Source organism: Corvus cornix, chromosome 6 (assembly GCF_000738735.6).
Source record: "Corvus cornix cornix isolate S_Up_H32 chromosome 6, ASM73873v5, whole genome shotgun sequence".
Lineage (NCBI taxonomy): Eukaryota > Metazoa > Chordata > Aves > Passeriformes > Corvidae > Corvus > Corvus cornix.
Window position 1 is genome coordinate 6,360,967 of NC_046336.1, and position 288,358 is coordinate 6,649,324.

Below are 288,358 nucleotides of genomic sequence, written 5' to 3' on the forward strand. Positions count from 1 at the left end.
AGGTGAGTTTGATCACAATTCCCATTGACTTCAGAGAAGCAGGAATGCAGTCTCAGGTTAAAGTACCACTAATATGAAAGACACTGGGAATATATGCTGAGATCCAAATTCCAAAATTCTTCATTCTTTCAAATTTTGGGTGCATGGAACTGACAACATCCATTGTTTGAAGCCAAATAGACTCACATGTGCAAGCAGCACATCACACTAGCCTCTATATTAATTAAATGGGGAGGTCATCTCCTCCTGCTTCCTGATGGCTGTTTCTGGTTCTTTCACCAGCCCTGCCACGTCAACCATGATACCAAGCACTTGAATGGAGCCCAGTGGGTCTTCTTGTCCCTGCATACCAATAAAGTCAGAATAAATTAGGTTTTCTGAAGTTTTGCTTCATTGTTCAAGGTAAGGAGGCAAGGACAGAGACACCCAAAAGATTTTTTCTTTTCTGCTAAAAACTTCTCAAGAAAAAAAAATTATTTGAAAAAGGGAAACTTAGTGAAACATCTTTCAAAATGATGGTTCAGAAGCTTTTGTGTCTGAAACCACTTTTAATTACACAATTTCCTTCACTTTGATTGAAAAATAAGTGTTGAAATTCAGTATGAAAAACCTCATGTGCATCCAGAATAATTGTGTCCCATCTGGCCAAGACAAATACTTTTATCCATCAAGAGTTTGTTTTTACAGTTTCTCAGAATTTCAGTAAAAAATACTCAGAATATCCTTTTATTGACACAGTTTTTAAACAATGATTTGGCTTGTTTGTTTTGGAGTTACCAGCAAGTGAAGAAAACAGTCTTGTTTTTGATGATCTCCCTACTGTTAGGAAGCAGCATGAGAGGGAAACTGCTGTTGTGCAATGTGAGAGATGAGAAATCAAGGAGCAAGACTGAGAAATAAAAGGCAAAGGGTCAGAAGATAGAGAGTGGAAGGAGTGAAGACACAGGCAAGGAACAAGGAGAGAGAGATTATTTCCTTCATGGGGACTTCTGCCTCTTGCTGACCTGGTAGGGTGCATCCAAGGGATCCCCCCGTGTGGAGGATAACAAAAGGAGACCAGAGCCAAAGAGTAAACAGTAGTGCAAAGCCCCCAGCCACAATTATAACTGACAGCACATCATTTTTAAACAGAGGTCTGGAGAATAGAGACATGTTCAGTTTTTCAGCACGGCAAAATTCCATGGAAAACAGATATTGCTGGGGGCAGAAGGGGTAGAGAAATTAAAGGGACGTCATTCAAGTAGATCCAGCATTCTGTCAAAAAAAGCCTCCATGCAAAATCTTCGGTCAGTCCTGTTTGGGGTAGATTCTTAAACTTGAAACCATGCACATTTGTTAAATCTTTGCATTCCCTTCTCACTTTTTAATGTGAAGCTTAGTCAAACCTGCATTCCTTCAAGTTATATGTGTGGTCTTAGAGCATGTAGGAAGAGGTGGTTTTAACTTTAAGTTACAGCTGGGGTTTAATATGAAAGGAGGTAGAGTCTGTGAATGGGTTGCATCAGTTATAAGGGCCAACAACAAGTATGTTGGCAGATTAGGTACATGCCTATATTTGGATAAGATTAAGGAATAAAATTACTTTTGGATAAATTATAAATAAATATATAACTACTATTTTCCTCCTTATGTGTTTTTTCAGCCTATGAACATTGTTTTTATTTGCACAGAAATATCTCCCACCTGTACATTTAAAGAAAATCTAGCAGCCAGGCAATGCCTCTTCTATTTCTGAATTTTAGATGCAAGTTCACAGTGCAATGAGTTAGCATGGGCTAATTTGGTGGGGGCAGAAATCTCTGTTTCATAGCTGGTGTATTCACCTTCCAAGTGACACTTGCTAGCTCATCTCCTGACAGAACCAAGTGGCCTCCTTATGTGTGCACTCTCCAGGACCTTGTCAGCTGGATCATTGCCACTTTTTCTAAAAGCTGGGAAGCAGACAAGATGAGGACATTTTTTAATTGCAAGCCCCAGAAGGAAGTCTCCTTGTCCAATAGGTTTACAACCATGAATGTTATGAACAGTTTTGGTCACTGCAATGTAAGAAGTTATTAGAGAATGTCCAAAGGAGGGCAACAAGGACAGTGAAGGGCCTTGAGAAGAGGCTGTATGAGGAGCAGCTGAGGGCACTTGGTCTGTTCAGCCTGGAGAAGAGTCACTTACAACTCAGCATATTCTGTCATTCTGTGAATCATCCAACTAGGTCTCTGCACTGGTTTTGGATCTCCTTGCTGTCTAAGTGTTGGTAGAGGATGCCAGAGGTGTTCATCAAGAGCTGTTGGCCATAACCAAGCCACTCTGCAAAGCCACATCCTTCCATGTTAAGAGAATTAGGATTGGGCTTTGACTTCTAGCACCAGAGTGCTAGTTTTGTAAGCAGGGTAGTTTTGTAAGGAGTCCAGTTTTGTAAGGAGGGTACAGAGAGCAATTAAGATGTTGCTAACTTCCATACCAATGACTTTGAGGGGTAGCAGATCCCTCTTGAAAGCCAATATCTCTTCTCAGCACGAACAGGAGACGCGAGCTGCACAAATATGAGCATGGATTTATAGCCTCGCAGCTGTGAGGATCTGAGCTGCTATTTGTGTCTGTATTGCAAGTGGGGTGAACTGCTGCAAGACACAGGAAGGTTTTTGTTTGGAACTGACTGATTCAGCCATCTCAGGTAGAAGTTGTTGGTAGCTGTTCTGACCTCTCCACAGTCCACCTCCTCAGATTCATAATACAGCACAGAAATGCTGAAGTTTAAATTCTGTGCTTGCCTTCTCTGCCACACTACCTCATATCTCCGGGCCAACTCCTCCCCATGAGGATCTCCCTTTAGTAACGTAGACTCAAATGCTGAAGTCCTTTGTAGAAACACCCAAATGCAGTAGCCTTGCAGTGTGAGCAGAGCCCTCTTTGAGCACACAAAACCATTTCTCCGCCTGGTGTCTGTGCTCTGTAGCAGGTGTATTGTTTTACAGAGTTTTATCACAGCACTACAACAGGTGCATTTCACAACTTTCTGTCAAGGAATTTCATCTGCTACAAAGCATAACATCCTGGCACCAGGCACAACTCTTTCTGGGGAATATTTTATAGCATGCACATGGAAAGGCATCAAGAGAGTAAACACCAATTAGGGAAAAGGCTAAGAACACTGTTAACCCCTAAGGTTCCAAGTAATCATTACCAAAGTCTGTTTATTCAACCGTGGAATTTGTGTGCAACCACAGGGGATATAAAATGGAATTGAAATATGAGAAAGGGCTTGACTATGACTCCAACATAACAAGGCAGAATTACTTTGATTCATTTCAGCAAAGATATTGGTGCCCCGTGATTCACACAGTGTGGCAGCACTTTGGTGCCTGACACCACTGAATGTCTTTCCAGGATTTTCTTTGCCTTTTTAAATTAACTCACACAAGTCTGTGTGCTGAACCAGCTCACAGAACAATGGCACATCTTGAGAAAAAGGGCTGTCAGAAGAGAAGTGTGGAGCTTGTAACCTACCCCTGCAAAGACGGGCAGCTGAGAACCCACAGGGAATTCTCTCATCCTCCACCAGCAGTCAGAACGTCCTGGGAGAGTGCACAGTACTTTGAGGCATTGAACAGTAGGGACAAGATGTGAAAGTGTAGTGTCCATTCTCTGTGGCAGTGCCAGCTATGGGGAGGGCATCTCACATATGAGGAGACAAAACATGTTTTAAGTAAAGACAAGTGAGCAAAGGCCATCACTGTCTGATAGAGACATCCTAGATCCTCTCTACCTTCAACTGGTAAGATTTCAGAGCTGGGATCTACACCAATATCCCCCTGCCTGATAAAGGAGGAAAGGAACAGTGGATGCTGTGCAAGAAATGGGACATGAGCCTCACCCTCCAGGTCCTCACCTGGGAGGTATCCATGCAGAGCCCAGCAGGATCCTACAGGCAGCTAAAATGAGCACAGAACCTTCAAGGAAGGATAATGAAGAACACAGTGAGCTTCTAACATCCATCTTACAACAGCACCAAGTTTTTGTTGCTCTATCTCCACAAATGGTGTAGGCTCAGAGAGCAGGACTCCCATCACAGCAGACTGTACCTCCTTCCCCACACGACAGCCTCAGACCTTCCAAGTGGCATCTCCTGCAGGACCCATTTTATCCTTCCCTCAGCCATTCCCTGGCACACAGGCAGGCCACAGCTGTGCTCAGGCCATGGCAAGAGGTGAGTCCTGCCGGGGCTGGTGGAGCCTGGAGCTGCACAGGAGGTTGGCTATGTGTTGTTTCCTGCCTCTCACTCATCAGGGGTGATAGAAGAGGGCAGACACTGTTAGTCTGGAGACACAGCACCGTGCCAGCATCACTGCACAGCTCTCAGATCAGGTGTCTGCCAGCTCTGAGCTCTGGCAGAGGGCACGGATGGTCTGTAAACACCCCAAGGCTGTAAACAAGTGCGAGCATTTGTGTAGCATCACAATATGGACGCACTTGACTCTTGTTGATTTTGGTTTTGTTGATTTAGTTTTTACACCATCACACTACTCATTTGAAGCTTCTGAATTTTTTAATGGCTACTGTTGATTCAAAAGTTTGCATAACTTCTGTATCTGACAAAATGTTGATGTCTACACTTTTCCTGCGTCTATTTTTTCTATTTTATTCTATTAGAATAAAGTCTGTAATGAAAAGTTGAGAACAAAAACTCCATGGAAGCACACTTTCTGATCATGGAAATGCATTTCTCAACCCCAAAGATATGCATGATATGTGGAAACTTGAGAATAGTACTTCCCAGAAAATCTGGGGTTTGGACTTATACAATATTATAAAACAGTAATTACTACAGGTTTGATCCGAATACAATTTTTATCCAAAATCATTAACCTTCATTTCTGTCTATACAGTATTTCCTTACAGAATGCTTCATGACATGTTGCTTGAAAATGCACTGGGATACCGAGATGTTATCCATTAATTATTCAAATATTCTATTTTCAAGAAAAATTCTTATTTCTGGTTTCCTTTTCTCTGCAGAATCAATTACACAAATGCAAGCTTAACTCAATGCTGCTGAAAACAATACATTTCATAAATGAATGTATATATGTGCTGAGCTACTACCACATCTACTCATTGACTTCTGTAGGGATCTTTCATTTGACCCAGAGACAGAGAGAGGCAAGATGAATCATTGCAGCAGTCTGCGGGCTGTGAAGCGTTAACCAGTGACATCACTGCCAACAGCTGAGGACTGCTCTTAGCAGAATCAGCTGCTCCAAAATTGGTGTGCTTAAAAGCCAGTTTACAGGCTGCCCTGTAGCTTTTGGGGAAGGTGGAAGGGGGAAGAAATAAGAGGGTTTATAGTGCTTCAGTTGTCTTTGATCCTGTGGTTTAGGGCGTGTTTGCAAAAGAAATCAATTTCTTTTGATTTAAAACAAAAAGTAGAGTTAAACTCGTGCCTGATGTAACTCTCATGGAGTTACACCAGTGGTTAATATTTTAGGGGAGTGGCATAAGCCATTTTAAGTGCTGTGCTTTCTTTCAAGCATCTTTGAATGTATATTTGAAATTCTAGAGTAGCATAATCTAAACAATATAAGGAGTTGTAAATACAGTCTGTGAAAACAGCCTAAGAATCTAGTAACACGCAAAAAAAAAAAGGTGTTCTAGTCAGGAATGGATCTCATTGGCTTCAGGATACCAACATGTCACCAACACTGAGAAGATCTTTTTCATAAAGATAAGAGGAAAAAAATTAGAAAGGCACAGTAAAGGCACAGATGATGGGATGCCATGTTTACGACACTGGAAAACATCCAGAACTTAAGTTGAGGAATATATTGAGCTTTTTTTTTCTGCATAGATGGATCCCTGTGAAGTGTAACTTATATCCTGCTGGTCTGTGTGCAATGGGTTTCCAAGGGGACTCTGGAAATAGTGTGAGATTATTTCCTGGACTCAAAGCAGATTTCCAGTGTGAGAGGTGGCTAAATGAAACATGGGAGAAGCACTCCTAAACTGGATGCTGTCCTGATATTAAGGAAATGCCTTTTTAACAGTTCACCTTTTTCCAGTACTTGTATTTTACTCATCTTTTACTTAGAGGCTACTGCTGTTTTCACAAAGCATTTTATTCCATTTCCATGAGGTTTAATAGGAGAAGCTGCTATAGGCTGTGAGATGTAGTGCACCTGAAGGATGTTGAAAAACCAAATCACATCTTTTCTTATCTCCTTACTGTATCAAATTAGACAGTTGAAAATACTCCTCTTTCCATGAGTATTAAAGATAGGGTGTTTGGTGTTCTCATGGTATAAGTTTTTAGAAATGCAATTTTGTAAAATACATATAATTAGAACCAGCAGTATTCTTTTGGAAGAGAAATAGGTCTGGGTAGAGTTCTTTAGAAAAATCAATCTGCATTCACCAGCAATTCCAAAGAATTGTTTCATTCTGTCAACTTTTTCAAGCAATAAATCATCGTTACTTTATATTACTTCACATAGAGATAACTTAAACTCTGGCTGATCGACAACTTTCTTATTCAGCCTTTGACATCAATTATCTATTATCTATTCTTCTGTCAATATCTGCTGTCTAAATCTCATGCAAAAGAATTACACCTTTAGAGAGGAAAAAGTGCCTTTACTACTCTATCCAACGTTTGAATGACTACATTTATTCAGTGTTCAATAGGACTGGGCAAATAATTTAATCAGCACAAAGCCACCCCAAATTTGTTGGAGTTAATGAGTTTTTTCAAGTCAAAACTTGAATATCTTTACTATTCCCTTGGGAAGCCTGGGCAGGAAGGTCTCTGGAGTGAATCTCCCCACCTCTCTCCAGGCTGCTTTGCAGGGGGGAGGGAATCACTGGGATATGATCTTGTGCCTGCAAATGCCCAGCTGCAGTTACAACCCCTTGGAAACACAGCCAGCTGAACAGGCAGGACTGGCACTACTGTAATTTAGACCAGTAGTTTGTGTGGTGTAATTTTTGCAAAGAACCACATAAAGTAAAATGGAAGCACCAAAGAGTTCAAGCCCTCGTGGACACTGGATGGGTTGGGTGAAGGGGAAGAAGAGGACGAACAGCCCCCTGCCATGGCTGCACATGGCTCTCCCCAAGCACAGCCAGGGACATTCAGGGAGACCTCTGAGCCTTCCCAGGATTAGGCCATGTCTCACAAATGCTCTCCTTGTTCTGATTCCCTGGACTGCACCAGAGGTTTGTTCTGCTCTTCACTCTGGGGTTGCACAGACCGTTGGAAATGGCAGTCGAGCAGCCCAGCCTGGATTCCATACAGTGGGATGTATGGACAATGTACATCAACAAAATAAGTGAGGAAAACCTCCTCACTAATGGAAAAGCACATGCATTGATAAGGCAGTTGTGGGCTGGGCTGGTGGGACACGATGGGAACAACTCAGGTCTATTGACCATATAATATGCATTTAAGAGGACCTACTAATTGCATATCTCCCTAACCTTCCAAACAGCTTTCCAGCCTCTGCACATTAATAATTGCACAGCAAAAGATGACACATATTTAAGGTGGAGCTGAGGCTTGCGCTCAAATTTTCTAACATCTTTTTTTCTGAAAGACTTTTCTTTAAATAATTAATGGGGTTTTTTAATTGAAAAATCGAAGTTATATCAACGTCTTTATTCCATATTTCTTAAAAACCCACAAACCTAGCTGTTTCAGGTGTTCAGCATCAGGTTTACTTTTTTCAGGGAAACAAAAATCTGCCAGCAAATTTTCAGTTAAAGCAGCCACCACTCCTCATAGCTTTCTTTTTAAGCTGACTCTAGCCCAGGTCAGAGTGTCCCAGCTTTGTCATTGTGTGTTTTAAAGCACGCTTCAATTATAATTTTCTCTAGTGTCAATGTTTCCACTTTATTTTCCAGCATTGTTATTTGAACACAGTAATGTTCTTCCACAAATTTGGAAGGACAGGACTCAGCAACTTGGATTTTGCACTAATATCTTATAGAATAATGAAGGAAAAGGTGAAAGCAATGAAAAACCCAGGCACACACCACAGGTGTTGAAGTAGGATACATAATAAACTTTTGGAAGTCATTTTAAAAGGGCCACTGTGATTCGTAGCAAGACAAGTCTGTCCTTTAAAGTTATTTTGGCTCTCACCAGGAGTATCCAAATGCCTGTCCTGGAGAGTAGGAGCTCCATTCTGGATGACCCTGATGTAATCTTTGCATTTCTCAAGACGGTACTGAATGTAGCATTAATGCTACCAAAAACCACTGGGAATTCATTCCCCATGGCTGGGATACCCCTCTATTGTCAGCTCCCATTCCACAAGGACCGCAGCAAGTTTTCACTGCCAAACAGCCTGACATTCAGACCATGTAGTAATCAACTTCTTAAATTGGTCTGTTCTCTGAGTATCTTACATATTTCTATGAAGAGAAAGTACAAAGTCTTCTAGGAAAGAACTCTTTGCCTGCATCATTTATGAGCCACTGCCCTGGTCTTTACGGAGTCCTTCAGCTGCTAACGAATAAAGATATTAAGAAATAGTGGCTAAAGCTCAAATATTATCAGAATTCTGGCAAGAAACTCCCTTCACAATACTTGCTAGAATTTTGGAATTGAGTCCCCTTCAGCCTTTACAATGCCTTGATTTTGAGATAGGAAATCCCATTAATTGCTGTGTAAATATCCAGGTTCATGCTCTGGCTCCTGAATCTCTTCGTGGCGGGTTAGACCTACATGTTATGTTGCTGTCAAACTTTCTGCAGTCTTCTGGAGACAATTGTTCCACATCTTTGAAGCATTTTGAATATAGATTTTTATTAAATTTAATACAGAATATTTACTAATGTGACTGTATCATAATCTCTGTAGTATTTTGTTTTGATAGTGCTTTAGGTTTAGTAAGCACAATTTGAGCATTTCCAAGCCATGATATGTTAGTTTTTCACCTTTAGTCATCACAGCTCAAAATGGTCAGAAGAGTAGCTGGGACTTAAAATTCTTTCAGAAAATTAAAACCCTGTCAATTCTAATATTTGTAACCAACTCAGAAATAGCATTCTGTAATATTTTTTCAGAACTTTTAGCTTTCATTCATACAAGGGATACTGGTGTTTCACAAAGACATAGATACTCCCTGAAAGGGAAAGAGTTCCCTTTTGTGGTCTGATGGACGATGGTTTTGTTTCTTTCACATTTTTTCCACTAAATATTCACCTGACCATAATATCCAACTTGAGAAAAGGCAAAAATAATCTCAATTGCTGGGAATAAGATTTATGTTTTGTTTACATGTGAGTTTTCTTCTTATGGATGACAGGAATAAAAAACCTCATTGTTCAAAGGCAGATAAATAAAACCCCATCTGCTGTAGACATTGAGATGGTATATGTATCTATACTCTGTACAGAACTCTGCCATTAGCTAATAATAGCATTAACAGTTCAGAAGTAAAAAGAAAAAAAGTCTCTAATACTTAGTCTTAGCAGCTGATAATGTAAAATAGGGTGGCATTTGGAAGCATAGGATGATGCCAGTCCCTGGGGAGAGAAAGGTGTTAACTTCTAATAGCTTTTCAGTAATAGCCAAGCATCTGCAGTCCACCATAAAAAAGGGTTTTTAAAAATTAATAGAGCTGAATGTGCTTCACACTGAGGAGAATGCCAGATTAATAAGCGCATTAAGGACCGCTTTGGATTGGAAATAATTATGGAAGATGACAAGGAGCAGAGGTGGCATTGGTGGTGCTTTCAGGAATGCATTTTAAAAAGCAGTTTAAAGAGCCTTCAGATGTTGGTATTATCCTGCGTGACCAAATTAAGAGCAAATGAGAAAAGTTTATCTGGCATTTTGGAGTATTGAAAGGGCTTAGTGTTATAAATTATACAGTATGAGGATAGGCAGTGGTGAGTAAATTCATGTTAAACATTATTGGCAGTTTAAATAGCAACTGCTTTATACAGCACTAAATATTTTAATTTGGAAGTAAAAATGTATTCACTCCCCTTCCAAAAAAGCACATTTGACTTATTTATTTGCCAGCCCAATCATTAGACAGTTTTTCACTGATGAGCTGGTGAACATTGTTCCCAATAGGCTGTTACAAATGTGGAATAATAGAGATGGGTTATAGGTTTAGAATTGATTTAGAGCTCGAATGATGAAAAAGTTGAAAGCCACAATGACATCTTAATCTTCAGCTGCAGGGGAAGCTGCGTGCATCCCGGGCTCTTTCCAAACGGGCCTGGTGTTTATCAATATTTAATCGCCTTGTTTCATCTCCTTTTTTACTACTTGCTCTTTCAGCCCTTACAGCAGGGATATCTTCACACCATGGTTCTTGATGTTATTGATACAAACCAAATCAGGCTCGGTCTCTTGATGATGATAACACAAACCCAGGCTTTCAGGTTTTAATTCTCTGGCACAACAAGGCCTTTCTGAAGACGTTAGAGCTGTTGCAATCCTGTCTGGTGGGTGGTTAGTACAAGGATAGCCATCCCTGAACTACACAGGTGCTCCACAGCAATTCCAGCAACCACAAGAGTGCTATTCCCTGTCTGTGTTATCATCAGTTTCCCTAAATACAAATATAAAAATGAAAAGCTTTTACACAAACCCAAACTGTGAAAACTCCCAAACTGGTTTTAAGACTTCCTTTCAGTCTAAAAGTGTGCTGCTTTTTTCTTTTACCTGGCTAAGTATTTGCAAGAAGTTACAAAAGAAGAATGCCATTAATATCCAATTCTCTAATAATTACTTTAGGAAGAAGCAAACTAATGCTGAAATATCTTCTAGGTGAGTGATACTTGTGAAGAGGCAAACCCCACAATTATAACAGCATCTTCCATTAAACAGCTCTAAGTGCTGTATATGCAACATGCTGGAGACTCATTATTTCAAATCCAACTTCTCAAAGATTTATTTTTCTTTTGAAACAATTTCTGACAGCTTTTGATCTTCTAAACTGAAAAAAATCAAAGAAATCTGTTTCTCTGGCATATTAATAGCAAAGGAATTTCTGGATGCTGCAAAGTAGGAACTGAATATAATAGCATCTCAGTTTTATTCATCTTCAAAGAAAACCAAATATATTTTTGAGACTAAAAAAATAGGATACCCTACAGATTTTGAAGGGATGGGATAAACCTCTTTTCACAAGAAAAGATGACAAGAAATTCATCTTGAAGGACATTCACTATGCCTCTGTCCATTTAATACATTTACAAGCCAGCTGCCATGAGTTAATCTGGCTTTTACATCTGAAGCAAAATTATTTTATAATTTGGGGCTCATATGCCTAAGGGATTTTTTCTGTTCCCAAATTCTTTGGATATTGTAGATCAACCTGCCAACAGACATGGCTCTAGCATACACTCTTGTCTAAAATTCATGCAAGGGGTTCGTTAAAAATCCTTTTGTAAAAGTTATATATAGGAATCTTAAAATAGTACATTCATGGCTTCACCACTCCAACTCTTTGCAGGTGTAAAAATGAAATCATAGCAGCTGATTAATTATCAGACGTGTGTGTTGTGTTTGTTTACCTATATCATGCAACAGATCTAATATGCAGTCGAACCCTTAAGAAATACTCATAAAAACACATTTTTACAAAGGTTGGTAAATTTGGGTAATCTTGCAGAGTTTTTTCTTGTAGAGCTGACTGGCAGAAATATTATCTTTGCTTAATACCATTCTGCTGTCTGAGCAGGCCCAGGACATTCATCACACACAGACACGAGCTTAGCCATGGCTGCCATGGGAAGTTGCAATCCTGTGGGAATTGTGTTACTTACAGTGCCAGGCTTGTCAGGAGGAGGTCAAAGGGATATAGCAAAGAGGTGCTGGCCACTAAAAATCGGTTGGGTATGCAAATTTCCAGAGATAAACTATGCCCAAAAAAAAGAGATAATTTAGGCTGTAAACAGTGAAGGGACAATGCAAAGGAACTACCAGCTGTGATAGGGCTGAAAAACTCTTGCTGTGGAAACGGCTTGATTGCATATCATAGGTAATGCAATTTATGCACCTGCATATCATTAGCACCCAAAAATAGCAAAATAAGGGGCTATGCACACTAATGTACATGAAATGAATTGGACAACTTGCAGCCACTCTGACAGCACAGAGGATTTTATGTGTATTTACAAGGTGAATGACATCTCTTCTTCTGTTGTTTAGGAGAGGCAATTCATGGATGGTATAAATGCCACTTTTCCAAACACCTTGGTTTTACGTGTTTTGATTTTATCTTAAATAACAGAAAGCAACAAATCTTGATAAAAATGCTTAGCTGGCATAAGTTGCCATCATTTATTTATCTGTGGCAAATTATGCCAGGTGAGATCCAAAGGATTCCAGAGATGGCACTGTCTCAGCGTAATTAAGCATGAAGTCACAGTAGAGGCTATCAGAGTAAAATGATGAAATTTAAAGGCTGTGTTTTAAGAAAACATAAAGCAAACCTGACATTTTTAAAGTCAAGTTTAGGGGGAAAAAACCCCAACACATGTTTGACTCTGCCAGAAATGGATTCCAAATTCACACAGTACCCTACCAGTTAGGCTTTCTCATGTCTTGTTTTTCCCCAGAAACTCTTTTTCTAAACATCTGTTAAAAAAATAATATAATATCTTGTGGCAGACACCTATACCACACTATAGCAATTAAATCAGCCACTCTGTTGTTCTGATAGTTGTTTTTTGGGTTTCATTACAGAAAAAAATGCAACTTATAAACCACAAAGCACATAAACATGGGGTCGTATCAGAACATCCTTCAATGTTACCATCTCTACTGAAGCTACCTTCAATCCAAAGATCTGAGGCACTGAAATTTATACTGGAAATTAAAGAAAAAGTACAGATATTCATGTGAGAATATATATTAGTGACAGTTTTTGTAGAAAACCTCTGAATTTCCATGAATCATGCAGCATGATTAAAATAAGGAGGAACTAGATTGTCAAGTCTTGACCTAGATGCAGATATTTTGAAATGTTCTAAGGTTATAGTTTCACAGTCTTTGTCATGCAGCTGCAGAAGAGAGATTTAAATTTTCCTCTGAGTTTAGAGTTGGGATTTCTGTTTGGAGCTCCGATTTCACCAAAAATTCTCTCTCTATGCAGGATGAGTAACAGGCTAAATAAATGATGATGTAACATTGCTAAATAAATTAGTTTATTGAAAGTTCACACAGTCCTAAAGATATAAAATGCTTTCCAAAAAGATGGCTTAAGAAGAAATAGGAACAGAAATGTGAAATCTATTATACCAAGAGATTCCAAAAAGATTTTTGGTAGAATGCTGAGAAACAAACTATTCACTCACAGGTCTTCATTTTCTAATTCATCTGTAAGAACTATTCTCTGCACTGACACAATTTATTAACTGGAATTCTATGATTAGAAAAATGTGATGGTGAAGACCCCCTACAAATGAACAAGGCTTTAAAAATGCAATAATCATTTATGAAGTCTAGAAAGTCTCTATGTGATGTCTGCCCTTCATAAAAAGTCAGAAAAGTTGGAGATTCGTGGACTCACCTCAGACCCGGAAAAACTGGGAAATAACCTGCTTTGAAATGGAGTAAGTCAGCAGCTGGATCCATGAAATCTGATGGTGAACCAGCAAAATTTTAAGAAATACAGAAAGACAGTAAAAAAAATTTAATGCAATTATTTGTAAATGCCAACACAGAGAACCTGGTTTTCTGGACTACCTTGAACTTAATATGTTTGTAAGTTCTTTGGAGCAGGACTGACAGCTCCTCTGTCTTTGAACAAGGCCTAACCTGAATTTTATTTGGTTTGCAGTCATGACAACAGTGTTAACAAGGACAAAAAAATTCAAAACTTATATAATATATCTATTATATATATATAACATTTATTTACATAATTACATAATAATTATAAAATTATTTCATCAAAGTATTGGCAGAAGTGGCAAGGGATTCAAGATATACATCCCAATGAAAAATAAACATCTCCATACTTCCTGTATGTTTGAGTATAGGGTCCATTCTTGGCTTAAGGGGAAATAAGGTGGCAGGAATAGTTTTTAATAAATTTTAAATAACTGACCAAAAATTTGATTGTTGTGGTCCAGAGCTATTGTTCAGAATTAGAAAGGTTAAAATGAGTGTCCCAGCCTTTGAAGTTACACCAGACTTAGACACTTGGATTCTCTATTTTTATTATTATTGTTATTGTTGTTGTTTTATTTCAAATATTAAACTGTTCTTATCTCAACCCATGAATTTTATCATTTTACTGGTCAATGGAAATGAAATCTCTGGAGTTCCTTGCTAACAGAAAACCCAGAAGCAGATTTGATATTGTGTGGATGCAGTATGGGAAGCAACCATGCAGGATGCACGTAAGTGTTCCTGTGCTTACCACCAAGAAAATCTTCAGTGAGTTTCCACAAACTCCCTGCTGACAGAGGAGTTGTCAGGAAATTTCAGGGAGGAAAGGAGCATGGTCTAGAACTGGGAGCATAAGAGGGATTGATAGGTCAGGACCCGCAGAGGTGTCCTCCTACATTTCTCCATTCTTCACAACCAGCTCCTTTGTTTCTGCAAAAAAGGATCTAAGCCCCTGCCAGGGGGGTTGACAAAGGTGACCAAGAAATAAACTCTCCATAGAGAAAGCTTGTATGGAGTGCTACAAAAGACTCTGTATCTAATGAAACCCTATGGCACTGGCAAGCTCCTGAGCTGCTCACAAGGCTTTGCCTGAAAGTTTTCAGATATTTCCAAAAACTGCATCAAATTCTCAGCTGGGCAGGAAGCCAAGGAAAGCAAGGCCAGATGAGAGTGCATTAGCAGCTTCCTGTTTCTGTTGCTGTCCTCTCACTTCCAGGCTCAGATGCATATGGAGCATCTGGGTGTTTATAGCGTTTAAATTCTATTAATTCCGCTCAATTCACGCTGTTTTCAGACTGGCATCGATGGGGCATGGGGAAGAGCAGGATATTCCCTCAGCACTGATGTTGTATTTGCCACTGCAGAACATTTCACAGCAATATTATCAGTTTTCCACCAGTTATATGTTTCCTTTTCCGGGCTGGCTGCTGTTTCAGGCACGGCACTGAGTCTGCAGCTTTAGACATAAAATGTGAAGCCTGAGCTCAAACACAGTTGCAAAGCAAAAGAAACATATTAGTATCATTCAGAAATAATAAACTGCCACTCATACTTAATATAGATAGACAGGTGATGTCTGTATAACTTGCTCTCCCAGAAGGAAGATAGAAACAAACCTGTAACAGACCTGGAAATGAGACTGTGTAGATGCAACACGAGTTCAGGTGAAATTAATTCAGATTAGGTCATCTCTCATGTTACAAAGTCTCCCTATAATCTGATGATCATCTTTACAAGCTTGAATCATTTCAAAGAGTAAAGAGCATTAAGACACTGAGCTGACAGTGGAAAAGGAAAGTATTTATTTGGCCAGTTAAGTGAATGCTGCAATCTCTAAAGTGTTTTTTCATTTGAGTTACCACATTATGGAAGCCAGAAAGTTTTGCTTTGTCACAGATGACTTGTTTGTACCTGCAAGGAAAAACAGACTGTCAGCAAAACTCAGTGGGAAGTCAGACAAGAAACATGGTATAATACCTCCTGCAGACACCACCACACTCACTGGATTCAGAAAACAGATCAAAATGTTCAAAATAAGCCTCTATTTTGCAGTGAGACAAGTCTACTGTCCTTGTTGCTGTCACCAACGTGCCTGTAGGAGTGATAAGCATCTGAAAGTGGGGTGCTGGAAGATGCTCTGTTTCATCACTGCTCACCACTCTGGCAGTGGTCAGCTTGAAGCTGGTCAGTGCACTGGAAGTTACAAGGAAATTTTGTGAAGTGTGGAAAGCACATCGAGGTTTACATGGATGGTGCAGACTGAATGGCAGGAGGTTTGCTCACCTGATAGGACACTTCTTCAAAGCAGCTCCTAATGACCATCTCAAACATCACAGTAGTCACTTGGAAGCTCTAGCAGCCAGCATGAAAAGCATCCTGGATGATTTTATCAGAGCTTTACCAGTAGAGTCATGTCTATTTTCAGAAATATGTAATGAAATGATTGGCAAACTTGTGAGCAATGGTTGTCAAAGAGCAAAGTACTTACTTAGTGCTTTGAACTCCAAAAATTCTTTCATGATGATCCATTTGAACATCATCTTGAAATCTAAGCATGGCTTCGCTGGATTGTTTTCTCTCTGATTGTTTTCATTCCTAAATGATTTCAGCTTACATTTGCAAGCAAAGAGACTAATGGCTTTGAATATGCTTGCTAGAACTGAGATATCAAAAAAATTCAGTTTTGAATTTAAATAAGGATTGCCCTTCATCATTTTTTTGGCTCATAGTGATATAGGAAGTGAAGCAGAGGAGCACTTCTTAGTGTTCAAATGTCATTTTCTCTAATACTTCCTTGAAGTGAGCACAGGGAGTGATTAGATAAGAAGTGCTGCTCTGGTTGCAACCTGGCTGCTGCAGAGAAGCAACAAACTGCTTGGATTACCCAGCAAAGGTGACCTGGTGCTTGAATTCAAGCAGGACCCTCTTCCCTGATTACGGTAACAAACAAAGAAAGAGAACCCTGGCTTGCAGAGTACATTAAATTCTTGGTGTCCACAGCTGTAGACTTTTGTGAAGCTGGAGTTCAGTACAGTGTTAGTGAATATACACTGTCATTATAAAATAATGTGAAAAGAGAGCTCTGTTTAAAACTGTCATCTGTCCTATCAAACCCTCACTTGCTCTCTGCCAAGAAGCAATCTCAGTCATCTCAAATTATAACTATTTAGAGGTCTACCATTTTCTCCATTTTTTTAACAATGAGTACAACCATTTCTAGTTAAAATAGTTTATTACAGGTATGCTACAAATTAATTTATGTAAATAATACTGCTCCAAATTCCATATGTCTAAAGAATGACAAAACACTAAAGGTTCAAAAAGCTTTTGTCAGATGAAGAACTTACCCTGGAATAGGTCCACTTGTTTTGAAGGCTTTTTTAAAAGAAGGAATTATGGTCAGCACCAGAGCTCACAAGGCTTCCAAGGTGGCTTCTTTAGCTTTTGGAGATTTCATTGGCCTTAGTATATCAATCTGAGAAAAGCATTTCTTTAGTCTTATACTTACATTTTGTTACAGCTTATTCATGTTTGAAAAGCACACCAGCACCTTCGTGTGTAAAGCACCAGGGAGGGAAATGCTACTAGAGGCAAGAGAAATTTGGAGCTCAAACAGAAGTCCTAAACTTCAAGAACTATCCAGTCTGGATCAGAATCTCCTGCCTTCCATTCGTTACCCCAATTTTTGTTATGTGCAGACCCCTAACCAAGGAAAATATGAAGAAATACTTACCATAGCTTTAATTAAAAACTTAACTCTCTAGCCATTTAAGCTGTTGTTTAATTCATATCGACTGTAATTTTGAGGCAAAGAAAAGCATTTTTTTCTTTGTGTTTGGAAGCTTAATAAACCAGGTAAAGATGGAAATACTCTGCCTCCTGTTTTAAATAAATTGTTAAGGAACAATGTTATCCTGTAACCTGAACACTCACATTAAAGGGAGAGCAAATTTCATTACGTGAGCCCTCTATTTATTTTAATCTGCTCATTCCTGGGAAAAATAAATGAGAATTTAAACACATGCAGCAGTTTTACAAGAAGCAACTTTTTTTCTAATTATGTATTCTTTACTTATTAATCAGTGCTACAATTTCCTGTGACATTTAACACAGACACAAGTTATTTTCATTCCAAAAGTTAGCAGTTCACTGTATCCTATACACATGGCACAAGCATTGCAAATGTAAATAAATGTAGGCGTCTGGGTTTTAACCACTGCTCTCAGGGAAACGTCTTTTTTAATGTGGTATAACTTGCAATCACACTGAATGTCATCACAGCTTTTGAGAGTGGGCAAGCCTTCATGCAATCTTAATTTTTCACTGAAAAAAGAATCCTGGCATCTGCGCAAAAATAATGAAGACCATAGAAGAGGAAAGAGAGGAATGTAGCTAATAATCCTATTTATGTTCTTATGCACTACATTTCATTTACTAGAAATAGCATGACTAAATTCTAATAAATAAATATACTAATTGGTCATTGGAAATGCAAATTTCAACAACAATCTTTAATGCAGTATAATAAAACCCATTACAAGCACCAGCTTTGTAGATGCTTTGATTGTAAATAAGAGATTAGTTTTAAATTCAGATGTGCTGAACAGGTTGGCATAATTTCAGGTAGCAGTGGATTTAGGCTGCTTGCCAATCTGTGGGAAGAGCAGATATATTAATACCTGCACTGTTTCTACTCTCAAATGTTCGGTCTGAGTGTTTGCTATTTGCTACACTAAATTATATTGAGTGGCAGACATGGATATGGTTTTCGTCTTCCAGTTTCTTGCAGATCACTTTTCTTAGGTTTAGTAGATTCCACGGGGCCATTTTGCCTCAGAGCTTGTCTCAGCTTTTCATCGTGTCCAAACAACCTGTCTTGATGGCCACAGGATAAGCCACCTTCCCTCTGAAAATGAAAAGCTAATTTAAACCCTCCTTTCCCCTGCGCTGGGATATTGCAAACATGTGCCCCCACCATCCTTCATTTTCTCTTTCTGTGGCACTATCCATCCCATTCCCATGCAATCAATGAGCAAATTTCTCCCTTGGCAAATCTGCAGATGGTCTCAACTATGCTAACTCTGGGCCAGTTTACATTGGCCAAAGATCTATTCCCTGCCTGACAGGACTGAAATTACCACTGGGAAAGGATGTGTGTGACACCACCAGAGCAGACAAAGATCTTCCTGCTGCACCACGTGAGGCAGGAGAAGTTTTGGCCTCAGTTTCTCCCAGAGGGGGAAAATCAAGCACTTAGTTTTGTGGATAGGGTCACAGCAGTGGGATTTATCATGTTTCTCACTAAGGTCTGCTGGTGTTAGGAAGGACTTTCATCATTCTAGGCTGTATTTTCACAGCTCCAAACTTTCACTCAAGCATCCATTGGAGAAGAGTATCTTACAGGGCTGTTACAAAAACTGCCTGATTTGCCTGAACTGTGCTGCCCTACTGAGAGCTTATCAGGTGGTTCTAGACCCCTTTGAGCTTTCCCAGCCTCAGCTACCTGTCCTCCTAAAATGAAGAGTTCAGCTGATACTTGGGTACACATAATTGATAAATTTTGCAAACCACACATTTCAGATTTTTTAAAGCACTTAAGCTCTAAATCACAATGGTATCATTTTAGTGGTTTATACCTCAGCATTAAAAAAAAATAAAAAATTTGCAGCTGAGTCCAAACCACTGCGTGGAGCTAATCACTGTGACCACTTGGTGCTACTACAGGTTTCCTTTCCAATCCCCTCACCTTGATTACTGTCTCATATACCCACTTGTTGCATCCTGCCTTAAATTACTTGTAAATTCTTTGGCACTGGGAATGTTCCAGTTAGGCTTTAGCATACCCCTAAGCACAGAAGTCTGAGTAGGACCTGAGGGACTTTTGTAATAAGAATAATTAATACTAAAATTGGGTTGCTTTGGCCTGAAGGGGAAAAGCTACAACAGGGAAATTGATTGAGGTGTCTAAAATGAACCCTGTTTAAAAAAAGAAAAAATCCCTGAGTGGCATCTCTGAGTGATGATATAGCACAGTGACAGATCTTTTTGATGTACCAACTAAGCACAGTACCAGAGGAAGACAGTTTTGACATGTGCTGCAAATACTTTCAGGCAAGACAGCCCTTCTTTTCTTCAATAGCAGACAGCTGCCTTCTTCACCTTGAATTTTCCTCAGATTCCTTGGTGGCATACAAGGTTTGGTAGGACTTTTCATGGCCAAGTCCCAGCAAAAGTCTGAACACATTGAGAAAATCCCAGTCTGCATACCCAGTATTTTTCCTCTCTCTAGCTGGAGAAGAGAGTAGACCTTCCACAGCACCCCAGGTTGTATAAGAAACACCATTTTAGCAACTTTTTGAGATTATTGAGGTTGTTTTTTATAGGAAGGAATGGTAAGTTTTTACTGGCTTGTGGCAAACTTTGGTACCCATGGGATACAAAGGACGGGCTCCCCTTTTCCAGACCTTGGACATTTTGTTTAATGCTTTTCTCATAACCCATTGCAGACTGATCCAAACTCCTATATTCTTACAAACTGGATACTCTGTGAAGAGGTTGCCTAGTTTGGTTAATCACCTACATTTTCCTGCAGGGCATTTTTCATTCTGCAGCATTGTCTTTAGCAACCCAAAGATCTTTGTACAAATTTATTAATTATTTATTAAAAGAGTACTTAACTGAAGTACAACAGATCTAGAGACCCAAATTCCTTGCTCATGGAGGTAAACCAAGCTGTACATACTTCAGTGAGGTCCTGCCTCGTTATGCTACTGCTATGTTTGTCAGCCATGAACTCTTATCAGTAAATTATTTTAATGATTGTTTTTAGCTAAGACAATAATTTGAAAATTTCCTGAATACATGCACACACAAAATTGCCACGAGGTTTTACATTTTCATCTTTTATTTCTCATACCCCGTTGAACGCCCTACATAAATTATTCATTTGTAGCCTTACTTTGTCCCTTTCTCTTGGTAATGACTCGCTGATGCCAAAGAATAAGAGGAGATTCAGCCCTCTGGTGCATGAAGAGGATGAAGAGGACCCACTGGTGCTGACTTTAGTCTACTTTCTGTCATTGCAACCTGCTGGGTCTGTGCAAATAAACATAGCTTTGGGGCTAAACCAGCTAGACTAGGTATTTCCAAGGTAGTACCATATTAATGATCATAAAACACACTTCCTGACTCTGTCCCAAGAGACCTTTTCAGAGCTGTTTTATGAGAGACTAGGGAGATCTGTTAATGAGTGAAGTAATTATTACCTGTGGGCACAGATTTAGAATGACTTCATGCTTCAGACTCCAAAAGCGTAAGTGTCTTTGTTACAACTATGTTGTGTGCAGTAAACAAAAGGGATGCTCACAGAATTACAGATATGGATGTTAGGATGTATAATGCTTTTTTTTTTTTACATGCAGAAAAAAAATCACTGAGATAAACAGAAGATTTGGTATCATAAGCTCTTGTAACCAAAAAAAAAAGTGCACTAATTTTCCATATAATGAGCATGATGAAACCTACAATGTGTTATTTACAAGCATATGCAAAATTAAACTACATTTCCTGTTTAATTTACAGTATTAAACAAAGGCATAATATCAGATCCTGATACCACTGTGCTAATTCAGAACGTGCTCACTTTTGTTTTGTTTCCAGTATTTAATTCTTGATGTAGTGTTGTGTGCTAATCTGGTATATTTATAGAGTTACACATGAATTCGTGAGATGATATTATATAATTATAGTATAATCTATTTCAATGGAGCCTTTTTACACAGGGCTAGCAGCATACAAGACTCAAAAATGTCAGTGGCCATATGGCCATCTTGTGCAATATCTTTTGAGGTTTTTGGGTTTCTTCAAAGAGTTTGATAGTGCTCCACCACTGGATGAACTAGGTGACAGGGAGGAGTATCAGAGTTGTGGGTAGCATGGCTTGCACTGTTCCTGTTTTCAACTTTCCACAGTCTTTAGGGGGCCAATATAACTCCAAGGAGGTCTTGAAGCTGCTGCTATCCCAGGAGCCAGGTGATGCCTGAACACACTGAGAAGCCATGAAGCACAGAGGTACTACATACTCACGCACCCTGAGGCATGTGAGCCAGGATCTGTACCCAAAAATCCCATAAAGAGAGGAAAAAAACACATTGACAATGATTCTTGCTTTTCTTTTTACCTCCTCTCTGTGTTGAAGGAGCTTTACTGAAATCATGTGGTTATAATGAAGTGATGTCACACTTTTGAGGCACTGGAACAGGTTGCCCAGAGAAGTTGTGGACGATCCATCCCTGTTCAAGGCCAGGATGGATGGAGCTCTGAGCAACCTGGTCTAGTGGAAGGTGTCCCTGCCTACTGCAGAAGGTTGGAATGAGATGACCTTCAAGGTCCCTTCCAACCCAAACCATTCCATGATTCTGTGACTCTGAGCAGCACATGCATGCACAGGCATGCAAAACTTTCTTTCCATATTCCTCCCACAAAAGAGAAGATTCAGAGCGTGAATTCTTTCAAATCTATAACAAATGTTATGTTTTCTCCTCTGCCTCCTCTTCTCCAAATCCCCCAACAACCATCAGATGATGAAAGAAGGGGAAGGAAGCACCTGGCTTCATGATGCCCACTGTGATCTTGCTCAGGAGGAGCTTTCAGGGGTCTCTGCTTAGAGGAAAATCTCAGGTATCAGCTTCTCTAGCAGATGGAGGCCCCTGCATGGGGCCAATGCAGACTTGAGAAAACCAAGTGGGGAAGTGGGGCTTTTCACAGCAGAAAATTTTTTCTTTTTTTGAGAGTAACTTTATTTCCATTCGGTTTAACTGCATCAGCTTGTGGGTCTGTAATGGTCCCTCCTCAGGAGCCAAGTTTACCTTCTGGTAGTTTGGATAATTATCATTTAAAAGCCATTATGACAGGTCTCCTCACCTTTAGCACACATGGCTATTACATTCTTATTTGGGTATCCAGTGGGCAGAACACAAGGAGATCACTGAGGAAGGAAAAGCTCTTATTTCAGACTAAATGTTTTTAAAAGTTAGTGATGATTATCTGAAAAGATTTAAAAAATAACTGTGTCATGGCTTAAGGTTCATTATAAATACATGGGAAGGTCTGAATTGCTCTGGATACCTACCTGCAAGCACTCAGTGGTTACAGTTGTCAAGACAGATGGGGAGATCATTTAAAGTGTAGCTTAATGCAACTGAAAAGTAGAAATGATTTCTATTTGAAAAGGGAAGACTACTAAAATAACACCTGGAAAACTGATATAAGGGATATCAGAATCTCACCCAAAGCATCAAGAAAGACAATTACCAGGTCGACATCATACAGGAAACACATGGTCTAATTCTTTATTTTTGATAGAGCTCAATTCCACTGTGAGATTCTACTCCGAGAGTTGCATTTTGCTGCTTTGTGGATTTCTGAAAAGTTAATTTAAGAGAAGTTTGGGGCTGGTTTATGGCCAGGTGTGCAATAAACATAAAAGATTTTTTCAGTGTTCTTTAATTCAAAATACCAGCTCAACCAATGCATCCTTGGTGTAAAGCCACTGAAATCAGATATTGTCCAATAAATCAATTTTATTTTACATTCCACAGTTGTGCAATTGATATTTAACTGACTTAAACTGGATCTCATCTAACTACCTATTCCACTTCCTGGAAGATTTTCCCTCCTCAAACAGTATTTCTTATTTTTGCTGTGGAGTTTACATTTTATACAGGAGAAAAAAAAAATCAAACATGTACAGATATACCCCAGAACCAGCTGGGTCCTAATATCTGTTTACTGAAAATGTGAAATTATGCAAGCCTTGATAAAACTGTTCATGTGATTGTGTTTTGGAGTCTTCAGAAATGCAGAACACAGTGAGTACCTGGACAAGGCTTCAATCCTTTTTAATGAGAACCTATACTATGAGAAAACTTTCAAAACATTTTCATTCCTGAAGTCACAGTTTATCACTTATGTGATTTTGTAAACTCTATTACACATTTTGCTGCAGCTTCAGTACCTAAATAGCATAAAAAAACAACTTTATTTCTTCCATCTCTTTGTTTTATATTTCTTGTTTGGGATTTATATCACAACCACTTGTCTCAAATAGGAACTAAACTTCTTTTTCTTTTTTTCTTTCCCCACTAAAAGGTATGAATTCCTGAATGGCAATTTAGCGTGTACACTTCAGGGAAACACTGCATGACTTTTCACATGATTTACATTAACCTTTCATTAAAAATGAGAGTGGCTTGGATCCTACTGCATAAGGGCAGCAGAAAGTAAATGATGGTCTCCAGAAGCTGAATGGAGAAATGGAAAACTGCATTATTATTTGATTTTTTACTCTCTCCTTTTCATATGTTAAGAATTGTAAGGGAGCTGTCCAGATAACAGGAAAAAGCTGAGGCTCTGTATCAGTCTGGGGAGGTGGATTCATAGGGACTGAGCTGGTCAGAGACCCTCTCTGTTCACATGGAATAAAAATACAGGATTTTAGTGGGAGAAGAGTTTAATTTTGGAGTTTATCCATGTGAGCCAGGTTGTCCTTTAGCCTGCATACAATCAGGAGTATGGGGCTACAAGATGTGTTCTTGCCTGTTGGACTCAACACCAGCACCACTGGCTAAAATCTACAATACTGTCACGCAGAAATCCAGATTAAATAGTGATATTGGTCCCTGCTTGCCTTCAAATCTATGAATACATGCCCAATAAATGCAGATCATCTACCATGTAATTTTCAGTGAGATTGGAGCCACGGCAAGGGTGGGACAAGAATAGCATCAAATAAAGGCAAATATTCCTGAAATCTGCATGCTATTATTATTTCTATCCAGAAAAAGGGTCTGCAGGTCCAGGATGGTGGTAGTGGGAAAGAACATCTGGCAGCTGGAAGGTAACCAGAAATAAGGAACATATGGAAAAAGGGCTGTGGAGAGGCGGGGATGGGGTGGTTTCCAATACCCTGTGTCATAATGCCTAACCCTAGATTTAGTAGGGGCCACTGAGTGAGTTTGTGTGGTTGCCAGTGCTTTGTGTAGCGTTATTGTTGCTTTGTTTTGTTTCTAAGGAGAATTACAATCTGTTACTATATTAAATAGGGGGTCTGTACATGTGTAGAGATGTGTGTGTTTCTCCTCTGCTTTAAGACATCGTTTTCAGCTTCAGAAGTAATTTTCAGATTCAGAGAGGGTGGGAGAGCCAAGGAAATGTGATTTGTTTGTCTACATTATCTGAGAACGACATGACTTGCTGTTTCCTAGGGAAAGCTCTGTAATTTGATTGCAGATCTATATTTAAATGTGGGAGAGAGTCTAAAACGGACCTGACACCTCTACTGTAAAAACTCAGATAATACAGACTTCAGGAGTTTAGAGTTCAAGGTATTTACATATTGATGTTTTCCAGCACTGGCGCAAGCAATCTAACAGCACAGGATTTGCCACCAAACAACTGTTTGGTTTGGGGGTTTTCAACTCTCATTTAAGTGCGAATATCTGAATTTACAAAGGCAGGTCCACTGGATTTCCATTTGCATATTTTTGGCAGCAGTCCACTTCATTAATGCAGGAGGGAATCAGCCAATATTATAAGAAAAACACATATGACACTCAAGGGAATTAGAAATATATTGTTAATTTGACGGAGTGTTAATAGGCCCCCTAATGTCACCAGTTTTTCCTAACAGTTGTCTGCAATGTTTACTTCTTGTTGGACCAACAAAATCGTGGTTCATATTATAGATGTGAGCTCAGTGATGGTGGCTCTTTAAGAGAGATGTGTTCTCCAGAAGGTGTTCAGCATTTAGTACTCCTCCTCATTCTAATCAAAGAAAAGTCTTTAAGTCAAAGGAGGGAGGAAATCAAACTCTGAGTTAAATCTCTCGTGTAGAAGTAGATATTATTTTTGAATGATGCCTCCTGAGAAACTTTCCATTGACCTCTAAAGCAGAAGGGCTGCAATGGAGCGGTTATCAGGTTTAACTTTTGTGACCCACAGCTGAAATCATTGTAGACGAGTGGCTACGGGGAGATTAAATTCAGAATGTCCTGTAAGCTGAAAGAAATATGAATCTAAGCAGTGCTCTTTAAGAAGCATTAAAGAGTGTGTATAGAAACTTAAAATTTCTCTGTGTTAAGTTACTTGGTATTCCTTTTCTGTTCCTGGTAGATTTATGAAGGACTACGCCATTATTTTCGACCTTTTCCTACTAAGGGCTGGAAGGTTACAAGTTTTGCTCTGGTAATTACCTATCAGTCTAACAAAGTAACCTTAATTAGTGGGATTTTTTCATCCCATGTATAGGAATGGGGCATGGTGTGAACACATGTTATTATGATTTAACACCTCGCTCAGATCTCATGTATATCCTTTGTCTTCTGCTGTCACCACTGTAATTAGGCAGCAGAGGTGCAATATATTCAGATTTTTGTCAATACCTGCCCAAAGCTCTAAATCTATGTGTGATAGAAATGAAGGCTAATATGCAGAGAAAAGCTGTAATGACCATTATAGACAACCAAGCTCCATTTAGCTCACTGTAGTGAGCTCACTCTGGTGCACGAGCTTTGCTCATGTGATCACTCTGGTTTCATCAAGATGGATTATTGCTTAGAGAGAGCAGATTTTCTTCTTTTTCATTTTAGCACAAATCTGTTTTATCTTCCCTCAACCTGACTTTTGATTAGAACAGGTTCAGAAGTGCTGCAGACAATACTTGTATCACATAATCTGTGGATTTCCAACTCGACTTGCACTGATTAACCAACTTTATTATGCACAAAGCCCAAGTAGGCAATCTCAAGCATCCCTGTGCCATGCTTCCTCCCTCCCTCTGCACCCCCACTTCACCAGGACTTGAGAAAACATTTTTTTGCTGAACACAAGGGAAAACGTCTTCCCTCCTTCCCTGTCCTTATACATCAGGACTATGTACACCCAGTTATTTTGTACAAATGTCACAGGAAAAAAATGAAATTAATCTATACAACTAAGTACTGCTAGAAATACTCATTAGATAAAAGATTGGTTCACACAGTTTCCTAAAATGTCTCACTTCTTTCTTACTTGTTTCCCATCTAGCAATGAGATCTCAGTCCCCAGAGAATTTCTTCTCCTGATCCCAAGAGCAAAGTTTATTCACTCGGAGATTAAAACCCATGCTGCATGATATAGGTAACTAATCACATAACTCAGACACTGACTATCAAATAATTTCAGCAAAATCTCTCCACCAAAAGAGAAAAGCAGCACAAAAGCTCTTAAGGATGAAATGGGATTTATTTTTTTTAGGTCTGCCAGGAGACAGTCAGAAAGCTGGAAAAAGGCAAATTTTGCTGAATAAGTTATTTATTGTAAACAACATGATGTCACCTGCTTTCTTCATCAAGCTTATGCTGTTCAGCAGAGAGCATGAACAGTACTCTTAGTCTCTCTTAGTGAGAGACCTGCTTTTGTTATCATTTGCACTTTTCCTTCAATGTTTTGTTTGGAACTATCAGCAACACTTTACAACTGCTGCAACAGTGAATAACTTATTTCTAAGGATCCCCACTGCAACTTTTGTTGTGAAATAACACAACACAATCTCACACAATCTTTTGCTATGAGATAAGAAGGAAATTTTCTTATCTCTTACTTTTTTTTTTTTACAAGCTCATGGGAAACCCTCCTCCAAGCCACCTCAGGATACAGTTCATTAAAGCTGTGTACATGCTGAAGAGCCAGCTGGGAGGGAAGGGATGGTGCCACAAGACGCAGTAGGAGAATGGATGCAGAATACACAGGATGTGTATGGTGGGGGAGAGATGGAGAAGGATGAGAGGAGCGCATGGGAATGCAGTCTAAGTACTGGGAAAATATAAATTATTGAAAAGCCATACACTGGGCTGTAAATTAAGTTTAAAGAACAATTCCTCCTCTTAAAGTCCATGGGTCTTCTTGAAAATAAAGTAGTAATTAGCCTTAACTAGAGTACACGTTTTGCAGGTAAGCCAAGAAGTCATATAAATTTGGTAGTTAAAAGTAGACATCCAGATACAAGTGACTTGCCTAACTTCTCATCATAATTAGAGATGAAAAATAAATACTGCAAGAGCAACCCATCCTATAAAAAAATCCAAAATAATTCAATGAATTGCAGCTATTCTTACCTGATTATCTTACTGATAATCACATAGGAGTCAGATTCCATCCAGAAGAACAGCTCAGAGGAATATTTCTGTATTTCATGCAGCCAAAACTAGGTGAGAGGGACATTACCCATATACCATCAAATTCAGAGGAAAAATAAGCAACAGAGGGAATAAATGAAATTTTATATTAATAAAAGACGTATCCTCCTCTAAGTCTCTGTAGTTTTCATTATTTTGTGATGTAATAGTTACAATGCTCAGTAGTTGAATGAAAGGTGAAAACTCTTGATGCTATGAATTATCCTTTAACATAATTAAAACTACCATGTTAGTGAAGTTTCAGGAATTATTAAATGCTTTTGAAGCAATGTCTTTAATTTTTAATATGCAACATGAAAGTACTAAAAGCCATCTATCCCAGAGGTATAGATGACCCTTTACTAGATGCACAAGGCTCAATGTTCTGTAAATACCTACTTTACACATTTTTGCCTAAGGAAGACACCGTGAGAAGTTTCATCAGGTTAATGTGTCCACATATCCTTGTTAAAGGATGTTAAAGGATGCTCTAACAAAATAAGTGTGTCATGATATCTACCTTATATTTAAGATTCATGACTGAGAAAAGTAATTTAATTCACAAATCTAAGGCAATAAACCATCTCTGAAGGTAGAAATGCAGGATGATTTCTTCTTTTCCACTGGTCCCTGTGCAAGTGGCAATGTATTTATTTTATCTTCCCCAATAGGCTCCCTTGCCAGAAAGGAAGATACATGGCTGAAAGCTGCACAGGAGGACAGGCTTTTGCAACTTTATTCCCGTACAAATCATCTGACTATAACAGGGCTCTTAAAATATGTTCATTTTTATGTACATTTCTGTGGTATCCACCATACAGTATTTCAATACGGTGCACAAACTAATGCAGGCCTAGGCATGGCTCAATTCTTACTCTGATTTCTACCAGTGCAACATTAACTTCAATGTGCTTATTTCAGATTTTCTCTAAAGGAATTGAAATTGGAGTCAGACTTCTCTTTGAGCAGCACTCAGAGCTATGTAGTTCAGCAGAATTTACTCAGTTTCTATTAGCACTTATTCAAAGTTGGCCACAAGTGTCAAATGAAGCTCCCGTTTACAGAAATCAAGGTACTTAATTAAAATCTTACCAATAAAAAAGGGATTTTCCATTGTGTAATTGGAAGTCCAGATACTTAATCCTACTTAAAAATAACAAGTGCTCACACTTTTAAATCAAGAAGTGCCCTTTTTATTTTACTTTCAATGGTGTGTGAACAGTAAGCTCCCTATGGTTTTAACCATTGAGTTCTTATAATCTAAATGGTTTTGAACTTCCTGTGAATGTTCATATTTGTTTTTGACTTTGAATTTGATTATGTCGTTTAAATCGTGGTGTCCCCAGAGCCTTGTCACGGTAGGGAAGTTTCTTTTAGAAATCAAGATTTCCTCAGGATTAATAAATGAAAGTAGGCTGGATCTTTTTAAACTAGTGCTGGGAAACATCTAATTTGCCAAGTCACTTGAACCAGCAGTTCAGGATCAAATCCAAAGGGTTAGATACTGCTTTTCTACCTGGCCATCCAAGGCAAACAATGAGTCAGAGGGTGCCTGATGATGATTTAGAGTCTGTGTAACAGCAGCTGTAGAGCATCATGGACAACATCACTATCATGGAGATACAGACTTCAGACTCTTTTTTTATGGTGGCAACATACATTTCATGCCCTAATTTGACAGGTGGAGAAACTGGGCTGTGTAGAATGGGGTAAGATGTATCTCAGGTGATGCAGCAGGACAGTGGCAGGTCTCCATGAAGCCCCCAGGGCTGCATCCAGTGGGTCAGGTTACCTAAAAAATAATTTATCATGGCCTCAGACTCCACAGTTCCCTTTCAGGAAACAGACAAGACACTAAAAAGTCAGTCATTCCTGTGGAAGACACATCTTTTGACCAGTGAGAGCTCCAAGCACAGAAAGACCAGCCCGTCACTGTGTTATAACAATTACACCATTCATTCCCAAACTGACAGCCATGAGGGTGCTCACTGAGTTTCCCAAGGTGCTATAGCAACTTGTGAAATGATCAGGAAAGTATTTATTTAGGCATTGTTTATACAGGACCCTCTGGGAATTCTTTTTAATATAAGCAGAAACTAATAGGGAACTTATCCAATTTGGCCAGGTACTGTGTAGGGACTGGTGTGTGCTTACATGTTCAAATTAAATTGCCTTTCTGCTTGTTCTGCATACCAGGCCAGCCATGAATCATTGTCTTTGAATAATTTTATCTACAGTTTGAGATCATTGTGCTGTGCTGGATTAGTGCGGACAGAGTATTTTTTTAATCACTGCTGAAGTGCAGGTGGAACAGGAGGCGTCTCAGGAGTCTTGTAACATTCATCTTCTTTTACCTGAAGGCAAAAAAAACCCTGTGAGGTTCTTCTTTGTGGAGAATTTTCTCCTCTCCAGAAACCACCATAGGTTTTGGCAGAGTCACATGCCATTTGGCAGGAACTGTGAGGGTTCGAAAACTGCCAGGCCTTCCTTTGCCAGGGAATAGAACTGATCCAAGCTTTAAAGGAGTCAGTTGAGAGCGTTCCCATGGATTCTGAGAGCTTTAGAGCAAGCCTAGGTCAGAGATGATGCACCATAATGAAGCATTTCTAAGCAATGAGCACAGCCTTGTACCCACTACACCCAGAGAAGCAGTTTGGTTTCACTGGGTCAGATTTAAATACTGGCAGGAGTCACTGAGGTGTCCTTTCCTTTCTCTCTCTGGAGCTTTCATTTTCAGGATCACTGGGACATTTCATCTGATATGGAAACAGGAACACACAGCTGAGTGCAATTGTAGGGACCCCAGTGTCTCACATAAGCTCTTCTAGACCCATTTATTCTCCTGCTGATACACAGACCCAGTCAAAATGGACACTGGCCTGTCTCTGGCCTAGTGACCTCTGTTCGCAGTGTGAGTGGGAATGAGGCACTGCCCACCATCCTCCAAAGCCTGGGCAACAGCACAAGTTAACCAACAGTATGATGTGACTCTCAGAGAAACAAATTTTAGGGGTGTGGTTTAGGGGATTTGGAGGTGTCCAGTGCTGTTCACCGCAGAGATATTCGTGCAATTTTTAATAATTCTCATGACTAGATGGATTGGATATTACATCTCAAAACTCTTTTCATCCTCTATACCTCCTTTGCAGAGTTCCACATGCTGCAATAAGGTAGAGACTTCACCAAAACCAAACCTGTGAGATTCCTTGTCAACTGTCCAGAATAAAGTTATCTAAATACAGTGTTTGTTTCCAGGCTCTTTTCAAAAGGATGGACAGTCATCCTCAGAGATAATTAAACTGTAAGGTTTCAGGTCTTATAAAGATGTTTAACTCTCCTGAAATTAGGTAGCATTAAACCCTGAGTCAGAGTTAAAATCCCTTTCTCTTCCTATCCACAAGCAAAGCTCTGTGCAGTGTTCTTAGTCCAGGATCCTACTCCAAGAGGAGTCTGTTTACAACTGCACAACACAAACCACAGCCACCACTTAGCTGATAGGATCAAAACTATGAATATAAGAATAGCTGTCGTGTTCTTATTCTAATTATTATCCACTTTCTCTAGTTCTCTCCAGAGATTTGAGACTTGTTTGTTGCAGCAGACATATCTATTATTAATCTTTAGGTAGTCAGTAGAATAATTTGCAGCATTCATTAGAAAGTATCACCTTATGGATTACTAAAAAGCATCTATGCTTTTGCTAATGAGCCCCAGTAGTGCAATACTTTACATATTTTATGGCCAGACAATTATGTGATGTCTTGTTTTCATAGTGAATCTGGAAATAAATTGTTTCAGACATAGAGGTAGTAGCCAACATGAGAGAAGTTAGCACTGGGAAATCTTGCCTCCTGAGTTGCTGAGTTATAACTGTGAAGAGATGACACATTTCCAAAGCATTCTTTTATTATTTCTGAAATCCTGCAGCCCACAAAAAATGTCTGTTATTCACACTTAGGATAAAGCATGATAAATGCAAAGCAAAAGAAGCCAGGGAATTTCAGAAATAGGCTGTTCCTTTATGGAATGTTTTTTACTTTGTTTTTAAACAGGTTTCATCTGAAAATTATATAGATATTTAACACTGGCCTACTTAAGGTGATAACAAAATCCATATTTCATCTATAATTAGATGGTAAAATTATTCTCAAAAAAAGGCAGCATTCTGTATTAAGTATTTGTTCATATGAAGTGGTTCCCTCCATGAAGAGCCACCAATTTACATAAAGATTCACCCATTTGACCTCACATTCATCCAAGAAAAGTATTTACTTCAGTTCCAAGATGTCTTTGAGAAATAACATGCTGTTCTTTTATTTTCCCTGTTATTCTCGGTTTCTCATTTCTCCCTTTTGTCTTTGTCCTTTAAAAATATTGGTAAAGCAAATCCATCACAAGTGGTGGCAGCTCAGGCTTCTGGCACTGGCCTGCCCGTGTGTGTCAGCACAGCCCTGCAGGGACCACCTTGGGGCATTTGGGAATAATTCACTCTCAATGCCCATTAAATCTTTAGCCTCTCCTCAGAGACTGCAACGAGGGCACCAATTAATGTCAATTGTCACCGTGGTTTATGTGGCTGGGACACCTGCCCACGAGGGGCTGAGCAGAGATCCCCAGCAGCGCTTGTCTGTGGTGCTCCAGCGTATAAATGATTTCACAGGTGAGGAAGCAGCACTGACTCGTCACAAATTTCATTCATTGCTGACACGAGTGGGATGGGAGCTGCAGTTCAGCCAGAGGGGAGGACTCTGTAGCACAGCTCAGTACTCCTGTGGTCTTTTCCTCTTTCCATGAAGGGCTGACATTCTTTATTTTCTTTGCAAACTGACAAGATTCAATGTTTCATTGAAAGCTGCTGCTTACAGAGCTTTGCAGCCCAGCAGGTACAGACCAAGCTGGTGTCGTGACAGATGCAAGTTATTTAAGCAATATTTGTCCTATACCTCCATAAAAGGGCTAGAAATAGTCTAGGAGTTATCAATTATTGCAATTTACCTCTCTTCAATTGCTTCTTAGCTTATTGAAAAGAGAGCAGAACGTTAATCAGAAAACATCTCCTGTCAGCTTCCACTCTCCTCAACTCCCCGTGTTGTACCTCCAACCACACCCTGTGGAGACTGGGAATAACTGCTCATGGCTTGGGTTTCCAAAATCCATCTTTTGGCAGTGCGCAGTTAATTTTGAGAGTAAATATGGTAAATTATATTAGCTGGTTTATGACTGAAGGTACTGATGAACCTCAGACTTTCCCCAGCCGGTCTTGTCCTCCCTGTCCTGCCTGCAGACCATACTTAGGTTTCCCTGCCTGCCTCATATGTTTATTTATTTCCTATTTCTTTTTCCCCAGATATAAACACTCACCTGATTTTCACTGGAATAGTATTTGGCCTCATTCCCTGATTTTCAGTGGAGCCTCTGTTAAAATTAATTGATCCCCTGGGACTAACATTTGCCGATATCACCAATAACCTGTTGTTAACAGAAGCAGATTCTGCCCACCCAGGGGAATAATTAGGGAGAAAATTCAGCATGGAAAACTTCGTGGACCTTTTTTTACTCTCTTCCTCACTAGCATGGGCTTTACCAAGAAATTTTCTTATAATCCTGACATGCTAATAAACTGAATTTTATTGCCAACCAGTTCAGTGAGCTCTTATACTGTGCCACAGGATGAGATGGACAATATCTTTCCCTCCTTCTGACATGTCCAGCTATTCTTCACTTATATTCTGGTTTTAAACTCACCCAATCACCTCAAAATCTGAATCATCCATCTGCCAGTAAGCTATGAAAACTGCAGAGTGCAATTAGTTGTACAATATAATTAGTGTATTTTCCTGGATTTCTGAGTCATGTCTTTCCAACATTCTGGAGTGAGAATTATAGAGGTGTTTCAGGCTTAGGTGTTCATGGGAATGAGATTCCTTTCCTGAGAAGCTCCTGAAAACATTAAAGGCTGTTCAGAACAAAATTAAATTATATTGAGATATTATGCTGGATTTGACAACTGATGCTGGATTGCACACACATAGGCACATAATTGTACGCACTGGAATAAAAAGGAACAAAAAGAAACTTCTGAACATTAAAATGTTATTGCAAGTATGGCAGGGCAATGTCTTTATCTTCTTGCAAATTTAGATGCCGTTGAACCCCAAAAAAGACATGGAATAGGTATTAAATATCTGATCTTTTAATTGCATCTCACATCCCTCCAGATCTTTCCCATGCATAGCGCAAAACTAAGGCCTGAGCCCATCCACTGTTCAGGTGCATCCCTCCTTTGACAAACAACAGAATTGTCCTGGGATCAGGAAACTGCAGGCAACAGGGAGAAGTTTTCATCTGAGCTGCCATTTTCTATCCCTTTGATGACTGACTCACAGAAAATGAAAATGGACACCCACTTTTACTCGATAGGGATCTGTTGCCAGCCCAGCAGCCCTGTGTGAGGTGGATCCCAGAGAGAGGGGGAGGCAGAGCTGTGTGTTTGTGTTTATTCTGCACAGTCTGTGGGCTGGTCTGAGTGCTGAGCACTTACTGATGCGTAACCAGAGTTTTTCTCATTTAGCCAATTGCCCTGGACCCTGGCTGGGAGGGTGTGATTTGCATAATCACTACCCAGGTACAGACAGTGTGTGCATCCCCTGCTCTGGCAATCAGCCCCTGCTCACCCAATCAGGGATTTGCATAATCCCCTCGCAGCTCCTTCCCAGCAGCTTCACTCTGGATATGCAAAGCTCTCCATTCTCCTTGGCTGCTGCAATCCCTCTGTGCTGAATGGCTTCTCTGCTGCTTCATTTTTCTTATGTTTTCCAGCAATAAAGACGTTCCTTTTGCCCCTGATGTCCATTCCCATGAAAAGAAGAGAGAAAGCACACTGAAATCTTGACACAGATTGGTCTCTCCAGTAACTTCTTCTTCCATTCCTTTTTGATCTTATATCTAAATTTCTGGGTTGTGGTCAAGGGAGGGGATTCTTCCCCTCTAACTCACTTCAGCAAGACTACACCTGGAGTACTCTGTCCAGTTCTTTCAGCACAGGAAAGACACGGACCTGTTGGGGCGAGTCAAGAGGAGGACACGAAGATGATCAGAGGGATTGAACACCCCTCCTATGACTAAAGACTGAGAGAGCTGGGGTTGTTCATCTGGGGAAGGGAAGGCACAGGGAGACTTTAGAGCACCTTCCAGTACCTACAGGGGACGAGATTTGTAGCAGGGGTTATTGCAAAAGGACAAGAGATAATGGTTTTTAAATAAGAAAGGGTCAATTTAAATTAGATATGAGAAAGGAGTGGTGTACAATGAGGGTAGCAAAACACTGGAACATCTTGTCCAGAAAGGTGGCAGATGTCTCATCCCTGGGAACATTTAAAGTCAGGTTGGATGGAGCTCTGAGCAGCCTGGTCTAGTTGAAGATGTCCCAGCTCTTTGCAGGGTGGTTGGACTAAATGACCTTTTAAAGATCCCTTCCGACCCATGCCATTCTCTGATTCTGTGATCTTCCCTGTCCTGTCATCCTGCACAGGGCAAGGCTCCCAGGCAATCTGTCCTGGCTATATTTTCACCAGGAGATCCATGTCCCAACTTCCGCTCGACCTTTGCAAGGTGACAGGTACACCCAGGCCAGGTCCTTTGGGAATGGGAAAGAGAAAGGAGAGGAAGAATGGGGAACACAAAACAATTTATGAATGAATTTATGAATCTGTATCTCCCAGGGATACAGATCCCAAACACCTTACTGTACTTAGTCTATGAGATTTCCTCTGCTCTCCCTGGCCTTTCTCATCTTAGACTGAAGATTCTAATTTGTTTTCAATCAATGCAATATATAAAAGTAGCTGAAATGAGCTCCACAATACCAGTGTCCCTCGTGTATCCCATTTAATATCACTGTCTGTTATATAGCTATGAAATTTAGAGATAAAATCCTTGACTTCATCTCATGAAGTGCCAGTGAATGTGGAAGCACACTGCACAAAAGCAGCAGTGAGTGGGACTGATTTCCCCTTCAAATTACTTTAAATGAGGATATATAACTTCATTTGCTTTTAATGTGTTGTGCCATTGCACAGGAAAATCACACCTAATGAGTGCATGATGAATCATCAAACCCAGAAATAAGGCTGATTACAAACATCAACATCATCCTAAAGTTGAGGCCACGGCTTCAATCTGGAAAAAGCATTTAAAACCTCAAGGTAATTACTTTCTTTGTAAAAAAGTAAATGGTATTAACTTCAACTGCTGGTGGAGTAAAAGGTGCTCCCAGCCTGACTACTGAGGTCACAGACTATTTGTGATATACAACACCTTTTCCAAGACCTATCAAGGAAATAACCTTAGGAATGATATATGGCACAGCCTAATGGTCTAAGAAGAGTCTTTTGCTGACCAGCCAAATAGTCGTGCACTCAGATTCCCCACATTTTATGATGTCACAGAATACCATAATCCATAAATCTTTGGTACATGCCTACTTATCTCTAAAGCACCTACACACATTGTTGACAACGTTTTTGTAGAACTGTAAATTCTTACCAGTTACAGCTATTTTAATGTTTCTACAGCTCAGATATTTACTGTTCTGCCTTAGGAAGAAATATGCTCAAGGCAAAATTTTTACTTTATTGCTGTCTGTAATAGGCAGATATTTTTCTTGCAAGGGATTTCCTGCAATAAATACCATTGTCATTCTTATGACTGAAGTTGTTGGCTTGAAACACCTTGTCCTGAAATACTGCCTTTCCAAGCCATTATTATATAATTACTACAGCTTTTGACCTAGTTACACAAAACATACCGGATGCAGTCCTTTTCTCTTCAGTATTCCTGAGGAGAGGACAAAGGGGAAATATTTATTTTTCAGGTGAAAAATCGTTAACTCAGAATTACCAGGAGACAGGTACAAGCCCCCCTTTGAGTTGTGTCTGAGGCTGTGTGTGCTTTATGGCCCCAGCAAACACCTGTGTTTGCAATGGAGAACAATTGCAAAAAACCACAGTAGTCACAATCCAATTACCATTAAAGCAGCCAGACCACAGGGGGTCAAAGGAATTGCTTGGAGGGGTACAGGGGTGTCACAGACCGATGGGACTTTTTTACTGCCTGTGAGCTCTCGTGGGTTGAGGGGATGGGCTCTACAGGACCCCTGCCTTCCATTCCCAGGGTTATGTGGTGCTGAAGTGGCAGGACTGTCCCCCAAAGTACATCTTTCATGTTAGATTTGTGGAAACACAAGCAAACCAGAGGAAAGGGAAGGTTCCGTGGAAACAGTCCAGCCAAAAATAGTAGCCACATTCAGCCACTTTTGGGTATACCCTCAGCAGTACAGTCCATGTCTGCATGCTGAGGATAAACAATTCTGCTCCCATTCACAAAGTTATCCAAACCCAAGTGCTTAAAATGCCTTCTGCATAAGAGGACTTTGGCTGGCGTCACCACAAGAGGCCTGAAATAATCTTCCCCTCTCAAACAGCATCCTAAAGGTGAAAAACTACTTTAATATGTCCTTGGAAAAATTAAAAATTTGCTGTGAAGCCAGATGATGTGGGAGATGAACCTCATTCTTTGACCATTCTGAACTGTGCTTCTCTTTTTCCATTGCATATTTGCCCCAATTCCAGTCAGACAATTCTAATACAATACTTAAGAATATTGTATTTTTGTAATGCAAAATGCAAAAAAAGCTTTATTAGTATCCCAGACCTTGTTGCAGTCATGTAGCTTAATTTGTCTTCCAAAAAAAACTTTTTTCCCTCTGAATTATGATCTTCCCTTACATGCAATCAAATGTTTGCTTTCTTGTTTGAGTGCTGCTGCTTCCTGTTTGCAAGTACCAGAACTCACGCTCTTTAAACTGCAGTTGTTATTAATAAAGGTCTCAATGACTGACAAATCCCTACTTCATGCCTCTTTATTTTACCCATGGGAGCTAGTTAAGCTGTATTGTTTGATTTGTATACATTGATGTTCTGATAGCACTGGCCACTTCTGTTTCAGCTGGAGTGGAAATACATTCCTTGTTGGCTCCTTATTAAACATTTCTTGGGCAGCTTTTGTGTCCACTCACAATCCCTTATTTTCAAACTACTTAAACACTGCTCTATTTTTTTTTTTTTGGTCATTTTCTAATCTCCTGTGTCTTCTGAGTGTAGGAAGAAAAATAACTCACTTATTTATGTCTGATTCTCCCTTAACTTGCCCAGTTCTTCCAAAAAAACTGTATAATTACTGTGCTGTTAAACCATCGCTCCAGAATTCCTTAGAAATTTACTTCTTATCTCCCTTGGAAGTAAATCACAGTTTAATCACCTGCCAAAGCTGGTATTAAGTGTCCAATTAAAAACCAAACCTTTTGCAGCTTATCACTTTATGCTGTAAGGAACAGGTGTGTTTTTGGGTGAGTCCCGGACTGATTTCTATTGAATTATCTGGTAGGACTCCCACTGGCTTCAGGGCATGTGGAATGAGGCAGATGGTGGAGGATTTCTTTGGGGTAACGACCTGATGGATGTCTTCCGAGCCTGGATAACTCCCCCAAGGCTCATTGAAGCCTGCAGGTCCAAAATTCCCAAGGCTCCAACCTTATTACATTCCTCAGCCATACAACTGTGAATTTACAAGTTAGGCAGATCTGGAAAAAAGCATCATTAGGAAAAGCTGCTGGAAGAGCTGGAGAATCACTGAGGGGCACATCCTAAATGGATGTCTCAGTAGCTGGCCTGGGGTTTCTAGCCCTGTTTTGAGATGGTGAACACTTGTCACTGTGCACACAGAGACGATGTTACTGCTGTTGCCTGGCTGATAAATTTGGCAGAAAGTCTGTCCTGGTTGCACCTGTGCTATGGTTGTCACATTATTAATGACTGTGAACCCTCAGCACAGCTCTGTGCAAATTACAAGCAGACATTGTCCTAAGAAAATGTTCAGCCCATGTTGTTGGGCGTTTAGGTCGGTTTATGCTGGAAAGCTGCTGATATCTCACATCATTTACAGTCATATTTGCCTTGCCCTTACCTGCCCATGTTTAAAATCTGATCCCTACCTGGTACAGCAGAGGTGCACCAGTTCTTTTTCTGGGAGACTCTGTATCTGGGGAGATAACCAGCTGGACTTGCTCTTTGTCTCCCTTTGTTACAGGAGAATCACCATGCACAGAGAGAGATTATTTAATTTATTCTTGTTCTGCCCCATTTGTGTGCCAGTGACAAACTCACCTACAAAGCTCTATGCGGTACCTGGGAAGTGCAGCACCCCCTGAAAGCCCTTCCTGACCACAAACACCAGTCCAGCTTCAGCATCACATCCCAGTTGTTCTTATCAATGCTAACACCCCAGACAGTCTCCAGACACTCTCCTCTTTTCCAGCACACTGTATTTCCGTGATGCTGAGTAATCCACTGCACACTCCCTTCTCTCCACATATCTCCGTTTTTTAATCTCTTAGGTGATCTTTACACATGATATATGATAAAAGGTAACTTTTCCATATCCAGAAATGGTGTCATTCCATAAACAGTCCATTTTGTCATAAGATAGTGCAAAAGATGTTCATACTCAGTAAATGCCCTATGGGTATGACAAAGCACAGAAGATTGTGACTGAATGGAAATTGCAATTCTTCTGATTCACTCTGCTATTACCATGTACAAAACCCTTTCCAGTGGATGTTGTGGCAAATGGATATGTTTGGGTCAGACCTGGAAGACCCTGCCTAAGGAAAACTCCTGCTGAACTGAAGCCCTGGTTGAGAAAGGAAGTCAGAACCTCAAAGTCTGTTCAAATAAATCAGGGCTGATTATCAGTGAGTGGTGAAATTGCAGTTTTTGCACAATGATATGTACACATTTGGCTGTTTGAGTTTTTTGTAGTTACATTCATTTTCAGTCACCTTGTTAAATGAAAAACAGATGCCACCATCAAGTATTAGAGCTCACAAAGATAGATTTACACATTTCTTTTACTGAGTGCTTTTATCAATAATGCACATGAAAAGGGTCTGGGAAGTTTTATTACATTAATTTAGCCACCATAAATCAGCCCAGAATACAAAACTCATTTAAATTACCAGCTTAGGGCCAACATAGCAACGATGAGGTGTTATGTTCTAACCCTTAGAACAGACTGGGTGATGATCCTCTTTTCAGAGACTGGTGAAGTGATCACAAGTGCAATGATGGAGTTTGTGACTGTTTCATTCTGCTCATCCAGAGAAGATGGGGAAACAAAGGCAGGCCTGGGGAAAGCAGCTGTGTTTTCAGCCAGGTCCAGGGCAGAGGAGCTGTGGCGCTGCACACTACTGGGTGTTTGCTCAGCCTCAATGCAACTCCTGCTTTGCCCTGAAAAAGACAGCAGTTTCCTGGGTGGTGAGGGATCCTCTGGAGGAGTCTTCATGCAAAAGGGGTTTGAACTGCTAGGGGCAAGCCAGAAGAAAGGACACAACCCGTGTCACTGGTGTCCCTGTGCGTGTCACTGGTCCTCCCCACCACAGTGCATCTCCAGGCAGGGTGGGAGGTGCTGCAGCCCCTGCCTGCAAAAGCAGCACCCAGTTCATGCAATAATAGCTGGTGCTTTTAGGTCTCAGGCACTGACAGCCCTGGTTCTGTCCCTTGCCAAGTCAGTGCAGCCACAGATGCTTTCCTAATCCAACCTTAGCTTGCATCCCTCATCTCAGCCCTGCTTTGCAGTAATCCCATTCAACTGCATAATTACTGCCATACTCAGACAACTGTATAATTTCCTCTTGTGAATTAATAATGGTAATAATGGTACTAGTAGTAATAATAATAATAATAGTAATAAACTGTTGTTGGGATTTTCCCCACTATTAATTCCTTGTTCCTTTGGCCTTCCTATGGATATGGCCAGCAATAATGCCAAGCAGGAAATTGTTGCTTGGTTTGAGTATTGTCATATGCTTCCTAGAGCTCCTGTTGAGACCACCAGTTTGTTCCAGAGAGGACATGTTCAGCAACTATCAGATGATGATGACTAATTGGTTTATGAAGTCAAGTTAGTGGTCTAGAAGTGAAAGGATTTATTTTTCTGTTTGCTTTTTTAATCTCAGCATCAATCCTCAGAGCCAGAGTCATCCCATTTTTGTCTCTCCATCAAGCTGTGGTTATCCTGATTCGTCAAGATGGTTTGAAATTCTTTTCTCTTGTCCTTTGAGGCCAGAGGCTTCTTTGTTCTTTAATATTTTCCTCTCCTCAGTGTATTTTAGGATGATTCTCTAATCCTGTCTTGTTAAACCTAATTGGACAGGACCCTAATCGAGGTGACTACATCAAATGTCATGTTTTCCTCTTCTCTGACCACTACTGTAGCCACTTCCAGGAGTTATTCTTTTGGAGAAACTGTTTCTTAGGAAGTATAAATGTTTGGAAAAGAAATTAGCTCCAAATGTGACTAGCCATTCACCCATAAGTCATGATTTGCCTATTTTCCCAGCCTTTGTTTCTTGCACCAGTCAAAGGAAAGCTGAAAACAAAATAGATTAAATGTTTTCACAATGTAGCATCAAAGGCTATAATTTTGTTCATTCATATAATTTAAACAAGATCAGACAAAGTGAATGCTTGGAAGGGACCCATTCTAAACTCACAGGAAACCCAAGTATTTCAGGAACCAATGGTGTCTGTGAGAGATGGGCAGTTAGCGCTGAAGTGATGCCACAGTGTGGTTTTCAGAGAAAATTGTGAAAAATTAATCAGTTTGAATAGATCCAGTCAAAATAAGGGAACATTTTGTACATCAGATTTATGGCTTTGGTTAGAAGAAGTGAGATTCATTGAGTACAACATATCTTTTGAAAGCCCTTTTAAGCGGGGATGTGGTGTTTTCCAATCACTGAATGTTGTTCATGTATGGGGGTTTTTTTCCACTGGCTCCTTTTCTGACTGAAATGCAAAGCTCTTTTCTTGATCCCATGATACTTTTCAAAGCATTAAGTACATAGCTGAAGAAATATACACCATGAACTAATTAGACAGTGAAAACAAGGCTATTTTCCTTCTTGTGAATTGTCTCAGCAAAGATAGAACCCTTCAAATCCTAACACTTCTCTCATTTAGCATGCCAGCAAGGAAAGACAAGAATCTTTTGTTTTATAATAAGGCTGGAGCTGAGAACTTCCCCAAACCTTTCTAATGATGTTCAAAGCCCACAGTGACACTCTGTCCACCTCCTGTGCTGGGGACAGTACCAAAGACAGCTGCTCAAGCCCAGCAGGACTTCAGAGACCACAGGGCTGTGTTCCATTAGTGTGACAGCAAGTCAGAGAGACAACTGCAAGCTCTTTCTCGTGTCCAACAAGCTCATCAAATCAAATATGTTACATCCGTTGCAGTGGTGTCCTGGTGAGCTATTACGTCACCCAGCAGGAAAAAATATTCACATTTGGATCATCCAGACGCAAACCCAGGAGCTTATTAGTGAAACTGTGTTTGGAGACATTGAATCACACTCAATTATGTGTTCTAACAATTGCCCAATTGCATATCATACGACTTCAGCCTTGAGTTTCTCTTCTTAAATTCCTTTACATTGCTCATGAAAACAGTGAGTGCTCTGTAAAGGCTAAATAAATGCCTAATTGCATTTGAGTAATGTATTTTTCTCCAAAACAATTTTTAAAACCACTCACAGATAAACCCATTGCCATTTAAACCGTGTATAAAACATGAGTTTTTATTCAGGGTGAAATCCTGGCCCCAATGAAATCAATGGGAGTTTTGCCATTGACTTCAGTGGGGCCAAGATTTCTCCCTTGATGCACATGATATATTTTTCCTGACATTTAGAATGATGAAACGGCCCTGGTTCTGATTAGCCCAGGGTATAAATAGTATCACTCAACTACAGCAAAATTCAAATCAAACCTCAGGCATCTTTGCTGATGCCGCTTTGTTTTGCAGTGCTGGGTGCCCATGGAGAGACCCAAATGGCTATTTGGAGTCAAGGACTTCATCTGAACCCCTTTCTCTGGGTTTACACTTCAGTGTACATCAGTACATGGGGAGCAAAGGGTTAGTAAGCATGGAGGCATCCAGTCATATGTCTTGTGACATACATTTTTCCAGCGTGAATTCTTCGTTAAAAGAACCCTTGATGTCTCACAGCTTGTTACCAAATTGGGCCTTGACTCTTAATATAATTTAGATGAGTTTAAAATATGCTTCTAAGAAAAGCTGCCTCCACATTTATAAAAATTGTATACCATAATATTAGGGAGAAATCTGCTGCTTGTTTTGACAAGTTTAATTTTTTTCGTATCTTTTGAATATATTTTAACCTGCTGCTTTAAGTTTGAATCAGCTGTACTGCAGGAGGAAAGCAACATAGTTGGATTTCTGAGACTATTCAATAAATTGCTTGCACATAGCACAGCAGAAAAAATTATTTCTAACCTTTCCCTAAAATTTAGGCTCCTTTTATAGGCAGGAGGAGTCACTGGAAAGCAGAACTAATGGAGACACAGTGGCAGAGATGTATAGATGCTAAATGTAGAGGGAATCATTGCAATCATGTCATTTACTTTACAGGGTTAATCCATGGTTCCTGTGTAGCTTCCCTGGCCATCCTTAGAGCACCTTCCAGACAGCTCCAGCATGGATGGGAGCTCACCATCCGGAGGGAGGCTCTCTCCAGAAGTGGGGAGGCAGAGGCACAGTTCCTCTGCTCCTCCTGCCCCTCCCCAGCTCCCTCTTATCTCCACCACTCCGTTATCTGCCTCTGCAGCACACATGGGGCTGTGATATTTCATGAGACATGATAGAGAGTAAGGACCTGCTATTCGCCTGCTATTCAGGCAAAACTCCCACTGGCATCTCTGAGCCCTTAAATAGTACAGCATGTTGCAAGTGGAATTGTTTATTGTGTTCAGTCAGAGCCGGCTACAGCCAGCTCTCACTACTGACTCAACTACACAAAATCTCGCCCTCCTGTCATCCCACACCACAGCTCTCACTGGGCCCAGTTCTGTTTCCACTTAAATGTTGGAAAAAAAATGGAGTCAGGATTGCTCCACCATCTTCTTCTGAATCTGGGCACTCTTGAAAAACAACAAGAGAGCCTGAAAGATGAAGACAGCAGGTCAGACATGGTGTTGGTGCAAAAGGCAGTGTGATTTACACAGCCCTGGCAGGCAGGGATGACCTGAGCCCAGGATCTGCTTTTCCTATAGCTCACCCCTCTAAAACCAGCCCATCAAAACCATGGAGTAGCGCAAGGTGAATATCAACAGCAGGATTTGATCCCTAGTGGGTCAAACAGATAAACTGTCCCCTGCTCCCTTGCTCTGTGTTCCAGTAGCATCCAAGCAGAGCTCTTTGCTGTAGATTTATCCCCAGCCATCAAACAGTGGCTGGAATTAGGACCTACAGGTGTTATTGCAGTTTATTTGGCTTCATAAATTACCCTTGCATCCTGATTCACACACACCACTTGGGAACGCTGCATGCAGCAGGTTGTTTTCTCATTTTAGCAGTGTAAAAATTCATCTAGTATCTCTTTCTTGCTAAGTGCAGGTAGAGACACACTCTTGAGTGAATAGGATATGCTCCACTTGTGAAGTGTAGAAGCAGGTCAATAGACAACTTTCAAAAGGAACCATTTAGGATAATTAAGCAGCACATACACACCAGCAAGAGTTTATTTTGTATTGGAAGGCATGTGGTTAGGGAAACAATAGCAGTTTTTTCCCTGGAGAATGTTAATTAAATTGAACACCCTGGAAAACTGAACTATTCTTACCACAAATCTATAAATCAAACTGTTCTGTTTGCTTAATATAATGCTTTGCTATTCTAGTCACACTGAAGTGGGCCAGCCACACAATGCCAAGATATTTCCATGATGAGCACATTAGAAACACTGATTGACTATAGATCTTATGGATGTGAGGCCAAACCCGTATCTCATTTACTCCAGAATAACCAAGATCAAAATCTGGCCCACGCTGTTCAGATTAGTACATAAATAACATGAAAGGTTTGTGAGCTCTGTAGCAGATGCATTATGTACTTGTTATTTGTGCTGTAGAAGTCCCTGGCAACTCCACTAAGGCACCAGGACTCTGCTGTGTGAGGTGCTGTGCAAATACAGAGCAAAGGGATTTGTCTTTCTGCTTTGCCAAAACAGCTTGAAAATACCTGTGAGCAGATATTGACCTCCCCAGCTTCTCTCAGTGGAGCGAGGGGGCAGCACTCTCTGATAGAGGTACAAGAGGACAGGCAGTAGCAGCATGGTCTGCTTGGTCCTGTCTTCTCACAGGCTAAAGGGGCTCTTTTTGATAAGATGCATTCTAACTCTGAAGCTCAGACTCCCAGGTTGTATACCCAGGGGCCAGCCAAGTTTTCATCTGGAGTAAACCAAATTTCCCAGCCAGGCTGAGGCTGCCTGCAGGGGGTTTGGCCAGCTCAGCAGCAGGCCCTGAGAGCATCACCCACAGCAGGGCTCCAGTGCCATGGTGACTTCAGCTGCCACTCAGATCTGTATCACAAGACACATCAAAACACACTGCACACATGGCATAAACCTGGTAAAGCATTTTCATGTTTTCTTGAGTGGGCTGTGACTCAGGTTCCCATGGAAAACCCTTGCATGCAGTTGTTTCCCTTCACAACGCATTTGTTACTCATTGGAAGAAAGGGCATTTTAGCTCCAGCCTCACAGCTTGTTATCTATGTCTCACTTAGATGCTAAATAGAATTCAAGCAAGGAAAAGATCCAAAAACTCAGGTTCTGAAAGAAACTTTGCATGCACTGAGGAGATTAGTTTGATATCTGGCTGTGTGTTCTGCAAAAGCAGTGCACATGGCTGAGCATGTGTCCCTGAGACAGGGGCAGGCTTTAGGAACAGCCATGTACAGAGGAACGGAGGAGCCACACCAACACTCACGTAGTAAATCGCTCGCTGCACTAATCAGCAGTGGATCAGTGTCTCCAAAAGAGATTCTCCTTCAATGGAAGTGCTCCAAGAGATGCATAATTGGGAACGGTCCCTGTGGTATACAGAAGATTTTCTGGGCCTTGGTTGCATCACAGGTTTTATATCAGTCAGCAGGGCAAAGATAGAGAGACCTGGGCACAAGTAGCCATGGGAATATGTAGTGCAAGGCCCACACTTGTCACCTGAACGCCTTAAACTCACCTGTGGCATGTCTGCTGTGCCCTCAGCTGAAAGGGCTCTCGCTGTAAGGTCACCTGCATGGCATCCCAGCACTGAAAATAAAGTCTCTGATACCAGTCATGACACAAAGCAGCCTCATTTATCACAGTCTGCAAGCCCTGCTCACTGGAAAATCAAAGGAGGTGACTTCTTCCACAGATCACAGAATGGCAGCTGGAAGTTTTGCACAAATTCCTGTGTTCTTTTCCAAGCAATGCTCACTCACTCTCTTTCAATGATACCTCATTTCTGGGCTAGAAGTGGAAAAGTTTCCAGTACTTGACCTGATGGGTCCATTCAGAATAGCAATCTTATCTTGAATTAGTAAGTCTGGGTGACAGTGCATAGGCAGGAAAAGACAGATATTTTGTGTCCCTCTAGAAAACTGAGAGCAAGTGACAGTGTGGAACAGGGGCTACTAATAGGTGCAGAGCTCTTTCACAATTTACTGCCCTTAATTTATTAGACAAAATGTAAAACCTTTATTTAAGAGCACATAGAGTTACTGATTTTTAATATATAGCCCAAATATGCTACATTTACCCACTGGGATGATTTAGCTGCTACTGGATTGCAGTTATCACTTTTAAAAAAAAAAAGACAGTTCTTCTGCACTAAAATAGTGTCATGAGTTGTACATAGCTGGAACTTTCCAAAACGTGCATTTCAGCCTTTCTGAGCAAGTTATTTTTGATCCTGTCATGTATGAATGTTTTGGGCTTTCTCAGAAGAACTGCAGAAATACGTTATATTAAGGGAGAAGTCTGGTATAAATCACACTTGTTCAGCCAGACATCAGTCACATTACAGGAAAAAATGAACACTTCTTTCATTCTTGTGTCTGACCTCTCCAACACAGTATTGTCCCCGCTAATGAGCTGAACATTTTTGCTGATTTGTTACATGTAGCAAATATAGAAGCAATGAAACCCATCTGTGTAATTTATTCATTGATTTGGACTTGAATCCAAGTGTGTTCTAAGTAGCTCTTGTCTGTTTGCATGCGTGTGAGAGAGAATAGCTCATCAAAAACAAAAAAGTCTTACACTTACCTGCTTGAAATATTTATGAATAATGGGAAATACCTTGGATCTCCTCCTGTGCAACCCAGCAGCCATTTCAGAAATGGTTTAGTGTTGAGTAAGGGCTGCTGGTCTCAGCCCTATATTTGCAGAAAGATCAAAAGATCATTTTTAGGGAGGTCTCCTGATAATACTTTCCATTTCAAAAATAAACAAATAAAAATATCAGGGAAGGATGGAAGGCTGCAATAAAACATAGCAAGCTCAAACACACTTTATGTCCCCTGTTTAATGCTGAAAATATACATTGTGATGGTAGATTTGTGCATCCCCTACGACTTCAAATTTCTGTAAAACAGTTTTAATTAGGGGCGGTGTCACTGCTTCTACCCTGAGCTCTTGAAAACACTGCTGATTCCAAGTCACCTGTTAAAAATCTGTTTTCCTTTAAGCTACCCAAGGGCCTACCTCTTTTATTTCAGAGATAAAGTAATGTTGTGAAGGAATTGCTTTAAAACAGTTGTTTTCAGCCTGTTTAAGTTTCTATTTCACATCTCCAGCCACTGTGGGTATTTAGTTCAGGATCCAGGGGCTGTATAAAGCCTTCCACACAAACATTCCCACCTGCACAAGCAGGACAGCATCTCTTTCTGTGCTTTTTTATGAATGACAGAGGGAGGTTTATTGAGCAAAGTTTCTGGAGGGGTGAAGGTCTGCATGTACATCCCAAACTTCCTGATCACACAGCTGCCTTCTGGATGGGAAATGCAAAGGCAGAGGTGTTGAATGGTGCTCCTGCTCTGCAGACACCCTCTGGTTCATAATTCCTACAGTCTGATGCCAAACCTTATGGGATCCAAATGAAGGAAGGGGAGAAAAAAAATAATTTTTTAAAAAAAGGAGAACAGATTAAACCACGGAGCACATATTACACTCAGCAAATGGAGTAACAGTCTGATTGAACACAGACAGGGTTCACCCAGAAACCCTTCATTCTTTACAAGTGGAATATTAACAAGCTGACCAGGTCTGAGGTAAGTCAGACTTTTTCTCCATTCTGCATAATAAACAAGATTTCTTGGTTTATTTTTTTCTCCCCAGATGGAGTGCTGGTGGCAACAGATTAACAGGTCACCGGACTGGGTCTGAGAATTGCTGCCAATTACCTCGTCTCTGCTTGTTGCTCTACAGTCTAATGGCATCATTTAACATGTGCTTCTCTCCCCACAGCCCAGTTGGTGACACCCAATAAACAGTGTGATTGATAGATAAGTCTGCTTGAGGACGTCGAGGGGGAAGTGGGGCTCATCATTTCAGGAGCAAATGTCCTTTCCCCTTCCTTTTAGCTTCTTCCCCATCCAGGCAGGGTGAGCGGGAGCCTGGAAAGGCAGCTTGCTGCGGGGCACGGAGGTCCTGCCATCCATCCTGCTCAGCCGGGAGCAGTGGGGCCCCGGCCCGGCCGCTCCCGCTCGCACCGGCTCCGGATCTGAGACCCCGAGCCTCGGCTCTTTCCCCTCAGACAGCAATTACGGCGAGAAACATCTGAATCAACACAGCATCATTTACTCACAGAATCGACAGCCCTTCCACTCGAACTGGTTTAAATTAGTCGACGCCACATTCTTTTCCGTGTGTTTTGCTTTCTGCCTTTTTTTTTTTCCCCCCTTTAAATAGGGATATATAATTGCAGTATTTCACCCGTCTGAATGCGGAACCGGCCAGCGGAGGAGACGGAGAAGCGGCGGCCACGGCGGGGTGGTGAGCGAGGGAGATGCGCTCCCAGGAGATGAGCACCCGCGGGCGCTCCCGGCCACCCGCGGAGGCTGCGGAGGCTCAGCAGGTGCGGATCCCGGCCGGGCTGGGCAGTGTTTCTCAGCCCTGGCTGCCTCACAGCAACTTACCTTCCGGACATGTGCAGATGGAAAAGTGGGGACATTAAAATCAAATTACAGACGTGTATAAAGACAGAGCCCTTCGCTGGCAGCAGGAATGATTAAACGGAGCAGCTCGGGAAACCTCCTCTATGAATATTTCATGTGAAATGATGCGATCCCCCCCAAGATACAAGAGCCCTCCTTAATTAAACTGGTGTAAACGTTGCCATTTACTCCTCTTTTTTTTAAGTTACGGGGAGGAGCGGGCAGATTGGCCGAGTTTTACCCTTGTACCCGAAAAAGAAGGAGCAGCACCTTTCCACGGGAGGGGGCACCTGGCCGGGGCTGCAGGTCCCGCTGCGTTGAGCGCATCCGCGGGGCCGGGTGCGGGGACAGGGACCCTGGGGCGACACGGGAGTCATTGGCTGGGACGGGCGAAGCTTAAGCGATGGTAAAGGAGGGCAGGAACAAGCTCTGCGCCCGCATCTGCCGGCCCCGAGTTCTGCCGCCCCGTATCTCCATCCTTTCCCCGCGGTCGCCCCAACAAGGTGGGGACGAGAGAAGGGTGTTGGCCCGTGTCAGTCCCCCGTTTGCTGCCGCCCAGCTCAAGGCCGCCCCTCGCCCATCTTTCACCCTCGGAAAAGGAGCCCGAGTGGCTCTTGCCGGCAGAGTCACCCCCAACACGAGGTCCTGCCCACCCACGGACGAGGCCGGGGAGGGTCGATTCGGGGGGCTGCGCCCCACTCCCGACAGCGGCAGCGCGGCTGGGGGTCCCTGGCAGGTCCCGGGGCTGAGCCTCCGGGAACTTGGACGTGCAGCTGCAGCGGTTTCCATGGCGATGAGCGGGGTGGCAGCGGGAAGGTGGTCCCCGACACGTAGGACACGGCTGCCCACCCCGGGCAGTCCGCGCTCTCCCTTCCTGCCTTTCCAAGTGCAGGATCGGGCACTTGGATAGGAGAAACACCCACTGGCGAAAGGAAAAAGGCCCCGGCAGAGCGGCCGCCCTGCCCGCTGTGCCCGGCGATGTCCGCGGGGCTGCACTGGTGGCACCGCTCCCCGCCCGCCAGGACCCTCCGCTTTGCCAAGCGGGGCTCTTTGGGGGTCGCCTGGGTTTGCCAGGGAAAAACGACAGAACCCACGGACCCCAAGCTCTCAGGGCTTCGCCACAGTGATGGGAAGAAAGCGGATTTCCGACAGCCCTTGACTCTTCTAAAGACAAATTGGCATGAATTTCCAAGTCGGCCCGAAGCTGAACTCACGACTCTTCCCCAGACTCCTGACGATGTCCCTGCGACGGTTCCATTCAGTCCCACACGGGGATCTTGGGACCTTAGCTCCTTATACATGACATTCCTTCCCTCCTTCCTTCCTTCCCTCCTTCCTTCCTTCCTTCCTTCCTTCCTTCCTTCCTTCCTTCCTTCCTTCCTTCCTTCCTTCCTTCTGAATTCCTTCCTTCCTTCCTTCCTTCCTTCCTTCCTTCCTTCCTTCCTTCCTTCCTTCCTTCCTTCCTTCCTTCCTTCCTTCCTTCCTTCCTTCCTTCCTTCCTTCCTTCCTTCCTCTTTCTCTGTCTCTCTTTTTTCTCTTTTCCCCTACCTCTTGAGTGTATTTTTTAATCTTTATTTCTTTTTCTCTTTTCTTTTCCTCTCTGTTTCCCTACAGATTTTAGTCAGTACTTCAACTTCGATCTGGCTTCCTGTTATTTTGCATTCCCCGGGAAATGAAATAAAATAACGTTATTCTTATGGAAACACCTTTCATGGTTTATTTGAACAGCCTTTACTCTCCCAAATCATATCTTCCCCTCTCCTCCCTCCTCCTTGATTCTGAGCAGAGACATTTGGCAGCCCACGGGGAAGCAGGTACGGTGTGGGCTTACAGATCACTTCAAAAAGGCAACGTGCTTACCGGGACGAGGAGGGTGGCACAGGAGATAACTCTCTGAAAAAGGTTTTAAAATCATATTTGGAGCCTAAACATCCCGTCACAGCAAACGTCTCCTCTCGATACACGTCTGCCAAATAAAATAGCCGTGATCGCGTGGATTATAAAAGAGATCACAGAAGAGTTTATCTGGGAATATCTCAGTCTCGAAACCCACAAGCATGCACCTTCTTCCCTGCCTCTGATACCCACTTGCTGATCTAAAGATAAAATAACAGCCGTGCTTGTATTCTCCGGCCTTGTGGAGAAAGTCAGGACTTCGCGCTTTCTGTGAACACAGCAAAACCACAAAAAGGTTGTTCAAATACCGATTAAAGCCATGAGTGTAACTCCACAAAAACACCGGAACTCAGCAGCTTCTCACAACTCAGGCTTGGATCGGCTGCTGCTTCCAGACATGTGGGACTTTGCAGATGAGTTTCCACATCTTATTTAAGTTTATTTGGGTCCAGGTCACCAACACTCATTCAGACAACAGTTTCGCTCAGGGAAATTGTTTCGAATTCTTAATTCCTTTTTTTTCCGCCCCTTTTTTAAAATTCCTTTTTAAATGAAAAACACGATTATATAGGGAAAAAAAAAAAAAAAAAAAAAAAAAGGCGGGGTGAAGAGGAGCATCTCTGCTCTTCTGGGCTATTCCTTTCCTGCCTGGAAATCGCTGAAACTTTCCAGAGCTCCGTGTGTCAGGCGAGAGAGAGCGGAGCGGGGCAAGAGGGGACTATCAGTTTGTCCTTTCCTTTACAGGTAGAGGACTTTTAGAAAGGTAAATCCAAGCAGGAGTCTGGGTAAGAACATAGTTCCCTGTGGGGCGGCTCTCTGCCCCGTTCAAGCCCCCAAGGAATGTTTTCAGGCAATGCAGGAGGCAGGGAGATCCCCCGCTCCCACTTTATAGCCAGGCTGTAAACGCCTCGCGGAGGTTTACTCACACTCAAACGGTTAATTAAGAAAACAATAAAGGTCCAGCTTAAACCAACAAAAACCAAGCAGCTCCGAGACGGGCTCCCACTTTCCACACGGCGGCTGCGAGCCCCCTCCCTGCCCGGAGCCTCCGTCCCTCCGTACCCTCTGGATGAGGGCTGGGGCTGACCGAGTGCCCGACCTCCGCATCCTTCTCTCCTCCTACGGAGCTGATGCTTCTCCTCTCGCTCCCGTCTAGGAGGAATCGACACCCAAAGCCTTTCCCGTTCCTTCCCTCAGCCCAGATCCGGACCAAACGCAGCCAGGACTCGATTATTTTGGAGTCCCCTCCCCAGAACGTGAAGGAAACAACCACTCGAGGGAGGGTGTCCTGGGATCTGTGCGAGAGCAACCCGGGGCGTGGGTGTGGGGAATGTCCCCTCCTGTGCCCGGCCAGTCCTCACCACCCCGAGCGGAGGACCAGGGCTTTTCTACCTGTCCAGGATAACAGGCCGGGTTTCTTCCCATCTCCCAGGGATGGAGCAACCATGAGTGAGAGGATTGTGTGCCTGAGAGCTCCTTTGCTTCCCCCAGCTCCTGCCTCTGCCTGCTCCTTATTATTTAACTGTCCCAGGGAAAAAACCGTCCAGTTCTTCTGTCTGTCCAGCCTTGGGGAAGGAAGCAGGATTAACACGGGGGAGGCAACGTGCGGAGCATTGGCGGAAAAGCGTGGACTTTGTTTTAAGACATCAAAAGGAAAGACAGAAAAGGATGGACACTACCTTCCAATACACTTTAGTTGGCTGGTGACAAAAACTCCGGGCATGCTCTGAATGTGTAATTACCCCCAACTGAAAATTCCCTATCTAATTTGATATTTGGTGCTCAGCAGAAGCTAGCCTTCGTAAATAATATACAAAGTAAGAAACCTAATCCAGCAGGCTAGAATGTTTAATTCATCATTATGCGAGCTAATTGGAAGGTGATTATATGGTAATTGCTCATTAGTGGTGTATATTTATCGCTGTACCTTATGTCAAGGCCATGGGAATTGTGTAGAGTCTGTTCTCTCATTTCAAGGATCAGTTTCAGAAGCAGGAGCAAAGCGGGCGAGATCAAGTTCTTCCTGACGTCAGGTCCAGCCGTGGGCGATGCAGAGCGGGTCTATAAATGCTCTCCCGGAGCCCCCTCAGCAACCGGGGCTCCAGCCAGGCCGTGCGGGGAGATGGGGCTCCCGAGGCAGCAGGGCCGAGCGGCCCCACGGCGGGGACAAGGGGAAGGATAACGATGAGAGGAGGCAGATCCTGCCTTCCCTGCTCCGGCCAGGGCAGCTACCTGCGAGGAGGGCTGAGCCCGGTGCGGGAGGGGTGCCCGCAGCATCCTCCCAGCCGTGCCTTGCGGGGACACCCGCGGAGCTGGGGCGGCCACGGCTCCCCCCGGGGCAGAAGGGTCCGAGGGAGCACCGGGGGGGTTCGCTCACGGCCGACGGGTCGCCTTCCCTGCAACAGGCGCTAATTGCAAAAGGTCAATTAAAAGCGAGCGAGCGAAGGTGATTAATGGCCCTTTCGGTTTCAAGCGTGGGCCACGGGCTGGGCTTCCCCGGCTGCGAGTATCCCACCAGGAGAGAGGCTGGCGAGGAGAGAGGTTACGGCTCGGGGTCAGGAGGTTCTCTAAACTCCCTCTTCCCCCTCGCAGCGGGACCCTTTGGAGAAGTAAATCAATGGCTGTATTAGCTCCGAGCAGTTATGAACTGCTGATGGACACGGGAGCAGGGGCTGGGAGAATCCTGTTTATCAGGGAATCCGGCCCGAGCTGCCCTGCCTGCTTCCTACGGGCTATGCGGAGGCTGGGTGCTAATTAGGGGGACCGCTGATTTCCGCCGAGCCCTCACAGGTAACAGCTCGATCCATCAGAGGAGGAAGGTAAATAAACAGCGTTTAAACACAACAAAGAGGGGGTTCCAAAGGCCTCCGGTCTCACCCCGGTCCAGTGGCAAAGAGAGGGCTGCGTGGGTGCGGGCTTGCGCCGCGTGGGGAGTGCAAATCCCACCGGTGGGAAGCAACCCCGGCTGGGAGACGCGGGCTTAGTCCGAAGAGAAAGGGTTAAAAATCTAAGGCCGGAGGGGTCAGATCCTGAAAGCGGAGCCAGCAGAGCTGCGAAGGGTGGGGATCCGGCCCTCGGCCGGTGCGGCAGCGGCGGGGACCCCGGGCTGAGCGGGGCCGGGGGACGCGAGGGGCGGGGGCGGGATGCGCTGACCTTGGCCGACGGACAGAGCAAAGCGATGGAGGAGGGAAAGCACGCAAACCCGGCCGCTCCGATCTGCGGCCCCGCTCCCGGGGCGCTGCGCGGGACAGCGCGCTCCGCTCCGCACCCGCGGGCGCCGGGCAGCGCTTCGAGGAGCGGCCCCGGGCCGTGGGGTGCGGGGGGTCCCCGCTCGTCCTGCCGCCCCCGGGGGGCCAGAGGGCCAAATCCTCCGCGAGGCACCGAGGGCCGCGCGTCCTCCGGAGGGAGAGCCGGCCCCCGGCAGCCGTCCCTCAGCTTTCCTTCAAAAAAGCCGTAAAAATCCGCCCGAGACTGCAATTCGCCACCCGAAATCCACTCTCCCTCTCCCGCCCCTCTCAGTTATTTAATATAAAATGTATTTTTAAACACCCGCTCGGATAGCATCTCGCCAATATTTATATTTCCAGGTTGCCTGGCATCCACTGTCCCACATTAGACTCTGCCTCTCTCTCCCTCTCTCTAATCCTGCCACTTTAAATAGATGAATTAATAAAGCAAATGAGGGTCTAATAAGCTGACTGTCCTGCCTATTGAGGCAGGGGGAGAGAGACTAGAAAGTGCGCCAAATTTGTTTGCAGTGGATCAAGGCTAGCCGCCTTTGCTTCACTTTCTTTATCTTAATTCCGACTTGAAAAGATATAATTATCTAGTTTGAACAGAGCTGCTATCAAATCCTTCTCTAGGCAAGGCAGGGGAGAGCTGGAGTGGATTGCAGTGTTCTGAGCCGCTTGGTGCAGCCGGAGATAGGGAGTAATGAAGTTGTGGAGTCCTGAGATACAAAGGGCATTAACCTCATTAGCATGAAACCTTTTCTTCTAACCATTGTGGGACCCTTTCAGACTCCTAATCCCCCCTATTTTCAAAGCTGGGTTTGTAATAAAGCTTTTAGGGTTTTTTTTTCAAAGCTAATGGCATTCTCTGAAGATTTTATTGCTGTTACGCTACATAGGACGCTTAATTTTTTTCCCCTCTCTCCCTCTCTTCCCTCACGGTTAAAAAAAAAAAAAAAAAAAAAAAAAAAAAAGAGGGGTGGAGGGAGAAGTATATGGTTCCTGCAGAAATAAGCCTTTTATCAAGATGGGAAACAATTTCTAGAAAGGCCCAAGTCTGCTGTTCGGCCGCAATCCGTTTAATGTTTGCCCATTTGCCCGGGTTTGAAGTGGAGAGCAAGGCAGCTTGGGCGAGTTCAGGGAAAATGTGCGTCCTGCTTGGTTTCCAGATCTGCATCATCAGCTGTTCGAGGAGGGAAGAAACGCGACGAGAAGTTTACCTTGGGAATAGCTCTACTAAATAATTAGCCTAGGTTTAAATGGAAAGGACTGCATTGCGACATGCGTCCTAACCCTGACTGGGCCTCTCTCATATTTGTAGCACAAGTGAATGGAAAGTCACCGGGATTGTATAAGAAGCGATGCTAAAAAAAAAAAATAATAAGATCGGATATTTAAAAAAAAAAAAATTAAATTTACATAGTACCCGATAGAGCCAACACGTGCACAGAATGTCTAATCTTAACTTTTCAAGGCAGTATGTTTAACAAAGCTCGTATTTTTGCGATGCATTGTAACTTCGCCTTATCACAGTGTAAAGGGTAGTCAGATTGTCCTAAATTATGTCCAACTAGCCCCCCTGGATCCACGGATTAAGAGATTAAAGGAGACCACTGGGCAATGCCTCCTCTTTCCCCTTCATATTCCTGGTATGATAATTGCCTAAACTGATTTGCACTTTCACAAAAGCTTGCAGGATTCTTTGTAGCTCGAACAGAGCAGACGAGGTTTCTCTATCAATGGAAATAAAACTGATTAATGCAGTCTATCAGGCTAAGGAGCAAATGAAGCATGAAAAAACAACTGTGCACCCCCAGAAAACCAGCTAGTTTCCTCAAGGACCCAGAGCAACTTTTTTACTTTTTTTTTCTTTTTTTTTTTTTTCCTTTCCCCCTCGTCTTTAATGTCAGAGTTTTACTCTGTGCCCAGGATCGCTCCCTGAGAGCAGCAGGGAGAGCAGCAGCTGGGGCGCAGCCTCTGCTCACAGGACCTGTTCCTCACCTCACCGACCTGGCCAGGAGATAGAAAAGATGGGGGAAAAGACAAAAAAAAAGGAAAAATCCTCTCTCGCTAAAGAAAACAGATATTTTTGCCGAGGAAAGCCCCTCTCAGCAGAGCGCGGCTGCTGCGGACCAGTTTCACCATCACGAGCCCGTCCGCACTTCAGTTTCTAACCAGGGAAGGGGCTGGGTTTGTCCTTGGGGGTTTTGGTTGGTTGGTCGGTTCTGTTTTGGGGGGTTTTAGGTATTTATTTACAGCAAGTGCGCCTCTGCGGCTTATTTTTAGAGGTCTATTTAGCAGCCAGCGAATACATTAAGAAAATGCGCCTATGGCCGCAGGAATGCGCGGCGCGGCCGCGGGGGTTCAGCAGCTAAAAACAAGGCGGTGTGGGGGGAAACCATAGGTTTCCGAGAAATTTGGGGGTGAAGGGGAAAAGATATTGCTTAAAAATTTAGGGCATATTGATAAATCTTTATTGACAAAATATTGACAATGACATACTTCTTGGAAGTATATAGTGTGTTAGAATTCTAACAAATTAAACACAAAACACAAAAATATTTACATTCTGGTATAGGAGACATGAAGGAAACATTTGTCACTTTTTTTTTTTTTTTAGTAGCTCTATGATCTCGGAATATTATAAGGTCAGTGTTTGAAAATTGACCCAATGAAAATGGCCATTAGGAAAAAAAAAAAAAAATCAATCCGTGATTTTCAGTCCCTTTTCTCTGGATCCTCCCAGCCTAGAAGGTGTCCCCACCGCCAAAACTGGTCGCTGGGTTTGCGCTTTGTTAATCTTAAAAAAAAGTAATCATCATCCGCTTTTGCAATGGGGATACAGTTGGGGGGGGGAGATAATTTCATTTGATTTTTTTTTTTTTTTTTTGCAGCAAAAGTTATGACCAACCCCAACCTCCCCCGCCCCCCCCCCCCCCCCGCCTTTCCCTCCCGTCCCTCCCCTCCCCACCGTGTTTGTCCATCCGGAAGGAACACTATGCTTTGTTACTGCTACTTCATTTAGCTTTCACAAACACTTTGACGCCAGAAGTTATCATAAAATGTTTACAGACTGCACATTTCTCGTAAAATAAAATTAAAAAGCACACAGAACCTGTCTTAAAGGGAAAAAAATTACAATTCATTTCTGTCTTTAGGAACCGGAATAATTTTTTCCGATTTTTTTTTCTTTTTTTTCTTTTTTTTTTTTTTTTTTTTCCCCAGACGGCTTTACACATGCAATTCAAGTTTCTGAAACAGGTGTGGGTTTTGGCTGCTTATGGAAATTTCTCTTTCAAAGACGGAAAAAACTGTGAAGTGCAAAATGTCCTGTAAGGTGTTAATTTTTCTGGTTTGGTTGGGGGCTTTTTTTGCTTCTATTTTTTTTTTCTTTTAAAGATTTTTTTCTATATATTTTTAAATTTTTTTGACGTTATGTTTTTAAAAGTGGATTGCGATAAACGGAATACCTGTCAATCACCTCGTCCGGGTGTTTTGGCTTTGATTGACAGATCCCCTTTGCCAGAGCGGTGCCGGCAGTGCCACAGTTCGGACCCCTCGCTGGCTGGCCCTCGCTCGCTCCCAGCTCCCTCCCAGGCAGGAATCGTGTTTTGATGAAGATCTCCGTGTCCTTCCTCGCACCGCCACGCTGGGGGGGTGGGGGGGGGATGGTGAGCCTTTAACACTTTCGGTTGGTGGGGTCCTGGCTTTGAAAAGTCCAAAAGTGCCAGGTTTTAATCGTCCGACGTGACGTCGATTTCCTCTGGGCTGGCTTGTTTGGTGGCGATTCTCCACCGGTTAATGTGATGAGTCCCTTTTTTCTTCTGTTGTGAGTCTGAACCTTCTTCTTCCAACTTTTGCCGCTTAAACTTTGTCCGTCTGTTCTGAAACCATACTTTTACCTGCGGGAGGAAAGGCACCGGGCATTAGTCCGACCGCCGGCTGCCCTGGACCTGCGGAGGCGCTCCGCGCCCCGCTTGCTCCGTGTGCCAGTGGCACCGTGCGCCGCCCGCAATGTGCTCTGTCCGTAGCGTGTCCCCGCCGCTCCGTGCCCTGCTGTCACCGCTGGCCAGCCTGGCGGGGGGCGACCAGAGCCGGGGCCCCGCTGCCACCCAACCGGCTGCGGGAAAGGCACGGTCGAGCTGCCCCACGCCCCCCGAGCACTTCCAGAGCACCCACGCGTGCAGGAGCGGGCAGCACCGCCGGGGGGATGCGCGGTGCGCGCACCTGGAGCTCCCGCGGACGCGTAGCCCCGAGCAGTGCCCAGGTAGCCCACGCGGGGAGCACGTAGCGTGGTGCTCGCCCCTGGGCTATCACCTCGACGGCCCCGCCGCCCGGAGAGGCTCCGGCTCCTCGCTCCTGGCCAGGTGTCCCACGGCCTCCAGCCCCGGGAGAGCCATCGGGGCTACGGCGAGGAGGCCGGGCCGGCTGCGGGGCTCCCACCTGCCCGGCAAGGCAAAGCAAAGACAGGGCCTCGTCCGTTCTAACGGGGCGGCAGGATGGAGCTAGGGGGTGGAGGCACGGGATTTTTTCCTCTTGGAAAAGTGAACAAAATGTACGGAAAAGCCCCGAGTAGAAAAACGTTCATAGCTCCCCGCAGCATCTCCCTGGGACGCTCCGTCCAGGAGCGATCGCAGTGCGGTGAGACCTGTAAGTGGCATCGTAAATATCCCCTGATTTTGTTCAGCGCCGCGTACATCTGACTGAACCATCCAGCAGCTGACTTCAGTGCTTTAATTACAGTTAGTATTGATCTGGGAGCTATCTCCAGGGCTGGCCACACTCCTTGTAGCGTCCAAAGGTAAACTTTTTTTTTTTTTTAAAGCAGTTTAAACTCTGGTTCTGTCTGAAAGTGCCTGATAAAGGCCTCAGCAAGGGGGGGAAAGGGAATTGGAGCATTTTAATAAGCTGGTTTAACCCGCTTCGCTGCCTCTTCAGAACAGAGACCTGACTGGCCGGACACACATCTCCGCTGCATTTTCATATTCTCCAAAAGTCCCCCATTAAAAAGCTGAGCGGGGAACAAGGGGTGAGTTTAATTTGCTTTTAGTTTGCTAATTGAAGGGGAGGACGGTTCATTTCTGCACGCTGATCTCCCAAAAGGGAGCTCATTTGTAGGGGACTGGGGGTTTGACATCCGGACAAAAGACCCCAACCAGCTTCGGAATCAAGCAGCACAAAGACCACCTTAAATACAGCTTTCCAGTAGAAATAAGCCTGTGACCGGTCCCTTGTTCGGGGAACCTCATAAAAGTGGCGATCCCTTTTTATTGTTTTGTTAGGGAGACATTTTAAAACAAAAGCTCCAACCTCTTTATTGCTTCCCCCACGAAAAGGAGTTAAGAAAAAAAAAAAAAGTGTTACAACTTAATCCGCCCAGAGAACGCTGTGTTTACTGGGAACTTTGAACTAGGCTGCGGCTGGGTATTTTGGCTTTTTTTTTTTTTTTTTTTTTTTTTTAGTACAGTGCCACATACTGTAGCAGAGACAATCCCCATCTGGAACCCTCTCTCTCCACGAGTTTCCTGGAAGGGCACAAAACAAAAGCCCGACACAACAACAACAACAACAACAACGACAACCACCAATCCTCCAAACTCCAGCCTTTCTTCCGGCGGGGAGAAAACCGCGAGAAAAACGCCCTCGCAGCCGGCCCGCCGGCCGTGGGTGCCCGGCCGTCGGGGGGAGCCTGCGCCCGCCCCGCCGCAGCTCTTGGCCCGTTCCGCGCCGCCCCACGGGTGCCCAGCCCCGGTACCTGCCGAGACCCTCGGGCCGGCACCGTGGCAGAAACATCGCCCGTCGTCCCGCCAGAGAGACCGAAATAGTCTCCGGTGCGGTTCTGGCCCGCAGCCAGTCGGAGAGGGGGGGAAAGGGGAGTGGAAGAGGGGAAGGGGGGATTCCTTGTTGATAATTTCTCTGCTTTTATTTTTCATCTTTCTGCCCTCCTGAACCGGCTCCTCACATCCCCTCTGCCGGCTAGACACGAGGGAAAATTCATCCAAGAAACTGTGTTTCTGCTGTAGGGTCCAAACGGGGGGTTCTTCCCCTTGCCCCCGCATCTGTTCTGGTGGCTTTTCCCCTAACATCGAACTCCTTCTTGAGGCTCAGACCAGTCCCGCAACAGAACGACCGGACCCGCAGACCGCAGCTCTCGCCGCTGCCTCCCCGCTCGGGCCGGAGCTCCAGCCGGGGCTGCCCGAGGGACCCGAAATCGCGCCCCGAGCGCTGCGGCTCCCCACGCCCGGCCGAGGCACCGCGACCCCCGGAACGAGCGGTGAAATCACGAAGGGAAAGGGATTTTACAACGCTCAGGCGATGGAAGATGCCTGTCTCCACTCCACCGGTTCGGGACTGGAGGCCTAAGCACCCCTAGAATTTGCCCTTATCATTGCCCGAATCTCGGCCCGGCCGGGTGGGTTTTCCAAAGGAGATGCCGGTACTTTCGCTTTGCCAACTGCCCGTTCCCTGCTTCCCCCTTACCTGAGTTTCCGTGAGGCTGAGGCTGTGTGCCAGCTGTTTTCTCTCCGCTCCTACTACATAATGGTTCTTCTCAAAGGCATGTTCCAGTCTCAGTAATTGGGATGGGGAGAAAGCTGTACGGATCCGTTTGGGTTTCCTGGCCAGTGCATTGTGCAATAGGAAGCTCTCCGGGCTGGTTTCATTCCCTGGGAAAGAGGGTAAAATGGAGATTAGTAAAACACCTTCCCCAAACGCACTCGACAGGACTTTTTAGTGGAAGAATTTTTGTCTCCCACCATAACCCTCAACTATAGTTTCTTTTTTATTTTTCAGAGCTTTTTTTGTATTGAGTTTTCCTTTGACAAATAGGTAGAGGGGAAGGATAAATACATAGGAGGGGAGGAGAGGACTGAGAGAAATTAAAATGCTAAAACACAACCTGGGGAGCACTACAGAAAAGGAAAAGAATTGGCCAGAGCCCGGCTGCGGTGTCTGCGGCTACATCTCACGGCTGCCCCCCTTCCCCTCGACCACCGGAGCCTCACGTCTTTCCCTATTTGTTTGTTATTTCCATCTTCCCGTCGCGGCCAGCTGGGAGCGGCTCTCGGGGCGCCCCGGCCGAGCCTCGCGAGTCTCCCTGGCCACCCACCGGCCTCCGGGAGCCGCCCGCCCGCTGCCCCGGCCTGTCTCGGCTTCCCTCGCCCAAAACTTCGGCCGGAGCCTTTCTCCTGCTGCTTCCCTTCATTCTGCCGGTGTGCTGCCCGCAACAGGGCTCCCACCGCCGCCGTTCCCGGCCCACTGACCCTCCCCGCTGCCTCGGCGCCGCCGGGAACCGGCGTGGAAATAAAGAACCAAACTCCGAGGAGGCCACAGAGCGGCCATCCCATCCCATCCTATCCCATTCCGTCCCATCCTGCATCGGAGCGGGGGCGGGAGAGGGGGGTGGTGAGCCGGGGCTTTTCGGTGGGCATTTCCCTCCAGGGTGCCCCTGTGCCGCTTCTCCGGTCTGGTCCTTCCAAGGTGGAAAAGGCACCGAGGGGCTCTCTCTGTAAGTGCTTTAAAAATCGTTGGAGGAGGAGGGTGTGTTTGAAATCAGGCTGTGTCTCAACACCAGGACATTTCCGCCTTTCATCTACCCCTCGTTACCAATCGCCTGGTGCCTGCGACAAATAATTTGGTGAGTGAAACCTGTAATTTTATTCTGAAAGGGTAATAATCCGTTTTGTGTCTCAGACCGCCTGGCTTCGGAGAGAGTGGCTCCTTTCCCAACCCGGCTACAGCGGCCCGGCTGTGGAAGGCCGGGGAAAATGCAGCATGCAGGTGGTGTGTTTTCGTTCCGAATTAATAAATAAAAATACAAGGGAAAAAAAAAAAAGCCAGATGGATCTCTGCGAGTGAAGGCTGATTTTGTTTGTTTGTTGGTTTGCCTATAATGAAAGTGGCAGAAGCCGGACCCATTAAGGGAGAGATCGGTTCACCCTTCGGAGAAGACGCTGCAGGTTACAAAGGGTTAAACAAGGGGGATTTTATTGATTGTCCGCCATTGGATTCGGTTATTTCCCTTCAGATGGTTATTAATCGCTTGGCATTTGGAGCCCCTCGCTGACCGCACGGTCGGGATCGCCCTCCGTGCCCCTTCCCCGGCTGTCCTCTGCAACCCCATCTCCCCTCACTCCTCCGGCGCTGGGATTAATTCCCCGCACACACTCCCCTCATCCTTTTTCTGGGGTTCGCTTCATTTCTTCCCCTCTAGCAAGGGCAGCGGCCGGACTTGGGGCGGCGGCGAGGGCTTCCTGCGGCCCCGCAGCTCGGCCCCGGCAGCCCGGCGGGCACCGCCGCCTTCCCGGGGGAACCACAGCCTCACCACCTCTCCATTCCCCGCTCTGCGGGGCCGCTTCCTTCTGGGGCTCCTCTCTAGCTCTTAACACACCGGAACAAAAAATATCCACCTTTTCGCCTGCTTTCAATGGGGGCAGAAAGCTGACGAAGTCCCAGCCGGCCTTGCCTTCCCGCTTGCTCTCGTCTTCCCGGGAAACCAAAACAAACCGGGAAAAGCAGCAAAACAAAACCAAGCCCAAGACCCTCCGCTCTGACAGCTCTCCCAACTTTGGCGGAGGCGGAGACAGGGACAAAAGACCCCGGGCCCAGCCGAGCCGAGCCCTCGGCTCCGGGCAGGGGCCGCCCGACCACCCGCCGTCCCCAACATCCGCACCGCGGGGACCGGCCGGGGCCCGCCGGAGGATGCGGGGCTGGATCGGAAGGAGAAGAAAAGTTGCACGTACCTTGGAACCTGTGGCCCAGATACCGGTAGCGGTGTATTAGCCACGGGTAGAAGGTGGAGGGGTCCCTTTGCTGCGAGGCGAAGAGCGGGTGCGTGGAGTGCGAAGCAGGCAGCGGGTGGGCGGCCAGGGCATGAGGAGGGGGCACGGGATGGACCGGCACGGCCGGGTTAGGCGGGTGGGAGACGGCTTCTGCAAAGACCAAGTCCGGGTTGGAGTAGACCCCCCTGCCAGTGGAGTGGAAGCCGTTGAGAAAAGGGTTCATCGGGCTGGAATTGGCATAGCTGAGCGCCGCCGGCCGGATAGGATCCTCGGAGCGAGACGCGGGCAAGGGGCTGTCTTTGGCCACCAGCGACTCGATGGTGAAACACCGCTTGGGTGTGGGCTGAAACATGCTGCCGCGATGAGAGTCCCCGACCCAATCTCTGCCCGTCTCTTTCTGGTGCGCGGGAGACGATCCGGGGAAGTTTGCAGCAGGGAGTGACTTGAGGAGGGATAGATACACACATAAATAGACAGGGGCTGGAGGAAAAGGAGGCAGCGGCAGCCAGCGGTGCCCAAAAGGGAGACACACACACGCACCACGCACACACTCACACAAAAAAAGTTGCTGGGAGAAGTTTCCCTCCTGCAAGGAAAAGGCGGTCGCGCCCCCCCCTCCCCCCCTAAGTCCAAAGACAATCCATGGATGTGATCGGCCCCTTCACAAGTTGTGCAAACGATTTGTTAGTTCATGAGCCTAATTAGTGCTGGGATCACATAAACAGCTTCCTCTGAAGCCTGGTAAATGGCTTGATGATTGGTCGCTATTACTCGCCTTGAGGTTGAAGGGGGAGACTCTTTAAAGTGCGTCAGAGGGGAGGCGAGCGCCGGGCAGCGCCATCGGGAGGGATGGAGCCGCGGATCGGAGTGCGGCGGGAGCGCGCCCGTCAGCGCGGGGGGAGCGCGGCGCCCCGCGCAGCCGCCCCCGCCCCGCCGCCGCCCCCGCGCCCGGCCCCGCTCGGCTCCGCGCCCCTCCGCAGCCGCGCTGCCCTCCCTCCCCTGCCGCCGCTCGGCGACCAAGGTAGGCGGACGGGGGCCGGGGGGGGGGGGGGGCTTCAGCGGGACAGGAGATGGGGGGCCCTGCATCTCTTCTGGTGGGGGCCAGGGGGGGAGTAGGGCTGCTCCGCCAGCGCGACACCCCTCTCCCGGCCACCTCTCGGGTACTCTCAGCCCGGCGAGGTTACCTTGATCGGCCCCGGGGCGTCAGGGAGAGATGCCCCGCTTGGGAAAGATTTCGTCCCGGTGAGAGAACGGGTCGTCCTCTTCCTCCGAACTTATTTATTTCCCCTTGGCTCCTCCGCACTGCCCGCACCGCGCGGTGCGGAACACAAAGCGCAGGGCAGCATCGTGCAGAGCTGGGACACGCCGGGCTCTCGCAGACGGGACAAGGGATCAAGTCGCCGGTTCCAGCCTTGTCCGTATTTTCGCGTTTACCTTTGGGTCCGGAGATGATTTTAGGGCTGAGTTCTCCTCCTCCCATTGGCTGGAGCTGCAGAATAATTATGATCACATCCTAATACTCTTGGCTGGTGCTTACTGTTTATTGGTAGTTAAGGATCTATTATCTATTCATCAGCCTCCCATTTTTGCCAATTACATTCTTCTAAAGTGAAGTACCAGCAGGTATTTTGCACATTTACAATTAATGATAAAAAAATCTGGCATACTTTAAATCTATTACGCCGCTGTGTAATTTATCTTAAAGATGCGGAATTGCTAATGTAAATTAATGTTTCTGTTGAACCAAGGGATGGGGGGAGTCTTAAAACCAGTCTAGCGTTTCTTTCCTTCGTTCCCAGACCTTGTTTTCTATTTTCTTTTCACTTTATGCACTAAAAACCCGTTACTTCGCTGCATTAAATTATGCTAAAAAACAAATCGCTGTCTAAATGGTTGTTTCCAGTAAAGGGCGAGGTGAATTCTATTCTCCTTCCCCACTCTCTGCTAAAAGCATCTGTTCCCAGCTTGCCGATATTTTTAACACAATACCAAATCGAGCGGCTAAATATAAGTGACAAAACAGTGTTGGGCACGCAAAGATGCGGCTGTCCTTGCGCCTTTGTCTGAGGCCGTGTTTCCCTTTGTGTACCCCGCGCTGTGTGCAATTTGTGGAGGGAGAAGTTCACTTTCTGTAGGAAATGTAAATCTGATCTCCAGGCGTGGGGCGGCTGCACGTATAGACATCCACAGCCACACGTGCGTGCGAGCGCAGAGCAAAGTGAGGGACAGCTTTACGCGGCATAACTCAAGTCTTTGGGCAGATTTTGCTGCGAGGTGCCATTCTCCCAGGTCTCACACATTTGGGAAAACCTTTCCTGCCCGAAGACACCGGAGTGCAGGGTTCTGGCCCCGCTGAGCTTAGAGTGCCGAGCAAGGGAGAGAAGGATTTTCCTTCAGCCCCACTCGTGTCCCTCGTGAATCGCCAGTATCTGAACTTTCTGAGACCCCTCACGCCTTCTCCGTACAACTTTTTTTCCCTCAACCGGCCGTCATTATGCCTCTTCTCGAAAAGATCTGGGGTTACAGACACGAACAAGGATGAGAAAGTGCCCTAAATACGGTGGGTGTTTGATGTGCTGGTTTCGACTGGGGCCTTGGTTCCAGAGCATTGAAAACGGGGAAAAAAAAAAAAAAAAAAAAAAAAAAGGAAAAAAAAGGGGGGAAAAAAGGAAGAAAAAAAAAAGAGAGAAACTTCTCCTTCTCCTCGGAGGAACTGTGTTTTGCATCAGCGTATTTACACTTCTCCTGGACTGAAGAATGAATCTGAATTGGAAAAACTTCAACTCCTTTTTTTTTTCCTTTTTTTTTTTTTTTCTTTCCAGACATCCTGGCATAATCGCGGGGCTCCTTTGAAAACTGCATCGAGTAATTTAGCACTTGGGGAGGGAGGAATTATATCCGTTTGAAGAGAAACCTCACACACGCAGAACCTCCAAAACGATCGATAAATTTCCCTCGACCTTCTTTACTGCCGGGGAAATATCCTCTAGCCTAAAATCCCTCTCCGAAGGGGAGTCCCGTTGTTTTGGAGCTGAACGGAGGAGGCTACGCTTGCAGCGGGGAGCTCTCCACGGCCAAGTCCGATTTTTTTCGGGAAAAGCGGGTGATCTCGGCCGCAGCACCCTGGAGGTCGGAGCCCTGCTCGCTCTCTGTGCTCTGTACATACGTACACATGTCTGTGTGTATGGTGTGTGTGTGCGCGGGGATACATCCAGGCAGAGGAACCGCAAGCAGAGCCTGGAGAACACAAGCTTTCCCTGGGTTTTGTCAGAGATAAAACAGGCCGGGGACAGTGAGAACAAAAACCAAGAGGACTCGGGATGGGATTTCCCAGAATTTGCCTCTTCTCCCTAAATTTTTGTATCATTCTCGCACTCGTCGCCGTGGCCATTTCTCGTGGGCGCCTCCCGCGCAGCCCCCGGCCTCTGCTGGCCCGGCCACGGCAGCTGAGCTCCAGCCCGGCCTGTCCCGGGAACACCTCCCGAAGCCACTCTCTTGAACTTTTCCTTCCCAAGGTCTTGACAGGCTGCTCTCGCTGTCCCCTTGGCGTCTACATGGAGAAAATCTGGCAGGGGCTCCCTTCCCAGCAATCCCCGATCTGCTCCAAGCGCACCGAGAGGCAGCCTCTCTCGGAGGGAGGGGTGAGCTACATTCGCAGTCAAATTACATGGCTGGCCTCAAAGGCTCTAGCTCCGGATTTCCAAACTAATACACATCTTTTAAAAGACGAGCCAAGAAGAAAGTGCGAGGAAGGTCTCAGATGCGGGGACCTCGGGGTAAGACGGTTGTTCATGGGCTAAACCAGGCTGAATTTTCTCGGGTATGGGGGTGGCGGTGAAGGAAGTTTCAGCCTTCCCTTAACTTTCTTTTCCAGGCGGGATCCGTCTCCCTCTTTTCCCTCCTGTCCCAGAGATTCATGCTCACGGCAGGGAGGAGAGGTGACCTAGGCAGGTCGTGTCTGGCGTGGGGTTGAGTGAGTTAAAGAAGAGGATGAATTTAATTCTTTTCTAAACGCCCTAAATCCTACTCAGTATGTCTGAGCCTCCTGCGAGTCCTTCGCAAAAGCGGAGTGCTCGGCGGGAATGACGGGCCGGGCCGAGCCGAGCCGGGTGCCCAGGACCTTGGCCGGGCTGCGGGGCTCCGGGGGAGCCGGTCGAGCAGGTGCATTCCGTCCGCAGCCAGCCCCGAGCAGCCGGAGCCACGCGTGGACAGGGCCTCTCTCCCCACTCATCCTGGGCTCCCGGGTGGGACGGGACACACGGGATGCTTCCCACGGACCTCCCCGCCGAGGAGAGCAGCCCTGAAAACCTCACCCCTCTATTTCGGTTCTGCACAGCGGGGCCAGCGCTGAAGCCGCCGGGATCCCGTCTCAGCGGCAGAGGACCGGGACCGGGACTGAGACCAGGAGAAGGCCTTGCTACCCGGATTCCTCTCACCGACCCGGGAACAGCGATGGGCCAGGGTCGCTTTAGTTTTTCTCTTTTCGACTCTAATTCAGGGCCCCGTCCCCTCTCGCTCTCGAACCAGCGCCATTTGCGCGCTGCACAGCCTGGCCCCGCCGTGGTTCCGCGCAGCTGTTTTTGTCCCGGGGGTGTCGGACTCGCGGTTCCAGTACAATGCCGGTAACACGGGACATCCGTAACCCCCAGCTTTACACGCGAAGCCCTAACACGCAGCCCTCCGCGCCAGACCTTTTAAACGTCAACACGTGCGGGGGAAGCGGGAGGAAATACCCGCAGCTGCGTGCGGGCGCGGTGAGCAGCGCGGTACCGAGAGTGCGTGTGGTCAGGCCGGGCCGGGCCGGGCCGCTGGGCCGCTGGGCCGCCGGGAGCATCCCCGCACGCCGCTCCCGCCGCTCCCTGGGCGCTCCAGTCCCGGTCCCCGCCCGCTGCGCGGGGGCGGCGGCCGCGGGCGCGGGGCCGGGCGCGCATCCGCGGGGCGGCAGCGCCCCCTGCCGGCCGCCGTGCAGCTCCCGCCCGCCCGCGGCCCCGCCGCCGGCACCGCATCCCCGGCGGGCCCGGCCGCTCCCGAGCTCCCCGATCCCGTCAGAAAGCAGCCAGGAGCACTAAGGCCGCTTAATGTGTCTATTAATAAAAGTAATCAAGCCCTAAAGGGCTTTTACTTTTTTTTTACTTTTTTTTTTTCTTGAGAAAGCTCCACGCGTGTGTATTCACACACATCCACGCACACGCACTCCAAACTCTCCCCGCGGAGTTGGCGGAGCGCTTGATTTGAACTACCCACCGAGGGACCAGCACGTCCGAAATCTTTCCCTCCGGGGTAGCCTTCTCAACAGCTGGATCCAAAAACTGCATCCAGCCCTTGAACTTTGGCACTTCGATCAAAACCTTGGCTTGTGCCACACCGTGTACTGCGACTTCTCGTACGTGATGGGGTATAGGCAAGAGGGCTTTGAAAAGTCTCCTGTCTTTCCTGCCCGCCTGTCCGTTTGACCTGCGGGCTCTATCCCGAAGGAATAGCTCCTGTGGGGACTCCCGTGGGCTCGGAAAGGCTGGCTTGTCAGCGGTGCGGTACCGCACGCCGGTGAGTTACAGCCAGTTTCCAGCTATTGGGTGCTGAATTCACGGCAGATTCACGGGCTTTGCCTGCCACCGGCTACCTGGGCAAGCCCTATATTGTGGGTTTCTGAGCGCCCGTGTCAACCACGGGGGTTCTTCCTTGATGAAAGTTCGTCAGACTCATAAAAAAAAAAAGTTAAAAGAAGAGCTAAAAGCAGAGGCAGATTTGCAGGCCAGCTAGGGGTTGCAGGTGTCCACGCTCCGGCCATCCCATGGGAAACCGCTCGTCTCTCTTGGGAACGAAAAGGTGTCCGAGCCTCCACTGATGTGGAGGTTGCGTGGGAAGAACATGCGGGAGATGCTCTTCCACCTGGTGCTTGTTTTTCCTAGTGGAATACGATGCACACCAAAACAGAAACTCCTTGTCCACGAAACAAACCCCCGCTCTGCACCTGGGCGGGACCTTCACTGTCCTGAGCGGGACGGGGCGGACACGGGGGGACCCCGCGGGTGCGCAGCACTCGCTGCCCTGCGCGGTGTGGCGCGGAGCTGCCTTGGATCCCCGGCTCCCGTGTTCTCGTTCCCCATCCCATCTCAGAACGCAGTTAAGGTTCCCCATCTGTGCCGTACTTTTCTTCTGCAGGCGCGGGGCTCCGTCCTGCCCGGGGGTCCCGCAGCTCCCACACCGGGGCCACGCAGGTCCCACACCGCTGCCCCAGCATCGGCCAGGAGCGGCCGAGGGGAGGCAGAGACACTTCGCGGCGGGAGAGATCCCGCCCCAGGAGGGGGCTGTAGTTAAAAACTTTCCTAAACTTTCCTCCGGACTGAGCTCACCGCTGTCCGTACGGGAATGGGGAAGAGGGGAGAAGCAAACTAAATCATGTCTTCAAAAGCAAAAGCTTTGTTTCTAAGGAAAAACAGAAAATTCCACTATAATTTACCACGAGTTCTGTTCGGCACTTTTTGGTACTACTGAGATACTTTTAGTTTCTCGTTCAGACATCAAATTTTGTGATTTATTCCATTGTTCATAGAGAGCCCGATCCCGCGGATCCGACTAAACTTGCTTTGTATTTCACGAAAAGTTTTCTGGGCAACGGGGAGAAGGTCAACGCTATTTTCCAGAGCCTCCTCACCTGGCTTGGGGCGAGCCTGGAAGAAAGTTAGCTCTACTGGAGCTCAGCTCCCTCTCCTCCCTTTGCTCCTTGGTCGGGTCGGGTTTTTTTGGTGGGTTTTTTTTTGTTTGTTTTTTTGTGGGTTTTTTTTGTGTGTGTGTGACTGTGTGTGTTAACTCTTGTCCATCCTTTGGAGAAATTTGAGTTTGCAAAAGAGCAGGGGGGTTTTCAGAGTGATTCTCTCTGCATCTTCCCACAAGCCCTTCGGTCCCACCCGAGTTATCTTTCTCCTGGCGACCTGCATGAGGCACAAGGCGTTTGCAGTGAAAGAGACCGAAAAACTCCCAAATAATTCTCCAAGCTTCTAAAATTTAGCGACCAAATATTAGCACATTGAAGTGTTATTGAGGACACCAATCAATACGTACTTCTTTTTTTTTCATGCATTTTTTCTCAAGGACCTCAAGTACATAATTGCTTGTAGCGGCATCCTGGAATAGAAATATAAGTATCCAGCTCTGAAACGCATAACCTCACTGAATTCCTTCATTTGCTAATATGTTCCCAAATATTCAAGCTCACAGGGATGTGCGCGCTGTGGAAGCCACAGAGAGTGTAATAAAACAGAACTCCTAAAGCAAAATTAGCGGTTTCTCTGGATGTTCCAGGCCTCCGAAGCCCGGGGTTGCTTTTTTTTTTTTTTTACATGCATAATGTATGTCAAACATAGACATGGGGGCTTTTGCTTAAACTGTGTGTGTGACTCCATCGGGTTGCCGCCCCGTTACCTTGCTTCCATCCAACAACTTTTTCCATAGATTAGTTGCGAACTGAGAGTGTTTTTACAGACTAATTTTTTTGTCTTTCTCTCTTCCCTGAAACGGAAACAAAATAGGGAAAAGGCTTTTTTCGGTGTTTTAGAAAACTTCACCTCGGTGCAGCGCACAGATGAGGGAATACCTGTGCAGAGGTGCTGCATTTCCCCGCGTCTCTTCGCTGGCCATTCCCCTGGGGTAATGCAGGTCGCTCATCGCTTATCTGGCTCTTTTCGCCGCAAGAACACCGGCAAAGGTCAGGCCGCAGCGGAGAGTCCCCGCTCGGCTCCCGCCTGAGCGCACCCTGCTTCTAGGGCGAGCACCGTGCTGCTGGTGGGCACCGACCGTGCTGCTCGGTCAAGCCCTTCCCAGCCGCCAGATCTCTCCGCCAGCATCCAGACACAGCGGTCGGTGTCAGGGCCGGGGTGGAATAGCCGATGCCAGGAGAGGAGTGCGAGCAGCGAACGGGCCGGCGGCAGAGAGCGCCGGCAGCGCCTGCCCGGGCAGCGCTTGGCCCCGAGCGGGTGCTGGCCGGGCACGGAGCGGGGTGCGGCACGGAGCGAGCCCGGGGAGCTGCGGCGGCCCTGGGATACGGTTCCTCTCTCCTCTCCCCGGCCGTACAGGCGGCAGGAGTAGCAGCCGGGAATCGAAAGTGACCCCCTCTCCCGACTGCTGCCAGGTCTGCGCTGTTTGATGCTGCGATCCAAAGAAAGTCTGAACTTGAGGGATAATTTTCTCCATATGGGCAAGAGAGCGCACACACGGCGGTTCTCTCCACAAATCACCTACTTCCAATTGGTTTTCACTTTCCACAAACAGTTACAGGGGGAATAAATAAAAGAAAGATGAAAAGAAAGGAAAAAAAATGTTACGGTAAAGAAAGTGGTTTTTTGACCGCAGGTCGGAAAATGCAACCGGTGCCTCACCGCGCTCTGCGCACCGGCGAGGGGTGGGCGTACTGCTGCCGGCAGGCTCCGTCCGAGAGCCGCGGGTGTCCCGGAGAGGGAGTGCTCCCCATAGCCAAAGGCAACGGATGGTGAAGGCAGAGCAGGAGCCTGGACCTCCTTGTGGGAAGAAGTGCGTGCGGCTGCGAGGGGTCTGCTCCGCAGGCAGTGCCGATGCAGAGCCTCGCTGCTGAAAATCTGCTCTGCAGCTTCCCTGCGCCCCAGCGCAGCGCAGCCAAGCAGCTGCGCAGCTTCCCGCAGTTTCCCGCAGCTTCCCGCAGCTTCCCGCAGCTTCCCGCAGTTTCCCGCTTAGGCAGAGAGGTCAGCGGAGGCACCGTGGTGGGCAAGGGCAGGGTGATGAGGAAGGAAGCCGGCGGCAGGGAGAAAGGCCTCCTGGTCTCCACTTCCCACCTCCCCGGGAGGTTAGCAGGGGTGGCTTGTCTCCCCTTTCGCTGTATTTCAGAAGAAGGGAGCGGGGGAGGAAGAGGATAAGCTTGTGAAGGGTTTGGGGAAGGTTGCAGCCGGTCCGCGGTTTGAGATTGCAGAGAGGAGCCGGGCTCTGCAGGGAAGAAGTACGCGACCCTCCGGGGGCAGCGGGGACCCTCGGAGTCAGTGTAATGTATTCTATATATTTTTTTTAAGGTTTCAGTGAAAGGAGCACATTTATTTGTAGTTCGCTCCTTCCAGCCCAACGAACAATCCCACGCACCCACAGGCAAGGATGTTTACGGAGGTGGCAGATGGTACCTCGCCTGCTTCCCCGCTTGTGTCACGACGGGACCGAATTGCTCGGCGAAGCGATCTTCCCAGCTTAGGGCGCTTCCTCACAAACGAGCAAAACCGATGTGTTTGTTTGTTTGTTTATTTGATTGTTTGCAAGAGTTGCGCTGTTTTCCTGCTCGCGATTTGACCGTGGCAGAGAAACCCGCTCCCGGCGATCGCCGCCGTGACGTTTAGTCAAGGAAATACTACAGGTGTTACTGCGGTGTTCGGGAATTAATTCTCCTTCCTTTCCCCCTCCTCCTTCCCCGAGTTATTTCCTAGCCTACCCAGATAGCTGGGAAAGGGTCCCACATACCCCGGAGCTGTAAATTGAGCGCTGAAATACTTGATCTCACTGATCTTTGGAGAATTAAATCTGGCCTCATTTTACAGGAGGAAGCAAAGTCAATCTCGGAGGTTTTGTGAAGAAAGGCTGTTATTTCCTAGAGGATAGGCGTTTAAGTTGTTAAATATTAGTTTTTAATTACGTATTGTTCTTTTAAAAAATAATATTTATACTTAGGTCCGTGAAGGTATTCAATTGAATTTTCAAGCCATCAGCTAACCATTCTTTACACGCCTGATGGAAAATAGCCCATTGTACCAGCGGCCGGCTATGTTTCTTCAGTAGACAGCTCTTAGAGTGCTCCCCATTGTCCCCCGCGCCCCTCAGCGAGGCCGCCGGGCAGCATCAGGCGCGGAGCGGGCGGCAGCGGTCACCTCGGGGGGTTCTCTGCCACAAACCTGAGCTGGGGGGAGCGGCAGGGTGCAGGACACGCTCTGGCACAGTGGGGCAAAGCCATAGAGCGAAGAAACTAAAGAGCAAGGACTAGTGATAGCGAATAAAAAATTCGGGATTAAACGTACCCGCGACCCCCGCGGTGACTTACGAGCTGTCCCCACCAGGTCCCCGAGGCCAAACGCATTTCCCGGCCCTCCGGGCACCCGGCGACAGGGACCTGGTGGCAGGGTGGCTGCGGGCGCTCCAGCCCTTGCGGGGCGTCGTGTGCGGCCGAGCTGGAGCCCAGCCCCGCTGCGGGGCCGGGGGTGCGTGAGCAAGGCAGGACTGACTGCACATCTGGAGGGGGGTCCCTCGGAACAACCCCTTATACCCCGCAGCGCCTCCCCCTCCGCTCCCCAGCATCCCCAGCTCTGTCCGGCTCACAGAGACACCACGGCCACTTGTCCATTTGCAAACACCTTCAACAGGAGGCTTTGCCCGCGCCATCAGAAGAGGCCATTTCGCAAAATTGCGCGGATTGAGGTCCCTCCGGCCTCATCATCTCCCGGGCCCGGGCCCTACTCGCCTCTGCAGAGCCCCAGAGCCGCGGAAAGTGGCAACCCGGGGTCTCTCACAGCGGGGCGGGGTGGCCCCCTCCATACAGGTAAACCACGCTTTAAAACAGTGGTGCAGGCACCGCGCACTGGAGCCGCCTGGATTGGAAGTCAAGTTTTTGGTTTGGAGCGGGTAAATATTTCTGCTCTCCATAAACTTGCGGACTGGACTAAAACGAGCACATGCAGTTCAGCATCTGTTTAGCTGGATGCTAAACAGATCGAATATTGACTTTTCACCTCCCGATCCTGAATGGGAAATAAAAAGAGGTTGGTGTCCTCTATTGTGTTTGCAATTGCCTCTCCCAGGATTAAAGAGACCTCCATTTTTTCTGGCTGTCTTTCATTTAACTGTTTGGAGACCAGAGATGGAAAATATTCGCCGAGAAGAAAAGAATAGCTGCATGGGATCATTTGCAATTCAGTGTGAAAATATTCTACCAAACCCATATCTATTCCAGTGCAGTTGAAAAAAAATAGGGCATAGCCGTCAACAGCCCATTCCACTCTGCTGGACAGCACGGAAAGTTTTAGGCAACTAAATTCCTAATGGGAGACCGCAGCAAACAGCACAATCATGTCTTCGACCAAACTATTTGGCAGCTTTAATTGCTAGAAGTGCTAGTATTAGCTAAAATGTTACAGCTTTGGTAAACGGGAGAATTCCTATAGATGGTGAACGGTACAGCCTATATGGACAGACCCCAACAGAAGCCTTAGCTTCAGGTGGCACACTTGGAATTGCAGAGGAATGAGCACTTGGAAGGAAGTCAGGATAAAGGCAGAGACGTCCAACGTAGCACGCAGGGTGTGTGCTCGAGAGAAGCAAACCAGAAACAACTGCTTTTCAATTTGACAAAGAAATGAGCATCATTTGTCTTTAAATGCTATTTCATTATCGCAGCTACCATGGGCGGGACATCTCATATAAAAATATGCTTCTCGAAGCGTGAGCGGAACTGGCCACCCTCGAATCGCCCCCAGAGCGTTGTTTTACTTCGTGTGGAGAGCTCTGCGCAGCGCCGGGAGCAAATCCCTTCTCCCTGAGCTGCCCGGGCCGCTCGTGCCTGCGCCTGCCCCGGTCTGGGGGGAGCCGCAGCTGGACACTGCCCACTTGTGGCTGACCTCGCTTGGAGCAGAAGACGCAAAGAATCCCTGCGGGGAAGGAAATTCTTTGAAAATGCAGTGTTTGTCTTGTCCAGAACTGGCTCTTGCTTGCTTTGGACACCTCAAAACGGACAGCCCACACAGTGCTTGGCAAGCCTGATTTTGAAGGGAGGCTGGGAGAAGCATTTGGGACCTCCTGATTCCTGCAAGGACGCCCCAAAACGGACAGGGAGGGAGAAAGAAGGGAATTACTGGCAGCTGTGTATCCACTCTGCGTTAGAGCTGCGCATGAACATCCAGGACACCTGAAGACCAGCACCTCTCAGGAATCTCATCTTTGCACTGGTCATTGCAGTCGTGCACAGTTCATTGGAACTCTGATACTTTGGCATCTAAAAACCTCCCTGGAGGAGGGTTTGGTTACGGATTACTCATTTGCTTTGCAATAACACTTAGTGTGCCCTGTCAAGGACTAAGGATCAATCATGCCAGGCTCTTCTTCAGTGCACAGATGACAATCCCTGGCACAGTAGTCTCAGTGAGAGGGCAAAGCAAGTATTTGTGCCTCAAAAAAATCCAGAAAAGAAAGTATCAACACTACAGTAAATAATAGGTAAGTAATGGTGAAGCTGAGGGCAAAAGGACACTCCTAACTCCAGTGTACTGATTATGAACTGTTTTCTGCTCTGGATTAAGCCAGTGGTAAAATGTCTATTGGTACTCAGAGTGCAAGATTAAACCACTTTGCATGATGATATAATTATTGTATTTAGCTCTCAGACAGTATTTATCATATTATTTTTTTTCTACAGCCTGAAACATGTGCATAGTTACACAGCACTGTACATTATCCAGTACAGGGGCAGAACCACCAAGAAGGTCAAAAAGCATATCACAGGAGGAGCTGTAGAAGCAGGATGTGTAGCCACAGTGAAGGTGTCGCGTGTATGCAATTTAGGAATTACATTGCAACACTTACTCCCCGAGCTTCTGCATCACTGTGAAAAATGCTTTGTTAATACTTCCTGTAGAAAATCTCCTTTCATACTTAGAACAATTAAATAGCTACCGAGTCATCAAAAAAATGGCCATGTGAGCTCAGAGGAGGGAGCGTACTACTAAATTCCCTTTCTGACCACGAGGCTTTATAACCTGTATATGCAGTCAAAATGAAGAAAGAAAACTGACACTTCAGAGGAAGTCAGTCACATCAGATGATACACAGATGTATTTAGATCAGTATCCTGATTTTTCCAGCTTTTCCAACAGACACTGATTCCTCATTTGTTATCCTCTGAGTCTCAGAGAAGGTGTGAGAAACTGCAGCTTCCTCCTTCACCTTAATCAAAACCTGCCAGTAGCCAGAGAAGCTCACTAAAATGAATGGAAAGACAAAGTGCTTGCAGGGATACATCCACTCCAACCTATCCTTCCTCTTCAGTTGTATCCAACTGAGACTGCACCTAAACCAAGGGTGAGCTCTGCCTCCAGTTCCAGGCACGATTCTTGCTGTCAGACATCTTCTGGAGAAGATGAAGTGTCCTTATTTCCGAGCAAACTATTCCCTTAAGGCTTTCTGTTGGTCAACTTTCTTCAGCCATAAACATGTCCATAAACATGCAATTCAGACCAGAAGCATTAGCAACCACCAAACAAACACATACAACACACGCAGGCAGCCAGAACAGGATAAATGACTGGTCAGGCCTCTGCTGTGCAAATACTTTCAGATAGGTAAAGCTGTGCTGCATTACCTTCAAAAAGTTCATTAAAAGCTTCCCTGGAGCTGTGTTTTGTACCCACAGCAGTCAGTTTTCAAGTCACTCACCATGTAACCTGCCAGGGATCGCTGGGCACTAGCTGTATTATTTAGCATTGCTGTTTGCATTACTGTTGTGCCAGGCAAGCAGACTCTGTGGCAAGAGACAGAAACGCAGAACAAAATTATGGTCCTTGCCCCAAGCACTTCCAGTCTTAATCTAAGATGCGAAAAAGGGAAGTAAAAAAATAAAAAAGAAAAGAAAACAGCAGGTGGAGACAGGGAAGGGGAAAGAAAGGATGAGACAGGACTGATTGGTGTGATACTGAGCAGCCTCAACACAACAGCTGCTATCTGGCATCAACTTCTCCACATAAGTGATGGCTGGATGGGGCCTGCAGGGAACGTGCCAGCACATTTTACCACATGAGCCATACGTTCTGTGTCACAACTGCCAAAAGCGCTTTGGGGTTGTAAGGATGGTTTGTGGTTGTGGCTTGGCAAGACGTAGAAGGAGGCAAAAGTGTGTGTCTTTCAACTGTACTGATATGCCAAGAATAAAGGAAGAAAATACAGGGAGGCTCTCAAGCCTGGTCCCTGTGACACTATGATGAAAAGAAATGTTTGTTTATAACAAGAGAGCGAATTTGTGAATCACAAAACCTAATTGGCAGCTTCAAGGGATGTGTAAGAATCAGTTTGAATGTCTTCTTCCCTCCACAATGTATTCAAGCTGCAATTGCAGGCCAAGTCACCTTGCGCTGACTAGCAGCCCACACAGTGCTTGGCAAGCCTGATTTTGAAGGGAGGCTGGGAGAAGCATTTGGGACCTCCTGGTTCCTGCAAGGACCTGCCAGATGCTTACAGGAGATTGTCTCACAGTGAGGGTTGGAGCTGGACTGCCCCAGTTTTTTGGGTTTTTTTTTTTTTTTTTGCTTGCGTGTATCTGGCACAATACACACCTCAGTTTGGAAAACTTGACCCGTATTAGGTTACACTTCTAGTTAAAAACTCCTTCATGTCAGTTTGAAAACCACATACTTCAAAATATAATGTACTTTAACATTCTTTCGCTCCCCCCGCGCCCCATGGCCTCTAATTTAGTAGGGTTTTAAGAGCATCATGTGCTTGAACTCTGAGCTGCTCCCAGGCATCTAAAAAAGTAATTGGAGTATTTAGGCTTTAAATGGATTCTCTTTTCAATCTAAATGGTATCACACATCAGAGATGTCAGTATGAGTGGTTGAAGAGAGATTAGAAATTCTCCTAAACAGTCTGATAATTAAATCATTTATACATCCACATATTTGTTTGAAGAAGCTCTGACTGCCCCAGGCCTCATCTCCTCTGTGCTCCTACCACCTCAGAGTGTGGGGTTTGAAAACCCATCCTGCCTGAAGGCAGTGGGTGTCAGTCCTGCTATCGGCTGTTCATTTGGGATTTCTCAGGACTGTTCCCTGAAGGAATACTACTTTCTCAACAGAAACTCACAAGCCTGACTCTAGACAGCAGCTGATGGAATTAGACACCAAAAAACCTTCAGGATTTATGCCTTCATCTTTTTATTCCTTTCATACAGTATCTAGTGCCTATCAGCCATTGCAAATAGGAATATAGTAAGTAATGGTTACATTCTGCTTCAAGTTCAGACCTGAGCACTGTTGTTATAATTAAGCCATACTATTTACTTACCTTTTCAGTTCCTTTTTTAAGCCCATAAGTTTCTGTCTTCTCTGAAAAGAAGCACAAACAGCAGCAGGAATGGTTCTGCTTCACATGGGGTAATGGCTGGAACCGCTACACAAAGTGGCTGAGGATGCACTTGCTTCTGCCCATCGAGTGTCCCCTGTCTCTAGACAGGTCATCACTGCAAGGAGATTGCAGAAATTCTAGAGCCACCTATTGATCTTAAAGTAGACTTCATTGGTTATGAGTAGTCCAAATGACCTCTTTAATGTTCTTATCTATCAGCTTTGTTTTCTTTCTTTAATTTGCTTACAGAGGAGCTGATGCATGTATGTGCTCACCTTCTGTTAGTGTAACTAACTTTGGAGAGCTCTGTGCTGGGACAATCCTGACACACAGAGATAGGCCCTTTTCCTACTCCTTTCTTTCCAAAATGTATCAAAATTACGAAGCGATGATGCAAAAGTTTTCCCATGTTATCACTGCACTCAGTCACGTGGAAGTGGTGACAGCAGCTCTTTTGCTAACTGCACCCTTCTCATTAGAGTAATTGCTACAGTAACTCAGAAATACACAGTCTCAAACATATGTGCCCAACTACAACAAAGGATAATGAGATTTTATGGTCACCAGTAGTGAATCAAACCATATCAGCTAAACCTTAGCAAACATTTTATCTTAAAAACATGACAGGATTCCTCTACTTTATGCTAATCCAGTGCCCCCTCTGAACATGACAGAATGAGATGCTAAACCTAAACAATGACATCTCCTGGGTGGATTTTACATTCTGCAAGATCAGTTTCTTTGTGCTTGGGAAGGGGTGACTCACAGCAGCCCAGTGACTCACAGTAACCAGAGGTAACTATGCAATATATACTGTGACTCCAGCAGATTTCCCAAGGGCACTTGTTCCACACCCTCTTCCACAAGGCACGGAGCAGCCACGTGCTCCTGACCAGATTTCAGGTATTTCATGTAGAACACAGAGGCTCATAGTTAGCATGTCTCAGCCACCTGGGCTTAGGGCATCATCAAGGGAAAAAATCCCAGCACTTTAAGGGCCATTTTAAAATCATGTTAATGTTTTTTATCTATTCCCCTCCCTTGTGCTGAGTTTATAGCACCAAAGTAGTCGTGCCCATGGATCCCAAGACCCAAGTAACAGGGTATGTCAAACCATCTGTCTTTCAAGTGCCTGCAGCCTCTACATTTGCTGCTTTATTTTGTCTTTCTGAAAATGCTCTTCAATTAGTTGAATTACTTTCAGTTATAAATCTAAGGTGGAAAAATGAAATATTAGGCAGATCTGGCTCTCCATCCTTCAAGTAAGATCCATATGCACATTCCTTCCTCTTTCCAACCTCTGTTTGTTCACGATTCTGCTGGATTTTAAGCAAAGGACCTTGCATGTGGTAACAGCACTCCACTGGTCACAATTCAAGGCAGATGCAGATTTCCAAATTAAATACAATGTGGAAGTCCTTAAAATAAACAGAGACGCTTGGGCTTGTAACTACAGAAGTGTTTGAGATTCCTTAAATATACACAACAGCTCATTCTTTGTGCTTCCAAAGCTTGCTGGAGGAAGCAGGGCTTGTCATTTAGTAGAGTAATTATAATGATTCATTATTATGATTATTAATTATAATCATACAATCGCAGTAATGATTAATAATTATAGTCATTACTATTTATATTAGAGGAGATCCTAGAGGCCCCAGTCAGAATAGTGGGCTCCATTGTGCTTCTTAAGGTAAGGACAGATGATTAGGGGAATCCTAAGGACGTGGGGACTGTGGTGAAGGACCCAGATCCTCCAGTTCCGAGCGCTGCCTCTGCTTAGTGCAATGTGCACAACGTGGTGGGGCAGCACACGGGGTGTGAATGGAGATGTGCCATCCTCTCAGCCATGGGGTGTCAAAAGGCAGAGGATACTTTGGGGCATGGCAGTGGGACAATGACAGGGGACACATGAAGTGACAGTCACAGTTTGGAGAAGGGACCTGCAGTGGTGGTCTTTGCAAAACCACTGTGTGCTTCCATCCATTCCGTGGTGCTCTGCTTTGTGACAGCCCTGTGCTTGGGTGAGAGGGGCTGCTGTGACAAGCAGTGCCTGGCTCCCGTGGTTTCCAAATCATCAGCTCACGCAGCTCATGTGGATGCACTTCTCTGGGTGTTTTCCTGCCCTGACTTGTGAGGGACTTGCCCCATTCTCCCCTCTCTTCTCCAGCATCCTCTTCTTGTCTACATAGAATCATAGAATGGTTTGGGTTGGAAGGACCTTAAAGTTCATCTCATTCCACCCCCTGCCATGGGCAGGGACACCTTCCACTATCCCAGGTTGCTCCAAGTCTTGTCCAACCTGGCCTGGAACACCTCCAGGAATGGGGCATCTACAATTTGTCTGGGCAACTTGTGCCAGTGCCTCAACACCCTGACAGTAAATAATTTCTTTCTAACATTTAACCTAAACTTACCCTCTTTCCATTTGAAGCCATTCTCCATTGTCCTATCATTACATGCCCTTGTAAATAGTCCCTCTCCAACTCTCTTGTAGCTCCCCTTTTCAACTTTGATTTAAACTTGGGGACTTTGAGATGTAAAAATACCACCTATACCTGGATAAACAATTATATCATATGTTACCAAGCAGGGGACAGCACTATCTTGTCTGCCCAGCACTGCCTGCAGTACTTGCTGAGCCCATGACCCTCTATAGCATATTTTGTTCACTCCTGGAGTTTGCTCTCTGCAGCAATTAAACACAGTGCATGTTAATGAAATAGTCTAATACTGCACACTCAGAAGCCTCCTGAAGCCAAGGTACTACCAAAATTAATGGGGCTAATTGTAAGTCTAAAGATAAGTGTGTATAAACCTTTGAAAGATAAAGCCCTTGGCCTTTTGTTCTGTCTGTACATAAATTGCTGCTTTCTTGCCACCTCCTTGTACGTGTTTGAAGATGTAAAAAAGGGAGCTCTGGATCCAATGCTGTGATTTCTCTGGTCTTCTGCAGGCTGCTCCTAAACTCAAATTTCTCTATTCCCATAGCCTAGTCTCAAATTTCTTGGTTAATCAGTAGAAGCTATATTGTTCTATTTAGGAACTACAGGACATATTCAACAACTGATTTGTGAGCCAGACCAACTTAAAGAGCTTTAAAGATGTCTATACCACCTCCAGTGATAGAAGTAAGGAATAAAGTCCTTTTGCTTTGTTGCAAAATGTGTGAAACCCCTTATCTCCAAAACCCTGGGGAATATAAAAAATGGTGATGCTTTATACATCTCCCCCCAACTCCCCCACACAGGGGAATGTATGGATGATAATACTATTATCAAACACTGAAAAGTCAATCTCTTCTTGCACAGGCAGATCTGCTGCATACTTCATTAGGAAAGTTGATGAAATTATATCTGTCATGTGCTCCATGACACAATGCAGAAGAGCAAACCAGGAGCAGCCCTGAAAATTTCTCTATTCTTTCAGAAAGGCGAGAAAAGCAACCAGCTGATGCCTAGGTACAGATGTCCTCCTGTCTGCAGGACACTGATGCTGCTGCATAGTGTGATGCAACTTTCAGGGGACTATTTTGATACTCCAAAGTTTTACATCCCTCAAGATTCTCAGTAAAAACTCCCACATAAAGGAAATCTGAGGCTAAACAACCGAGTTTGGAAATGACAGTTTAAGCCTTCTTACGCTCCAGTCCCTGAATACATGATCACATATGTATGTCAAACAGGGAGCAGGGCGGAGCTGGATACTCCTAGGGAGTGAATTATGGTGGAGCCTTGTCTGATTCACTCCAAAGGTTGGATGGTATGCACTCCATGAGACATGTGGCTGCACAGCAAACAATGAGCACAAAAATAAAACCTGAACAGCTGCCTCATTTGCTAAGCACGTCCATCTTGTACATTGAGCAAGCCTGGGTTCCTGTGTGGAGAAAAAAACCCCATCTGATGGTATTAGCTATATATATACACACTGCATGTGGATACATCAATATCGGATGCTTTATAAGGCTGGGATATGTCCTGGACTCCAGACAGATATAAGAAGAAAAGACATCTTAGAGAATATTGCATTTTTGGCAACATGTGCTGGCTCAAAGGAATTGTAAAGGAAGTAAATTAAATAGTACTAAGAATGTGTATATTTATAGCGCTTTTCATACAAGGATCCCAAAACACCTCTCAAAAAATTAAGCTTCACAACATTGCTATGATCTAAGTAACAAGCATCACTTTTTTCCTAATGTACGAAGTGAATCAGAAAAAGACAAAGTAATTTAACCAGACCATCGAGAGCAAGAAAGTCTGAATTTTAGGCTCAGATTTTAACTCTTAGCCAAACTGTCTTCTGTGAAAACATACAGGGAAGCTATTGATTTTCATGCTTCCTTGCTCTTCTCCAACAATCCAGCACAGTGCTCAGGCATATGGTTAACTTAAGGCCATTGACTGTTGGCTTACGTTTCTGAAAAAACCCTTTTGGCATGAAGTACACACAGTTTTGAGGAAAAAAAAAGTAGGTTTATAAGAGCATTGGTCATTTTACCAACTGTGCCTAGAATTTCCTGGACGTTATAAATGTTCAGCTGAATCCCCAGCGTCGGATTGTATTAAAAGACTGTCTTCAGAAAGGAACATTCCAAATTTCCATGATCTTTGCCAGTTTCCAATGATTTGATGTTTATTTGAGCTATTGTACAAAGTTTTCTGTTGAGTCAGATCATTCAGGACTAGCTGCTGGGACCACAGAATGTCAGCAGAACATAATTCATCGGTGGCTGATGGCAGCAGGGTTTATTGGATAGGTAACGCTTCTTCAGGCAGAGGTACCACCCAGAAGTTTAGTGGGGTTTATTTCCTGTTAAAACAGAAATGAAGCATTCTGTTGCCCCTTTGTTTGCTTGTAGGATCTCTTTAGGGAGTGGAGAAATATCTGTAGCATCTTTCTAGTCTGAAAGAGGGAGGGAGAAGCAATATCATGATTTTAAAGAATGCCCCCATCATGCTGTTTTCTGCATTGTCCGTGCTGCCTTGAGTCTTTTGTTGGCTCTTTGTCTTTTTTTTATCTTTATGCTTCCCACATGTACACACACACCTGCTGAACCTCTGCCTTTTCAGTCTATTCCTAAGGGAGTGCCCTCGGACTGCACAAAGCACCAAGCTCTTCCCCTTCATAATAGGAGAAATACCTATCAAGATTATGAGTTGCTTTTGTGGTATGAACTACAGTTGAATAAAACTTCCCCAGCTGCACAGTGAGACCAAGTCTTTGAGCCCACATGTGCTTTCTGTGAAAACAGCTCGCCCAGAAATGTAAAGCAAGAATTTTTTTTCTTTTTTTTCTTTTCTTTTTTTTTTTTGTGACCGGTTCTCAAAAGTAGCTGTGCGTGGAGCTCTAATTAGCTTTTACCTCTGTAGATGGGACATCTTGGCTTCAAGATAGAGCCTGTGTTGACTTAATTACTTAGATCTTAAGCTATGCAAGGCTCTCGGTGCTTGTGTAGTACCTGGCAGTGCTGGAACTGGACTGAAGTTCCTCAGCAAGACCTCAATGCAAATAATGAATGAAGCTACATAAGAGGACTTTGAGTAACTCATTCTAAACCACGAGATGTTTGGACTGCAAATAAAGTGTGGGATATAATCTGCTGTTGAGCTTTAGCACAATTCCTGTTAACTCTGAGCTTGACACAGCCAGAACAATAGCAGGCTATAGATTTTGTTTCCGTCCCTGACATTTACTAAGCACTGCAAGACTAAAACATTTTGAAGGTTATATCCAATGTCTTGCAGAACGAATGACAAATGTCAACCCTTACACTCTCGCAAGATCTGAGTAGGAATAAGACCACTCTATAGACTGAGGCAAGTTTATTATTACAAATACCTTATTAAATCTAAATGGTAATGGCATTCCAATTAGCTCATTGTTAGGAATCTTTCATGTTTGACTTTCATTTAGACTGATTACGGGAATAATGCAGACCCTGTATAAGTAATTGGCACAAAATAAAAGCGTTTGAGCTGCAAAAACCCTCCTAGAGGCTGTGCTCTTTAAAAAAAAATAAATAAAAGCTTCCTATCTTTCCCAGCTCATGAGCTCTCTCTGTTCACCATAATAATGAGACAACCCATTGAGTCTCCTGTGGGCCTGGTGGTATCAGAGCTCCCTTTTTACCTACCCCTCTCTTCTCAGGAGCTGTAGGGGGGCTCCTTCTCTTTTACTCTCCACCATCCTATTCTCTGTTCCCTTCATCACAAGCCTTGGCACTGTTTTATTGATCCTGCTCAACTGTGGATTCTTTCACACCCAGATCACAGGCTAGCCTCTGTCTCTCCCACACCCTCCTCCTCCTTCTCCTAACAGCCCTGCTGGTCTTTCCAGACAAGCAGCTGGGAACTTGCCTTTCTGTGTCCTGGCTCCCTGCTCCTTGGAGAGAAAAGGTGTTTCCTTTTGCAGCAGAGCCTCCATGAGCTGGACAGAGACTATCAGTGACTCCTCACAGCAGTTTTCTGCTTGCTTCCTTCAGAGGGCAGGATATGAGAAAGGACTTTTCAATACTTTGCTGCAACCTGGGATGGAGATTTTCCCTTCTTTCCCTGTTAGAAGGAGGTCTGGAGAAAGAGCATCTGCTGTGGAGTCCCTCTTCCCCTGAGGAGGGCCAGAGCAGAGCCCTTGTAGAGCTCAGCCAGGCTGGTGAGTCCTGGCTTCCCCCCATCAGTAAAGTTCCAGCAGGGCAAGGGTGCACCAAGCCTGGCTTACAGTTTTGTGTAGGCTGAGGAGGAAACTTCCCATTCCAAGACACACTGGTTTCAGGGAAAGGCACCAAAAGCCACTGCCTGGAGCCCCAGCTCGTTAGGTTAAGAGCAGGAGCAGCACGAGATACTTGGTGAAGCATCCATCTCTGCCAGACCTCCCTTCCTCCTCTGACTAATCCGGTGCCAGCCCTGGTGCATTTCTGGGCACAGAAGCTACAGTAAAATAAACCATGTAGGAAAGATTTCCTGCTCTTTGGTCTGGGTATGCACACCATCACACCCTGCTCTGTGCCAGGGCCAGCACATCCCCAAACCCTCTGTCCCTTCCCACCCCATTGTGGGTGGGAAGGAGACACAGCAGTGGGCTCTGGGGACCTGAGACATACTCCAGCCACTTCCCTACCGCTGGGATCAAGCTGGGAGCAGCGCTCTGGATTGCAGCTTCCTGGCAGTGTAGACACAGCATGTGTTATCCGTATGACGGCGCGCCAGGAAAGGTCTCTGGTGTGGGAAAGGCCAGCAGTTCCTACTTAGGAACTATTTGGCTCTGGAGGGTGAGCTAGGAGTAACAAGTAAGCAGCAACAGCAGCAGGGTTTTGGGAAAAGCTGGGGCAGTGGACTGGAACAGCAGGCAGCTGTAGAACAACAGGAAACTGAAAGCTGAGACAAAACTGCTGAAAGCAGGGCCGAGATCTGTCTGGCTGCTCTTAGAGACAGTGGTGCTCATGGCACACAGGTGATGGACTCATTGGGCAGTGGAGCTGGGCCCAGAAAGGTTATCAAATCCCCATTCTTGGGGGTTCTCAAGACTGAGATGAACAAACTCTGAGCAAGCTGGTCTGAATTCAGTGTTGACCCTACTCTGAGCTGGAGCTTAGACTGCAGAGCTCCAGAGGTTCCTCTTGCCAGTAATTGCATGACTGAATATGGGTTGAGAATGACTGTTTTGTTCTATCCATTTGGTGAAAGCATCTTTCATTTCTGACAGTGCAGACCGAAGAATATCTTCCATTACTGGAACTGAGAAACCTGCCCGTGCTGGAGGGCCCTGTCCCTGGGGTGCCGGTGATGCTCACTGCACAACCAGCCTACAAAACCTTCCTTCACTCCTCTTGCCTGTTATGGACTGGCAGGTGACTCTCCTGAGGAAATTAGGGAAGATTTGCATGGATTTCCATAGGAGGGTCGGGACTTTCAAGTGTCTCTAGGCAGTGATGCTTAGTGGACTCTTCATATTGGCTGGACCATGATCTGGTACAAAACCCAGTAGTGTTCTACAACACTTGATCTACTGTAACCTAGTATCACAATCTTGTCAGGAATTAGTCTCTTTAAAAAAAAAAAAGGCAGGAAGTAATGAAGCAACTGGCTCCAAAAGCTGTGACAGGTGAAATGACAAGAAGTAATGGGGACATGCCTAAATAAAGTGTATAGTTAAGCATGTGCTTAGTTACTTTGCTGGACTGATTATGAGTACTTTCTTGAAAAGAAAATGAAAATTTCTCCATTGCTGAAGCATATAAACAGACCTGTGCAAGAGATCCTGTATTGTGTGAATAAGAAATACTCCCATGGATGGCTAAGTTTTAAATTAACTCTGATTTTTATGGGACTCTTTGAACCAGAAACCACGACAGAACTTTTAATACTAAGCTGGCAGTAATTTAGGCATTGCTGTTTTGTCAGGCCTATTTATCCTGCCTTTGTTACTGGGCTATATTTACTTGTCACATTAAAATAGAATAACCAAGAGATCACTTTTGTGTGTTTGAGCTGTTCCGTGAGGTACGTCCGGATCAGAGCCTTGTTATCTGTCTGCAGCAATAAAGATGAAAAATCTGCTGACATCCTCAACAAGCTGTAAACCAGGTTGTTTAACAAAGTTTATTTTGATGCTCAGAATCCCTGTGCTGTCACTGTTAATTAGGAACTTTCACTTCAGGTGAAACCTTGGACGTGCCTAAAGTGATCTGCAACAATGGATCTGGAGCTGGTAACTGCTTAATAGCTACAAAATTCTTCTGAATAACCCTACTTACACTTCTGTCTATAAGGTTAACCAGAAAGGAAATTACACAGAGTAAATTTTCTCTGTTTAAAACCCATAAGCCTTACAAATTATATTTACATTTAATTAAAAAGTAGACACATTAGCTATTTTTTTTCCTGCACTTTTTTTACTTTCAGATTCTGCAGTGGTTCAGAATTTCTCTGCAAGATATTTAATGATAATCTTTTTATAAATAATAAGATAGTTAGACAGGGTTGCCTTTAACCCCAAGTCTTGATTTGTAAGTTTAATCAGTTTCCAAACATATTATTAAGAATTGTGAACACAAAAAAAAAAAAAGGAAAAAAAAAGGAGAGAGAACAAAGAATTGAGGTGAATTAATAATGCTCAGGAGTGATACTGTTCCATCCACAGAGGTGGATGAATTCCCTGTGTAGCCCTTGAAATTTACCCTGCTTATCTGTTTCAGAACTCAATCACCTCCTTATCTCAGCTGTATATCCATACTATACTCTTTATCACAGAATATATGCTCTGTCAACATCCTAAAATTTACAGCCAGAGTGATTAGTGATTTTGGTGTCTGGATTTTGACATGAGGCTACTCAGAATGAGCCTAATTTGGGTTGTGATTTCTTTGTTTATTCCATGTCTTCTGCTAAGAAGCATATTTAATTTGAAAAAAATCCAAACATTTGGAGGCTTCTGAATATTAGATTCCCAAAGTTCACATGAATTTCAAGCACTGGTCAGGTATCAAGACAGCTCTGCCCTCTGCATACACCAGTTTGGACCCATGGTCTCTAAGGGAGCTCCAGGAAAGGACACATAAAACAAATCCCAAGGAGATCTTTTAGATTAGGAACAAAACCCTGTTCACAGGTGAAAGCAGCCCACCGGGCCACTGCTGTCCCTAAGCCCTGTATTGCTAAATTAGCACCATCTGAGCCAAATTAGGCTTTTTTAGGATCAAAGTAATAAAGAGGAGAGGAGTGAATGTATTGCTCCTAACAAGTGAGTTCAAATGAGAAAGATGAGATAATCAGGCCAGAGGGAGGTGAAAGAGGGAATTCTGATGATTATAGTTATTTGGAAATCCAGTGGAGGGAGGATCCCTATGGCTGAAAAACATTTCCACACCTAGAATTTGTGGAGGATGAGGTTTTGGTGGTGACTACTTCTTTGATGTCTTTTCTTTTCCCCGCCTTTATCTAAGCTTCACTTGAGCCTCAACCAGCAGCTTGCTCCCAGGTGAGGTTAATTCCTAGATGCTGTGAGGAGCTATCAGCTGACTTCTTAAACCACTGTTTAATTAGCAGTGATATTACATTTTCAGAATGGAAGCATGTACACAAAGGGCTGGAGTTATAAATTACACTAACAGAGGATAATCTACAGAGAGACAACAAGAAGATGTATTAATGCAGTGCCCAGACATGCCCATGCATTGTGTTTAAAGCTGCCCCAGTGATGACTGTGTATGTGGGATATTTGACTAAGGGCTCACATAGCACAAAACAAAAAAAAGCAAATAGAGGGAGGTAAAGAGGAAGGAAAAAATAAGACTTAATTCCCCAAGCTATTACATCACCTGCAAATTCAGACATCAGTAGCCTTACACTGGAGACGCGGCTGCACTGTGCAAAAATTAGCCAGGAGTTTTCCCTACGTGCAGTGTGAAATATGCATGTGAAATATGGTTATCTCACAGGGCAGGAGCCTGTGCTGCTACCCTGTACATACTTCACAATAAGTTGTTCCCAAATCAAAGTAACTTACCACAAAGTCAAATTTAAATATTTTTCTTTTTTACTGTAGCTCCAGAATCACTTTGCAAAAGCCTGGTTAGCTGATCACTAGGAAATGTATTGTTTCCTCCTGCACCAATGGAACCCCCTTTTCACATAACAGGTTTAGAGAAACACATCAAGTAATAATCCCATCTCTCTATCCCCCAACTTCCACTTGACAAAACCAGGACAGCTCAGAGTAAAAAACCACTTAGAAAAACAAACCAAATCTGAACAGTTTATTTATGAAAACCAGAGCTGAATAGTTTGAGCAGCTTCAGACCTGGCACTGCAGCTCCTCTGTGGCAAAAGGCAAGAAAGGGCATGATGGGATCATCAAATCTTTCTTTGCAGAAGTCACAGCTAGGCCAGAGATTTGTGAAAATTTGATCACTAAGTGAAACAATTATATTTATATAAGTTAGGATGGCTCTAGCTGTTAGTAAACTAGGCACAAATTAAACTACTACTAATGAGGAAACCCAACATATTTGATGAGCAGTATTTTAACAAAATGGGTCTTCAACAATGAAATATCCTGATGAGTATTTCACAGATTTTGCCCTTTTCTCAGAAGAGCAAACATTGCATTATTGTGTTTTGGAAACCACAGAATGACAGGATCATTTTGGTTGGAAAAGACCTTGGAGATCATCAAGTCCAACCCATGACTGAACACTGTGTCAACCAGACCATGGCACTGAGTGCCACATCCAGGCTTTCCTTAAACACCTCCAGGGATGGAGACTCCACCACCACCCTGGGCAGCCCATTCCAGTGTCTAATCACCCTTTCTGTGAAGGAATTCTTTCTAATGTCCAACCTAAACCTCTCCTGTCACAGCTTAAGACAGTGTCCTTTTGTCCTGTCACTGGTTGCCTGGGAGGAGAAGCCAACCCCCACCTGGCTCCAACCTCCTGTCAGGTTTCTCAAATGCTCTGAAAAAACTCACTCATTCTCCTCTCTTCTCATTTACAACTCAGAGGTCCATCCATGTTTTCCACAGCAAGTTATGAAAATAACACTATCCTTACAGTCTTTCAATCTGGAAACGGGAGGGGTTTGTCCAAAATGTTGGAAGAGCAGTGAGCAACCTGAGAATCTTCAGGGATCCAATCCAGCTGACTCACGAAGAATTCAGCAGAGGAACAGGTGGCACATGCTGGGTGTGCAAGATGGACAATTTACCATGGGACTGGCTCAGGGCTGATGTTAGTGGTGACAAAAAATGCAATTGGATGAGTCATGGATTGTAAGGAAGATGCAGATGCTCAGAGGTACTTTGCTGGACCCAGATCCTTGGAGCAGTACAGGTGTAAAATGCCTAGTCTTTGCAGAGGGCTTAAGCAGTCCAAAGCAACTTAGCCTGTGTCGAAGAGCAAACAACATCTCTATCCATGCGCAAACCCTGCAGCAGTAAAATGTCATTTGGCACTCCAGAACTGAGGCAGACCCCTCTCAACAAGCCAGGCCCCACAGAATTTGCCATCACTTATAAAAATTAATGTATTATTTAATAATTATTTATTATCATTACTATTTAATATTACTGTCTGAATTACAAGCAGGGGAGTTGAGGTTGTGGGTAACCTGCAGGCCAATTAAATTTCAAGAGGAGCAAGCTTCCAGACTTCTAGAGCTATTTCTCTTTGCTCTGCACAGAGTGCTCCTGTCTGGCTGAGTGATATGTGGAGCTAGGGTGACAGCCTGTGGCAAAACAGAAGAATTTCAATATCTTAATCCTTTTGATTTCCACTTGCTTTTGATCTTTTCTCCACTTCCTGCTTGTCAGTCCAGACAAACGTGGTCATGTCCTGTGCTACCATCACCTCTGGTTTGAAGGATGGGAAATTGCCATCCTCTCTCCCTTTTCTTTCTCCCTACTCTTCTTTGTCGTTGTTTTTGGATGCTGAGTAAACTAAAAACCCATTTGACCAAGTGGTGCTACTCCTGGCTGCACAACCTGAGGGAAATAATCTTGTGTAGGTCTTTGCAGGGATCACACCAGGGGGATGGCTGGATGGTTGGCTCCTTTTGACTCCAAAAGAGAGGAGCAGTGGAGCAGCCTCAATCTCAGTTCTGCTTTTTTCACGTCTTTCATCACATCTATCTCTTCATCAATGATATGGAACTTAGTTAAAGCCATCTCATGTTGAGATCTAGTTGCCAGGGCAAAAAAAATCAAAGTTAAGAGGAAGGCAGGAGCTTCTGCACTTCTAATAACACTTTAGGCAATTTTCATTTGCAAAGTATTTTTTCTGAGCCAGGGTTTTCTTCTAGAATTGTAGAATGGCCTGGGTTGGAAGCAATCTTAAAGATTACTTAAAGATCCAATCCCCACCACATGGACAGGGACATCTTTCACTGACCTGGTTGCTCAGAGCTTCATCCAGGGAGCACTTCCAGGGATGGGGCAAACACTTCCAGGGATGGGGTAAATCTGCTGCTTCTCTCTCTTTAGCAGTAGAGTTTAAAAAAAAAAAAAAAAAGGTATTATTCTCTTTATACTCTGCCCAAATTAATAAAATAAATTTTCTTTAAAGCGATACTAAATGAGTCACAGATGGCGTTGCCCTTTTACAGGTTGCAGAAATCACCCATTACAGTTCTTTTAATTTATCAGTGAGGGAAAATAAGACGGCCTCTTGCTCCCTTGGCAGTAATAATCAGAAACAGTCTATTTGGAGCTTAATTTATCCCAAATATGTATTGATAGTTGCAATGAAGAATATGTGACCTCTTTGGGAGTCACCAGTGGATGGAAGGTGGATAGCTTTTATAAAACCACCTTTAATAAAAAAGAGTGTTATATTGCGTATGTTTGGTGGGGTATTTAAGCATATGGTTTTCATATCAGGAGTGAAGATGGCAAACACATGTTCCACCTTCCGAAAAACCTTTCTTATGCTCATCACTCCTTGCAAACAGAAAGCTGGGAGGGTTTATTTTGTTTTATTTAATTTTTATTTTATTTTAATTTTACAACTCTGGTTATGTGGAAGAGCTGAAGTAATTTCACAAGGAATGTTAAGCTCGAATATCGTTCGCTTGTTGTTTTCCTGCTCGTACGAAGGAAGGTGATGGAATCTGTCCTTGGGCTTAGCCCGGTTAGTCCCCGGTCCCGGTGGGATCCCTCGGCAGAGGACCATGCCAAGAATCGACCCGAGCGGACCCCGGCTGGAGGCTCTGGGCTTCCCGAGGGCAGATCCCGGGGTGTAGATCCCCACGACTTTATCCTTCCTCCTTCGCCTGTGCGAGCCCCCCTGGGGACAGCATCCCCGGTGCTCCCGGCGGCGGCGGGGCTCGGAGCGGGCCGGGCGGGGCTCGGGGCGGGCCCGGCGGGGTTCGGGGCGGGCCCGGCGGGGCTCGGAGCGGGCCCGGCGGGGCTCGGAGCGGGCCGGGCAGGGCTCGGGGCGGGCCGGGCGGGGCTCGGAGCGGGCCCGGCGGGGCTCGGGGCGGGCCCGGCGGGGCTCGGAGCGGGCCCGGCGGGGCTCGGAGCGGGCCGGGCGGGGCTCGGGGCGGGCCCGGCGGGGCTCGGAGCGGGCCCGGCGGAGCTCGGAGCGGGCCGGGCGGGGCTCGGAGCGGGCCGGGCGGGGCTCGGAGCGGCCCGGCGGGGCTCGGAGCGGGCCGGGCGGGGCTCGGGGCGGGCCGGGCGGGGCTCGGGGCGGGCCGGGCGGGGCTCGGGGCGGGCCGGGCAGGGCTCTGCCCCCGGGCAGGTCCCGGGGCTGCCGCCGCCCTCCGGAGCGGGGCTGCCCGGCCGCTCGGTGATAAATCTCGCGGTCCCCTCGCTTTTTCGTCACTCGCCTAATCCCGTGCCCCCCTTTCATGTGCGGTAATTGCGAGCAGCTGCTGCCGCGGCCCGGCCGCGCAGCGCGCAGAGACAGAACAATGGCAACAGCTGTTTCATTTCGCCTCGGGCCAGCGCTTCCTGCTCAGTCTGCATCTGCCCTTCTGGGTCCAATTTGTGCTCCTGGGTTGCTGCTGGGTTGTGGTTTTTTTTTTTTTTTTTCCCTGTGACCCCGCTATCCGTTGAGGAGGGATTTGGAGGAGCGCACGCTCCAGCCCGGTTCTGGCACCGGGACTCTCTGCCCACTGCCGCGGGCAAGGGGAGACAGGGATGCCGTGCCTCTTCAAATGGAAATAATAACAAATGTCATGGGGAAAAAAGACCCCAAACACCCTGAAGTAATACAAACGAGCAGTAAGGCTGGGTTGAGGTGCGAGGTGGGCGGCCCCCAGGGACATCCATTCCCTGCGGGAAGTGGGGCGGCCAAGATGCAGCCGGGGCTGGTTGATCATAGAGTCATAGAATCACAGAATGATTTGGTTGAAGGGACCTTAAAGATCACCTGGTTCCATCCCCCTCCCGTGAGCAGGGACACCTTCCACTATCCCAGGTTGCTCCAAGCCCCATCCAGCCTGGCCTGGAACACTTCCAGGGATGGGGTGTCAACAGCTTCTCTGGGCAACCTGCTCCTGTGCCTTAGCACCCTCACAGCAAAGAATTTCTTCCTAATATCTAATCTACATCTACCCTCCTTCAGCATCAAGCCATTCCCCCTATCACTGCATGCCCCGTAAAGAGTCCCTCTCCAGCTTTTCCAGAGCTTCTTTAGGTCAGCCAGGACCCACACAAGCTTTTCAGTCCCCAGAGAGCAGAGCTCACACTGGTGGTGCTCTTTGGGGTCCTTTTAAGCCCCTGCTCAGCCTTCTAATTCTTTGATTTCCTGGTCTCCAAACAACCATCCCCTGGGCAAGGGGAGGCAAATGGTCTCAGCACTTCCAGGCAGAAAGAGAGGTGATTTAGCCTGGAACCCACAAGTGTTCAGGACCAGGACTGGGGCTCGTTAAACTGGGCTTATTTAAAGGCCTGGAGCTGCTCAGGATCTGCAGAATCAGCCTTTCATGCTTCACCTTTGAACATGAATCCTTCCTTCCCTCCCCTCTGCTTTTTTCCCCCTGAGAAAGTGGCTGCATTCTTTCCTGGGTTAATTGTATCTTTCTGGGTTGGATAAGGCATATCTCATTAGAGGGGAAGAGAGATTTAATGTGAACTTCAAGCTGCCTTCTCCATGCTACAGAAAAGAAATCCCTAATCAGCACAGTATATATTTTGTATAATTGCTCTTTGACATTCCCTCTTTGCTTGCTAATTAAAGTGAAAGAAAACGGTGGTGAAATGTTCCAGTGTGTTTTTCTAGGACAAGAAAAGCTAAACCCTTCTTTTGTTTATAAATACAGGGTATTTCAAGGGCCCAGAGAATCAGTTGTTTTCACAGGCATGCTGCTGAAATTTATTATTGTTTTCCTTTGGAGCCTGGCATTGAGCACATCTGCAGTCGAGAATCAGCTTTGTAGTGGTGTGAATGGTCACATCTTGGGGGAGGTCACTCAGTCACACCCAGGTGACAGCCTTGTGACAGGTGATGCTGCATGTCTGCTGGGAAGCATGGAAAGGGCTGTCTCCTCCTGGTGCCTGAGGTTTTAAATTTTATACTTTTCTTCAAGGCATCACTCCTGCACTGTACGACAGCCTCAGGTCAACGTAGTTCAGAGTAAAATTTGCACTTCTGTCTAGTGAAATATTCTATTCTTCTTTGAAGAATGAAAATTATAGCAATAAAAAGTGAGTAAAGTGTAAGCAGTAGCATAGATCTGCAGCTACTACTGATTATTTCTAGTGTTCTGGAGAGTGTATCAAGATGTTTTCCAGTATTGCTCAATCAGAAAAGGGTTGTTCCCTCCTCCCTTCAGGTTTGTGTATTTTTTGGTCTATTTTTTTATAAGCATGTTCTCATCAGGGAAGAGCGACCAGGGCATCACTACCCATTCTCTGGATGGGATCTTCTGCATCCCAAGGCTAACACTTGGCATCTTTCTGAGATGTGTGAGAATTCCTTTGAAAGTCTTCCATCACACAAAAAAATTAGAGCCAAATATACTGGTTTAGCTCAGGAAAATGACTTGCAATATGCATTTCATGTGGCCCTGACGTGAGAGTTCCCCAGGGTGTTAGTTCATGTCCATGGATTCCCAGCCCACAGTCAGAGCTGTGCAGCACGAGGCTGTCCCTCTGCCCTGCTGCTGGTGACACCCTGTCCCAGCTGGGCATGTCAGCCCCAGAGCCCAGCACTGAGCCACCAGGCCATGATTCCTTGCTCGATCACACCTTAGTTGTGATGACATCAGATTGCATCATAGCCCTATGGAAAAGACCCAGAAGGGCATTCAAAGCTGCTGATCACACAGGGGAGCCAGGGTAACTAGTTGCTGACAGATTTATAGGTTTTAGTCCAATTAAAATGCTGTTTATTGCCTTTGGAAGGGGCCTGTTTGTTTCTAATTTTAGAAGTCAATTTGGGAAGTGACTACCTTGGCAGCAAGTTGAGAGTATGGGACCTGAAATTTTCCAATAGCACTTCTGTTGTTATTAACTAAAGAGTATTATTAATAAGTATTTGGCCGTGGACATCATTCTTACATGGCAGGGCAGGAATTCAGGACCCAGAGAACAACAAGAAAATTACTTTTGCTGTGAAACTGCTCACTCATCTTTGCCCCTCTCATCCTCTCATCACAAATTACATCTGCTTTGACCAGGACTGGATTTGTGTCCCATTTTTCCAGACACAGCCTGTTGCTTTCCACCCTTCCTGCCTCTCTTCTCAGCTTTATGATCAGCATGGCAGCAGCCATCACCTCCAAATGTGATGTGCCAGGTCAGGAGCAGCCAGCGCCGGTTTGGGACATGCAGTTGGTGTTTGAACCTGTTGGTCTTGGTTGTTCTTGCAAATTTTCTCTTCTGATTGCTCAAATTTATCCATTTTATTTATTCATGTTAGAGAGGGGAAGAAGTTTCAAGCTAAAAAAATGGTACACTGGTGTAAACCATCATGTCTATCTCTGGCCAGCAGTAATGGCAATTTTGGATAAATAAGAAGTGCAGAAGTAACAAATCTTGTTTGAGAATGAAACTAGAGCTGGAATTGGGATGTATTAGTTCTGTTCACAAGTTGGTGCAGTTTTGATGTGTGATTGTGGGAAAGCCACTTGGATGTCAGCTTTCCTACTATCTAGAAAGCCTGGAATGAGAAATTTTTATAAAACTCGGCTATTTATTTGTGAAGTACTTTTAGAGCCTCTGGTGAAAGGTACTGAATAGCTGCACGCTTCCCTGTGGTTTATTAAATACACATTGATCACAATTCACCCTAGGCAATGACATGTTTTCAACAGGAGGAGACCCAACCAAAACACAGGATCCTCACGTTTCCAGACCTTGGAGAGGTCCGGATGCTGAACTCAGACCCAAAGCTGGCGTTGTTGCAGAAGGCAGAATGAAAACCACAAGTCTCCATGCAGGCCTTGAAGTCTCAAGGAGAAGACAAGGGCTTAACCCCATCTCCTGCCTGGTGGGTCTTAATCTCCTGTAGGAATGTGACATTCCAGAAAAGCTCTTCTTGGGGTGATAAAGGGTTCACTGCCAGAACCCAGTGAGATGTACCTTTCTATCTTCCCTGAATCATCTCTGATAATGCTTTAGCTGGGTTCTGAAAGCAGAGAAGAAAGAAAAGATGAAAGGGAACTTGAATCAACACTATCTCCTGTCATAGCCAGGGCTTTAAAAATGCCTAAAGATCTCTTTGATTGCACACTGTTTGGGCCCTATGCCATCCTTTTATTACTTATCCATGTATTGGAGAGGTCACTGATGTTCTGTTGAAAATATATTTTTCTTTTGACCAAATCCAGGGGTATTTTTAGCAGAACAAAAAAGGCTGAAATTAATAAATTATTTTTTTCCTCAAATGATCCCTTCCTCCCCTGAGTAGAGAAGAGCAGATATTTTACAAGAAAATTCTGAGTTAACTAGAATATAAATATCTGCTGAAATATATTTCAAGTCAACTTTTGCCCATGGCTTTTCCTTTTGTATAACATACAGTAACTCCTTAGGAACCTCTCTTCTGTAAACAGGATTGTTACTAAAAATATAGCAGAGTGTGAGAATGCCAGAAGGGGGAAATGTAAACTCACCATTTTCTTTTATCCTAGCCAGATCACTTCATTGGGCTAATAGCCAGGAAGGTTCAAATATGAATGGATCCTGCACAGCCCACACCAGATGGAAAAGATTGGAGTTGGGTAAAAAGCTCTTTGTAGAAAGTTGTACTTTTGGGTGAAATAATTTCTGAAAGGTAGAGCATTAGGCAAAGGAGCACCTCCATTCTTTGGACACATTTTTGTGCTGTTTCAAAGGAAAGTTATGAATTCTTGCTTGTGGTGTCATTGATGTATATTCCTTCTAGCTCTCTGAAAACCTTTCTTCTCCGATGAGGTCGGGTCTGTGCTATCCAGGGAAGTGCCTCAGCTGTACAGAGGTGTCTGCCCTTGCCCTCTCTGCAGGGTAAGGCCTGATTTTAGATCAGGTCTGTAGGGACCTGGCACCACTGTCACATTTAGATGGGCAGGAGGAAGGGGGAGGCAGCAGTGATGAAGAAACAGGGTGAATCTCTTACTCAAATACCTCCAACCACCCTCTGATGAGTTATTGCTTTTACAGCCCTGGAAAAAAATTAAGGGGATGATCCATGACCTCAGGTTTCTTTGGGATTTCAGTGCAAGGGTTCTGCAGACTTTTAACTGGAGCTCAATGGAAAAAATGTTCCTATGCATCAGGAAAGTGGGCAAGTGAACAGGTACACTACTTTATGCTCTTTGCTGTGCTGTTCTGTTGTGCTGTCACTGAGATGCCTCAGTGCCCTCTCAATAGCAGGGGAAGTCAATACCAAGAGGCAAAGCAACAATGCCCCATTTCCAGGGGCAAGGAAAGAACTGTTCCAGCATCAATTCACAGTCCAGCAGGAATATGGCTGTTAGGCCTGGTAGGTAATGGAGTGTATATTCAGAACAACTGATGCCCAATGGTGTTTTGGGAAGAATCCACTATCTGGGCATGGCATTAATGCAAAAAGCCTATGTCATGCTCACAGTGAAACAGGATGAATTCTGTTCCCCAGACACACCTCTGACATGGGCTAAGGTCCCAAACTGAATCCCTTTGTAATATCCAGTGGACAAAAGTGATCCCAGAGGCTGCTAACACACTGAGCCTCTGCAGTAAAGACCTTTTAAGTAAAATCCAGGCTCCTTTTCCTGCTTAAAAATGGTGTAACTGAAAATACAAAAGAGTTACAACTCATAGAAGTCACTTAAATCTGCAGCTGATACTTCTGAGCCTTGCTGGGCATACTCTTAATATGACACAAATCCTGCTGAAAGGTAAGTGTGGGCACAGAGTTGTCCTTGTCAAAACCAAATCTGGATTAGATACTGGTTCTTGTGTTAAATACTTAGGAGCATTGCTTATCCAAGTCTCTCCACAGCCTGTGGGAAGCAAAAAAACCAAACCTGTTTCTGTGTCTTTTTTATCAGAGGGACTCCCTGGACAGACAGTCAGTGTTTGCCTTGGAGCTGAACCCCAGAGGCAGCTGGACATGCCCAGAGCAGCTCTGCGCCCTTGTCATGCAGGCAGGAGTCTGGATGTGTGCACCAGGCTTCACAGCAAGGATGTTCAAAGGGCAGAGGTGGCACTTGGGATGCCCAGACTTCACACAGGGTATGGCCAGGATCCATTTTCCCCATGGCCAGGGGAGCTCCTGTGGGAGGCTGGGATTCAAGAGATGGGAGTGCCTCTCAGTGGGGTGATCAAGCAGTGGCCCTTGCATTGGAAATGAAGTTTACAAACTCCTGAGCTCTTATGTCAAATGAAATACCTGACTCAGCTGGGCTTTCCTGGCTGGCCAAGGCATCTGTGCTGACTTGTTTCAAATACTGAGTACCAAATAATGCTAATATGTAAAAAGGTTCAGCTCACATTCAGGCTGTGCTGTCTAGTGAGCTGAAAATGTGGGAAGGTTTCCAAGTGAGGTAGAAACTGAAATCCTTTTATACATGGAAAAAACTCATCTTTTGAGGGCAAGACCAAGATCTGACCAAATGGGAGGTGTGCTGTCTTTAGCCAGATTCAGCAGAAATTAATGAAAGCTGGCCTAAAAGTCTCAAAAATACGTGATTCTATCTTTTTCCTTTTTACTCAGATGCTGTCCACCTTCTCAAGTATGTTTCACTGCCCCCCCTTTCCTATAGAAGAGAGAAATGTAGCTCCATGTACCATGGCCTGTTGGATGTCTCAGGCACTGCTGACTGAAATGAAAGTCTTATTATTTTTCTGTCTTTTTTTTCTTCTGTTTGAATATTAACTGCCAGGGAGATTGGTAAAGATTTCAGAAAAACAAATTGACATTTGGCCTAATAAAACATTGTACACAGTTTTTCCTTTCTGCTTTGACTTGGCAGAAGGGTGCATGAAAGCTCAGAGAAGAAATATTCCATTTTTCCTGGAGGGAAGCAGGAATCCATTAACATACAGTGCTGGAGCACAATATCCTGATATGCCCTTAAAAACTGACACAAAACTGTGAGATCTGTACATTAAAATTAAATTCAGAAATCACAAATGCGGTGGTGGTAGCAGCTCTTCTAAGCAAGATTTATTGTTGTCAGCTCACACAGTTTTTTCATGTCATATACAACACTTTCCTTTAATGCTCCATCTGAGGGAATCATTCAATCAAGAGAAAGTCATAGATTTTTGTTTATAAAGGAGTTGGGGTTTTTTTTGAGAAAAGTGTCTTTCAAAATGGTAAAAATGCACCCTTTGGAGGGGAAATTAAGGCACAGCCACAAATGCAATTCTGTTGTTACTATTAAGCTAATCACACCTATTCGTGGATTTCACTCTTTTCTCTTTGAAACATCTTGGTGTTTGCAGTCTCAAAAAATTGCCTCTCAGCTTTTTGATTTGGGGCCATGTGGTGGATTAACAAATCCCCCCATCCCTCTGCACCCTGGTTTCTCCACCCCAAGAGCTGAGTTGGCCTCCAGGCCAGTTTTTAGCTCTTTCTCCCAGATGACAGCTCAGTGTTCCCCCAGGGCCTCTGGTGGGATGTCCCCAAGCTCACAGTGCCCTCTGCTCTATCCCATCCCGCAGCATGACCCGCTGGGTGATGCCACCCTTCTCCACCTACTAAGTAATGGGGATGAGTTAACAGGAAATTAACATTCCCTCGGTACCTTCCAAAAGAGGATGTCTGGATCTGCCTGCACGCAGTCATTCCCTGCTGTTAAAAAAGCTGGTCTTCTGCAGGAGGTGTAAACTGACATTTTATCAGAGGGTCAAAACCTCCCTTGATGTCTCTCAGCAAATTTCTGTGGCAAACCAGGGAAAAAGATAATAAAATTAATGTTACTCTTGAAATAAATGACAGAAGGCATTGTGGTTTTATTCACTAAAATCATCCACTTCTCAGCCTACTGGGCGCTGCCAGTTCACCATGAAGCAGATGGCTGCCATTTTGCAGGGCTTTGGCTCTCTGAGTTGATGATACAGTTTTTTTTACAGGCTTCAGACACAGCATTAGCCAGGGCAGAACCCTGGAAGATGATAAAAGACTTGAAGTAAAAAAATGTTGATAATTTTAACCTGCATAACTGGAAATGGGCCAGTGTCATGGCTTTGGCAAGATCTGTGGCTCTTTAATATGGGAGCAGGAGTGGAAATTACAGCAGCAGCAAGTAAGAAGCCCAATGGATGTAAAGGAACTGAGCTGTTCTTCCTGGAAAATAGAATTAAAAAGTAATGATTGAAAAAATGAAGGTCCCTCCTCTCAGCCCAGCAAGCAAAGCCAAGGAGTGCGGGAGCGGGGATTGCAGTGAAAGATGGAGATTTGCTTCTATCAGTTCCCAGACGACTGGGGAGAGAAGACCCTGAATGCAGTCCTTGAGAGAGGAATACAAGGCACCACTGATGGACTGCTCCAGCTGCATTCCAGGGCTGTGAAAGCGAATCCTGGTGTCTGCCCAGCTGAAATGCCCAGTCAATAGAGGACACCACGCTGGAGCATCTGCCACGCTCGTTTGGTTTTACATTAAAAATAGGGCACAGACAGGAGTGTCAGAAGAAAAACTGCTTTTACTACTGTCTGCACTGAGTAGCATGTAAACAGCTACTGGAACCCAGCAGAGGAAGGCTGTCAGCCTGGCAGAAGCTCGGTCAGATTTTCAGCTGATGTAAATCAGGAGGACTCTGTTATTAGCACTGAACTGGCTCACAACAGCTGAGGCTCTAGCTGAGCCACTGAAGTGGTAAATAGCGCTGACAGCAAGTTGTGGCTTCACCAACCTTAAATGAACTCCATTAAGTGCTCGTTTCTGAAGAGAATGTTGTTGAAACCTGGAAATAAGTCTTTCAAAGGTTTAACATATTTGTCTGTTGTAGAGGGTTTTATTTTGAAACCAGATGCACTGAGCAGCTCAGCATTGCTCCACATGGCAGGAGAGGCAGCATAGTAGGGTTGGATCCTGCTCTCTCCTTCCTGCTGAAATGGGAAGTAACCTCCACAGAGTCAATGTCATCACATTAGTGTCAGAGAGACCAGAGGTAGGGCAAGTGTGAGTAATTCCTCCCAGTGAGATGAAGACGATGACAACCTAAAACCTATCTGAATAATTGAAAAATGTTGATGTTGCATTCTTGGAAATAAAACTGGCACACATTCCGCAGAAAACTCAAAGTAGCTGAAACAATTGATCATGACAGGGTTGAGTGAAGAAACGAAGCAGACTCTGTGGGTTTGAGCGACTCACAGGCAGTTTTAGACAGAGTGGGCAGGGGCAGAATCAGGCAGCAAAAATCTGGAGAGAGCAATTTAGGCTGAAGTTTACCACATGAATCAGGCAGGGAAGAGCTCAGGAGGTGGGGCTGGCCATGCCAGGAGCGGGGATGGGGCTTCATGCAAGAGATCATCCAAAGGGACTAATGTGCCACCCAATTCACAGCACCAAAAGCAAGCACTGGCCTCAGGTTAAAGTTAGCAGAGGGATTTCTCTGCCTTCATTTCTCAGGTGCTTGGTAAAGATGTGCCTGCATCACATTTTTAAAGGAGTCTACTTCACTGCAGCTGTGCTGAGGGAAGCATGGTGCTGGTGTTCCTAACCCTGGCAGTGGGGTTCCCAGTGCTGCTCAGGGAGCAGTGGAGTTTTGGGGTTAAGCAGCCTGGAGTAGCTGATGAAAGCAGGGTGGTGGGAACAGAGTGAACACCTCCACTTCCAGGAGAGGCTCAACCTCCTCCTCATAACCAGCAGCTCCAGGGGCCAGGGGAGGCTTTGTGGTTTAGGGGATGCAGTGGCAGTGCTGGGGGGATGGTTGGACTCTGGATGATCTTGAAGGTTCCTTCCAACACTGATGACTCTATGATTCTATGAAAATATTTTTCACAAGTCAGGTATCAGAAGGTGAATTGGCTTCTAGTGCCCTGCTTGACTCTAGGCTGGTTCATTCAAGTGCCACAGCCTTTAAGAGAGACATTGAAAAAGAAGCTGGCTGCCTGGAATCACAATAGAGCGGATGGACATGTTCCATCACTGCATTAGTGCTTCTCACTAGCCCACATTCAATTCCTTGGCCAGATCCAGCAAAGGACAGAGGCATCTGCAAGAAGAATTTCAATAGGATTCCAGATAATTACAATGGAATTACACAACAGCACAGAAAATATAATTTATTAGTTATTATGGCTTGTATTTTTGTGGATTCCAAAAAAACTCAGCTGGGTGTAAATATTCCAAAACCCATTGGAGTCCATTCCCCCTCTGAGAAAAAAAAAACCAAAAGCCCAAACCCCCAAAAACCCAAACAGGCACATATAAAGCTCTACTCAGTGTATTGTTGTTTATTCATTCAAGAACCCTTTAAAAGCCAGTGAAACCCAGACGTGTCAGCAACAAGTTGTTCTTACATCAGAGAGGTTTCACTGAAGAGTCAGGCTGGAGAAAACACAAACCATCAGCTAGAAGAAAGGACAGGTGACAGATGAGGTTTTGCTTAGACTTCAGTCTCTGAGGGACACTGGTTTTGGTCTCTTTCTGCCATTCCCAGCACAATTGTGGCCCTCAGCTCTTAGGCTTCACTGCAGTAGAAACTATAAACACCACCAACACAATAAGGTCTAAGATATTTTAAGGTTGGTTGTCTGGAGGAAACCATTAGGCATCCATCATGTGGCAGTGTGAACATAAGCTCTGTATGCCTCAGACTGGGAGGTTTTTTGCTGAGTTCTCAAAATTGTTTTCAACTGAAATGTGCAATTAATATGGCATGTCAGCTATCTCTGTATCTATTGATGCTGCTTTTCAAACTACAGGCATATTTATTGCTGGGGAATCCTAAATACACTTCATTTTTTATCCTGCTTTACACTGTATAAGGACAGAGACAGTTCTTTGATTACGAAAGCCTGGTTTGGTTTTGTTTCGTTCCCCCCTCCCCGATTTCTTGTTGACATGAATAGTCTTTGTCTTTTCCTTTCCCACATTGCTGGAGGATGGTAGCAAAACCATTAATGGATTTGGACCAGCAACACTACTTAAAGACTGCGAGAGGAGAAAGAAAGTCTCATTCTTCACTACTCAAGCTTGATAATAATTCACCAGTTCATCCAGGGCACCAGCTTTGTTGCCAATAGATGCAGAGGCTCCAGACACAAATGAGCCACTAAAGGGTAAAAAGTCTTTAACCTGATCAAATGAGAATAAAACATAAATAATCTCATGCTGATTCCCATGCCAGAGCCCACTGATCTTTGCCTTACTGCCATGTAGCAAAGACCATCATGTGAGTATGCATTGCACAGAAAAGTATCTTTATCTCTCTGTCAGCAAGTACTACAGTTAAGTGATTTTTGATTCAGTGAATATGAAATCAGAAAAAAAGACCCTTGCAATAAAATAGAAATTTGTAGGCATCTAGTGAGCTTCCAAATGTAGAGGTCCAGCATCCTGTTAAACAATGAAAAAAAAAAATAAAAATACCAGTTGCAAGCTGCATGGGTAATCAATAATGAAATGTGATGCCTTTTAATCACATTTCCCCCCCTTGGGGGGGAAAAAAAAGGAAAGAAAACAAAAAGAAGAGTGTTTAATTGCAAGAGCAGTATTTGGTACTTGGGAAGTTGAAATCAATTTCCAAAATCCAGCTTTCCAAAAGAAAGTAGGTCAGAGTTAGGCTGCTGTTAAGCAACAGAGGTCATAGCACTCAGATTATCATTGAGATACAGGACCTGTTTATTTAAGTGAATTCATGTGGTTTAGTGTACTTTCTATGCTCAAAGTGCAATCAGGAGAAGGAAATACCCTATCCAGAGAATTCCCTTCAGACCTCTGGCACAGCACCTGCAAACAAAACCTGCCTGACCACAACCTCTCAACAAACCCAACAGCTACCCCAAAGCTATTACAGTGCAGAGGGCAGCCCTTTCCCCAAATTCGAATGGTTCCAAAGAAGATAAAAACATCTGAGCAAACTGTTCTTTTGCATTAAACTTTCCTTAGCCAATGTGTATTATTGCTATACCAGAATATGTTTTGGAGGTCTTTTAAAGCAGTTTTATACAACTCTGAATCTCCTTCCACAGCTCCAGCACATCCTGCACTGCACACAGGATGCTGGGACGCTGGGTTGGGCTGGAGCTCTTCTTCTCTCTCTGCCTGTCTTGTTCTGCATGCCACAGGAGCAGCTGGCACGTGGGGGCTTGCTATTGCTGAATGGGCACCATGGAGCAGCTGGGATGGAAACAGGGGTGTTTTTGCCATTCAGTCAGCTCCTCAGGAGCAGTGCTTTGGCACCTGAGACACACCTGCTTCTTGAGTGCTGCTTTTTCATTTATGTGACCCCGCATGACAGCTCCCTCTCATGAGATTTCCTCTACCTTGATTTGTTGAATCTGAACTCCAGCTGTCAGTTCCTCGGAGCACAGCCAGCCAGAGCTCCTTCCCAAAGCCAGGGGAGGGAGGGCCATTGTGTGCAGCTGAGGGGAAAAGATGCAGGGCTGGGACTGTGCTGTAGGAAGAGCTTCAGCTAAACCATGATCTTCCACATACGAGTGCCTACGCTTAGCCTATTCAAGGAAGTATTTGGGAAAATACCTAAGAGGATTTCTGCTTTCAGATTAAGTGATTTCTAGATGATTTTACCCATAGCAAATCAGCAGGGGGTGAGTTTAGCTGCATTTTGCCTACTCCAGAGGAAGAGAGGCTCACTCTTCTGAAAATCATCCACTAAATTAATGAAGGCATGAATCTACATTAGGCTGAACCTATTTAGCTTATTAAAGCTTCTCTCAGATCATTTCCCTCTGTGTGTCTCTACATCACAGGCTCTTCTGTTTGTAATTTCCAAAGTTAAAAAAAAAAAAAAAAAAGAGATTTAATCTTCTTTAGGGGTTATCCTCAGATTTTAGCAGTCAGAAGCAATATGTACAGTAGTCAGCCTAAAATCCCATAGCAAGATTAAAGACCATGCTGTATGCAGTTATTACAATAATGACAACTTTTACCCTACTCATCAAGCATAATCTGAGGTGTGTGCCACTGTTAGAAAGGAAGGAAGAACCTAAATGTGATGCCAATTTATGTTCTGCTGTTTTGGACTTATTACTGGAATCTTTGTTTTATAAAATTTTGGCTAGGATCATTCTTACTCTCCTGAGGGAAATAAAATCTTTTGTCAATGCCAGTTTCTTTGACTCCTATTGTTTTCACAGTCTTTGGGAACAGATCCTTATTTTTTCTTTATTTTTTAATTCTCTTTTACATCCTCCTATCTAGTGAATAGTCTGATGCAAGAAATCAGCAAAGAAGGGAAACTGCACTGATGGCAAATAAGGAAGTTATAAAAAAATTTACAGAGGCCATTTCAGGAGAAAGCAGAACAATTTTCTGTAGAATGAAGATGTACACTCTTCTTTTACTCTAAGAGACACTCAGAATTTTTCTGCTCTTACTGGGCTGAGGTTCCCAATACTTCCTGCATAGTTTTTGTGCTGTTGAAGTAGGAAAAAAAGGAAAAAAATCCAGGATCAAATAAATGACACACACTGTGGTCAGTGGTTCAGTCATGCAGCTTCTCACACCTCTCTCTTCACAAAGAGGACACAGTGGACATATCTGTGGACAAACTTGCCTTCCAGCCCTAAGAAGACCCACAAGGAAAACAGAACCTTTCCCAGTCAGAATAAGAACTTCAGCACTGCAATTAACTCCAATTAACCATGCACTCACGAAACAGATTTTTTGAGTTTACTGTGTCAGCAAATTAGGTTCCTTCCAGAAATTTCTGGATGAAAAAATACAATGTTCTTTTGCATTCATTCAGCACCTGGTGCTCATGGGTTGAACAGAATATTTAAAAAGAGCTATCATAAATTCTCCAGCCCTACACATTTCAGTGGGTGGAGAGTGGCTTTTAGTCCAATGACTACTGGCAGTGGTGCTCTAGCCCTGAAGAGTTGCCCATCTCCCCCCAAAGAGGGATGGGGTGTCCTTGATCCTGCTGCTGCAGTAACTCCTGTGGGATTTGGTGGGGTCTTACTGCAGAGCATGGACCCACAGCTGTGGAGGAAGGTCCTTGGCTGCTCTCTTCCCCAACATTTAATGTTTAGTGACCTTGCTTTGATAACTTTTTACTTAGTTTTACTTTGCTTTTTTCTTTTTTTTCCTTTTTCCCCAGCTACGCTTCTGTCAAATCCCAGCTTCTACATGAAGTTTTGCACCAAACTGAGTGAAAGCACCAGGATAATCTATTTGTAATAAAATACTTTTCCCTCACTTTAGTAAACTTAGTGCTTCCCTGTAAAAACAAACTCTTTAGTTATTCAGGTGTGACTAGTCGCCATATTAAATCACCATATTGCCTCCACAGTGTAATAATACATTTACTTAAATTGCATTTTAGAACAACTCTTCTCTTGCTGACATTTAATTTTGCACAGGAGTAACACTATCATAAAAGAACACAGGTGTAAAAATATTACATTTTTAGTAATTATGTACTGTCCACTACTACTAAAAACTAGTAAAACCATCAATATTTCTCAAAATTGCCTGGAATTACTAAGTTTAAACATTTAAGAGGAACCATTTAAGAGCTATGCTGCAGCATAAACGTGTGCCAGTTACACTTGGCCACTTGCTGAGGTATTTTTTAAAGTCAAATTAAAACTTTTGCACAGGTAACCAGCATATTTTAACACTTTAACGTTAACATTGCTAAGATGCAGCTCAGATGCATCTTAGATGTGGATATGCTAAGATGCAGGAGAGCATCAGGAAGAGAAGAGACAAAGACGAGTCGCAGGTTTGGTGAATGCCATTTCGACAGGTTTGTGTCTTTGGCTTTCAGATGCTCTTTTGGCCGCCCAAATGAAGCTCAGGTTCTTCCAACAGGAACAATTATCACTGCAGTACTTTCAGTTCTTGTCGTTGGGGCATTTTCTTCATTTTGATAACAATTTTAGCCTTGACTGAAAAATCTCTCCCAAGTGCTGTTAGAACCAACATGGTTCCCCTGCCCTGACCAAAAGAAAAAGTTTTTAGTTTGGAGAAGGAGCCATACAGACGTTCCTCCAAATAAAAAGGCTTAAATTACCTTTTTCCCCAGCAAATTCTACTTCCAAATGCACATTCCCTTGTAGGGCCTGACCCAAACATGTCAAAGTCCTCTGGGTGATTCTTTTTAATTGAGCATGGACCATGTGTGAGCTGGATGTTTAAAGCTGAACAAATCCTGAGGTTGCTGTTGAGAAGAGAGAAGCAACCGTGCACCCTGACTCACCTATTGTAGGTACCTGCTTTGGGGGGGATGAATCATCCCCTGGAGCTTCTCACAGTCTCACTCACTGGAGACTCTATTTCTCCATGAATGGAAACACGCACCTAGTTGATAACCTGTTAGTCACCTTGTTGTTAAACTACACTGCCAAAGCTCATGGAGATTAATTCCAGTCTGTTTTGTCATTGACTTGGGTTAGACTCAGGATCCTTCAAGTTCCACTGCAAAAAGCCTCCAATACATCAAATTAAGACAGAAAAACATTGTGATGTTCGAGAGATGGGAGAGCTCTCACCAGTAGGTCTGAACGGGCAGGTGTGAAGGTCATTGCACTAATGTGTGCTGTGATGAGAGTCTTTCTCTTTTTGTTAAAGTAAAACACCAGGGAGTCATGGCTTCATTCTAGCACAGACCAGATTAGACCATTTTTACAATAGAAGTTTTCATAGGCTAGAAAATATTACTTCCCCTTTCATCACTCTAAAGAGTATTCCAGAGGGCAGACAAAAATCTGCACTAAACACCAGCCAACTTTGCATTTTGTTTTCCATACAGGGGCCAATATTATCTTTTCTAGGCTAACAAGAGTCAGTCCATTCAGTTTTGATGCTGTGAGACTTAGGCTATACTCTGCTATTTGTTATTTGGGCCATTGCTGCTGTCTCAGAGCCTGAGCAGGGGACTGAGCCTGGATTGTGCTGCATCAGGCTAAAAGAGCTGAAAGAACAGCCTCTCTCACAAAGGGAGAGCAAGAGCTGGGGTTTTCTTCCAGACCTGACCTGTAGCAGCACTGTGTCATAGTCCAGCTTCCTCCTTCAGGCAGAGATGTTTAAGGTGAGGCAGAATAACTGGAGTGTTTTTCCTCCTTTTGTGATGCTCAGAGACTGGGGAGGTTCTCCAGAGCTATCACAGCTTCTCAGCTCCATGTTCTCACACTTTCTTTCCCTCATGATTTTCTCTGTTGGCATTTCAGCACATCTAATCTCTTAGATTTCTCTTTGTCCTTATTTTTCTCCCTGATTTCTCTCAGAAATTTTCCACACGTTGTTATCTGCAGTTCCCATCTCTGCCTCGTTGCTGTTCTTTTTCCTGAGCTGCAAGTGGTTTGCATGGTGGTTTCTCCCGTCACGTTTTTATCAGGCATTCTCCAGTAACATTCCTGCATTTGCCCATTTTTGCCCAAGGTTTCGTTTACCTTCTCTATCTGCTCTGGGTCCACATGTTTTGGGGCTGTTGGATTTCTCATAATTGCATGGTTTGGGTATTTTTTTTAAGGGTTGGGGTTTTATCTTGCTAAGATGTGTGTTTCTCTTTTCTTCCTGCATTGGCCTGTACATTTAAAAAACTTTCTTTTAATCAAATGAAAGGAATTAAAAATGAGGAGGGAAAGCCCAAGAATTTAAATTCCAGTCTTCTTTCTACCACAAGGAACCAAGAATTCTTTCTATTTAAGACAGTCACAGATTTTATCATTGTGACTGGTTTCCATTAACTTTGCAAGTAGAAAGACATTTAGTAAAGTTGAAAGCTGTCTCTTACATGATGACAGACTTTGCCTGTTTTAATATTTTTACTGGTTAACTACCAAATCCCAAGTCTACCACTGTCTACAGCCAACATTTAGTGTTCACTACTCCTCTGGCAAGAAACATGACTTAAAAATACATCTTTCCTACTAAGCTTTTGAAATGTATAGTGTTTTGTGTTAGAAAAACAACAGTCTCAACATGTGAAAGAAATTGCCACAGCAAGGCCCCCCATCAGAGAAAGAAACAGCAAAAGAAAGTATGAAAAGTGTTAGGCAGAGACTTTTCTTCAGCAAACACAAGGCACGAGAGTCTACTTTAACAAATCCTGATGCATACACCTCAGGCAGGATGAACTGGTTATATAGATTGAGAAACTGGTTAAACCAACAATGGTGCCTGCTGGGATGCAGTGATGCCAAGAGGGATTTTCTTTCTGGAAGTCAGGACCCAGTTTGGCCACGTTGAAAACCGTATCATTGCTGTCAGTGTGACAAAGGAAGCCCTGGAACCCAGTCTGTCACCTCTTCCCACACCTGATGCCATGGCCACTTGCAGCTGCTCTCACTCCTCACTTGGCTTGGTAAAATGGGAGCAACGGGAGCCAAAAGAATTCTGAGCAGCTTTGAAGAGACATTCAAATATAGGCAACACACAGGGTAAACCACTCTGGAGTTCATCTCTGTGCATGGCATATTTGGCTCTATACAAAGAAATATCCATGGAGATACTGGAATTTATTTAGTATTTTTCAGTGTAAGCGGCATAGATTGGACTATTGCCAACTTCAAGCTCAGGTCCAACCAATGGCAGGAAGGCATTGCCAGCCCAGTTCTGCTGTGAGGGGTAAAAACACATCCCCCTGGGAGAGTTATGTTGGTAAAAATGGTTGTTTAGGTCAGAGCTGATGTCCAAAGAGCTGATTCCAGCACAGCTCACTCAGAGTGACCCTATGAAAACCAATTCTGATGGCTCCCCTGGTCCTGGATGGCCGCTGGGCAGGGAGCACAGGGGAGCGCAGTGATGGTCCCCTGACCTGCCCAGTGGTGATTAATTGAGATCCTTCTTCCTCCATCTGGTTTTCCCCCTCCACTGAGGAAAGCAGACAGGAAGCAAGGCATTTTCCTCTGCCTGTGAAAGGTGAAATTTGCTCTTTCTGATTCTTTCAAGCTTTGTCTTCCATGCTGCAGAGTCTGTCTGGCCCCGGTGCTACACATGGCAAATGTCCCAGGAGCTCAGCAAAGCTGCCTTCACCTTCTGCAGCCAGGCTGCCTCGTGGTTACCAGGTGCTGCCTATTTTAGACTACAGCCCAGAGAAGTCAGATTTGGATAGAGGACTGAGAAGAGACACAAGCTCTTCTCTTGATCCATATCCGACCTGCTCAGCTTTTTCTTCTCACAGTTTCTTGGGAAAGCTTTTCTGTTACAAAAAGTTTTTCTCTGATGTCCCTCTACACTGCTTCTACCCTCAGAATCTGAGCTTCTGAAAGGCTCCAATATCACAAAAAGTTGGAAAAAAACCAACAAAGTAGGCTCACAAAGCTTTGCAAATTTCCCTTCAAGAGCGTTCCAGGGCTCACCAGCAGGGATGGTGTGGAGTCACACATGGAGTCTCCTCAACCCAAACATCATCTAATCCCACCTGCTCTCAGAACTGCAGTTTTGGCTTTTCGTCCTGAGTATTTGCTACTTTCATTCTTAGTTTATTATTGAAGAAATTCTTCCCTATTTAATTTTTAGAAACAGAGAATCCATAATATACTCAAAGCTGTGAAAATGTAATCCTGGGCAATTTTTTACTCTCTGAGAAAAGTCACTAGGACTGATCTATTCTTTCAATCAAGTACACCCATTTAGTTTATTTTTAACATTCCTTTCATTATGTTATGAGCTTCTTGCATAATGAAATAATTGCTTGTCTCTTTGATTGATCTTTGTTTTGAAATGGAACTTTAATAGTGTTATTTCTAGAGCAGGCTTACAATATAATACAATTAAAGGAAAACATGGCATTAAAGCACATTAAAGCACATGTTCCAATAATTAGACCTACAATTCTCATCAACTAGAGCCCTGTGTAGGGAGGAGTTACTGCAAAAATTTATGAGGGAATAATTCATATTATTCTGCCTAATAAAGCAAATATATCAATAATGGCATTTTATGACATTGTGTAGCTGTAGCAATCAGTGAACAAGCTCCTTCCCCAGACTGCTCTGGAAAGCTGGAAACGTGCTACAGGGAACCCCTGGCATTTTATTTTGCTCACATACAAACATGTCAGTAGAAAGTGGTACAGAGAACTAAGAATTCTAGTTTGCACAAATCTCTGTGATAGCAAATGATGGGGGAATTCAAAGCCTGATATCATTGGGTATATCTGAAATGTGGATATGCATACATGCAAATTAGAAGGAAAAATAAAAGGGGAGAAGAAAGCAGAGATCCTGGACCTGGATGCTCGTGCTGCCAGCTCGGAATACAGCTGTGCTGATGAGTAGCCTGTAAATGAGATAGTAATGGCAGATTATACTAGACTGAATAGGCAGGCATCTCCCACAAAGAATTCAACAGAATTGGTCAGAAGAGCCTTTCACCCTGTTAGGACACTGACATAAAGGCAAGGCTGTAGCACTGGGGCCCAGGATTATCTAAAATGTGCTTTCTTTTCTACTTTCTGTAACCTTATTTCTCAGTAGGAAGGCTGAGATCCCAGATAATCAAAATACTCAGTTTTGGTGGGTTTTTTTTGGTCCAGTTGCATTCAATTTAAATATTTGGGGTTTGGCAAGAAAGGGTGGAATGGTGGAAATTTTTGACATTTTTGAATCCTAAACCAAATAATCTTTTCTTCTTTTAAGATCAGTGAAATCACTTAAAGGCTGCTTAAAGTTTGGTTGGATTTGTGCTGGACAAACAGCCTGGCCTCTGCCTTGGAGGAAAGGACAAGTGGAGCATCCTAGGGAGCTGTCTGTGGATGCATGTGGCCCAATCCTCTGAAGAGGTTTCAGTGATGTTGTAGTGATTTTTTATAGCAAATGTGGATTCTCTAATGATAATGACTCTTTTTAACATCCACTCACACGTGACACAAGCAGTGCAAACCCACATCAGCAGTTGAGCAATATCTGGCAGAGTGATTTGGCAACTTAGGAGGGAAAGGGAAGACTCTTGAGTGAACTAAGAAGGTTCAGGTCATGCTCTGCACTTGTCCAAACTGGAATCACAGGTTTGGTCCTTCTGCCCTTGAGAGGCTGGGCCAATGACCGAAGCTGACCGATGTTACTTCTGCAGTGTGGATGGGATCTCCTGGTCTTCTCTGAGAGCTGTCCTGGCTCTAGGTACATGTAAGAAGCAGTTCAAGCCTGGGACTATTCAGACTTCAGAGTTCATGCTGGGAAAGGACACTGTCCTTGTTTTTCAGGATGCCTGCAAGCCTGCATTAGTAAATGCAGATGACGGCAATTATGCCTTTGGGAGAATCTTGGCACATTGGGAATGACTGTTTTTCTGATGGAGAACTGAGATAGCAGGAGAAACCTTTATCCTCTGGCTGAGCAAGAACATCTTGAATCTGTTTATATGTGTATGAAAAAAATTAATCAAACCTCCACAGGCGAGATTCCTCAAGGATGATAAACAGTCAGCTAGCTTAGAAATCTTGCACAAAATGTATGGGTTAACCTGGTGAGCTGTTTAACTCAAGGTACAGTTGAGGAGCAAGGCTGTGGGGAACATGTAGAGAAATATCACCAGGAGAGGTCCAGCACATTCTCTGTGCAGAGCAGATACTGGGTTGTTCCAGTTTTACCCACTTGGGTGTCTTTCACTCTCTAACAAGGCCAACAAATATTACTCCCCTCCTTGTTTTTATTTGATGTCCCAGAGCTCAGAACCTGATCTCTGCCAGGATGAGTAAGGATCCTGGCTCAGTGGCAGATAACCTCTGAGTTTCAGTTTAAGGAGGATTAAAAAGAAATCAAACACAGCAAACACAGGTTTCTCTGGGAGACGGGTAGGGGTGAAAGTGAGCCCAGCCTCACCTCTGCATGACTGAGACAGATGATGGCTGAATGTAAAAGTGGTTTGGTTTAGCCTGCGAGGTCAAACTGAGCCCCCTGCTTGGTTTTGTACCCGGTCCCACCTTCCCTACAGCCCAAGAACTGAGGAAAGCTGCAAGTGAGACAAGTAGCTGGTCAAACCTTGGGTTGCTTGAATCATTCTCTCTCACTCATCATTCCCTACACAGCCAGGTGCTGATGAGAGTTACCCCCTGGGGGGTGGATTCAAATCCACTTCTCCAGAGAGATTTGAACCTGCCATCTCCCACACCCTGGCTGACTGCCTTAAATATTTGGTAAAGTATCTGGATATCCTCTACAGAGCTGTAAACCTAGGCCAAAAATAGTTTCCAGCTGCAACTATATGACTGATTTGACCTGAGACTACTTGGGAAAGTGGGGGGGGGAAATATTTTATTCACAGATGAAAAATAATTCCCCTCCCCTATTAAGAGGACAGAAAGGAAGAAGCTCTATCGCTACAGGAAATGAGCAATGAGGTCTTTTAGACAAGGTTAGGAGGCTACACTAATATACACCACCTTTTCTCAAGCTGCAGTTTGAAAAAACAGAGTTCTTCTCCCTGTCTCCTTCTGTATACAGCCATGTACTTACTTATGTTTGGGGTTCCAGGATATCTTAGAGTCACAGCATATTCTCATCATGTGCACTAATAATGATACACATTTTGTGGCTGTAACCCCCAGGAGTCCAGGTGGGTGTCTCAAATACACAATGTCTTTCCAGAAAAAAACCCCAAACCAACAGCCCACATTCAAATTATAGAATCATAGAATTATTTAGGTTGGAAAAGACCCTTAAGATCATTGAATTTGGTCCTAGGTTTTAAAAGGCATTTGAAGTCAGGCTTCTAGAATCCTATTTAGGCTTATAAATAAATAATCCGATTTTCACATGTGCTATGTTCAGCTTCTCTTAGATTACACGGTTGCAGCTGGAAGGGCAAAATTTTTGAAAATCAGGATACTTAGGGGCTTGAATGCAGACTTGAAACAGAGATTTGCAAAGGGAGTTAGGTGCACAATTTCTAATGAGAAAAGGTTTAGTAGTTTCATAAGCACAACTTTTAGGTATCCATTAGGAAAATCTCAGCTTTGCTGTAAATGCCTCTGGATTCCTGAGATTTCATTCATTTGGCAGCCAGGCACCAAATTCTGTCATCTGACCAAAAAAGAAATCGGCTGAGTTCTGTATAACTTATGTAGCCTTTCTTAGGAAAATAAATAAATCACTCAACTGGAAATACTCAAAAAGCTGGGCTTATGTCCAGATACAGTATGCCTAGCTTAGTGGCAAAAAAGTTACGGCACACATCCTGCATTGTCAAGGACACTGAATGTTTTGGCTGCCCTAATAGAAAAACAATAATTCAATCATGTATTATAAAGGAATTTCCTGGAGAAGTTTGGCCCCACTCAATCATCCTATTAGATTTATCCTTAATGTGGAAGAACAGCACATTAAATTCATTACATACATTAGGCCAGCTACATTTATTTCCAGATGGGTTTCCATAAAGTGGTCAAAATGCCTAGAAAAAGGCATTTTGAAGATGCCTTCATGTGTAACTCATATAGCATGATAATAACCCCGCAGTCTTACACCACTGTATGCCCAGTAATTCCTTCTTGCAGTGCAAGGACACATTTAACATTACAACTAGCTGTAAGTATTTTAAAAATCAATAATGACAGGCCCACAGGGCTGGGATCATTGTTTTATTTTGCTGGCAGGGGCCCACAAGACTGGGATATTATGCAAAGAGGAGAGAGGATGTGTGAGGAGATAGTTATGCTAATATACAGCATTTCCCCCCTCCCTCTCCCCTCCCTGGAGTAACTGTCTTAGCATTACACGTGGTGATTTGTCCTCAGCAGTTCCAAATTACCTACACCTGTTGGCTCTGGCACATTAAAGAAATATCCCATTAAAGATTTCTCTATTCACCAAGAATGAGGAAAATGCAGTTCAAAGTGCTCTGCTGCAGCCCTACAACCCTCACCAAAGTGTTCTAGCTAGCTTTCAGATGAGAGGAGCTAGATCAGTATCAACGCTTTTGAAAGTAGGGCTGCGGAGCGATCTTCATGCAATTTTGGAGATTTAGCTTTCCCAGAGCCTTGCAGACTCATTCCTGGCCAGGATCTGGGATGGCGCTGCTGGAAAACAACCCTGTGCTCCCATCAGAGCCTGTAAGGGACGGTGTCTATGATGAGGAGACTAAACAAAAGTAAGGGAGGCATGTCATCTCTGGAGACAATGCTCCCTTTTCACACAACACTAGCTAGAATCCTTTTCTTTAAAGCTTCTCAAAGACCAGAACCTCCCAGTTTGTGAAGACTGGTTCGATATTGTGTGACTTTTTCCCAGCTGTCAAACCACAACTCTCAGCACACTCTTGGTGTTGACAGGATGCATTTTAATTTCTCAGGGTCCTTTAGATGTTCCCCCCTCACATTCTCCTTTGTCTCATAAGTGTGCCATGTGTCCAGCTTCTTCTCCCTGGATCAGAGACCTGGATGCTGCTGGTTAGGCAAAGGACCAGTGATCACTTCCCATTGGGATCCCAGGCCAGAGGAAGAGCAGCACGTTGAGGGGCAGCTCTTGTAAGTGTCTCTCCATAAGAAAAGCTTTTCTCCATGAGAAAAGCCTCTTCAGAGGGAAGATGAGCTTATTGTGGGAGTTGGGTGTTGCTGTTCTGATGTACAGCACCTTCTCTGCTAAAAACAACAGACACAATGTGCAGGGATGGGCTGGTGTTCTACTTCAAGAAAAAAATCACCCCTGAACTGAAATTGTATAAAACTGCTCCGAAAACATTCATTACTTTAGTAATAAAGGATACTTAACTAAAGTACTTTGTTTTTTGCTCTATACTTTTGCACATACAGAGTGCCCAAACCAGACCAAGACACTGCTGAGATTATGAAGCATCACAGAGCAGCTGGCCCCACTCAGCTGCACTGGGCTGGGTGCTATTTGGGAGCCACTTCTCTGCCAGGGTTACCAGATATGTGGAAGTTCTGCAGCAGGAGTTTTGACCGATGCAGATATGCAGAGTTGTTAATTACACACAGCAAGCGGCTGCAAACCATCATTTCGACTGTACCTGATGCTGGGAAAGTCTTTACTATTCTTGGATCTGCCACAAAAACATTTCAAGTTGTTGCAACGCCTCTCTTTGCAAAAAGGCAGAAGGCTCCGGTATTTCAGCTGTGCCAGTGCAAACAGTTTCCTCCTCACCTTCACTCAAGTGTCTCCTAATGATACCCCTGGACCTTGTGTTACACTCCATTACACAGAGGCTGCCACACATGTAAAATACATCTACATTTTCTGCACGTGTAAATATACATGCTTTGCATTCATGCATGTAATACACATATCACTTTCCTAAGTCCACAAGATCTGTAGCTTTACTGGTGCACAAGCATGTCCTCTGCATACTTAGAAATTATATCAACAAGATGTGTGTGCCAAGACTTTTCAGGAAGAAATCTGAACCGGGTGACTGACCAGAAATTTCAATATGTGCCCATAAAGTACTCTTGCATGCACTGGAGCTGTCTGTTGTGCTCCTCCCAGTGCCAGCAGCAGGGGCAGGCAGGATGCTTTGTGGGGGCACCCCATCAGGCCTCCTGCACATCCAGTGTTTTTAAGGAATAACACCTGGGTGTCCCTCTGTACACTGCTGGTACAAGTTGCCAATAATATAATTTTACATACGTTTGAACTGCTTCTGTAGTCTTAGAAAATGTTGAAAGCACACATATTTGTAAAAACTCTGGGTTGCCTGATGTGCTGGAAACGTGCTAGGTGCCTATAATGTTTCAAACTGAACCATTTCCCTGTTCATTTCTTGCCAGGTTTTCCATAGTCTCAAGGGGTAAAGTTCTCATCTGTCAGTTTCAAATTACTAAAACCATAAAGTTGAGAATATTTGAATTATCAAAATCTCAGAAATGATAAATGGAGGGTCTATTCAGAATATTTTTCTATGAGATCTCCTGCTGTGCTGAATCCAGTGTCCCCACTCTTTAAGCTCTAAGTCCTTTGTTCTGCACTAATGAAAATGGTTTCATACAATTTCCCATGTCCCACTGGAACAGTTCATTGTGGTCATTACATTAATTAATCTTTTCTCTGAACTTGCAATGTCCCTAATTATAGATCTGTGTTTGTTGTCACACACCATCTATAAATTTGTAAGTTCGTCATTTTCTTCACCTTTCTTGACAGTCAACACCTTCTTTCCTCAGTGTTCGTGATATCCAGAGCAAAAAAGAGGAAATTGATATACAGGTCAACTGGACAGTCTTTCTGTATATCAGTTAATTTCTATTGTTTATAAAAAATGGAGAAAACCTGATTTAAAAAGTGAAATAATTATTAAGCACACTGTTAAAGCTAGGTAGTAATTTGTTGCTCTTGCTACAGGGAAGCTTGGCATATTTTTCTTTCTTGTATGTTTTCCAGCCTTTTTTTTCTCCATCCCTTAACATCCATTGCAGGAGAGCACAGCCTCTCTCTGAACAAAGCTCTGCAGACAAACTGGGATTGCAGGCTGCATTCTGAATTCCCGTATGTTAGAGAAAATACAGTATGATGTCAATTACTTCGGGGGGGAATGACTTTGGATTTATACCACTCTATCTGAGATCATAATTTTTCTCCTTGTGAGTAATTGGGGTCACGTGTCTTCCTTTTTAACTTTACCACTGCAATGCCTACGCCTCATGCTGGAGGGTGAGTAGCCTGAACCATCCCAGATGACTGAGTCATGAACATTTTTTCTAGATGAATACATGAGAGTTTATATGAGAGCAAGTAATTGCTCTTCATATGTGCCTGGGATATTATTTCATTAACCAAACTACTCCCCGTTCATGCAGAAGCCCTAAAGATCAAGCAGCTGCTAGTGCCAAATTAAGTTTTCCTTGGGGTTAGAGCACAAAGCCAAAACTTTTGGGTCCTTTTTCATTACCTTCCTCAGTTTGTGACTTTAGACAAACTCCCTGGGATCTCTGTACATCAGTTACCCATCTATAAAGTGGAATGAAAGCTTAATTTACAAGGGAAAAGAGATGTGAAAGTTAAGCATAAGGGGCCAAATTCTGTACTCTTACTCATACTGAAACAGTCCCAGGCTCTGTATTCCTTGACTGTTTGGCTCCATGACATCACCGAGGAAAGCTGCACTTGGTGTAAGTTCATATGTTTACCCCAGCTCTCCAGGTAGGTAAAACACTCTGGAACACTGAAATTCTCCAGTGAAAGCTGCCCTATAAATACAAAGTGTTCTTGTGACTCAGGTTCACTCTTTGTTTGGGTACAGATTCAACATCTCACTTCCTTGGCTTACGAGACAGGTTGTTATTACAACACTCTTTCCTACCTCCTAACACCTACTTAAACAGAAATCACTTCTTACTGGTCTCATGTTCAGGGCACAGAAATCTATTTAAACTTTCCTTGTGACATGAAGAAAATCATTAAAATCAACCTCAACCCCTCTGCCCCTGAGGGATTGCTGTCTTGTTACACCAAACTACTACAGGTAAAGCCTTCAGCATGTCTAACTTTGCTTTTCTTAGGAAGGACCTCAGCTTCTGGGACTGAAGAGACTTCTCTGAAGACATGAGCAGCATGGGAAAGCAAGGGCTTGGGGGAAAAGAGGAGTTCTATTCCCGAAGGAGTTTTAACACGGCTGAAGAAAGGAATTAAGTGTTCAGATCAAGGGTTTAGCACCATATTAGGTAAGTGACACCCCTTAGCATAAAATCACTGTATGGAGGGTAAGCAGAATATTATCAGTTATGTTCATATCATAAAATTTATATATTCTTATATCCATTTCATACATGTGTAAGTGGCTATATAACCTATAAGGCACTAGAGGTCTGTTTCGCCAAGTTTTCCTCCCTATATGTAATGTTTATGCTACAGTCATCCAGGTTAGTGATAAAAAACTGCTCTTTTCAAAATCCCACAGCTGTAATGGTGGCAGGTTGCTTTAGTACCGGGATGTGGTCAAGCCAAATGATCCTGAGCCCAGCAGATATTCACCCAACACCCCCCCACACACACTGGACACTTCTTACCTTGCTTTTCACAAGCCCAAGAGTCCAAACCCAGCTGTGTTCCAGAGATCTATTAGTGCATGCACTAAAGAGCATATTTATGACACCACAAATATTTAAGCATGGTCTCTGCAAGTGGGAGGAGAAACTGCTCTCTCCAAGAGCTTTTGGCCACAGGATTTCGCTTCCTTGCCAGCCTCCATGTGTCCCCCTGAAGCGATGGGTTTGGTGGGGAGGCCTCAGATAATCATCTGACATCTTCCACAGTGCTCGTAAAAAGAGCTAGTAAGAACTCCTTACATATTATCATATGTATTTGAGTTTCCACAGGACAAAGCAACACTTTCAGGAAAGGAGGGAGAAGCATGCAGCTGGTGCTAAGGCATTCAGGGAGTTGTCTGCCAGGCAGTGGAGTGGGGAAGGAAGGATCCTGCCAATGTGTCTCAGAAAGCTCTGGCCATCTCCTTCCCTCTTTGCTTTCTTGTTGGGAAAATTCAAGTTTCCTAGCCTAGATGAGAACGGGTCAGTGTCAGAGGAGAGTCCCTTCTGAAGGGCTCTGAAGGGCTCACAAGGCCCACTATGCCAAACAGACTCATTTCTTAGGGAAGTCTGCTGCCTTCCTAGGATCTGGATCAAAGATGTGGAGAAAAAGCTTTCTGCCCTGGTATGGACATTGGATTTCTATCCATTGCTGATTTTTCAGGTAGGGAGTGACAAATATGCGACGAGAATTCCAAGCACAATTAAGAGAGGCTTCAGGGACTTGAGACAACTGGTTAAGGGATCAGGAGCACAAGCAGCATTCTTCTCTATCTTTCCAGTTGCAGGGAATGATGGGGGAAGGAACAGGAAGAGCCAGCAGATCAATAGCTGGCTCCGAGCCTGGTGTCATCGGCAGAATTTTGGGGTTTTTGATCATGGGTCAGTTTACATGACACCGAGCTGGATGGCAACAGATGGGGTACACCTGTGTCAAAGCAGGAAAAGGAACCTTTGCACAGGAATTAGCAGGGCTCATTGAGGCAGCTTTAAACTAGATTTGAAGGGGGGAAGGGATAAAACCAGGCTTGCTAGAGACAAGCCTGGGGGCAGCACCCCAAAGTTTGAGGGACAGGGTGCTAGTGAGGTCCTATGGTCTGCTGTCTCAGTGGAGGAAGGGATGGAGTTCTGTTCAGCAACAGAGACACGAGGGTTATTAACATGTTAGAAACTATGGAAGCACCTGAGAAATGTCAGGCAGGAATTGGGTCTTCTTTCTGGAAAAGGTGGCAGGAATGTGCAGGAGAGACCTTCCTGACGCAGGTGGTGAGGGAACCAGCCAGGGAAGGTGTCTGCTGGACCTGCTTTTTGTGAACAGAGAAGGACTGGTGAGTGATGTGATGGTTGGAGGCCACCTTGGGGACAGGGATCAGGGATTTTGATTGTCAGACAAGTAAGGAGGATCCACAGAACTGCTGTGTAGGTCACCGGGAGGGAAGACTATGGCCTCTTTAGGATACTGATTCATGGAGTCCCTTGGAAGGCAGAGCTGAAGGCCAAAGGAGTCCAGGAAGGCTGGACATTGTTCAGGAAAGAAATCTTCATGACAGATGGGCAAGTTGTCCCCATGTGCTCAAAGATGAGCTGGTGGGGAAGCCCTGGCACAGGCTGCCCAGGGAAGTGGTGGAGTCACCAACTCTGGAGGTATTTCGAAGTCCAGTAGATGTGGTGCTTAAGGACGTGGTTTTGTGGTGGCTTTGGCAGTGCTGGGTTAATGGTTGGACAAAGTGATCTTAAAGGTGTTTCCAACCTAAGCAATTCTATAATTCTATGATTCTAAAAGATGATTTAAAGTTGATATTCAGTATCCTGGTTTTGGACTAGTAAATGGCTTTCCTGCAATATGCTGCTTTACAGAATGGTCAAAGAGAGAGCCAAGCTGAGCGTCTGCAAAATGGAAATTATTCTTGTCCCAAAGTTTACTCTTTCAGCTGAAAACAAGGGATCAGGTTCTCTCCCTCAGGCTGAGCAGATTCTTACTCTGTAAGTAATTGTACTGAAACCAATGGTAGTGCAATGGAGCTGAAAGATGTCCTGGCATGGTGTAGAGACCAATAGCTTTGATTCCAAGTATCCATTCACCTTGTTTACTTATATATTAAAAAGCTTTAAACCCTACATGCATTTCAATATATTGAGACTGAGATGCCATGGCTGAGCTTTGTTGTCTGCTTTGCTCTCCCAGCACACAGCTCTCCCATGCATCAATTTCGTCCAAAAAGCCATTTTGTTTCTTCTGATTGCATTTTTTGATTGCTTGTTTTTGGATTTTTTTGCTTTTCCTCCTCCCTCCAGCCAAATTCCCAGTCACACTTGTAAAGTGAGCGTACTTCACTGGACACCCTGACTTAAATAAAGTAGCTTTTCCACTAGCAGATGAAAAGGGTGGATCCCATGGGCATGGTCCTGCTGCCTCTTTTCCTGAACGAAGTCCGCCAATTAGGTGAAGTCCCTGCCCTGTACCCCCTCTGTGCTGTCACATGCATTTCCTTCATTTTCCATGACATTAACACAACTCTGCACGTGGTGCCATTTCCCCATGGCATTAATCTGGATCTGCACAGAAAGGAAACTGGGAAACTGGAGGAGAAGAGGAGCTCCTGAAGACCTCCTTGGCTCTTTCTTTAGCTCTCACAGAAGCGGGTTGGAAAATCTCAGAGAGGAAATTTTTATTGTGGCAAAATGCCAGATTGATTAAATCAAAATGAGCCTCCCAGCATAAATCTGAGGAGTTTCTCAGGTTTCCAATGAGCTCAGTGGGCTAGTGACGGGGAGAGCCTGGGCTCAACCCCATTAGAGCCACAGCTCCATGAGATAACTGGGTGTTGGTCACCACTATCTTTATCTGGTTATGTCACTGCAGGAATTCAGCGAGCTGATGTAATTCACACTGGACCGAGCTTGTGGCTTGGATGATGAGGTTATAAGGCCATGCTCTGCTCCTCAAGAGCTTGTGATGGGGCTTGGGAACCCTGGAGCTCCAAAATCTATGCTTTTGCAAATACCTGAATCACCCTAAACAATACCCAACTACAAACTGGGTCACAAGGGGAAGGTACTCCAAAAATGCATTCAAAACACTTCCAGGTGGTAAGGAGGAGCTCAAAGGCAGTAATTTTGGGTTGCCTGTATCAACTTAATTCTGCCCTGTGTATAGAATCTCCATCCCTTTAGCTGTGTGGTCCTTTTCTCCTTTCTCCTCCCAGCCTGTCACCCAGTCTTTAAGTGGCTTGGGGATCCTTGCCTGCCTAAAGGGGATAAATCTTGGAAGAGTCCAATTATTAATCTCTAGAAGTCTCTACTGAATATATATGATTTCTCTTTCAATTTTCTTTCTTAGAAATAGATTAATAGTTTTATATCCTTGTTTTTCAGCTTGAGGCAGAAAAATCTACCAGGAGTTTTCAGCCTGAATGATGAAAGTTTAGTGAAGCTGTACTGAATGGCAAATAAGACCTCTACCTGGGCTGAGCAACCTTGGCATGAGGTGGGACTCAGGCAGTGCAGGCTGGACTCGCAGAATGTTTAGAAGAGTACTCCACTGGTTGTGCCAGACCCTCCAGGGCACTGCACTGATTGTGTAAATGTATATGATCTGCCCAGAGGTCTCAGGGAAGCAAGGATGATTCCTGGTTGGTTTCATGATGTTTTAGATGTGATTGTTCCAGAATCTCCTTAACTTACCTTTCATTGCCATAAAACTCCATCTTCTCATCCAAATCTTGATGTCATCTTCTCTCTTCCCTCTCCAGTGCTCCATTTCATCTGCTCCTATCAAATTGCCTCTCCTCTGGTCTGTGGGGATGCCACAGAAGGGCAGAGCAAAGATATCAGAGAGCAGAACACTTTTGTCCTCTGATCTCTGCTACCTCCTTTACTGCAAGGCTTCAGAAGCAGACCCAGCTCTCACTTGATGTCCATGCAAGTGTCCAACACACTGGGGTGGATCTGTAGAGAACTCATCTTTAGTGGCCTGGCAGGTGCTTCGTCACTGCTGTTTATTAAAATTTGCAATACTTGGGATCAGTCTTTTATCCCCAAGAAAATAAGCAAATCTTCCCTGTTTCCACAGAAAAGGCAGGGAATGAGGTTGGTAATGAGCTGGCATTTAGCACCAACTCCAGGGATGTATAGAGCAGGGTCCCAGCAGCCTCCCCTGCCAGGCTCCTGGCATCCCCCAGCTCACGAGCCCAGGCTTCATGAAGATGCTTCTGCTCCAAGCAGCCTTGACACGGTCCCATCACTCCAAAAGCTGCAGTTTTTTTCCCCTGGATCCCAAGATTTCTTCCCTGATTAGAAAAATTTTTCTGGCAATGCAAGGAAACATTGTCTGTGCCTTAGCTCCTTCACAGTTACAGACAAAGAGGCAGGCGTGCTATGCTTAGGAAAACGGTCTGTCAAGTTCTTATAAACAATAATAAGAAGTAAAATAATGTTTCATTTTCTCCAAATTAGGAGGGTATTTGTTTTGCACTCATAAAAATCTGCTGGTCCCCTGAAATGGATCAGTAGTGACATCCAGTGGTCACAAACTGAGACAGCCACAGTAATTCTGGGATTTAACAGCTTGGGCTGGATTTACCACTATTTACATGTATCCTAAAAGTGCTGTGTATGCAAAAAAAAATTATGTAGATTTTATAAGTGCCACCATCCAGGGAATGAAGAAAAAAAAAAATCTATATCTCCACCTAGATAATTTCTTCGAGATCTAGTGCTAAATCTTCATGTACTAGGAGCCACTCTTCTGCTCTGACCCACACAGTGCTCCCTCCATAGATGTTGGCTTTCAGAATAAGCTTATTTCATTCAGTAAGGTATTTTGGTGTTAAAGGTAATGTATGGATGAACTTGGAGTGTCTATGCAGGCTGGCAGCTTGTTTAATCAGTTTTTTCCAAGGGCTTTTTGGCTCTCAGATGGTTTCTATTCATCTCCTTGGCTTCCTAGGCGTTTTCTGGCAATGCTGTCTAAACAAAGGGGCTTTCTGCACTTAGCAGAGTCATACAGATGTCGTGGTTTCAGTATGATGAGTGAAGGATCTGCTACCAATTCTTTTTTAAAAGGAAATGTGTATGAAACATTTATTAAAACATTCACAGCCCCATTTCCTGAGATTTAGATGGCCACTAGATCCAGGTAGTTCAAGTCCAACTTGGCAGTCCTACATCATGAGTGATTTTTTCTACATCATGATTGCTTTTTTTTCTTATCATGTTATCATGTTCCAACCCACAATGTGTTAAATACAGCAAAGGGAATATTTGAAGCATCCAAATGGCTTCCTGACCTTGGACAAGCAGACACAGGGACTGTCTTGGATTGCAGCCACTCGGCTTCACTTCCTGCTGAGACAGGGTTGCAGAGTGACTCCTGATGGGGGATGTGAACCAGGCCACCAAGGAGTGCATCAGCTGGTTTGGACGAGTTGGGGAACTTGAGAAGACCTTGACTCTCTTTCTTGGTGTGTTAGAAAAATACTGACCAACCTAGTGTGAGCCAGACACAGAATAATTTTTTCTGACTAAGGGTGCACTAGGAGATGCTCAACTCTCCCTCTGAGACAACAGGCTTTTCTTTAGTGAAGTGCTGATGCTGTGACTCCATAAAGGAAATCCTCAGTAAAACACCATTTCTTACTTGACCTGACTTGCAATTTAAGAAGTTAAATTTACACCTTCTCTGGCATCCCTGTGCCTCTTGCTCAGTTCTAATCTGAAGTGACTGCTGTGGTTCAGTTCGGGGTTGGGAGAGATAATCAAGTTACTGTTGGTTGGAGAGTTACTGTGTGCTCCTCGAGGCTGAGGGTTTCACCACATGCATTCTTCTAGACTCTCACAAACATGCAGCAAAAATGCATTATCTTAAATCTTCTTTTGCTGACATTTAAATGAACACATTTTTTCCCAAATATGAGACAGGCCAAGAACATCTGGCTCCACTGATGCTCAGTAAGTAACTCATTACACTGCAGGAGCTCACTCATTTTTGAGCCCTGGGCTTTGGTAATGCTCTTGCCTGGTTTATGGCTCTGGTGTACTTGATTTGTGCTTGAGCCAGGGTATTATATTTAGGCACTTGAGCAACAAGTTTTGCACAGAGATCCAAACCTTTAATTCACAGTTGTGGAAAGTGCTGGAGTAAAACCCTGCTCACTATTCCCTGCTTATATTTAGGATACAGATGCTTCAAGGCATAATGACAATTGAGTCTAAAATCACATGTATTGAAACTAAAAAGCAGAGGTACAGAAGCCAGCTTTTCAGATCCTGCTGATGCATTATCTGAGATAGCAGCCTGATGAAACATCCTACTTGTCTGTTCAGGGTGGTTGCTTAAGGACATCATGATAATGACTGACATTTCTGTCATGTCACTTTTTGTTTTGCCCTCATCAGGATGACTCTCATTTCTCTCCTTCTTCCATTTCTTGTAATGTTTGTTTACCTGGTTGGTAATGCTTAGTCCTCTTCTGGGATTAAAAGATGATAAGGCTCCAAATAGGACCCAGATGGCAGCAAGCTCCCATTATTCACATACAACTATTTATACTCAGCTAGTACTTACAGTTATTTGGTAAATCATTCATATTAACTTCCAACAGACATGGGTATCTTCAGAAAATCATATTCTGCTCCTCTAAAAGAATACTGGGATGTCTTTCCAAACCATACACAAGGAACTTACTAATACTTCAGCAGTACAATTAAGCACCTCTGCTTAACCTTCTGAACAGAACAAGTCCATCATGATAAAGAAGTTTGATTCCTGTTAAGGAAACAGAAGGGGGAAGTAAGCAGTGCCTGTATCCACAGGAGGTTTGAGCTACTCCCTGAGTAATCCCCTGTCATGGGATGTGAAACATCCTCTAAACCAGGAGAGAGAGAACAGATAAACACTACCAGATATCAGAATCACATCTAAGAAAAATATCAGGCTGCAAGGCAGGAGTTAAAAATGGGAAGCTTTATGTTATTGGTGCCAGGTGGGTGACAGAGCAGGGTGGTTGTAGAAAAGGAAGAAGTGAGTAAGTGACAGTATCGGTCTCCAGCAGAGTTTTTACGAGGCAGTATAAGTCTAGCAGGAGTTAACAGAATGTAATAGGATTAAACTTGGCTGAATTCAGAGCAAATAGTAAGATTTGCTTTCTCAGAAGTTTGAGATTTGGAGGTTTGGCAGTTCAGTAAGAAATGAAACCTTAAAAGGGGTGGTTGGAATATATTTTGTCACTATTATTATTATTAATATTTCCAAAAACCCCTTGCAGGGATAAGATCCTTAGGCAACCCACCTGCAGAAGAGGGAATATGTATGGAGGGTGGCTGCAGGCTGAAAGGAAAACAGCTGTTGACTGGTCATGTAGTGCTACCCTGTTGGAACATGGTGCAGTTCTGCTGGGCTGCCCTGGTCTTTCTCCAAGAGTTGAGATTACCAGCACTGCCACGGTGAGGGATTCATGACAGCTACCTGCTGCTGGAGATAGTGAGCATATAGATTTTATCCTTACTGTGTGTGGAAGAGGGAGCAGTTCCATTTGCATAGGCAGCAACTGCTGGCTCTGTTTCCATTTTTTAAAAATTCTTGTAGCAAGAAATAAAGGCAGAATTCCTTGAAATTCCTGAGAAGTACATTTTATTGGAGGAAAACAGAGTTTTACTGCTTTCCTAACTACTTCCCTCACCCCATCCCACTCCTTCCCCCACCTCCCCAAAATAAAGAATGTCATAGCATTGTCCAAGTCCATTAACAAGGCCTGTTCTGCTTTTTTTCCCCCTACAATATTTCTTCATCCCTGAGCTGGAACAGTCTGTCACTTTACACTGTGGAAATGCAAGTAATGTATAAGGATACACCTTGTGGACCAGATACTGCACTGAGCCTAAGGCTGCTCTGCATCCCACAGACAGGGGCCAACCCAGCTCCCAGTGAAGATGTAAGAGAAATACAGAGAGAGGTACAAAACTCTTTATTAAGTTATGCTAAAAAATATTGTCCATCTGTCCAGAGAAATCTCAGCTATTGACAATTAGTCAAGGAAGTCAATTGCCAGGAAGTCAATTACTTCCGTGGCGGTGGTGGCACCACAAAAAGTGGATCCCCCAAGGGCAGTAGATTCAATAACTGGATTCAATGATGGTTTTAAGTGGACCTTACCCAGGATCTTCTGAATGCACACAATTTTGCTGATGTTTGCTGGCTGTCTTTTATTTTCTCTCGGCTGTTCTCTTTGGACCTCTCTAATAGATTGTGGATTACCTAGAGGTGAGGTACCAAAATTGCATGGTGGGAAATGTACTCATGGTCTTCAAAATTTGTTAAGAAACGAGGGTTGTGCTCCCTGGTGAAGGTAGCAGTTGTATCATTAACCACAGATGAAAAAAAGAAGCCATTAATGCTGCATATTTTTATGCATGAGTTCAGGTCTCCTTGTGCTGATCTACCTCCACAGTGGCTCAATCCGGGGAAAAAATAGGGAAGAAACTGAATATCTTCTTCATTGTAACGATTGCTTGAGTATGTCTACACACCTGCAAAGCTCTTCTGTTGACATCAATAAGTAGAACTGACAAGATACAATAGCATATTATTGCCTCCAAAGGAAGGCACTGCGCTTAGGTTTTCCAGTATTCCTCTGCTGCTGGATACAGTACCATGTTACAGGAAGCCTGACTAAACAAACCTTGGCAAGATAGAATGATCTCATACTCTTTGCTGTTCTGTTTTACATGCTGATGTGCAGATGCTGGTCTGTTTTGGAAAAAGCATAGGCTGGCTTTGCATCTTTTGCTACTCAAAAAGAACAAAGTTTTAGAGCCCCATGTCCCAGAAAACCTTGAGGATGAAGCTTTGGACCATATTTTGTCTCTTCAAGCCAAGAGTATCTTCAGAAGGAGCTGTTTAAAGGATAATTTATTTTTATTGTGTTGGTTAGGCTTTTAATGCCACAGGAAATCTGAGGGGTTCAGCTACAAGTCCTTGTGTGGTTAACTCCTGAAGCATTTAATTAATGTACTGAAATATTATATTTCACACTTAGTGAAAAGAAAAAACCCAACCAAACTAACAAACAAACCAAAAAACCAAACCCAAAATTTTTAAAAAGAAAATCACAAACCTCTAGTATCTGTAATATGATAAGACAGAGGGTATTCTCCTTTCTTTCCCACATGAAAATCTATTAATTTTATTATGACCATTCTCTATTTGCTTTTCCTTCCACCCAGCTGTGCTAGTCTACAGTATGTATTTAGCAATAGCCTGTTTGGATCTACATGTCCAGCAAAATCTTGCAAGCTACTCCTTGGCATCTTAATTGCATTTCCAAATAACTTGTTTTTCAAGTTCTCCACCTGCTACTTTTTCATAGCACACAGAGGCATACGCACTGTTTGCCAGACCCATGCAGGACTTTGTTTCCTTGGATGAGCTAAATCAGGAAACAAGTGTAGCTAAAGCAGAATGAACCAAGGTGAAAGCAGAAAAGGCACTGAAAATTTTGTTCCCAGATCAAAATAAGGAAAAAGAAATGCATGTGATTTATTGAGCATGAAATCTTCAGATGAAGAGGGATCAGGTATTGCAAATTCTCATCATCCATCACGAATTCTGGACTAGAGAAGCACTGAGCACATCAGGGGTATTGCTCAAACTATGAGCAGTTGGGTCTTGTGTAAGCAATGCGCTATGGAAAAGAGGTATGTTTGCATCAATACAAGCACTCCTCAGAAAAGCTGTGAACCAGAACTCTTCACAGCTACCAAGAATCATTCTTATATGGTTTAACCAAACCCAGTGCTTCTAAATGCTTCTCAGTTAGAAAAGGGTACTTTGTATTGTTGGTAAATGGGGAAATGAGGAAGTGTGAAAGATGAGTCACTGAGCCACAGGGAGAGAAAATGTAGTGAGAGCAACCACAGCACCCTCACTGACCGTGTGTTCCTTCAATAGCACCTAATAAGTTTCCTGCAGCCCTGGCCTCCAACAAGAGCTGTATCAGCTCAGTACTGTGGATAATGGGAATACTTATTCCAGCTGCCCCAGATGTGTCTACATGTCCTACTTATCTAACCAGCTTGTAATTTTAGTAAGCACATTCATCCTGATCTTACAGGTGTGACTTCAGGGCTTGAAGACCTAAGCTCCATCTCATAGGATTCAGGTGACTAAATACCTTCTGAAGATATGAAGCAACTTGGCTGATGTCTGAGAATTCAGGCAGGAATCCTGGCATTGCTGTCTCACAGGGCTGTTCTCTCCAGGTTTGGCATCTGAATCATTATAATAGCCTCCTTGAATGCTGGGATGGGACAGATTCAAAGCAAAACCACCCTGACAGCTGGGCATATTGAGCCCAGGTACAGAAGAACAGAGAAACAAAATATTGAGCCAGAATTACGAGAAAGGAGGGCCGACAGAACTGTGCTGATGAATTCTGACTAAAACCTATATCTGTAGGTAACACTTGTGTCAAGAAAAACCCCAAAACAACAACAAAATGAAACACAAAGTGTAAACCAACTAGAGAGTGTTACTGCTAACTCTACTAAATGTAAAAAGTGGGGGAAGTAAAAGGGGAAAATCAATGATGTGAGAAGAACAGCAACAACTTGCTTTTAAATCTTCATTGCATCTGTGACCTCCTCTTCACCTAAATTTGAACCTGTGCTTGTTGTAACGGCACCTATCTTGTGTCAAATGAAAAATTTCCCCCAGTAAATGCACCTCTCCAATAAAAGACATGAAAAAGAAAGTTACTGTGGGAAGAGTCATGCTGATGAGGGTAACTGTAGGAATCAAATAAGAACTTGGCCTTGTGGAAAAGCAATATTTTCATTGTTTTGAGAGGGTTACACAAATAACTTGGCATACACTTTGAAAATGTCCTTGATGGTGCCCTTCTGACAACAAGAAAGCCAGCGAGCTCACATTACAGCATCAGATATGCTGAGCAACTGGTGCGGAGGAAGTATTGATGCCCACAGATCTCCTGTGTAAAATCAAACACAGACAATTACCTTAGTTATGAACCATGGTGGTGTAACAGGCTTCAGCCAGCAGCCTGTCCAGCTGCTCCTTGGCAAAGATCCTGAACAGACTGTGCAGTTGGCCTTAAATCTTCAGCTACCTCCCACCCAGCCAGCCAGGAGCTGTACAGATTGCATTAAGCATTCACAGAGCTGCTGATGGCTGCCCTTTTCCTAGAGATATGGGCAGCTCAGCCAAATTGCCATCGACAGGCTCTCTCCCAGGCTTTCCCAGTAAAACAGCATGAGTGGAAGTGGGATAGAGTCCTGAACAAGGAGAACATCCCAGACAATTGCCATTAGGAACAGAGCTGTAATTAGCTGAAGAAATTTGTGCTCCCGTCCTAACTGAAGAGAGAGGAACACCCAAATACACCAGCTCTGCCCAGGCCAGGCAATTCTGTTGCACAAATGCATCTCAGTGAATCTCTGTTAAAGACCTCTGGCCTCCCCTGGGGAGCTTTTGCACAGGGCAGAATTCAATCCTTTTACCTATCCACTCGTTTTACCCACCCTTCTGCATACCCTGCTCTTGACAAGCCCTGCTGTTAAATCCCCACGCATTTTTTCCTGCCATCCTTCTAAACATGCAATTTTTACATGTTTGCCTGGGATTCCCTTCCCCTGCCTTTGACACCCTTTGTGCCCAAGCTGCTCAGAGATGGACCAGAACCCTGTGTACCTAACAGAGCAGGTAATGGATGACTACACTCTCATGCTCCCTGGGTTGTGCTCCCTCCAAAGCAGATCATTTCTGCATGGTACAAACAGTATTGCCAGACTATGTTTTAAGCATTTAAGCTGACGAAGCAAAGATTAGCATCTCAGAAGTCTATTAACAAACTTAGGAGGGTCGTTTTTTTACCAAGTATGCATATTTATATATAATTAATGAAGTCCAAGGCTTGCAGTACATGCCTCTATCACTCCCGTATCACTCCTGTGTACAGCAATGTATAAATTATTCCTAATATTGGTCCTTGCTGGTTTTCTCTTAAGAAGCTAACAGTGAAAAGGAAGAGCTTTCTGTTCTTTCCAGGAAATGAAGCCCCAGTACCACTCTAAGTACAGAGTGGAGCTCATCCTTTTTCTACCTGTTTTACCTGCCTGAAATCTACATTCCCCTCTCAAACTGCTTTGCCATCGGTAGGGTTGAGGAATCAGGGGAAAGCAATAGGATTACTCTGAGATAACAAAGAAAAATGCTGATTACAAGGAGGTCTGGAAATCCATGCTTGCCTTAACTCAGTCTTTATGCTGGAATCAGTAGGGGATGAAGCTCTGGGGACACTGTTGTGACAGAGGGGTTTGCAAGAAAAACTCACACACCGCTTCATTTCTCAGAAAAATATTAACATTCTTCTGGCTCCTCCTCCAGAACCAGCCATTTCTGATCCCTGAGATAAACCCAATTGTTTTCTGTTGTTCTTCCTCACTTGATCAAGCTCTGCTCCCACAGCAGCTCCCCCACTGCAGCACCTGCAGCAGTTCACAGGGCTTTGAGGAGCTTTCCAGCTTCCTCCTCCTCCTCCTCCTTGCCACCTTACCTCCTAACTCTGCCTCTCTCAGCCCCATTCCCAGGCATGATGAGCCTCCCCAGGCTCTTGTTTTCTACCATTTTGCTGGATCATCTGCCATAACCTGCTCAAGTTTTCCTTTTTAATTCTTTCTATTCCCACAGCTCTTCCTACTCCTGCCAGAGGAGAGGAAGCTCTGACATGTTGATTTTTCAGACCAGCTGCCTGTTGATAAATAATGATGCAATATTTAGTGGATATTTACTGATTGCAGGGGAAGGCAAGCCAGTGGTGATCTGCAGAAAAACAAGGCAGGGATCATCCTTTCAAGCCTCAGCAAAGGACTTTTGTTGGATGATTAGCTCACAGCAGCATCTGCAGTGGAAGCAGTTAAAGTTCCATTTAAAAAAACCCATGAACATAAGACTAAGAGCATTTAAAAATATCTGTTCTTAATGTTGCTACGGAGACCTTTATTGTAGCCACTGTACGTGATGTGCATTGATTATATTCCTCATAGGTAACATTTCTCTCTCAGACTACTAGAAGCTGACAATACTCCCACTTGTACGAGGTGGTAGGAGTACACAGGCTGTGGAACTAAACAGCACTTGAGAGGAAATTTACTCAGTTTTTCAACCCTTAGAAATTTGTACATGTACAGTTTCAGCACTTCATTAACAGTTTCTTGCCTTTGCAGATATCCCTTGTTTAATATACTCTCCTTTTTTAAAGCAGAAGGGCTTAGGATCAGCACTTAGGATCATTGTAATTGGGGTGATAAACGCAGCAATCCTATTATAAAAATAAGGTTTATCATTCATATGGCTGGCAGTGCATGCACTTGGAGCTCCCTCAGTAAAATCTGAGCAGTTTCAACACATGGAATTCAAACAAAAACTGCACTGACTGCATTAAAGATTTTATTTGTCTTTGAGCTGAGCTGATCAGGTCACAGTACCAATGGCAGAAAATGTATTGCTGGTACTCAGGTAGTTACATGGGCTGCTCTTTTCAAAAGCTTTTGAGAAAATGTTGCTGATCAAATGCAGTTAAGTCAAAATCTTGGCAAAAAAACCCTCCAAGTTTTTATTACCATATTCTAAGCTTTACCCATTCCAATAAAAATAACATTATTTGGAAATACAGCCCTCACAGAACTTCAGTTTCACTTTTTAGATGACAGTTTTCATCTTCCTGGCTTTTTTTTTTTTAAATATTGATTCGGATTAAATAACCTTGCAGGGATGACAAAATTTAGCAGAAATTATTCAGGAAGCCAAGCTGCTTTAAGGCTTAATTCAGAGAAGTTTTAAATTTCATATTGAAAATATTTGCTTCAGTTTTTCCATTTGTTAGATGTAGAGCTCAATAAGTAAGTTCAAATAGAAGTGTATGGGCTGCATTTCAGGCAGCTGTGGTTTTAGAGACATGCTTCTTAAATTAGTGGAATAACTGAAAATTAGTAGGCTGGTAGTGGGAGGAAATGCTCATCTGCTGTGATGCTGAAGACAACAAACAGGTTCCTCACTTCTTTTAGCCTGCAGATTAGAATTTCACCTTCTCACTCAATCCAGCATCCTCAGCATCACCGAGTGCCTGGGAAAAGAGAGTGGAAATTGAACGGATCCAAAACTATGAATATCCATGAGCTTTGCTTTCTGGCCTAATGAAGCTACAGGAGTACAGTTTGTCCAAAATATGGGAAATTGTTCTTCAGTTAAAAGGGATTTGGATTTTTTGCCTTGACAGAAGTTTGGAAGTGAACATGAAGATCCTTGTTTTAAATTGCATTTCTGCCAGAAATTTCCATCTATTTTTACTGATAACCCAAATTTTAGAACAGCCTCCCCAGTCTGCTGATTTTCCTTACTATTTTTCTTACTTATTTTTGTTCCTTCCTTTGTGTAGGCAGTTCACTTAGCCTGTTCCTCTGCAATGCCTTATGCACAAAAAAAAGGTGTTAAAAAAAGTGTTAAAAACTTACAGCCTAGACTCCATGTCAAAGGATAAGGCCAGATCTGACTGTTACTACAGAGATAATAGTTTTACAACTTGCAAAATGTTTGTGACATTACGAATTGCTTCTGTCCTTTCAAATGTATCATTTCTTGAGTGTGAATCATGAGGTTGTGTTTCTGGGTGAATTTAAATTTGGCTGATGTTTGCCTTGCTCTGAACAGAAGCAGCACAGACAGCTTAGTATGAAACCAGACTATTAAATAAACTCTAAAGGGAGAATGGCAGGAATTGTAATGTTATGCTTTCTCAGCTGAAATGTGTTACTAATGGTACTTACAGAGATTTTAATATTATAGCTATTTGTCTTACGTAGTTGAACAAAGTAATTCATGTTATTACAAATATGTAGCCCAAATTGACATGTGTATGTATTAAAATACAAACATATGTACTTATATTAGAATTATCATTCAGATATGGTCGCAATGATTATTATTTGTCATTAAACATGGTCTTTGGGATTTTTTCTGAGAAAATCTACTTGAGTTTGTGCAGAAATATGTTGTGAAGAGAATAAAACTTCGTGCATATAGATTAGCCTTGGGAGCCCATGTGCATCTTTTAATTCTCTGAATACAGAAGCATCAATACAGGCAGGGGAAGACAGTTGTGAAAACCTGTTAGGAGGAAGAAAGAGAAATGAGAATATGTAAATAAACGTTTCCATTTACCTTTCCTGAGCTTCCCACCAGTATAAAAGGGACTTTTCCCCCCAGATTTATTTACATCAAAATGCCTGGTCTACCTTTGAGTGCTTGGAAAAAGTTATATTCATTTTAGCTTAAACTGCTGGGTTGAGGCGAGGAAGGGCTGACCAAACAGGAGGGGAGATGAAAGGATCTCTTCAGGCATTTGTGAACAGTTCAGCTCCACAAACACGCTTACAGATGCTGAGAAGGACAGCTTTATGTACAGCCCTGCGAAGGTGCCTGAGAAGCCCAAGGCATGAAAGGACACAGTCATGCCTGCCCACTGCACCTACACCAAACACACCTTCTCCATAAAGTACATGAGCTGATCAGTAATTTCCTTTTTGTTTTTCTTTTTAATGGCTCGAGACCTCATATGAAACTTAGCAGCAATCAGAGACGCTTAGGTGAGTAATGCAGAAATCCCAGAATCTTCCTTCTCTGAAAAAAACTCCAGTCTGAGCTAAAATTTCTGAGATACTCCCTCCAGCTTGGAGGACTGGAGCAGGTTCCCTCAAATCTTCTGCTCCCTTACTTAGCTTCTCTTTCCAGCTGAGCCCCATAGGATACACGGGCCGTGCGAGCAGCTGCAGGCATCCAGGACCTGCCACGGCATGTCACCGATCCCAGGGCTGGAGCTGCTGAAATTGGATTACCGACTCTTTGCACAAGTAATTGCTCTCCCGAGACCCGGGCACGAACTCGGGCTCGGAGTGTGGCAGTGCCAGGCGGTTCCCTCCCACTCCCCCCGCAGCCCTTTCGCCCTCCCTGCCGCAGGACACAGAGGCTGATACAGAACCTCTGCCCTGCGCCTCCGCGGCTGCGGCCCGGCCGCGTGTGCAGCTCTGACCTTCCCGCAGGGGTGGTCCCCCCCAGCAGCAGGGAGCGAGGGAGGCAGCGAGGGAGCTCTTGCCGTGGCCTGATTTGGCCGAGCTTATCTGGAGGCTAACGAGACACAGCAGATGCTCCGCGACCGGCGGCTGCCGGACCTGACAACTACCTGCGGATTGACGCAGGGAATTACGCTTTTAATGAAGGGCAAGTGAGGCACAAAGCCTCACGGGGACCCTCATCTCAAAGCCCACACTCATCCCTGAAGTGTGTATTAACCCTTTAGCCAGTGAATCCCTGCGCAAACCAAAATTGCTTTTTAATGCAGTTTCCTGAAGCCTCTCCATCAGCCAGAGGCTGCTTTGGACTAATCCAGGAAGTGAGCCAAGCATTAAAAAAAATAATGTGAGGTTATGGAATATCAAAAACATATTGACCATAGTGTAATTATACTTGAAATGGATTAGGGGAAGTAGCTAAAACAATCTCCATTCTGAAAAAGATAATTTGGGCGCGTGCAAGAGGGTCTTGGGGAGGCTGCCTGCAATCCTGAGCAGGGATGGTGAATGTGCTTCAGAGCATGTAAGGAAAAGGTACTGGAATGAACACTAAATGACAAATGTGTTAATAACTGTCCCAAACATATCACTTCCTAAGCCTTAAGCAAGCTGGCATTTACATGAATACCACAAGTCAGCAAAGTAAATGCAGATAGAAGTGAAATGCGTGTGACAAGTCTCACTCGCATCTGCGAATTAAGTAACAGTTTCTGGACTTAAGATGTAACAGCAGACAGGGAATAAAGGAAATCTTCAGTTTGCCTTGGATACCGGTAATATTAAAAGCCCGAATTTGTTATATTTACAATTAAAATAGATATTTTTGAAATATTTTTTTTAATCTTGGAAAAGTTATCTGAGAGCTACAGTTCCTAAGCAGAGGATCTTGTTTCATGATAAAATAAAAGCTAGGTCTGTGTGAGATATTAACAGAATCCCTAATTAAGAACCAGGATACTTTAAGCTTGAACAAGATGAGCCTCTTGAAGCAAGTATCCAAAGCAACTTTACATCCAAAATGTTAAGCTCTTGATAAAACAAGCAGAACATACTTTAAAAGATAATTAAAGATGAGCTTCAGTGAAAATACTGGGTTTGTATTTGGGCCAAACTAAACCTTGGATGCAAACCCTCACTGTCGTTTTTTGTTTTAACATGTTCTGATCCAAAGTGGTTGGGCTCTAAGCCACTATTACCAAACAATTCAAGTGTTTTACTTGTTGCAGGTAAGACTGCAAAGCTGTTCACAAATGAGAGTATCCCTTTTGTGAGACAGATTATACCAGATCTGTAAATTTAAACACAGAGTTAAAAACCCTCTTCTTCAGAAGGAAATGTCAATTTGGGGCATCCGCATCTTTACTCAGCTAGTGGAGTTGTTTTGGTTTTTTCCTCCTGCTGCACACAATATTCACAATTCCAAAGTAAATTCTGTAGTTTCTCATTATCTCTGAAAACTGAGGGTTGGGTATCTCAGGAAGGATCCACCAAAAAGCAATATGCAATATGCACTCCTAACTTGAAAAAATAAGCCTTCCAGTGAGACATTTCTAGGATAGGAATAAAACCTCCTCAAATTCTCAGTTCCCATCCTTAAAAATAACTAGAAGTTGGGGGATGCATGTGTCATATTTTTTAGCAGGACAAATGGATGCATTAACGCAATGAAGCCAATGATTTATTCCGGCTGACGAAATGCTGGTGGTTCTCCATAGCACTAACACGTCCTAAATACGATTGAGTCACCCAAACTGTATTTTTTTCCCACAAAATTCTGAGTGGGGGAACGTAGCTTGTAATAGTGAAATGTACTTGAGAGATTTGGAAACGAATATGGACCCACAAGCAATGGATTCTCCTCTGGGCAAGGAATGGGCTCAGAGTGGGTGAGAGACAAATTCCTCCAGGTCAGTTGAACAAATCTCCCCAGGAACCATCTGGAAACAGGGTGAGCTCTTTCTGCCAGCTCTGGGAGCAGCCTCACAGTACAACCTGCCCCTTCGAAGGCAGAATTAAAACAAAAAAAAGTAGGAATTTAGATGGCATCAAAGAAAATCTCACCTGACCTGAAGTCCCAGTGTTCTTAAAGAGGTTTACACCAATAAAATGCAGAATTGCCTGATATTAAGATAACACGGTGCTTGGCAGGGTTCAGAACTAGAACTGGAAGCAGTACTGATCACTGTGTTTCCTTTTTTTTTTCTTCAACATATCTTCAAAATTGGAGCAGACCAGCTGCTCTCTGTGCAGCATATCCTGTCTGAATTTGTAGATGCCTGAGGACAGTCAAAAGGAAAAGACACCCGCCAGCTGTCTGTCACCAGTGTAACTTCCAGCAATCTTTGTGTTTAATAGCCTTCAATGGATTGTTTTTTCCTCATGAATGTACCTAATCACTTTCTAAATCCTGTTTCATGCAGCACCATGAGAACGATAATCTAATTTTGGTCTCTAAGAGATGTAATACAAAAACAATAGGAGGCCCAGGAAAGAATGAAATCATTTTGCCAACAGATATTACAAAAGAAGGCAATAATTCCAGTCCAGTGATGAAGAAAATTACTAAAAACCACTCATTACAAAACAACCCAGCACATCCTGCTTTGAAAAACAATCATTTAGACTACTTTGCAATTTTGAAAAAAATAAAACCCACCCCATCTGTAATTGCCTTTCCAATATTGTGATATGGATGGTTCTTTCCTTGGTGCCACAACATGAACTTTAAAGTGTGCAGCTTTGACTGGTCCTACACTGCCTGGGGTTACTGAAAACTCTCCTAAAGCCCAGTGATCCTCAGATCAGGCATGAGTGAGATGAATTGAGACAAATGTTCCCAAGGCACCACCATTCTTTGCTTAGAACAGGAGAATTGCCTCAAACACGTCCCTTCTGTGAATTTATGCTACTTGCGCTCTGTTATCAGTTAAGGAACTCTACTTATTTTGCAATCTTTGCACACTGTCATTGCTGCAATCTCCCACAAAATGTTGAAATTAATTTTGAAGTTCTACACTTAGAGATTTGCTGCCATCATGTCCTAAACTGATTTACAAATTAAGAGGATCTTCCTTGTTTAAATACAGGTAGAATATCCCTTTTAATAAGTTATTTCATAGTATTTTTTTAAAAGACCAGTATAAATATAGGCTTTTTTATTTTGCATGTCTTGTGTCCCATTTAATAAGTTCCAGCTATTCAAAGAGTAAACAACTGAGTACATTCTACACAGCTTTGTGCAACCAGGGTGAAATTGTTGAGATTACATAAACCTTTCTATTTATCTAGACTTCCAAAAAATGCAAATAAGAGCTTCCAAATGGAAGCCAAAGTAAAATATGCTCTTAAAGGCCCTTTTTAGATGGTATTAAGATGAATCTTCTTTTTCTCCTCTACCTGACGAATTTAAATACTTTTTTCTTTTATTTCAATCCTGTGTTATATAACATTTTTGCACAACCATTTTGTATTAACGTTACCACATTTGCTATTTCCCTCCATTCTCCCATTCTCATTGAAAATACTAAAACACGCCCGATTCTTGCTTCATAACGTGTTTTTTAAGATAACATAGCTCCTGTTGAAAACGTTCCCAGGGAATGAGAAAAGCGATTACTGAGCTGAACATTTCAGAGGCTCTTAAGCTGCCATCAGGTGCACAGAATGTGCCAAATTCCCTATTCTGCTTGTCTAACAGAAGAAAATACTCAATTGAGACATCTGCAACATGACTTTTTTTTTTATCCTCCTGCTGTTCCTCCTGACCCAAAAGCAAGGCTGCTATTGCCTTTTTGAATAGATTAGTCCTTATCTGAAAAGCCATTTAGTTGCAAATCCCAAACCTTTCCACTATTACCACGTATGCCTGTATTAGCCACGGTAAAGGCCCGTAACAGAGCAGTTCAAATGTTGGACTAATGACCTCTGGTATTTCTATAGAAGTGCTCTGTTAAACACTCAGGCATTTCAACTTTCAGTCACAAGACCTATAAAAAATTCATACTCTGAATCTCTAGTTTCAAACCACAGCACTACATCATTAAGAGCTTTTCAATCCTCCCACCCCACACACTTTATGAAGGGGGATGGGGAAGAGAGCTTTTATCTTCCTGGCAATAAAATTTCACATTTTCTTCTCCTCTTGTTTGCATTTTTAAGCAGTTCTGGAGGTTGGGGAAAAAAACAGCCACCAATGTGAGCATGAGCTTTCTTTTATTCTATTAAAATATAACATAATCTGAGAAGTTTTAGCTAGGTATTTAGCTAAACATAAAAAACGGTGTAAAAAACAAGCTTAATCATTTATGTAACTTTTGTCTCAATTGTGGCTGCCTTTCAGAAATCATAAAACTTCCATTTCAAGACTGAAAGAAAAGACTACCCCCGACAAAGGGAAGCACCTGGAAAAACAGTGTACAGCTGACATAGTACATTCCCCAGCAGTATATACAGCTTTGATCTGGCTTTTAAATGAGTCTGCTGGATTAGAAGAACAGGGGTTTCTTTTGGATGCATGTTTATATTTTCCAGTAAAAATATGGTTATTTTCTATGACCATTTAGTAAACCAAAATAGAATACAATGGCTCTTCTAACCTCTCAAAATGTTCAAAATTACCCTTTCTGAAGAGTCACATGTTTTTCCTGCATGGTGTTGCCCTGTCTCATGTCACATTTCTTCTTTCTATCCTCACTCACTGCTTTTAAAGCGATGCTGTAATGCGCATCCTTCCTGGTCCCCAGTTTGATGGGGTGTCACTGGCCGTGCCACATGCACGGAGTACATCTGTCACCTCCCTGAAAGGGTTATGGGCAGCCTGGGCAGTGAGATCCCTCCTCTCCTCTCCTTTCCTCTGTGATCTCATGGAAGACACCGTTTGTCCTAAAAGAAACCTCTGTCCTTGATTGTCCTACCCACAGGACAGCAGCGATCTCATGCACATCACAGGCTGAAATATCACGCAAACCTCTCAGCTTTCTTTTCTTCGTGTTCCTTTTCTCCATAGGTTTGGTTGGGCTTTTTTTACCTCATGTATTCAATGACGACTTTTAAGCACAAGTAGATAGCTGAAGGGGCCGGAAACAGATTTATATCTTATCACCGATAATAGCAGAGCTGGATAAAATGTCATCTAGGGAGGTTTTTTTTTTGGTTTTGGTTTTTTTTTTTTTTAATGTGCTAAAAGCATCTCTCATCAGCAGGAAACAAAGAGGTTTCTAGGAAGTCACACAACGCCCACGAAAACAGACTTTATCTCATCGCCGCTCTCCGGAACAATTTTACCGAAACAATCCGCACCCGCCGCCGATTTTTGAAGAGGCTCAGCGTCCTTTTTCTGCCACCGCCCCCCGCTGCTCCTCGGGCGACCAAGCGCCACCAACCCCGGTCACCTTCCCGCGGGCGGTGCCGTCCCCCGCCCGTGCCCGCAGCGCCCGAACGGCGCCGGGAGAGCGGGGCGCCCACCCCGCCTGCCCTGCCCCGGACACCCCGCCCGCACCGCGACACCGGGCACGGCCCGCCGTGCAGAGGGTCCCGGGACCGTGCCCCGGCAGCAAGTCTCGGGGATGGCCAGGGAGAGGGGTCCCCGGGAGCGTTCTCAGGGAACGGGCCGTGGGAACGGGTCTCGGGAGCGAGGATCGGGAGCGCGCCCCGGGATCGCTCTCGGGAGCGAGCGCCGCCCCTCACGGCCGCGGGTGACCCCTGCACGCGCCACCGCCCCGCCCCGCCCACGCCGCTCCCCCCGCGCGCACGCGCCCGCCGCGCCGTGACGCCACAGCGGTGCGCGGAGCCATGACGTCGATCGCCGATCCCGCCAATAGGAGCGCGCGGAGGGCGGGGGCCGGCGCCGCTGGTTGGCTGCCGCCGCCGCCCCCGCCCCGCCCCGCCCCGCGGCCGGCGGCGGGGGGGGAACCCGGATGAGGCGGCCCCTGGCGGCCGCGGCCGTTAAACGCCGGCCGGGCGCGGGCGCGACCCCCGCGATGGCGGCGGCGCGGTGAGGGCGGTGCGCCCGGGGCAGCGCGGAGGGCCGAGGATGCCGCTTCTGTACGTGATCCTGCTTTCGGCGCTGGCCGGCTGCTGCCTCACGCTCCTGCTCCAGCTCCTGCTCCTCTACAGGAAGAAGCCCGAGCCCCCCGGGGCGGACGGAGCCTACGGCGGTCTCGTCTACGCCCGCGTGGCGCCCGAACACGGCCTCAGGGAATACCTGCAGGGCGCGGAGCCGGCCGGCGGCCCGGCGTCGGCGGAGCCAGCCCCCAGCCCGGCCCCGGCCTCTGCGCCCGCCGCCGCCCCGGGCCCCGAGCCCGGCCCCAAGCAGCAGCAGCCGGAGCCCCCTCCAGACCCGTCCTCCCGCGAGGAGACGTGCCACTTCCTCAATGCCATCTTCCTCTTCCTCTTCAGGGAGCTCAGGGACACTGCCCTGGTCAGGGACTGGGTCATCAAGAAGATCAAGGTGGAGTTCGAGGAGCTGCTCCAGGCCAAGATGACAGGGAAGGTGCTGGAGGGGCTCAGCCTCAGGGAGGTCTCTCTCGGCGATGTCCTGCCTGTCTTCAAGTCCGTGAAGCTCATCCGGCCGGTGATCTGCAATGGGGAGGGCTGTCCCGAGGAGCTGGGCTTTGAGGTAGACCTGGAGTACAATGGTGGCTTCCACTTGGCCATCGACGCTGACCTGGTGTTCGGCAAGTCGGCCTACCTCTTCGTGAAGATCTCCCGGGTGATGGGGAAGCTGAAGCTGGTCTTCACGCGCCTGCCCTTCACGCACTGGTTCTTCTCTTTTATGGATGACCCCGTGATACTCTTTGAGGTGAAGTCTCAGTTTGAAGGGAGGCCCATGCCTCAGCTCACTTCCATCATAGTGAACCAGTTCAAGAAAGTAATTAAGCGCAAGCACACCTTACCCAATTATAAAATCAGGTGAGTTGTCCTGCATCCTCAGCATTACTTGGGGTGGTGTGCAGCAGAATTGCTGCTTTGCTGTTAATGGGTATTAAGCATGGTACGTTGCTTGTCTGCTGGCAGAAGCTTTCCATGAAAGGAAGGATCATTTTCCATTTATAACAGGTGGAGAAGCCATTGCACGGTGAGGTTGTGGCATGCCCTCAACTGGGTGTAACTAAGTGGCAGAATTAATGTGTATAAAAAGTTTTGGGGTCTTATTAGGTGTGTGGTAATAGGACCATGATATCCCTCTTCAGAAGAGGTAGGAGGATGTCTCCATGGAGAGTGTATGGGTTTGGGGTGTCCTCCCAAGCTTCTGCCACTGGTGAGCCACCAGGGCAAGACTTGTGGCTTATGCTTACCTATAGAGGTGAGATTATTATTACTTAATATAAGAAAGGGTAGAGTTCACTCTCTAAGGAATATTTTTGAGATCCCATGATATGGGCAGTACGCTTCTTTTCTGGTCTGCTTAATTCCTTTAGTAATTGGGGGGGAAGTCTAAAAGTTGATAAGAGAAATATTGCCACTACTGTGGTAAGTAAAACTTTGGGGGACCTTTTGTTTTATTGGGGTTTTTTTTGTTTGTTTGGTTGGTTTTTTATTATAGTATGTTTTCTTTTACAAATGCACACACTGCAGCACAGACTTCATTATATAGTGAATATAATGAAATGTGCAGTGATACCTCTGTAGCAGAAGTGGCAAGAGGCATATGTGCTTTGTTTCTGTCCTCTGATACTGATATCGAATGTCTTACCACTGTTCAGGTACTGTTTCCTTTCTGTTGTGTCTTACCACTCGTAGGATACCATGTTTCCTTTCTCTCTTGTTTGTGCTTTGTAGCTTTTGTTATGTGTTAAGTAAGGATTTCAGTTTTGTTTACCACATTCTTCTGCAATAAGCCTTTTCCCTGAAATTCGTGAGAGATGACTAACTGAAAATGCCCATTTGAATTTTGAAGTGTAATTAACCTTGTAGTGATGTAATTTTTAAAGCCTTTTCAGCTGGTTCTCCTGAAATTGAATTTATAAGAGCTCTCACGAAAGTGGATTTTTAAAATATCCAGGATTTGGATAGCCCTGTCAGGGTAATAAGTAGCTTTGTCAGGTAGTGTGGTAGTCCTTTCAAATTTTGAGGTACCAAATTGCTCTCCAGAAGAGAGTAACCCCTGGACAGCAGGGAAGCTGCTGTCAAGAGTAAGTTTGCTTCCATTCTCTTACTGTTTTGTAGAGAGTGAAGCTGTAAACTGTGGAGAAGAGCCCGAAGGAGAGGCTGTGATAGCACAGTCGTGGTGCAGAGTCAGCACTCCCAGCATACCTAGAAAGAACAAATGAACTTTGCACTCCCTAGACCAGCTTTTAGGGTTCCTGTGCAACCAGTGATGATGTGTTTCTCCCCTTCAGCAGATGTAAATGGGCATCTTCACTTTGCCTCTGAGAGATGCATGGGGACAGGAAGGTGTTTTCATTATTTAGTTGGAGGTAGTAAGTTTTCCATGTGTTTCTCAAACTTTCTGCCACCAGAAAGAATGAATGAGGCATGTGTGAGGGACTGGAAGGGCAAATAAGGCAAATAAGGAAAGATGCAGAGTGCAGAGCCTGAGACAGAAATGAGAAGTGTGAAGATAGAAGGTAACTGACACTAAGAATAATACATGAAGCATAAAGAATTACAAAATGAAGAAGAATTAACTTTTAACATAAAGTGTTCTCTCTAGTTAAAGGAGTTGGGAATTTATGAGTGTTTCAGAGTAAAATGCAGTATCATAGCTGATTTCCACACTACATAGTGGCTGGTAGCCTAGTGTGTTCAGTGAAACAGTGTCCAACTCTGATATGGTGCTTTTGACCTTTACATTTTATGCCATGTACTGAACATATCATTTCAACCCCCTGTGTTGTGAAGGGGGCATTAAGGCAGGACACTAAGCTCATTGCACATGAATGGAATTGTCCTAAGAAAGGAAGACAGGGTCATTGGTGTCCCAGGTGTGTCCATAACATGGCCTTTAAAGCTTCAGGTGGGAGCTTTTAACTGTCCACAGTAGGCCAAGGTTTTGTGGAATACAGACTAAAAGTACAAATTCTTCACCAGCATGTCCCAGATGAGTTTAGGCAGGTGAATGCCCAAACTTGATAACAACTGAATAGTAACAATATACTCTTAGGTGGTGGCAGAGCTGAGAGTTCAGGTGTTACTGAGAACTGGTTTGGAAAACCAAGTCCCTTGCTGATAAGACGCAAAACTTGGGGCTTTAAACAGAGTTGTAAGATTACATTGGATTTGGGGTTATGGTATGCTAATGTATTTCTTAGCAAAGAATAGATACGAAAAAGTCAGGAGTTTCTCAACTGCTTAATAACTTGTTACCTTACTTAAAGCTTAAAAGTTTCTCAACTACACGGAACGTGATCATTCTCTCCTAATTTTTTCCTATTGCTTATATGCCTTTAAGTACATAGTCAGTATTTGCTTCCATGTGTAGTTCAAAACCTTTTTGGTGTGTCCCTACTCTTGCTCAAGTAACTTTGTAAATAAATCTTTGAATAGCAGTGATTACAACGTTGTAAACAAAAGCACTTGGAGTGTGAGGAGTTCTCTCTTCATCTGGTTAAAAGGGGCGCTTTGCTGCTCTGTTGGCTTCCACACTGAAGCCCACAGAAGAGTTTTATCTTGTTTCAAGGTGTTAATTAGCATATAAAAATATGCCATTTTCTTTGGCTTTTGTATTAGGCCACTTCTCGAGGTTATTACTGGGTAGTGGATGGCAGATGAAGAGAACTTTTGCCAGTAGTTGATTTTGAACATCGTGTAGCTAAGTTTGAGTTACAGATCCTGGCCTCCTCTGTTATTCAGTTATAAAATACTGTATTAGAAAAATGTGTCTTCATATGTGTAGTGTCTGTTGCTACAGCCAAATTACTACAGTACTTTGTATTCTTTCCAGTTAGGTACAAAGTTTATGCAGCAGAGCACTGATGAGTAAGATCATATTTTGTATCGTCCATTTCTAGGACTGACTTTGTGTGATCTGCATAACTGTACCTTGAAAGTAGGAAAAGGCATCTTGCATTCCTGCTGTGCTCCTTAAGAGTCTCTAGGGAAAGGCACTGTAGCCTAGTTAGTGCATTTAAAGTTTGTCTAGAATTTTATGCACTTTTTTCCTCCATAAAAGCAATTGTCTACTAATTGAAAAAGAAGGGATGCACTTTATGTCTAAACAAATAAGTAGCAATTTGTGTTTTACTCTTATAGCATGTAATCGCTTTTCTCTGTCTCTTTAATAAATGTGTTTGTGTCTGGCAAAACACCCTGTTTTGTAGCTGCTCTACCATTGAATGGAATTGCTATCTTGTATAGTAGAATTTGAGTAAATGGATGTAAGGCTGATGGTAAAATCCAGTGAATGGTAGGCTGGGTTTTTCTTTTTTTTTTGTCATCGTTGATAAAGGATTTATGCAATTGATAATAGCAATAGTTATATTTTATAGTTAATGTGAATGTATTTGTTGTTTTGTAACAGAAATGCAAACAGCTTTTCTGCAAATATTTTGGTCTGTCAGAACAGTGTCTTGTTCAGATGTGGGGAAGATCTAATACAACTTTTTTTATTCTCTGGTATACATGAGTTCTACTGCACTTTTGGGAAACAAAATAACTGTAAGTTAATATTACTTCTTTTTTACTACTAGCTGTAATGAATAATTGCAGGTATCATTTATTTGACTCTAAATGCTCCAAACTCTATTTTGACTTGACTTAACTTTTTAAATTACCCTTTTTTTTAGTGCTAAGATACATTGACCAGTGGGTAGAGTTTGAGAATGAGCATGGAAAGCCTTGATTTCCCTGTTGGTTGGTTGTGATGTGAACTGCTGGTGTTCTGCAGTGGCCACTGACCCACTGGCTGTCTTATTGTCCCCAAATCTTTCATGCTGGCACTCTCAGGAACTGTGTTCAGTCAGTCTTGCATCTGCATACCTTGACTTGACGCTGGATTTTTCACGTAGGTTTCTTTTAGTAGAGCAGGGCAGTGAATACTATCAGCAGGAAGCGGGGTTTATCTTGTGACCCGAGTTCAGCTTTTGTTTTTTCATTATACACAGTCAGTTCTTTAACGCTATAGACACTGTTCATGTTGGTTTTAACTTTATCTTGTCCTTTTAATAGTGGCTATTAAGATGGTTAACGCTAAGCTGCAGTCCCTTGCATTGCCATAGCATGTTTAGGATTTAGAGGCACAAAGTAAGGACTATTTCAGGTGTCTGTCTCCTTGCTCGATGGTGCTGTTGCAGTAGTCATGGGTTCATCTGTGTTAGTTCTCTAATGAGCTGTACCTTGCTCATTAACCTTTTATTAAGCTGCTTATGGTGACAACCTTGCTATGCGCCCCCTCACCTCAAGTTTACACTGGTTGTGTGGTGTCCAGCCTGTTCTTAATAGTTGGGTGTATTTTTGCTCTTTTGCACAGCTCCTGATCTTGCTTTTAAATTTTGGAGAGGTTTGGGTTTTGGGTTCCTTCTAGGCCATAAAAACGCAGTTTGCCATAATGAAGATACAAAGCCTGGTATGTATATGTAAAGTCCTTCTTCTGCCAGAATTTAACTTCCGAGTATTTCTTAAGCAGTGATGTAAAAAAACCTGACAGCTGCTTTTTTTTTCCTGAATGAAACATCTTGCAAGTTCGTCCGTTCAGATTCTAAGCAGAGCTGGTGTTGCCTAAGCAGTGGGTCAGTTCTGTATATTTTAGAAACACTTTGTTTCTTAGTTTGTTACATTAAAAAACTCGAATATTTTGTATTGATACTAGCCTGCTTTGATAGACTATATTTGCTTTATTTTAACACATGCTACCACAGAGGGGAATAACTTTCTTTTCTTTAGAAGTATTCTCACAAAGCATTGCTTCTACCATTTCTATATTGGGTGTTTAGATTACCTCCTCTGGTCGCTTCCAACATGAATTTTCCTTAGAACTGATCATTTGCATTATATTTAGTCATGTTAGATAGTTTTATGCTTTATTTGGAAGCTGGGACTATATTGAATTTCTCTGGGAAGAACAATTAGACTAGCCTATTTTTATTTACCATTATAGAAGGCAATTTGAGAGTTACATAGTAGTTTCCTATTTTTGGCAAAACTTAAGCCTAGAAGTCATGTAAATAGCTATTGATTTGAAATGTGTTTTACAATAGAAATTACTTCATAACGAGGAAATGGAGGTATTTGAAAAACTATAAAATTTTAAGAAGTATGTATTATTCATATGATGAGGCTATATACAGGAGTACCAGAAATAATCAGAGCTTGGACTTGTGAGCATGTCTTTGCTTCAGAGACCTTTCTCTGTAGCTGCTGCAAAGGGAGAGATTTTCTTTTTGACTGGATTTCTACTGTAATTGATATGAATGTCTCTGCTAGTTAAATCTGTAAGACACTCCTGTTTGAATTTCTCATTCCTACTGGTGCTGAAAGGAGAGAAGAGTCATTTGTTGGGTTTTTTTATTGTTTATTTTTTTTAAGGCCATGCCTATTCTAGATACAAAAATCTTCCAATGTACAAAAGCATTAAGAAAGCCCCCAGGATCTGAGTCCTTTTCTGCTCTGCAAAAATTGATGGTAAAGCAGCACTGTGATTTGCAGACTGTCCCAGAGGTACTGCCCTGAATGATGCCAGCACAGACTATTCTGCTAATGGCAAAGTGGTGATAATTTGACTCAGTAGACCTGTCTGTAGGTGGTAGTTTCATGCTTGAAAGATTATCTTAGTAGTGCATGGACAAGCAGTTTTTCTTAGTCTTACAGGAATTGGATAAATGTGTCTGTAGGCAACCTGACACACAATAAACACAATCAAACCTCAGAACAGCAAATATTTTCATTTTTTTCAAGGGTGCTACATGTGTACAATGGAGCTTTGTAGTGCAGAGCTTTTTACTGTTTTGTTTTGGGAGGCATACATAATTTCTGGAGGGTCACTAAGTACAAGTTTCTTCACATTGTATGAAATTATATGGTACAATGTATGTATGTAAATCTTATGTAGCTATCAAGTTCAAATCCGTTGGTTCTAAGGGTTTTGAAACATTTTTAGTCATCTTCCCCAGCTCCAGCACTTCATGAGTTTTCACACTGGAAGGATTTAATTCTGAAAGAATGCCAGTTTGAAACTTGTTCATTGTAAAGTCAGGTTTAATGAGTGACCAGCTACATACCAGACATTTCCCAGTATACAGGTGACATTCTTTTCAGCTTAAGAGTGAGACTTTTTCTGTGGTTAGTCAACAAATCTTACATTTTCTATTCTTACCTGCAAGGGTGAGGAACTAACACATCACTGACTTGAGATGGTTTAGTGGAAAAAATTGGGAGGTATAGTCAGGGATGGAGAAAAAATCTCAGTTGGAGGGGGAGATGGATGAAGACACAAAGGAGTAAGTGTTGGTGATTAGTATCTGCCTTTTCTTGCAGCTAGAAATCCAGTAAGCTTAATTGGTCTGACACAAAAATAGGACCTCCTTCAACTTTTCTTCCTCGCAACAATATATAAAAGACTGTGCAATAATAATGAAAAGAAAATTACCTCATTTAATCCTTTGCTGGTTTGTATTTAAAAGTTACTTGATCTTAGTCCTGCAATGAACTTTCATGTGGATAGTGAATAAAGACTGAAAAATCTGCTAAGATTTATTTAGTACTTGATGGTGTTTCCTGTTCACCAGCATTGAGACCATGTTTCTGTTCATCTGGGCTCTGATCTTGAACTGATCTGCTGCTCAGTGAAAATAAATATGGATCTTTTTATCTGTTGTCCTAATTTGTGTTGCTTTCAGTGCATATGAATAAAATATGAACTAAGCAGTAGTAGTGTTTATTTTTTGAAAGGTAACTTTTTTCAAAATATAAATCATAGGAGTTAATCACTTTACTGAACTGTAGGCACCTAAGAAATGTCTGGGTTTTGTTCTGAGCCTGCCTGCTGAAGCAGGTAGGTGTGTTCAGGCACTGGAATTGGGCTATTCTGAACCACCTTTTACAGGCTGTATTATAATTTTTAGACTCTGTGCATAGATAGCATGGTTAATGTTCCCTACCTGCCACACAGAACTGAACACTGGGTTTCCCTGAAGGAGATTACTTCAAGGAACAAAGTTACAGAATTTACCTGTAAAGATATGTAGCTAATACATCTCTCAGTAGCTCATTTGATGTAAAAATGTAGGAGTCTTTTTTGTCTAACCTATTTATATGTATTAAATGCACAAAGCAGTTAATCTTTTATTGGCAAATGACACTTGATCAGAAAGCTCTTAAAAGCAGCCTGGGTAAGGACAGTAGGTTTTAGTGGGATAGAACAGTGCAGTGCTGGTGAAGCTCAGTCTCAAGCTGCTGGATTCACTATTGGAGCTAGTCCTCTCATGTTCTGGATTTCTGTGGGAAACTGCTTATTCTGCATTCCTGCAGAGATTGCCTAAAGTCACCCAATCTGTTCCTGTGTTTACAGTTCATGTTCCTGCTTGCTTGATTTAAAACAGTTTTAACATTTAAGTATTCTTGATATTATTTTTTCTTTAGAGTATAGTCAAAGACTTTGACTCCACTTCTAGGATTAATAAGCTTTATTTTCTAAAATGAGTATGGTGAGAAATTAGCGACCCACATTAGGTTACATTAATAGATAATTTGTGTCACCCCAGTCTGCTAAAATCCCTGAATTGTGGAAGTACAAAAACCTTTGGATGATGATCTCAAACCATGCTTTCATCCAGAAAAAAGCAATAATCCAATGTGATGATGAAGACTCCTACATCACACCTGCCCAAGGCCATTAAGGTGCATCTTCTTCCCTAGGCACCCTGCCTTCTGGAAGGACTCCTACCCTTGTGCAGCCCTGGACTCTGCTGCAGGACCCAGCTGGAGCCTGGCAGAGTTTTAGACCTGTCTGTGGCCAAACACAGCTCTGCAAACTGCCAGGAGATGCTGGCCATAGCAGACAAGAAAAGAAAGAGAGGGAAAACCTTACATTTTGTGAGGTAAAAAACCCACAGAAATTGTGTTCAACCCTGAGTTGGGCTCTGGAGAGCTACTTAGTTTGGTATTTTCTTTCCCCTACAGGCTGCTCTAATTCATTTTAGCCTTAAAACTATGGGGTACAACTTACCTTCATAACATTTTAATTCCCCTGTTCAGTGCTGCTGGAGTTCAGCAGAATGGCCTGTGAGGACCAGAGTCCCCAGCCCTCTCCATTAAAGCTGTTTCATATAATGAAAAATACAGGAATTCTACTACAGCAATACAGTTCACACATTTTTGAAGGCTTACCAGATGTCATAAAGCTCTGTCTGAAATAGAGTGTGTATTACAGTGATCAGCTGATGATAGTTAATCAGACTGTTACACGTCCTCAAAGACAGTAATTAATTGCCAGATATGACTAGCATAAAATTAGATTATGATAATCACTTGGGAATTAATTTTTTGGCAATTTTTTGTTGCTTTAGCTGAAAAACTTACAGGGACACTTTGAGATGTAAATTAAAAAAAATTCTTTCTGTCCAATATTTTAAAATTATCTCTGGACATCTAATGGAAATCATAACACTTACATACTTCGTTCTGACTTTCTTAACTGTGACTTAATGCTAATCAGGATATTTTCCTGCATCAGTGTCAATGGCAACATTGTTATGAAAAATGCTCACTCAGAAGGAAATGTGTACAAATACTACAATCTACTTTTGTAATGGCATTGTGTTGTTTGCAAGTGAAATGAAGGTAGTAGTACTGGTCATAACTACTACCGCATATGTAAAATGCTTTAAATTATGCTTAAGTCTGTGAAAAATACCCGTCACATGTTTTATATGTAGTATCTTAAAGGTAACCCATTGTGTAGTCACTTGTGTAGTAAATGGCTTAAACCATTATTAAACCATTATTCCTGTTTGCCTAAGCTCAAATAGGAAGAGTAGAAATGGAAGATCCCAGTCTTGCACAGGGCTTGCTGGTGGTGCTTGGATCACCTCTGAATGATCTGGCTTGGTGAATAGTTCCTAAGTAATTAACCAGGGGTTATGACTCAGAAAACTTCAACAGCTGTGTGGTTTTTTGTTGGTTTGGGTTTTTTTTTTTAAGAATAACTGCATACTTGCTAACAAAACCTGATGCCACATGTTAGAAGAAACAAAACAAAGCCTAATGTTTCCAAGCAAAGAAAGAGCCCAGTGAATTAAAAAGGGAGGTGGGGTGGGAACAGCAGTGTTAGTCAGTGGTATTGTTTTAAAACAATACTACAAAAACTCAGATGGTTTCTTCTTTTCCTCTGTTCCTCTGAATGAAGAGCAAATTAGAGAAAGTATTCAAATTTCTAATGAGGTTGGTAGGAAAAGGTTATACTAATTTGAGCAGCTGCTTCTATCAAATGTAATCACAAGTCCTAATTGTAACTTGCCATGAGGGATGCAGGATTTGGAAAGGGCAGGAATCCTTCCTGTTAATTAATCTTACAAACCCTTCCTGTGTTTGACTGTCAACAGTGGTGCCACAGGTCATGTCCAGACTGAGCTTCTGTGTTATTTGATCCTGTTTACTTAGTGGGTCTATTAATAAAATGCTGTGACTTGCCCTGTGGTGTCATCTTTGCTTGGGGGACAGCTGGCAAGTACATGGCCATGGTGTGTCCCTGGGTCCATGTGTGCCCTCCCCACCACTGCAGACCCTGAGCTCTCTAAAAACCAGGCCCGTAATGACTGCTGTTTACAGCTTCAGGGTGAGCTGTCAGTCATCTCAGCTTTGAAAATGGTACTACGAAGCCTGAGCTCCCAGGCAGTGAATTGGAGCATCTTCTGTCTTGTCAGAAGTGACTGGATAAATGTAGATTGAGGAGAATCTTCTGCAGTTTGAGCATTTTTAAAACTAACTGGAGGAGTGAGGATAAACCTTGGGAAGTCTCTTGCCTAGAATTCACAGTAGATACAAATGTTTTTTTCACTTTTGGTTTACAGCTGTCAGAGACTGCTTTCATCAGTGAGACAGTTGTTTTCTGTCTAAGCAGCCTGAGAGATGTCCCTTTTTTCCGCATGGATATAGGCTAGGGTTTAGAGCAGAGGATTAAAACTCTTCAGCTCAATGACTGAGTCGTGTTCAGAGCTTAGACTTCTCACAGAACATCATCTTTTTGCTATAACTGGGATTGCAGACAGGTGCTATTTGTAGAGGCTTGAGACTTCCTTATGGGAGAACATACTGCTGAAGTGAGCAAAAGCTAATGTTTGCCTAGCATCAGTCACTGGGACCAATCTCTAATCCAGCTGGCTAAAGGTAGACTTCTGGGGTGGCTTGGCTTTTATTTGCTTTTCTGTGTGTGTACTTTTTGTTTTATGTTATTTGTTTGGCTTTTTCCTGCTGCTGTTTTCCTTGAATGCCTAAAAGCTGGTTGCTAAACCACACCTACTTCTCTTTCAGCTCTATGTGAACATAAGCACATTCTGTGTTTTCTGTCCCATTTGGAGCAAAGCCACAACAATTCAGGCTTTTTGGTTAGACAGGGAAATTTTGTCTTCATCCTGTCTGAATTACAGCAGGATTTTCATCTCTTAATTTGAATCAACAGGACCTGAAAACTCAGGGATCAAACAGGCATTGACTACATTGAGTTAACTAAGCTGTTTCAGTAGTTTTGGAATTTAGGATTTGGGAAGCTAGTGTTCTTGAAATGCAAAAAAGTATGCACGTGGTCAAGTTGATCTGGTTTGTGCTGATAAGAAAGAAGTTTTGGTAAGATTTGTTTTTTACCTGTGGCTATTTCAATCCAGGCAGTAAAACCATATTGTTAAGACTCTCCACGTTGTATTTGCAATTTCTGTCATATAAGCAAGAAAAAATCTACTGTCTTTTTTGAAGAAGTTACTAAGTTGTTTGCATTTATTCTTTTATTTGTTCTTGTGGAAGCCAAGAACAAATTGAAGTTTGAGAAGTGTCTTGTCTCAAGTGTATGATTCAAAATATACCTCAGAATTACTGAGAAGGTAGAAGACTGTAGTTTAAGAATCTGTGAAACTTCTTGGAAGAAAAAAAAGAGAATAGTAAAATCCTTGCCTTTTTTTATTTTTCGTTTGAGGACTTGGTTGAAGGGAAGAAAAGGGCACTGTTTGTATATTGAGAACTTGTGTGTATGAGCCTCCTACATGGTGTGGCAGAATATCCTGTAAGACAGTGGGTGGATTACTAGATCTGATTTGTAGTTTACCATAACTCGTTATAGAAACCTACCATAATTTGAATTGTTAAAGTCCCCTGAGTGTGAATACTGACACAGTTCAGTAGCATTATTCCTTGAGAAATTAGTGGAAGCTGGAGAATTGCTTTTGTAAAATGTATAACAAAATCTATAAAGAAACCAGTACTGCTACTTTTTTTTTTTTTTTGCTCAAAGTAAGGATGAGCTCCATTTTTATATCTTCAGTGTGAAAAATGATATAAGCTGTTTACAATATAATTCCTGACAAGTGTAAGTGTTAGCTGGTAAGTATTTTTAAATCTTAAGGTGATCATGTCTTTTTAGAAGTGGATTGTAATATTTTAGATTTTTTGTAGAAGTAAAACTTCATCTTAAATTACACACAGTGTAAGAATAGAGGGCTGTTTGTATCTTAAAATATCTGGTCTCAATGACTCTTTGAAATTTACACACTTTATAAGTGCCTGACTTGTGTTTCTGTGACTCAGGTGAAAAAGGCAATCTAAAAATGACTCAATTCTGTTGTGTAGTTAATTGAACCTTTTGATTACTCCCCAAACTGAAAATAAATTCAGCTGTTATTCTTTCAACAGCATTTTAGATACTAGAATCTTCAGATACGGTAGCATTTACAAAACTGAATTGGTGCTCTACTAGAATTCGAAGTAAAAATTAAGACTTGCAATGCATTTGAAGTAGTCCTATGCTGAAGATACTTGCATTTTTAGTTGATGGGTTCTTCTAAGATTAATTTTTTTTTTCTTGCTTCTTATTAATATTCAAATGTAACTTAAATTCCTAAACCTGAAAACGTTTGATCTTTATGTCAGTAGAGTAGTGCTGGGATTCATATTGTGCAAGTGTTTAATGTACTCTTAAACAGATGTTCAGTAATTTTAAACACTGTTTTAGATACCAAACGTACTGTATAAAACCAGAGAATAATTTAAAACTTTTTCCATAACTTACTCTAGAAAAATATTCTTACTTCTGAGTAAAAGCTCTACGAAATCCCACCTGCTCCTGCACTTAGAAATGAAACTGTAAGACTTTCTGGTTCTCCCAAGTAGGAGATGGAGTACTGAGAGCTTTTGAATTTTGATCCTGTTTCTGTTTAGCTCTGAACAATTTATTATTGTTTTTTTTACTGTGATTGTGTATATTCTTAACTGATGCAATGAGCAGACACAGAAGCATATGGTTATCATACCAGATAAATCAATTTTTTTTAAGTTCTCAATAGATTTCCTCATGCAACTAAAAATATTGTTAAGTAGGTACTGAGGGGACCAGTTAATTTAGGTAATAGGTTAATTAAACTAAGGTATAAAAGACTTCTGTTCTCTTTTCTGTTAAAAGTTGGTTAAAGGACTACAAAGCAATCATCACAGAATAGTGAATATAAATTAAAGGCAATGTGGGTCAGACATCTTTAAAACTTAAATCACTGAATTACAGACTTATTCCATGTAGGTGAGTTCTGCTCCCAGAACTGGCAACTGGAAGGGAGAATTCCCCCCATTCAGGGCTGAAAGCACTCAAAATGAAGAGAATAAGGTTGATTTGCTTGGGGTTTTTCTGGATACACTTTTGATCTAGACTTTGATGAGGCGGTGGTGAGAGGGAATGAGTCACTGCAGAGCAAATGAGCCACTGAAGTGACTCTGAAGTCTGGCACGAATGGAGTGTAGAAGTCCTTCAAGTGAAGGAGACACTGCCTGCAGTAGCTGGAAACATTTTTGCTGTGCTTTGTGTGTGGAAGAGCTTAGTATTGTGCTATTTTAGTGTACACATTTAATCCTATATATTAATTGAGTAACTTTATCTTAATTACTTTCAGTGTAATCATCTGACTAATTCCTTGCATGAAGCAGAATTTTTTTGCTGTTTGTATCTTGCAATGTTTGTTAACAAACACTTGCTACTCTACAGCTTCTTTTAAATATTTCTTCTGTAGGGTTGTGGTTTTTTCACTTGCTAAAATTTCACATGAAGTTTGATTGATGGGTATTCCTCTTCATATTAATGCTAGGTTTTAGCTAGCATTTTCTTAATAGTGTGCTGTCTGAATTGCACTTTTAGACAAATAAGATGAGTTTGTGGAGGGACTCTGGTAATTTAAAAACAAGTTGAAAAGGCACTATAAGCATTTAATATAAGGCACTTCTAAAGACTTTCTGCAGACAGCATCCATTGCTGGCCTGCTGCAGTCCAGCCAAACAAAAGGAGAGATATGATGGCTCTGTAAGAACATGTGCCCTGCTTTTAGAAGGTGGGGAAGCTCACAGGCTTTTCCTACTTTGGGGAAAAAGATGAGAGAACTGTGCTGCCTGTCCCTGTTGAGAGCATGGATTTCCTGTGCATGGCTTTACAACATAAGGGAACCGTCCCACCCTGTTACCAGCACTCCCCATCTGTATTAGTTCACCAAATCCCACTGGGAAAGTCTTTCCAAATAAATAGTGTTGTCTTGCACTTCAATATTCTGACAACAGTTCAGTTCCCTAATATGTAATTGAAATCTACAGGACATAGTTTAATTTTGGAAATGCACAAACTCTCTGTAAATTAAATAGATAAGTGCTATTATAAATTTGGAAGGCTTCAGAGTAGCTGACAAACATTAAAAATGCATTTAATATGGGATATTTAGCTCTTTGTATGTTGCTATGGAAATGGGTTATGTGTTCCTTTTTTGCTGAAGATTTTGCAAATTAGTTGTGGCGATAAGAATGTGAACATGAGTGCTTGTTGTAAATTAAACATGATGTTGAGACTGCCTTTTAATCCCATATTTGTAGGAAGTTTAACTAGTGCTGCACAAAGTCCTGCATGCACTGCGAAGTGTTTTGCATATTATTGCATATAACTGTATTGGTATTTTAGAATTATTTTGCCTTTAATTCACTGTTGTATAAATTTGTTAATTTTTTTTTTTTTTTTCAAAATAGAAATCAAAAATATAGTAAACATTGTCTTAATCTAGCAAGGAAAATGGCTTGCTGGGGATTATTTCATTATACTGTGCTGCAGCAAAGGCTTGCAGTGTGTGCTGTACTAACACTTTGTTCTGAAGTCACTTGAGGATGATGTTTTTGGTTTGAATGTGTAGGTGGATATGTCTGCATTCTTACTGGAATCAGTTATTTTGCTCTTCTGGTTTGTTCTTTCAGTATTTAAGATAGATTTGTCCAGGTTTGTGTTCTTGCTAAATAGGCTGCAGGATGTGTGCATATGTAAGCGAAAGGCCTTCGAAATACCAACACTTTTAAGTATGGTATTTGCAGAAATTGGAAGAGCTGAACGTAGCCTATTGAATCTTCTGTCTTCTTCTTTGTCATTTTTCCCTGCCAGAAGTCTTGTTTCAGTAAGTTACTGAAGCTCGGAATGGTGGTTGTGTGTTCAATACTCCCGTGGAAAACTATCTTTTTAATAGGTTTTAGGAACAGGCATATTGGCAGTTGCTGGTACTAATTGAAAAGTAGTTTATTAGTGCTTAAAAATCCTCAAACCTACAAGTACCTATTCACTCAAAACTTGGCATTATTTTGCAGGTTGTTTGCCTAACTCTTCTGCCTAATGAAATCTGAGCTAAGCCTGTGTTTTGAGGGAGTAAAATCATTCCTAGCAGGTACCATTGCATGTGCTTAAAGTGAGAAACATGAGGTGGGTCTGAGTGGGGAGGTGGCCAGGCCCTGAAGTGGTACTAAGTTCTGTAGAGTCAAAATAGTGGGGTCATCTTGGTGTTTTTTCCCTACCCTTGTGATGCTCACTATTACTTTAGTAATTCAAGAACTATAAAGGAAAACTATGAGTAAAATACCAGACCAGTCAGTACATGCACAGGGCATATTTTGACTTGGTTATTTGGGGTATACTCATAAACCTAAACCATGGCCAGAGTGATTTAATAGCCTTGTATTTGTCATGCATAAGACTTAAAAAAAAAAAAAGTGTTTAAAGCTGAGTATTTTTATGTGACATATTTCAAAATGGTTTTCTTCATGAAGGAGTTAATGAGGGAGAAACTTGGAACCAAATTAAAGTTGAAGTTGAGTTGGATTTTAGGAAAATAGCTGGAGTGTTGAGTTGTGTTTATTCACAAAGAGAACAAAAGAAATGTCTTTCTCATGGCTCTGTACAAGGCTGTTGCTCATACAGAAACAGAGCGTCTTGAATCAGAGAGCATGGAGCTCCCTCCCAAAGTGTGTGCTGACAGTTAAAGGACACTTAATTATTTATTTGAGTTTCTGAAACTCTTCAGTTCAGCTCCATGTGACTGTTTCCTGAACATATTGTGATCTCTGAATGTGACAAGCAGATGCCTCTGATGGTTGAGCAAACAGTACTTATGAAAGACTTCTTTCTTATGAAACGGCAGAGACATCCTGCAGGCTGTGCTGCTCCTCTTCTGCTATTCGAAGTCTCCACACAAATAATCGCTGGGAGGCTGTGTCAGTGACAGAGGATGGAAACCAAAGCACAAGGCAGTGCTAGGAAATGAGAGCAATAAATAAAGACTGAAGGAAGGAATACCCTGTAGGAGGTTTTTTTTTTTTCAAAAACTTTAGTACAGATGCTGTGATATCTTCCTTTGTGCGAGGTTGTGGCCCGTGCAGTTGGGATTGCCTGTGTGTGTCAGCCATGTGATGGGGCTGCAGCTGTGCAGCCTCTCCTCCTCCTCCCCTCCCTCTGATAGGGGCTGACGCTGGAGCACTATCACTTAAAAACCAAATTGGTATTTATAACTCAGCATTTTCTAATCCAAAAGAGAGAATTATGTGGTGAGATAGTCAGTGTTTTACACACGTTATCTTGAACATGAACTGCTTTTCCTGTGAATCACATGCTGCAGTGAGGGAAATAAAGTGTAAGGGCAAATATTTAGAATACCTGTATCTTTATTTTTATTTGAGAAAACTGGCTAAGAAGAGCAACTGAAAGTTTTTTACAAAGTGGGAGAAGACTCAATCTGTGTAACTAAAGGGAACTGTTCATTAGGGCACACCAACAGCACTGTCATAAAAAGTTGAAGTTTTAGGGTCATAGCATATTTTCATCTTTCTATGCTGTGATGTTTATTCAGATGAACTTAAAGACCTGGGAAGATATTTACTGTAATAGGACTCTTGTATTGAATCATATTTGCAATCATAAACATACTGTGTGATTTTTACCTGCTTCCCACTTTCTCAGAATTTCCTGTGCTAGTAAATGTAACTCAGTCTATTCCTGTGAAGCAATCATTGTTTATATTGTTCAGTCTGCTGCATTTAGAAAGCTTTGGTAGCTCCTACTCATTCCCTTTGACCAATGAATACGTAGGAATGGCAGTATTTCTCTTAAATAGTGTTAAAGATTAATTATCATCCTGTTACCTTTTTTATAATTTTGTGTGTTCATATTATTTGTGTAATTTGAATTAAGAGAGATTTATTCTGTATTTTTCAGATTCAAGCCATTTTTTCCATTTCAAGTATTGCCATCTGAGGAATATGAAGATCGAGACCTCTGTATACAGGATTTTCTGTTGACAGAAGGTCGACTGAAAGTCACATTAATTGAATGTACAAGGTATATTTTTGTGCACTTTTGCTCATTCTTGATTAAGCAAGGACCAGTGTTTCCTCTGTTTATAGTAATTATAGCTGTAGGCCAGTTCTGATTCACAAAGTGGCAGCTTTGGTGTTGTGATTGCACTCTAATCAAGAAATGTACTTTCCTTAAACTAAAAATGAGCAAAGGAAATTGCAGTTACTTTGAGAAACTTCTGTTTTGTGTGGGTGCAAGCCTTTGCCTTTCTGAATTTTGCCTGGTTACAAGCTAATCTGTGCCTCCTCTTATTTGTTTGATTTGCCTTTCTGCCACACCAAATTAGGAGTCTCTTTCCAGGGCAATATAAATGTTGCAATTATATTACTGTATCATGTAAGCAGAGGGAAATAATTGTTTCACTCACTTGGATAAATCCAAATCACTTTTATAAGGCATTATTTATTGTCTTTGTCTTGAACAAAATAATGGAAAGAAATAAAATCTATTTCCTTCATTCATTGAAGAGAAAATTACTCTCTTCAAAGCTGGAGAGAAGGTGTGTGGGCTCTTGGTTTGTTGGGGGGTTTTTTGTCAGGCCTCTTGGTTTATGTTAGATTTTATCCAAGTAGTGCTAAGGCTTTGATCTAGTCATGTGCAGTTCTATTCTTTATGAACTAAACTGCTTTGCAGCAAGACCTTTTTTTTTACGTGTTCTTTTCATTGCTTGCATTCCCATGTCAACTCCTCTTGGCACTTTCTTTCTGTAGCATTGTGCAACCACTTGAGCTGTATTTGCTGTACTAGTGTGGTTTATCAGCGCTGAGGATTTCTTGCTTCTAAGGGTTCTGTGGTGACAACAGTGGTTATATTTTTGTGATAGAATTCCTGCTTACCTATCTCCCTATCTTTGTGATGTTTTCTGTGGATAATCCAAGGATCCCAAAATGTCTGTCTTGAGTTCCTTGTCCACTAGGAGCATTTCCCCCTTTGCCTGTACTGAGTAAGGGAACTCTGATCTCTCTTCATAGCAGTTCTCCAATTTCAGCCCAGTGGTGCATTTCTTTTTATCATAAGAGCCAAAATGACCAATCTTGCACTGTGTGCAGTTATTCTTGGTTTGGAAAGTAATCTTTTAAATGTTGTCTTTCCTGAATCTGAAACACTGTGCAGCATCAACTCTTGAGTTTCTTTGCACTGAGAACCCAGATTGCTCAGTCTGACATCATCATCTGACCTCTCAGTATTTTCAGCTGTCACAGATGCTTATCAGATGGCTGGGAGAGGATGCAGTTGCTGATTTGTCAGGTCTGGCATAATCCAAGTGTTTTATGCAGCTTGGGCTTTCTCAACACACCCTTCTCAGCCGAGATGTCTGACTGTTGGACCCACAGTAATTCCTCAGATCTTCCAGTTGCCCCATTCTTTTTTTGAACAGAACAACTACAACTGCTGTCCATAGGGTCCCTCAGTGAGTAAGTACTCTTGCTTTGCATCTGAAGGTGTTGATGAGGTAGAAAGAGAAATAGGGAATTTTGGTAGTGAAAGAAGAAACATACAATATATATAAAAGTAACAGTGATCAAATTTCCTTTTTCCACCAGCCCTCTGTGAGTGGTGTGAAGTTGGCTGGGCCAATTCCCAGTACAGCACTTTGTGCTGACATCCAGGGCTTTTGCACTTATATCTGCCACAGAGGCCTGATTGTTTTTCATTCTTTCATTCTCATTCCAGAATGAAAGATCACTTTAATTTCTGTGTGGTTTTCAATTTTGCTCAGTGCCCCAGAAGGTTTTATATTTTCTCAGTACAGTAGATGATCTTTGACTTCTGTACAGAGTTTGGAGTAGAATTCTTCCATCTAGTCAGGTAATGGAGTTCTGCTGCTTCTCCTGTTTGAGTCTGGACATCAGTGGTGAAACTATAGTGGTAAAACATTTAGCAAACTTTTTCTATGTTATAAATGGCCTGTTTAATTAAATTATGCTCTTCACATGACCAAATACTTGCACTTTTTGCGCTAATTGCAGGCTTGACCATAGCAATTTTCTGCTGTCATGTTTCTTGCTGTTGAAAGAAAAATTAAATTTTGCACATCTTTTAAATCAATGAAAGGATGGGAATTTTGGTGTAAATGAAAGGAGTATGTTTTGCTAGTTTTTATCTGACCTGTACGAAAACCTCAAATTTCTGTCAGTGTGATGCCCTCACAGAACTTAATTGTTGCAAAAACGCTGTTATCTGTCATTTTCTTCAAACTTTGAAGAAAAAGGGAAAAACAAAGCAGCATTCTGCTAAATTTTGAGTTGTTTGTTGTTTTCTTTTTAAAGAGACACTATGAAGAAAGTAACAAAGCCTATAAACTCTGATTATATTAGGTGAGAATACGCTTCCAAAACTGTGCCATAAAGTGGGCACTTTTCAATCTGTAGGATATAGATATCTCTTTAATATATAGTTATATATAATCATGTCAGTCTTTATGTGCAGCCATCTTACAGGGTACAGCACCTTTGTTTGGATATTAATGGAGATATTGTTCAAACAAAAATTTTCTTAGTGTAGCAGTAGTTAAAATTTTCCCTCTGTCTTTCTGAAATTGCAAACTGAACTCCAAAGTCCAGCATGAAGAGCTCTTCAAAATTTTAATATGTAGTTGGGCTGTCTTGTGATGTATTTCTTCACCTTTCACCAGGTTAACAGGTGCTGTTGACCTGCTGTAAGGTGAAATCTCAATATGGCTCTTTGTTTTCCTTGTGACTTTCATGTTACAGTTCTAGCTAAAAATTGTTGTATTCCTGTTTTGACCTATCTCATGTGCTTGTTTTTCTATCTAGTATAGCTAAATAGCTTCTGTGCTGATATTTTGGAGGGACCATAAGTACCCCTGAAAAATTCCCCAGGGGTGTGTCTAAGTGGTCAAAAGCAAGCTTGAGAGCTGTCACAGTCACGAAGGTGTTTTTCTGGGTCGGCTTAATTTTACCAGTTCTAATTATTGGTGAAAGTTGTCTTCAATAGCTTTACTTAATTTTCAAAGTATGTTTACTACAAATCTCCACATCTGAAAGAAGAGGTGTTTTTTTGATTATAAATATTTAACCTAGAAATATTATTTAACAATGTCAAGATAAACAGAGAAAATGGACATGTTTTTCTGACAGCTTTTGTCTGTATCATCTGAAGAGCTGTGTAACACATCACAGTCACAAATAAGATACTTTGGATGAAAACTTAGAAACTGTTCTTGTCAAATGTATATAGAAGGTTGAGGGGGAATTATAATCTAACAGCTTTTTTGAATGGCTAAGGTTTGTTTGAAGTTTTTATTCCAAAATATTTATCTGCTTCCAGCTACTGTGAGATAAGCTGTGAACAACTTGATTGTTGTTCTATAGCCTAAAGTTTATAGTCTGGGTTTTTTTCCTTTTCTAGTACTGATATCAGTCTGAAAAGCTCTGTAGCCTTCTGGAATAGGGTATCATGCATGAAGAACCACTCTTTCATTTGTTATAAATGTTACAAAAATCACAGATAAGAGGATCCCAGTTTAGTGAAATACAAATATAAGCAGTAGTAAACGGTGACTTTAATCTACGTAAGAACTCTCTTAAACCCAAAGAGAGCTTTGCATTGTGATGTTTAGGACTAAAGTGGACGACTCTGGTGGCTGTTGTTGGTCTTCTTAAAATAAAACACAAGTCCTTTATGGAAAAAATGCCGATTGAACACTTTGTTTAAAAACAGAAAACCCAAACAAACAAACCCAAAACCAAACCAAAACAACAACAACAACAAAAAAAAAGGAAAACAAAGTAGGAAAAAAGTCAACTCAAAAAAACCCCTTAGCTAAAAATTCTGTTGTATTTTACATTTTTGGAGTTCTTCCACTAGAGGGTGGCAGTGGCTTTCCTTTGCTGTAGGGCTGTGCCTGTGCAATCTGTTGCATCTGGACTTCTATGTGTACACATTGGTACTAATAGTGTATAAATGAAGGATGGGGAGTTTAATGTGGTATCTGGGGTATATGTAATGGTATTACAGTTCTTACTATTGGCTTTTCTCTTTCAGGTTACTGATCTTTGGATCCTATGAAAGAGAAACAAATGTTCATTGCACAATGGAGCTGAGCAGTAATGTTTGGGAAGAGAAATCAAGAAGTTCTATTAAAACGGTAAAAAAAAAAAAAAGGGTGTCATCATTGCATATTGCAGTTTGTCTTGTGCTCCTGGTACATCATCTAGAAAGTGTGTCTTTAGGTAATCAAATGGGTGATATAACAGGAAAAAAAACAAACCCTAAACGTAGCAGACCAGTTAATTTTTAATCCACTGTCAAATTACCATGTATGGACAACATCACATTCAGTTATCACAACTGTGCTTGAAACTGTACCTGGTTTGAATATACTGTCAGCTGTCTAGCTGCATTAAAACAAATAGTGGAAAATAGGCATTTTATAATCCTGTTACATTTGGGTGGGGCAGTGTTTAGAAAGCAGTGAGTAAGATTCACCTGTTTTTGCCTGGCCAGTATTGTAAGGTAGTGTTTTACTAATTATTACACTTGATAACATGAGTTTAGCAGCATACAGCCTATAGACTGCCTGCCTTTTTGTGTGTGTGAGGGTGAGAATGACCTTCTTTTTGTATCTTCAGAGAAGAGGTGTGATGTATGAAAGAGCCTTTCAGTTTTACATTAGAGGGATATTGTGTTAGTAATCAAATTGAATTGGGCTTGTGCTGAGCAGTAAGTAGCATGCTTGTTGAAGAAAAACCCCTGAAGCTTTAAAAAGACTTCAGGTTAACAGTTGGTTTCATGTAAAGAAATCACTGGAACAGAAATCCCTGTCCTGCATTTTACCCTCTGCTGAGTGCAACTAGCTTAAGCATGTGCCTTTGTTATATCTGACTGGAGTTGTGTTTGGAGACCAGCATCATTTTCCACTGGAGTAGCAAGAATCCAGAATTTCAACGTCTCATTCAGTTTTCCACCATTAAATTCCACTTTGCATTGGTTCTAAAATCCTTCTAACAAATGCTGTGATACTTGTTTCCAGCTTACTGTATATTATGTTTTGCCAAAAAGGGCATATGGCTGAGTAACATCTGTGTATGAAAACATGCATGGATCTGCAGGGTTGGTGCTCTGGCAATGAAGGTGGCAGTGCATTGATTTACCAGTACACTCCTCTGCACGGATAAGGCTGTGATTATTTTTAGGTGTTGAGTAGCACACATTCTTTTACACTCTAACAACACAAGAGGAAAGGAAAAACACTCTGTAGACACTGTGGCACCAATGTGTTTGTGACAGCAGATGGCAGTAAGAGTAAATGAGTGAGGGATGGCTGCTTTTTAAAACTGTGGAAAAGTACTCAGGGAGAGACTCTCAAAAACTCATCTTCTGTGTCATCATCTAAAATGAAATGGCAGGTTTTTAAATGAAATGGCAGTTTTTAAAAATGTCTTCAAGTATTTGGAAATCTGGCCTGCAGTGTACAGGAGGGTTTTCTGTGCAGTCCTTCATTAAGCGTGTTCAAACACTGCCAGAGAGCAGAGTCTCCTTGGTTTGAGTTGCTGCATCTCGAGCTCAGCTGGCACTGGAGAATTCACTGTGCTCAACCACCATGAACTTGAGCCACTGGAATGGTGGCCTGGTTTAAAGATCGTGCTTTTGAAGGTCTTGATATGGTACAATACAGAAAATTAAAATTAGCAGTTTGCAGAACTACTTGTTGCTTCTTGATTTATATTCAACAGCTGTAGTGTAATCATGGAAATCTCTTTTCCTTAGGAAATCAGGTTACCTTTTCAAGCTAAGTTACGAAGTGTTAGGACATCTCACCGAGTGGTAAGAGTATTGCCAAAGATCCTCAACAAAGTAGGAAGTGTTGCTGACATATTTAGCACTGGAACTTTGTTTTTTTAAGAAATATTAACTGTGTGAGTAGTTAAATAGCAAGTTATAATGGAAAATATGTGATATTTGTCCAAACAAAAAGTTTACTTCTATCCTTCTGATTATTAGTCCTAATGCAATATTAACCATGAGGCAGCAAATACTTTATCTTTCTAATATTAAATCCTTATTTTAATGCTCACATGTGCAATATTTACTCGAGATGAAGTTAGAATGAGTAACAACTTCAGAAACTGTGAAGAAGAAATGGCAGACAAACTTGAAGTGAAAAGTTGAAAGATATATTGTGGTTTAAAAGGATCTAATTTATACAAGCTTCACAAAGGCATGACAATACATCCTCTGATTCAGACTATGTTCTACAATGTTCCTGAGGAAAATTCTCATAACTTTCTATACTTCCTGACATTTTCATTCTTTTTATTGTGCTGGTAGTGGTGATAAAAGATTAGACAGATTTAATACTTTGTAATGAATTTTGGCAAGACTTTAATCTGATCCCAGAATTTATGGAACATTAGTAGATGTCACAATTGATTTTGAAAAAAGCTGCTGTGTTACTGAATATTTCTGGAGCATTATTGAAGTGTCTATTACAATACAAAGGTGTCTCAGACTTATGTTTCTCAGGTCTGAAACACCAATAAGACTTCAGAGAGTGATTTGGCACATTCCCGTGTGAAACATTCTTAAATATCTTAATTAGTAGTACATGCTGGTGGAATTAACGTTAATCAGTGCATTGCTATGTAAAAATTATGTATGGCTAGGATGCAGTAATTAGCATTAGCAGCACTGGATTACTACGCAGGTGTTCCATGCTTAAATAATTAGATATGTCTCAATAGTGAGATACATGCTTGTAGATATGAAGTGGAGGCTGTATCATAAATGTGGATGGTTATGTCCATTGAACTGCCAGTCAGCAATACCAGATCTATTTCTACAAACAAAAAGAATTGTTCTATTTTCCCTTGGAACACATCTGTTCAGAGTGACCCCTGGGCCCACTTACCCTTGATGAGACTCTTGCTGTGACTTTACCTGTGCCAGCACTTCCTGTATAGTGTTGTGAAAGAACAGCATGATTTTTCAGCAGAAATCAAAGTTTCTCTGTGCATAAGAGGGGAGAATATAGTCTGCCTTCTTTAGAACTGGCAGAAGAATGGACATAGAGATGAACTCGAGGTATGAGTAGTAGAGACCTGAGGTACCTGTGTAAGCACCCTGTGCATTGACTGCTGTGTCTTGACTGCTCTGTGGATGCTGGTGCTTTTCTCTGGATCCACCTCTGTAGAGAAGAGTGGCTCAAAAGTATTGTTGTACTGAAGTGAGAATCTTGTTTCTTACGAACTGCTCTGCTCATCTTTGTAGTCATGGTTTTTATCTACATCCTGATTTTTATGATAAAGATTAAGTAGTTTTCTAGAAATTGCAGAAACTATTGCAAAGAGATTGGTATCGTCTGATACTCTTATACCCAGAAAACATATATAAACTGTAATTGGTTTGTACTTTTTATTGGTTGTAAGAATCTAAAGTAGTGAGGGGAGGTTCTCAACTGCACACCAAAAATGTATCTGTTCCAAGTTTTCTCTTAGTATTTTTTATAGAAATTCAGGAGCACAAGAGAACCATTATTGATCATGAAATAATCAAGTTAGATAACCCAAAAAAAAGAAGGAACACTTTTAAACTCTGGCGTCAACTCGTTGTCTGAGGTGGTACTGTAAGAATAGCCATGGGTTTGTATTTCTCCACAGTTTCCTATTTCTACAGGCAGTAAGTGTTGAGGCTTTTTTGTTGTTGGTTGGGTTTTTCATTACAATTTTTGTGGAAATCCCTTCTGTAAATATTAACTTTAGCGATGCTGAAACTGCATTTCATATTCTGCAAAGTAAAAATTTCCATCTAAAATGCCACATCTGGTAGCCCATAGGATTCACTCTTGCAGCAGTTGTCTCAGGAGCACACAGATATCTTCTGAAGTAAACTAATAATAGAAAGAATTAAAGAATTAAAATAAACATCCCAGTGCTTTTTTATGAATACTGCTTGATGTTTTCTCCAGTTCATTCTGAACATTGTGGTTGGCACTGGAGTAACTCAAGGAGATGACCTTTAACACCATCTTTCAATCTTGCACTTTGAATTTGTTCATATGTATACCTAGAGATATATAGGCTATGATCTCCAGGCTGGTTGGTACCTGTTTATCAAAAAGAAGAGCAATATTTCTCAGCTTTTCATAAAACTAAATTTCCTTTATCAGGGATTAAGGGAAACTTAATGGTATTCCAGTACCATAACATATGAATCTAAAATGAAAAATAATGTAAATCAAATCCAGCCCTTCTGAAATGAGTTGCCTGAAGTTACTAAACTATAATGTCAAAATTTAAAGCAACTGTGAAATGTTAATTTGTAAATACATGGAGTTAAATGCCTCACAGTTGGCATTTCAGTGTGCTTATTTTACAGCCTGCCATTTCAGCATTTAATCCTATCAAAAGAAAGGAGGAGGATTAAAGCAAGAAAGGCTTTTTGAAAATGTCACTTTTTATGAAAATTCATGATCTTGTAAAACTTGGTAATATTTGTAAATACAATGGGGAATAGTTCTGAGATTTGTGCCTTACATAATATTCTGTAATCTGTCTTTCAAATAAACTTGAAGGCCATCAGGATTTTTTCAGTCTCATCCTAAACATTTAAGCTTTTTGACTTGGGGCTTCAAAAAGCTTTACTGTGATTTAATAAACAACCTCCTGTGAAAATGCACTGTAGTTCTTTATTGCTTAGGGATTGTTGAATATGAACATTAAAAACCCACACCAAAACCCCACTGACAGAGGGGTTTATTTCAGTGTATATTGAGATAGTTCTTTAGAACTCAATGTCATCATTCTAGTCACGGTCTGACCTGGTACTTCTTACCTGCTCATCAGAAGCTGTTCTGTGCTGCACCCCTGGGCATGAAGACCCTCGCTGGGCAGGCAGTAAGTGGAACTTGCCACACTGCAGCATTTGGCAGCAGGCAGTACTAGATATATCTATCATGTGCATCCAAATCTGGAGCTTCCCTTCCCTGCACCTTTTTCTCCCTATGTCCAAATTTGACATTGTGATCTTTCCCTGGAGTACTGCAGAAACTGACTGCTTGCAACCAATCTGACTTGCTGAGTCTCAAATTTAAAATAGTAGATGAAAAGATTCATGGATGAAATCCATTAATTGAGTGAGAAGAAGCTGGGCTGAATAGTGCTTAGTGCTCTCTGTGTTCTTGAACTTCCAGACCCCCAACTTTGAGAGCTGCCAACAAGGCTAATTCATGGTACTTGGGTTTAGGAAGAGTTCTGCAACCAGATACTTGTCTTGTATAGTGAAATAAGTTTGATTTGAAGCCACTTAATTCCAGTTGAAATCTCCATTAGATTTTGTAGCCAAGTGGTTTTGCAGATGCCATTGGTGATACTGTCTATCCAGCTGGGGTCTTCCAAGCTGATATTTTGCAGGGTGTTGAACTCCCTGAAAACATGGCAGTGACCTCCTGACTCTTCACAAAGTTGTGAAAGAGGCTCCAGCCTTTTAATTGGTTGTGTTGGGTGAATACCCCATAGTAAGACTTCCCTGTATGACTGTTCCAGGACAAAAGTTACATGAAACTTCAGGCTTGCTCAGGATTAGTTTTGTTTCTTTAGTACTTTTTACAGAGCTGATATGAAAAGAATACTCATTTCTGCTGTGGTTTTATGCATGTAATAGCCAACCTGTAGTACAGGTTCTATGAGTTACCTTTCAGGTGACTATTTTATGTATCATCCTGGTAGTACCCAGTTCAAGTGGCAGTTGTAAGCTTTTCTTGTCATACTTTTTAATGTACAGTTTCATGTTTAAATATATATAACTAATAAGAAAACAGTAAATTATACCTTTTCCTTAGAAATGCTTGTAAAAGTAAACACTGTTTCAGAGTGTCACTAGATGTGGTACTGGTGACTCTTTTTTTCCTAGTCTTGTCACCTGTTCTGCAACCTGTCCAAATACTGAATGCAGTAAAGAGTTTTAAGTAGGTTTTACAGCAGCTGTCTTTCTCATTTGCAGAGAAATTGATTTACAGTGATAGCTGATCTTGCTAAATAAATAGATGGCTGATGCCCGACAGCTAACTTAGTTTGTATAAACAGTATGGCTTATTGTAAGAGAGATAACAGTGTTTTATTGACCAGGGCACACAGAGTGGTTTCTGGGTAATTCAGTATTTCTGGAATGACTTTTTAAATTATTTTGTTACATCCTATTGCAAAGTTGCATGGCCAGATAAGCTGGCAGCTTCATTTGGAGGCTGCCTCACATGGCTGGAGTGGAAGGGGAGGGACTAACTTAAACACAGATATCTACAGCCACCTTTGGAGAAATAAGCTGGTTCTATTCTTATTGGTTTGTAGTTTGTTTTCTTCTTCAGCCATCCAGTTTACTTTTAAAATACATTTTCTCTGATAACCTTGTAATAGCTAACCTCTGCTTAACACAGGCTTTTTCTTTTCAGATTGAGAGACTGGGATCTGCTCTTACTAAGGAGGTAGTAACTGGATTGAAGCTAATTTACTCATCTGTATGGATGTTGTAATGATGTTGCAATGTTTCCCTACCAAATCAGGACCTCATCAAGTTGGGCATGCTTTCCTTCTGTTGGTGAACAGTTATGTCTCCCAAAATAATGAAGAAAGGGAGTCTGTGCTTGAATGTGTAATTACTGACCAGAAATGCTTTCCAGAGAGAAAGCCTGGGAGTGGGTAAAAAATTGTGGAAAAGAGGCCTGTGGCTGTGAGTAAAAATACTTGTTAAGAAATAGCAAGGTACTGGCACTTGGTGCTCATAGGCTGTCCTAAAACCAGTCATCTTCCAAAATCTGTGTGAGATGTGTGCAGGTTTGACACATGACAGAGTTGCAGAGTTGTTCTTTTCTGACTGCGAGTTGCTCAGTGGGAACTTGTCTGAGTGTTTCTGCCACAAGCAGTTCATCATCTGGAAGTTCATCTTGCAGCTAAGGAGGAGAAAATTACACTGGAGTTTCTGCAGATTGTCAAAGGATAGGCAAGTGCTTGTAGTTGTCACAGAACAGCTGATGTTTAACTTCTGCCCTTCAGGAATCTGATACTGTCCTTGCTTCCAAGTATAAACATCTCACCTGTTGATAGACTTTGGAGGGCATTAGTAACTACTGAGATGACTGTACAAGAAATCTCAGCTGCTTGGTTCTGATTCCTATTTTTATGTTTACACTGGCTAAGTTAACAATTACATTAGCTTAAACAAGAGCATCATCAGGTTTGATACCAGGAAGAAATTTGGAATGGCGATTTTAAAAAATATGCTTAATTAATAACTATAAAATAATTATTAATATGAATTATTTCACTAATAAACTTACCAGTCTTTAACATAGGTATCTGATGCCCTTCAATGGGATAGAAATGAATTTTCTTACACCACAAATAGTTGATGTCTAGTCATTTTAAGTTTTGTGGTTGAAGTGTCAAAGTACAAGCATAAAATGTACTGAGTGACAGCAAAGCCTTTAATTTTGTGGGAGGAATTCCTTATTCTGAGTACACTAATGTATTGTAACTATTTTTATGAAGTCAAATGATTTAAGCAGTTCAGATTCTTGGACTCAAGGTAATGCAGTGTTGTTACATGTCACATCTTGCCTTCCTAGAATGTAATTATTTAACTGAACATTATCTTAAATCAACTATTTATCTTTTCTTTCTTTCTCCCTCTTCAATCACAAGCTAAACCAGAAATTAGGTGCTTGTCTCAGTGTTACAAATCTTTTCTAGTTCTGGTGGAGCTCAACACGTGGAGGCTGCACAGAGTGATTAAGAACAATGCTTGGTGTATTTACGTTGTTACAATTTCCGCTGGTTACTGCATACCAGTTACTGTGGCTGTTCTATGTCTGTAGAGTAGCAGGAGTGAAATCTCACTTCGTAGGCAAAAGTGAATATTAAGATAATTATCAGTGCAAGATAAGTGATTCTTAATGATGACCAAGTATCTTAAAAATAGTTTCCATAATTTAAAAAAAAGTATAAGCAGAAATGTTATGAGGCAAGTGCAGTGCATGTTCTCCCAGAGCTCTGTGACGATGGCAGAGAGCACTAAGAGAATAATGTGAGTGGGCAGCGCAGCAATTGCCCTGGAAAAGCCTTGGGGATCAAACCTGGAACTGCCGATTCCCGTCACACAAATGAAATGACTAAAAGGTCACCTGGTGTATTAAGGTTAGAGGGAGCAGAGTGATGCTCTGCAAAGGCCACCTGCAGATCAGAAGTGATCAGGAGTAAATCATCATCAGAAAATGGAGCATTTCCCTTAATGCAATCTGGTAACAGGCTGCCTCTGTCAGAGTTTGGGTGAGATAAATAGAATTTATGAACTATGAATGTCTTCACAGACACTTTAACCAAAAGTCAGTATATTCAGATCTATACTTAGGTCATCCCTTTCCATTTTTAGATGGAACAAATATCATGTCTGTGCACCCTCAGATCCATTTGATGTTAATCGAAGCTATAGATTTTCCCAGGCTGAAGGAAAGAAAAAAACCTAAGTCCTTAGAAACCTGAGGCAGATATGCAGAAGTATTTTTGTGTGTTTTGTTTGTTGGAGTTCTTTTAATTATAGAAGCCATCTAGAAGCATATATATTATAAATATGCATATGCACTTCTTGTGTAAAAGTAACTTCATGCACTTAGTAAATGTATATATAGATAAAATGAGAAACATCAGTTTTTCTACTTCAGTTAAATATAGATGGAAGTCTGATGCATAACAAGTTGAGCATGTGTTAAAAAATGTAGGTACTTGCAAATACAATAAATGATCCTTGAGAAATTGGAATTGACTTACCTGAAGTTCATCAGCACTTATAGCTCCAGTGATCTATAACAGAGTCAAGAAATAACAAAGTTGATATTTAGAGAGCAATTGCAGAAATCTGTTTCTAGGTTCCACAGCAGTTAAATCACACATCTGTGGGAATATATCAGGAATAGTCTGCACAGCAGCTTGTAAACTAAAAACAATCACTTTATATAACTATGTGAGCTACATGTGAAGGGAGCATAGGATAGTATGGAATCTTTAAAGTGCCTGATTAATGTATGTTATCTACAGGTTTGAGAAACTCCCAGGAAATATGTGGTTGTACTATCACAAACATTGAGCAGCTGGCTTCAGCAGAAAAATTGGCTTGATTTCAAGCATTTCTGTATAAATATAGATATATAATCCAAGCATTTCTTTATAAATATATATATATATAATCCAAAACAAGATTAAAGTGGTATCTGGACAAGGTATCTGTTTGGTTACTAGACTAGAGTCAGTAATTTAGAACAGAAGGGAAGTAATCTGGTCCCAGCTCCAGCAAGGTCAGGGCTAAGCTGGCTCAGACCTTCTTCCTGAGCACAGTCAGGCAGTGCTTGTTGATAAAAAAGTCTTTTTTCTTCTAATTGTATTTCCACTTTTGCGAAATAGTCCATGACAGACTATACTGTTACACAGGGACAGGAGGGCAGCAGAGCTATCTGAACTGATTGTGACTAGTTAAAGAAAAATAATTCACAAAAAGACTAATTTAGTCTTCAGACTAGCCTAAGAATGTATCTGTAGGCTTGGCTTCAGATGGAATAAACTTTCTTTGTGTAGCAGGCAGTCCAGCCTAGAGGCAGTTTTAGCCTAAAAACTCTTAATTAAATTGCATCAAGATGACACCTGAGGTACAGACCTGTTGGAGAGAGAAAGTAATATTAAACTTCTTCACTTTGGCTACAATGGGTGTATAGCCAAGACATGAAAACATCTATGATGGATTTTTATTCCTTGTAAAACAATATTTGAGAAAAGAATTCATTTTTTTAAACAAGTTTTTTGCCTAGCTTGATAAATGTTTGTATTTCCACTAGAGTTCCTAAAGCTTTAGCTTTGGAAGAGAATCTGAAATAGCAAATATTCTGAAAATGTTTGTAATAACTAGGAGCAAACTTTTGGCTGCAGTTGGGAGCAGAGGCATTCAGATTCTTGCCAACTGCTGTGTAGAAGTATATGAGGAACCAAAAGTCTTGGTTGCATATGACTGAGGTAACCAAGAGTTGTAATTAATTGCCGAGCTTTAAAAATAGCTGCTAGGAGGAACAGATTTTATGACAGGTCATTAAAGCAACATTCCCTCATATCTAATAATTGTAATGAAAATAAATGAGATTTATCAGAAAATTAAGAACCTGATTCTTGCTAGGAAGAAAAAATTTACTTCCACAGAGATTTGTTTTATTTCTTTTAACAGATGGGAGTAGTAACCCATAAAGGCGCTGGAAATGTGTCCTGGACACAATACACACTTTTCTGCATGTTCAGGAATAATTTAGCGGAGCAAAAGGCTCTTTTTTGATTTTGCCAAATCCTCAACCTGGTATATAACTCCTCAAATGCTGAGGTATGTATTTTAAATCTATGACAGAAGAGACTCAAGGAATGCTGCTGTGGCAGCAGGAAGAACAGTGTAGGGAAGGATGCTGTTTGGGTCTTAAGAGATTTTATCCTGGCCCTCCTTTTCAGCAAGGCAGTGGTAGAACAGGAAAGGTGCAAGCAAGTTCCTTTCTCTTTCTTCTCTTCTGTCTATATCAGAAATAACTCTTTGACATCGCAACTTGGCACTCTTATTTTTTATTTTTTCATTTTATTGGGGAGTAACTTTACCAACCAGCTTCTGAAAGAAATTCTTCTTCCTTTGGAAAGCTAGATTCTTTTTTTCTTGCTATGTGCTTTCCTGATGACTGGTGTCTAGCAGTTCTACAGATTACTAGGTAAGATTCAGGTGTTATGTATTGACAAATGCAAAGTTCAGGAGTATAAATTTCTGCTGTCAATAGAATGGATTGAATTTTTTTGTAGGTGGAATTTCTCTTGAGGCATCAGCATAAACCCAGAATAGGAGAGCAGTGGTTAATTTGTCATTACAGAAAAGCCAAAACTTCGCAAGTAGATCATGAACTTGAAGTGTCCAGACATCTTTTTATGTATCTATAGGTATCATGCATTTCTGCATAGCATTTATTAAGGAAAGAATAGCAGTTGAGAATGCTGAATGAGCAGGCAGCCAGTAACTATCAGTTGGTCAGAAATACTTCAAAGCAATGCCTTCTGTAAGAGAGAGAGTGGCTGATATGCAAAATGTGCGTGGGTGGTGCACTATAGATGCAGACGAGCTTTTATTGAGTTTCTATCACTTCACCTCTTCCCCAACATACCTTTAGTTCCATTTTTCAAGTATTGCTGCCATTTATCTTGAATATTGTGTAATGTGACTGTTGGCTAGGGGTCTTATCTAGTGTAAAGATTTATTTTTAATTGGTTATTGTCAGGAGTGCAATTTTTTATTTAAAAATTTCAGAAAATCATATTTAGCCACACTACATTGAGGTAGTTGTGTCAACTGAGTGAGTGTCACTGAAATCTGGAGGCATAATTTTGATATCCATTTCGAAGTGTCTCATTGCTCAGTGGAAGAGTCTCGTCTGTGTATTAATTTAGCTATGTCTCCTTTTTTTATTCCTCTGAGTGTCTGTATACCTGTATAATGCCTTTTATTTTTTTTAATGAAAACACAGTTATTTGTAAAATAGACTTTCAACTTCTATTGGGAAAGATGTGTTTACCCAGGCAGAGACTTTAGCCAAGAAGGTGGCCTAGCTTGGCTCTAGTCCTTGTTACTCTCCTTGGCCCTGTGTCCTCAGAGCTTTGCTATTTGTATGGGGTTTTTTAAGTTGTATTTATTTCACAGGCATTGTATAGTGTTGACTGATTCTTTGTTCAATTTTCAATTAAATGAGTGAGTTGTGAAATCTTTGGAGAAGGTAATTGGCCACAGTCCCAAGCAAGTTGGATTTCTGCTGAAGGAGGAGAGAAGGGGGAAATGGAAATAGAAGGATGTTGGGTTATGAAATCTGGTGGGAGAAGGGCCTGTAAAGGGCGTGGTACTTTACTCTCTGTGTAATAAAACCATAGCTCTCTCAATAATTATTAGCAACTTACTAATTGATGTTAGCATTATATTCAGATCATGATCCTTGCATGCCATTTTTAACCTGGGACTGCTTTCTACGCAAAATACTGTTTCAACTCAGAAACGTGTCCTTGTATGAAAATGGCAAAAAATAATGATGATTCTGCTGAAAGTATCTAGATTACAGTTAATTTTGATGTTTGTCTGCCTTAATAGTGTAGACTTACCTGAGGTTTAATTACTTTGTAATGCTCTTGATCAAATGGTATGAAAGTACGTTAGTCATTGTCTGGTTTTGTGGACTTCAGGAGTTCATGAAGAAGGGCACGCTGTGCATGGTGAACACACATGTTTATTCATTATGATTTTCTTTGAGCATTGCAGACTAGCAGACTCCTAAAGTAAGCATTGATAGTTTTGGTTTTTTAGCTCCAAAATTGTCTTTCTTTTTTTCTTTTTCATGCAAAAAAGGCAATTCTTTTCTTAATATAGTGTAATATATGCATGGAGGTCTCTACCAAATGTAACATTGCAAACAAATAATTGAAAAGCTGAGTTTAATCCATTGGTTTCTTGGTAGTTGATGTAAATTAATTACATTTTATTAATCAGAGGTCATGGGAATGGGAAAATTACAAGTCTTTTGCCATCGTAGTGCAGCCATGGGTTTACAAACTGCAGTTTTCCAGTCCAGGTCTGACTTTTTTTTTTTTTTTTAGTTCCATCTCCAGTCTCCTTTCCCTTCCCATCTCTATATATACAGTCGTTTTACCCCTTTATTTTTTTTCCTCTAAACTCTGACTGAATGTAATTTTTCTGGTAGGTTTTTTTAGTGTGTTGCAGAGGTTATAAAAAATATTGAACTCTAGTGGGAGGAAAGTGGCTGTATAACATTGGGAGCAAGCTGATGATTAAATTTGTAATTTTGTATCCTGAAGCTTTGCTATTAAAAATTTCGTTGGGTTTACTCTCTTTTTTACTGTGAGATATTTTGTCATTCATCACACTGCACATTTGTGTTTTCTATAGAGTCCTAATGTCTTAAGCTTGTAGGTTTTCAAATGAAGTATTTTTAAGAGCATCACTCTAAAAGAAAAACCTCAGACTTTTGAATACTTAGTACTGAATGTGCCATTTATGAACGATGCCTTTTTTGGCCTGTTTCACCAATGCCTTTACGGTGATGATCAAAAAAGTATAGTAGCATGGTCTGAACCAAGTATTCAAATTATTTTACAAGTTTTCATCAGCTTCTTAGATGCAATTTTCTTTTTTTTTTTTAATAAAGGTCATTGAAATTAAGTAAGCTGAATTATTCATACCTTCTTCAGTATGATTTTTTTTTAAGTTAGATTTGTTTCTCAAACATTGTACAGTATTGACTAATCCTTTGTTTGATTTTTCAATTAAATGAGTGAGTTCTGAATTCTTTGGGAGAGGTAATTGGTCACAGTCCCAAGCAAGCTGGGTTTCTGGTGACAGAGGAAAGAAGGGGAAAAGGGAAGTAGAAAGATGTTGCTTTACGAAATCTCATGGGTATTTTTCATATATATTTCACCAGCTATCAATAAAATCTGTTGCTAATTTAAAACTAATAGAGCATAAAACCAGAGTGTATGAAGTTATAGCGAGTGCTGAAGTAAAAGAAGTTTTTAAGCTTGACATAATTTCCTATTCATTCTTTCACTTACCTTACCAAAGGGAGATGAGGAAATGGTATATATTACTTCCCTGAGCCAGAAGATACAAAAAAAAAAGGTCAAAAGGAATGAACTTTTACTTCCACTATGGGTAGTGTTCTGTTCCTCTTGTAATTTTTTTTGTTGTACTCCTAATAAGCTGTTTCTGGAAGAATATTTATTTTTAGCTCTTTTACATGCTTTAGTGTTAGTGGTTTGAGATCTAAAATTGCTTTCTGGAGAAGATGTAGTTACAGAAATTGATTTCTTGTCATTCAGATAGCTGACTATAGGGAAAGGAAATCCTACTTTTTATTAGGAAGTTATGGTCACTTTGATTGCGTGGAGAGAAAACTGCACACAAAGATCCCGTCTGTAAAAAGTTCAGATGTTTGGATTTTCATGAAGCGTTTTTAGAAGCTCAGTTGCAAAGCTGGCTGGTATGTGATTCCAATTTACAGCTAATGTTCTGTTTCTAAATCATTCTTTGTAGCTGTTGGGAATTGATCTTTGTGTTTTAAAAAAATAATCTGGATTATTCTTCAAGTGCAGAGGAGATAGAGCTGGGTATTGATTTCTTTTGCAAAGTGAATTGTCAGTATGTTGATGTAAAGATATTTTCAGTTTAATAGTTGTGGCAATTTTTATAAGTGATGGTCAGTAACAGAATGAAAGTCTGGTTTCTAGGTGTGCTGTTGTCTTGGTGCTGCTAATTAGATGTGACATTGAGCTGCTGTTTCACTGCCTGCCAGCGACTTGTGCCCTATAACCGTAAATAAATTGATTTCATGTGATGTGTTCAACAAAATAACCAGAAATAGATGTATGGCTGTGGAAATCTTTACTGGTTATATATTTGTGTGTTTATACTGCAGTGTTTTGTCCAGAATTTAATTGAAAACAACTCAGTGTAGTTTGGCTGCCTTTCTAGGTACAGAAAGATTATTATATACAAAACCTTGGCCTTCGTGTAGGAATTATTTGGAATACATTAAATACAAATCCTCATTTTTTCTGGCCATGGTAACGCAGAATTTCAGAAGAAAAGTGTGGATCTGGTTTTACCGGGCAAAGGGTGGGGCTGGGGCTGTATGCAACAGAAACTTCATTTTGATACAGATGGGTCTTCTATTTAATCTCTGAAGAGCTGTTAAGATCACGAATCATTTTACTACATCTGCTTTAGTTCCTTTGGGTTTAGCTAGTTCGGTGGGAATGTGGGAGTCTGAACACTCACTGGGTCACGCAGGATATTGTTCAGGCTTGTGCTTTGCTTTAATAGCCATCTAGCCATTAATGTTGATGAGACATGTACCAGTTGCCAAGAAAATAGTGTGTTTATGCAGTGCAGAAATAACAAACTGTTCTCTTAACTTCTATGGTATTTCAAATTGTGTGGTTATGTAGGTTCTAGGTGTATGTGAGGTCCCTATTGCTTTGGCCGTGTTATTGATAAGAGTGTAATTTGTATTATCTGCAGTCATAATGGTTTGTTTGTGAGAATGTAGCTTTTCTGTCAGGAAAGTAACTTCTAAGCCCTTTGAAATGTTACTTTTACGCCCATTATTGAAATCTAAAAGTGACTACTTTCTAGTGCATATTAATTACATTGTATATCTGATTTCCATGGAGACTAGCATCTGTGATGCACATTATTGTAATTGCAGTGGATAATAACTTTTTGTATTTTTAGTTTTGATGGTAATATCCATGTCAGTATTCAGATAGCTAATGCTGCTGGTTCTGATAATCGAAATTGCCAAGCGGTTTCTGTGTGTGGAGAAAACTCTTCATTATGTCTCTTATTTCTATTATCAAGAACCTTACCTGATAGTCCAATATGTTGAGCTTATTCCAGGAAGATTAATAGTAGCTGTGTTATCACCGTTGATTAGGTGCTTCCGAGATACATGTAAGTAAGTACTGTTTTAGAGGGTTTACTTTTAATGCATACACTTGAATGTTTTCAGGTTTTTTGCTTCCACCTTGGAGATGAACAAAACCCTGGGTTGACCTCTCATGTGCACTTATTCACAGTGCCTAAACTCATAGGTTTTCATTAATCTCCTTTATCTGTGATTTGCAATCCAGTGATTCATAACAAAGTAAAGTTTTTATTGGTTTGATGTCACATATGGTATTATTAATGAACTTAGTAGCCTTATTTCAGTATTTCTTTTTAGACTACCTGAGTTTTGCACTAAATATTTATGTAATGACCAAGTAATGCTTAAGCAATATTGGAGGAAGCCTTTTTCCTATCAAAGACTTATATGGTGATATAACATTAGGAAAAAAAAAATCAGTCTTTTCCATTTCTTCAGGGCCAAAGGAAATCATCAGAGTTGGGTTTAATAAAGACTAAAAGGATGTCAGTGAGTAAGAGCACTTAAAGAAGAGCTATGTTGATGTTTGTGCTAAATTGCTCTGCAAAGAAGAGCTCCACCTAAAACTGAAGGCCTGTATTTTACTTGCTTTTGACACTTCAAAGTTAAATGCAGGTTTTCTGCTGCCTTGTTTGTCTTTAACTCCTCCATTCTTGTCCTGTAATTGCTGTAAGAATGCCCCAGCAATTCATGATAATTGCTAAACAGTTTGCTTTTTGCATGTCGTGTAACCTGCTTCACCATGCAATTGGAAGGTGCAATTTTTTAAGCAGTGGCTTAGCTGAAGAGCACCTGCAATGTGTCAGAAGTACTGGGCAAAATAAGATACAGCTCCTCAGTTTGTTCTGTAACAAGCCTGTTCTGGATTTTGCTGATGTCAAATATTTTCAGTGCTCATCAGGCAGACATGCAGATGTTTAATTTTGCTACGATGAATTGTCACATTTATTTTCAGACAAATAGCTCATGGTGGTGAAGTTAGACATGTGCATAACATTTGCAGTATTGTGGCCTTAATGAATTACTATTTTAAATACGATCTTGGTCCAATACGTAACTCATTTCAGAATGAAATTACAAAAATATTTTGTAACTTGTGTTTTTTGGGTTTTACAAGCTATCATGTACACCAGAAAATTAGTCCCACTGCCTTGCTATTTAAGATGACTAGTAAGAAAATATCAAGACCTTTATCCATAAATACACCTCTTCCTAAAAATAAAACAAACCAAGCAGGAAAAATGCAACGTTCGTCTGAGATCGTTGTCTCCCCGTGCACAGATCACAGTTCACAAGGCTACAAAGACTAACAGAAAAACTTCCCTTTTTTCACTGTTTTATTGTCATCAAAAGCTGTTGTTCCTAATAATCCACAAAACAGCTGGTGGCTATTCCAGACCTTTGTAGGAAAGCAGAGGTAGAGAGTCCATCAAGCCTGATGTGTCTTTCTGTGTCACATTTGCTGTACAGACTTTTTCATCAATAATGCTGTTTGGGTTTTAAAGAGAAAGTAATTTTGTTAATTAATTTTTAATTAATTTTACCTTCTTTTACATTTTAATTAATTGTGGCGGCCAAAACGTGATGTACTCATTAATGGGAAATTCTGTCTCTTAAAAACTGCTGCCAGTATAGCTTGGAGAAAATCCTATGTTATGCTTAAAGATACTTTAAATGGACAAGATTAAAAATGGTAGAGAGTAGTAAAAATATTAGACACTCTCAAAGCAACTGAAGTACTGCGCTTTAATATTAATATACCTGAAATAACTGAGCAGTGCAAACTTATCTGTACTAAGATTTAGTGCTGTCTCAACATCAAACTCAGAGCGGCCTAATTCATCTTGTGCTGACCAATTTGACATCAGAACACAGACCAACATGCTTAAAGTCAGCATATATGTTTCAATGTTTTGGTCACTGAAGAACATAAGAGCCAATCGCCTACCAGCCATTTCCAGATGCCAGTAAATGTAAGAAATCTTTTGAAGGCAAAGGTGTTTCATGTGTGTGTTTGGGGGGTTGTTGGTTGCTTGCTTTTGGGTTTTATAGCTCTTAGTGAAGGGGAGAAGCAATGGGAAAGTGGTGTGGAGGTCATGTGCATCATCTGCTGAGATGATGCACTGGGAGAACAGTAACCACAATTTAAAAAAAAATAAATAAATCTTTTTCTGGAACTGAGGTGTTTTTACAAGTTAAAAATGGTCTTTTAAAGGTCTAGTGCTATTAGGACTCCAGTATTTCTTTCTTAACTTTATTCTGAATGTTTTAATTTCTGAGATTTTAACTTAAACTGTGCCTTTCAAAATGACCATGTCATTCCTCTGCTCTCAGCTCTCAGAACTCCCTTTAAGAAGTCAATGTCAGTCACACAAAGCTTGCAGAGATCCTTGTGATGGTGGATGAACACGAGTCAATCCATTGTATTAGAAGTGGGTCATTTTACAGAATTCCTTTATAAAGGAACTTTAGTATTCATTCAGTGACACTCATAAAAGATACCAAGGTGTAGCCAGTCCTATAAAGCTGCTCCAGCTGATAGGGTATGGAATGCAAATATATGTCAAAAATGCAGAAATTGCAAAATGGGCAGTGTTGAATTAAAGGAAACAAGCTGAAGAACTTATTTTCTGATATTGCAAACGTTTGTACTAGAAAAATTGTGTGAATAATTAGTCTCAAGATGATTTTGAGTATTGGCTGATTCCTTTGTTTTATTGATGAAAATTGTTTTCAGGACAGAATGTGTTTTTCAGAGTTTTGGGTAGAAAGGTGAGCAGTGTGAAAAGCTGACTTTTTTTTAGGGGATTAAGCAAGTGAACATCTGCTCAGGACAGCTGTGAGTACAGAAAAACCCTCCTGACTCTTGGGCTTTCAGCACAGAGTAAGAGCTGCAGTGGAGGAAAGCAGAACACCAGGTTAAGCAAAAAACAATTAATTAAAACTGTCTAAAATTTGAAGGATCAGCCTGGTCCAGAAACCCACTACAAACACTACATTGAACACTGGGTAGAGGTAAGGAATGGTTTAACTCTCAAATAAGGGGCATAGAACAGAAAGAGAAATTAGGAAAAGGTGGTTGAAATTCTATTTTTATTGGTGATATCTCCTTATGGTGAAAGTCCATTTTACAGTTAGTAGCTTTTCCAAACTTACTTTGGTTTTGCATGTTAAATTTTTAATAATATCATCAAATTTCTTCTTTCAGGCAAAATGGATGCAAGAATATATTTTCGGCAGTTGCTCAGTTATGACTGTAAAAGGAATTGTGCAAAAACAATAATTGGGATTGCGGTTCAACAGGGGTTTTTTTTATATGCAGCAGATAGTTTCCTTTTGATTTCTTATTGAAAGTTCTATTCACACATATATATATTTAAATGTTTAAGTGTATTAATAAATTTAGTTATTTGGGGAAAAAAATTACACACACCCCCTTCATCCACTGTTCTGTATATCGAGAAAAAATACATATTCATTCAACATATTTGCCTAATATGTTTTGTTAAGTTACTAAAAAAATGATGGGGACAAATCAAAATGATTGTTCAAATTAACTGAATGAGTGTAAACCTGGGAATGGTGGAAACATACATTAAAATTTCCACTTGAATGATACTATTAGTGTGTATATCTTTGGTATGGAGGATGGATCACATAGCAAAAAAGAGTGTGTTACTGTCATAGAAGTCTTGATACAAATTTTGGAACAGTAACAACTTTAGATTTAACTTCAACTAAAAAAAATTAAAGTCAGATTTTTATTCAAGCAGTCTTTTATTAGCAATTTGACAAAATTATTTCACAAATCAGTAAATTAATTTCCAAGTTTGTAAATGTGTTTTCTAGTATATGTTGGTTTCTTAGAATGGCATATTGCTTCTCGCTGTGATGTACACTGATGTTTTAAGTATCCAGTGTATTATCTTTTACATTGCGTTGCCGTCAGTCTTTTTCTAATGAGTGAATATCTTAAGTCAATTTCCTATGTAGATTTAATTTGATTGCAGAGATTATTTCCTTCCTTCTCATTGTTCGTCATACTGTATAGTCATTCTATAAATATTACTACAGCTTTTTATTTTATTTAAACCTTCTGTCAGTGTGTTTCAACATTTCTGAACCTGCTAAGTGAAATACACTGGTTAAATCTGGAGATGGAGGCACATCCATACATCTGCATCGTTACACCTGTGCATGTGTAAGACAGTGAACACAGTTTATAATTGATTCTCAGCGCATACTTCATTGACTACTGAGCTATTTAAGCAGCCCAAGAACAGGGCTAGCTCTTGGATGCTCAGAAAACTTTCTTCTCTTTCTGTTTTTGAGAGTTTTCTCTATGCCTGGCAAATGAAAGTGTTCCTGTCATCATGCATTCCTTAGTCAAGGTTTGCATCAGAACACGTCAGGGATTGTCGTGCCCCATGGACAGGAGGGCTGGAGAAGAGGTTGAAAAAGACTTGTGCTACCTTGGCACTCTGTTTTTGGGCTTCAGGGCTGTGTCACAAGGAGAAGAAAAATATCTACTCCTTTTCTAAACCATAGATTGAAATCTTCCCAGAACATTAAAAGAAATGGATTTTCTTTCGTGTCCAGTGTTCCTAAGGAGCAAATCGTGAGTGTGGCGATACCCATTTCCTTTCACTGCCTCCTCTCCCCCGTAGATAATCTCAGTCACTTTGCTCTGCAGGTCATATATAATAACTGCATTCAGTAATAGGGTTGAAAAAAGCAATAATACCGAAGTCCATGTTTTAAAGATGTTTGCCAAAAACCTTTTTTCAATAATAAAAATAACTGAGTCTTCAGAAAAGAAGAAACTGCTTCCCAGTTTTGGACTTTAATGTTTTGGGGGTTTTTGACATGAAATATTCCTTCCTCTCCTCTCAGTGTGCAGGGTTGTCTGGAAGAATGTAATACTTTACAGACATTTTCACAGACATTTTCACTTCTTTTTCCTCAAAACACATTAGACCATGCCTTGCAAGAATACTTAAGATCCCCTTTGGCAACTCCGATGGTTTGACTAAAATAATATTTTTATCTGTAGTACAGCACTGACATGGGTTCAGTTTCTGCTACATAGAGTGTGTTACGTTCCCTGATAGGGAATAGGAAGGATTTGAAAAAACAGTATTCTTTTAGTTGATGTAAAGTCAGTAAAATAAGATTCCTTATTTTTGCTTGGGTGATCAAGCTTTTCTTAGCATTTATTCAAAAGAATATGACATGCTTACTAAATTCTAGTGGATTTACTATGTTAATACTTGCAAATAGTTAAGCAAATACAGAATATTAGTTACAAAGTAAAATTAAGCTTTCAAAAAAACAATTTCCTTTTTAGTTCCTGAAAATAAGCAGGAATAAGTCTTATGTTCTAATTATCCTGCTGTGGCTTAATTTTGTGATTTTCTATTTTTGTATGCACATAATAGTTTTTAAAGTTTAGCTGAATGCTGTTGCACTGCTGGTTAGAGATTGTCATACACACTTTCCTAGATGTTGTAATCTCTGTATTTATTAATGGACATTATTTGTTATGTTAGAAATTCTGAATGGAAGTGTTGTATCTAATGTTAACTTACTGTAGTCTTGTAAGTAGAATGTATTACTGGTGGCATCCTTACCTCTGAAATAAATCATAATCTAAATTCAGATGTACAGTTTTGGAATAAATAGTAAATGAGATGGCATCACATTTGTCTGTTGCCTATAAAAGGGATGCTTGTTTATCGTCCTGCTGTATTCATAAATTATTTCAGACTGATAATTTAATGAAGCATTTGAAGATTAAAACTGCATTATGTTTTGACACTCATATAAGTATTTGGCCATTTACATGATACTAGCAAGCTATAAACTTCTGATTAATCACTGTGGAGCTGTGGAGTTCAGTATTGGTATGTTTAAAAAGGTTTGGAAAAATTGATTTTCACTGATATTCAGCTGCTAGGCTTTCAGAACAAGAAGGCTGAGGCAAGGAAAGGCTGTGAGACACAAGATAATTTTCTCCTGCATTGTGTTTCCAAAGCATACGTCCAGTATTGAACTGAAAGTAGCAGTGGGGTTATGCTCTGCAGTGCCTCATACACTGGTGCATATAAATGAACTAAAGCCTGGGCTGTGAAATTAATACTTAAGGACTCTGTCATGTAAAAGTCAAGCATTCACAGCTCCACATCAAAATGTTCTATTAATTTTAAAGTTAATGGTCATCTTACATCCTCTTGTTTTATTGTTTTTGGGGTTTTTTTAATAATAAAACACTAAGGGAATTAGTTCCTTTTTTTTTTTTTTTTTTTTTCTCCCCCAGGATAATCATTCCTGTTTTGTTGCATCTTAATCTCAGCAAGTATTTAATAAATAGTCTGGGGATTGCTTGCCTTTTTTTAAAAAAACAGGTATATTTTCTCAGTTCTGGGATACAGTTTAGTTCTAACTCTTTCAAAATAAAACACACTGACAACGAAGTACTAATACCTGTTTTGTCTTGCTCCTTATTTAAATAACTACTGAGGTTTGCAGGAACTAGTAAAATGGAGCTATTAATTAGATCAAATTAAAATAAACTTGCTTTAATATGATATAGCTATAATTGGTTAAAATTTCCCTTTCTCCTGGGTGCAGCTGTTAGTTTTTCTCCCTTCAGCAAGGTTTCTTGATAATAAATGTCCTTTCATTATCAGCAATTTTCTTCTAACCTCTGTGTCATTTAGCTGATTTTCATCCTCCTCATGTTTTGTGTTCCAATAGCTCTTTGGCTCTTCACATTTATTATCAGGTCTTAATTTGAGGGGGAGACAGAAAGGCATAAAGTAGCTGTGCTGGGTATACAAAGATGTTTGGGTTTGTGAGTGTACTTGTTGGGGTGGAGGGTGTTTGAAAGCTCAAAATGGTCTTCACCTGCATTCATCTTACCCTGAGATAACGTGGTATTACTTGCAGTTGCCAGAAAGAATAATCACGGAAACTATTCATCTGGTTTGGGTTGATAAATAAGGCCAGTTTACTTCATGAGAAAGCTTGTAACTCTGCCAAAGTTAATAAAAAGTTGAGATGAACTTTGCTTGTTGTGTTCAAAGGCTCTCTCCTTCCAAAACAGCTTTCCATCAGATACTGCTGGAATATTGGAAGTCTCCTTGCCATCAGTGAGTCATACGCGTTGTAATCTGCAGGCCATGTCCCTGCATGGGAGCCAAATGTTCAGAGATACCTATGTATCTTGGGTCCCAGCTGTCCCTCATTTCTTTCATGTGGTCCCTCCCTGGGGGAGGAGGGAAGGGTAAAATGCTGGGGATCACCTCAGGGGTTTCTAGACTTTGCAAATTCTGAAAAAAAGAGCTTTTGGTAACTTTTTTTTCCCTTTTTACTGTCTAATTATGCCCTTCCTTTGTAATATCTGCTCATCATGCACTTTGCCATGATTTCAAGTACCAACAGTGGTTAGAGGTCATTGCTGCCTATCTTCAAAACACTAGATACTGCAACACCAGCTCTTCTTTTCCTCCTGACGTTCTCTTTCAGACAAGACTTGTGGCTTTCTGAAGAAATCTTAACACTTTGGGCCACTCTTTGAACAGATCAGGAATTATCCAACTGTTAAAGAAAGGGGTAGGTTTGCCTGAGGTAACTCCTGTGACAGTGTTGTGATGGCCACCTTCCTTCAGTAGTTGGGTGATTCTCTGCTCTGCTCAGAGACTGAGTGGACAAGAGTTACCTCGTGTTGTGAACAAACTCACAGCAATGTCTCTCCTGCTGCCATGGAAAACTAACAGGGTGTCTATCCTGGATGGGTGTGACTCTCAAACATCTTGTCTTACTAATGAGCTCCAGTTCTGGGCGTTGAGATACAGAACTAGTGTAAGTTTTCAGAAGAAACTATATGCGGTCAAAATAGATGACTCCCTAAAGGAGTATAATTAAATGGCCAGGATAACATGGTGTTAAAAGGAAAACCATCTCAAGGTTTTTGTTGGGATTTTTTTCCCTTCACTGTTCTGTCTAAGCATCCATTACTTTCCCAGAATTCTCTCACTAAACAGCTTTCTACTTCATTGTGCTAACAAAAATTAGGGGAAAAAGTGGTTATAATTCGGTTTTCAGCCCTTTGTAATTTTCGTGTTTGTCAGCATTCCTTAAATGTGAGTTTACTTCCTGATCTTCATTATGATAGTTCCTCTTCTATTCAAACACAATGATTTGGAAATATTTTTTCAAGCTTAATCACTTAGAGTGAGTCTTACAAAGGAACCATCGTAGGAAAACTGAGATTTGAGTACTTGGACTCTGAGCAAAGCTCAGAAATAATGGTTTCCTCATTGTTTGATAAGAATGTGCAGTTACATTATTGTGATCTTTGGATGTTGTTTTTGTTGCAGCTTTGCGTGCTGCCAAAGCAAATTCATGTCATTTGTTTTTTTGACAGTTAAAATATTCAATTAGTGTTGTTTGAAATTGCAGTAATTGTTTATGTTGTTTCCATACAGGACATTGCAACATTTGTGGTTGCCAGCTTAAAGCTATATTGCATATAAATAAAGGACTAAAGCAGAAGAGCAATTCTTTTTTTTACAAAAAAAGCTTGTGTTCTTCCACAGACATTTCTAATACTTCTTTGTTTCTTAACACTTAGGAGTTTATTATTTAATTTTTTTGAAATGTAATTATGTAACAGTGGTTTTGGTGTAAATGAGGATGGCATTTAAACAAATGAACAAACATCAACCCAAGAACCCCATCAAGGTTGTTTCTGTAGGCAGCTATTTACTTGTTTCATTCTGAAGTAACCTTAAATCTGGGAACAGCATTTATGCTTATATTGGTCTTGTTATTCTTACTTACATTACTGTGTATTCACAATAGGAGTTTGAGAAAAAAGAGTAAGTGCCTGTAGGAAATGCAGAGAATAGTGACAAAGCTTAGAAAGTTAATGCAAGTCTGCTTCTTCAAACTCAGTGCTGTTCTTAAGCAAACTGCCAAGCAGCACAGCATTTTTATTTCTATAAAGAACTGAACTATAGTTAACAAAAAACCAAGATGTGGTGCTGTTAAAATCATAGGAAAGGAGTGACAGCCATGGACTGAACTGAGTAATCCCCTTCATCTTTGGAAAGCCATTGCACAAACTGAGTAAACAAACATATCCTCCAAAGAGGAGGCTCAGCTTCAGACAGTTCAAACATCCACAATTGAATAGCAGCAAAGTAAATGCAGAAGGACGGAGGAGAAGGCTGTCTACCTGAACTCAATACATTGAAACCAAATACAAAATTTCCTGTGGAGGTTTCTACACTGTCAGCCTCTCTGTTCTTGGAAATCAAAAAAGCAAATTAAATTTCTATCCTTGAAGCTGAAACATATGAGTTCCCCTTTCAAATAGAATATATGTTGATGGAATGATGGTAGACAGTCATTTGAAATAGTCTAAAAGGAATGTGCTTTAGGGGAAAACAGGATATTGTTAAATTCATTAAGGACTGCTTTTATTAGGAAAAAAGTTGCCAAAGATCTCAGGCACTGAGGTCTGTAAACAATTGATCACTACCTGGGTCTCCTTGGTCTGTTGTCTGAAAGTCAACTACAGGAACACCTCAGTTGTCTTTTTTTTTTTTTTTTTTTTTTTGGTTGTTTTTTGGTTTGTTTGTTTGTTTTTTTTTTAAGTATTTGAGGTTATTTGAGTTAAAATTTAAATTGTATTTATTTTGCAAGACATGTATGAGGGAAGGGTTTGAGTCTTTGAAGAAACTTTTTAGGCTATTTGTTAATTGAGATTTGTTCTAAATATACTTTAGCAATGTGTAAGTACATAAGAATTTTGTCACTCCAAACACCCCTTTGCACAGACTACTGGAGAGCTGCTCATAGTGTTAGGCTTTATAACACAAATGGGGTACATTCTGAGTGATACCTGGATTGATGCTACAGTGCTCCTAATAAAATGGATAATGAGGTTGTGTTTAGTCATAATATTTTATTTTGGACTCGGGCTTTTTGTGAATATCTCCAAAGGTGTAAACTTAGTTGGTAGACAGTTAATCAATTAGGTGATAATCTTAAATTGATGTCCTAACATGGTTTTTAAATAATAATTTGTTTTTAATAATATAAATGGTATAATTTTATTTAAATGATATTTAAATAATATAATTTAATTTACATTATTGTTAGTAGCCATGAATCTTTGCAGGCAGCTTTACTGAGATACTTTTGACTTCTTTCTCTGCAGGCAGAACTTGTGAAAGGGAATCTGCAAAGCGTTGGGCTCACGCTGCGCCTTGTGCAGTCCAAGGAGGAGGATGCAGGGCATGTTGTCATTGAAACTGTGACTCCAAACTCACCTGCTGCAGCTGCTGATCTACAGAGAGGAGACAGACTGCTGGCAATTGGCAGTGAGTGATATGTCATCTTTCACAATAAGGGTCGTCTTGTCACGTATGCAGTTCAACTAATCTCCCTTTCTTAATAATTACAGTTGTGCTTGGCACTCAAAAGCTAGCAGTTATGTACTTATGGTCACTTAAGGTCTTTGTTTGCTTGATTTATTTTCTTGCATATTTATTTACTCCTTCCTAGGTAAAAGTCGAAAGAAGCTTGAATAAACATTTGGCAACAATATTAAAAACAGAACAAACAAACAGCAAAACAAAACAATAAAAACCCAAAAAGCCAAAACATTCATGTGACTGTGCTAGCAGGAAGTTTAAGCTTTTATAGAGGTTTTACAGACCAGAGCTTAAAAACTAAGAGTTCTTTTGCTTAGGTGCTGCCTAAATAAGTCCCCATTACAATATTCCAGTGATTATTTTAAAAGGGTTTTCAGTTGCTTTGAACAGATAGTTGATGATTGCTTTAGAACAAAGGAAAAGTCATTTTTATATGATCCCGTGCATGGCTGTATTTGGACTGTGTGCTCATTAAGATGTTTTAGCTTGCATGTAATTTGGAAATACGTCAAACAACTGTGAAAGTTCTGCTGAGGAAGATGGTTCAGCTCATTCCAGCCATACTGATAATGTAGCATCATGGGCATGTTTTTTTAATGTATTGGAACTATTTTCTTTTTTAGCATGCTTCTGTTTTAATTATCACTGTCTTTAAAGATACCCATCTTTTATGAGTCCGTTGTTAAATGTCTACTGCTGAAAAGTCCAAACTTACAGTAAGAGCAAAGTTAAAACTGTTTCCACATCAAATCAACATTACTCTGTAAGATTACAGTATTATTACCAAGCAGCATACTGGAGTATTTATGTAATTATTTTTTCCAACTCCATATTTGCATGAATAAAATGGAGAGAATACATCTGTTACATTTCAGTTAAGCTTTTCTGTGGTAATTGACTTCCTTTGTTACTGAGCAGCAATGTGTTTGTTGACTATTTCTGGTCATTTAGATTGTTATCATAATTAAAACTTAATAATGTCTGTCTTGTTTTTAATAGGTGTTAAAATCACGTCAACTGTCCAAGTGTTGAAGCTTATTAGACAGGCTGGGGACAGAGTTCTAGTCTTCTATGAAAGGCCTGTTGGGTATAATCAGCATGGACCAGCACTGCAGGATGGATTTGGACAACTGGAGGACACTGCTTTCTTGGCACAGGCAGAAGATGACCAGAATAGTTTATCAGCTGATGCTGATGGCAGAGATTTTGATTCAGAATTTGAAGACTTAGCTTGTGATTCACCTGAGCAGAAAGAAGATCTGCCAACAACTCCAAGTCCCAAACGGTCGGTAGTAATTCTTGCTGCTGCTAAACCTCTTGGAACTATATCGCCCATCCTGAATCGGAAGCTGCATTTAGGAAGTTATCAGACAACATCAAAAACGCAACAAAAAGATGGGGCTAAAGTGGCAGCACCTAAAACTGTTGAGGTTTCAGATGCATCACAGCCATTGGGTAAACAGTCACAAGGATCCAGTACTAAGCCTCCTGTGCCACCTAGGCCACAAATTAAGCCTATTTTGTCTACTAGTGATAGCCAAAATGTGTTAGAAACCGGAGGTGTATGTTCCGATAAACCAGAGAGGCCACCTCCACCTGCAAATAATGGAGAAAAATCTACAGAGAAGATAGTTAAAATTAGTGATCAAATAGAAGACCCAGCAGTATCAAAAGTAGTAACAGCACCAAAGCAAGATACGTTAAAAGATGGACTTACAGAAAATGCACGTAGTTGCAAAGATAGTGATGATCAGCGAACATGGGAATCACCAGAAATTCCGTATAAAATCCGTCAGGGCCGATGGCCAGTGACGAGAACATCCTCCTGTCTATTTGAAGTAGAAAGATACCACAAGTACCTTAATGTTGCACTGTGGTGCAGAGACCCTTTCAAAGCAGGTGGTTTTATCTGCTTAGGATATGCAAGCATAAAACTTGAAGAAATTGCTTTAGATTGTCTAGCTACAACCTCGATGGAATTTGTTAGAACATTTAAACTGGATGCTCCTACACCTAAAGCAGCAGTCACCAGAACAGCATTGCGGAGTTTGACAACCCATAAAGGTTTCAATGAAAAATTTTGTTATGGTGATGTAACTTTACAATTCAAATATTTAAAAGAAGGTGAAGTGGATGATTCAAGCATATTGCTGGAGAAAGAGAGGGAGTGTCACTTAGAAGAAGAAGCTCGTGCCCTTCAGAAAGAGGATCCTTTCTCGGGACAAGTTCTTACAGAGAACAAGCATAACTTTCAAGATACTCAGTTTCAGAATCCAACTTGGTGTGATTACTGCAAAAAGAAAGTATGGACTAAAGCAGCTTCGCAGTGCATGCTCTGTGCTTACGTTTGCCATAAAAAATGTCAAGAAAAATGTTTAACTGAGACGCCCTTTTGTGTAGGAGCTGAGAAGCGGCTCGATCGAACTGTGGGCGGTAGCCGAGCAGAGGGACAGGAGGCTCCCCCAGCCGCAGCCTCTCGGGTTGATTCCGAGGCCAAGTCTGTGAACAGAACTACAGGTCTGACCAGGCATATCATCAACACGAGCACCCGCTTGCTGAACCTCCGGCAGGTGCCCAAAGCCCGCCTGGCCGAGCAGGGCCCGGATGTGGCCGAGCCTTCGCCAAAGCACACCCCGAACACGTCTGACAATGAGAGCAGCGACACCGAGCTCAGTGGACCGAGCAGCCCCTCCAAGCGGGCAGCGGGCACCGGCATCAAGCTGGTCCGGAAGGAGGGCGGCCTCGATGACAGTGTCTTCATTGCTGTTAAAGAAATTGGGCGTGATCTCTACCGAAGTTTACCCACAGAGGAGCGTTTTCAGAAATTAGAGTTTATGTTGGATAAGCTGCAGAATGAAATAGACCAAGAGCTGGAAAATAATAACTCGCTCGTTAAAGAAGAAAAAGAGACAATCGACGCGAGGAAAAAAGCTCTGATTTCTGCTGCGCTGGCTAAGTCGGGTGAGAGACTGCAGGCCCTCACGCTGCTGATGATCCACTACAGGGCAGGCATTGAGGATATAGAGTCCCTGGAGAACATGTTCTTTGAGAAGCAATCCAAAAAAGTAACTAAAGATTTTGAGGAATCCAGTATAGCAGAAGAAGTGGATATTGAAGATGGCAGTCTGACAGAGGCTCCAACATTGAACATCATATCAGAAGAACCAGTTGATCCACCTCAATCAGTAGACTGATATTTACATATTTAGTCTTTGAAGGAATGGACTAAAGGAATCCTTTGCACTTAACTCCAAACACACACAAATTAAATTAAAACACTGGTATAATGTGCGTGTCCTGCTTCTCCACAGTTAATTGCTAATAGTGGTTCTTCTCCAGCTACAGCACCATCATTTTGTTAAACTGGCTGGTTAAAACTACATTTTGGGGTTTATATTGGAAATTTATTTTTAATAACTTATTTTTATTTTTTCTAATTATGTAACCTTACCATTTCACATCAATGTGTGTGGTTTCCCTAATGTGTTACTTGCCCTCACTTCCCCTCCCATATTATTTTTTTTTTTAGCTAGTCTTTTCAATGGGAAACAGGCAGGATTTTCAAAACATTCAGTTTCCATTGTATGATGAAAACATTATAAGCTTGTTGCATGCCTAAGCTGATGACTGACGCAGAAGTCACGGAGGGGCCAGGCTTTTAAGTGTTGATCACAGTTTTATTGTATGTCTTCTAGGTAGTTGTGTATTTTTTGCCAAACATATCATGAAAGCAAACAAAAGGTCTTTCATTTTGTCTGTTATTAGTAGTTACTGAAATTACCATTGCATATCATTTGTTTTCCATGTTTTTGTTAAATATGAGTACTTTTTGTAGTTTGTAATTAACACAAGATATAGTAATGCTAAGCTAAAAGAAATGCTCCTTAGAACTTCGGACTATTGTTAGATACCAAAGTATAAACTGGTATCTCATAATAATTTAATTGGGAATATTTTCAAGGTAAGAGGCTTGTTGCCTTCCAGAGGAAAATCATATGTTTGTGATGTTGTATTATCTGATAGCCTGATAAAGGAAAGTTGTTCTTCACAAGAGTTGGAGGTTTCATTGCATTCTGTGAAAAAGCATGTAATGATGGTGTAAGTAATATAAGGAAATTAATATTTTGCTGCAGACTATCATTTTGGAAAGCTTAAGGTGCAAAATACAAAGTAACTAAACATGTTCTCTCAACACTTTCGAGTAATCAGAGTGGTAGGTTGCATTCAGCTTCTCAGACAGAACATACAGTCTGAGCAGAAGGATCACCTTTGTCAGCAAAATGTCCTATAGTGTATATAACGTCTTTTATTTGAGTCAATTTGTGAGTCCAGTAGAGATGAGGAAGAAATTCAGCCAGCTGCTTTTGAAAAGAACTGTCTGGTCTTGTGCTGTGTGTAAACTGTGGATCTTAGCATCACCTGGCTAAGGCCATTGTTCTTATTTATTTCCTGTAGACATGTCTTTGTTTCACCTTCTGTGTATAGAAATTTTGTATAAAATATCATCTTTATTTTAGGTACTGTGCTAGGTACTTGTATCATTATCACTGGTATTGCTGGTAGTAGAAAAGAAACGCCTTTGTGGGAGTGGAGTTTGAGATGGTAAAATAACTCCTTTAGTTTTTGAGGTCATCTATAATGTACCTCTCCTTTAAATTTGCATCTTGGTTTAATTTGTGATGGGCAAAATTAAGAAGCAGTGGTTTTCACCATGGAACAGCAAGCATACTTGTGCTTCTAAGCAAAATGGTTACTGCCAGTCATGCAACTACTTGCACTTTTTTGTGAGTTCTGGGCAGTTGATACTATTTAGTTGATGTATGGAAAACACTATCCATGCTAAAACAGGCATGTGACACACTTCTGAAATTAAGCTTCAGCAAATAATCGCACAAAATTAGCTTCCCTTCTTGTCTAAAAGTTATTTAACCTATACTTGCTTGAGATGCATATTAAGACTTCCCCACTGCATTTTCTCAGCGGCTTACCATTGGTGGTGATCTGCATTCAATCCCATCAGTGTTTGCTCTTACAGAATACTATAGAGGTTTTCAAATATATCCAAGTGCTTCATTTAAGCCCTGGTGCACATGAAGGAGCTGTGAAAACAATGCAAATACTGATTTCAAAAACACATTCATGGTTTTAAATTGTCCTGTGGAATACAGTGGGTAAGAAAAGCTGGATATCGTTTTCCTCGCATAGTGTTGCTTATGATGATGATTGTAAGAGGTAAATTAAATGTAGTGCAATATTTTTAAATATACCGAATGGAAAAAGGGCAAAATAGTTGTATTTTAGTGATAAGAAGGAAAACATAAATTCCTATCTGGCATTATTTACAATAAACAGTGAATCTCGAGGGGGAAATTGTCATACTACATTCCTGATGTAATCTTTGCTTCATGCTTGACTGTAAATAGCTGAAAATAAAGAATACCACAGAAAACAAGAATATCTTGATTTAATGATATCTGAATAGGTGGCAGCTACACATTTGCAGAAGATCTGCTTAATATGATTTTGTTGGCTATTATTTTATCATGAGAATAAGCTTTAATAAAATAGTTTTGCTAAATTATCAACTTCTTTGCATTGTGTCAATGTTTTTTAAACACTTCTATTTCAATAGCTTATCATCTAAAGCCACCACTTAAAGGAAGGATCTTCAGGGGAAAAACACATTTTGCATTATATTAAACTACTGATTACTGGGTTAATTGGGCTGAGAAATTTGAAGTAAAGCGCCTGTGGAAGTTTACAATGGCAGAGGAGGAATAAGTAGTGGGAGGAAATGAATTAAGTGTCTTTATCACACTTAAATTGACACAGATCAAAATATACAAAATATGAAAAATCCATATTTTTCCAGAACAGAAGGGGGATTTTTGTGTGTTTTCTGAGTAAAATTTCTCCTGACTGTCAGCAAAAAAGGTTTGGTTACTCATTACTCAAAAAATCCCAAACAACTGCTAAGTTTTTATTTGGGAGTGGGGGGAAAGGTGGCTCTGAGATTCCAAACATGAGTGTCTGTGTGGATTTTAGTTACCTTCCTCTTTTGGTGGAGCAGGAGTGGAGCAAGAGCAGGGGAGCCCCTGCACCACATTGGTCTGCTCAGGAAATCATGGGAGGATGCTGCTCCCTAAGGCCCAGCAGAAACCTGGCTCCAGCTGCAGAAGAGGAATGTCATCCATGAATCTCTCCTTGGGTCTCCTCCTCATAGTCATGTTGCAGATTAATGCAAACTCCTCCTTGATTTTGATGTGCCCAAAAGTACAAAACCAAGCCATGAAGAAAGCCTTTCTGTGCTTTTTAAGAAATATATGGGAGTTGCTATGTTTGAATTACATACTTGTGAGGTCAGGCAATACACTGATTGATCAGCTGGCAAAAAAATGAACGTGTCCTGTAATAATTTAGAATTTTTGCATTGGTATTTCAGTTTCAAATTTGATTGGATTAACAATGTGATGTTGTCCACAGGAGTTCAGTGAAGTTAAGTAAAATAACTTCTCTTGGGGCAAAGTTTCAGTCCAAATCACAGTAAAATCTGAACCTAATGTAAATAGTCACTGATCTGCACAGTTGTTACTTACTTGGTGCCAGTGAAGTATTCAGCAGATGACAGAATGTTGGTTCTGAAGCAGCTCTGAGAAGTGCTTTCCCACCAGCTGAGACACCTGACAGCTTGCTCCACGTTGGTAAAGCAGAAGGCAAATCATGAGGGAGCTTCATTCTTTTTTAATTCTTTTTTTTCACTTTATTACAATAGATCATGAACTTCTGTCAGATAACTTTATTTTGATACGTTCTCAATGTGTAATTATTGACAGAGCAATACTTGATCCACTATATTTTTGATTTTTTTTGACCATAGTATATACGCTTTACAAAACTATATGTAAACATAGTATCTATGCTGTAGTACATAAAACATCTGCAATTACATGAGAGAAGGCACATAAAGATTTTCATTTTACAAATGAAATGATACAGCATGGTTGAGAAGGACATTGGGACTGTTTTTAAAACACTTTCTTTCCAAGTCTTGTTTTGTCTCAGTGTAGATCAGGATTGCCTAATACAGTACTTCACCTGTAGTGGACTGTGTCCCCACATGTTAAGAGAGCTTGGTCACGAACTGGCTGGTTCTTCCATTTTTTAAAGAGTATATTTGAACTCATTTAAAAAAATAAATGTATTTTTAGATGTGTATGTAAACGCATGTAAAAGAGTTGTTTGAGCTGCTCCAGTTAGCAGCTCACTTTCAGTACATGCTAAGACTAAATACTGTAACACTGCAGCTTTTCTTAACCAGTCACTGATAATGCAACTAAAATAAGGTTGAGATATGTTAAGAGATCCAAATGATAAAAATACAAAAATTATCCTCATGCTGTTACATTCCCTGCCAAGAGAAAGGAATGATGCATATTCATACCAACTTGTTTACCTGGTGGTGTGTGTCTGGGGGGCTTCATGTTGCACAACTGCTTGATTGAAACTTTCTTAAATACCAATAATAGCAATACACTCAGCTGTTTAACAACCTGTTTTCCTCAACATTGGTGGTTCAGGGAGCGCTCACTCTTTCAACTGGCAGAGAAGTTGTATTATTATGACCTGAAGTTGATGAAAAAAGCGATAGTGCTGTCCAGACTCTGAATTCCAGCTCGTTTCAATGTACCTACAAGGGTGCCACTTAAAAGGATGCAAATTGGATAGGTTTTCTTTGATGGTTGCTTTTTTTAATTTCCAATTAAATAAGAAAGACTCGAGCTTTTGACAGTAACTTATGACACCAAATAAAATATGAAATACTGTCAAGGAGGTGACTTTAAGAACCAAATAGTTAAAATTCACATTTTATACAGATTTATACTACACATTTAATAAAAAATAGAGTGTAATATTCAATAAAATTAAATACACAAAGAGTAACACTATACAAATGGTCTGTAAAAGCTCTTCCCCCCCCCCCGTAAGGCGGTTTGCAGTCTGCTCTATAGTCACGGGCAATAAATAATGTACCTTTGGTTTTTCTGACCATTTCACTATTAAATGTACAGTACAACTAAAACCTATTTCTGGATGAGATGTTTCACATGAACCACAGCATTTTGTACATCTAAATACGTTATATGACTTTTGTGTTATTCATCACTTTCATATTCCTCCTCTTCTTCACCTATGGGGTAGGACTGGATGTTGTTCTGGGTGTACATTTTTGTTTTCACAGGACAGTTGTGATCCATGAGTATTGCCTGGAAGAAAACAGAGTGAGAGTATTGCTGCTTAACATCCAGCTGAGTCTGGGGCTGATCCACCACACAGCCAGCATGCTGCATGCACCACTCAGGGATTCACCTCTCCTCCCTTGAGGTAGAGCCCAAACTGATTGCAGTTAGGGTAAATTGAGTCCACACGTCTGTGAGGTGGGATCTTGGCCCTAAAGACATCTCTGGAAAATTTCTCTTTCCAGTATTTCAGCCAATGTATTATTGAAATACATTCACCTGCTCTCCAGATACAGTAGTTTATCCCTCCCATATTTAATCTCCATTTATTAAAAACTGGATGAATGGTCAAGAGCAGTCCTACTGCTTCCAGCCAGTTCTCTTTTACTGCTTTTGTTCCCTCTTTCCATGGAGATCCAGAACAGCATAACTGAGGGTAATGCCAAGAGGGGCAGTCCCACTACTGTGCCTTGCCCCCCATGGCAAGCTGAAAGTGGTAATCATGCTAAGGGCCAGATGAAGTACTAAATTCTCTGGGCTGAATTTTCCCAAGGAGTTTTGGAGCCATCGTGTAGTGTTCTTCATGGTGAATGTGATTAAGGGGGTTAATTAACTGTGCAAAGACCACAATTTTGGAGCCCTCCTTTTGACTCTCCAACCTGAAAGAATAGGTCCATCATTTTACTGCCATAAGCCACTTTGGGAACAGGAGCTATTTTGCATTTAAAGGTATGTTAGAGGTGGCAGATGCTGGAAGGTGTTGGAGCCATGGGGAGAGATCCTGTCCCTTCAGGGATTGTGATGGTACAAATGAAACTCTGTCAGGGACCAGGGAAGCACCTGGTAAATCTTATATTGCCAGGAAACAGCAGCTGATTTACTTTTTTTTTTTTCTTTCTGTTCCTCAGCCTTATTTAATATATGGAAACCAAAACAAACTAAACCAGTGCAGTCAGCAAAGGTCATGACGAGGGATTAACTGGGATCTCTGGGATTCTGCAGTCCAAATATTAGCAAAACAGAAGGTCTCTGGCCTCACATGCACCATTATTTCAGCAAGATTCAATTTTCCACCTTCTGTGCTCCTGCCACTACGAAGTGAGCAGCACAAGCAGCAGGTGCTATCCTTACCTTGCAGACATGTGCCACTGCAGAATAAGACCATGACCATGCAAGATCAGTTTCTTTTCACCCAAATGAACAACCAGCACCTACATTTTGGGCCCAGGGCAGCCTTGCTCAGGAAGAGCAAGGATGGAGTGCTGGGTGGGCTAAACCTACAGCCTGTAACACTGTTCTTACACACCCTACAGTGGCTGGGGAACCCTGAGTGCTCTAGAGCATTAAGTCTTTGGCAAATTTATATTAAAAAAACCCAAAACCCTGTGGTACGAATTGGACAAGAGAAGCCATTGCTTTGTAGGGGCAAGTGAACTGCATGGAGGAAGGAGAAGGAGGAAAAAAGATGATGCAAAATATACTGTAGAGGACCATGGGAAAAAAACAGGTTTAGGCACACCAAGGAATAATTTGGTCAATTGGCCAATACAGTTCTGGCTCTTCAAGGAAAACAGAAATGCATTCTTTACTGACTCGACCACAGCATAGGCTGTTGCTGAGGGATGTCTGCAGGACCCTGTTTACTAAAAATCACATTTGTGACTTTGTAACATCTAACTACTAAAGAGTTTGCCTTTATACATCTTGGACATAAAAAGAAGGGGGAGTTCATTCCAAAGTTAATGCCTGAGGGTGAAATACACTGTGCTGGTCCCATTTTGAGGAAATGAGAGGCAAAGATGCAAATATAAGTTACCATTTGTTTCACTGAAGAACCCAAAAGAAAAAAAAGAAACCAAGTTACTCTTACCATTTTCTCCTCTTTGGCAGGTGGACTTCGAAGGAAAAAGCACAGGGGAGCAAAGAGGATATCCACAATTCCTATAATTGTCATGAGCCATGGGAATCCAATGGCCTTGGCAATGGCACCACCAGCAGAGGGACCTTGTACAGATAAAAACCCTTTTCTGGAGATTGCTCAGACACAAAATTTTCAGCAGTCACTTTAAACGAGGCTAATTTTATATACAAACCCCCGTCTTATAAATGGGTTTGAGGAATGTAAAGACATGTTTGTAATTATATGACAAAACTTTCCTAGCTCCATACCCCACATTCCTTGAGGAGATTAGAGATGTTCCTAAAGGTATCTGTGTCATGCACTCAAGGAGGCAGGGGGTCAGTGGGGAGTTACTCCCCTCACAGACTCTTGGAACACAGCTGTGGTGTTCATTTTAAATGTTCCGAAGCCTCTTTCCTAGGCATATCCTATTTGTGTTCAGTGCCTTCAGACACCTCCAAGCCTCTTACAGCTAATGAAGTGAGCACAACATTGCTGCAGAGGGGAACAGATGCCAAACAATTCCCTCTGCTTTGGTTTCTTGCAGAAAATAAGAACCCCTTCTCATATAATCTGCAAGTGCTGCTGGGATTCACACCCGGCGTTGCAGCAGATTCCCTTTTCTTAACTGTGCTTTCCAGGCAGGGAAGGGCTGGACTTACCTATGGCAAAACCCATGCAAAAGGCAACGTCAGCTATTGCATACACACTGCCATAGACTGACACGTGGCGCAGATCCACCAGGTAGCCCATGATTGGCATCATGGAGGAGTCCACCATTCCTGCTCGTGAGGGAGCAAAACATATTTCAGGAAAATGCTGCTCTTTTTTCCCCCCTACTTTTAACATCTTGGTGAACTATGTGCTAAGAAGGGATGCAAAAGCAGCTAAAAGGATGCTTATTCATAGCTAAGCAAAAGATTTGTGTAAAAATAGTCTGTATTATCTTTGCTTTTTATGGTCTTTGCTGTGTCTGGGGTCATGTGTGGGCATGTATACAGGTGTACATGTGACACCTGCCAGAGGGCAGGAGAGATGCGAGCTTAGAGTGTATCCACACTGCCCAGCAACTGTCTGTGCAAAGCTCCCACCTCACATTACCAGCCAAGTAACTAGGGGATAGTTATCTGGTGTGAACTTAACATATACTGAAGGTCTAAAGACAGCATTAGCCCCCAGTCACTCAAAATTACTTACAGTGTTTTTATCATGTCTCTTGATACACACCCTCATTTCTGGCAAGGAACAGCACAGACAGCTCGCAAAACTGCTGAGATACTTGGGATCTGTAGTTGTGCCTGTGACATCTTTCCTCACTACACATCCCTTGTGTGTGAAGATGCCCCAGAACATTTGCTGAGCAGTGAAAACCAAGGCAGGGTCCCCACTGCAGCCTGCATGGCCCAACATAAGGAAGGGTCACACGTGTTACTTGAGGAGTGCACGTGTGTGGGCTTGGGAATTCCTCTTTATGTACAAAAGTGTTAAGCCTTTTTTTTTCTGTGGAAATATCTATATAAATCTTTTTCCACTGCAGGGAAACTGCTGACTCTGGGTTTGGGGCAGTGCATGGCTTCATTTCTGAAAGCAACATTTACATTCATGGACAGGTTGAAAGATCTGTTTAGGTTGATGGAGCAATTCTGGGCTTGGGGGTCCAGCTTGTCTAAGGCAGCCTGGTTCAAACACCCTGAGCACTGTCCTTTAATCCTTTTTGCTCTGCCTGCCTGTATGGGCCACAGCTGAGGCTTCACCACTGTTAGATCAGAACGGCAACAAAACTGGTTTTCCATGTAACTTCATATCAAATCATTTTTACATAAACAACAGATTGTGAGAACTCATTGCAAATTTTCTTACCTATGGCAAATCCAACTCCAAAAGTTGGTGCTATGAGCCCATAAATGTTTTTAGCAAATGGTACCTATAAAGGAAATTTCAGGCAGTTAATTATGTCACACTGCACATACTAATGAGGTTAGTTTCTTTTTCTGAGATAAATTCTCCAAGCAGTTATAGCCCATATCTGAGAGCTCGATCCTTGTTCTGAGTTGTCATTTCAGACAACTGTGCCATTAAACCACTGACACAGTTACTATTATCAGCAAGAACAAACTGCTGAGTGACAGCTCAACAGAGGAGCATCCTCCTTTCAGAATCATCATTTCTAAAAATAATTGAAGCACTGAAATTGGAAAGCACTCAAAACTCTGATCTGGAACCTATTAACTACACATTGCTTAATAACATGTCATAAAAATCTCACTGGAAAAGGGCATATTTGAAGATGAGCACACAAACATTCACATGATTTAAAAGATGCATGATTGTCTACTTACACATAAAATACTTATTCCCACGATTAGCATCCCAAGCAAAGCACAAAGCCACCTATTAAAGAAGAAACATCACTCAGAGATGGGTGATAATGAGATATTAGAGCTGATCCTGAGTGTTTCAAAGCCATGTCTGAAGTGCTGAGTTAAACAGCAGAAGTAGCAATGTGTTCAAAAAGAAGCAATTTTGCTGCAATAGAACAAACTTTAATGATTTCCACTATCAATAAACTGCCCTGGGAAACACTGGAAATGGTACACAGAGAGACTGGAAGATCATTAGTATTTTTAAATTAACCATACCTTCCAATTTTGTGCGCAAGTATCCCAAAAAGATTCGTCCCAATGAGATAAGAGATGCTAGCTGGAAGAAAAGCAACGCCTGAAAAATACGAACGAGATGTTTTATCAGCAAGGACTTTAGTGAAGTGTTAGAAGAAACTAATAAATCCCAGACACTGCAATTTTGATCTAGACACATCTAATAGAGCCCAAAGAATCAAATATCCGGTTTGTTGCTTCCCATGAAATCTAAAGACATCATCTGTGAAATGCAGGAGCAACGTGATGCCTTTGAAAAGAGTTTTTCAGCATCAGCTACAAGAACTGGTCTGGGAGAGGGGACAGAACAACAAAGAGCAAAAAGTTTATCTCTAACTACAGTAAGCTTTGGGATAGATCAAGGAAAGCAACTCTCCTGCAGCTTCAGGGCTTATGGAGCATATGCTCAGCACATGCAGCCAGCCCAGGATGCTCAGGGGTGGGTGATTCCCCCCTGCAGGAGGGGACAGCAGAGCTGCTGTGGCTTTGCAAGAGACAGTCCCCCTCTAAACCTGGGAATTCCATGAAGCTTCCTGTTACAGGCAAGTTTGTAGTGCCATGATATGGCCCTTGGTCAAATCGAGACTGAAGTCAAGCATATATCAATAATGAAAGGGTAAAAAGCCTTTAAAAATTGTAATGAAACAATTTAGCCATTTTTTTAATTTTTTTTAAAATTATGTATTGGTTTAAATAAATTTAAAAAAACTACCTGTAATAACTTGCAGATGAGGACACCTGAGTAAATTCTTTCTGACTCTCTCATCCCCTACCTCCACTTGCAAAAGCTCATTTTTGGCACCAGCAAATGTTTTTCTATCCTTGAGGTTGCCACAGCAGTGGCCTTATCAGGAGTAGATGCCATTGTATGTGACATCTCTGGTTTAAAAGCCAATTATTAAAGTCTGTACTGGAGGATTCATCCTCCCCTTACACAGAAGTCCCAGGGCAGGACGCAGGCAGAGATGTGGAAAGCAGCCATGACATCAGGGTACATGACGTTGCCTTCACATGTATATGCTCCTCATCTTTCACCAGGGCAACACAGATTTTCTCATTTCCTGCCTATCCATCTTTCTTCCCATCTCTCTGATATATTCATAAGAAAAAAATCAAGAGGTAATTTTTAGCACAGCAATATCCTGTGATTAAAAACTTTGTGGGTTACAGTGGTGATGCTGGGGAAAGACTTAATTTTCACCTGTGTAACCACAGCTACTTCAACACTGCTTGGAGCTGTCTGGTTATACCAAATGGTCACACAGAGCAGACCTTGGCAGCTGGAAAAGAGAAATAATACTGCAAATCTTGTAAAATAAGACTTGCACAGGTTGGTCGGTAAGCTGTGGTATTCTGAAGCAGAACCATAATTTTCTAAAGAGGTTTTATGCACAGTAATACTCATTGGTCACATCAAGGTTCTTCATACCTTCTTCAGATCATGCTTCAAACAGCTGCATTTCCAATTGCATGAGATAAGAATTTGCTTAAAACCCTGCAGTTCAAGGTACAATTTAAGAGGCTTAAAAATTTTAATTAATGCTGTCAAATCAGACAAAGGGAAATGGAGTCAATTACTTATATCATTAAGGGGTTAAATTAGTCTTAATTTAAAATGGGTATTTTTCTTCGAGTAACCTCTGTTCAATAAAGAGATTTGTGAATCTCATTTCTATTGCACCAGTAATATGAAACTAGTGAGGGAGATAGATAAGCAATATTTACTTTTCCTTTTTGAGGCTCAAAGTACCTATGTTTGCGTGTTCACTTTGCTGTATTACAGGCTAGAGGTTATTGTCAGGTCCAGCAGCACTTTAAGAACTGCATCTGTGGCCACCCTAGATCTCAACTGCACTAATTGGAACTAAGGTTTGTGCTTTCTATAGGGTGTAGGGACACCTACATTAACAGAGAGTAGGAATATCAGCAGAACATCGTTTTTGTCAGGGATTTCTCTTTTTCTTTCAAATGCCATACACCGATTTTAAAAATACCCTCATGAAAGATCACAGCACAGGACACATCATTAAATTCATCAAGGAGGGAGATGAAGGCTGGGCATCCCCCACTGAAGAAGTTTCACATCAACCTCTCACACATGGTTTGTCACTCACTAGAATTTAACCCACTTTCTGGTGGTTTTTTCCCTGCTCTTGTTCACCTCAAAGAGAAAGTAACTGCCCCAGCTTTACTCTCTGGTGTAAATGGATTCATGGGGCATGTGCCCTGTTTGCCTGTGCACTTGGTTTCCGAAGACTGTGTCCCTGTTAAAAGTCGTAAAGAGGTCCAAGCTGGGGCTCCCCACTGCTTTCTGTTGAAAGGGATGATTAAGTAACCACTAAATGGATGTCAAATATACCAAATCCAAGGGAAAGTGCTCCTCACACCCTTGTGGCCACGTTTTAAGCAAAAGTCCATGTTTCTACCACATGTTACCAGGATCAGCCTGGAAGGAGGCTGTGCTGCCACAAACACGTTTTGTACCCAGCACAGTGCACCTGCTGCAGATTTCTCTGCCTGCCTGCTCGGGGCAATTCAAACTAGGAACTGAGGAGGGACTCCCAATAGGGAAAAAAAAAAACAAACAAAGGGTTTTGCTCTGCAGGGCTGGCTCTGCAGCTCCACAGGCACCTCGCAGCTACCCTGGCCAACACTCACTGCCAAAGCAGTGTTGGGATTCCCAATGGAGCTGGATCAACCCCAGTCCCAAGGCTACCTGCAACTATATTTCCTTGAAATGTGAGTGTAGCCCATTACAGGAGCTTCTATTGCAATAACATCACCCCACTCTCTATTTTTCTTACACACCAGTGTTTGTAATTGTTCAGCTTTAACACTGACACTTTAAAGATTGTAAAAAAAAAAAAAAAAATTACCTTCCCCAAAGCACATAATCTTTAACAGGACCAGAACTCAGACATTCAAAAGACAAAATATAGAGATGCAGACAATATACTGTACTTTACCAAGCTGCCATTTTTTTGAGCACATGGTCTCCATCATCCAAATGGGTAAAGCCGGTTCAAGCATAGCAATAGCCATGTTTGCAAAACAGATTGATCCTTAAAGAAAGAAGGGAAGGGGTCAAAAATAGCAGTAATTATTTCTTTTGACTATAAACAAAACACCATGCAAAGAATGGATGCTTTTATGTAAAATATTGCACTTTTTACAGCCCTATTTTTCAGATGGTGATTAAATAGAACACTATGTAAAATCACTGAACACTAACTTTTTATACGTTTCTATTCTCCTAGAAATTCTACAATAAAGGTTAAGCTATTTCATAATGTGAAAGTTTGCAGTGAGCTTGATGACATTTGGAAAGTTCATGAGGTCTGTTGTACAAATGATTAGCTGAAACCACAATCACTTGGTCTTTACCTGGTCTCCTGGGGCAATTCCAGAGCCCTGTTGTGTAAGAGGCTCAGGCTCTGACCCTATGCCTCTGTCATCTGAGAGATCATGCCTATATCACGTGATGGGATGTGGAGGTCTTGATTGTAAAAATACCCAGATACAACCACAGGGAAGTCTGTCCCCCAAAAATGGGAATTTTCTGTCAAGGTCCCATAGTCAGCAGCCAGCGAGCCTGTGCAGTAAACGTGGGTTTGGCTTTGAGCTTGCCCAGCCCTATGAATTTCAAATGCTTACGAATCTCTTTTGAATTCCTGGGCCTTTAATAACCCAGACACAAAGGGTAACAAGTGGTGGAAGTGCTGATTCAGTCTTGCCTGCCAGCTCAGCTCTGCCCTACACCACTGCCTGCAGATCCAGGCTCCAGTGGGTTTGTGTCGTGTTCATCTCTCCTCAGTAGTGCACTTCAGCTCTAGTGCAGGGATTATGAAACCCCATGGTATTTCTGTGGATTCAAGATGCCTTTCATGCTTACTCAAAAGACCCTCAGGCCCTCAAAGCTTAATGCAGGGCAACAGGACATGTCCCTTCTGCTAATCCCTTATGAAATGGCTTTTGGAAATCACTGCTGGAAGTGACAACCTCAAACTTGTGTTCCCATCTTTCTTTCAAATATTTACAATCTCTGAAATGTAGGAAAATATTCTAGACTCTTCCAGCCATTTACTATACAAACTTTACTTTTTTTTAGAAAGAAAAACAGATTTTTTCTGAGGTCAGAGAAACATTATTTCTCTCGGAACAAGTTCCTCATCATAAGGTTCAAAACAAAATGAGCACTGATGTCACTCTTTGCTCAAACCTGTCAGAATGTATTAGACTGTGTATCTGCAATTCCTAAAATGAGCTTGCTGGTTAGCTGGCTCACTCCCTTCCCGGGGCAAGGAGCAACAGTTCAGCCCTGCTTTGCCCTAAAGACAAAAGTCAACCTTTCCACTCGGGTGCAAGCTCCCAGAGTGTGTCTGTAAGGAGCCCCAGTTAAACTCCTTGGGGCTGCCCTCTTCCAAGCCAAAATCATCCATGCTCAAACAGCTTCCTTGATGCTGGAAAAAATATTTCAGGTTGCACAAAGTGCAGCCAGAGGAAGCAGGACCATTCTAACAGAGATGGCTTAAATAGCAAAGGTTTTATTCTACTCGGAGCAAACCTCACAAAGGAATGAGAAAGAGGTGTGCTTGCACATGTTTGTGGCACCTATTTCTCCTGAGGCCAGGAAGCATCACCAGAGCTTACCAAGGTACTCAGGGATATGGTGATAAAGGTGCTTCAGATCTATGAAGTGTGCCCCAAGAAAAAAGTGAGAGCCTGAGCTGGTACTCTGCAATCTCGGGGCAAAGTCCAAGACCCTGCTACCTCAGCAAAGCTTCCCCAAAAGAAAACAAAGGTTTTTTCCTCAGTCTTGCCTGGAGCTGACCTTTCTTTAAAGGGCCATGTATCAAGGGCATGAATCCTACATCTTTTCTTCCTTGAATTAGATTAAATGTCCTGTGCTGGAAGGTGTGAAATTGCAGCCTTCCAGCTGAATCCCATCTCCACAGCCAAGAACCCCCTCAGCTTTCAGCAGAGTGCCACAGACATCATTGGCATTTTCCTGTGAAAGAGCAGGCACCCAGTGAAAAGCTGTCACACTCAAGGACCTGTGTGCTCATGGTGATATCTGTCTCAACTCTGGTTTTGGAATCTGATCATTTAAACTAACTAAACTCTGCCCATGCAACCTTGTCAGGCAGTGGCACCTGACTTTCCTGTAATCCCTGTCAGTGAGGTCTGGCTGCAAGGATGACACTGATTTCACTCCCTGAGCTCCCCCCAGCAGTGACAAAACATGTCAGGAACATTTCTTCTGCCTGGGTTGGTGATTACTGGTGGCACAGACTACGAAGCATCACCTCTGACACAAACCAGAGTATTTGGCATTCAGCTCTGACAAAACCAAATCTGGTCTGCGAGTGAAATAAAGCAAGACAAGAGGCTGAGGTTAGAGAACATCAGCATTGTCTGTACAGTCAAAGCACTGGGCAGCCTCTGTCCTGGGAGGCAGAGACCCCAGGTGTCCTCCTTAATCCCATTGATAATCCATGGGAGAGACTTTCTCTTACTTTATATGCTTTAGCTGCTGTAAGACAAGTTATTGAATCAGCTGAATGACAAATTTGATCTCTTATGACAAGTGCAGTCTTTGCTATTCTATTCTCTCAAATGCTTTTACTCACTGGTCTTTTAATGCTCCAAGAATTTCTCAAGCAAAAGGGATTGTATAATTTAAGTCACAGCTCGACCAAGTCACAAAGTTAAGGTTATGGTAATTCCCTAAGATCAGCAAGAAACTTCAAGAAATGCCTGGAGGAATTGCTCTGTTGGACAAGCAAGTTAGGATGAAGAAAGAGAACTGTGAAAATAATTATCTGTTTCCAGGTATTTTATCAACATTAGAAAGGTCTGGGCTTAATTACAGACTTCAGAATAAGCATTCAACAATGTGCAATGCAAAAAGGCAAATTTCTCATGAGACAGAAAGGCTCATTAGACAAATGACACAAATAAAACCACAGACCATTCAACCCAAACCTTTTCTGAAATACAACCCATGCTCAAGAGACCAAACTAACTCCCTCTTCAAACAGAAATGAAGTTCAGTGTTACTCCCTGTGCCTGCCTGTGATGTGCTGGGAATCCCTCACTCTGAAAGCCTTGGCCCAAACCACTTGCCTCACAGGAAGTTTCCTGGCCACATCTCACTGCCTCAGCAGGCACCTGCAAGTCATTAGTGGCCTCTCAGTTGGAAAGACACATTTATTTCCAGCTTTCTGCCTATTGTGCTCCTACTGGTATATTCATCCTGTATTACCAACACAATCTTAGATCTTTATGTAAAGTAAACCAGCAAATGATGATACTGTTAAAGCAGCTCAGCCCAAGGCATTCCAGGAAGCCAGAAATGACACCAATGGCTGGTTTAAAGAAGAAAAAAAAGGTCTGGTACCTGCTGCAATAATGATATACGGGTCCTTCAAAAGCATCAGTATAGGTGTCCCCTTCTGACTCTGCGAAACAAACCTTGGGATCAGGAAAGGCAAAGTGGCACCCATTGCCTACAGTGTTTTACCTTAATACTCACTTCTGCCTGAGTTCTGGAGGGCTGCAGGACAAGTAACTGAACAGCTGTGAAAAGAAATCAATGCTGTAACACTCCTCCAGGAAGGAGGAGGGATGGCAGGGATAGGAAAAGGATGTGCTTCAGGGAGATACTGACGCAGGGTATCTACTGACCTCCATCGAACAGAGCCAGCGCTGCCAGCACCAGGAAAGGAGAACTCTTGCCCACAAACTCATACATGATGCTCCCAAAAGGTGGGCCCACTGCCAGGGAAAGGAAAGGACACAGCTGTGAAGCCTCTGACTCTGAACAACCCACCTGCAAGCATTCAGACATCCAGCTACTGGCACAGAGCGACCAAAAATCCAGTTTAAAAATCCCAAAAAAGATTGTTGATCATGGCATTAACCATGTTCTCCATTCCCCAAAACACTCAGCAGTGTAAACAAAACCCAAGCATCTCAGATAGTACTGCCTGACACGTGTATCCACATAGGGAACGTCTGCTGTGGGAAAAGCTGTTTTTAACATGCACCATGAATCCAGTCTGGAGACTGCACAATACCATTAGACCCAGTGAGACCCTTCTGCTGCTTTCAGAGGTCCCAAGAACACAGCTGGGGGATAGTTTCTTTTGCCAGCAGAGCCTCCAACTCACTGACCTAATACTCCCATAGCCAGGCCTCCAAGTGCAATTCCCATTGCGTTGCCTCTCTCCTCATCATCCGTGTACACAGTGGCAAGCAAACCCATCCCTACAGTTAAAAAGAAAAAAAAAAAAGAAACAAAAGGAGAGAAAGAAAAGAAAAATTTCAGCACAAAAATAGGCATCTGTGTGCTACAGTTTGTGGTCATCATTTGCCACAGCTACTAAACGTTATACAGAAATGACCAAGTATTTCTCTCTGTGGGTGTATATATATATACACACACATATATATAGTCCCTCCCCATTGAACTAACTTCCAAGCACAAATGGTTTTGTCAATGCCCATGGTCTCCAAGACCATGTTCTATTGTGCAGTATCAGTCAGGTAATTTAGTGATGCCCTTATTTGTTAGATTCTTTATGCATCTCTTTGTCACAGAGCTTTACGACAATGCTGTTCAATGAGCAGAAACAAAGCTTTTGACAAGTATTCACCATTGTTTGTTTATACTTGGAGTGCACAAAGGTCTGGTGACCACTTAGCTCCAGTTGTGGTCAGTGCTCTGGGCAGGAGGTATTATGCAGAGCTGATTACTTTGTAAATGAGTATTTCAAGTCCAGCATCCAAAATTAAAGGATTCTTTTGACCTTTATCTTCACATGCCTTATTTCTGCACTTGATTATGAAACTTCATTACACAAAGGGAAACATGAAGCCTAATTTGCTTGTCTTTTTGTGGAGCACTCAGACTCTGTAGACGTAAATGCTGCAGAAGAGTCCTTATAGAAATTAATCATTCTGTTTTCAAATCGAGATTCACGCAGGACTCAGCAAATAAGGTCCACAGCTACACAGAAAAGGAAAACAATACATTGTATGGTTGATCATTAAGTAAATACCATCCATCATGTGCATCAAAAGAGCAGAGGTCCTGTGTGGATTACCATGTTTATTGAAAAGAGTGGATGACATCAAATTGTCTACATGAACAGACGGAGAGCTGTTACAGACCTGCATTAGAATTCACAATGAATGTGGGACTTGGGGAAATATTCTGGAAAACAAGAAGGAGAGGGCAATGCAAAGAAGATAACACAAGGTTTTACACATAGGTAGGAATGACTACACACACAAATGCAGGGGAGGAAATGATTGGCAGCAATAGTACACAAAAATCCCCTTTGCCTGTGAGATACACGGTGTGACTCTCACTGCTGGTGGCCCCTGTAAGGAGTCAGAGCTGCTTCCCAGAGCTGTGTCTGGTTCTGGTGCAGCACAGGGAGAAAGCTGGGGGTGCCTGGAGACCATGCAGAGAATGGCAACGAGGGTGAGCAAGGGCTTGGAATAATACCTGTGAGGGGCCACTGCAGGACTTCCAATTTAAAACCAGAGGGGAGGAAACTGATGTGAGAGGTGATAACAGTCTTGCAATATGAAAAAGAGCCAGAAAGATAAAGAAAGGAAAATGTTCTTTGTGTTCTCTGAAGGATGGGAAGCAGAAATAAGTTCACATGGCAGTAAGGAGCCTTTAGATGAGACATCAGGAAAAAAACTTCCTGACCATAAAGGTACTTAAGCACAGAGCTGGATGCTGAGGGCAGTTCTGGAGGCTTCTGAGGTCATGCCTGTCAAGTGTGCATGAGGAATGACAGATACTAAGTTGATCCTGCCTTCAGGAAGGGGATGGACTAGATGGTCCCTTGGCCTTTTCTGCTCTTTTGTGTACATTGGCTGAGAAAAAAATAAAGTCATGTGCTCATCTAAGAGCCAGTAGCTCAAGATGCACCCTTGCACAGGGACTGAGTTAAAGCTGAACAATAGGTTTGATTCTGGCATGTGTTCCCTTGGGAAAGCTGGACTTGTAACCTTAACTGATGTCAGTTCCTGCTATTGCAGGAAAGTTTTCCAAGATTGAAATATTCAGCATGAACAAAACATATTATCTCCAGCCTCAACATCAAGAACGCTCAAATAATTTGGGCTGAAAACCCATACTCCATTTTACCTACTCATTTAAAAATGAGACAGTTTCATTGGAAAGATATACTGAGGCCAAACTGCCAGCCAGCATGGTAAGCCCTTGAAAACAACATTTCATAACACAAATTTCTGTAACAGACAGAGCTGCAGTTCTAACTGTAATAAGTACCAACCTAAGTTCCCAGTGACCTTTAAAATGGCTAAAAATGAATTTAAAATGTTGAAGACACAGGTGCAGAAATCCCAGGGAGAGTGCAGTTCATTTAGTGCTCTTACCTCTACTGCAACCCAAATACCAAGGAAGTCTTAAAAGACATTTGCTTTTGAGCCACTTTATATGAAAGGAACAGAAAAAAAAAAAAGAAATTGATTTAATTGAATATTTTTGTATAAATAATTGAATGTGCTGACAAAATTCAATCCAAAAAATGACTGAAAGTGATTTGCACTTTCCTCTATCACCTCTTCTCTTACCTGCCACCGAAGAGCAGGAGGAACCCACTCCTTGAAGGGACCTGGCAATAAATAGTAGTGCATAGCTTCCAGAGAAGGCAAACACTACAGGAAAAAAAAAAAAACACAGAGGTAAATTTTTTAATTTGGTTAAGTCTAACTAGGTTAAGAAGCTAGATTTCTTGAAACTATCACAAAAACTTCCTACAATTTAGTCAAGTGTTTACAGTGACTTGTGCCACTTTCAATACTAACTGCATTATTTTCTCTTATTGCATTTAGATGTGTCAGTGTTGAATTGCTCTCAGGTGTCTAGGCCTCCAGCTAACACAGAATGCAAGATCCCAAGCAGTTTTAACTAATTACTTAGGATTTGATTACATCTGCTCTGATTCAGCTGCATACAGGAGGAGTAATAAGACTTTTTCTTTCCAGCCTCACCTCTCCACACTGCTTTGTTTGAGGCTGCCCAGTCTGGAGCTCCAGGCACTTGGGGAAAGCAGGATGTAAAACACACTCACCAATGTTTCCTCCAATAATGAGTGGGTGGAGAGAGCTTTTCCCAGGTGCTGCCAGCCCCGTGCCAGATGTGTGCAGCACAGCTGGCTGAAGGTGCAGGGAAGCCAGATCCACCTATTCAAAACCTGCAGGAAGTTCCTGCTCCTCCCAAAAGCAGAGACACTGCACCAGAGAACGTGCCACTCTTTCTTTCCCCTAGAGATTTAAGCCCAGGCTTCACCTCCAGCCACTCCCTGGATGCTGCACTCAGCCTGGCTGAATTCCCCACCCACAACACTGGAAAACAGGAGTGTCCCAGAAACCCAACCACATCTGTGCTTGTAGAGCCCATGTCGTTGTAGATGTCATTAAATCTACAATGAGATTTTAAGGCTTTTTATCAGCTCCCATCTGTTGACCACTTAAGGAATTTTGCTGGCCAGGTTATAGCTGCTAGAAGCTGTTGTGCACCAATTAAACATGGGATCCACGTGCACTGCTCCCACCTGCCCAGTGGGGTTGTGACTCTTGGGCTTTTCAACAGGTCTTATAGAAATCCCCACTATGTGGACAGAGAAAAATCAAGACAAATAAAGGAAAAAAAGGATTTCAGCAAATCAGTATTTCTCTCCTTTGCCATGAATTAGGCTCACTATTCTTGGCTACATCCCAACCAGAATTTATCTAACATGTTCCTAAAACGCAGAGTTGTCAGTGGCTCTAAGACCAGGTCATCATCTCTAGTAGCATTCAGTCCCCTTGAGCATACAGTTTTAAGGTCATAGAATCATAGAATGTTTTGGGTTGGAAGAGACCATAAAGATCACCATGGCTCCAATCCCCTGCCACGGGCAGGGACACCTTCCACTATCCCAGGTTGCTCCAAGCCATGCCCAACCTGGCCTTGAGGACTTCCAGGGATGGGACACCCACATTTCTTCTGGGAAACCTGTCATTATTCTTTCTTTCATGTACAGTGGACATGGAAAACTGTTTGTCCCCATCCTTTTTTGTCTTAGGCTCTAATATATCTTACATCTGCCTTCCGAGGCAAAAACAGTTCTTCCAGTGATCCTCACAGGCTTCTAATGACCCTTGATGCTCTCTGTGCTCTTTCTGTCTGGACCACAGCTTTAAATGTCAGGCCAAAACCAAACATAAAACAGCAGCTGAAGCCTTATCAATGCCATTAGAGCAGGCAAATTATCTCAGCTGACTTGCAGGCTGTGCTCCTGTTTGCACATCCCACAGCGATGTTTAGCAACGTTGTGATCCTGTTGACTCATACTCTACTCATGAGCCACTGCAGCCTCATGATCTTTCTGATAAGCCCCCATGATATCTATTTGTTCAGGGCCTTGCAAGACAGCTCTCCCATGGCTGTCTATTTAAAATTGTCTGAGCACTGCTCCAGATCACAAAGACCTGAAAGATTCAGCTAAGGAAGAGGCCCACTGAGGTGGGATGGAGGGTTGTGATTAGAACACATTCCTAAGAGAGCACTTGTTCAATCTCATCAGTATCACCATCAACATGTGGCACGCTCCCTTTAATTTTCCTTGGAAATCAGTCCCCTTATATCAACAAGAAGAATTCCTCGTGATAATTATTATGGACCATTTATTTAAAAGTTGTCCCTAGGCCAGACCAGATGAGATGTGGACACTTACTGATTGTTGAAACAAACATGATGCAGAAGCCAGCAAACAGTGGAATCTGGTAGCCTATTCTGGAAAACAAAAAGAACATCCAGATTTCTGAGGTTGTCCCATGGAGGTTTTGAGTTAGTCTTACATGAGTTCACACACCACACCACAAACCCAGCCTACAGTTTCTTGGTAGGCTTTGAACTATTTATTGTGGACCACATGACCATATTTGTCCACATTACAAATTTATTTTCATCTGACACAACAGACTTTGCATATGAAATCCCTGGAAGAAATCCTTCTCATGATTGCCCTGATTGCCCTGTTCTCATTCTGTCTTAATTGTTCCCAATAAAACCCCTCTGAGCAGCCTCTACGAGGTTGCCAAAGATATGCCAAGGGAAGATTTGCCTGAGTGTGCTGAGCTTTGAAATATCCAGTCATGTTTCAATGCTCATCTGTTTCCATCCTCATGAGACAATGATTATAATGAGACATGGTCAAGCCAATGGCTTTTTTACTGGAAAATTTTGTCATCAGCTTTTCTGGGAGTTTTGCCTCAGGAGCACTGGAAGAGTCCCAAAGTGCCTGAGTATAATATTTTTGCTTTCCATGTGTTTATGAGTAGAAATGGAGCTGATCAAAGCTTTCTTCATTAGGACTCTAAACAGCCTGTAGAAATGCCTGGTTGCTCCAAGTATTTTCAAGTTTCCAGGAAATAAAGAATTTCCTGGCTGGGAAGCAAATACATTTTTTGAGAGGCTAAAACTGAAAATTCAACAACAACAACAAAAATCACAATATATTGTTTTTCACTCCATTAAAAATCTACTCTAGAGTCAAAACCTGGGTAGCTCTGAAGACAGTGTGCATATTCTATCCTGAACACTTTGTTCACAGCTTCATTTTTTGTACGATTGTGCGTCTCTAAACGTATTTGCCAGGACATTATTTAATGGCCAAATTCTTCAACAATGGACGATGCTTTTCAGAGGAGCACTTTCAAAGGATTTCAGCTTCCAATGATTTGACAGTGTTGTGCATTTAAATGGGCAGTATTGGTTAAATGAGGTCAATCAAATAATGGAAGGGTCTACAATGGCCCTTTTAACTTTTAATAATAATAGTCATGACATTGGCAAACCAAAATAATTATTCTGAGCTTCGTTTTTTCTTAATATTTTTATACAATCAAGAACCTTCAATAATGGAAAACCCTCTGAAGTGCAGAGCTAAAAGTTCATTGTTTGTCTCATTCTTGTGAATGAAAGAAATTGAGCATTCACGTGGTATTTTGCCTTAAATCATCACTGCATTAAAATATGATAGAAACATAGTGCACAGATTCTTCTAGTTGAAATTTGTAAGCAGATGTTTTAAATATCCAGCAGAGATTGGTTACTCGTGTGCTACTTACCTGGACTAGCATCTCCAAAGCAAATTAAATCCCCATCACAAACTTCCTCTTAATAATAACTTCAATCTCTCAGCACCTGGATACATGGCATATAAGAGAGCAATATTTTTTTTGCCTACTCTATTTAAAGTGAATGATTTTTCTACGCCAGCCTTTCTCTTGCTGTGTGTGTGGGATGCTGGTCTCCACTGGTGTTTCTGTGTACATGAGGAAATAAAAAATTACCTCTTACCAACCTCTTACCTGCCTCAGAGATGAGGAGAGCACTTCCCTTCCCAGTGGGCCCAGGTAGAACAGGCCACAGAGAGTTTGATCATAATTGCTTTGATTTTGAGGTTTTTCAGTTAAAGAAAGCACTGATAGGAGTACAGACAAAAAAATAAACACTGCAGGTACGGATGCTGCTGGTGGTGGGAATTATCAGCTTTCTCTGGCGTATGAAAGCAGAAGGTGAATGTCCTTATGCCTTCTCCCACTGCAAAGTAAAGTAGGGCTGTGTCTGTCAAGGCCATCCCAGAGGTATCTAGGATGGACAGTGTGGGAGAGAATTCTGCTTTCAGTACAGAAAGCAAGCAATTCATAGACTTGACACAGGGCCTATGAGACAGCAATTTCGTTCTGCTACAAGTACATTGAAATAATATTCAGTTATTTGCATGAAGAGAAATGCCATCCAAACTGGCTCCCACGTTCACGTTTCCATCGTTACATCAGGGACATGAGCCATGAGATCTTCCATAAGCATTCATGGGTTAAACACGGAGCATTGCTATCATACTAAATAAAGGAGATTTCAACTCTTCCAATAGGCTCCCTACGCCTGGGAAGTTTCTGGTGGTTGAAGGCAGGAAGAAAATAAGTATTTTGGAAGTCACTTCCAATGCTCAGTGAAATCCTGTTGGAGCATTGCTCTCAATTTTTGCAGTCGCAGATATTATTCTTCCTTTTCCTTGGACAAACAGGGACACAGCAAGGTGGGAAGTGACACACAGCAGAGGGTGAGAGTTAAAGAAGTCCTTATAATACTCTGGAAAGATAATACTGCCTAGAGCATCTCCCACAATGTGGAGATGCACAGTTCTGGAGTGCTGTCCCTGCATGGGATTGCTGAACCTCTGAGTTGGCAGTTGTGCTACCACAAATGTCTAACCTGCAGCTGCATTCTCTGGTCTGTTAGAGAGCACAGACTGGGAGGTTTTGCCAAACCAGTAGACATACAACATAAACAATCACAAAAAGGAGAGGCCCCAGCTGTAACAGCCCCTTCAGTGATTCTGTTCCTTGGTCCTGGGACATTCATGTTCTTTCCATGTGAAAAGAGTGAATATGACTTTCTCCTTCTCAGCCATGACATGGCACTCTCCATCACAGTTACCTCTCCATTTTGTTCCTCTGCATGTATCCAACACCAAAGAATATTACAGCCTCTCTCTTATTTTTTCTTGTTACTATGGGCAAGCATATAATTTTCTTGGGCACTCCTTTCAAAATCCTCCAAGCAATTCTAAAGCAGAGTCCAGCATGTCTCACCAAGGCTGCTTGCAGCTAAAAGTGCTTATTACAAGTATTTTTGATCTCTGAAAAAGTCTGAGTCACTACCTGAAGGAGGGAAGGGAAAGGCTGCCACTGATGGAGAATGCCCACAAGAGCTCCATTTCAGTCACAATGGCCCCACATTGTAGGACTCTCAGGAAATTATTTATACCCATTAACAAGATAACCCCAGAATAAGACAACTGACTGGTGGTTCTGTGCAACAGTCAAATAAAGCTTACACTGACCAGGTGAGCAGCTGTGGATTATTAGAACCTAATTATCAATTACAGTGCTGCAAATCCACTGATTCCAACCTTGCTGTTACACAGCTCCGTGGCACCCCTGTGAGCACCCATTGCTAGGTCTGTCCTGGCTGGCACTCTGGCTCTCCTTCACTGGCAGTGAAGACAGGGGAGGATTTATGGCAAGAAGAATATGTTCCTGGAGGTTTTGAACCAATGAACCATTCAATGTGTGTGTAGGTAAAGGCAAACATGTAGGGTCAGCAGGGACAGGACATGTGGTCCCTGCACTCCCCACTTGGATGCTGGAGCGCAGGGAAGGCAGAGGGACAGAGTGACCTGCAGAACAGATCACTTCAATCTCCTGCCAACACCTGGAAGGACAGCTCACACAGGAACTGAACTGTAAATAAGTAGCTACAAATGTTATTTATTCCTCTGCCTCCTCCTATGTGTGTGTCTTGGGCACGAACACATTGTGGTCCTAGCTGCTCTCTCTCTCATGCAAAGGAGTTCAAAGCTATAGCCAGGATAGTGTCAAAAAGATGATGATGAAAGTATCTAACAATTCTTTAATGGTTTTTGAGGCTGATATGGATAAGCATGAGGTTAAAACTACATATTTTTTCAGACTGATAAAAAAAAGAGGGGGACACACATGGCAGAGGCATTGATCTGCTCTGGTGGTTGAAGGGTTGGCACAGCTGGGCTCACAGCCTGGTGCACAGAGCTTGGTGAGAGTTTGAAAAAAGCAATGGAATAAATCAGAGAATCACAGAATGGTTTGGGTTGGAAGGGAATTTAGACCCCATCTCCTTCCAACCCCATGCCATGTGTAGGGACACCTTCCACTGGACCAGCTTGCTCAAAGCTCCATCCGACCTGGCCTTGAACACTTCCAGGGATGGGGCAGCCACAGCTTCTCTGGGCACCTGTTCCAGTACAGCTGGATAAACCAGTTATAAAGGGCAGCCTTTTGCACACTCTCTTCACTGGACAGCTTTAGGCAGAGCCTTCACTCCTCCCATGCCAGTGCATCCTTCTCACCAAGACCCCTGTGTCAAATTCTGTCCTTTATGTGCAGTTCCTTACCAATTTCATTACCAGGAAAAACGTAATGTGCTTCTGACCCACAAAATCTTATCAGCTCTGCCCTGAAACCATGCCACAGTGGGAAGTGTGCTGTTGACTTCCTATGGCAAAGCCATCACCAGTGTTTGCTTTTCTAGGACTTTGTTAGGGCAGAGGGAACTTGTATTGTTTCAGGAATTGCAAACCTGTTCTCTGAGCCAGGTGTGTCTGGTATTCCATGGAAAGAGCTGGGCTTTAAATAGGGAATGTTTTTCTCAGAACCTACTCCTTGAATGAAACCAATTTTGAAATTTATGAAAATCTACACCTTCAGTAATTATTAAAGAAGGGAAAACAGGCCTCCAAAACTTTCAGAAAACCTAAAAAATAGTGATTATTTGCACACTCATATGAGCAGAACATCCTGTTGCTGCTGTACAAACTCAAGCACTCAAAGCCAGTGCCTGCTGAAAACCAGCACCTGATTAAAATTCTAAACCACTCTTGAACAGCTATATTTGATGGAAAAATAAAGATCACTGTACACAATGTGCTACTTATTTGAAAAAGAAAGCTGCTGGGCATCTCAACCAACTGTGCACACTCATCTTGAAACAAGAAACCGTTTCTCCTTAAGCTTTGATATTTTGCTGGAATTTTGTAGACATAATAAAGGCAAAAAGCTTAACAGTAACCAAACAGCTTATCAGTGGTAAGGAAGAGCCTTTCTAGTCATAACTCAGATATTTTCTGTTTGATTTATACCATCACAAATTTTAGCTGATCATATACATTGTTATTAGAAATTGTCAGTTTAAGAGGGGGAGGGTATCCAGTAACTTCTAGAGTTAATCGATAAATGTGTTAACTGATCTTTCCCACTAAACATTTCTCAGAAGAAAGGCAGATACCGGTACCAAGATACAAATAATGCATGAAAGAAAATCAGTGAACCCTAAATCTAATTTAGGGCCACTTTGCCATTAAGGCACTCCTTCTGCTGTATGAGGGAAGAGTTTGTCATGTGGGATGAGGGGATGACGTGCTCCTTGGTTTTCCTCCTCACACTCACTGCCCATCTGAGCAAACCTGCCCCTGTGACTGCAGTCACACACCCTGCCCTGGGCAAAAACCTGCAGGATGTTTCCAGGAGGAAACCTCAGCTCACAGCACTGAAGTTCACACTGGTGTGGTGCCAACCCTGCCCCTAACAGGAAAGGGAGATGGTACAAGAACATCTCACTCCTCATTGCCAAGCCCAGGGATGCATCACGCACGTCCCAGGAGCTGGCTCCAGGGGAGAGGTGTGACCACACGCCTTTCTCCTGCCTTGGCAGGCTCTGGAAATGGTGATGCTAACAGAAAAAGAGCAAATATCAATAGTGCAATAATTTAGGTACTTAGGAAAAGTGACACACACCTAAAGAACTATTATAAAAATATTATTCGATGTTATGTTACTTTACCTGCAGATGAGCCATGATATCCTCACTAAACAGTACAGAAAATCCAGGTAAGAAAAATCCTTTTTCCTCCTCAGCTTACAGCAATATTTGTGGAAAAGTAATTTTGTGGTGGCGTGCTTGTATCTGTGTAGGTGATACGTATTGGTGATAAGGGGAAATGAGAGAGAAATGAAACTGTCTCTCTTAATCATTTAAAGCTTTTGTGTTTAGATCAGTTCCACAGATCAAGCACAGGTTTTGAATACATAACACTGTGAGCCCAAATGCTGCTTAGCCCTCCGCTGGATAATCTTTTATGAGATTGAAATAAAACCCTCAGGCTACACATATATATTTGTGTGGGTGTGTGTATCTACATGTATGTATATACATATATATGCTCTAAAGCCTAAGGTACTTTTGGCTTCAAAATCTGAAATATCTAGCATTGGAGCATATTGGTTGTTTTAAATATTGTCACCTATGATGGACATTGACAGCTTAAACACAAGTGTTCTACAAGTACAAATTTCTGCTGCATATTATCTTCTGAAAGGAATAATTCTTCTCTATGAAAACAGCTTACATAAGAAATATGTAGATCAGTGACTGGGCTAAATACAATTTGGAGTTTATTTCCTGCAGAGATTGATCTCATAGTGTGTTTGGGAGGACTGAAGCTGCTTCTGTGGGGAGCAGTTACACAAAAATGCTAACAATGAAATCAAATTAATTATTAATATCAAAAATTTAAATGATATTATATATACTCTTTAATCTTCATGTAAACATCATCAGTACTTGGATTTGGAGAGGGGCTTTAAGTCATTTATATCAGTGTTTATAAGCTTGACCCTGCATTAAATAAATTTTCTGTGAAGTCCCATTTAAACCTATTTGGTTCAAGAAATCATATATTTGCAAGAAATCAGGGGGAGCAATTAGAAGGCTGGGCTGAATCATGTACTGCTGGAAATGTGGGACCCACTGAACTTGGTGATGAACATGGCATCAGCAAAACTGGACACTTGCTCACTTTTCACTGAAGTCCACACAAATTTCCCACTGGTTCTCACCTCAGACAGCTCCAAACCATCACACACCAAATTGGACCAAGAGCTGCTCATCCCATCAGTGAGAGCAAGGAAGGGACCTGAACCCTGCCTACAGTTTCAACATCATCTTTGCCTAATGTGGGTGTCACAGGAATATTGACAATCTGTGTAAATACTACATTGCAGTGTCTTTTGGCCTCCTATAGCGATATGGGAGACAATTCAACACCATTTCAGCAAATGTTTCTATAAAAACCCGAGGTCTCAGGAGCTGGAGGAAAAGTGTATGATACTGATGGCTGATGTGCAGCTATTTTGGAAAGGGTGTGAACGTTTACAAGTGTTTACCAAATGTATTTCACTAAAATATTGCTCCAGAAAAAGCAAGAAGGCAGTAAGCCAGGGCCAAAAGAGAATTAAGAATAATTAGTTTCAAATACTAATCCGGGCTAAAACATGAGTGTGAAATCCTAAGTGATGGTGCAGCAGCAGTTCCGTACCTGTTTGTCAGAGGCCCTATGAAGGGGTTGGTCAGCAGCTGCACTGTTGCTTTTGAAGCGAACAAGAGACCGACTTGGACATTTTCATTCAGCAGCTCCTTGTCATCCTTGGGGCAGTCAGAGGGGGAAGGAGTCACACTGACAACCATTTGTTCTGTCTGGGTCTGGTGCAGCTCTCCAGGTCGTGTCTTGTCAGATTCGTTTCCCGTGACCATCGTTTCCATCGTCGAATTGTCGTAGTAGGAAAAGATGCTTTGAAAATTGTCCATCGTTGCTGAGGGGAGGTTAGGCTTAGCAGTCTGGATTTCTGTGGCATTTTTCTCATGTTCGATGCTGTAAAGGTAACTGGGAATTATTGGCACTGGAAAAACAAATAGAATACATTGGCATCTTACTATCAGGTTGTTTGTAAATGGAATCACCAAGTTTTCTTGCTTGCTTTGCCATTAGTTGGGAAATACAAGGCTTTCCTACAGAGCACATTCAGAAACAAAACTGAAAGAGAAGTTTGTTCACAGGAAAAAACACACCCATAACTCGGAAGTGCAGTTTAAAACAAAAAGTTCATTTACATTATTCTCTATGTTTTGATAGTTTTCATACGATTCTGTAAGGTTTTCTATACAGACATCATTAAGCAAAATATAAGAAGTATCAAAACCCATGACTGAAGCCTCTTTGTTGCACGTGGCTGCACAAAACCTTTTATTAGACTGTGAAAGCATGATTAATGAGAACAGCATTGGAATGATTATTAAATCAAAATATAAAATATACAATAAACCACATTAATATTGATAAGTAGCAGCCATAAGAAGGAAAAAATGTAACAGTCCTATATCAAGGAATCAGAACTAATGTGTTGATATTTGCATATCTCATTTTTTTATAAATTTACATTGAAAAGATCACCCAGAAGGAACCATCTTTACATGCTTTAGGATCTTAGCTGCAATTTAATTGCTTTAACATGTATCTCAGATATTAGGATTTCAGAGTTTGTAAAAACAGATGTCAGGTTCATTCCTTTTAACACAAGTGACAGACTCACCCCTTCCCATCCTGCATTTCGTCCTGAAAAAGCCCACCCTCCCAAGGCTGCAAGCTATAATAATTTCTAGGGCTTCTAGCATACATATTACTAAACAAGTGATTAAATATTAATAATTTTATAAGGAATTATATTGATGTAAAAAAAATTCCAAAATCAATTTGCAAAAAATAGATTTTTTTTTAATCTAAGGTCTACCTTGTGGCATCAACTTTTGATGAAGCCCCTTCAAGAAATTCAGAAGTCTGATTCGGAAGCTGAGTGCAGCATCACCTGAGAGCTGGCTCTGCACAGACCGAGTCATTTCCAGGACATCCATGAGCCACTGGTTTCTCTGAAACGTTTTCTTTAAATTCTTATAAACATTTGAATATGAGCAGTTCTAAATCTACCAGTGAAAAATATTCAATTGTTTTATTTGAGTAGATGCCTGAATCTTGACACTATGGCACTGAAGTAATTAAAAGTTGGATTTTAGACCTTGATCAAAACTTGGATTATTTTATTAAACTAACCCATGGAAGTGCTTTTCTTAAAAGTGAGTTAGATAGTTTTTTTATTAACCTATCATTTTCAGACCTATGTGGGGGAAAGAGGAGCTATCACAAGGAAACAGGCATCTCCAGTGTTATCTAGCCTGTTGTTTCAGTTGCATGACCACAGGAGAAAAAATTATGATGAGCTAAAAATACTGTTATCTCTCCTTCTGTGAAGTGTTAGTGGCGTTTAGTAGGAAAAGGGAAAAAAAAAAAGAAAAAGAGAAAAAGAAGAGTTATTGGGACCTTTTTATACCATTTCTTATCCTGCAATTAACATGGAAACAAAGCAAGACTTTGATGTCCACGGCGGCGCGTTTGCAATGCCTGGAATATAATTCATGGTTTAAAATAGCTAAATAAATAAATAAATCAGTGTTTGAAAATGTTGGGTTTGAGAGCATTAATCAGGCATTCAGGGAGCACATCTGCCGCCGGAGATCATGCCTGGCAAAAGCCGGGAGAGGGAAACAAGCCCAAGCCCATTCCACCTACCGACTACGGTGAGCAGCATGTTGTCCAGCAGCAGGGCGATGAAGACGATGAGCAGGATGAGTTTGCGGGACTGGCGGCTCTCCCGCAGCCAGCGGAGCAGCCCGAGCTCGCCCCAAGCCATGCTCCGGCCCGGCTGCGGACACCCAGAGGCCGTGGGGCGGCGGGGACCGGCGGGGACCCGGGCGGCAGCTGCGCTCCCGCGGCCCCGCTCCGCGCTGAGCTCCGGCAGCCCCGCTCCGCGCTGAGCTCCGGCAGCCCCGCTCCGCGCTGCGCTCCGGCGGCCCCGCTCCGCGCTGCGCTCCCGCGGCCCCGCTCCGCGCTGAGCTCCGGCAGCCCCGCTCCGCGCTGCGCTCCCGCGGCCCCGCTCCGCGCTGCGCTCCCGCGGCCCCGCTCCGCGCTGCGCTCCCGCGGCCCCGCTCCGCGCTGCGCTCCCGGCGCGCGTCCCCGGCCGGCCGCTCGCTGCCAGCGGCACGGCGGGAGCCGGGAGAGGAGGAGCGGGAGGAGGAGGAGAGGAGAGGAGAGGGGGCGGCACCTCTGGTCCCCGTGTGAGCCCGGGGAGCGCTGGCAGCGGCGCGGGGAGGGCTCCCCTCCTCTGTCCTCTTGTGCCCTCCTCTCTCTGTCCCCCCACCTCAGGCAGGGATGCTCCGGGACAGCCGGGGCGGGTCGGGCCGCGCCTGAGCCTCTGTGTGCCCAGCGAACCTCTGTGTGCCCAGCGAGATGTGCCAGAACCTCTGTGTGCCCAGCCAACCTCTGTGTGCCCAGCGGGATGTACCAGAACCTCTGTGTGCCCAGCGAACCTCTGTGTGCCCAGCGAGATGTGCCAGAACCTCTGTGTGCCCAGCGGGATGCGCCGAGACAGGGGCAGGGACGGGAAAAGTCGCTGCTCAGACACCGGAGTACAGCGGTGCGGCCTTTGGCGAGCCGCACAGAACAACCGCCTAAAATTAGGAATTTCATAGAATCTTAGAATATCGGAAGGGACCCACCGGGATCATCGAGCCCAACTCTCAGCCCTATGCAGGACACCCCAAGAATCCTACCACGTGCCTGAGAGCATTGTCCAAACATTTCTTGAGCTCAGGAAGTCTCGGTGCTGTGACCACACCTGGGGACTGTGTTCACTGCTGTGAACTTCCCTGGGGAGCCTGTTCCAGTGCTCAGCCACCCTCTGGGGGAGAAACGTCCTGATATCCAGCCTAAACCTTCCCTAACTCAGCTTCATGCCGTTTCCTTGAGTCCTGTGACTGGTGATGTGAGGGAAGAGATCGGTACTTGCCCCTGAGCTTCCCCTCATGAAGACCCCAGTGAGGTCTCCCCTCAATTTTTCTCATCTTCTCCACATGGCATCCCAAGTGTTTGACTCACCTGATCAATTTCTTCTCAATTTATGTTAAAAAAGAGATTAACCACATTGAAGTGGCCAAGAAACACATTTTAACAAAGGTTTAACTTCTGTAAAACTCTTGTCCTTCATATCACATAACACAAAACTTTCTTTTAGTCACCAAATACGGAGCAAATACTTTGTGAACTGTTCTTTGCTTCACAGAGCTCCACTTTTGGAAAAACCAACTGAATGGGAGCTTCAGGAGTTCAGGAGCCCCAGATCCAAACGTGATGCTGAAGATAATGACATCATGTCTACTCAAGTCATTTACTTCTGTAGCTACATTGCTTGCTGTGCATTTTAATCACTTTAGTGGTTTTCATCTTGGGTGGGATGTGATTTCACTGCTAATGCAGGTTTCTCAGGAAAGGTGCTCAAACTTCTGCTGGTGCCTCTGTGGCAGCAGCCATTTCATGCTCTAAACACCCAGATTGAGAACAAAAGACATTTACACTGGAATTCTGCCAATGTCACTTATAGGAGGAGATAACTTTTTATGGTCTAAATTGGGCTCCTAGGTCTTAACCCGTCTCTGGGTGAACTTTGACAGGTCTTGGGAATGGGGATAAATTTTCAGGACAGAGGGTTATTTGCTATACACAGATTTTTCTAAAAAGAATGAAAAGTGGGAGAGGATCTGCTGACAGCTCAGCTCTCTTTTGTTTGCATGCAGCTAGCTTTGATTTTATTTGACATGTCCACCATGTATTATTTCTATATAGAACCTATTATGCCAGCACATGACAAGTATCACCCAAAGCTGTTAACAGGTTATTGATTCTTGAATGATGGCTTAAAATTGTCTTGGGGTTTTTAAACTTTTTTTTAAACAGCAGCTTCAGGAGTTCCACCCATTCACATTTGAAGTTGAAGTTCCAAAACAGCACTTCTGTATTCAGAGGAAATAGAAAAATAAAATCAACTGGACTGAACTGAGGAGAAATGTTTCATCTTTCGAGTGTCAGACACTGAAGGCACTTAGTCAAAAAATGACATTATTTAGTTGACAACTTGCATGGATTGCAGTAGGAGGACGGGAGCACCAGCTCTGGTCAGCAGCAGAAGCAGCATTAATATGGGATGCACGTCAGTGGAATGTCAATAGCAATATTTTACCAGGAAAACATGGATCTGGGTATTTTGTATTCCCAACAATTCACAGGAGAGTTAATCGACAGCAATGCTGTTGTTCTGTCACCTGTCAAAAAGCAGATGTGGAGAGAAATGAGATGTTTTCCTAACCATTCCTGAAGAGGGACATGACTGTAGAAGCAATTTTTTTCTACCTCTTGGCATCAATGACATGACAGGGGGACCTTCCCTTCCTCCTGCCTCCTCTCTCAGTCCTTTCTTCTGGGATATTTCTCCTCCTCATGCCTCTCTTGCTGGGGTGCTCCAGCACACTGACAACATCTGGTCACTTCACTGGAGTTTTACTTCACTCCTCTTTCTTACTGTCCTGGTTTCTCTTGCCTTCAGCTAATTGATTGTTTGATAAATAATGCTAAAATATATATGCAGAATCATGCCTGTGCTATTAGCATGGGTAGACAGAAGAGCACTCAAGAACATTAATTTGCATGTGAAGGTGCCTGTTGGTGCATGGATACTTTTGCTTTACTAATCCAGCTGATGGAATTGTGGTTACCCCCAGGAAGGGAGCAGGGCAGAAGCCTGCCAGGTTTGCTGCTCTGCAGGTGTCAACTGCATTCAGGCAAATAATGATTCCTCCACTAGCATCCATTTGTCTTTAATCAGTCATCTTTGTGTCTGCTGAAGAACAAGCAGAAAAGGAATAGGACTGCAGCCAAATCAGCTGTTGATGTTTTCAAGTTTTTACTATTCTGTAATTTTTAATTAAGATTGTTCAAAAAAAGAGTGAAGAAAAGCCATGGAGCTTTTTTTCCCAGTTGTTATTCTAGCTTTCAAGAGAACAGTGGAGTAAAAATGCTCAAAAATGCTCAAATATGCTTTGAAAAATGCTGGTCAGCTCCATCTCTTTTGCTAAGTCTCTACTTTTTATTTGCTTTGACTTCTTTAACTATGCACATGCTTATTAGACCCATATTTAATAATGCAATCACTTTATTAATTTTAATAAGAAATTAATATGAAATAGACTTCTAGTAAGAAAATTTCAGAATAAATAAACTCTGAAACTAGTTCCAAAAGGGTATTTTTATTTAGAAATACAAATCTTGAGAACTTACTTAAAAATACTTCCCATCCCTGGAAGTGTCCAAGGCCAGGCTGGATGGAGCTTGGAGCAACCTGGTCTAGTGGAAGGTGTCCCTGCCTGTGGCAGGGGGTATTGGAATTAGATGATCTTTAAAACCCTTTCCAACACAAAGCATTCCATGATTCCATTGCAAGCACCAGGGAGAAGTGGAATTTTTCTCATTTGCCTACAGGTTCCTTAAATGTTGAAATTTAGAAAAAAACACTCCTGGTTCTCACAATCCAGTCTGAGAAATGCACTACCTTGCTGGCTTCTTTGGGAAAATCAATCCCTTTTAAAGCTGTCTCTTTTTAAGATTTACATTTCTTTTTTAGTGCTCAGAGCTTTAATTTGCAATACTTCATAATTAACTTAGCTTTCTCTATGAATTAATAATTTGAAGTTATTGCTACTGGGGAAAACTCCTGCCATAAATAATTCTTACAGTTTTAGTTGGAAGGCATACCTGGCAGCTTATGTTTTACTAATAGCACATAACATACTTAGTCAGCTTTTTCATCCTTTGCAGCTCTTTCCAGACTTTTTTTCCCCCTCTGTGCCCAACAGTCATGCTGCTAATTACTCTGCAGTGAGATTGTGTGGTAGTTAGTTCCACTGAATAATGCATCTCCTCTTCTCCAGGCACAGAGGGTGTGCATTATATTTTAATCTGCAGAAATTATAACCTACAGAAAGTGTGTGTGCAAATGTGTATTTCTATATCTATGATTTCTCACTATGGCATGTAATGTTCACAGCAGAGAGGAAAAAAAGCAGAAATTTTGCTTTTCATAGAATCACTGACCAATTCATCTACAATGCTAAACATTTATTTGGCTGAACAACTGTGTGTGATAACCAGGTCTGACATGCTCTGAGGAGGTAATTTTTAAAGCTGGAAAGGCTCAGGGTGGAGGAATGGGATGCGGGAGAAGAAGAGACATTGCACAGCTCATGTATCTCTGCTAAAAAGGAGTAAAATATCACTTGCTCCCCTTTGAATAGAAACAACAGCATTAATTTTAGTGTCAGAATACAGGACAGGCATTTCCCTATCCACCAAGAAACTACACAGGTGGTTCTTGTTGTAGGAAAGCTGTGGTGGAAGAGGAGATGGTGATATGAACATAAACAGGTGATGCTTTGTTGTGATGCTTATGGAAAATTATACATGTATATATGTGTCATGGACAAAATCCTGAGCCTCTATACATAATGGCAGAGGCCAGCTATATGCACTAAATAATTTAACCCGCTAAAAAGTAAAGTTTTTCAAGGCACTTGAAAGTTTTAGGGCATTTATTCTAAAATATTTTTCACACATAGTCTTGGCCCAAAATAGGAGTAGCAGTCTGAGATGCTGTTCCTTCAGGTTTGCTCTGTACCATTCACACTGAAAACAAATAAAAAAGCCCCAAGAGTTGAACATTTCAAACCTTCATTGAAACCCTCACAATATAATATTGTGAGGGTTTCAATGAAGGTTTGTAATTGTCAATGTGTTTCAATACTAGGAAATTGTGTTCTATGGTAAAACATCTCTAAAATTCATTTTTAAGCTATTTTGCTATTCACACTAGAAAAAAGCATTTGACAGTTCTGGACTTGGGGGACTGCTTGAATAGAAAAACAACATTTAACCCTGCTCCCTGTCTAAACCCCTGAGGAAAACACCTCAACTGGGATACTTAAACATGTTACAGCATGAAAAGAGTGTTTAGGTATAGCTGGGAGACTATTTGGCTACTTATCTATATGGTAGCTAAAGTAGTGGCAGAATAAACACCACCAATGCTTCACCAGTGTCAATGGTTTCCTGGCATGCCAGTTATATCCTTTATCCTTGTGTTTTAGACTTGCTTGAAAATTTAGCCTAAAGAAACCAGGAGACAGGAGAGGAGGGAGAGGCAGTGCACTTCCGTCCCACACCCCAAAACATCGTCATTTCTTGGCTTTTTGCACCCGGAATATTTTTCATTCCTGAGAGCAAACATTAACAAGAGCTGCATGGGGCTGAGGATTTAATGTGTCTGTCCACATGAACTATCCAGGAGAACCATCACGCTGCAAGATGGCCAGGGAAGCTATTTTTAGCATTTCCATGGCAGGCTTTGTCTGAGTACTCCGGTATTACTGACCACAGGCTAGTGATGGAGAGATGTGGCTCTGACAAGACTCATCTCACAAGAAAAGAGGCTCTGCCAAGCACATTAAAAGCTGGAAAATAACTAGGCTAAATAACACCTTGTTGTATCTGTTCTTTCCAAGCTGGTATTCCTTGTGGAGTGAACACAGCCCTGAGGGCACTCTTAGCTCCGTGATCAATGAGAAGACATGCTGGTCTCAGTTTTACAAACCTAATTATTTTCTTCAGAAATCTGTCTGAAACTAAAAAGCATCTGACAAAAAAATGCTCTTCCTATCCCTGTAGCTCAGAGGAATTCAGTCATTGCATGTGAATTGTGTTTCTATTGACTGCTCACGTGTCTTTTGAAACTTGTATTTTCTAGGTGGCTCTGCAAGAAAACACAGTCCCCCTTCAGGCACGAACTGTGAACTCCTTGTATCAAGAAAAATATTTAGCAGTGAGAATGCAGTATGAGTTTGTATTTACAGACATAAAGGGTTGTGGGTGTGTGTCTAAGATCAGTTACTCAGATAATGGTGCACAACCCACTCACCCCGGGAATCCTTGTGGAGTCATTCCCTGTTCTCCAATACAGCTTTAGTGAAGTTGGCTTTAAGAATGCTAAACCAAGCTGTACCTTTGTCTTTCTAAAGGACAAGTTAAGTGTCAATAAAATAAAATAAGGTTCATTCGCCATGTTACAGAATTATGATGTTACAGTAGAGTCCCTCAAATACATAATCATCAGTGAAAATGGCTCCAAAAAGCTTAATTAACATTTAAGTGCAAATCCCAGCCGTCATGGAAAGTGAATCCACTCTAAAATCCTTGAATTGCCTGCCAGACCTACATCTAAATGTATTATCCTAGAATAAACCTTGTGGAAAATTCATAATGAAAAACAAGCCAACCACTCAGAGCAGGTGTGACCTGCAGACTGCTGAATACTGTGATTGCTTCCCATAGATTGTAATTTTAGCAACACCTGGGCTGAATGTGCTGTGCTGATGCAGCAGCCTCATGGGTCCTAATGAAATAATTATGGGATAAGAGCACAAAGAAACATTCAGAGCTTGCAAGAAAACAAACAGCTGTAATGCAGGAACAAAGATACTAGATGAGCTGGGGGACAAAAAGCTTTTGTATGGGTTTATTTATATTGCCTGCACAAATGAAATCTCTTCACACCTTTATGCAATATGTTAGATATAAGTGCAATCAATTAAAAATGTTAACTGCCTGGTCTGGGGAAATCACATCAATTTTACAGGACAAGGCCTTACATAAAATATCCTGGTCTTACAGGAAAGATGGGAAGGCAGAAGATGAGGTTTCTGCCACCTATATCTGCAATAGGAGCAATCCCAGACAAACCTAAGAAGTCAATGAGTTTTTCTTTTGGTGGGTGATAGAGGTCAGGTTGAAGGAATATTGGTGAAATGTACCAAGAAATAAGTATATTGAAAATAAAAACGCATGACAGTGTCTAAAATATCTGAAGATTAAAAATTGACACTGAACAGGTCTGAATCCTGGCAAAATTCAGTTCTGAGATTGTTCTGAGTGATGCAGTAGAACATCAGTGAAATGGGGGGTGCATGAGCTCTGCCTCTCAGCCGTGTGTGACTCACTCAGGATCTCCCTGGACACCCAGAACCATCCATGGACTTGCTTCTTCACCCACTGCTAATGGATGAAATTCAAGGAAGATTTCCACTCTAATACTCTGACAGCCCTAAAAGTTACTCACATGTATAATCCCTGACTTCAAGATGTGACTTTGCGGGACTGGATCTAAAATATCTTAGCAATAATTATAAATATTTAAGTTTTTTAAAAAAATAAAAAGCTTTCTGAACAGTTCTCTTTTGTGTAACTTTTAATTAGAATTTATATCTCTCTGAAATATCTATTCTAGAGGCAATGAAGAGACAAAAATTGAGTTTATATCTTACATGAGATTGTTGAATTCTTTACACAGAAAAACATGATTTACAATCTAAAATGACTGAAACCCTTTGTTTCAACAAACCAGTCATAATCTCTTAGATGCCAGCATACACAACTGGAAATGCTGCAGTAAATTTCTTCAGCCAAATTCCTTTTTTAAAAATCTTAATTGATTTTCTTCCACCAATAGTGCTTGTGGTTTTACACTGGTTTTCACCAGGAGATTTTTTTCTGTCCCTTGGACCATATGATCTTCATATGAGTCTAAACACACTTGGAAAAATAGGAAGCCTGGGAATATAAATTGCACTTCTGTGCTTAGTCACAAATGGCTGAGCACAATGAGATTTTACAATAAACCAGAAATGTCTGTGTTTTGTTGTGTCAATAAATGTTCCAGGGATGCTCTTAAAGACAATAAATTACTGGTAATGGAACACTATCCTCAGCATGTAGAAGTCATTTTCCACTTCCAGACATTCTCAGATTAGGTTTAAATTGCTATTAGAAAATCCTAAATGTGTTTGGTTGAAGAAAATCTTTTTAATGCCTAGAAATAATCTGGCAGTGGCTGGTTAGAGCAGAGTTAGCAAGAGTATTCCTGGGGAGAACAGTTTACACATATGGAAGGGAACTTGGCTCCAACAGAACCCTACCACTTGCAGAGGGAACAATACACAGAGATTTCAGAGCCTGTAATTTTTTGCAGCTGCTCAGCTGAAGGGTAAACATGTCAGTGCTAAGGAAATCATCTTGAGGGACTGAGTTTGTAACAGGGGTGTAAGTCCTGGTCCGGGCTGCCCTCGGCAGAGATGTCTTCATAAAGCTTGTTCTCAAAAGCCTTTGAAGTGGCAGAAATAAATGATGGACATGGGAAGCAGGGCAGGATAGAAGGCAAACAGGGAAGGGAAGAATCATAAGTGAAGGAAACAGCAGAAAACAGGGCTCTGGTGTACAGCCATTCACATTTTTGCAAATACAGCTGTTCATCTCCCTGAGGATCCACTGAAATCCGTGGTGTATTTATCACCAGTGTTTGTGTGCTTGTGGTGTCTGCAGCCCGGGCCTGAAGGTGCAGATCCTGGGGTTCTTACACACCCTCTTTTCTTCAGCACTGCCTTTAGCAATAGAAAATCAAAGCAGGAGAACCCTTCTTTTTTTTTTTTTTTTCCTTATTAATGTCTGCAATACTAAAGTCCAGAAAAATGTGTGCACTTACAAGTGTAAAAACTGTGAACAATCTTCAAGACTGACACACTCGTCCTGCTCCTACACTGAAAAATAAAGAGTTAACTAGAGATGCATAGCCTTGAGAGGAACTTCTGTATTGACTTTCTAGGTTTTTCAGAAAGAAATCTACAAGGGATTCAGAACGAATTTCAGAGGGACTAATTAGTTTCGTGCTCTGTGAGAAATATCCCTGCTAAACTTAGATTCTGCTGGAGTGCACTGCACTGTCTCCCACACTAATGACCCCAAAACAAGGGGCAAATTATTCATTCATGATCAATGCATTCAAATTCAAAATTGCATTTCACTTAGCATAAAGTCTGCTTTATTTCATATTTTATTTCGCTTTGTAGAACCCTGAAATGAAAGGGGAATGAACTGTTGCTGTTAATGGCTACATTTCCATTAGCTATAGCAGGGCTTGCCCATACAGGTGATGTTTGGCCTGTGCTACGTAAGTGAAAAAGAAAGGTTACTATTTATTGTCAGAAGCCATCAAAGCTGGCTGTGCTCCCTTCTGTCTTCTGTCAGTGTTTCAAACTTTTGTGAGTCCTGTGTGATCTTAATGTGTCAGATAATTTTGCCTATTAATTGCAGGGGTCCATGAGCATGGACTCATAATGCCATGTTGATGTATAAACACATGTATTTATATGTAGGTTTGGATAAATTATATATGTAAAGTGAGCTCTGCAGTTTTGTTTTCAACCCTACTTTAAAAAATTACGTGTATTTTACGCATTGCAACTGCCCATTTATATTGCAGCATGTCTGACTGAGTTTTTCCTGACGTCTTTATGGACATTTTCCAAGGTAACATGAAGAGTAAAAGCATTAATAAACTCTGATTCTATGAAGCTGTGTTAAATGCATTCAGAAAAAGAGGAAGCAAGTATGAGCCAGCAGGCTCCAAGCAGTGAAGAGAGTTCTGGTGAACCTGCTGCACACTGTGATGTGAGATTCCACTTTCAAGGACCAAAACTTTCCTGCTGTGTTAGGCCTGCTGACAGCAACAGCTCCTCTGGGCCACAGCAGTCCTAGATGAGCCCTCAATGGTACATGGGCTAGAGGATTTCCATGGATCTTCCAGGGCAAAGCAGTTCAATAAAATACCTCTTTACACCTGTACTTTCTCAGATGCCTTAATTTTTGCCATGGTATCCAAGTAACACAGCAGAGGAGCAAAGCTGGGATGGTGTCGGATGGTTAAAAAAAACAGGAATTAACAGATACAGTGGCAAAAAATCTCGGCTGGTTGTGTCTGGCATGTAGAAGGGGAGGTGTGTAGGTGTGAAGCATGTGGTATCAGCGAGCAAAATGCCATCAGCCTTCACACAGGTGAGAAAAGAGGTCAGCAGGGGCCCTCCTGGAGATGGGAATTTGGAGCAGCTCTCAGGTGAGACTCCACTCAGTCATTGAGAGCCACTCAATCTCCCTCACAGGGTCCAGGGAGGGGGTGGTACAGGCCTTTGGTGTTGAGAAGTTAACTACAAATAACAGAGCCAGTGCTGAATCAAAAGATGCATTTGCTCAAACTGAGAAGCCATGAGCTGTAAAACCTAAGTTGAAGGAAGAGCTTTCCCTGAAAGCATTACAAAGGCTTAGTTTGGCAACCAGAGATTTTTTTTCTTTAATGTAGCAGAATGCAACACAATGGATAAGACTGCAGAAGCCATGAAATGGAAAATGATGATTTGCTGAACACTGCATTTAAAAACCTTCGGTACCTCCATCTCTCTCCATGGACCAGCCTGGGAGCAGGAGAGTATTTCTGCACAGGGAGAAGGGATTCCTCTATTCATGACATCAAAGGTTAAATTTTCGCTAGATAACACTTTTGCCTTTCTGAAAAGGAAGGAGAACTTATGTAAAATCAGGATTCTGTGACATGGAGTATCTTCTTTGTCATACAATCCTGGCTTAATATAGCTTTTTTTAACCTATATAGTTTTATACCATTTTTCCTTTAGTTTCCCTGTGTGAACAAAGCCAATCACATATGAAATATCTGGGGACAACTTTTCCACAGTCAGAAATCTTTCTAGTTCCTCTGCTTTCCATGGCAGCTCACCACAACTGGTGTTTTGATCCAGGACAGGTCAGTTAATCCTTGTGAAGTTTAAACACTTTAGGGGAGGGAAGTTCCACAGTTAGATATTCAGACCTGGCAAACGTTCAGCATCCTACATGTGAGATGTGAGTGGAGGTAGCCATCCTGCAGGTGCTGGGACACAGGCACTGGGGCTGAGTGGGGCCAGAGGGCCGAGGGGCTCGACCTCCACCTGCTGTGTGACGCTGCCTGGGCTCTCTATGAGATTAAACATCCTCATTTTCCAGTCACCAGATTTTTCCCTGCAGGAAGAGTCAGTCATTGTCAATATTTATAAAGCCCAATGAGACCTCTTCACTGTAGGGCGAAAAGTGTTTCATCATTATGAGTTTCCAACTCTTCAGTGACATTTGATGAAATCATATTAAGGGTAATTATATTTGAGGGGAGCACCTCTGAGTTCTAATGAGGCTTTATAGTTATTCATTCATTATCTAATTTCTTCATTTTCATTTTCCAAAGGTTTCTTTGCTTCATTCAGCTAAATTAAGGGAGAGCCATGTTCATAGCCTCTTCCCTTCAACTTTCAGGTCCTTTACTGAGTTTTATGACTCCACACTGGTGAATATTTGCACACAGTTTCTTGATTTTTAGCTTCTAGCGGGTCCCATTATATGTGAGAAGTTATGGAGAAGAATAGCTTTATGAATAATACACTCCCAGGTTTACAGGCTGCATTTTGGGGGGTTTTATTAAAGGAAATTGTTACATAAAAGAGCGGGCTTTGTGTTTTCAGAAATGACTGCAGTTAGTGGGATGAAAGCCAGGCACTACAGATGCTTCACACAAGAAGTATATGCAGATTTGAAGCATAAATCCCATTTTGGCCACATATTCTGGACTGAAAGGGAAATGGACTGAGATTCACACTGAGTTGTACTAAAGATGAATATCTTCTCTGCCAGTCTGGTTTAGTTCATTATTTAAGTCCCTGACATGGGAAAAAAGTCTCTGGATTTTAACAGGAGAGCATATCATCATTATTTTTTCCATCTCTTTCTGTGCCTTTTCCATGAGGAATCCAGGTAAGATACATCCACTGAAAGCTGCAAATTATATCCATAACCATAATTATAATTATAATTAACTATCTAGATTGCCTGCAGTAAAGAAGGCGAAGAAGTGATAAAGGTGCCAGTTGGCTTGTGTGTAAGGATGTGTTTCCGAAAAACTTTTCCTGATTTCTGGTTAAAAATTCTTCTTCAGGGGATATGAAGTAAGTTTTTGGAATTGCACACTGTGACCAATCACCATAAGGATCAGCTTCTGATAAGAAATATGAAGCACCAAAATATCACAGATTATCACATATTAACAGAGCAGTTTTTAAATATTGTGTATCTGTAACTGATTAATTTTCTAAAATAAATATTCCTAATTTCCTAAATTAAATAATGATTTTTAAAATGCAAAACCTTTTTCCTGTTTTTTCTTAGATTGTCCTGTAAGTATATAGTAGCAGATCCCTCATACTTTGAGATACAAACAACCCAAACCAAGGATCTGAGAATCAAGATCCTGTAAACTTCAGGAATTCTGGGAATTGAAAATTCAAATCTAGATATTTCTAGATAGCCATTTTGTTTTTATTAGCTGTACATCTGAATTCTGGGCTGTTCCCAGTCTCACTTTGAATCCAATTGTGTCTTGAACATCTCTCGAATTTCACCTGCAATTAAATACTATGTTTTTCTTTCCATATGATTTCTCTTTGTCAAAAATAATCAGGTACTCCTTCTTCTTTGCAAAAAAATTACCTCTGATTTAGCTCTGCTAGAGCCTGCATCGACATGAAAGGAACTTTCAATAGGCTACCTCCACTGCCTCTATTTTCAAATCACAATATTTGCATAGACTGTCTCTTCACAAGAATAAATAAAAGAGAGAAAGCAAAGCAATAAAAGGAAAATTCGAGGATAAAAGAAATAATTTGCAATGCTCGTGAAGGCAAAGCATCGTGCTACATCTTTGTTTTTCAAACAACCCAAACCAGCTTCAAAGTTAGACTCTAAAGGCAGGATCAATATCCATAGCAACTAATTGCATTTACTGCACCTGCTGGAAAGTGCAGTGGCCGTGTGCACGAATACCAGAGTAACCTGGCTGCTGCAAATGACACAGAGCCTGGCTGAAGGTCTGTCCTTGGGCTCCTCTGTGCCATCTTCAGGATATTCTGTTGCTGATGCTCAGACTCTGTTATGTTTTTGAGAAATACATTGTCCTTCCTCTTCTGCTGTTCTTGACACCAAAAGCATTCCAAAGAATTAAAGAAACTCTGTCATCCTCCCTCAGACCATGATGATTACAAAAATCTTGGCACAGGGGGCACATAGAAATTGCTGCCTGCTTGATCATTAGGAAGTGCCACTTCCCCCGTTGCTCCTGCATGCAGCTCTCCCTCTTCTGTTTGGAGTAATTGGATGCTGCTCAGGGCAGGCATTGCCTTCACATTATTTATTTACACAGTGCATAACATAAAGGACTTCCAGTCCTGGGCTGGGACTACAGTCTCCTTCCATACAGGAACTAACACATCAGTAGGGGTTTATCAATACTCCTTGCAACACCCCTCTATCAGACAGCACTGAGCTGAGCAGTTTGTTCCATTGCAGACTGAGCATGACCACCTAAGCCCAAACAGCATTTCTATCAACCATCCAGCAGTGCTGTGTTTGAAATGTTCAAAAAAGCAGAACAATATCCTGTAGCTGGAACTTCTCCTTGTGGATATTCCACAAGCAGAACACTCTTTCTTGGTGTTTATCAAATATTGTAATTCAGCTGAATTTCTTTATGAAACAGTAATCCATTCAGTGTAAAAGGCTGACAATATTAGAAACTCTTCTGTGTGTGGTTTAGTCCTATTTGATTGCACAGATAACATGCTTCTCTTTGTCAGTTTTATATACACAACTTGTAGAGTCAGAAAGAGACCAGGGTCTGAAATATATAGAGAAGATCAATAAACAGCAACAAAGACATCTTTTAAATGTTAACATTTCCTTTCTGGGTCCTGTAAGCCTTGCCAAGAATTGCCTATGGATATATGATCTCATTTAAAGCACATTGCTTTTGTGATAGGTGTTCAAAAGGTACCTTTATGAAACAGATCTTGCTCTTTTTAAAATTTGTTTGTCCCAAAAAAATTAACTGACAAGTGTTGATTAATACTCACCAAAATAATTTGCTTGCTCTGATATAACCCTTGAACTCTTTGTTAGTGCTTTCCAGCCAGTCCTTTCTAAGAAGAGAAGCAACATTCATTGGGCAGATAGTGAAATGAATGCTTGGGCTCATTTTCTGTACATGTGCAGTCCCCCTCTCCCTGTGTGTGTGAGCAGCCCTTCTGTTTTGTCTTGCTCTTATCTGACAATACCCACTGCCTGGGAAAGCAGGGGCTGTTGCAGCCCCAAGTCACGGAGTCACAGCCACGGCGTACACAAACGAGGACATTGATGAAGCCCAGAGTAATAAATCTGTGTCAGGAAGATGGATTTGGGTCAGTTTTCACCTCTCTGTGCAGCCCTGGATCTGCAGAGCGGCCCAAGGGGCTCAGTGCTGATGCTGCCCCGGTCCCTCTCTAGGCCCTCATTGTAAATCCGTGCTGCTCTATGCAACAGTAACTTCTGCCCGGATTTCTGCCTGAACTGATGTGAGAATTGCCCTGGAGGAGGCGGGGGGAGAGGGAAGAGGGCAGACATGGGGAAGGGTATGGTGGCTGCTGTGTCTGTTCTGCATGCTCAGCCCCTGCCCTCTCTCCTCCTTGAAAAGCAAACACGGAGAAATCCCTGCAAGGTGCAGCACTGGGGAACTGCAGGGACAGCAAAAGGGGCAGCACGAGGCCACCAGCAGGGATCTGCACCCATTCTCCCTCCTCCTCTCAGGAAGGTACCCACCTGGTCTCCTCCATGGCCCGGGAATGGCACTCAGGAGCATGTCACCACTGGTTAACATCTCCTTTTCCTTCACACTTTCATCAGTGATCCCATTTGTGCTGATTGCCATTGCTGGCAGCCATTCTCTTTCCCTGTGTATTTTATTTCCTCCTGCATTCAGGGCAGGGAAAGTTCAGCATTTGGAGCAGCTTTTAGAGGGGTGGTGAGGTCGGTGTTATTCTGGGATGGGGCTGTGGTGCAGGGACTGACATTTTGTGTGTTTACATCAGATCTGCCTTGTGCAGTTATAATCAGCCATGCTACTGGGACTATAAGCTGGAATGATTCAAGTGCTGTGGCCTCTACCATTGCAACATAAATTCCACTAAAAATAGCAATAATAAGAGAAACTGGAGACATTTAAGCAGGAGTCTGGGCCAAGTGTAAACAAGGATGGAAAAGAACAAATAAAAGATTATCTGTCCTTTGAAACACCCACATTCCTGCCAATTCAAATATTGACTAGCTGCAGAATAGGAAAAATCACTGCTTGCAGTGGGATGGAAATGGCAGAGTTTGCTTCAGAATAACCCAGAAAGCAAAAATGATGTTTGGAGGCTTCCAACAAGGACCAGAGCTCCAAAGCAAGAAAAAAAACCGCACTGTGTGCATTGAGGAGGATATCTCAGGGAAGCTTTTTCAGTGTGAAGTCTGAGTGGAGACATAAATCTCACACCCAGGATGCATTGTGGCATTTAGTGTTCATAGATTAGAATATCCTTGGTTGGAAAGGACTCACAAGGATCATCAAGTCCAACTCCTGGCACTGCACAGTGGTGACACCAGCTTTATAGAGTGGTTGTGAAAACACCCTCCCTGCTGGTTGTTTCCATGGGCATGGTGGGAAACGGATGTGGAACTGATCTGGTTGAAGAGAAGACTTGTGCATTCAGGGTATCCTTCAACCAGATCCATTTTCTTTCTCTGTTTGTAATCCTGAAATGGTAACAACTTCCCATTGAGTTCCTGAAGTGATTATCCATCTCACACCACCATGGGGTGTGCTTGGTGACATGACTTCCATGAACTCCCCTGTGTTCCATTGCACCCTGAAGTCAGTACTGTTCTTGTTGTGTTAGGGTTTGTTTTGACCATTATTTTAATTGTAGTGTGATGGATGATGGTTTGGTTTGACTTTTTAAAATTTGTTGTGTGTGTCCAATGATTTTTTTCAACACAATAAACTTAAAATAAATCTTTCAGGCTGAGATGTTCATTTTTTTACTGCAAGAAAGGCCTGTAGAGATCAATTATAGGAACAAAGAATTAAAATCTGGCCCCTCCTCTAGTATGAATTAAATCTTATATCCTACGGTGAGCAAACAGCATATTAGACTTTGCCACAGTCCTCAAAGGCATTATTCCCACACTACAGTGGATGAGGGCAAATAAAGCCAAGAGAGCTGTAATTTGCTTTAAGTCATTCATCCAAACTGATGCAAAATAAAAAGCAGAGCGTAAAATGTCCTGTTCTAGATCAGTTTCTCTTGCCATCAGCCAGTGCTTCCCCTGCTGGCATGCAGAGCAATGTGGGCAGTGGTTTTACCCTTCTTGGCCCTCCCTGCACACGAACAAGGATTGCAAAGGTCTCCGTTTTCACTGGCTGCCTCCCACATGGGTTTGGGTGGGCCTGGCTTTGGAACTGACACTTTGTCACCTCCTCTGTCCCTGCTTTGGGCAGTGATCTCCAGGTTCCACTGCAGGAAACTCTTTTTCACCTCCTGAGGAACAGAAGAGGAATTGGAGAGAGGCAGGAGGAACAGCAGCACTGTGGAGTCAGCAGACCCAGCTGCTGGTTCTGGCTCTGGCCCTGAGCTGCTGTATGGCTCTAAATCTTCTGTGCCTCAGTTTGCCCATTCATATGGCCATGATTAAGAAATTTCAGATTTTTCAATACTTCCTATATATTTTTTTGTCTAAAAGGAATGTTAAAATAAGAACTGATCGAGGATCATCTTAAAATCTATGCTCTCTCTATGCAGAAAAATGTAGGGCTTCACATCGAATTATTTTTATGGCCTTTGTTTGCTTTAAAACCAATAACAGATTGACTATTCTGTGTATTTTGTTATTTTTTCCTTCCTAATAACTTCATTCGTATGCTCCTTCTTTTAAAGTCTCCAACTAGCAATCCTACTGTTCCTGTGTAAAAAACTTGTTCCTAATGTTGCATAGAATTTTCTAAGTCATTCTCTGGTTACCAAGGCAGACGAACCCTAATGAACAAATGGGAAGATTTGACGCCACCTCAGCCGTGCCATCTGGTGGCACTGGGCCTCCCGAAGGAAGGAGGTCTGCTTGCACCATCTAGTGGCTTCAGGTAACCGAGCCGAAGGGATTTTCTATTCCCAGCCCACATCCCCAGCAAGCCTGAATAATAAAAATACAGACGAGGCATTTGCAATTTCAGGTAACTCTAAGTGAACACAGGAAATGCAAAAAGCAAACTTACCTCCGGGGAAAAAAATGAGAATTTTCTACTAATCAGTTCTTTTCCCCCACACCCATTTTCATTTACCATTACCACCATTCAAAGCACAAGAAAGCAGAATCCTTAAGAAGTAAAATAAGGAGGAGAGTTCTTCCACAACAATACAAAAGAAAGCATCTGTCCAATCTAACTTCCCAGGGTCGATATTTTGTGAAGGTCAGACTGTGATCATTATCACACATCCCTCCTTTAGCAGCTGCTTAAGAACAGCTTTGCTTTCCTCCAAAGAGAAGTAGAGCTGTGGAAGCAAAGCTACAGAGAGTATCTCATCACTCTTTTTAAGTGAATGTAAAGAAAGACATCTCCAAAGACTTTAGAAGTACAACTGGAACAACAGGAGCTGCGTTATTCAGGGATAGAGTCACATTAAAACTCCTTGGTTTTCCATTGAAGAAAATAAGAATTTTGCAGTTGTTGTCAATCACTCTGAGTTTGGGAATTTACCTGAGCTAAGCAAACAGCACCTTGCTCTCTCACCATGGAGACCCATGGACATGTCAGAGGATGGAAAGCCTCCAGGAAGAGAGAGTCCCAGGTTGTGTTTAATGGATGCCTATAGACTTCTTCAAACACAAATGATTCATCCCTCAAGACAGCATAATAAATGTAGGAAGTAGAACACTTCATTATGAAACACATGACCTGCTAAACGACCTGGACAGAATTCTTTGTAAATGGTATCCTTCACTCAGAGTAGCCTTTGAGTCATGTTCGAACATAAATACACAGTGCCTTGGAAAGACTTTCTAGGAATTTAAGCCCTTGCTGTTTGCCATAAAGTGTTTTTAGGGTCCTTCTGAAGAGAGAGGGCCCTACATCTTGCAGAAGCAACAGGAGCCTATTTGGTTTAAAAGGTTCTGGGACTTTAAGAGAACCTGAGCTCAACTGAACAATTTTTTATGCATATTGCTTTCCACTCGTAAATACAAATTTAACTTCCCTTCACTCACTGTGTTCTCTGGGACTAAAAATTACATTTAAAAAGGCAAATAGTCCAGAGAGGTTATCCCTATGTTAACCTTGCAGAAAGGAGCAGGTGTGTATTCTCCAGACTGCAGGGACCCAGAGACCCCTCTGTGGAGCTAAAAGAATGAAAGGATGCATCTTGCTTTGCTGTCACCAGAGATCCACATAGGCCTGCAGAAGTGAGGGGAGTGCCATCCTTTGTCCAGGGGTTCATCCCTCTCCCAGGTTTGACCATTATAACCTATCAGACCACGTGTGCATTGCCCATCTCACTCTCAGACATTATAATCTGCTTTGCTTTGATTTTTCTTTCTTTTTCATTAAATCAGGTTGCTTCAAGCCCTTCTTGCTATGAAGTTCTCTTTCAGCTAAACTTCTTTCTGTACAGTTTTGACAAATACTTCAGGGAGTGAGCCAAGAAGGCTCTGAAATGAAGCATCTACTTTAAGGGTCTATCAGTGTCTCAGTCCCTTCTCAACAATAACAAGCATTCAAGTGTGGTTGCTTTTCTGACTGATCTCTTTCCTGCACCTGTTCCAGCTTAGTTCTAAGGCAGCTGTTGCCTGTGAACAAGTGATGCTTGTGGACTCCTGAGTACAGATTTTCTTACCATAAATCACTTAATCTTGGCAATATAGTAATATGACTATAAACACTCCTATGTAAGTACTTCTCTGGCACACAGGCCTTCTAGTTCAGTCTCATAAACTGTGCCGATGATTTGCAATTTTGCAAATTTCTCACATCTTTCTTTCCCCACTCTACAGAGAGAAAAAGTGTTTTCCTCGATCTGTGCTTGTCAAATTCTTGCTGTGCTGGATTACACCACTATTCCAGCTTTCCAGGCAGCTTCAAGCACCTTGAACGAGAGCTATCTATCATCATGAAAGCTAAATTAATGTCCAAAGGCTGACAAAGTCATGCTTTCCTCAGTATTATCCAAGAGATTAATGTAGAGATCAGTAAAGGTATTTCTAAACACTAAAACCCAAAGCCAATGCATTGGTTGGGCATTCACTGACTGACTGGCCAGGTCAAGTGTCCATGAGCTGGAAGTGAACTTCACCATGGGATGAGGTGGCACAGCTGGAGCAGGACAGATGGGCAATGCAGACACTTTCCGTGTCATGAAATTTCATGGTGTTGTGGGAGACTTCTGCATTCACAGCTCCTATTTCACCACATTTCTTCTTTTTTGAAATTCACCGCAGCTGCTTCACAGATCTCCTCAGTCACCCAGTGACACATATTTGTGCACATGCCATGAGGAGTTTTTCTTTCTTGCTCAGCCAGCACAGGCAGGAAGTGAGAAGGGCTGCGTTAGTCTCAGAGATGCAGCCAGCAGCAGGCAGGCAGCAAGAAACTCTCAGATAAACAGTGATTTAAAGTCCTTATCTAAGATGCTCCAAGGAACTGCCATAACAAAAATAATAAACTCCAGAAAAAATAATTATTAACAGAATTCAAGGAGCCTGACCCCGATCCCATGCTGGGTTTATAATTTCATGATTTTTTCTGACTTCGACAGAGCTGCTTCCCTCTGAAACTGCTGAAAGTGTAATCAGAGTCAGGGACCAAATCTTTTGGCCTCCTTATTTATAATTGAGCTGCTCTGAAAGGTTGTATAGCCCCTTGCTGATGCCATTCAGACTAAAAAGCAGGTGAGATTTTTAGATCAAAGCAGCATTTGCCAAAGTCAGCCACTTCAAATCCTTCTGTGTGAAGTGGTAGGCTGCAGAATTTTACAGGAACAGGCTCCCTCATGGCTTTTTATGGCACCTTTTCCAAACAGTAGAAATGCTGAGAACAGTTTCTAGTGTGGTTTCCTGTTCCCATCAGTAAGAGCTTATAATTGAACAAATAAAATACCTGACTTTAAAAACACTGGACTTCAATTAAGCTCAAGTCAAAGTTTTTATTGGAACATCATCTCTAAAATCTGTTTTAAGGACACCTGGAGACTGAGTTTAATGACTACCTTAGCTGCTGTGTTTACAGGGCTGTTATTATTGATGCTGCGGCTTTCCTGTTCTCTTTTAATGGAAAACAAGACCAACAGAGGGAATATATCCATGCTTCTCCAAGGAAGAAGTTAATCTCTGACCCGTGGCAGGGTGAGCCTTGGTGTCCTGGGGAACATGTCACACTTCTCAGGCTCTGCCAGAGTATCCAGGGACATGCTGGATCCAGATGAGAACTGAGACAGGGAGTTCTGTTCAAAGCCAGTGACAATGGCAAACATAGCCACAGAAAAAAATAATTAATAACCACATGACTGCTTAATGTAGGCATAAGACACATCTTAGTGTTTGTCTGGTTTTGACCAAGAAGAACTTGGATTTATTGAGAAATTTCACTGTCTCCACAATCTGGACTCATGTCCTGATTTCAGGTCAGTGTTGCTGGCCTGGAGAAAAACCTTTATCTAGCCCTTTCAAGAGAAAAAAAAGACAAGTAAACAGTAATTTAGGCAGTTTTGTGTAGGAAAAAACCTTCCCATGCTAGGACAGTTTAGGCATGAAATGGCTCTTCCAAAACCAGAATCAAAGTGATTAATGGCTAAACGTATTCAATTTGTCACTTCTCTCCAAACCTGACTTTTCTAAAGCATGGTGAGCTTTGCCACAGATCTCAAGAAGATCAGAATTCAGCCCTCTCCTTCTTAAATAGCATTTATAAGTGGCTTTCTTAGAAAGCAAACACATGTACACATGCCAGCCTCTTCGAGCACGAGAAGTGTTCATTTCCTTGGCAGAGAAAATTGCTGTAAAAACCCTTTGGCACTGTAACTTTTCTTGCAGGGGAGATATAAAAGAGGTGCTCTTGGCTGTCAAATGTTAGTCCAAGCATTCACTATTTACAGACCCGTTCAGAAAGTGAGACTTCTTAGTCTGATTAGACAGAAAATTATGTCCTGCTCTTAAACTCCAAGGAAAATTCATGAGCCTCCCTTTGCTCTCTTATTTCCTCTTCCCAGGGAGTACAAGGCTACCTTATAATAAGAGTATTTAAACTGTTTGAGAAACGTTTTTTTATCAAGAATACCACCTATTTCTTTGTCTGAAGTAGATCACACCAGTGTTTGGTGTTCTCCTGGGAGATATGGAAAAGCTTGGAATGAGCCATGGAGAAGCCAGTCGTCTTTCACCAGCAGTGTGACCGGACATGTCTCTGTGTGAGAAGCTGGAGTTGCAGTGACAGCATGGGAGGATCACAAAGAGCTTTGTCTTTCAGGTCTTTCCCTTCTTACTCACATGAATGGCTCATCTCACAGAGTCATTCACAGGTGGAATTGTTAAAGCCTTTCCAGAAGCTCTCTGTTGACCATCAACACTTTGCGGTTCAGCCAAAAATCCCACTGTACACTCAGATTTGCTTTGAAAACACTTACAACTTTTAGCTGGCAAGTGTATTTGGAAAACTGTCCATTAAGCATCAGTGAAATCTAGGTAGTCAGTGCTCTCCTGAGAGTTTTGATGGTTGTGTGAGAGAAAAAAAGCCTAAAACCATGTGTATTATCAAGCTGGTGAGCAGAAGGTTTAATACATAACTGAATTCCCCAAACTCCCAAATTCCTTTAGGAGCAATATCTTCTATTACTTGCCAAGAAAAGTATAAAGTGAGGAAAATATTAGAAAGTGAGTGTCTTATACCCACAGTCAGAACCCCAGCCTCCAGCTCTAGTAATGTTTCTCAAATCTTTTCGCCACGTGTGACAAAAGGCAGCAAACGGGTGGCTCTCCCCCACAGGGCACAGATCAGAGAGCACGATGACAGTCTGCAGTGCACAGCAGATCAAGGAACTCTCTTCCAGCAGCACATCAAGTACATTGGCAATTTTATATGCTGGTTTTGTGGTGTTCTCTCAGTCAGTTTCCCTGTTCACACAGGACTTTGTGGAAGCAGATAACGTAATGAATCAATGTTGTTAGACAGCGTCATTACCCTGATTTCTCATCAGTAGATGCTTAACACAGCACTTCATTTTTCACTGTCAAATTTCTACTCTTTTCTTCTTGCTTTGCTTTCCTTTCCCTTCTTGCCCATTGCTTTCCATTTCTTCTGGACTTTGGTGCACCCTGAAAATGCACAGACATAAAGTTTTATGCACAAAACCAGTGTTGGAAGGATTCTGTCTCCGGCCAGACACTGAGAGCTTCATCACTTTGAAAAAGCCTGAACTAACCTCAAAAGAGCTACATTTTATCTACTCAGACACTGAATTTTTAACTCAAAGGGAAAAAAAAAAAAGAAGAAAAAAGCTCAGATTCACATGCAAACTCGTAAGCACACAAGCCAACTAACATTTGTTCAAGCACTTCCTAAGACTCTCTAACAAAAACCACGTGCAGAAAATTGGTTATTGGCACGTACAAGCAATACATTCATGGACTTCATTGCTCATGAAGGTTTGCACTTAGACCTCAGGCTGCTATCCTAAAAATAGTGGCTTCATATATGAGAGACCTGCTGTCTTCACATAGCTGGGATTTGCTGTACGAGTGCTGGAGCAAATCCCTCATATTCCTGCCACTATCTGTGCCTGTGTACTTTAACAATAAATTGAAATTTATCCTGAGCAAGCTGATCTCCCTTGCTCTGTGTGTAAACGCAGGCTGCCATGTCGGATGGCTTGAAAAATATTTATTCTACCTTATATGTGGTGCAAAAGGTAAGGAAGAAAGGGAAATACAGCCCAGCTAAATATTTTAAGTTGGTCTTAGAACTTAGCATGTCCTAGCAGAACATGCTGAATACAGCCTGTAGAGTTGCTTAATAACAGTAATAATAACAAAAAAATAATAATAAGATATTGCTGTTACTTATATATAAGAAAAATACATTTTCAAAAAGTGTTTAATTTATGAAAGCCAGGTAAAATGATAAGAGCCATCCTTCTGGGTTCACAAAACATTCACATTGCATGCAACAGCCACATATGCTGCATTTGATGCTCCCTGTGGTCTGGAAATTAGGATCACAAGGTATGCTGGGAACCTGGAAGCAAAGAGAACTGCAGGGACTGCTCTCAGCTGGAGTCCCAGCCTTTGCCTCTGCTGAGCCCGCCACCCCACATGCAATTAGCATTCATTATATGGCAGTGTTTTTATGATGTGGGTGCATCTCCAACTGGAACAAGTTGAAAAAGCATGAAAACCATCAAAGTGTTATCAGATGTTATTAGCATTGAGCCCACTAAAATCTGGAGTACATCTGAACTACTGGCACACAGATGACAAGTCCTACATCTCATTAAGAATTTCCTGAGTCCTCAGATGTTCTGCTCATGCAAAAGATGCTTGTGAATGAAATGTCATTCTTTGAATGACAAAGCAGAGTCTAAGAGGAATATTTTAGAGGGTTTCATTAATGGCTTTTCAGTCCAGACCCTCTATCTTCTTTCTGCCACTGTTTTATCTCTCAGGAGGATTTCTTGCACAGACTTTCTGCCCTCCTGTGGCTGCTGGTGGTGAGACCTGTGCTGGAGCCCCTCATCTAGCTGTGCTGGTTTAAGAAGGGCTCTCCAACCAGGCTGGCTGCACAAACCTTCCCAAGCCAGAGGCACCAGCCCTCACTATATTTTCAGTCTCAAGCATCTCTTCACCATATTTATGTCTACACAGAAAACGGCATTTTCCTCTGCCACTGCTGTCATTTTCTCCCTCTAACCCTTCTGCCCAAAGATTATTTTCCCCTCCTTCCACTCATTCCTCCATGGTTCTCCCTGTGAGTCACACACCAGGAATACCCTCCTCTCTGCTCCTAAGTGCTCGTGACAGCTGCCATCTTGGCCCAATCAAGGGTGATTGATCCAGCATCCTTCAGCGTCAAGTGCATTTGATCTGTAAAGCTCTCCAGCTGGGGCTGTAATAACTCATATCCGCTGTGGGTTACACATCAAGCAGCTCTTTCCCCATCAGTCACGTCTTTCCTGATAGAAGAGTTCTTCAATGAAGCCCTTCACATCTAATCCACCATCTCATGCAGATCGTGATGGGAAAAATTTATGAAAAGCAATATTTTGTGCTGCTTTGAAGCAAACAAAGCTGAGCTCCATGTCAATTTTGCTGAATAAAAACTTCTGTGGACAGAGACTGTGAATTCTTCCAGGATTTAGTCCATGATAAGAACAGTCAAATCATAAATATTTATGCCTGGGGCTCACTAAATGAGCCATTACTCACTACTTTGTTTCATTTTCATTAACTCTGTGGCTATATTTACTGCATTCACATTCAGATCCTGCTATGCAGTGTGAACTGCTGCTGTCACTGTCAGCCCAAGGCTCTGACATCTGGAAACAGGCTCCCAGCTCAGAGAGTAAGAGAATCAGGGCCAGATATTCCTGTTTGTGGGGGATCACTATTCCAGTGCACCTGAACAGAAGACATAAATACCTTTTCATACCTGACAATGCAATGTGTGCCCACCTCCCCACCCTCCTTTAGTTTCACCACACAAGCAAAATGACCACATTACTTTTACTGCAGGCTGGTTGTGTTGTGCTGCCTAAATCACAATGTTGGGTGATACGTTTTGCACAATCAGACTGGACTGGTTTGTCTAGCTGGCTCACAAATATGAAACTAAATATCTATTCAGGCATTAGATTTGCCGAGTGTTTTTTATCTCTATAGCAATATGTTCTACACATAACAGGCATGGAAATAAGGGCAGAATAGGATGGACAGAACACTTTCTGAGAGACAGCAGGTTGCAAAGGAAGAAAACAGGGGCAGCAAAGTCTGTAGAGAGGCACCTCCTCATCTCTCAATTCAGAACTCAGTGATTATTGAGCCAGAATTGTTATCTTTGGATTTAGTTGTTTTTAAAGCTTTTCTTTCATGGTTTTGTCTCATCTCTCATTGATCTAATGGGAACTTTTAATTGCCACATCCTCCCATGACAAGAAGTATCTACGGCTTAATTACATGTTGTGTGAAGCACCATTTTCTCTTCTTTCTGTTTCTTTTCTTAAGCCTGTCACATGTGGGATTCATTTGGCAGCCCAAGCTCTCATAATGAGAGATGTCTGAAAATCATTCCATCACTCCTTGTTTCCCTTCTCTGTGCCCTTGTAACATTACACATCCCTCCATCAGTCTCTCACCTCTTTCCAGGCTAGAGAGCTACTGTACGTGTCTTGTATGGAAGTTGTTCCTTATTTTGCTCATCCTTTACCCTGGGATATAAAATTTTTTACAAATTTACATATCCTTTGGGAGGTGAAGAACCAGAGCTGTGCATTACATTCAACGGTCAGGTGCATTATTGGTTTATAGAGGGTAATGGTGATGTGATTTGTTCCCTCTCCTTCAACAAAATCCGGTTTTATCCCGCTTAATTGACAGGTTCTATAGGAAAAAAAGCTGTTTATTGCCATCACTAGGCCATAACTAGAATGATTTGGTGCAGAATCCTTATTGCAAAACCAGCCAAAATTCCCTAAATCCATAAAATAAATGGCAACGTATTAAGGCACTGTGCCAATGAGAAATCTATAGGGCATAAATTCAGGATTAACTGCTCTCCACAAATGACATCCCACAAATGATATGAGAGAAACAAATTAAATTATACAAAGACCAGTGGTTAAAAATGCTGACATGTTTAGGATATCACAAGGAAAACCTTGGGAGACAGGAAGTGCAGTTATCTGATCCAAAGCCCATCATATCATCCAAGACCTTTCACTGATTTCTGAAAACTTTGACATGGTACCAAAGTTCTGCACAGATTTTAATCTGAGGACATAAAATTAAGTAATATGAGAGTAGCAATACGAATGGAGGGACTTTCCATGTAAACCCAAAATCACAGCAAACATGACAGAGTTAACTGAAGTTTCTTCCAGCCTCTGTAGTTTTTATTTTTATTCTTATAAAACACTTTTCTATATACTATCAGTCATTATATGTCTTGCATATCATCAATGCTTAATTGCATCTAATTATTAAGGACTGAATACATAGTGCCACATACTTGGAGTGCAACAGACATAAGGTGGCATGTCAATACTCTGAAAATCTCAGCTCCAACAGGTAAACTTGTTAATGGAAGGTATTTTACATTCTGTCATAATCAAGCATTTTTTTATTATTTAGAGATGTTTGCATTTATTGGGCATGCATATCATCTATGAGTTAAAAGGTGGTTAATCAAAGTCAGTGGTTTCTTTTATACTAATTATATATTTTTATTCTTAATTATTGTTTTTAATGAAAAGCTATTATTGACAGTTCAAATTATTAATAATATAAGCAAAATCTTGAAGAAACAACAATATTCTCATCTTAACATGCTCCACAGTTATATAACTACAGGATCCTCTCCACATCCCAGTGAAACAGTTGGGCTTTTCCTTCTACAGGCGGGTCAAGGAGCTCCCAGAAGTCCAGCAGTCTGTGCAGAGTGAGATGTGGATGAGGAGTGGGGACTTCTGGGGTTGGTGTTCAACACTTGCTCCTTTTGCAGCAAAGACATGGAGTGTCACTCCAGGGCTGTAACCACTCCAGGTTTGCTCTGTGCCTTCCCCAGATGCCACCAAGGAGCAGAACTTGCCATGAGCGCCTCAGTAGCTGGACACCATGGGACACACATTGACTCCAGGCTGAGTACAGACATGATAAAACATGATGGAACAGGAGTGGTTTCAGCCCTGAACAGACAAGGAGTTCTCTGATTTGTTTCTGGACAGGTGACAGAGGAAGATGGAAAAATGTGGAGTCCTTCCTTTCCACTGAAGCTTTCCCTAGCCTGTGCAAGGTGTGATGTTTGCCTTACACAGCAGCTGGATCCATGCCTCTCCTCCCCAGCTCTCTCTGATGATGAGCAGATGGCAGCAGCAAGGTGTCACAGATCAGGACAGACAGCCACAACCCTGGCTGCAGAGAAGGTGGCAGGACAGGACCTGCCAGGTGAGCTGGGCCTTGCTTGAACAAGTACTGAAGGCAAAATTCCTGAATTGGCTTGCTGTGGGAGCAGGGGACAGAAAGGCTGCAGAAAGTCAGAACTTTGCAAAACATGTCAGGGAGAACTGGCAGGGAGAGCCTTCATCTTCTTCATCATGCATCATCTTTGCTTATTTAGGAGAAGGGACTCCTTTGGAAAGTAGTCCCTGGAGATGACTTCACCAAGTGCCTCCAGAGGCATTCAGCCATTTCACAGTCATTTCTCAGAGAAAATCAGATGGCACCTGGCAGCCCAAGGCAGAAATACACAGAAACAGTTTCATCTCATTGCAGTGACCAGTGCGGACAAGTGAAGGAGAAATGACTGCTCTTATTTTGGATATATCTTCTTTGATGGCATCTTTTTCTCTGCACAAAATGAAATCACCTTTTTATACAGAACAATTAAGCGGTCTTGGCCCAGCTTAAAAGCAATGAAGACAATTTCCATGCCTATCATAATGTAGAGGGAAAAAAACAAGAAAAACTTGGGATGTTCTAGTTTTGTATCTCCAAATCCAATAGTGGTCAAAGTGATAAAGCAGAAATAAAAGGCTTCCTGAAAATCCATATTTCTTTCCCAGTTTGGAAGAATAGCAGCTGCACAGGAGATGTACACAAAGATAACAAGTACCATCAATACAATGGGCACATCTAATTTTTCCAACTCTTTCCCTATCTTGTCAAAATTCTCGATTACTCTGGACACCGTCTTTCCCCTGGCTAGTTCAGGACATGAACTCCATCTCTCCATGGTTTTATTTCTTGCTTGTTGTGTGTTTTCATTCTCCCTGGCAATTAACATTTCAAAAAGTTCCACGTTGCGATATTTGACCGGCCTCCGTTTCATACCTGACTGACTTCTCAGCACTTCCATAATCGTCTGGGGCTCATTGATGACTATTTTAGACTGTGCCCTGGATTTCAGTTCACTCCTTTTGCTACACGTGGATCCAGAACAGAGTTTAGAGGCCTGAATTTTGGACTGTACTTTCCTGAACTCGTTGTAAGACTTGGATAAGACAGTGGCAAGGATGTCTCCCATGTCTGTCAGGACCAAGAACATCAGAGGGATCCCAAAAAAAGCATACAACATGCAGAGATATTTCCCAATCCGTGTCACAGGATAGGTATTACCATAACCTTGAACAAGAACAAGAAGAGGAAGAGAAGGGAAAGAGAGAGAGATGTGATACATAAAATGGTAGCAGAAGATTTCCCTTAATCCAATTTGGGTATTTATATTTCCTTCCTCTAACACGTTGGATGTGAAACTTCAATTCTAAGTCAGTGCTTTTCCTTTATAGTGGGAGAAAACACTGGTGTTATAGTAACTGTATTAAATGTTAATAGCTGTTTTTCTCCTTGTCCTTCAGAAGACATGAGTATTTCTTTTCTCCCTTCAAAACCACTGCTCTTTTCTAGATGAGCTTCTAGGCCAAGTACTTAGCCTGTAAGATTATCAGCTCATATGCTGAGGTATGTTCTCCTTCATTTTCTTCATCCATTCATGTTTTCCACTTGTGGCTGCCACAGGCTTTGGTCTGAACCCAAGCTCAGTCCCTGCTTTGCTGTGAGGCACTGAAATACTACTTATTCTTGGTCACTGTTCCCCACAGGCTAACTGAGAATGCTAATCTTTACTGTTGAAGCAATTGGGAAAGATTATTGTAGTTATTGCACAGAGTGATTTTATTTACTCTTTTTTAAATTGATTTCAGTAAAAATAACTTGTGCGGTTTCAAGGCTTAAAACTTATGCTGAGCTTAAATTTAGCTATCTAGAAATCTATCCTAGCTGAGCCACTAGGGAGCTTCCCTGGACAGGGAAGAGATGGCAGTTCTGACCATCAAACTTCAGAGTAGATGCCTCAGTTCTCCCAGACAACTCAAGGTAGATAATTTTATTCTATCCTGAGGTGATTTATCGGTTCCTAATACTGGAAATAACAAATCCACTGCAATGGAAATAGCCACCTACTCCATCTACAAGCTGCAAATATTCCAGGCTTTCTATTGATCCCAAAACTCAGGTCAAAACTGAAGAAGATGCATTAATACTCAGTGCTCTGAAGGCAAAAAGTACTAGCAGTTTAGAAATAAATAAGTTGGGTCAGTGTGTATGGGGATATTTATCAAGTCCCATGGTAAAGGAGGTGGGTAAATACACCCAGGGAAGACATTTCCAACAATATGCTTTTTCATCAGTTTGCTGAAGTCAAAGCTTTCTGATAAAACATCCCCTTTCAAAAGATCCTGGCTGCTATGTTTGTCCCAGGAAATATTCATAAGGCTGAGGATTCTGGTCACATCCTCAGTGTGTCTCTGACCACCCAGACTTCTCTCTTCAAACTGCAAGAAGCTGAGTTTGAACAGTCATCTAAGACATGAGAGTCTGAGGTTCGAGCTGTGACACAGCACACAAGAGCACTGAGTACATCAGCTCTCACACTGTTTCTTGTAGAGGATAAGCTCTTGTTTAAGGTTCAGTTTTTCTTTTACTGTAAGATGCAGACCCATGCTGGGATCTTGACCATATCCTAATGCAGTGAAGAACTGGTTTTGCAATTTGATACAATGCTGTGGGAATATTTCCCATCCAGCTTTGATTATGACAAATTTGGATAGACAGTCCCTGTACTTGCCAGCATTTGAGAAAGATTAACAAAGGGATAAAAGTAGCTTTGGGAATGAGCATGAGGAGTTGTATTTAGCAATGCAGAGGGAGCCAAAATCAGAGCAGATGTTTCTATTTGATCTAGGTCCTCCTTTGAAATATGAAGTCAGAATGAAAGATTTCAGAGATGTGACTTAAACACTATCACGTGCTGTTAACCCAGAGAAATGTGAACACCACCGTGGTTAATTACAGAGCCACAGATTAACAGAGCTAAATTAGACATAAGTAACAGAGAAGCAATTGAAAAAACAATATATGCATTATGAATTACTTTTTCCAGAGAAGAAAACATTACCCAAGAAGACACACAACAATGAGAAGGATAAGGTTTGACTGAGTAATTGAGCTCTCTTTTTGGTTCAATAATTCTGTGCACATCATATGTGAATACATATTACGGTATATATGTAATGATGCAGTTAATTAGTGTGTACCATCACTAGTTACCAAATTATCACTTGTTTCTGTGACTCAGCTATGTCTCTGCAGTCTGTGTTTGCAGAACTGCTTGGAGACTCATCATCAATACTCAGGAGAAAAATTCAAGGGGATTTGAGCTTTGGGTTTAGAAGGGGTGTTTTTGTTTGTTTGTTTGTTTGTTTAGGGTGGTTTTAATTCCATGGAAGAAATGCATTAGAGAAAGCAGCAATCGGAATTGATTCTGAAGGGTGTTACTTTACCTCCGTACTTACCCACAGTGGTGAATACTGTGCAGCAAAAAAAGAGAGACCCAAAGAAATTCCATCTGTCTTCTGGACTGATAAACCAGACTGGGTCAGCTGTGTTGAAAAGCTCACGGATGTCATTCTTATATATTTTCTCATTTTCCGTCACGTTATCTGTCACAGTCACAGCAGGAGGCATAGTGAGTGTTTGCAGACCACCACTCGGAGCAGTCAGCCTGTTACTCTAGTGAAATTTACTCCAGCTGAAGACTTCTTCATATTCTCTCAAAAGATAAAAATACTCACCTTCTCACCCTCCCCTTTCAAGCCCCTCACCCCCACCTCTGAAGAAATCAGGTGGGTTCAGTGGCTTCGGTGAATAAAGAAACAAGGAACAAATAAACATAATTATAAAGAAGTAGGGCAAGAAGATTGAATAATCAGCTTCCAGCTTGAATGTCCTGTTTCATTTTAGAATTCCCAGGAGATTAGTCTTCTTTTGACCCAGAGACATTAAGAAATGTGGGGTCAACAGCAGGGAACTGACATGAACCACTTGCATCTCACTGCCCAGTGCCCTGCTGTGAATCCCAGAGCTGCAACCCTTATTCCTCCTCCCCATGGCTGAGCCTTGCTTGAAAAGATATTATTTACAGGGTTAATTTCCCAAAACTGGTCATTGTGTCAGCACAGCTACCTGAGTGAAGCCTATGTAAAAGCCCCATCACAAATCCAGGAGGATTTCTAGCCGTTCTCTTCTCCTCTACCCTCTCCATCAGCATCACTGGGTCTGGGGTGCAGAATGGCTCCTGTCCCCCTTCTGAGCATCCCATCACCAGAGGGCTGGTAGGGAAGCTCAGAGCAGGGAAGAGGGAACTGGAGAAACTTTCTGAGAGAGGATTCAGCCCCAGCAAACTGAAGGAAATACCACAGGAATCTCAGCTTCTTTTTAAGAACCTGAGGTAACCTGGGCAAAAGGGAGAACACAGGAAAATCATTCCAGGCAGAAGCACAGGGGCTGGGGAAGCTTGCAGCCAAAAATCACAGCTAAGGAAGAAAACAGCAGTCATTAGCTAGGCAGAGAGAAAATCCTGTTTGCAGGGTCAGCTGTTAGTATTTTGAAGAATGTCTTCAAAAGCAAAAAAAAATCTCCTTCAAAAAGCAAGATAATGAGTAGCTCCCTGTATGGTTAAGACATTTTGAAATTCCAGTACATACCTGATAACTTTCTGGCGAGGTAGGTCAGATTCTGCAGAAATGTTATATATTCTTCACTTAAAGTCACCTCCCGGTTACCTTCAATATGGGAAAACATGAGAGCCCCAAGAAAAGCATAGATGACAAGAGACAGAATGAAGCAGGCATGAGGAAACACTGCCCAAAATATTTTTTTACATGTCATTTTATGTCGCAGAGGCTGTGATGTTGTTGCCATCCTAAGTTCACTTTTTTGTTTTAATATATAATTTTGTGGAGAAGACACAGCTTTTAGAAAGAAGAATGAGGTTGTAAAAGCTTTTGCAGCCAAGAAAAGCTCCTCCTGTGAAAACAAGGGTTGTTCTGCCTCAGGCTTTCAGATCACATGTCTTTATAAGTGAAGATTGCACTACAGTCCCCACGGAAAAGGAGCACAACTAATCAAGCCCTGAAATACTTCTCAGTTGACGCCATGCCACTCTATCCCTGAATTATTATTGATCAGCCAGCACTGTAATGCACATGGATTACCAGCTCTTATCAGCTGCCACTGGAGCCAACTCGTGCTTAAAGTTTCTTTTCCTGAACAACAGTTTCCCATTCATAGAGCAGAAACACTTCCAGCTCCCAGGAGGGAAAATGTGTACTGTAAGGGATGGAGTTCTTTAAAGATTTCTCCCAGAAACAAACAGGGAAATTTAAAATTAATCAAAAGAAGGAGATGGCACTAATTGTAACCCCTGGGCAGACTATAGAACAATTAATTTCTCCTTCAGAGGGCTTAAAGAATCTCTGTGAAATCTTTGCAGAGAAGGTCTGTTGAATTTTAAATTCTTTTTCTCCCAAGCAAAAATAAAATAAAAAAGAGTCAAGAAGGTTTTGCCTAATTCTTACTTGAATAAAATAAACTCTTCCTATATTAATGGAGGTTTCAATCATGAAATTCCCACTGACCTTAGTAAGTAAGAACTGCGAGATTCTGTTCGGGGTTAGTGATCTTTGCAAACTATATCCAACTTTAAAAATAAAGCCTTTCTTTTCATCCATCCCTCTAAAACACTCAGAGCAACAAGCAGTTTCACTGCCCTTTGCAATGTTTGTAGTGGTAGTAAGGGGAGTTGGACCTTACAGAAAGAGGCATTAAATATTTCATCTCCATCTTTCGTTAAAAATTGAAACACTCTTGTGCAGCCAAGATCGACTGAGCTGTATATATGGAACATGTCCACATGTCCACACAGAAATCCTACATGGTTACAATGATTTCTTCTAGGTCAAACTCTCAGCAAATTGGATCAGAAGATAGTTTATGTTCAGCAGTGTGCGAGTCTCCACTATAAAAAAGAGGCTTTCAGGGCTAAGACAAAAATAAACCTGCTTGCTTGCTACTTTTCTGGTTATCTGTCTCCTTGGCTTAGTCTTGCTTTTTGGAAACAGATTCATAAATCCTCTTATTGCAGCCAATCTCTTTTATTTTTTTTCCCCCGTTGACCTGAAACACAGGGTTAAAAACTGCTGCTGTTCATAATTAGTCAAAAGCAACACAACTTCCTGAGAGGTTGTACCTGGAGATAATGTACATAGGTTTGGTGTCCTTTGTGCTGGAATAGTTATGCTGGAGACTAAAACATTGGACAGCAATTTGCTACTGTCCAAATGCATGGGTTGCACACACCTGGAGGAGTCAATGTGGTTCTGCTACCCTGCTCTCAGTTAAAAACTGGGAAAATTTCAAAAGCAACAAGGATGGCTGAAGGTACGGCCAGATTTCAGACAAAGAATGACTGAGAAGTCATTGGCCAGGGGGAAAAAACTGTGACTGAGGAACTATATAACAGCAATCTTCAATCTCCCAGGTGTTCTGGAGAGAGCAGGTGAGGCATCAGCTCTCTGTAGCCTCTTCTGGAAGCAGAGTTGAGGACCATCAAATTAAGAAAGTAGAAAGCTGCTTCAAAACAAATAAAACAGGATTGTTTCTCACATAGCTAGAAAAGTCTTTGCCAAAGGATTTCCATACATGAAAGAGAATGGAGAGGTGTTTAGAAGAACAGTCATTAATACTGACTACAAACCACACAGGGCTCAATAAACCCCCTGAACTGAAAATAGTTTGCAGTTGTAAAAATAAGATGGGGTACTGGGCCAAATGGGCTGCTGTCTGAGGCAACATATTCACACCAATGTTCTAAAACAGGTTTTCACTGACCAGTATGGTAATTCTGATACCGTTTGTCCTGCACAGTTTTTCATCTACAACTCAGATATAAACATCTTTCCTACAAAGTGCTTTAAAATCTTCTCAGCCTCCTCCTACACATGGTACTGCAAAGTATTTAGCAATTCCCAGGAGCTTCTCAGCCATTTGCAGCATCAGGCTCTAAGCTTGTGACAACAAGAAAATTTAATAAAAATAAAACCAGAAATGATTTTTACATTATTTGCTTAATCTAAACCATTTCCCACTATTGCTGTATTACATATTTGAACTCAGTTGCTTAAAAGCAAATCCCACTAACCACAAGTTATTCCAAATTGAGTTACTGGTACTTGTATTGAGAGAGATTTTTGCAATATACATTTCCTATTCACATTAATGGGCAGCAAACCTGCACTTGTCCCAACTTCCATTTCTTTGATTAGGGCAAATGTGAGTGCTCTGTAAGGTGCTGCTTGAAAGGGAAGTTTTTGACCACAGCTGCAAGGTTAAATAATTCCAGTAAAAATATACTTACGATGAAATTGCTATTTTATCTAATATTTCTGGATTACATAGGTTAAACCTAGAAGGTCATTGTTTGGGCAGAGAGAAATATTTTTCAATAATCAGTAAAACTCTCCCTGCATTAAGTCATCTGCCACGTTGCCAAAGACCTACCTCTTCTGTGAAACACCACTGGATTCTCCATTCTGTGCTGACAAAGAGTGTAATGTCATCCTTTCTTAGAGAAATCAAAGGGACTTGAAGGATGACAGTGCTTTTTAAAAATAAATGGCAATGGACTAAATTGTTTGCTTTCATTTACACCTGGCATTGATTCTGATGGGAATAATTTTTGATAGAAGACTGAGACCTCAGCCTGGCAGCACTTCATGACAACGAGAATTAAAAACATTCAATTCAAGGTTGAATGTAAACAAGGATCATGGAAGATTTGATCTATTGTCCTATTATAGGCCCCTGGAAAGTATTTCCAGAATGCATTAGTATGCCTAAGCTCCCCAAGAAAATGAATGTTTTGGTATAATGGTGATATCCCCCCCAAAAACCCTTAAACAACAAAAACAAGTGGCAGCAGTAATTGCATCTAGAAAGCAATCTCAGGGCTGTGTAAGCATTAGATTTGATCCCAAGACATAATGACACACACTCGAGGTCAGCTGGGGGGTGGTGTTTGTGAGGTTTCACTTTTAGTGTCCTGAGCACTTTCAAAGGACTCCTCTCACCTCCCACCCACGATGGTTATCCCAATACTTTCCATCCCTGGGTTTTTTTGAGGCCTGTCCTTGTGGGATTTCAGCCCACAGTGGGGCCCAGGAGCAGCACCGGCCCAAGTCCCACCCTAACACAGACACATGACATTTGTGCAGAGCAAATACATCCTGCCAGATGAGCCACACGAGACTTTAAGGCACCCTCCAATTATTTTTCTCCTCACAACCCCATATTCCACATTTCCCTGGAATATGAATTCCCCTGACACCTCCTGTTCTTACCACTGCACCCCTAACACCTCACACTGCTGGGATGGAGAGAGAAATCCACTAACTGGCAGTGTAGGGTGTGTTGGATACCCCATGGAAGGTTTAGCTTTCTTTGAATGCATCTTTAAAAGTCTCTCTTTTGCTCGAGTCAAGTACTTGAGCTCGTAACCTCTGGGAATATTTGAGAGCACTCAGGACTAACGTGCTGACACTACATAGAATGCTAAGTGGATTCAAAGATGTCCAGGACTCTCACCCTGAATAGGAGAATTTCCTGTTTCATTCTTTGTTCACACCAAAGCCAAGCAAGTGGTCCCATCACTTCACTTATAAGGGAAAAACACTTTCATACACCCCAGGACCAGCTAAGGCTTGGGTACTAGTTTCTGTTCCTCCTCTTTCTTTTTAAGAGGGATAAAATCACACAGTCAGAAAACACTTTTGATGGGAGCCTTTTTTACCTGGTAACTAAACACAGGACTGGTTTTTGTTCACTCACAGACTAGCCAGCCACTTGATCCCCTCTCCCTCACCCCCAAATCATTGCGGGGGTAGAAAGACTTCACTTTGCCTTCCTCTTCCCCAAACCTGAGCAACCACAACAGCCCAGAAGGAGTAGAGCTTCCTCCTCCATGAGGAAATATTACCCTTCCTCCCTTGGGAGCTGATGACATCTCTCTCCCAGAGCTTCAGCCAGTACCCAGGGGTTCACCTCATCTGGAGGGTTTGGTTGCTGCAAGGCTGAGGTTTCCAACACAGCAGAGCTCTGTGTCAGACACTTCTGCTCCTGCTGCTCTCTGAAAGATGTGCTAAGTCAGAATACACTTGGGGCTGGGAGGGGAAGCTGCTCTAGACAGACCACACTCTTCCAGACCCTTTCTAAAGCGCCACAAGCAAAATCAAACACTGGTGGTTAGAGGGCAACAGTTTTTAATCATGGTGGGGACAGCTTTGCAAACAAAGCCACCTCGCTGCTCATTTCTTTGTGTGTCTCCTTTGAATGCTGTGACATCCCTTCAGGGTGTTATAACAAGCAGAAAGGTTGGTATCACCATGAGCCACCAGCATCAGACCCCACGGCACAGAAGCCTTGGTTTTCCAGATAAGCAAAGGGGATTACTGAGGTTCAGCTACAAGTCTTATGCCAAAGTCTTTACTGAGTTAATGTAGTGAACATAATGCTGGTGTAGTGGAGACTATCTCAGCACAGTAGTTCATTTTAAGGCAAACAAGCTCCCTGTAGAGAGATCAGAAAGCTGCTTCTTAGGAATTTAATTAACATTAGAGTATGTGAGATTATATGCTTCATGAAAGCATCATGATTCATGTCAACAGAGCCATTCTGCACTTATTTGAACTGGCAAAAACCCACATAGATTCAAGATGACAAGTCTACTTTGCTCTTAAAAAATGTTTATTCTTTATTATTATTAATGTGGCAGCATATGTATATAAGCAATTTAAAAGAGGTGAATCTAAAACCTCAAATATGAGAACAAACTTTTAGCCATAAACATCCACCAGCATTCATGTGAGACTGTCTCTGTGACTGGCACAGACCCTCTCAACTCTCAGCATGCAAAACACTAATGAAAAAACAAGTCTGTTGATCTTATTTCCAATGTCACATACAAGTTCAGTCAAAGAGAACACAGAGAAAAAGTTATCCTTTGCAGGCTGCAGTATTGGCTAAGTATTAGGGATAAAACCGAGGTCAAATGTGTATCTGGAAGAGCTCTGAGGTCATTAAGGACTGTAAATCCCCAAAGTACCCTGCTTACAGTATTTTCTACCCTCAGTCATCCACGGCACTTTATAAACCACAGGCAGGAGTCTGCAAGATGCCCACAATCAGACACCTCTTTCTGCCTCCTCTCCCTGGCAATCAGACTGGGCATGGTTTCATGTCAGTGGCTCAGAGTTTCTTGAGTGTCAGGCTAAATTTTCCATCACTTGTTTTCATCCCGATTTTCCTAATGACACTAAGCGATTTCTCTTCCCCTTTTGTGTAAAGTAATCTTAGAAGAGTTTTAACTCCATTATCCTACCACTCATTAGTCATTGTGGATTTGAGGGGTGGAAGACACTTTCACAGATGGGTGTGCCTTGGGACAACATTGAGTGGACACTTGTCTTCAAATTTCTTTCAATTCTGCTGATTTCCTTTAGCTCTGAGCAGGAGTACATGAACTTTTCCAATCCTGTCCCACCCATTTCAGCTAATAAACCGTTAATTACTTACCCTTTGTAATGCTGGCCCTTTAAATGTTTTGGCAGTCATGGGAATAGTTCTTAAATGCTTCTTAGTGAATCAGTAAACAACATTTTGCCACCTTAGTGGGGGACACTCTCAGGTTCTGGGCCCATGTAACTTCACATATTTAATTATTTTAAGACATGATTTCTCAATGATGTGATCCTGCCTGGGCTGATATGTAAAACTGCTCTATAAAAGCACCTTCTGCAAAATATTTGGAAAAAAATTAATGCAAAATTACCCATCTTTTCTGAGGAATGTCTAATAAAAATTGAGTGTGGAATGAGGTCTCTTCTTCCACTCTTCTCAATAACAAAGAAAAATCCTGTAGAACTTCTGTATGAGCCATCTGGGCCACAGGCCCCAAGTGCTGTGAACCCTGCGGATTCACCCGGGGACTGCTTGGCTCTTCCCGAGACTGCCTGGCACCCAGACTGCCCACTGCTGCTCAGACTGCAGGAAAAAGCCATCTAAATGGCACTGGCCTTCTCCAGGGTCACTTGGGAATTCGAGATGTATGGGGGGAGCAGCTCAGCTGCAGGATGAATATAAGTTCAGCCAGGGTGATTGTTTGAATCCCGCCAGGCAGCCAAACCAGCTGGTGGCATCGTATTCAGAGTGATGGGGCTTTAGGTTACAGCATTCAGGGATTTAGCTTTTGTCTAAACAGAAGGACATCAGAAACACATCAGAAATGAAATGTTGAGCAGCTGAGAGATAAGGGAGTTTTCAGATGAGCCCTGAAGGCTGTGCACACACAGAGGAGGAAGGAAGCAGGGCTGGAGGTGACTGCATGTCCCCATGAAGTAATGAGTGCTGGCAGTGCTGGTCATGAGGAGAAGCACAGCCTCCTGAGTCCTACAGCACCAAGAACCTTCGCTCCATCACTGCTCTCCTAATGCAACAAGAGGGAAGGGGTGATGGCCCTGCCTGGAAAACAAGGGCCCCTAAACTACTGCCAGCAGTCCTCAGCATGGAGCAAAATGAAGAGTCTTGACAAGATGCCTTATGGACACTGCTGCATTTCCTAATTTTTCCAGGCTAACTGCTGATGGAAGGAGAACTGCAATGGTAGCCACTCTATGCTGGCCTCTTACATGTTCTTCAAGAGTTATTGCTCAGCTCCTATCTCTTCCCAACAGTCCCATGGCATCAGCTCACTTCTGCTGTTGGGTATCGCACCAAACCTGCCAGGATTTCTCAGTCTGTATGCCAGGACTTTCTTTTTCTTTCTTTCCAGAGGAATTATCTGGTCACAATGCTGAATAATTTGTTAGAAGGCCAACCCAGACAGCTGTGTGAAATGTTTGCCCCAAAAGAGACTCACATCACATTACATTTGCAGATCAGCTTCTCTGGCTGGTAACCACGTCAGAGGCATGGCACAGAGCAAAGGCACAAACCCCATCATCTCCTTTCAACAAGTCATGGAAACACACAGTAACTCCTTCAGCAGACTCTGTCAGACCAGGGTCCCCTCAACAAAATATTGCTGCCATAACTGCAAGATGTGCCCAGCCCAAATCTCCTGCTCTTTGTCAGCAATATCACTCCTCTAGAGCTCACCAAGCCAACAGATTGGCTTCAGTATTGTTGGTCAGATTGCTGCAGGCTGGATGAGGCATCTCAGATGCAGGAGCTCTGGACATAACTGAGGTTTGTTTCCAAATGCACAAGAGTTGCCAAAGGACAGAGAGGCCCTCCTTCCCAAAATTTTGTTTCAACAGTACATAGAACCTCTATTCTTCCTTTCAGTCAGGTGTTTATATAAGCAAAAGTATCTTGGGAAGCGCCCTTCGTAGATTTGGATCTTTCTGTCCCTTCTGAAATGACCAGGATTTTTGTTCATTAATTTGAAGCTGAGATTGTCTGCAGTCCAACACTAATAGCAGAAATGTGCCATTTACACCAATTAAGCATTCAACTTAATGTCTTTATATAGCTGATCTGTAGCAGAATTTGGTCAGATTCTGCTTTCTTTTAAACTCATATAACACAGTTTAATGGATATGAAAGCAGAATTAGCTTTTCTTTTATTTTTTAATAAGCCATTTTAGACATTCTAGCTGTAGACTCATCACTCACACCACATTTCTGTCTCCTGCTTGGCTTCTCTTTTACTTTTCCTGTCCCAGAACTTACTGTTCTCTACAAGGAGAAACACACAACACACACAATATGCAAAATTACAGAGGAGAATCCCAGGCCAGGGCAGAACCATATTTTAAAGACTTGTTTTAGGATGGCCACGTTGAGCGCTCAGAAGTAAAAAGCTCTGTTAATGCTGTAACCTGGGCACATCCCCTTATGCATTTGCATGGAGTCACAGTCTTTAATTTACACGAAGCCATCAAGTATCTTCATTCCCAGCCAAACTCTTTCCCAGAGCAACTCCACATAGGCTTAGCTGCCCATGTGTGCTGCAGAGCACATACCCGGGGCATTCAATGGATAACAATGAATAACTCAGCTGCATGGTCCTGCTGTGCTGGAGAAAGTTTCTGTACAGTAAAACGTGGTTGAACTTCCCTATCACAGGGAGCAGAAAGCAGGTTCTTGTGAACAGGGAGAATAAGGTGGCCCTGTGAGGAGTTGTAAGGATAGGAAAAGCAGCTGAGCTACTCAGTCTGCACTGCTCATCTGTCTGCTGGAAGAGGAAGATTGGAGAAGAAATCCAGTTTAAGGTATTCTCACCTCTACACGTGTTCACTTGTACATGTGTATTTCTGAGGCTGCAGCAGATTTCTGCACACAGTTGCACTGGATCCCAAAAGGAACTGAATTGTGGCAGAGCCAGAGGGATGGATAAACAGCCCAAAAAATATTGTGTGGAGATAGGATAAGGGAGAATGACTTTAAGCTAAAGGAGGGTAAGTTTAGGTCATATATTAGGATGAATTTTTTTACTGTGAGGGTAGTGAGGCACTGAAACAGGCTGCCCAGGGGAGCTGTGGATGCCCCATCCATGGAAGTGTTCAAGACCAGGCTGGATTTGGCTTTGAGTAACCTGGTCTAGAGGAAAGGGTCCTTGCCCACAGCAGGAAGGTTGCAGAGATGATCTTTAAGGTCCTTTTCAACCCAAACCATTCTATGATTCTCTGAAGAGACACATCTTGGCAAAAAATACCTTTTTTTGCAGAATCCCATTGCAAAGTGATTCCCAAACAGCACATCTGCCAGTGCCCTCTGCCCTGCCACAGGGGCATGCAACAGCCACACCAGGGAGGAGCAGGATCCACCCAGTCCTACTCCTGCCCCTCACCTCTGCCTCCGTCAGCAGCTGCTCAGGAAAGGGCAGGAGTGCAAGGCAAGCTGGAGTGGTATTTTCCCACAATAGTGCTTTAGCCTCAAGCAATTTGCAGTTCATGGACTTCCTGAGCCGAAGACGGCATTTCTGTGGCAAGGAAAGTATTTCCAAGCCCTTGAAAAAAACAGGAGTTCATCAAGGGGTGGCACCTGCCGGGAAACCTTCCCGCGGGCCGGGCTGCTGCGTGCCCGTTATCCAGCTCCAGTACGGTTTCCCAGGAGAGATGGTTGGAATTTGCCAAGGCAGCAGGAGAAGGGAGGGCGGAGGGATGCTCCCGCTCCGGCTCGGCCGCCAGTACCGCCGCGCTGCCGCCAGAGAGAGCTCGAAGCCCGCGGGCCGAGCAGCGCCGGGCGCTCCCGGGGCAGCGCCGAGCGCGTCCCGCGTCCCAGCGGGAGCTCAGGCAGCTCCAAAGGGTCTGGGACAGCGGCCGGGAGGGCTGAGGGACATCCAGCACCTCTGGCAGCTGATGCCCAGCCCGCTCAGCCTCTGTAGCATGTCTTCGCCGTGGTCCAAACGCCTTTGAAATGTGAGGCAGGAAATGCAAGGAGGATGGAGAGGGATTTTTCTCAAGAGCGTGGAGTGACAGGACAAGGGGGAATGGCTTCAAACTGAAAGAGAGTAAGTTTAGGTTAGATACTTGGGGGGAAAATCGTTTCTGTGAGGGTCGTGATGCACAGGTTTCCCAGGAAAGTTGTGGATGCCCCATCCCGATAAGAATTCAAGGCTATGTTGGATAAAGCTCTGAGCAATCTAGTGTAGTGAAAGGTGAGCCTGTCCATGGCAGGATTTTGGAACTTGCCAGTCTTTAAGGTCCCTTCCAAGCCAGGCCATGTTATGATTCTAAGATTCTGTGCTGTCAGTGAGCTCCTACGAATTGCTGGTGAATTCTTGGCACCAGGTACACGCAAACAGAAACATAATCACTTGCGACCTCCCTTACACATTGCTTTATGGATTACCACTCAAAGATCTGTCAATGCGGGGTCAGTTGGCCAGATGGATGTTCTGAGGGAGTTGATCTGCTGCAAACTGTAGCAAGAGGACAAGCAGCATCCTGGAATATCTGTGAGGGACAGCACTGTGCCACTTGTGTGCTCACCATTGCTCTCCTGGGCACCCTGGCCCCTTTTTTGAGAACTCTTGTTTGCAGCGCTCCAAAGAGCAGCCCCTGGTTTTGCAGGCAATGGGAGAGAGAGCAAGGAAGGATACCTCCAGGGTTTTGCAAGTATAGCTATGGTGAACAGCCTGCAGCTATCCAGCTAGTGTGAGGAGTGTCATTTTAATCATAAAAACCAAGAGTTTGTTATAACATTAGTCTCTCCCCTGAATCTCATCTGGATCTCACTCACTCCTGCCTGATCTCTAAACTAGTGTGAGATAAAAGGGGAACAGAGACACCAGGAGAGCCTACAAGTTCTACCTCCCTTGCCAAGCTTAAGAGCATGTCCTTTCACATCCTCCTCACCAGCTCCCCCCGCCGGAACACAGGACATTCCCCCAAGCTGCCTCCGTGTCCCACAGAGCTGGTGCCCGTAATGGAGAACCTCTCCACTCATGCTGCTGTTTCAGCAGAGAAAGAAGTGGCAGCTGCTGCACAGCTCTGCTGTGCCATGTCTTGCCTGGATACACATGAAAGTGAAGCCCAGGTCATCCCTGAGGGGGAAGGTTTCAGCTCTGCACATGCAGTGATGAGGCGCTCCAAGGAATCTGCATTGCAAGAACCCTAAATTGGAGCATGGCTCTCTCCCAAAAGACACAGGAGAACTGGTGCAGCCCTCGCTGCCCCAGGAGGCAGCAGCTAAACAGATTCAGCTGGTCCCCTCAAACTACCACAGCCCCAACTAAAATGACAACTCCTGGGCCTGTTTCAAAACTATCAATGTCCCAGGCACTTGCTGGGATAAGCAACACACCTGAATTCCTTCAGAAACACCCTCAACAGGGAGTCATCTCTTCACATCAGTATATTTTCACACATCTTCAAGGCAGCCCAGCAGACTGAAGGCTCATATCAGCACCCAGGGACAATTTGGGTGTTCCTGACACACGTGAAGGGCTCAGAGCCCTACTGATGGGTCACACTCATCCTCATCCTCATACTATGTCTGGTTTAGTCACCTCTAGCTCGCTGGATATGCATAATCTTTCACCTTGAAGTCTCTTTAAACACTTGACAATGTCATTACTTTCTTGGCAAACTTCAAGCCCTTACAAGAAGACAAATATGAGTCAGGGAATGTAAAAAAACCAAGTAACATTTTTAAAATAGGCTAGAGAATATATATCCTTCCTGACAAGGGTCTCATTAGAGATTATCTGATCACATCCTCTCAACTGAATTTTTGACTTAGGGTATCCTTCCAATCACCTTCTGGCTGGGCCAGATCCTGTTTCTGATTATTCCTGTCCTATGGAAATGAAACCATGTAAAATGAAAGTTAATAATGCACAGTTTATTTTCAGACAGATGGAATATTTCATTAACTACTCTCGGGATTTTGGCATGAGTTTTTAAAATAGGATTCTCAACCTAATCTAAACCAAATGGGAAAATATATTCATCATTGTGGCAGAAACTATGGAGGAGACAAACTTCTTCTAAGTAGCACTTTCCTTTCTGCAGTCCCTTCTCTTGCCCAGGGATCAGAGCTGCTTGTACTCCCTTTCCCTTGAGCCACTTTTTCATTAATTTAGAAGAGATCCCAGATGCACTCAGGAAACCACAGATGTCACAGATGGCAGCGCCACAGCACCTCCGTTGGGAAGCAGGACTGCCTTATTCCAGCTTGGCCAATGGCTGGAAAGAGGTCCTACCTTAATCCAGGTGGGTGATCCCTTTTGATGTCTTCTTAGCAAGCAAAGTGAGAGGGGAGGTCTCCTTTTAATATCTGGGACTGAAAACTGGCCTGAGCTGCAGCACCGAGCAGTCAGTCCCTGGCAGGAGCTTGGCCAGGGGTCTGCTTTGTGCCCAAGCCCTGCCAGAGGCTGTTATCATACCAACACAGGCTGGGGACTGTCTCCATTTTGGCACACGTGTGTTGAGTCCCTTGGATTAACCTTTGCTTAATTACACACCTCAGGCTAAATACTTTGAATGTAATGTGAGGGGAATCTGGCTTATATGGGTCTTTTTGTCCCATTTCTCATTTGTGCTGAGAGTCACCCCTGGCCCAGGTAGACTTTAGAAGTAAATGAAAAGACTGAATCTAATACTCATCAATGCACCTGATGGGATTGTCTGTAATGTATTTCCCAGCCTTAAAGTCTTTTCAAAAGTCCATAAAATACACCATTTCCTTGTGCATTTTTTCCCATAACCATGCTAATTCGCCATCCCAGTTGTGCAGATTGTGCTGGGGCAAGAGGTGTTCTGATTATTTCCTTTGTTTATGGTATTAGACTTAAACTATTGTTGATCTTATTGTTCTTATTTGTAACGTGTTCACCTCACTAGGACAGTAATTGTGTCAAGCAAGTTGGAGTCCAATCTGCAGAGCTGAATATTCAGAACAGCAAAAGAAAGGCTCCAATTTTTCAAGCAGCGGGTATATTACTCCTCCATTTGGATTATTAAATTCTAATTATAGCCTGTTGATCCAGTTACAATGTTGTTTGTAAATCTAAATACAGTTCTCTAAAGCCTGCATTTTATTTCTTAACCTGTTGATGCTTAGTAAAAAAACACCAGTGTGCCTAATAGAGCAGGTGGAGCTCAGCTTGCTTGTGATCAAGCTCTTTTTCCCTCATCTGTATTCCTTTGGGTATGTTTAGGAATGAGAGCTTAACACCAGGAAGAACCATGAAAAAGCATTTCACATAATGCCTTGGTACCTGTGGACTCAACAGAGCTGGGGTCAGGAAGATATTTTCCCTTAGGTAGCATTAATGAGGATTCCCAGGCTTTTTGGGAGGAGGGCAAAGGCAGTTGGGTTTGGTGTCTCTGCTCTTCGGGCAGTTGCCCAAGCTCTTCTGGGAACAGCCCCTTAACAATTCCCTCTTATACAGACAATTCTTTTAGTCCCTTCTTTTCATGCAATGTTTTCTGCCCTTCCAAGACCTTTTCTTTCCTCTGTCTTCACAAATATTAAATGCAAGGAAAGCAGAGAAACCCAAGCCAAGTGGTGTGAGCAGCAATGGTTCCCAGGAAGTGCTGCATTTCAGATGGCTGAAAAGCCTCCCCAGCTCTAAGCTGGGAGTGTACCTGCAGCATCCTCCCTCACCTGTAAGTGGAGAGGCATTTTGAGTAAGAAATTACTGTGATGGATGATTGCCTGAGTCCATAAACCATACTCCCGTCACAACCTTTTTTCTTCCAAGCCTTCTTTAAAGCTCCAGCACCCTTGTGCGCTCACAGTGCTCACAAGCCCCCAGCACAGGCTTTTAGCCAGGCTTCTCACACACCTGGTGAGGTGGCCCACTGTGGCTTGACTGCTGGGCATGGAAATCACCAGATGCACACTCATGATTGTCACTAAATCTTGGAGAGCTCCTCCCTGAGCTAGGCTCAGCTCCAGGCAGGGAAGCATTGCAATGTCACAATAGTGGGAAGGGCTAGGAAGGGGTTTTTGATGTTTTGACAGGTGGTGTTGGGGAATTTGCCCAGTTCCTCCTTTTATCCTTGTCACTCAGAATCCACTGGGGAAGGAAGGGAGGGAGGTGCCCTTCCTGATAGGAAATGAAGTGAAGTTCTCCTAGAGATTTTCTGCTGAGGTCTCTACCCAGGAGTGCTTTGACAGAAATTTGGGATACAAATGTCCAAGCAATGGACAGCTCCAGCAGGTACCACTCTTGCTGTGGATCCTTTCCCATGGGTCCAACCGGGAAAGTCACTGGGATCCAGGTGGTGGGGGTGGAAGGTAGAACCTCCTTCCTCCCCTTCAAACAGCATCTGTGCTTGCAGTCTTGGCCTGGGCAAGCGTGGAGCACAGAGTACAAGGATTGAAAGACATCAGGACATTCCAACAGCTGGGATGAGGATGGAATGGGGGACAGGGCAGGAGTTAGCTGGAGAGCTGAGTGCTCACACACACACACGTTTCCACGTGAGATGTGCAAGGCAGGCTGGTGCTCCCTCCTGGGAGGAAAAGTGCTGTTTCCTTGCAAAACCCAGTGGATCAGCTAAGAGGGCACAGCCTTCAAGCCATGGGAAAGGCCTGCCTGTGGCTCTGCTTGCATCTCTGTGTCCTCCTGGGTGGGGACAAGAGGGTTCCATCTCCTCCAAGCTGTCACTGAACCTTGACAGTGCTCCCATGAAGGTGCGAAGGAAACTTTTCTCTACTCAGATGGCTGTGACCAACGGGGAAAAAAGTATTGAGCCCAGGGTCTCTGCCAGGGAAAAGACAAGCTGGGCTGGAGGAGAGCAAGGGGGCTGCTTCTACTGCAAGGAAGCAAATCTATTTCTCTAGTTGGTCAGAGTGCAGCATAGTGCTCTCATTGCTGGGAGTGAGGGCTGGCTGGGGCAAAAAGGCTCTGCTTGACCTTCTGCTGAATTCCTTGGCTTCATCCCTTCTGGAACAGCCTCCTTCCCCCACCCTCAGTGTGCATTTAATGGGGAGAAAGAGGCTTTTCCTGCATTTAGACGTTCCCAGCAGCCAGAGACCTGCAGAAGCTGACCTGAGAGGTGAGGGAAGGACCCTCGCTCTGCCCCGAGGAGAGGCACTTGTGCAGCTCAAGTAAAAACTCACTGCCATGCCCGAGCAAGCAGGTTTCTAAGGATCCCTGAAAGCCACGGGGAAAGGCTGTAATCCCGGGGATGTCGCGCTGCCTCTCGTCCCCTGCGCTCCCCGGTGCTCCGGCTGTGGGGTGACGGTGCTGTGCCGTCCCAGACCGCAGCGTCCGCCGCCGTGGAGCGCCGAACGCCTCGGGCGAGCCGGGCTCGGGGGGACGTCGAGGGAGACGGAGAAGGAGAGCAAGGAGTAGCAACCAGAGTGTCACCCCTGCCTGAAGGGGGGACGGCGACGTGGGAACCGGAGAGGACGAAGGCGCCGACTCCGCAGCTCTCGTCCGGCATCCCCGCGGAGCCGGGGCGCCCGGGACGGGGCCGCTGCCCGGTCTGAGCGCACGGCGAACTGGGGCCGCCTGAGCCCCGGCCGGTCGCGGCGGGGGGCAGAGGCTCTTCACCCTTCGGGGGCTCCGCGCCCGGGCGCCTGCCCTCTGTGCCGGCCGTGCTGCGGCTCCGAGCCGCCCCTGCCCCTCGCAAGGGCCGGGGCTCTCCGCTTTGGGTCCCCCAGCCTGAGTTTTCCAGCTCCGCGGGCTGGGAAAGGCCACAAGGGTGGGTTTGCTCCCTCGTGGCTTCGCTGCTGTTTGCACCGGGGAGTGTCCGAGGAGAGGCGCGGAGCCGCGGGCGGCTCTGGAGACACCGGCACCGGTTCCAAGGGATGCTCCCGCCCCGCGCCGGGGCACCCGCGGCCCGGCCCCGATGTGTGCCCGGCCGGGCCAGGAGATGCGAGGGATGGATGTCCTCCAGAGCCTAGGGAGAAAATAAAGAAAATAAATGGAAGCCAAACACCCCGCTGAACCGCGCTCACCCCGCCGCCAGCCGCCGGCGGGGCAGCAGCGATTTCACCGCCGGCGGCGAGGGGAAGGGGGAGCGATGGAGCCCGGACAGGTCCTGCGTGGGGAGCTGCTGTGGCTCTCGGCTCGCGGGTTCTCTCCTTGTAACCACTGCCCTGCCCGTGGAAGGAGTCACGACATTGCATCTGGGGAGAGGCTGCGGTTCAGCGCCTCTCGGGAACGGAACTCTATTCTAGGTTTCCAAACCACTTGTAAAATAACAAAAAAAGGTGGACGAAGGTCCGGTCTAAAATCCTGGAAACAAAAGGCAGTTTCCAGGCATCAGCCGGTGCTGGAACCGGCCCGCTCAGGTGCCGGAGAAGCGTTCGGGCTGTGTGTCTGGGCTCTTGCTCAGCCCCGAGGCCGGCACCATCGAACTCTCGAACTGGCACAAATAAATTACCGGCAGGATGTGATAGCGCGATTCGGTTTGTTCTAGTTAAGTTTTCCTTCCTTTACAGGAAAGATATTCGGTTATTCTGTTCGGTTATCCCCCGCCACTCTCCCTGTGTTACTGTGGTACCCAAAGACTGTCGACGACAGAGAAGAAAACAAATTTACTGACAAAATGTGTGAGAAAAAAAATTACAGTATTTTTTGGTCTTCAGAAACCAGACCTGACACCGGCTATGAAAAAAAAAAAAAAAAAAGCAGCAAACACAAATTTTTCAAAATCGTCTCTCATTTAAGGTAAAATTCGACCAACCATTACAAGGAAAGATTTTAAAGCAACCGGGAAACTGTCAAAAGTTTGTTAAAATAAATAAAAATCCGTTTAATTATTCAGTGATTCTAAGCAGTTTAATATCAAAGTGGGTTTTTAGATGAGAGGCAATACTTCCAAATAACAGACCACCACTACCTAAACTGATTTTAGTTGTGCTTCCACATGCGAGGCACATTACCGAATGAATAAAATGTGCCTTGGAGGTTCTCAAATCTCCTTAAAACTGTATTTGATTAAGATAAATTAATTCATTACAGTTGTCAAAGAGCACGTTAAAGCATCATTCCTCGTTTTCTATATTTGCCTCCATTCCCGCACTATTTTCTTTTTCTCTCTTTTCTTTCTCTCTTTCTTTCTCTCTCTCTCTTTCTTTCTCTTTCTCTCTTTTCCTTTCCTTCTTCTCCTGACATGAAAAACATGCTTAATATTCTTACACTACAACGAGATAAAGGAAAAATTACGAATTCAACCTGGCATATATCTCTTCTTTCCTAGTTTCACCTCAGCTGAACAAAACGCAAGCCCACGATTTTCCCAGGGTGCTGTGAGATACGTTCCTCACTGTGCTCTGTTGCTCCCGGCCGCTACGGACCAGCAAGGGAACCGGGGCTGCGGGCGAGCCCGGCCGGGAAGAAGCAGGGAACCCATCCCCGCGTGTACAGGGAACTCGCAGCCCTAATCCCGCTCCATCTTGGGAGGTGGCACGCACGAAAAAAAAGGGGGGAAAAGGGTTTTGTTTCCCCATTGTGCCTCTGTCCTGAATAGAAACCTCTGCGGCTTCCGCCCGCCCGGGAGCGGCTGGCCCGGGGGAGGCTGGCGGAGGGGGGGGGCTCGCCCTGGTACCCCCCAGCTGCCCCCAGGAGCGGGGCTGGAAAATACCGGCGGCTGCGGCTGCCTCCGCCCGCGCTGGGGCAGGATCCGCCCGTCCCTTCCCGAGGGGCGAGAGCGCGGAGGGGCGGGCGGGACACGCGTGGGTCGGCGGCGGGTGGCCCCGGGAGCGGCGGGACGTGCGCGGGGATGCGCCGGGAAGCGCGGATGGGGCGCGCGCGGGGGCGGGACGCGCGTGGGGAGCGCGGGATGGGAGGAGCGCGCGTGGGGCGGGCGCGGCGCGCGTGGGCGGTGCCGGGCCCGCGGGGCAGCCCCGTGGGGACGGACCCTGCGGCCGGGCCCGGCTGTCCCGCGGCCGTGCCCGGCTGGCTCCCGGAACAGGCCTTCCCCGGGGCCGCGTGGGAGCGAGGGCAGGGCGGCCCTGGAGCGGGCCGGGGATGGGCGTGCGGGGCCGCTGTCGCTGGGGCCGGGCTCGGCTCTCTCCCGCCTCCCGCAGTCCCCTCTGCGGAGCCGGGAGCCGGCCGAGGCACGGCCATCCGTGCGGGCAGGTGAAGCGTCCTGCCGAGGCCGTCCGGAGCGGCCCGGGCCCCGCCGCTCTCCCTTCGCCGGGGATGCCGTCCCGGCCCGGCCGCCCCTCGGAGCCGGGAGCGGGGCGGGGGCGAACCTGCCGGGCCGGCGGAGCTGCTGCGGGGACCGAGTAGGACGGGGGGAGCCCCCACGGCTGCCCCGCTCCCACCCCGCTCTGGGACTGGGGGTTTTCCCTGCCCCGAGAGCAGCCGGGCTGCAGCGGCGTCAGGCCGGGCGGCGGCATCGCCGACGCTGCAGAACAGGTTTTTGTTTGTCTAGCCCCCTTCTTTCTTTTTCTTACACAACAAATTTTCCTTTTTCTTTTTCCTTTTCTTTCCTTTCCATTTTTCGTTTTCTTTTTCTTTTTTTTTCTTTTCCTATTTCTTTTCCTCCTTCTTTTCTTCTTTCTTTTTCATTTCTTTTTTCTTTCCCTTTTTCTTTTTATCTTTCTCTTTCCCTTTTTACTTTCCTTTTTCTTTTTCTCCTTTTTTTGTCTTTCTCTTTCTTTTTCTTTTCCATTTTCTTTTCCATTTTCTTTTCTATTTTCTCTTTCTTCCTCTTCCTCGTTTTTCCTTTTCCATTTCCGTTTTCTTTTCCATTTCCGTTTTCTTTTCCATTTCCTTTTTCTTTTCCATTTCCTTTTTCTTTTCCATTTCCTTTTTCTTTTCCATTTCCTTTTTCTTTTCCATTTCCTTTTTCTTTCTTCCGTAGTGCCAGTATCTTCACGCTTTTCTGAGCTATTTAAAACAAAGTTTAAAACAAGGTTTAAATGCAGTTTAAAACAAAGCTATAAACGCCAATCACCAAACGCCATTTTCCCAATGAATAACTTCCTTAAAGCATCCCCCTTACCTTCGGCTGGCGCCCGATGCAGCGGGATTCAGGGAAAGGAAGCGTTGCTCCTGCCGTACAGAGCAGGGAGCACCGCAATTAGGGAGCAGGTAAACTGGCGGGGCTTATGTGGCAGGTACTTGAGAGTATTACCTTAACAAGAGAAGTTATTTGAAAGCGCTAACTCTGCCCATCATCCCAAGGCTGTTAGTAATTTTAATTTACAGCCGTAATCTCTTTAACAGCAAATATGACACAGGTTTGTGAGCTAGCTGGCCCCTCGCCATCCGAGTCACACTGTGAGAGTTATGGTTCCCCAGGACTGGGGAACCCAACGGAGCCCTCTCAATTCCGTTCTCCCCACCGTCGAGGTGGTGACGGTTTTGTGTAGTTAATTCTAAAATGCTTGGCAGCTTGCCCGTCAAACCATAAGCAACAGAAAAATGCAAACAAACTCTGTGTTTAATAGTCACCGGACAGTGCAACTAATCCACTGTAAACTGCTAATGGGGATCGATGTCAACAGGTACGCGGCGAGAGCCTGATACTCTGCACTCAGAGGAAGACACTTGCCTTCTAAATGAGGATTATGTGCAAAATGCAACTTGGCAGAAGGATCCAAATTAAATTCATGCTTCAGTTAATTCAGATTAATTTTCCTGATTGCCCTAGCACACTAGACAACCAAATCCCCGTGTATATTTGCTCCTTTTCTTGTAAAGAGTTGATACAAATCTCTTCTCCTGGGGAGTGTTGCAAGATGCATACGCTGAAGATTGTGATTCTCTCAGGCACTAATTAGAGTAATAAAATACCTGAGATGGATTTTTATATCACTGTTATTACTACAAACTTTAGTTTAGGATTCTGGATCCACTATATGACCGTGTTTCCAGTGTTTTTTCACTAATATGCTGCAAGCAACATTCCAGTTAACCACCTTAATGGAAATTAGAGAGGAAAATGGTCTATTAGGCTATTTAATCTATCTCACTCAGTAGCATTTTCTTACAGTTTCCAGTCCAGCCTTAAATTTAAAAATAGCCCATAGGAATTATTCTGCAGTCTCCAGAGGTTGTTATACCAACAGGTAGCTCAGAAAAGCGTGAAGATACACTAAAAAGAGGTTGCTAAGAAATGTTTTCTGATGGTCAGCTGTATTTTCTTTCTTTATGTTTCATTTTATCCCATTGCTATAAGTCACACATCCCTCTGACAGCCTAAATATGTGTTCTCTCTTCTTCATTTGTACTCCTGTCACCATGACCCTACCGTGTTTTTAATGTGGGGGTTTTGGGGTTTGTTGGGGTTTTTATCCCTACAGAAGGTTGATAAAAGAGTGTGGGTTTAGCTCGGGCTTCATTCCAGGCAGCACCTTGACTACTCATTCCCATCCAAATTCTAGCTCTTTTTCTTTTCCTCTATGTGCCACCTTGATGGCAAACAGCATAATCTTTCTCGCAGATTTATTTTTCCTCTGAAATGATAGGAAAAGTTGGAAATTTGTTTGCTTTTGCCCCAAGCTGCTTTCTCTGCTGTTTCCTCTGTGAAACATTTACATAGAGCTGGTACCCCACAGAGGATAAATGTATGGTATGGCAGCATGTGGGAGCTCTCTGTGTCAGGGTAGTATATTTTATGTCAGAGTCTCAGTGTAATTTTACCCTCTTACTAAAGGTAGGGTCTCCCTTGCCTTCTCCCTGGCAGAATTACTCCTTACACCAGGATCTCCTGCTCCCTTCTCCATCTTCACTGGAACCCCCTGTTCTTGTCCCTCCAGCACACCCCCCATTTGTGCAGCTGATACGACAGAGACACCGAGGACTCCAACTGGGGGGGACACAGCCGTTTTCCGGGTGTTGTTTTATTCCATCTGTTTCCTCGTGTTGTTACTTAGCTGGCACCACTGGGAGAAGCAGCTACAGCAGGATGGTGTGCAGGGGTGAGGTGCAGAAACTGCTTAACCAGGCTCTGCTGCCAATACGACGTCATGGTGCTGCAGTAAAACTTTCTGTCATCATGTGAAACTGCTTGTGGCGTCAGTCGATGTGAGTCAGCCTGGCCTGCTGCTTTTGGTGGTGGTCAGAGGCTTAGACACAAACCATGTCTCCTCCTTGCCTGCTTGCCCCCACAAGCTGCCCTCTGGTCAGATGATGAGCAATTCCCTCCCCTAGACTAGACTGAATGCAGTCCAGTAATTGCCTGAGGAACAATAAATCATACATGAGACAAAGCATTCATTTACACCACTTTATTTCTGTAACAATGAGAGAAACTGAAATGGACCATTGTTAAAGATCACTATTTCCTGCTCTGTAATAAAAGTCTCATCTTCCCTGATGCTTGTTTGTTTTATAAATGTCTCTGCTTTGGCTTTCATATTTAGCTGCCAGCGGGACACCATTATTCCCTGACAGCATTCTGTTCCTTCTCCATTGTCATTACTGCTGGAGTGATGTTGTATTGCTGTGCTTGGCCTAGATGGTAGGGCTTTCTTATCTTGCATTTCCCATTGCTGCTCCCATCCAGGCTTCTGACAAGGCACAGAGCAGAGGTGGCAACACTTAAAAAGCAATGTTTTCATGGAGTATTAGCAATTCTGGTTTTTACTTTAAAAAACCTCATCCACAAAACCCCCACTGACTACTGCTGTTTATTATTACGTTTTCAAGGCCAATTGAGAAGGACTGAGTCGAAGTGCATGGGCTGACCTGCACTGTAGTCCTGAGACCTAATGACCCAGCAGGTCTCCACTGTCCCTCTTGCGGAGACCACACCAAAGTGGCAGAGCCCCACAACCTGCAGTGGACTGGGAGGAAGTGAAAAAATGCAAAGACCCTGGGACACAAGTGCTGTTTGCACATTTTTTTCTCAAGTGGAGGGTTGTGTGTGTCAAGGTCAGGGGTAAGATCCCAACACTGGTGCTGCTGCACCTTCCTATGGAATGTGTAGGGCTGACCTGTCCAGATGCACATATTTGAGTAGAGCAAAGTTTCTGTGTAGGGTGGTGAGATGAGCAGTGCAGAGCTTGAAGTAAAGCTTCTTGGAGTCAATGGGAGCATTTCCACTGATTTCAAGGACTTAGTATTAAGCTCCTTAACATCTACAAAAGGAAGATACTGTACTAGATACAACCTGTTTCTTAGGTCCACATTGCCCTGCTGCCCATCCGTTTTGTTGTTCTCAGAGCATCACCAGCAAAACAGCAAAACCAACAGCAAAGTCCTATTATGTATCTCATTGCTTGTCCTTTCAAGAGCTGAAATGTAACAATTCCTCTAACTCTCCTGTCCTTCAGACATGCACACTGCATTCCCTTTAATAAGGCTATGTCTCACTTCTCTTTCTCCTTCTTTTCTTTTTTAAACAAAATTCCCAAGTGGAGGTATCAAGGTTTTCCTACAGCTCTATTTCACTTAAAAATAATTGGATCGTTATTTTCTATAAGGACCAAACTTCAACAGTAAGTAATTTCTAGAGATGTCAAGTGGCTCAGCATAAAAGTTAATCTTGATCTATTGGTTTGTTAGGTGTGTTTACATCCAACCAGTTAGCTCTCCTTAAGCAAAAGTGATTTAAAGCCCTTTCTGGAGAGCATGAAAATGATTCCCCCAGCACTTAGATCCTCAGGGCCATAATCCAACAAAAGCAGGCTTATCTTTAAGCATATGAGTAGCCTTGTCAAAGTCAATGGGGCTCCAGATCTGTTTAAAGATAAACACATACTTAAGTGCTTTTCTGTATTGGAACTCGTTGACTGTTTTATTTCCATTTCATTTCAATAGTAGACCTTAAATTTTGTATATAGAGGCAGTGGATTCTTGTTGGATGTTACATTAGAATATTATTTTCCAAGAGGTTGCATAGAGAAATCACAACATCATGGAAATAATTTTTAATTATTCAGATGACTTATTTAAACTGTTATGAGTCTATATTGTTTGACTTATTTCACTTGGGGTTTCAGGACAGAAGTACTGCAAACATGGAATTGAGCCACAAAGCTCTGCAATGCTCCACTCCAGTGCTACAAGTTCAACATCCCACTTTAGGGAAGTTGCTTCACCTGCTCAGGCTTCATCTCACCTCTGCAAAAATAAGGACTATTAACATTTCCTTTATCTCACTTCAGTTGCCTAGCAAATGCTTGGACAAGGATTTGATAACAGAAAATGCTGAAAGCTACTTCTGTTGAAAAAATAAAACTGGAAAAAAAAATTGATTGCAAACCTGCTTGGGCAGAAAAACGGTTTTTTTGAGTTTTCCACATGCTCTAGCGATCAAAATGACCAAACAGCGATTTTATTCAGCCTTTTCTTAACATTTCAGAGAATGAGCTCTGCTATTCTGGGTGACTGAGCTCCAGATGAAGGTGCAGCAGCAAAATCATCCCAGTGAATTAAACTGAGGAAGCTGAGCTTTATTGCCCACTGCATTGTAAGGGATGATCATCTCTACGGCCTTCTCTGTGAAATGCATTTGGGTTGGATGGTTTTGTTTGGACATTCCATCTGCTTAAAGGACTCCTTTGGCAGGGTCTGTGCTGCCTTCTATGCCTGGCCCACCTGTCCTGCTGCAGGCAGGGTTTCAAACCCAGCTGAAGAGCCCCCACCAAAGCAGAAGTGTCAGCACCCAGCCGTGCAGAGCAGCCGGGATGTGCCTGGGAGGCAGCAGGGTGGAAGGCAGTCAGGGAGGTGCATCGCCTGCCGTGTTTCCAGATTCTCCTGAGATTCCTGCCAGAGGAAGAGACAGTCTTTGGGCTCATCTATATTTCAACTACTTCAGTGACTGCAGCTTATGCAGGGCCATGGCTGGTGGTCAGACACAGCAGCACTGCTCTGGCTTTTCCGTGAAGCTCCCACGAATCTTGAGCACAGGATGGGCAGGGTGCTGCATCTGCCCTTCTCCTGGCAGGGCCAGAGCTACATGGAAACATCCTGCTGCACAAGCTGTGGGTGTGTAAAGGGCTGCAAGGCAAGCACACGTCCCTTTTATTCCTGTCAGATCGCAGGCAACTGGATTGATCCCATTTAAAAGGAAGGGGATGGGAGGGAGGTACTCAAAGGGCAGGAACATAATGAAATGAAAAGAAATCCAGATGTGGTGCTCATTTGCCTGAAAGGACTGTTGCCTGGGCCTTCCCACACAGTGCAACAATTGCCACTCCATCTGCTAAGGAAACAGCTATTCACATGAGGCATCCTTCCCATGACACAGCACAGGGCTGCCCGTGACACCCAGGTTTGCAGCACAACTCCACAGCCACCTGCCAATGGGGCACTATCAACAAACTTGGGCAAGGGGTGATGTCCTTTTCCCCAGCTGGAAAGACTTTACAGGAACCAATGTGACAACAAATGTGCCACCCAGCTTCTCCCCAACATGTCTCATGTCTTGAGAGACAGAAGCACAGACAGATAAGAAAGCAGAGAGAAAATTGATTCCACGTAAATGTCCACTGACCGGTGCTGTGTAATTCAAGTCTAGACACTGGCTCATGTTTGGCGGGAGAGGGACTGAGTGGTTACTCTAGACTGAGGTTCTACAACATCTTTTTATTCTTTCCCAGCTGACATTTAGCACCTCTCAGTAGCTCAGCTTTCAATTTCCCCTTTGCCGTGTCTATTCTGTCAGGAAACTTGCTGGCTGCTTTATTGCCTTGAATGTACAGCTCTTCTGCTATTCTTTTCACATCTGTACAGTCATTTGTCCTTTTCCTTCTGAATCAGAGTACCACTCCAAACAACTCTGTGATGTACAGTCTATTATCCCTTTTCTCCATATAACAGTTTTGATTTTTCATATGTAATGCACTATATAAAAATAAAAAAAACCTTGTATTGTCTTAATAGCCTAATTCTTAAACAGTTATGGCCTCATTCTCCTTCGAAGTACATAATTCCCATTGACAGCAGTGGGAACACTGCCAACACAATGGTGAATTAGTTCCCATGAAAAAAAGACACAGACACCAAAAGGTCCAATTCTGCTCTTCATTAAAAGGAAATGAAGGTAGAGCAGACAAAAAAGATAAAACTAAGACACAAAATTGCATGAAACAGCTTCATGCTAATCAGGCAGTAGGTTGCTAACTAAGAAGTCATTGGAATTGACCCTAATATGGCAGGAGTGTGAATCAAGAGCGATTTTAATAACATCAATAGAGCCTCATCCCTGTGGAAAAGATTGGAGCCAGTCCTCAGAGCTGTGCCTTCTCCTGAACTGGGAAAAGTTGGTACGGCTGGACCTTTGCCTGCCTCCTCTTATCTGGCATGTGGGGATCTGAGTAAGAGTTTCAAAAACATTCTGAAATCTTTCCCAACGTTTTTCCTTCACAGTCAGACATCACGTGGATGTTTTCTGTGCCATATTAAAGGGCAGGGACTGGGTGGCATCATTTCTACACCTGAGAACCCAACAATGGGGGCTTGGCAGTTACTCAGCTTCCCTGCTGTTTAATGCCTCTGTTTCCTGAATATTTTTTTCTTTTCTTGGTGGATGGCCTTGGAGTTGGATCACTGCCCTGAGGATGTCACTCCCTTTCTCTGGCACAAAAGCGTAACATACTCTGGGCTTCTTTTTTTCCCTCTGTATAATAAAATAAAATAAAAAGATTGTAATTTCTTCCATCTATAAAAATAAAAGAAACCATATTTCTTCTCTTATCTAATTAGTCTGTTTCAGGTTGCTAACAACTTAAAGAATACTCAATCTTTTTGCATGGCATCTAATCCATCAAGAGCACAAACATATACGGAGATTTCTGATGTTTTTAATGTAACATCGTCTTTCTTGCGCTGTTCAATGGTAGAAACATCCTAGCAATAAAAATAGACAATCAGTATTCTAGTAATACCCAAGTCTTTAGAAACATATTATTATTTGAGATTTGTATCTCTGTTATTTAAATGAATAAGCAAAACTATAACAACACCTAAACTCCTTTATATTCATAAATAGGAAACTGAGAGGTATGGTAAAAATTGCTGTACTTCTGACCAAAGTTTCTTCCTGACAATGAAACTGCTGTGTGTCCACTACTTCTCCTTCCACAGAAAAGTGAGTCTTGGAATTGAGGCAGCATGATCTGGACTCCATGATATCTTAAAATCGTAGAATTGTTAAAGACCTTTAAGGTCTTCAACCATCAACCCAGCACCACCACAATGTCCATCATTAAACCACGTCCTCAAGTGCCACATCCACAGTTTTTTGAACACTTCCAGAGGTGGTGGAATCATCTCATCTTACTTAGATTATTTCCTTCTAGGAACTGGAGAACATAATAAATCATCCTTCTTGTGCACCCAAAAGGGGAAATGCACCTTCTGCCACAGAGATGCCCAAGGAGTTTGGTTTCCAAATTTTGCATGTCCCTTTGTCAAAGGAATCTGTGGGAGTGCACCAGTGCAAAAGATCTCTTCTTATCATTGCTCTTCTCCTCCTTGTCCTCGCCTGTGCTCTGCAGAAATGTGAAGCACACCAGCTTGGCTTTACAGAACCTCACTTCTGAGCTGTCCTCCACATTCAGGATTAATGTTAACTGCTATCCCAAATGTACTACTTTAGTTTCTCCCTACACCATGCCACCAGTCTTTCTGGTATCTTACGGAATATCCCACTCTTGGTACTTCAATGAAGAACAAACTAAATCCCAAACTGATGCACTTCTGCATCACTCCCCAGTGTGAGCAGTGCCCAGCCCTGGGTGTAAGACTCAATCAGGCTGATCACTGTTTTCAGCCTTGTGTAATGGGTTAATCCTGACAATGTCCAATTCACTTTAAAATCAGGCCAGGATATTTGCCTCAGTAACCTCCTGCATCAGCAGCTTCCATAGGTGATGAGACATGTCTGGGCATTTCTTTTTCATTCTAAATTTGCTGGGTTTAAATTTAACCTGATGCTTATTCTCACGTGATGAAATAAAATGAGTTGTCTTATTCTCAAAATGTTTTGTGCTTGAGAATTTTGACTTCCACAATCAGCTCCATTTTCATCTTCTTCTCATCAAAATAATCCCAGTCTTTGCCACCTCTTGTGTATTAATCCTAGCAGCTCTGTAACTATTCTTTATTTGAATTTCTTGAGCATTTTTTTGACTCTACTATGTACCTCAGGAGAGAAGAGGATAAAAAGAATGAACACAGATTTAATGTGTAATTATGGCATAATCCTGCTATATGGCATAAACCAGCAATCCTGATGTTGGTTTTTTTTTTTTTTTTTTGGCATTCTGCTCTATCTTTATGTTATAAAACCAAATAGTCTCTTTTTTTGGTGGTTTTTTTTTGTTGTTTTTTTCAAGCTGCTGCTATAGATTGGGGTAAACCAGACACTGATGACTTCTGGTACAGGTTCTTTTCCCTCAGAGATTGCAGGAAATTCAGGGCTTTCCAGATTATTCAAGTTATACAACTAATCACTGATGATTTACATTACTTTTCATTTAGCCACGTTCAGAGCTCTCTGCCATCGTGCTGCTCACCCTCTCAGTGTGTTTAAATCCATCAGGGAAAGTATTCACCACAAAGTGAAGTCATCCACAGCCGACCTACAATCTCCAAAGGGTTTTAACCAACCAAAGTGCACTGATTTTTTTGCCTACCTTTTCCATCATTTTCCATGACAAAGTGTTAGGATGTACATTGAGTCATTATTTCAGGGGTTCCTCTGAAATAGTGTTGTATTTCAGGTAACAAAATCTCACCAGTATTCAAGCTACATATTCAGCCCAAAAATTTCCTGTAAATGTGACCATGTTTCCCTTTACATTATGAGTCAACTTTCAAGATCCATAGTTTAACAATGTCCTGTTTAAGCTCTTATTTGTTGGATGTAACCAAAGATCCAGGTAGACAAACCCTTCCAGAAGAGATTTGATTTTGTTTGTAGTTTGTACTTGTGGTTGCTGTTGATATTTTCCATTTTCACATGGGGGATAAGGTAATCACATGATAGTAAAGTAAAAGCAGAAATAAAAAAAATCAAACTTAAACCATTTCAGGAAAATTTTCACCAAGTCTACTGGATGCCTTCTAGGTGAGCTTTGGGGTGATGTCAGAGTTTATCTCACCCCAGAGTGAAGGAACAGTTTCCAATCTCTCACATCATTCCAGTTTCTAGCTGACACCTAAGGAACAGACTCAGGTCAACATGATTATCCTCTACAGCCTTCCCAGGATCTTTGGGACCATGCTTATGAGTTTTTGAGACACTCTTTGTGTTCAATCTGATCTGACTTAAGCTTTCAAAATCAAAGAATTAAAAGGTTTTAACTCAAAATCTGACTTAATTTCTTTTTTCATTTGATGCAAAGATCTTCAGTGTTAAAACTCCAAGTATTGGAAAGAGTACAGTTCACATCTACTACCCTGGACATGTCACCTTTGCAAACATCTCCTCTTGTTTAAACCTTCAAGCTTGCTTTTATTGGCTCTGTGAAAAAATATGATTGTGAGAGTTTTAGCACCAATAGTAAAGGCTCATGGTCTAACAGCTTTTGAGGTGGTAAATACTCATGAGTGCTTGAGCCAAGCTGGTAAAGCTCGCTCCCCTCTCAGGAGAGAGTGAAATGAAGGCAGAGGGAGTTTGAGTGCTCAGATACTGGTGATTACAGAGGGAGTCTGTGACATGGGTGAGGCTGAAACCGAAGGCTCTCAATGTGCTGTCAGAGAACAAACAGTATTTCCTCTTAAATCACAGTTTTCCCTGGTGGGAAGAATCCTGTCTCAGCCCTGTTCAGATGGCTTGCATATGCCATGGGCATGATACAGGCAATAAAGCTTTGTATTAAGCTACTGTCCAGATTGATAACTGTAAGGAGCATCTCATAATGACCACAACATGATTAGTCATGATACATGTGTGATACCCATGCTCATTATTACTGGCCTCCAGAACAGCACTGCTGAATCCTGCCAATATGCTCAGTTTAGTATCTGGAAGAGACAATACTGCAATTACTGCCAACGTATGCAGGAAGTTTTAGAAGCAGCTAGTTCGGGATTCTGCACCAGGCTGGCAATCAGGAGCACAGCAAAGCATGGGAAGGTAGCAGCTACAGGGACTAACATAGATTGTCTGGATCTGGTGCTTTCTTTTAAATAGATCTCTGGATGCGCCTATTTATTTTAAACAGTTTGTCTTTCAGAATGGAAGGAATACATGGGGCACTGGCATGAAGAACACAACACCTGTACGAGAGCTGATGAAGCCTATTTGAAAACAGCTACATCCCAATTTCATACCAATATTTGATTTTGTTGCCCACTTATAAGGCAGAGACACATTTTCTTTGTCTTGCTGTTGTACCCATTGGATTTCTTGTGAGCCTGTGACATTTAATTTCACATAAAACACGTTGTGCGTGTTTTTTATGTCACGACCCAGGGATCCATGTGCCATTGAACAACACAAATGTACCTGAGCATCAGTCCTTGGAAAGTCCTGGGAAAGAGGAATTAGATCTGATTCTGGCCATGTAGACTACCACAAACATGACAGCCTTACCTTCCACTTCACACAGAGAGCTGAGCTGAGTCAAAGACCAGTCCTTTCCTTCAAAGACAGTGTAAAGTTTCCAGATAGAGATACATTCCTGTCCTTCAAGGATACTGCTCCCGTGTGGGAAGAGTCCATTTTGCAGGCTCACTTGCAGGAGATGAAGCCAATTCACACTAGAACAAGTCACTATTTGCAACAGAGGGCTTAGCACATGTCTCCTAAATGTCCCCCAAATACACAGTAGCATGTACATTTTGAAATTTCCAGAGTTCATCTTCAGTTGTAAGGAAATTTCCTCACGAGCAGTGAGTAACAGCAAGAGCAACAGAATTGTCAATTATGCTGTGCACTTTGTTTTGAGAAGGTGCTCAATGCTCCTATTGGTCAACACATCACTGAGACTTGTGGGAAAGAAGAACCTTCTGGTGGACCTTTGTCTTGATGAAGATGTTCTTCTTCTGCACTCACAGAGTGTCACTCACACTGGACAGGAACGCCCGGTCCAAGAGAAATGTAACATTGGTGCACATAATAATAAGGTTTTTCTGTATCTTCGAAGCAATTCCTTGACATTACCACATATATCATCATGAGTAACCACCATATTACTCTCTGTTAATTGGAAATAACCAGCAAGTTGTTCAGCCTCAAGGTACCAATTCACATCCCCTGTGCTAAATAAGTATCAAAAAAAGGCCAAGCAGCTCCTTGCCAATTCAAAAGCAAATAATCTGAATCAAAATAATCAGGAAAAATAATGGAAGAAAAACTTGCTTAGGGTTATTAAACCCTGAGATAAATCCTTGAGTCAGAAGATCTCTGAACCATGCTTTTTAGCTTGGAACCTTTACTTTCATCAACAAAGAAGAGCATAAGAAGTAGTACCAATAACATATATATATATATATATATATATATATATATATCTTGTACACGAAATAGAGATTAAAAACAATATAAATAGTGGCAGTCAATGAGAAACAGATCTTTCAGTCTTCTACATGCTAATGCAAACTAATAAAACTGTATTTGAAAAGCAGCAAGGTCTACATAGCAAAGCACAGCCAGGGAGTACCTGTGTAGTGTGCTAAAGCATTTTAAGAATTATTTGAAGGGAAAAGAAGTAACCACTAATCTGCTTATCCAGTGACACATGAGTGTAGATGTGAGAGTGCTGAAGCTACAGCCATCCCTGGAATTATGACAGTAAGAAAGGGACATATTATGTCCTGAAAGAACATAATATTCGAGAATGAATTAAGTATATTGTGGGGGAAAAAAATGAATGAGAATAGGTGAAAGGAAATTTAGTGAGTGCTGGACGACAGAAAATGTTGCTTTTGTAAATGGTAAAATTCTGGTTTTCCCAGTGCTCTTCTGGATGTTGCTATTTGTTGCAGATGAGCGGGCCTCAATTAAAGTTACTGAGCTGTGTTTGGACAGGCTTGTCTGCTCACTACCAGTTTGCTACAAGATTAGACTCATTATTTGAATTTCCAGATCTTCAACAGTGCGATGTTCATAACGTGTGAAAGCAAATTTAACTGATTCAATTGGGAAAATCATCTTTATACCACTGAATTCTACGGACAAAAAGAGCCTTGAACTGAATTTATCAAGATATGGCACAAGTAGAACAAAATTCTCCATGTCTTTACTGAGCTTTGGATCAGGTGCTTGTCAAAAAATAAAAAACAAAAAAGCCAGATTATCACACAAACGTAATATTTAATCTCCAGATATTCTGCTGCAAACAGTGTAATTGAGTTCAATAGCTCCATGTTTATTGTTATGGCCTCTGCCTAGAGATTAGCATAAAGAAAACTATGGGGGGGAAATGTCACACATACTCCCACACACCTATGCAAATAAAATTATAATTGCTCTCTGTATTTCACAGTAGACCTTTTATGGAATCACTATGCCTATTCTGTCTAAAATAAAATCTGTGATGTAAAAATGTTTGAAGCAGAACTTTGTTTTGTTTAGCGTTAAACAGACATGTCCAGCTGGGGCTCTTGATGATGCCTTGCCTATGCACACACACGTGTATGTTTATCCATATCACTAAACAACGCTGGCCTGCTAAGCACAGCCTATACTTCAGCTACATGAAAAATTTCACTAATCAGCATCCACTTGTTGCATGTCCCTTTGAAAGACCAAATCTCTCTTAAATGTACTGTTTCCTGAGCATCCCTTCACCCAACGAGCCTTTGAACAACACTGCAAATCCATGGAGGAAATGAACTCGTTCCATCCTCCCTCTGTAGCTGCATGAAGCTTTGCACAATGGGGCTGTGGTTTATTTGGGGCCCCTGGGTATGACAGCCATACAAGTAGGAACTAACAGCCACAGATCACTGAGACACATTGGCTGTAAGGCAAAATGAAACCTGGTCCATAATGAGGATGTTCCATGTTTGGTTGTATAAATATAGTTGAAATCAAGGGGTTTGATGAGAATATTAGGGACACCTCACCAATCTCAATCCAACTTTTCAGACAATGGCAATATAAATAAATGATGCTGTGTTTTGCGGGAAAATGACAAAGATTTGAGATTTCCGCTAAAGACAACTCATCAAAATGTACCTGTGAACTGCCATCTTATTTTCCTTCCTTTCCTTTCCTTTCCTTTCCTTTCCTTTCCTTTCCTTTCCTTTCCTTTCCTTTCCTTTCCTTTCCTTTCCTTTCCTTTCCTTTCCTTTCCTTTCCTTTCCTTTCCTTTCCTTTCCTTTCCTTTCCTTTCCTTTCCTTTCCTTTCCTTTCCTTTCCTTTCCTTTCCTTTCCTTTCCTTTCCTTTCCTTTCCTTTCCTTTCCTTTCCTTTCCTTTCCTTTCCTTTCCTTTCCTTTCCTTTCCTTTCCTTTCCTTTCCTTTCCTTTCCTTTCCTTTCCTTTCCTTTCCTTTCCTTTCCTTTCCTTTCCTTTCCTTTCCTTTTCTCTCTTCTTCTTCCCCCCCCCACCCCGTTCCTTTTTTTGCCTCCCATGAATTTCCTGTTTATGGTGATTAGGCTCCAGCACTGGATCCTTCCCTCTGTTACACCACCTTGGACAAAGACTGGGTCCCATGGGATGAGGGTGGGTGGTTATTCCTCCAGCAGAGGCAGGATGAGGCCCATGGAGCTGAGCAACCCTGGCAAGGGCACCGTGTTCTGCTTCCGCCCTCTGGTATCATCTGCAACTAAACACACGGCTGGCCCTGGCTGCTTCAGGTGGGTGGAATTCCCAGGCAGTGGCCCAGGCAGGCGGAGGACAAGGCAGGGAACAGCCAGCCTGGTGGATACACCGCCATTTGTGTGAAAAATTCTCAGGGAAAATTCTTTCTCTCCCTCTCAGGCCCCTAAACTCTTTGTGAATGGGGCCAGTGCAACATGTGGCCTTTCACCTCACCCAAGAACCACTGCCAGACAGCCACACTCAGAGAATTGTTTGTTAATAGTCCAATTAGATAATTGCCATCTTTCACTCCTTTTGCTCTACATTTCCCATAAAGGAATGAATAAGGAGAGCAGCATGAAGAGGGCTTCTGCCCTGCAAGGTGACAAGAAGGACTGGAGCATGCTCTTTGCACAAGGCCATTTGCTTGAATTGAATCATTGTAGCCTAATCAATGGTCTTATTGGATTACTGGCTGTTGCGGTTCTCAAAGATATTGTAGCAGAGACAATGAAATAGCTAGAGTAAAACTTTTTTCTCCTTTAGTGGATCACGCAGTTGAGATTTTTCACGGGCTATCTCTCTCTCTCTCTCTCCCTCCTTCCCTCCCTCCCTCCCTCTCTCTCTCTCCCTCTCTCCCTCTTTCTCCCCCTCTCCCTTTCTCCCCCCTCCTGGATCCACTGCACACAAAGCTGGCTTTTTTTTTTTTTTTTTCAATGAGCAGGCTCTGCGAATAGGTTCAGTGTTTGCGAAGGTGCAGAATTAGCAGACACACATGCATGCACACATACACACACACACAGAGGGAGAAGCACAAAAAGCAAGTATCGGGACTGAAATAAGGAGAGGTAGGAGTTTAAGATGGCTGTCTGTGGGGAGATGTGTTAACGAGGATTTCTGCTGGCCAAGATAACCTGCTTCCTTGGAGAGATCTGCTTGAAGGAAGAACTTTTTGTGTGTGTGCGTGCTGGGGATCTGTTTGTTTGTTTAGAATTCAGGGGGCTTTTTTTTTTTTGCTTTTTCTGCACCCCCCTGCAACTGCATTTTTTCAGCCCTTCCCAGCAGCTTTATTCAGATTTATTTGGCGTGCTTTGGAGAAAGCCACTATATAATCGTGAGGTCAAAGGCAGACTGAAGAAAGTTAATAATGGCTGCTAATGGTGCTAACAATTCAGGGTGAATCTTGTCAAAAGTTTTTTTTTTTTTTCCCCTCTCCCCCACCCTTTTTTTCCTCTCTCCTTTTTTTTTTTTTTTTTTTTTTTTTTTTTCTGGAAGTCTCAGTCTTTTGATTGTGTGTTTCCTGAAAGCAAGACCAATCATTTCAGTTTATTCACTGGC

The 288,358-nt window shown here is 42.7% G+C and overlaps 5 protein-coding genes and 1 long non-coding RNA gene across 10 annotated transcripts in view; 3 read left to right on the forward strand and 3 right to left on the reverse strand.

Annotated features, from left to right (window-relative positions):
- Positions 1-57,281: 57,281 nt before the first annotated feature.
- EMX2 (empty spiracles homeobox 2) lies at positions 57,282-64,297 on the reverse strand. 2 transcript variants are annotated; one of them, XM_039553854.1, is made up of 4 exons: positions 64,047-64,297; positions 62,824-63,304; positions 60,563-60,747; positions 57,282-57,984 (listed from the first exon to the last, which is right to left on the reverse strand). In XM_039553854.1, exons 2-4 carry the CDS (start codon positions 63,212-63,214, stop codon positions 57,817-57,819), a joined length of 744 nt encoding a protein of 247 aa, XP_039409788.1. In that variant the 5' UTR covers positions 63,215-63,304; positions 64,047-64,297; the 3' UTR covers positions 57,282-57,816. The 2 variants fall into 2 exon arrangements, with proteins under 2 accessions (XP_039409788.1, XP_039409786.1); XM_039553852.1 differs by lacking the exon at positions 64,047-64,297 and having other exon boundaries at positions 62,824-63,758.
- Positions 63,815-134,033, forward strand: LOC120410201. Of its 4 annotated transcripts, XR_005602176.1 has the most exons (6): positions 63,817-63,883; positions 65,685-66,638; positions 95,721-95,896; positions 118,411-118,572; positions 126,731-126,887; positions 129,045-134,033. It is a non-coding gene; the product is annotated as an uncharacterized LOC120410201 (long non-coding RNA). The 4 variants fall into 4 exon arrangements; XR_005602178.1 differs by lacking the exon at positions 95,721-95,896; XR_005602177.1 differs by lacking the exon at positions 65,685-66,638 and having other exon boundaries at positions 63,820-63,883.
- A 6,970-nt stretch (positions 134,034-141,003) lies between these two features.
- PDZD8 (PDZ domain containing 8) lies at positions 141,004-194,376 on the forward strand. Its single transcript, XM_010412920.2, has 5 exons — positions 141,004-141,984; positions 158,705-158,827; positions 162,854-162,956; positions 188,575-188,737; positions 189,791-194,376. Exons 1-5 carry the CDS (start codon positions 141,107-141,109, stop codon positions 191,983-191,985), a joined length of 3,462 nt encoding a protein of 1,153 aa, XP_010411222.2. The 5' UTR covers positions 141,004-141,106; the 3' UTR covers positions 191,986-194,376.
- Positions 194,377-195,512: 1,136 nt separating this feature from the next.
- On the reverse strand, positions 195,513-222,898 carry SLC18A2 (solute carrier family 18 member A2). The gene is made up of 15 exons (XM_010408469.4): positions 222,678-222,898; positions 220,596-220,956; positions 213,351-213,409; positions 211,204-211,287; positions 208,762-208,854; positions 208,273-208,362; positions 208,121-208,164; positions 207,986-208,046; positions 204,552-204,647; positions 201,568-201,646; positions 201,268-201,319; positions 200,789-200,852; positions 199,591-199,710; positions 198,899-199,032; positions 195,513-197,055 (listed from the first exon to the last, which is right to left on the reverse strand). The coding sequence occupies exons 1-15, from the start codon at positions 222,796-222,798 to the stop codon at positions 196,945-196,947; spliced, it is 1,569 nt and encodes a 522-aa protein (XP_010406771.3). The 5' UTR covers positions 222,799-222,898; the 3' UTR covers positions 195,513-196,944.
- Positions 222,899-250,374: 27,476 nt separating this feature from the next.
- Positions 250,375-254,822, reverse strand: KCNK18 (potassium two pore domain channel subfamily K member 18). Its single transcript, XM_010408480.1, has 3 exons — positions 254,606-254,822; positions 253,415-253,561; positions 250,375-251,186 (listed from the first exon to the last, which is right to left on the reverse strand). Exons 1-3 carry the CDS (start codon positions 254,820-254,822, stop codon positions 250,375-250,377), a joined length of 1,176 nt encoding a protein of 391 aa, XP_010406782.1.
- A 32,941-nt stretch (positions 254,823-287,763) lies between these two features.
- The window catches only part of VAX1 (ventral anterior homeobox 1), a 5,474-nt gene continuing 4,879 nt past the window's right edge, over positions 287,764-288,358 (forward strand). The window contains 1 exon segment of the mRNA XM_039553505.1: positions 287,764-288,358. This exon segment is cut by the window's right edge and continues 710 nt beyond it. The gene's annotated coding sequence lies outside the window, so the exon portion shown is untranslated.

Excerpts from the sequence above, each read along its gene's own strand:
- EMX2 (XM_039553854.1), bottom strand. The coding sequence starts at position 63,214 with ATGTTTCAGCCCACACCCAAGCGGTGTTTCACCATCGAGTCGCTGGTG. Across the intron at positions 60,748-62,823 it reads TCTGGGCCACAGGTTCCAAG|GGAATGAAACCAGCCCGGAG; the intron begins GTACGTGCAACT and ends CCTCTTTCCCAG. Across the intron at positions 57,985-60,562 it reads TCAGCCTCACGGAAACTCAG|GTAAAAGTATGGTTTCAGAA; the intron begins GTAAGGGGGAAG and ends TTCCTCCCGCAG.
- PDZD8 (XM_010412920.2), top strand. The coding sequence starts at position 141,107 with ATGCCGCTTCTGTACGTGATCCTGCTTTCGGCGCTGGCCGGCTGCTGC. Across the intron at positions 141,985-158,704 it reads TTACCCAATTATAAAATCAG|ATTCAAGCCATTTTTTCCAT; the intron begins GTGAGTTGTCCT and ends TGTATTTTTCAG. Across the intron at positions 162,957-188,574 it reads CAAGAAGTTCTATTAAAACG|GCAGAACTTGTGAAAGGGAA; the intron begins GTAAAAAAAAAA and ends CTTTCTCTGCAG.
- SLC18A2 (XM_010408469.4), bottom strand. The coding sequence starts at position 222,798 with ATGGCTTGGGGCGAGCTCGGGCTGCTCCGCTGGCTGCGGGAGAGCCGC. Across the intron at positions 220,957-222,677 it reads CATGCTGCTCACCGTAGTCG|TGCCAATAATTCCCAGTTAC; the intron begins GTAGGTGGAATG and ends TTGTTTTTCCAG. Across the intron at positions 199,711-200,788 it reads TGGAGTTGGATTTGCCATAG|GAATGGTGGACTCCTCCATG; the intron begins GTAAGAAAATTT and ends CCTCACGAGCAG.
- KCNK18 (XM_010408480.1), bottom strand. The coding sequence starts at position 254,822 with ATGGCAACAACATCACAGCCTCTGCGACATAAAATGACATGTAAAAAA. Across the intron at positions 253,562-254,605 it reads CCTCGCCAGAAAGTTATCAG|ATAACGTGACGGAAAATGAG; the intron begins GTATGTACTGGA and ends TGACTGTGACAG. Across the intron at positions 251,187-253,414 it reads CACAGTATTCACCACTGTGG|GTTATGGTAATACCTATCCT; the intron begins GTAAGTACGGAG and ends TTCTTGTTCAAG.